Raw genomic sequence first — 288,358 nt, 5'->3', positions numbered from 1 at the left:
CCTGATGTGGGACTGCACTGCCAGGGGCCCGTGCGCTGCAACTGCTGCCTGGATCAAACGCTGCAGGTCCTGGAGGTCAGCCATGGTGGTGATCGTTCGGCGTCCGGAAGCAGAAGAGGAGGTAACTCTTTCCTCTCCCAGACTAACCCTTTCCCTGCTCCTCCTCTTCCTCCCAGGCTAAGACCATCCCCCAATGCCATATTAGGCATACACACAACTGTCCCTATTAACCCCATCACTCCCTACCTCCCCCTTGGTCATGTCGCCCCTCCCCCCCAAGTGGGTCCGTGGCTTTCTTACACATAGGGTAGATCCCATCTCATTAACTAGAGCTGGTGGAAGAAAAATAAGGGCAGATTTAGAACCAGTGACAAAAACTGACATATAAACAGGCTAAATATCTCAGGCACCAATTTTCTTGTTTCCCAGTGTTATCTTTGCACCAGCTGCAGCAGTTTTCTAGGATTATATTACCTCCCGTGACCCTGGCTGTGGACGGACGAGCTGTTTCTTCCCATCGCTGAATTAAACCATCACCCAACAACTTTCTCCTTTCCTCACAAATTTATTTCCAAATATTTACTGTCTTTGACAGATTAATTTCCAAAATCTGACTGTCCACTTCACCAGGAAGACTGTTCACTGAAGAAAGTGCCACCCAGGACTCTGATCACTTCTATATCCTCCCTACAAATGCTCCCAACTCTGTCCCAATAGCGCCACATGAAATTGTGCCCAATTTTAGCGGTTCTGTCTGCCACTCATCCTTTTGAATACTGGACTTTGTGGTCTACACCTTTGTCTTAGGAGACAATCTGCTAACATGTTCTCATTAAGATTCTTAGTTGTGTCTACCACGAAAGTGATACACCAAAAAATATAACTTTAAAGCAACCCAAGCAGCAGATTTTTTTCTATATACAGTAAAGGCAGTGCCACACTGGCGCTAGGAAGCTGAATGCAATGATACCTATACTTCCCAGATTGCCTGTTTGATTGCTGAAATATCTTTAATCCAATCCCCAGAAATGAATTGCTCATTTGATTGGTGTGTGCATCAGGGCGGGACTATGTCAGTCGGGTCCTGGTTTCTTATTCCACCCCATTCTCTTTAGCTGACCTTTCTCCCCCGTCGCCACCATTTCATTTATTTAATGCGTATGTGCAGCTTCATTGTGAATTATTTAATCAACTCTTCATTAAGACGTCTCCTCCTGCTTCCTATTTATCTGATGCTGTTGTCAAGTCAGGGTGGCGCATGTGCCCTTGCCTCCTTTTTCCTCGTCAAGGCCGCGAGAGTACACGTGGTCACAATAGAAGAAGAGCTTGCCCCAGCAGCAGCATCTCATTGCACTGCACCTAAAGCCGGGATCGCAACGGTATTGAAGAGGGAAAAGGAGGTGAAGGCGCATGTGCAGCCCTTGACTTGACAACAGTATCAGATAAGTAGATAGCAGGAAGAGACGTCTTCAATAAGATAGCCCCAGTGATAGGGCTATGCGCAGGCACTGACTCCAATGCCATCTTAGTGAAGAGTTGAATAAATACAATGATACTGTGAGCGTCGGGGAAATGAATTATGTGGCGACGATGGGGGAGAAAGGCCAGGCAAAGAGGATGGGGTTGGAATAAGAATGCAGGATCCAACCCACATTGTCCCTGTCATGTGGTATGTAGAAATTAAAAAATATGGTCTGCACTCAGACTGAAGTATTGGAGGAGCTAGTGACAATGGGTCAATGACCCTGTAGCTATATAATGTATAAAAAATCGCAGCACTCCCAGAAAATGATGCAAAAAGGAGTGATTTATTTAGAGGAGGAGCGACTGTCAATTAAATTCGACATTTCGACCCTCCCGGGTCTTAGTCAAAAGTCGCTTATGGATGGGAAGCTGGGGTATGGGAGTGCAAGTGTAGGCAGCGGTGCGGTATGTATCAAATGAGTGTCCTTGAGGATATAGGTCTGGAATATGTATTGGCAAGAACACCAGTGCTGTTGCTATCTGTTTTCAGAATCCTGAACAGATTAATTGATACATACTGCAGTGCTGCCTGTACTTGCACTCCCATACCTCCGTTTCCCAACCATTAGTGACTTTTGACTATGACTGGAAGGGTCGAAACATCGAATTGAATTGACAGTCACTCCTCCTCTACATAAATCACTCCTTTTTGCATCACTTTCTGAGAGTGCTCTGATTTTCTACATTATATGGGGTATGTAGAGACAGACTAGGGGCCCCTAGGCTAGCCCTCAGACTCAAGATCCTGCGCTGTTTCTTATCTTGGAGGTAGGCTTGATGGTAGCCAGCAAGATAGGAGGACAAAGGAGATCGGGCAACGACGTGCACATAAAAATTCAATTTTATTAGATAAAATCATGTGAAGACAACTAGTACAAAAGACATATAAAAAGACAAGTCATACCAGGATGAGGAACAATTGGAAAAAGTGGTAAAAATAAGTGGGCAGATCAATGCCACACAGCCTGCCCATGTGCTGTACAGGGGTAGGTATATAAGAGGGCGTCACACTCCACAGTTATATGGCGTGGTGATAAAGTAATAAAGTGACGGGCTCATGGAGAGAAAACAATAGCAGGCATAAAGTGGCGAGCTATGTGTTAGAGTCTTGAGTGTAAAAGACTAATGTTAAGATATATTATCTCCATATAGGCACATCCAAACAGTAAAGGCACCACGTCGCAGGGGCACTCAGGCTAGGACATAAGGGAATAAGTAGAGGGTAGGTAGTGATGAGGCATTATATAATTATAGAAAATTAAATAAAATATGTAAAAAGCAAATTAAGTTAGCTAAGTTTGAGACAGAGAGACTCAGTGCGAGAGAAAGTAAAAATAATCCTAAAATATTCTTTAACTACATAAACAGTAAAAAACTGAAAAGCGATAGTGTTGGCCCCCTTAAAAATAGTCTTGGTGAAATGGTGGAAGGGGATGAGGGTAAAGCCAACCTGCTGAATGACTTTTTTTCTACGGTTTTTATACAAGAAAATGCCATGGCAGATGACATGACCAGTGATACCATAAATTCACCCTTGAATATTACCTGCTTAACCCAGCAGGAAGTACGCCGCCGCCTCAAAATCACTAAGGTTGACAAATCTCCGGGCCCGGATGGCATACACCCCAGAGTACTACAGGAATTGAGTTCTGTGATAGATAGACCATTATTTTTAATCTTCTCAGATTCCTTAATAACAGGGTCGGTACCGCAGGACTGGCGCATAGCAAATGTGGTGCCAATATTCAAAAAGGGGACAAAAACTGAGCCGGGAAATTATAGGCCGGTAAGTTTAACCTCTACGGTTGGTAAAATCCTTGAGGGTTTCTTGAGAGATGCTATACTGGAGTATCTCAAGAAAAATAACCTTATGACAGAGTATCAACATGGGTTTATGAGGGATCGATCCTGTCAAACTAATTTGATCAGCTTCTATGAAGAGGTAAGTTCAAGTCTGGACCAGGGAAATGCAGTGGATGTTGTGTATATGGACTTTTCAAAAGCTTTTGATACGGTGCCACACAAAAGGTTGGTACATAAAATGAGAATAATGGGGATAGGGGAAAATATGTGTAACTGGGTTAAAAACTGGCTCAGTGATAGGAAACAAAGGGTGGTTATTAATGGTACGTACTCGGACTGGGTCTCAGTTCATAGTGGGGTACCACAGGGGTCAGTATTGGGCCCGCTTCTTTTCAACATATTTATAAATGACCTTGTTGGGGGCATGCGGAGTAGAATTTCAATATTTGCAGATGATACTAAACTCTGCAGGGTAATCAATACAGAGGAGGATAATTTTATATTACAGGGAGATTTATGTAAATTGGAGGATTGGGCTGAGAAGTGGCAATTGAAGTTTAATGTAGATAAATGTAAGGTCATGCACTTGGGTAGAGGAAATAACATTTATGATTATGTACTTAATTGTAGAACACTGGGTAAAACAGACACAGAAAAAGACTTGGGTGTATGGGTGGATGGTAAACTTCACTTTAGTGGACAGTGTCAGGCAGCTGCTGCCAGGGCTAATAAAATAATGGGATGTATTAAAAGAGGTATAAGTGTTCATGAAAAAAATATAGTTCTACCTCTGTACAAGTCACTAGTGCGACCGCACTTAGAATACTGTGTACAATTCTGGTCACCGATATATAAGAAGGACATAGCTGAACTGGAGAGGGTGCAGAGAAGAGCGACCAAGATTATTAGAGGAATGGGTGGGCTGCAATACCAAGATAGGTTATTAAACTTGGGGTTATTTAGTTTGGAAAAACGAAGGCTTAGGGGGGATCTAATCACAATGTATAAATATATGAGGGGACAGTACAGAGACCTTTCCAAAGATCTTTTTACACCTAGGCCTGCGACTGGAACACGGGGGCATCCGCTACGTCTTGAGGAAAGAAGGTTTAATCATAATCACAGACGAGGATTCTTTACTGTACGAGCAGTGAGACTATGGAACTCTCTGCCGCATGATGTTGTAATGAGTGATTCACTACTAACATTTAAGCAGAGCCTGGATGCCTTTCTTGAAAAATTTAATATTACCAGTTATGTATATTAGATTTTATGACAGGGTATTGATCCAGGGAACTAGTCTGATTGCCGGATGTGGAGTCAGGAAGGACATTTTTCCCCATTGGAACCTGTTTGCCACATTGGGTTTTTTTTTGCCTTCCTCTGGATCAACATGTTAGGCTACGGGTTGAACTAGATGGACTTAGAGTCTCCCTTCAACCTTAAAAACTATGATACTATGAGTATCCCAGCATAAGTGTACGCAGAAGGATATGTCCCAGCATGGGTGACCCAGCTATCAGAGCAACACAGGGAGCGTGAACAATACCTGAAGTGTAGCAGGGCAGGTTGTGGGGATGAAAAGCCTCCTTGACAGCTGTTTCGCCTATGGCTTTATCGAAAGGAGCTCCTAGCTGGGTCACCCATGCTGGGACATATCCTTCTGCGTACACTTATGCTGGGATACTTATTCCCTTATGTCCTAGCCTGAGTGCCCCTGCGACGTGGTGCCTTTACTGTTTGGATGTGCCTATATGGAGATAATATATCTTAACATTAGTCTTTTACACTCAAGACTCTAACACATAGCTCGCCACTTTATGCCTGCTATTGTTTTCTCTCCATGAGCCCGTCACTTTATTACTTTATCACCACGCCATATAACTGTGGAGTGTGACGCCCTCTTATATACCTACCCCTGTACAGCACATGGGCAGGCTGTGTGGCATTGATCTGCCCACTTATTTTTACCACTTTTTCCAATTGTTCCTCATCCTGGTATGACTTGTCTTTTTATATGTCTTTTGTACTAGTTGTCTTCACATGATTTTATCTAATAAAATTGAATTTTTATGTGCACGTCGTTGCCCGATCTCCTTTGTCCTCCTATCTTGTATGCTATTTGGAGTAGGCTCTTGCCCTAGGGGGTCCCCATTTGTGGCCTCCATGGAGCTATAAGTATCATGGCGATATTGTTATATCTAACTTGATGGTAGCCAGGTCTGAGCCCCCAGTGTGACCCAGACTCTTGTACAAGCCCTGATTTTACCCCCCTCTCCCTCTTCCCTGGGGTGGGACAGAAAACACAATAACAAAAACCCCACAAAAATAACATGGACAAGGGAGAATGAAAACTCATACACAGTACTCTCAAAACACACGGAAAAGACAATATGTGTACAGGAGAACAACGAAAAGGGAAGAAAGTAATACACAACAAGGGCCCGGTGACACCACTAAACATCACATCACAGATCACCCTAAACAGGATCACCACAAAGACCAGGATTGCTGGAGCTTATACCGAAGCTATCATCGGCACATACAGGAAGGAAGCCGTGCTTTAAATAGGAAGGAGGCAGCTGCACGTGGCAATTAGCAATCTGAGCTTTTAGGACCTGCTTACCAGTCTCCAAGGATTAACTCCTGCAAGGGTGAAGACCAGTGAACCTGAATCAGACGACATCCAGCTCTGGCTGAACAATTTAGAAGCCGCAGGTTGCTTGTCAGACTCTGGGGGGTGAACAGAGTCTGACGCCGCCGTGCCACCAAGTGCGTGCAGAGCTGAACATCGCATGACAGTCCTGCTCTGATGCACATGCCAATCAAACAAGCAGTGCATTAATGGAACTGGGATTAAAGATATTTCAGCAATCAAGCTTGCAATCTGTGCAGTAAAGGTATCATTGCATTCAGGTTTGTAGTGCCAGTGTGGCACTGGCTTTACTGTATATAGCAAATCTCTGCTGGTTGGTTCCCTTTAAGCAAAAGTGTTCTCTAGTTAAGTTAGCATAGTATAAGCTGACAACTACAACATGCCTACGATCATCCTCCCCCACACTAAGCGTCTCCGCATTAAATACATTGCCTCTTATTTTATGCCACATCTTCCAAGGTGCATTAACGTCAGCTCATCCATAAGTTATATTTTATGGGGTGATTTTTTTTTTATTTTTTATTTTTTTTTTTGCAAGTGCAGCAAGAACAGCAAAACCTCTGATGTTCAGATATTTATTATTTAATTCATTGTTTGATAAATTCTTGACGATCGCGATATAAATAATAAATAGACAACATAATTCCTGGGTGTCACATAGCGCTGCCTGATACAAATCATTGGCGGAGACCTGCAGTTGAAGCCTATTAGCATTCTAAAGGAAGATTAGTGTAAGAATCTCATCAGCAAGGTTTGCTAACGTTAACTGACAGGCCGCGAGAATCAAAGCGTTTCCGCCTCAATTATTTATACATGTAACTGGAAGAATACGGCTATGATACAGGCCCGGAGGAAGGTAGGCTCATTATCATGAGATAATCATGGACATTTTACGGATGCTTTCCCTTCATATATTCATACCACACAACCTAAATAAAATCTGAAATTGCGGAGATGATTCTGTAATGTTCTTTTAATCCAAGAATTTTTGAGAAATTATGACCACCCTGCCATGATAATTGCTGAATTATCAGATTGACATAAAAGTGAATGTCACGTTAAGTAAAAGAATTATCTGGATGTGGAAGGTCAAGACTTGTCATTCAGCAGAAAACAGTTATAGATATGAAGACCCTCTGATGGTAACCCCTCACCATGGTTTGCTCTAAGGGGTACTTTGCATGCTGCGACATCGCTAGCATCGGCTAGCGATGCCGAGCGCGATAGTACCTGCCCCCGTCGCACATGCGATATCTTGTGATAGCTGCCGTAGCGAACATTATCGCTACGGCAGCTTCACACGCACTTACCTGCCCTGCGACGTCGCTCTGGCCGGCGACCCGCCTCCTTCCTAAGGGGACGGGTCCTGCGGCGTCACAGCAAAATCACACGGCAGGCGGCCAATAGAAGCGGAGGGGCGGAGATGAGCGGGACGTAAACATCCCGCCCACTTCCTTCCTTCCGTATAGCCGGTGGAGGCAGGTAAGGAGATGGTCCTCGCTCCTGCGGCTTCACACACAGCGATGTGTGCTGCCGCAGGAACGAGGAACAACATCGTATCTCCTATTGGTGCGACATTATGGAAATGACCGACGCTACACAGATCACCGATTTTCGACGCTTTTGTGATTGCTTATCGGCGCATCTAGGCTTTACACGTTGCGCCGTCGTTACTGGCGCCGGATGTGCGTCACTTTCGATTTGACCCCGACGATATCGCAGTAGCGATGTTGCAACGTGCAAAGTACCCCTTATACCACAGAATTACAGATGAGGGGATCGGGCAAAATTCAAATTCCCTAGTCTTTTCCCAAAAAAGTTGATTCATGGAGAAGTTATTCATCCAATGTCCCTTATTATGCTCTAGGTTCTCTCCAGTAAGTGAGGTCTCTATGTAAAAAATAAAATAATCTTGATAGTCAAGTCACCGCTCAACTCTCAGGCCCCTCTGCTCTTAACTATCACTCGTCTGGTCCTCGTTGCATCTTTAGATTGCTGCCACTTGAGCTGAAATCCCAACCTATCATGATGGACCGGAACTTCTGGCTTTTATTATTCACAGTACTCGTCATATTATCATGAATCCATGACCATGTATCACACAACGTGCATCGTGAGTGCGTTCCGACCAAAGGAGGTCTGACACACAACAAAAACACACCTAAAAAACACGACAGACAAAGGGGAAACATGGACCCAATAACAACGATGGGCCTTACGACTAGTGAGAGGGAAGATGGACACCTTCTAACCTCACCTGAGCTGTCCCTACTGTCCTAGCCAGTCCCTATACAGTTCCGCAACTGTTGCTGAGCAGCACAGTGGGTCCCTGAGAAACCTTATAGATGTCCTTACTAGTGAAAGGCGGGTGAGGTTCACTAGACCGACTGCTGCACTAAAGAGACAAGAGGATAGGAGAGACAATCAGGGAATAAAGAACCAAAAATGGATAGGATATGACTCCACAGCGGCTTCCTTCCACAAAGGCGGCTTCCGTCCAAATGGCTTTGTGTAATCAGCAAAGCTTGCTGGGATACCTGGCTATTAAAGTACAATGGGGTGTGTCTACAGAGCAGGTGCAGCTGACCTCAACTACAGGATAGCTGCTGACAGGAAAACTGGCATTTGACAACTTCCATGTCAAAGGAAATGAAAGAACATTTAAATGCAGAGTCCCATAGAGAGAGAAGGGGCTACAGTCCTCAAGCTGCCACTAGTCTCCAAAAACAAGGAGACAACCATGACACCATGCGTGTGATTGTCAAGAAACTTCCCAGGCCCTCCTCAAAGCTGGAAAACTCAGCCTAACATGAGCAGCATGATGATTTCAGGGCAAGCCGAGGTGGTCAGAAGAAGCATTGAAGACCAGAAGGGTAATATAAGGAGGTTGGAAAGGTGAGTATAAAGATTTTTTATAACATTTTAATGGACTTTTATGACTACCATATCGCTGTTGTGTCACAACCTGATGTGATCTCAGGGGGATCTTGGATCACTAGGGCACAGTGTATTGTTGATTGCCGATCCGCTTTAGTGCCCACTCATCATTCTGGTGCTGAAGGAGTTAAGGTCCATTTCTATCCTGCAGTGATCTATCAGGTAATTGTATCCTCAGCTGAAGCCACTCCTTTCTGCTATAAATAATCGCTCCTTACTCCTCCCTATGCCGGTTATAGCTCATACCTAAATACCTAAAGCTGGCCATGTTGAAGAAGCTTGTTGCTGCATAGCTGGGGTGTCATTTCTATTGCAGCTGCAAAGTTCTTTATTGAAGAAATGTTGTAGTGCTTGTTGTTGGGTCTTTCCCCACACATTTGTCTAACCAACCTTGTGCTGTCTAAACGGTACTTTACATGCTGCGACATCGCTAGCGATTGCTAGCGATGTCGAGCGCGATAGCACCCGCCCTTGTTGCTCGTGCGACATTTGGTGCTCGCTGCCATAGCGAACATTATTGCTACGGCAGCATCACACGCACATACCTTGTCAGCGATGTCGCTGTGACCGCCGAACAATCCCTCCCTCAAGGGAGAGGTGCGTTCGGCGTCATAGCGACGTCACTGCGGCGTCACTAAGAGGCCGGCCAATAGAAGCGGAGGGGCGGAGATGAGCGGGACATAACATCCCGCCCACTTCTTTCCGCTTTGCCGGTGGAGGCAGGTAAGGAGATGTTCATCGCTCCTGCGGTGTCACACACAGCGATGTGTGGTGCCGCAGGAACGAGAAACAACATCGTACCGGCAGCAGCAACGTCACTAAGGAAACGAACAACGTGTCAATGATCACCGTTTTTGAACGATTTTGTGATCGTTAAACGTCGCTCATTGGTGTCACACGCTGCGATGTCGCTACCAGCGCCGGATGTACGTCACTAGCGACGTGACCCCGACGATATATCGGTAGCGATGTCGCAGCATGTAAAGTACCCTTAAGTGTAGTGGTGAGACTAGCGTGTTGTTGGCCTTCACTTGCCAAAGTGAATTTAGTGACAGCAAGGGCCTAGGCATGTAATTAGTTCACTGGGTCAAGGACCTGTCTAGGGACACTAGGTATTGAAGGGTTCAGCCTCAGATTAGTGCTAGCAGGAGACCCCAGTTGCCTCTACCTTACATAAGGGGCCACCATTGTATTGTTTTCCTGGTGTACCCTGTGTGTTGTGTTGCTTGCTGATGGTCCTCCTCAGCATGACTCTACCCTGGTGTTCCCGCTGTGTCATGCCACTCACCGGGAGTTCTCCAATGACCAGGCAAGAAATCTGAAATCACATAGTGACAAAAAAAAAATCTTCATTTTAGCAAATGTGCATGTTTGTAGAATTTGATTTGGATCCAATACCATTGTAATTTATTTGTGATCTCTATACAGAACTAAATACTGTAAATGTCAAGAAATCCCGTCCATTCTTTGGCCACAAAATAATTTTCTCTGCGCTACCAGAACTTCCAATACATTGGAATGTCGATAACGACTATCGTTCGAGTATATGAGGTCCTCTATACGTACAATAATTTGCTATGTTATTAAAGGAGTATTTCTATTTATGGTGTATTATGGTTCATCATAAGAATATACCATAAATGTCCAATAGATGCAGGTCACATGTTTGAGTTTTTGTCATATCCTCCAAAAATGTCCACATGGGACTCAGCATTTACCATAGAGCCCAGTTCTATGAACAAATTAGAACTGTGTGCTGGATTAATAACCTCTGATTAACAATTACTACATATGTGCAAACAATATTCACAAGATATGTGTAAAAACAAAGCAAAGGTTTATATCATGGAGTTCACAATGGAGTTGGAATTCTACCACTTTTGTTTTCTTCTGTCAAGCCCATTTTAACACCCTTCCCTACCTTTATTCTATAAATGCACAGATTGTACTGCATCCTTGTCTCTTCTCTTAAATTATATAAGTATGGGTAAGTATTATTATCTCACTATATTGATCTCATGAACTGCACTGTTTTAAAGTTTCTTCTTGTAAATAATGTACACATAGCAATGAATCTCTGTTAATGCTATTTGTACAGATATTGCTGCTACCCTGTCTCCCTCTGTAAATGATGCAGGCACAGATAATATTGACTTCATGTCTGTCTTTTTTATTGATGTAAGTAAAGATAGTACTTTCTATCCGTCTAACTCTAATAATGCAATTGATACAGATAGTATTGCATCCCTGTCTCTTTATTCATATCTATATGTAGGTACAAATAATATTGACTCCATGTATGTTTCTGTTAATAATATAGATATTTATAGTACTGGCAACCTTTTTATTCCAGAAATGATATAGGAAGAGATAGTAATGACTCACTGCCCCTTCATATTAATAATGAAGTTATAGATAGTACTAACTTTTTCTTTTCTCTTGTAAAATATGTAGTTACATATAGTACTGCCTCGCTGTCTCTCTGTTAATGGTATAGGTACAAATAATATTAACTTCCTATCTTTAGTAATGATTTTTGCACAGATAGCACTCTATAATTTTGTAACGGGTAATGATATAGTTACAGATAGTACTGTCTTCTTGTCTTGTCCTTACATGTTAATAATATACGTAGGTACAGATAGCACTCTCTATAATTTTGTAACGGGTAATGATATAGTTACAGATAGTACTGTCTTCTTGTCTTGTCCTTACATGTTAATAATATAGGTACAGATAGTACTTGTTTGCTGTCACTTTGTTATTGATTTGGGTACAGATAGTACTGGTCAGTTCTTCTTCTCTGTTTATTATGTAGCTACTGGTAGTACTGATTCTGTCAGATAGTAATAGGTGTACCTGGACTGTACAAGTCTGGATCCGTGTGGTTTCAAAAGTATCCTGGTGCAGGGAACTCTAGCTAATGATCCGGATCTGGCAACTCGGGAAATAAAAAAAAATAATAAATGAATAAAGCAAGCGTGCTATACTCGCGGCTGCAACTACTTCTGGGCTACTCATCCTACTTCCAGGACCGCTCATTAGCCTCCTGTATATTCACTGCTTCCCTCGCCCACTGGCAGTTTTGCTGTCTGTGATTGGTTGCAGTCAGACAGCACCCCCAGCCTGTGTGACAGAGTGCCTGACTGCTCGCAATCACAGACCCTGGAGACTCAGTAAGTACAGCAAGCTTGCTCTAATCCCTCTATCCCTTCTACCACCATGTTTAAGTGCTGCTTTCTGATCCCCATAGATTTATATGGGGACTGGCATTCGGCCTTATATCCAGGCTCAATTCTGGAATTCCGGGCCGGAACCATTTGTTTTTTTTAAGTCTGGTTAGACCTGCCGATCCCAGATATCTGCAAGTCTGCCCATCACTAGTGTCAATCCTTGTTACATACAGATATAACGGCTGACTTTCTCTCTCACTCCCTGTTAAATATGTGTTAGAGATCATGCAGAAGACCGTATGCTCGGTCCCAGTGCGATCCTACAAAACATTGGATTGTACTCATACCAATATTATTTAATGAGGCTGTGCACATGTATAGGGAAAAAAAATTGCAGCAGGCACGATTTGAATCCATAAATCGGATCACACTCGGTCATTCAAGTCTATGGGTTAGTGAAAAAAATAGGACTGCGCTCAGAGGACATCCAAGTGCAGTCTGATTTCTCAGACTGACAGAATGGAGAAGATGGAGAATTTGAAAAACAGATTTCACTCTGATCAAATTCTGATAAAACTCTGATCAGAGTCTGATTAGCATAATTTGAAAGTATTACTCAGGTGGAGAAAATACAGTCTTGGGATTCTAGCCTTACAGAGAGTGTCGTCTTTTTACGCTGCTTTCACACCTCCGTTTTTTGCAGTGTGGCACAATCTGGCTCAAAAACCTATGCAACGGATGCGGTGAAAAAAACGGATCCGTTGCATAAGTTTTTCCATGCGGCCCGTCCGTTTTTTGACGGATGCGGCTTGATACTGAGCATGCGCAGTTCAAACAACCGCATCCGGTGTCAATAGGCTTGCATTGTAAATCGCGTGCGTTTTTTTCCCCGCAGACAAAAACGTTCACTTGAACGTTTCATCCGGCCGCCGTAACGGCTGAATATGCCGCACCCGGCAGAAAACGGACACAACGCAAGGCCATGCGGCACAATCTGGCGCTAATAAAGGTCTATGTGGAAAAACCGCACCCGGCGACAAAAAAAAAACCGGATGCGGTTTTCCCGCAAAGCGCCTTATTGTGCCGCAGAGCAAAAACCGGATGTGTGAAAGCAGTCTTATCTATTCCTTTTAATAATGAAGTATACGTATAGACTGTGCAGCCTACCTGTCTCTAGTAATTATTTATGTACAGGTTGTTCTGACTCCCTATGTTAAAGGGAACCTGTCACCTAGAATATGCGTTCTGACCTATCAGCAGATGCATGTGTGCCCTAATTACTTTTATTACTTTCATATTTCCTATGTAAATTAGAGAGCCACTGGCCACATGGGCGGCGCCTTGCCCTATGGCCGTCTGCATACTTTCCGTGGTATCACGCGCCTGTGGGCGTGATACCATGGAGTCACATGAGCGACGTCACCGTTGCTCATTCTATCCTATTTACATAGGAAATATGAAAGTAATAAAACATTTTTTATTACATTCATAATACACAATTTTACAACCCAAGGATGGTCAGGGAGGTGTAATTAGGGCACCCATGCATCTGCTGATAGGTCAGAACGCATATTCTAGGTGACAGGTTCCCTTTAAAAAGATGTCCTCATTAGAGATGAGCGAACCGGTCGCGGTTCGGCTCGAGGTCGCTTCGCCGAACGGAGCTCCTGTTCGAGTTCGGTTCGTCGAACGTTCGACGAACCGAACTCAAACTGCATAGGAGACAATGGCAGGCAATCACAAACACATAAAAACACCTAGAAAACACCCTCAAAGGTGTCCAAAAGGTGACAAACAACTCACAACACAACACAAACACATGGGAAAGTGACAAGGACAAATTCTCATGTGAAAACAAAACAGCGTTACGAGGAAAAAGAGGACGAGACACAGATATAGGCATGGCACGCCGTTCTAAAATCATGTAAAACACCGCAAGGTGACTCCAAGCGGAGTCTCCCTTTTTTCCAAAAATTGGGCCCCACACACACCCACCCCTTCAGTGGCAGCACTTATGCCCCAGTTGTACACTTCACAGGTAGATTTGCATCAAGCACATTCAAAAATACGCCATACTTAACCGTCCCCAGGATGACACCGGGGTAGGTAGCAAAGTCTTTCCTGATCCCAGCTCTGTGCATCTTGGATCATTTTTAAAAAACACAGCAAGCAAGGGTTACTCCAAGCGGAGTCTCCCTTTTTTTCCAAAAATTGTGCCCCACACACACCCACCCATTCAGTGGCAGCACTTGTGCCCTAGTTGTACACTTCACAGCTAGATTTGCATCAAGCACATTCAAAAATACGCCATAATTAACCGTCCCCAGGATGACACCGGGGTAGGTAGTAACTGGAGAGCTCTGGCCATTTTTCTAGATTTGAAGCCCAAAATGAGCAAGGCTCCATTTGCAAAGTCATGGCATCGATGTTCATTTGTAGATACTCCTGTATCATCCTCTCCAGCCGTTGACTATGTGTCAGACTTGTTGTCTCTGGTGGCCTTGCAAAGGAGGGTCTAAAAAAATTATGAAAAGATTCCATAAAATTGCTGTTACCAGTAGCACCAGATACGGTGCTACTGGTACGGGTAAACTGTTGAAGATGACGAGACCGTCCCATGTTTGTCAAGTTACAACTGGGAGATTCACTCCCTGCACCTGCACGGTTGTTTGGTGGAAAAGCTGAGCTAAGATCGAGTAACAGCTTCTGCTGATACTCCTGCATACGTGCGTCCCTTTCTATGGCTGGAATTATGTCACAAAATTTGGACTTGTACCGGGGATCTAATAGTGTGGCAAGCCAGTAGTCCTCATCACTTCTAATTTTGACAATACAAGGGTCATGTTGGAGGTAGTGCAACAAGAAGGCACTCATGTGTCTTGCGCAGCCATGCGGACCAAGTCCACGCTGTGTTTGTGGCATAGAGGTGCTACCCGTTCTTTCTTCCTCTGACATCTCCCCCCAACCTCTTTCAACAGAAATTTGACCAAGGTCTCCCTCATCCGCTGAGTCTTCCATGTCCATGGACAGTTCGTCCTCCATTTCTTCATGTTCTCCTGCACCTTCCTCAACATTTCGCCTGCTACCATGTGCCCTTGTTGATCCCTGTCCCCCATGGTCCCATGCCTGCCGCGTTGGTGATGATGAACGTCTGGACCTTGGTGATGTTGTTGTGTTTTGCGCATATGAATCCTCCTGTAGTTCCTCCCCTTCCTGTTGTCTCACCCCCTGACTCCGAATAGTGTTTAGCGTGTGCTCCAGCATGTAAATGACTGGAATTGTCATGCTGATAATGGCATTGTCAGCGCTAAACATATTCGTCGCCATGTCGAAACTGTGCAGAAGGGTGCATAGGTCCTTGATCTGAGACCACTCCATCTGCCCCACCTCTGCATCTCGTTGGCCCAGGCTATACGTCATGACGTATTGCACCAGGGCTCGGCGGTGCTGCCACAGTCGCTGTAACATGTGGAGAGTCGAATTCCAGCATGTCGGCACATCGCATTTCAGGCGTTGAACCGGCAGGCCGAAAGACTTCTGGAGCGATGCAAGTCGCTCAGCTGCGGCGGTTGAACGGCGGAAGTGAGCAGACAGTTTTCGTGCCCTGGTCAGAAGGCCATCTAGGCCGGGATAGTGTGTTAAAAATTGCTGGACAACAAGGTTCAACACGTGAGCCATACAAGGCACGTGTGTCACCTTGCCCAGGTGAAGGGCCGCACCCAGGTGTGCAGCATTGTCGCACACGGCCTTACCAGGCTGCAGGTTGAGTGGAGACAACCATTTATTAAACTCGGACCGCAGAGCTGACCACAACTCCTCAGCTGTGTGACTCCTATTACCAAGACATGTCAAGCTAAAGACCACCTGATGCTGTTGCGCTCTGCTGCCAGCATAGTAATGAGGGGTGCGTGATTCCTTCTGCGCAGTGAGAACGCTGGTGGCCTGACCAGGCAGGCTTGGGGCGGAGGTGGAGGACCCAGATGAGGTGGAGGAGGCAGAAGCAGTGGCGGAACTTGGACAGACAGAGGATTGACACACAAGTCGTGGGGACGGAAAGACTTGTGCAGCAGACCCTTCACCATCTATCACAATAGTTACCCAGTGCCCAGTCAGCGACATGTAACGTCCCTGTCCATGCTTACTGGTCCAAGTATCGGTGGTGAAATGCACCCGTTCACACACAGAGTTTCTCAAGGAAGCGGTGATGTTGTGTGCGACATGCTGGTGTAGCGCGGGCACACCTTTCTTAGAGAAGTAGTGGCGACTAGGCATCTGGTACTGGGGCACAGCGACAGACATAAGGTCTCTAAAATCCTGTGTGTCCACTAGGCGGAAAGGCAGCATTTCGGTAGCCAAGAGCTTACAGAGGGATAGAGTCAACCTCTTAGCTTTGTCATGTGTCGCAGGAAATGGCCTTCTATTTGACCACATCTGAGGGACAGAGATCTGGCTGCTGTGTGTAGACGGTGTTGAGTAGGGTGTCCCTGCAAAAATGCAGGTTTGTGAGGAAAGTGCAGGCGGAGACATGATGTTGCCTTCATCCAACGTTGGTACTATCGATGTCTGAGAGAGCTGTACACACTCACTTGTTTCCCCTTCCAAACCAACTGACGACCTACCAAGCAAACTGCCTGTTGCGGTTACAGTGGTGGAAGTTGTGCGTGGAAAACCAGGTGTGACAGCTGTCCCCACAGTCCTAGAAGATAAAGAGCGCGCGGATGCACTGGAAGGGGCAGGCCGTGGATGGTTCGCTCCACTAGGCCGCATTGCAGCACGGTGAACTTCCCACTGGGACCTATGATATTTATTCATGTGACGATTCATGGAAGAAGTTGTCAAACTGCTGAGGTTTTGACCTCTACTAACAGAATCACGACAAATTTTACACATCACATAATTTGGGTGATCTTTTTCTATGTCAAAAAAGGACCAGGCTAGGCAAGGCTTAGAGGGCATGCGACCTGCTGAGCCCCCCCAACTAGTGCTCAGAGGCAGAGTGGTGGCTGATGATGCAGTTGTAGACGTGCTACCAGTGCTCCGACTGTGTTCAGGAAGGCGCAAGGTAACTTCGTCGTCGGTTGCATCCTCCTCCACCGCCTCTGTTCACCTCCTCGAGTGCCTGACTGGGGGTTGACAGTAGGTGGGATCTAGAACTTCATCATCAATTGTTGTGTTTGCACTCCCCTCCCCCTCAGACCGAGCCTCTTCTTGCCCTGACCGAATATTTAAGTTGTCATCCCAATCTGGTATCTGCGTCTCATCGTCATCAGTATGTTCCTCATTGTCTATAACCACAGGTGTTACAGTTTGTGACAAAGGGTCAACATTATGCTCAGAAACTTGGTCCTCACGGCCTGAATCAGAGTCACAAAGGTTCTGGGCATCACTGCAGACCATTTCCTGGTCTGTACTCACTGTAGCTTGGGAGCAGACCTCTGATTCCCAGGCTATAGTGTGACTGAACAGCTCTGCAGACTCAGCCATCTCAGTTCCACCATACTGTGCAGGGCTGATGGAGACTTCAGAGCTGGGAGAAAGCAAGTTTGATTGGGATGACAACTCAGAGGACTGGTGTTTTTTGGATGCGGTACTTGAAGTGGCTGAGAGGGCACTTGTTGGACCACTTGAGATCCATTCAAGCATTTTCCTTTTTTGGCCATCATCTACCTTTGTTCCTGTTGTTCGTGTCCGTAAAAAAGGGAGCACATCGGATTGTCCACGGTAAGTAGTAGACATCTTACTTTCGCTGGTAGATGGTCTATCTTCAGCAGATGATAATGGAGCTTTGCCACCTTCCCCATGGACAAACCCTTTTTTTCCTTTTCCACCACGCCTCTTCCGCTTTCCACCAGCATCTGTCATTTTGCCACTCATGTTGATTGCGACAAGATTGTGCACTGAAAATGTGGTATTAAAAATTGAGAGGTGGTGTAGATTGCAGCGGTGGTCTAGCTTTATTAACAGCAGAATAATAAAGAATAAATATCCCTGACAATGCAACTACGGCCCTTAAACTGGCAGCATAAATTGCTAGTATAATGGCTTAGTAACAATGAGTTGGAGTGTGCAATGCAGGCAGACGTGCTGAAAATATCTTTGCACTACTGGGACTATACAGAAGTCCAATCGCCACGTTTAGGATGCCACTAAGTTTCCTCAGTGTTTGCTAGTATAATGGGTTAGTAACAATGAGTTGGAGTGTGCAGAGGACAGGAGGGTACAGTGGCAGGGTTGTGGGTCTCTGGGTAGAGGAAAGGAAGCCTGCTTTTCTATCCCTCCTAATGAGGAAATGCAGCGAGGAAATCCCTGACCTTAGCTACACAGACGCTGTCATCTTGTGTAGCTGTTAAACTCTGTTTTCAGGACCTGTCATCTATGGCTCTGACCCTGCCGGTATGAGCCCTTAAAAGGACTGATAGAAAGTGCTATCCCTAAGCTGTCCAGCGCTGTGTATGGAGCGTATACAGCTGTATCGGCGATAGGAGCTGCGCCAGTGATGTCTGACACCAAGGACGCAGAAGAGATAATGGCGTCCGGACGGGCAGATACTCGTTTTTATAATGCAGGGACATGTGACATGGACATCCTATCACACATGCCGTTGCTTCTCTGGTTAAAAGTCCACTTAGCTGTGTGTGTGTCTGGGATTGGCTGACATGCTGGCCCGCCCCACTACACACGCGCGCTTAGGGAAGGAAGACAAGGAAAAAAAAAAAAAATGGCGATCACCATTATCCCAGCAGCAGTGATCTGAATGCGCTGTTCCCGCACACTATACACTGAAATGTCATAATAGTGTGAGTCACAGAGTGACTTACACTATTACAGCGGAAAGCCAGCTAGGAATTAGCTGGGTTTTTTGCTGCTAGAACCGTTCTCGAACGTATCTAGAACTATCGAGCTTTTGCAAAAAAGCTCGAGTTCTAGTTCGATTTAGAACAGCCCCCAAAATCACTCGAGCCGCGAACTGGAGAACCACGAACCACGAACCGCGCTCAACTCTAGTCCTCATCTTTTGTATTCAGGAGCACACCGCTCACCTGCCTTCTGGCCTCATGATTACCTGTGGGGCAATCCGCTCCTAAACATTAACACGAATCGACCGATAGAGTGTAGAAATGGCCAGTAAGAAAGGCAATTAGCAGTATAGTATTAAAGCAAAAATACTTCCATTTTTGAGAAGGGAGAGGATATTTATTAATAGATAGAATTACAAAGTTGTTTGTTTTTACAAGAACTAGTTTTACCCTTTTAAAGGGAAACTATCATCAGATTTGTCCCCTATAACCTGCATCTACCACCAGTGAACCCATATTATATCATTCTAGAATACTGTATATAAGAGCCCAGGATGATCTGTATAACATAAGAACAGCTTTTATTATACTCCCCTGCAGGGCGGTCCGGTCCAATGGGAATCGTTGTTCTCAGTCCGGCACCTCCCAGTCCTCTCTTCTTGCGATCGCTGACCTCTTTCCCTGCTGCGTGAGAATGACCCATAATACATCATCCACACAGAGTCCTCCATTGCACTCCTGCACATGCGCATTTCTCTTTGCCCTGCTGAGGGCAGACCAAAGTATTGTAATGCACATGCGCAGTCATACTTTCACCTTTCACTGAGCCTGCACCTTACAGTACTTTGCTATGTCCGCAGCGGGGTAGAGAAGAGTGCAAGGAACACAATGGTGGACTTTATGTGGATGACGTAGAATGCGTCATCCACATGGAGCAGGGAAGGAAGACAGCAATCGCAAAAAGAAACGAGGCGCTGGACTGAGACCAGTCACGTCCATCGGACCGGACCACCCACGGGTGCAGGCCCGGACTGACCATAGGGCAATTCTGGCAAATGCCAGATGGGCCGGTCCCTGTAGTGGGCTGGTGCCTGTAGTGGGCCGCTCTATCTGCAGTCAGCGCCGCTCTGCTCAGCAGTGTGCAGGCCGGGCAGTATTATCTGCCATGCGCACACTAGCTGCAGCAGGGCCAGGAGGCGCTGCACTACGCTGTGCCGGCCCTGCTGTGTGATAGTGTGCCCGGCATGCACATAGTGCTGAGGAGCGTGGCGGTGCCGGTGACCGCAGCTTCCTCCTTCCTATTCAAATGTATTTGCGTCTTTCAGACGTAAATACATTTGAACAGTGTAACGCCGGGACTGGGCCCCGCCCCCAACGTGCAGCAACATGATGAAATCAGCACCTTGCTGACGTCATCACAGTGCTGCGGGCGCCACGCTGGATACATTAGGCAGTGGTAAGCGCTCCATGGAGTAGCCGAAGAGACAGGTTTACTTAATGGGGATGAGTGGGGAGGGGCTGAGGACACATAACGGGGAACATTTGTGAAGGAACACAGCTTTGTGACAGGCAGAGGGGGAGTACTGTATTCTGGAGAAGGGGGGAGGCCGGAGTGTCTAGTCATAGGGTAGTGTAATTTGTGTGTGTAGGGGGTGATGGGTGGTGCATTGTATTATGTCTGGGGAGGAGGTAATGGAGGGTGCATTGTATTGTGTGTGGGGGGAGGGGTAATGGGGGTGCATTGTATTTGTGTGTGTGGGGAGGGGGTAGGATTGTATTTGTGTGTAAGGGGTGATGGAGGGTGCATTGTATTGTGTGTGTGGGGGAGGGGTAACGGAGGGTGCATTGTATTGTGTGTGTGTGGGGGGGTAATGGGGTGCATTGTATTGTGTGTGTGTGTGTGTGTGTGTGTGTGTGTGTGTGTAGGGGTAATGCAGGGTGCATTGTATTGTGTGTGTGTGTGTGTGTGTGTGTGGCGGAGGGGTAATGGAGGGTGCATTGTATTGTGTGTGTTTATGGGGGGAGGGGTAATGGAGGGTGCATTGTATTGTGTGTGTGTGTGTGTGTGTGTGTAGGGGTAATGCAGGGTGCATTGTATTGTGTGTGTGTGTGTGTGTGTAGGGGTAATGCAGGGTGCATTGTATTGTGTGTGTGTGTGTAGGGGTAATGGAGGTGCATTGTATTGTGTGTGTGGGGGAGGGGTAATGGGGGTGCATTGTTTTGTGTGTGTGTGGGGGGGGTAATGGGGGTGCATTGTATTGTGTGTGTGTGTGTGTGTGTGTAGGGGTAATGGAGGTGAATGGTATTGTGTGTGTGGGGGGAGGGGTAATGGGGGTGCATTGTATTGTGTGTGGGGGGAGGGTTAATGGAGGGTGCATTGTATTGTGTGTGTGTGTGTGTGTGTGTGTGTGTGTGTAGATTACAAAAGAGCAGTTTGGGGGAATATATAAATAAATAATAATAATGAAGGGGCAATATGGGGGGATATTATGGAGAGAGGCAGTGTGGGGGTATAGTATAAAGAGAGCAGTGTGGAGGGGACATTATGGAGAGAAGCTGTGTATGGGGACATTATGGAAAGAGGCAGCGTGGGGGTATATTAAGGAGAGTGGGAGGTATTTTGGATAAGGGCAGTGTGGGAGGATATTTTGTGAAAGAAGCACAGCAATTATTTATTCAGGGGCACAGCATGGGAGAAATTTATATTTATGGGACAGTATAATGATACTTTTATTTGAAAAGGTGCTGTGTGGGGAAATGCTGCTGAAGAATAAATAAGGAGGTCTTCAGAGACAAGCAGTGGGCACGAAACCTCATCATGGCGTCTGTACTGCGTGGAAGCAAAAGGGATGGGAACGACCCAGAAGATGTCACCTATAAAGGTACCTGGATGTAAATGATTATTTGTGTATTGCCTGCGTCTTATCAGTATTGTGGTTCCTGTATGGTCCGGAGTCTGATAACAACTCCCAGCATCTACTTACCATTGTTAAGGACAAACTGGAGTTGTAGATTCCGGCATCATCCGAGCATTCCCATTGATTTGCATTGTAAAATACAGAGCGTTTTCCGAATGGCAAACACCAGAATAATGGAGCAGTCACTCCTTTTAATCACTTGGTGGTTTTAGAAACCTGAAGTGGGTAAAAGATGCTAAAAATCCTGATCCTGTGCACAGCGAGGAGAGGCGCATGGTCATTCCAGTATTTTTCATAGGGGTATTCATGGTGGGATCTGCCCCCAAAAAATGTCATTGCACATTCCCTAAGTGGTATGTGTCAAAAATTATCACCAGTGACAACCACAGCTTCCCTGATCCCCTATCTGTAGAAAAGGTCATCAGTATTAGTTCAGGTGGATGTGATTTTGTATCCCTGCCCATCAGCTATATGACCGCAGCATTATATGGAGAGCAGCATCCTCTTCATTATCTGCGAGACCCAGCTCTGTAGGGAAAATCGCGGCTTCACCAGGTCCTGCTACTAAGAGCAATAAATAGGACTGAGCTGTAATACTGGATGCAGCCGTGACTACATGTTATATGCTCGTGTTACACAATCTAAAAGTGCACACAGATATTACACATCCAGCTCGCGAAAAGTGGGCCTGTGCACCCCCAAATGCCAGGGCTTAATGCGAGTCCCAGTCCGGCCCTGCACGGGTGAGTAAAATAAAAGCTGTTTTTATGCTATGCAGAGTGACCTGGGATCTTATATACAGTATTCTAGAATGCAATTGTGGCGCCCAGGACAAGCCAGGTCGTCACAGAACTACACCAACACACCCCACACCCCGGTTAGGCACACCGAAGTGAAACACAAAATCCTTGTTGCCTTCCTCCAGGGGCTGATGTCCACACCAGGGGGTGGGCCAGGCGGTTGGCCCCGCCCACCGAGGAGTTCACAGTCCTGGAGGCGGGAGGAGAGAGGAGTTCAGATCAGTTTTGGAGAGGGAAGTGGTAGTAGAGGAGACTGACCGCGTCCGGGTGTGTGGCCCGGACGGAACAGCAAGGTTGACAGACGGTGGTGACCGTCTGCAGGAGAGGCTAATTGGAGCAAACCGTATGGACCGTGGACGGGCGGTGGCCCGGCGGTACCGGATCGGAGAGTAAAGAGAATCCAGCACCATCCGGCAGGGCTTACGGACCCCGACCAGGCTAGGAGTCGCCGTAAAACTGGTCAAATCCGTTAGCGAAGGGAACCTCCGGGGTTTCCCAGCAGTCAAGACCCGATTGAAGGCAACAGCTCACACCGTAGAGGGAAACACAGTCACCGCCAAGGCTACAGTTCCCTGGGCCAGAGCCTGCGGGCAAAAGGGGCTCCTTCAGCACCCATCCAAGCTGGGGAGCAGGTTACCGGTGGGAAGCCATTGGAACCGTAACACAACACAGGTGCAGGGAAAGGCAGTCACCATCAACCTGCCGGGAGGAGAAACACCGCAGCCGTCTGTGGGACCCGTCCATCCAGCCGTTTGTTTTACCGGAGACTTTGCATTCGTCATTGGCTGAGTGAGTACCACCGTGCCGTGCGGCACAGCGCTGCCCCCGCGACCCTGCACCTCACCAGGCCCTGTAACCCGCCTGCCATACATCCCTACCTCCCTCACCGGGCCCCGGGACAACCAACCCCCCTACCCACGGAGGGAAGAACCAACATCCAAGCTGCTGCCTGTCATCGCTCCCGGGATCCCCGTCCAGAGCAGCGGTGGTGTCACCAATCTCACCACAACCGTGGGTGGCGTCATGGACATTATCCCTAAACCAAACCACCCCCTTTCACTCACGGGCGACGAACGCCGCTCGAGTCCCCGGGATCCGGCCCACCGCTCGAGCCACCACCGAGCAGCAGCAGCAGCAGCCGGACCCGAGCAGTGGGTGAGCGCAGCGTCCCCTCCTCCGTCCGCGACACAATATTTAAGGGCATTCTGGTGGTGGCCACAGTTTATAAGGGACAAATCTGGTGACAGGTTCCCTTTAAGAAAATGAGATGATGATGGTGTAGATAGAATTTACTACCTATTTGTCTATTTGTCTTTATAGATGGAGATACAGATAGTATTGCCTCCATGTCTCTTCCTGATTGTGAGAGAATATAGTCCCTTTTGCTGTCATTGTGTCCATGTCGCGGGCGGGGAGGAGGGTGTCAGCACTGCGCTCACCCCTCTGCTCGGGTCCGGCTGCTGCTGCTCAGTGGTGGCTCGAGCGGTGGGCCAGATCCCGGGGGTTCTCGAGCGGCGCTCCTCGCCCGTGAGTGAAAGGGGATTGGGTTTTGGGATATAGTCTATTGTCCGTGACGCCACCCACGGTTGTGGTGATTTGTTAGCACCACCGCTGCTCGGTGTGGGGATCCCGGGAGTGATGGTGTGAAGCAGCAAGTTGTTGTGTTGCCCCTCCGTGGGTAGGGGTTGGTGATCCCGGGGCCCAGTGTTGAGGTGGGTAGATGCAGGGCTTGGTGGGCGCAGGGACGCGGGGGCAGCGCTGTGCCTTGCGGCACTGTGGTACTCACTCAGCCTGAGACGTTGACACAGTTCTCGGTAAAACACACGGCTGGAAAGACGGTTCCCACGGACGGCTGCACTTGCTTTCCCCAGTAGGTGACGGTGATGTCCCTTTTCCTGCACCTAATGTTGTTGATGGTCTCGATGGGTTCCCACCGGTAACCCGCTCCCCGGCTTCAAGCTGGACCGGAGGAGCTCTACTCTTTGCCCGCAGGCGCTGGCCCTTAGAAACTGGTGCCCTGGCGGTGGCGGTGTCTCTACTGTAATGGTTGGACTGTTGCCTTCAATCGGGACTTGGTTGTTGGGGGATCGACGTCCCCTTCACTGACGGATTTGGCAAATTATGGCGACTCCTAGCCTTGCCGGGATCCGAGAGGCCCCTGCCCTGGTGCTGACTGTCCTTTGTACACTGCTCCAGACCGCCGGGCCACCACCCATCCGCGGTCCTTCCAGGAACTTCCAAACGGTCACCCCTCCGGACAATCACCACCGTTGCTGACCTTGCTGACTCTGTCCTGCACACAGCTGGCCCACTTCAGGCTTTTCTACTCTCACTTTTACTCCTTTTTCCTCACTCCAGCTCTCCCTGAGCTAGACTAGACTAGACTGCCTGGTTCTTCCCGCCTCCAGAGCTGTGAACTCCTCGGTGGGCGGAGCCAACTGCCTGGCCCACCCCCTGGTGTGAACATCAGCCCCTGGAGGAAGGCAACAAGGATTTTGGGTTAGCTTTGGTGTTCCTAACTGGGGTGTAGGGTGTGGTGGTGTGATGACCTGTGACCCCAGGCTTGCCCAGGGCGTCACATTCCCCCTTAGCAAAATGCAGACCGTCCGCGGGCTGCCCGTCCAACACCGGTTTTATTTTTCTGAAAAATATATAACATTATAAACGGTAACATATTTACATTTTTATTAATTCTTCCCATAACGGGAGGCACTTTTACTTAAACGTTGCCAAACAGTTCACGGTTACGGTTTCCGCTCTCTCCCACCCAAGCAACCTGGCCCTGATGCTGCCCCTAAAGCCCAGGCAGCACCCCTTGACCCACAGTCCAGCACAAGTTACCCAAGCGGGATCTGTCCTTCCCCTCCAGAGGGTAGCCACCGGTTCCTTTGGTGGCTGGGCCCCAGCCTGCTCTGCTGAAGGCCCTCCCTCCAACCTGCCTCTCCGGAGGCGGCAATTGCGGAAACGGTAACGGTAAACAACTTATTTACAAGCCACTAATGTTTGTGGTTGCCCTGCAAGTTCACGGGCTTGTCCATGAGCAGTTCCTCATGCAAAACAACTTAAACGGTCCCCACGGGGACAACGGTGCCGGCTCCGGCCGGTTCAATCACTGTTAGACAATCTGGTTAAACTTCGGTAATCATTTTCAGCTATCATCATTTTCAAAACTTTCAAACACTTTTAAACATGAACTCAGTGGTGGCCCCAACGGGGGCTGCTGCAGCGGGCATCCGCTGCCCTACTCCGGACTTTCAGCGGAGGTGGGCCCATCCTCTTCTGACATGGGCTCGGTGTCAGGCCTGGAATCGCTATCGTCGGCCCCTGTACTAGGCGGGTGGCTACCAGCTGCCGTAGCCTCTAGGCTGGCTACTCTCATGGCCACAGTCACAGAGGGGGGTACGCCCGACGGGCCAGGCGCAGCACGGTGCACGGGTGAAGAGGACGGAGGTGGCGTGGGAGCCAGGGGCAGACCGGGTCCCTCAGCCGCAGCGGCCGGTCCCTCGGGGACACAGGGGCGTGGGTCACTCACCAGCTCCTCCATCATGGCCTCCATTCCATATACTCGTGCAACAGCAGCTATCGCCTCCACCTCTGCGGTCCACTGCTCCATCAGTCTGCAGATCTGGCTCCGATAGTGGCGGCAGATCCCCGCCGTCCGGGCCCTCAGCCACGCCGCCGTTCCGGGCACCAGCTCGGTAGCCTCCGCATAACTAGGTGGGGCGGACATTCTTTGCCAGGGTCGGCGGACTGTGGGGGGATCTCAGCGTTTCTGCTTGTACCGCTACCTCTACATGCGTTCAGCCGCCATAGCATCCCCCTTAGCTCTTTCCGGCCCCTCCTCTCTCGGGGCGGGGTTTTGGCCTTCGCGCCTCGACTACTCGAGAAGACGCTCGAGCGGGAACTTTTCGCGCCAAAGATGGCGACTTCTGAAATGTTTCAGCCGGATACCTCCGGCGGTCACAAGGTGCACCTCTACTCAACGGCAGTGCGGTAAGATCCTGTTCGTGACGCCAAGTTGTCGCGGGCGGGGAGGAGGGTGTCAGCACTGCGCTCACCCCTCTGCTCGGGTCCGGCTGCTGCTGCTCAGTGGTGGCTTGAGCGGTGAGCCGGATCCCGGGGGTTCTCGAGCGGCGCTCCTCGCCCGTGAGTGAAAGGGGATTGGGTTTTGGGATATAGTCTATTGTCCGTGACGCCACCCACGGTTGTGGTGATTTGTTAGCACCACCGCTGCTCGGTGTGGGGATCCCGGGAGTGATGGTGTGAAGCAGCAAGTTGTTGTGTTGCCCCTCCGTGGGTAGGGGTTGGTGATCCCGGGGCCAAGTGTTGAGGTGGGTAGATGCAGGGCTTCGTGGGCGCAGAGACGCGGGGGCAGCGCTGTGCCTTGCGGCACTATGGTACTCACTCAGCCTGAGATGTTGACACAGTTCTCGGTAAAACACACGGCTGGAAAGACGGTTCCCACGGACGGCTGCACTTGCTTTCCCCAGTAAGTGACGGTGATGTCCCTTTTCCTGCACCTAATGTTGTTGATGGTCTCGATGGGTTCCCACCGGTAACCCGCTCCCCGGCTTCAAGCTGGACCGGAGGAGCTCTACTCTTTGCCCGCAGGCGCTGGCCCTTAGAAACTGGTGCCCTGGCAGTGGCGGTGTCTCTACTGTAATGGTTGGACTGTTGCCTTCAATCAGGACTTGGTTGTTGGGGGATCGACGTCCCCTTCACTGACGGATTTGGCAAATTATGGCGACTCCTAGCCTTGCCGGGATCCGAGAGGCCCCTGCCCTGGTGCTGACTGTCCTTTGTACACTGCTCCAGACCGCCGGGCCAACACTCCTCCGGACAATCACCACCGTTGCTGACCTTGCTGACTCTGTCCTGCACTGTCCAGGGCAGTGAGCTACGCATAGGAGTGAAGCAGTGGTCATCTGGCTACACCATTCTTGATTGACATCTACTAATTCTGATGCATAGGCGACATGGACTGTGTCTCTAGGCTAAAAATCTGATTATGTGCTTTTTATAATAGTGAATCCAAGTATAGATAAGGGTAAAACCTGGAATATCTATCTAACTTAGGGCTTTTGAAAGTGTCTGAATGGATGTATGAGATTCTCACTGAGATAAGATACTGAGGCCCACAGTGTTCAGCAGCACTTTATAAGACTGCCAGGTCAGGGCCTGTAGGGTCAGTCCACGTCGAGCGGGGGCGCCATTGCGTATATTATAATAGGGTGCCAACCCCCGCGGTCAGGAAGGGAGAGAGTAGGGAATTGCCCAGAAATCATCCCTGTGACCTCAATATGCAATCCGAATGATATTGGTTTTAATTTGCACTTTGTTTTGGTTTTGATTAATAAAATATTGGATTTTATGGGTTTTTTTGTTGGGTTTTCACAGCTGGACCACTTCAGGCTTTTCTACTCTCACTTTTACTCCTTTTTCCTCACTCCAGCTCTCCCTGAGCTAGACTAGACTGCCTGGTTCTTCCCGCCTCCAGAGCTGTGAACTCCTCGGTGGGCGGAGCCAACCGCCTGGCCCACCCCCTGGTGTGAACATCAGCCCCTGGAGGAAGGCAACAAGGATTTTGGGTTAGCTTTGGTGTTCCTAACTGGGGTGTAGGGTGTGGTGGTGTGATGACCTGTGACCCCTGGCTTGCCCAGGGCGTCACATCCATGTTGTCTTATTGTTGCGGGCGGCAGGGCGCTGCGCTCGCTAACGCTCAGGTCCGGCGCTGCTGCGGCTGCAGCTCGGTGGCTCGAGTGGTGGGCCGGATCCGGGGACTCGAGCGGCGCTCCTCACCCGGGAGTGAAAAGGGTGGTTGATTTGTTTTTGGGATTTAGTCCATGACGCCACCCACGGGTCGTGGTGAAGATGGGCACATCGCTACTGGTGACGGGGATCCCGGGAGCGATGGTAGGGAGCAGCTCGGATGTTGTTTTCCCCCTCCGTGGGTAGGGGTCGGTGGTCCCGGGGCCCGGTGGTGTGACAGGGAGGCAGGGTAGATGAGGTGCAGGGTTGCAGGGACAGCACGGCATGGTGCCCGATGGCACAGGTGTACTCACTCACCAATAGATGCACAAAGTCCTCGGTAAACCAAACGGCTGGATGGACGGGTCCCGCAGTCGGCTGCAGTGTCTTTCCCCGGACAGGTGATGGCGGCTGTCTTTCCCTGCACCTTTGTGTACTGACTACGATGGATCCCCAACGGTAGTCCACTCCCCGGTGTATGGATGCCAGAGGAGCCCGTTTGCCCGCAGGCGCTGGCCCTTGGGTCTCTAGCCTTTGGCGGTAGCTGTATACCCTCGCGGTGTGGACGGTTGCCTTCTAACGGATCTTTGGTTGTTAGGAAACCCCTGGGGTTCCTGTCACACTCGGCTTTGACTGTTGACGGCGACTCCAAGCCTAAGATAAAGCCCTCCCTCTCCTCCTCAGCACCGGCCCGCCCCTCCTCAGACCTGGCCCGCCCCTCCCCGGCTGAGGTCCAATCACATCGTACTCAGTCGCAGGGACACTTGCATGACACTCGGCTCCTGCTGTGCTGCCAGCATGAGCCGAGTGTCATGCGAGGATCGCAGTAGATTCCCGTGTGGCCCCGGACTTAGGGGTACTTTGCATGCTGCAACATCGCTAGCCGATGCTAGCGATGCCGAGCGCGATAGTACCCGACTCCGTCGCACATGCGATATCTTGTTATAGCTGCCGTAGCGAACATTATCGCTACAGCAGCTTCACACGCACTTACCTGCCCTGCGACATCGCTCTGGCCGGCGACCCGCCTCCTTCCCAAGGGGGCGTGTTGTGTGGCGTCACTGCGACGTCACACGGCAGCCGTCCAATAGAAGCAGAGGGGCGGAGATGAGCGGGACGTAAACATCCCGCCCACCTCCGTCCTTCCACATTGCCAGTGGAGGCAGGTAAGGAGATGTTCCTCGCTCCTTCGGCTTCACACACAGCGATGTGTGCTGCCGCAGGATCGAGGATTAACATCGTATCTCCTATTGGTGCAACATTATGAAAATGTCCGATTTACGACGCTTTTGCGATCATTTATCGGCGCATCTAGGCTTTACACGTTGCAACGTCATTACCGACACCGGATGTGCGTCACTTTCGATTTGACCCCGACGATATCGCAGTAGCGGTGTCGCAACGTGCAAAGTACCCCTTAGTGATAGAGGCAAAGATAGTACTGCTTACTACTCTCCATTACTCCCTGGATGGTAAATCACGCTAGAAGCTCTCATTAATTCCCTCATACTAACCTAAAACATGACAGCATGAACTTTCCTCAGTAGTAAAGGGAAAAAACACGGCTTCTGGGCTTAGAAATTGAAATATGAATATTTCACGAAGAAAGTTTTTTACAATAAATGAGAAATATCATTGTATAACTGTGAGCGAGCAGAATAGAAAGGATGGCGAAGATTTTCTTGTAAATTTTGATTTCAAAACATAAAAAAGAAATAAAAAGCAAAACACTCCAAAGAGCACACACAAAGCAGAAATTAACAAACCGTAATATCCCAACAAGTAAAGAAATACCCAAAAAATCCGACACGGGAAAGGATCTCACTTGGCTCTGATTTCACGTAAAGAGGCGTCAGAGGAGATCCACAATAAATGGATGTGTGTTGCACATGGAATTGAGATGGAAGATCCTCGTTCCATAATTTTATTCATCTCCCTGGGGATGTAACAAGGCTGAGTGCATTATTTTGCTGGGCTTGTCAGTGCTGCTATGATTAACCTCACTCTGAACCCGGCTACCGGGGCTATGACATGAATAAGGCAATATTGCTCTCCGAAGGATTTGCAATGGTTACACATTCTCCTGGGAAGAAGTAATGTCACCAAAATGATGGAGTAAGTGCATTTTGCATTTTGCTTTAAAATCACATTGGTCTCTTCCCTCCGAATTGGGGAAATAGATTTTTCCGTATGTGATTTTAAAAAGCTTTTGTGCTCCATTTATGTCTAACAATACGGCAGTGTATTGGGGGAGTTGTATATCCTTGTGATATCTTCCGTTCAGCTTTTTTTTGAATCATGTTTACCTATTTTTTTCCAATTTATGAAGAAAAATGAATTTTCAATGAAAATCTAGACTATTTTTTCTATTTTTTGTTTTAATGATTTAACTTTCACATCAAAGCTTTTAACTTTAAATGGAATGTGTCATTATAAATTGACCTAATTAAAAAAATAATCTTACATTTTTTTTGTTGTTGATTGTTTTCCAAATTACGTAACACTATATTTATAATAATAATAATCTTTATTTCTTTAATGCCAACATACTACGCAAAATCATCCTGAAATCTTGCAGTTTTCACTTGTTCTAATGAGCTCTATGAAAAGATGACAATTCTTGTTTGCTGAGAGTACTCGTTATTAGCACAGACATGCTTAAAATATAAGATAACACCTATTTATAGGTAATAAAATATCCATCATTCACAATAGCTAATGATCACCGATCACCACCTCCCTGTCACGTTACGTACCAAGCCAATGGCAAATGCGAAGGGAAGGGATACCGTGTGTCTAGGGATGGGAGAGATTGTGACCCAAGACCAAACCTCCTGCTGGTCCCTGGGGTTCCTCACCACCCTAGATAGGTTCCGCACCTCTGTGCTGAGCCGGATCCCTGACCTTAGGTATCCCTAGTGCTGGGCCCTAAATAGGGAACAGGTGAAATGAGCTCTTCATCAACCTCACTAAACACTATAGAAGACACAAGGAGGACACACGGGGGAAAAGCATGAATTACTTATCTACAGATGACTCAAATATAAATTCAGCAAAGTTACAGCAACAATATCACAGAGGAATACAAGCCACCTGCTTGCAACCAGAGCTTGAATGAACTGAATAAGTTCACCAGCACAAGTCCAGGGAAGATGGAAGTAGGAACCACAAGCAGAATACTGATAATTAGCAGCTAGACAGAAGAAGAGCTCCAGTGAGTCCTAAAGGGAAAGAGATGAAAACCCTGCAAAAAAGCTGCCTAATACAATGAATTTAGTAGGAACACTAGAAAGTCATTGAGCATTTTGGGCAGCCAAATGCTGTGACCTTCTCCCTCCCTACACTGTGACTTCAACACAGGTCACCGAGCATGCCTACACACCCATAGAAATTAATGAACATCTCCAGTCTACAGGTTCCTATAATTCATGGAAGACACAAATATTTAGAATTAATAAGAACAAACATTTTGTATGGAAAATATATTATGTCGGATACTGTAATCAATAGGTGATAAGATCAAGACCAACAAGCCAAGGGTAAAATTAAGTGTGGCCCTAAAAATTACCCTAAAATTAAATGAGTCCACAAAGTAATTTAGTAAACCAAGGACAGAGAGTCTACATCTAAAAAGGTGATCATGTTTAAACTTTTCTTACAAACAACTTTTCAAGAAAGTTACCAGGAAGTTATCAGAACTTTTTTCCAGTAACACTGAACATGTATGATCAGTTTGAAGGACTAGAACAGAGTTCCCCAACTCCAGTCCTCGAGGGCCACCAACAGTGCATGTTTTCAGGATTTCCTTAGCATTGCATGGGTGTTGGAATGATCACCTGTGCAGATGATTAAATTTTCACATGTGCAATACTAAGGAAACCCTGAAAACATGCACTGTTGGTGGCCCTTGAGGACTGGAGTTGGGGACCCCTGGACTAGAACATCTAAATATGGACTTAGGCTGGCATTACACGCTGCGACATCGCTAGCAATTGCAGGAGGAGAAATATAGCATTACACTACAGGGATCCAATAAAAATTTGCCATAAAATCTATCAATAATTACTTGACTTTTGTACTAGCTGTGTGTTGGTGTGGTATACCCTGATATATTAGCTGCCACTGCGCCCGCAGTATTATTAATATTTATTTCTATACAGCCATACATTTCCAAAGTGCTATACTTAGCATAGTTTGGTGGGTACACACTAACAATAACAAAAGACCAACCAGTTAAAACAATGGTTTACAAGACAAATTAGATGGGAGTCCTGTCTATCCAAGATTACAATACATAAGAAATAGGGACAGATAAAAGAATAAAGAGCTTGAGACATGTCGTGTGGAGGTATAGTGATATTGCTAAATAAAATTATCACTATACAATCAGTAACAAACCCTAAAGGGGGCTTTACACGCTACGACATCACTAATGTGAACTCGTTGGGGTCACGGATTTTGTGACGCACATCCGGTTGCAAAAACGTGCAAAATCGCTCATCGGTGACACGGGGGTCCATTCTCAAAAATCGTTACTGCAGCAGTAACGAGGTTGTTCCTCGTTCCTGCAGCAGCACACATCGCTCCGTGTGACACCGCAGGAACGAGGAACCTCTCCTTACCTGCCTCTCGGCCGCTATGCGGAAGGAAGGAGGTGGGCGGCATGTTACGTCCCGCTCAGCTCCACCCCTCCGCTTCTATTGGGCGGCCGCTCAGTGACGTCGCTGTGGCGCTGCACGGACTGCCCTTTTAGAAAGGAGGCGGTTCGCCGGTCACAGCGACGTCGCCGGGCAGGTAAGTATGTGTGACGGGTCTGGTCGATGTTGTGTGGCACGGGCAGCGATTTGCCCATGTCGCGCAACAGATGGGGGCGGGTACCCACACTAGCGATATCGGGACCAATATCGCAGTGTGTAAAGCCCGCTTAAATGAAGGAAGATGTCACGAGATGACTGTTAGGATAGCGGTGGACAGGGGTTCTTATGCTGTCCTTCATGCTAGAGGACGCTGGCTATCTCTAATGTCAGGGTTACGTCTAATGGTGGAGATGACTGAGCCCCATTCCTGGCAATGCTACTGACCAGTACTACTCTGATACCGCCCTTCCGCCATGGAAGGACAGAGCAGGGGTGGATGGAAAACAGATAAAGACAGACAAGGGGAAACCACATCTCTGAAACACTGCCCACAAACAGGAATATGCAATAAAAGACTCAGGAGAAAATGAAGAACAGTAAGGTAACAACAAAATGGCAACAAGGGTTAACTCCACAATTGCACTAAGCAACAAGTGTAACAAACACTAGATAGCGTGGATAGCCACACCTGACTAGACCAACTAAGACAAACTATAGCTAGCTTAGCTGGAAGGTTCTAGCCAGCATAAATAAGGGGAAGCAGATGTGATTGATGTCCCCACAACATGTAATCAAAGGAGACTAAAAAGCAGACCAGCAGAGATTTACAACTGCCAGCCTATCACTCAGCAGGTCGACATCCCGGTCCAGATTTATTACATCCTAGGGTACTGAAATAGATAGCAGAGAAAATTGCAGAGCCAATAGCAAGAGTCTTTGAAAATTCTTGGAGAACAGGAGAAGCCCCATAAGACTGTAGAATGGCAAATGTTGTCCCTATCTTTAAAAAGGTAAAGAAGATAGAGCCAGGAAATTATTGGCTAGTAAGCCTTCCTTCTATACCAGGAAAGATCTTTGTACAAATTATTGAACCAGGAAAGATCTTTGTTAGTGATGAGCGAGCATGCTTGTCACTACTCGGTACTCGCACGAGTATCACTGTACTCGGGCTGCTCGGCGGGGACCGAGTAATCTCGCGATACTCGTGCTTTACTCGTGGTCTTCATTTCTGCATGTTGGCGCTCTTTTGAGAGCCAGCCCTCATGCAGGGATTGGCTGGCAGACCACTGCAATGCCACAGCCCTGTTAGTTGTGGAATTGCAGTGATTGGCCGGCCTGCACAGCGTCACCGAGCCTTTATATCGGCCGGCGCGCTGTGCTCTGCTCACAGCTATTCTGACAGTGAGTGTAGGGAGAGTGTCGCTGATTCAGGGAAAGCTTTGCGGCCCTTTATAGCTTTTTCAGTTGCAGGGCTGCAAACAGTGTGACCAAAAGTCCTTCTCAGGACTATTCTAGTTGTATACAGGCAGGCAGGGTATAGCCAGGTCGGAGTACAGTAGCAGAGTCCTTCTCAGGACTATTGTTGCTATATACAGGCAGGGTATAGCCAGGTCTGAATACAGGCTAGTGACCAAAAGAGTCCTTGTCAGGACTATTGTAGCAGTATACAGGCAGGCAGGCAGGCAGGGTAGTGGTGACCGTATACCAGCCTTCATATCTGGGGCTGGTGTACACAGTGTAAAACAGTCCAGATAGTGTCTGACTTGTCTGTACTGTAATTGTCGCTCCCCAAAAAAACCTGTTAGTAGGTTATTATTGCGTCCGTGCTTGGTTTTTAAAACCGCACGTGTGTGCCTGTTGGTGGCAGCGTACAGGTGCACTGGTGTGCGTTTACCAAACTATTATATAACGCACAAGTGTAGTGTATAATACACGTCAGTCAGCAGTGGCTGATAGTGTCAGAGTTCTTAATTTTTGCTCCTAAAACCTGTGTTAGGTTATTATTGCGTCCGTGCTTGGTTTTTAAAACCGCACGTGTGTGCCTGTTGGTGGCAGCGTACAGGTGCACTGGTGTGCGTTTACCAAACTATTATATAACGCACAAGTGTAGTGTATAATACACGTCAGTCAGCAGTGGCTGATAGCGTCAGAGTTCTTAATTTTTGCTCCTAAAACCTGTGTTAGGTTATTATTGCGTCCGTGCTTGGTTTTTAAAACCGCACGTGTGTGCCTGTTGGTGGCAGCGTACAGGTGCACTGGTGTGCGTTTACCAAACTATTATATAACGCACAAGTGTAGTGTATAATACACGTCAGTCAGCAGTGGCTGATAGTGTCAGAGTTCTTAATTTTTGCTCCTAAAACCTGTGTTAGGTTATTATTGCGTCCGTGCTTGGTTTTTAAAACCGCACGTGTGTGCCTGTTGGTGGCAGCGTACAGGTGCACTGGTGTGCGTTTACCAAACTATTATATAACGCACAAGTGTAGTGTATAATACACGTCAGTCAGCAGTGGCTGATAGTGTCAGAGTTCTTAATTTTTGCTCCTAAAACCTGTGTTAGGTTATTATTGCGTCCGTGCTTGGTTTTTAAAACCGCACGTGTGTGCCTGTTGGTGGCAGCGTACAGGTGCACTGGTGTGCGTTTACCAAACTATTATATAACGCACAAGTGTAGTGTATAATACACGTCAGTCAGCAGTGGCTGATAGTGTCAGAGTTCTTAATTTTTGCTCCTAAAACCTGTGTTAGGTTATTATTGCGTCCGTGCTTGGTTTTTAAAACCGCACGTGTGTGCCTGTTGGTGGCAGCGTACAGGTGCACTGGTGTGCGTTTACCAAACTATTATATAACGCACAAGTGTAGTGTATAATACACGTCAGTCAGCAGTGGCTGATAGTGTCAGAGTTCTTAATTTTTGCTCCTAAAACCTGTGTTAGGTTATTATTGCGTCCGTGCTTGGTTTTTAAAACCGCACGTGTGTGCCTGTTGGTGGCAGCGTACAGGTGCACTGGTGTGCAATTTCCAGAAACTTTGATATAACGCACAAGTAGTGAATATACACGTCAGCAGTGCACAGCATTGCAAAATGCGCAAGGGCATTGGCAAGGAACAAGGAAGTGGACGTGATGGTGGTGCAGGCAGAGGCCGAGGTCGTGGGCAAGCTCTAATTTCGCCACAACAAAGGGCCACATCTAGTCGCTCGCACGTCCTGTCCCAAATTCTTGGGGACCGCAGCAGTACACCGCTCTTGAACCAAGACCAGTGTCAACAGGTTGTTAGTTGGATAGCGGATAATGCTTCCAGTCAGATTGGCACCACCACAAACACTCTGTCTTCCACACGGTCAAGTGTCAGTAGCCGTGATACTGCACCGCACATTTCTGAACCTGATCCTCCTTCCTACCACCAGGCTGAGTACACGTCCTCCTCGGACATTAATGATCCCACACTTGGACACTCGGAAGAGCTGTTCACGTTTCCATTCACACATTCTGGCCTCTCGCCAGCTCATATTGAAGTGGGTCATGAGGAGATCGTCTGTACAGATAGCCAAATATTTGAGCAGCCACGTTCTCACGAAGTTGGCAACGTGTCTCAACAAGTGGTGGACGATGATGAGACACAATTGTCAGCAAGTCAGGAGGAGGAGCAGGGTGCGGAAGAGGAAGACGACGTGGTGGATGATCCAGTAACTGACCCAACCTGGCAGGAGGATATGCAGAGCGAGGACAGCAGTGCACAGGGGGAGGGAGGCGTAGCATCACAACAGGCAGTAAGAAGCAGGGTGGTGGTCCCAGGCAGAAGTCAGGCAACCGTTCCCCGTAACAACACGACGACACAAGGTGCCTGTACAAATGTTAGGTCTTCACGAGTCTGGCAGTTTTTTAAGTTGGATCCAGATGATTCAAAAAAGGCCATTTGCAACACCTGCCGTGCCAGCATCAGCAGGGGTACCAAAACTAGCAGCCTGACCACCACCAGCATGATCAGGCACATGTCAGCCAAGCACCCGACTTTGTGGGAAGTACAACAGAGTCGAGGAGCAGTGCTTGCTGATGTCACTGCTACGTCTTCGCTGGTTGTGCATGCGAGCCAATCCTCTGTCCATGCTGCCTGCGAACAAGCCTCCTCCACTCCTGCACCTGCAGTTGCCTACGCAGAAAGAACACCATCATCAAGCACGTCCTTGTCCCAGCGCAGCGTTCAGTTATCCATTCAGCAAACCTTTGAACGCAGGCGCAAATACACTGCCAACACCCCACATGCCACAGTTCTAAATGCTAACATTTCGCGACTGCTTGCGCTGGAAATGTTGCCTTTTAGGCTGGTGGAGACAGAAGCATTCCGTGACCTGATGGCGGCAGCTGTCCCACGTTACTCGGTCCCCAGCCGCCACTATTTCTCCCGGTGTGCCGTCCCCGCGTTGCATAACCACGTGTCACAAAACATCACACGTGCCCTGAACAACGCTGTTTCACCCAAAGTCCACCTAACCACAGACACGTGGACAAGTGCTTGTGGGCAAGGCCGCTACATCTCGTTGACGGCACACTGGGTTAATATTGTGGAAGCTGGGACCCAGTCTGAGCGAGGGACGGAACACGTCCTTCCCACACCAAGGTTTGCAGGCCCTACCTCAGTCAGTGTTTCACCCACACTCTACAGCTCCGGAATGTCATGCTCTTCAGCCTCCTCCTCCTCCTGCGCATCCTCATCCACTGTGCCCTCCACACCAGTCACAAGCTGGAAGCACTGCAGCACTGCCTCGGCGAAGCGGCAACAGGCTGTGCTGAAGCTAATCTGCATAGGTGACAAACCCCACAATGCAGAAGAGCTGTGGACAGCTCTGAAACAGCAGGCAGATCACTGGCTCACACCTCTGAACCTAAAGCCAGGAAAGGTCGTTTGTGACAATGGCCGGAACCTGGTGGCGGCTTTGAGGCGAGGCCAGCTGACACATGTTCCATGCGTGGCCCATGTGCTCAACCTCGTGGTTCAGCGGTTTATAAAGTCATACCCAGAGCTGTCTGATCTGCTGGTAAAAGTTCGCCGCCTGTCTGCACATTTTCGAAAGTCACCTACTGCTTCAGCCGGCCTTGCCGGCTTTCAGCGCCGTTTACATCTTCCGGCTCACAGACTGGTGTGTGATGTCCCCACGCGTTGGAATTCAACTCTGCACATGTTGGTCAGGATATGTGAGCAGAAGAGGGCAGTTGTTGAGTACCTGCATCACCTAAGCCGTCGGGAAATGGGTCAAACTCCACACATAACACCTGAGGAGTGGAGATGGATGTCAGACCTATGTACCATCCTCCAAAACTTTGAGGACTCCACCAAGATGGTGAGTGGTGATGACGCCATTATTAGCGTCACCATACCGCTACTCTGCCTTCTAAAACGGTCCCTTTTGAAAAACAAACATGATGCATTGCAGGCGGAGCGCGATGAGTTGCAGCAAGAAACAGTAGTGGGTGTGGGTGATAACACACAGCCCAGCCTCGTCTCATCACAACGTGCAGTGGAGGACTATGACGAGGAGGAGGATGAAGACATGGAGCAACTCTCCGGCCAAATTGAGGATATGACATGCACACCAGTCATATCCTCGATTCAGCGTGGCTGGCCAGAGGACAGGGTAGATGAGGAGGAGGAGGAGGAGGAGGAGGAGGAGGACAGCATGTTCAGTCATCTTGTTGGTCAGGCTACTGAAGTCCTGGCTGTTAAGAGTCTGGCGCACATGGCTGACTTTATGGTAAGCTGCCTGTCTCGTGACCCTCGCGTTAAGAACATCTTGGCCGACAATCATTACTGGTTGGTAACACTGTTAGACCCACGCTACAAGGAGAACTTTTTGTCTCTTATTCCCGTGGATGAGAGGTCAACCAAAATGCAGCAGTTTCGGAAGGCCATACTCACGGAAGTAGGCAAAGCATTCCCCTCACAAAACGCTAGCGGCATAGGTCAGGAATCAGTGGACAACCGAGGCGTACAGCCGAGAGAGGCACAAGTCCAATCCGCCAGAGGTAGGGGAACAGTCTTTAAGATGTGGGACAGTTTTCTCAGCCCCTCACGTACCACAGCCCCTGAGGTGCGGGGTAGTGCCACAAGAAATCCTAAGTTTGCCCAGATGCTGAAGGAGTACCTTGCAGATCGAACAACTGTACTCCGACATTCCTCTGTGCCTTACAATTATTGGGTATCCAAGCTGGACACGTGGCATGAATTGGCTCTCTACGCCTTGGAAGTCCTGGCCTGCCCTGCTGCTAGCGTTTTGTCAGAGCGTGTTTTTAGTGCCGCAGGTGGAATCATTACAGATAAACGCACCCGCCTGTCAACTGAAAATGCTGACAGGCTGACTCTGATAAAGATGAACAAGGGTTGGATTGGGCCAGACTTCACCACACCACCAGCAAATGAGAGCGGAATTTAAAGTTTGCCATGTACCTCCACTCACCCATGGGTACACTTCTCGACTTTGGATAATCGCTGGACTGCTCCTCCTTCTCCTCATGCGCCATCATGATGACCGTTACAATAGTTAGGTCTTTGTTTCAGGTATACCCCCAGTGGTAAATTTTTTCGCCCATTCTTTGCAGAATGGACATTACAACGACAGGAGACCCGCTCCTTTGCAATGGGAACAATGTTTTGAGGCCCTCATGCACGTCTCTACCCAGGGACAACGTGTAGCCTCCCAATTTTTGGCTGCCCTGCCTAAGGGCTATACTGAAATACACCCACTTCCTTAAAATGGACACTTAATGTTTTGAGGCCCTCATGCACGTCTCTACCCAGGGACAATGTGGAGCCTCCCAATTTTTGGCTGCCCTGGCAAAGGGCTATACTGAAATAGACCCACTTCCTTACAATGGGCACTTCAGGTTTAAAGGCCATCATGCACGTCTCTACCCAGGGACAATGTGGAGCCTCCCAATTTTTGGCTGCCCTGCCTAAGGGCTATACTATAATACACCCACTTCCTGACAATGGACACTTAATGTTTTGAGGCCCTCATGCACGTCTCTACCCAGGGACAATGTGGAGCCTCCCAATTTTTGGCTGCCCTGGCAAAGGGCTATACTGAAATAGACCCACTTCCTTACAATGGGCACTTCAGGTTTAAAGGCCATCATGCACGTCTCTACCCAGGGACAATGTGGAGCCTCCCAATTTTTGGCTGCCCTGCCTAAGGGCTATACTATAATACACCCACTTCCTGACAATGGACACTTAATGTTTTGAGGCCCTCATGCACGTCTCTACCCAGGGACAATGTGGAGCCTCCCAATTTTTGGCTGCCCTGCCTAAGGGCTATACTGAAATACACCCACTTCCTTAAAATGGACACTTAATGTTTTGAGGCCCTCATGCACGTCTCTACCCAGGGACAACGTGTAGCCTCCCAATTTTTGGCTGCCCTGCCTAAGGGCTATACTGAAATACACCCACTTCCTTAAAATGGACACTTAATGTTTTGAGGCCCTCATGCACGTCTCTACCCAGGGACAATGTGGAGCCTCCCAATTTTTGGCTGCCCTGGCAAAGGGCTATACTGAAATAGACCCACTTCCTTACAATGGGCACTTCAGGTTTAAAGGCCATCATGCACGTCTCTACCCAGGGACAATGTGGAGCCTCCCAATTTTTGGCTGCCCTGCCTAAGGGCTATACTATAATACACCCACTTCCTGACAATGGACACTTAATGTTTTGAGGCCCTCATGCACGTCTCTACCCAGGGACAATGTGGAGCCTCCCAATTTTTGGCTGCCCTGGCAAAGGGCTATACTGAAATAGACCCACTTCCTTACAATGGGCACTTCAGGTTTAAAGGCCATCATGCACGTCTCTATCCAGGGACAATGTGGAGCCTCCCAATTTTTGGCTGCACTGCCTAAGGGCTATACTGAAATACACCCACTTCCTTAAAATGGACACTTAATGTTTTGAGGCCCTCATGCACGTCTCTACCCAGGGACAACGTGTAGCCTCCCAATTTTTGGCTGCCCTGCCTAAGGGCTATACTGAAATACACCCACTTCCTTAAAATGGACACTTAATGTTTTGAGGCCCTCATGCACGTCTCTACCCAGGGACAATGTGGAGCCTCCCAATTTTTGGCTGCCCTGGCAAAGGGCTATACTGAAATAGACCCACTTCCTTACAATGGGCACTTCAGGTTTAAAGGCTATCATGCACGTCTCTACCCAGGGACAATGTGGAGCCTCCCAATTTTTGGCTGCCCTGCCTAAGGGCTATACTATAATACACCCACTTCCTGACAATGGACACTTAATGTTTTGAGGCCCTCATGCACGTCTCTACCCAGGGACAATGTGGAGCCTCCCAATTTTTGGCTGCCCTGGCAAAGGGCTATACTGAAATAGACCCACTTCCTTACAATGGGCACTTCAGGTTTAAAGGCCATCATGCACGTCTCTACCCAGGGACAATGTGGAGCCTCCCAATTTTTGGCTGCCCTGCCTAAGGGCTATACTATAATACACCCACTTCCTGACAATGGACACTTAATGTTTTGAGGCCCTCATGCACGTCTCTACCCAGGGACAATGTGGAGCCTCCCAATTTTTGGCTGCCCTGGCAAAGGGCTATACTGAAATAGACCCACTTCCTTACAATGGGCACTTCAGGTTTAAAGGCCATCATGCACGTCTCTATCCAGGGACAATGTGGAGCCTCCCAATTTTTGGCTGCCCTGCCTAAGGGCTATACTGAAATACACCCACTTCCTTAAAATGGACACTTAATGTTTTGAGGCCCTCATGCACGTCTCTACCCAGGGACAACGTGTAGCCTCCCAATTTTTGGCTGCCCTGCCTAAGGGCTATACTGAAATACACCCACTTCCTTAAAATGGACACTTAATGTTTTGAGGCCCTCATGCACGTCTCTACCCAGGGACAATGTGGAGCCTCCCAATTTTTGGCTGCCCTGGCAAAGGGCTATACTGAAATAGACCCACTTCCTTACAATGGGCACTTCAGGTTTAAAGGCCATCATGCACGTCTCTACCCAGGGACAATGTGGAGCCTCCCAATTTTTGGCTGCCCTGCCTAAGGGCTATACTATAATACACCCACTTCCTGACAATGGACACTTAATGTTTTGAGGCCCTCATGCACGTCTCTACCCAGGGACAATGTGGAGCCTCCCAATTTTTGGCTGCCCTGGCAAAGGGCTATACTGAAATAGACCCACTTCCTTACAATGGGCACTTCAGGTTTAAAGGCCATCATGCACGTCTCTATCCAGGGACAATGTGGAGCCTCCCAATTTTTGGCTGCCCTGCCTAAGGGCTATACTGAAATACACCCACTTCCTTAAAATGGACACTTAATGTTTTGAGGCCCTCATGCACGTCTCTACCCAGGGACAATGTGGAGCCTCCCAATTTTTGGCTGCCCTGGCAAAGGGCTATACTGAAATAGACCCACTTCCTTACAATGGGCACTTCAGGTTTAAAGGCCATCATGCACGTCTCTACCCAGGGACAATGTGGAGCCTCCCAATTTTTGGCTGCCCTGCCTAAGGGCTATACTATAATACACCCACTTCCTGACAATGGACACTTAATGTTTTGAGGCCCTCATGCACGTCTGTATGCAGGGGCATTGGTGAACCTCACAATTTAGGACTGCCCTGGCAAAGGAAAATACTACAAAGACTCACTTCCTCAAAATGGGCACATTAGACTCAAGAGGCCTTCATGTACGTCTCTTCTCAGGGACATCGGAGTGCCACACAATGTTTTCACGTAAAATCTTTCATGTATTGATCTCAAAAAGTAACATACACCAGATCTATCTCACTATTGGGTATGTGCCCTTAACATTTCCGCCATGAAAAATCATTTTGGGGTCATTTTGGAAGGTTTTCTGGTGAGTCCGTAAAAATGGCGTAAAACGCGGACAAAATTGTTCACAGCTGTGACTTTTGAGTGATAAATGCTTCAAGGGGTCTTCCCCATGCTGTTGCCATGTCATTTGAGCACTCTTCTGAGACTTTTGTGACATTTTTAGGGTTTCTCCATGCTGCCGGGAGGTCATTTCACAAAAATACTCGGGTCTCCCATAGGATAACATTGGGCTCGTTGCTCGGGCCGAGTACACGAGTATCTTGGGAGGCTCGGCCCGAGCTTCGAGCACCCGAGCTTTTTAGTACTCGCTCATCACTAATCTTTGTACAAATTATTGAACAGCATGTCTGTAAGCACTGAAGAACTGAGATAAGGATACAGTAATTAAGCAGAGCCAGCATGGGTTTGTAGCAAACATGTCATGTCAGACTAATCTAATTTCCTTCTATGATGAAATTACTGTCTTCGTAGATCAGGGAAATGCGGTAAATATAGTATATCTCAACTTCAGCAAAGCAATTGATTAAGTATCTCATACTTTTATTGAAAAAATGATCACATTTGGGATTGACAAGGCTACGGTTAGGTGTATTCATAACTGTCTCCGTGATCATACTCAGAGTGGTCAGAAATGGTTGCACATCCAATGGGAATAGTGTTTCAAGCGGGGTACCACAAGACTCTGTCTTGGCCCCAGTGTTCCACATTTTTATAAATGATCTTGACATGGGAACTGTAGGTAAATGAATCAAATTTGCAGACAATCTATATATATAATTGCCTTATTCTGTCTGTCTGTCTGTCTGTCTGTCTATCTGTCTGTCTGTCATGCTCCGAAATTGTGTCCTTACGGTGACACAAAGCTGATTGGCCGCTGGGCTCGCCATGGCCCCGCCCCCCCACACGGATTGGCCTCTCGCCCCGGCTCTCTGTAGGCCCCGCCCCCCTCACGCAATGCACGCTCGCTCTGGCCCAACTGACACGGAGCCCCGATTCCCAGGTGAGTACACACACACATCAGATCACACTCACTCTCACACTCACTCTCACACACACCTCACACATCACAACATGCTGGGATATCTCTTGCTTCTACACCGGCTCCGTCAGGATCCCAGCAGCGCCAGACATAACCTTGCGATGCTGGGATCTTCACGGAGGCCGTGAAAGCTGGTAACCATTATACACATCGGGTAACTAAGGTCCCTTAGTTACCCGATGTGTATCATAGTTACCAGTGTACACCGGCTCACACTCACTCTCACACACACCTCACACACACATCACATCGCATCCACACATCAAGGTCCTGCAGCGGCGGAAAATACAGACACATAACAGCACACACATAACAGCACACACATAACAGCACACACACATACACACACAAATCAGATCACACTCACTCACACACACACATCACATCGCATCCACATACTCACAACATCCTGGGATATCGCTTGCTTCTCGGCCTCGATACTGTGCTGTTGTGATCTTCCAGGACCTGCCGGAGGATCACATGGCCAGAAGCATGTGATATCCCCGGATGTTGTGAGTATAAGCGCGTATGTGCGATATCGTCAGTGTCTGTGTGTGTGAGTGGATGCGATCGGGTGTGTGTGAGTGGATGCGATCGGGTGTGTGTGAGTGGATGCGATCGGGTGTGTGTGAGTGGATGCGATCGGGTGTGTGTGAGTGGATGCGATCGGGTGTGTGTGAGTGGATGCGATCGGGTGTGTGTGAGTGGATGCGATCGGGTGTGTGAGTGTCGGCAGAGGAGCACGGCGTGCTGGAGGAGGCTGGGAGCAGAGAGGCTGATCATGGGGAAGGCTGGGAGGAGAGAGGCTGATGCTGGGGGAGGCTGGGAGGGGGAGGCTGGGACGAGGGAGGCTGATGCTGGTGGAGGCTGATGCTTGGGGAGGCTGATGCTGGGGGAGGCTGGAAGGAGAGAGGCTAATGCTGGTGGAGGCTGATGCTTGGGGAGGCTGATGCTGGGGGAGACTGGGAGGGGAAGGCTGATGCTGAGGGAGGCTGGGAGGAATGAGGCTGGGAGGAGAGAGGCTGATCCTGGGGAAGGCTGGGAACGGGAGGCTGATGCTGAGGGAGGCTGGAAGGAGAGAGGCTGATGCTGGGGGAGGCTGGAAGGAGAGAGGCTGATGCTGGTGGAGGCTGATGCTTGGGGAGGCTGATGCTGGGGGAGACTGGGAGCGGAAGGCTGATGCTGAGGGAGGCTGGGAGAGGGAGGCTGGGAGGAAGGAGGCTGGGAGGAGAGAGGCTGATCCTGGGGAAGGCTGGGAAGGGGAGGCTGATGCTGGGGGAGGCTGGAAGGAGAGAGGCTGGAAGGAGAGAGGCTGATGCTGGTGGAGGCTGATGCATGGGGAGGCTGATGCTGGGGGAGACTGGGAGCAGAAGGCTGATGCTGAGGGAGGCTGGGAGGAAGGAGGCTGGAGGAAGGAGGCTTGGAGGAGAGAGGCTGATCCTGGGGAAGGCTGGGAAGGGGAGGCTGATGCTGAGGGAAGCTGGAAGGAGAGAGGCTGATGCTGGGGGAGGCTGGAAGGAGAGAGGCTGAGGCTGGGAGGAGAGAGGCTGATGCTGGGGAAGGCTGATGCTGAGGGAGGCTGGGAGGGGAAAGCTGATGCTGGGGAAGGCTGGGAGGACGGAGGCTGGGAGGAGAGAGGCTGATCCTGGGGAAGGCTGGGAGAGGGAGGCTGATGCTGGAGGAGGCTGGAAGGAGAGAGGCTGATGCTGGCGGAGGCTGATGCTGGGGAGGCTGGGAGAGGGAGGCTGATGCTGAGGGAGGCTGGGAGGAGGGAGGCTGGGAGAGGTAGGCTGAGAGAAGAGAGGCTGATGCACACACACACACACACACACACACACGCGCGCGCACTGCACAACACACCACACACACACACACACACACACTGGGAACCACAAACAACTGCCCTACACAGACACCCACACACACAGACAACGCTGCACACACACAACACCCAACACACAAACACCGCGGCACACACAAATATACGCACATACCGCACAACACACACATTGCACAAAACATACCTCCCCCCAAAACACACCACACACACACAAACCGCGCAACACACACACAACGCTACAGACACACAGCGCTCCACAAACAACACAACACACGCAACACACATACAACACCGCTCTCACCCCCCGTCACACCCAGACAACACCCAGAACATGTACAGCGCCTACACAAACACTTGGTAACTACAGACAACAACATCTCTCTCTCTATATATATATATATATATATATATAACAAAAATCATACATGAACTACACAATACGTAAATTCTAGAATACCCGATGAGTAGAATCGGGCCACCTTCTAGTCTATATATATAATTGCCTTATTCTGTCTGTCTGTCTGTCTGTCTGTCTATCTGTCTGTCTGTCATGCTCCGAAATTGTGTCCTTACGGTGACACAAAGCTGATTGGCCGCTGGGCTCGCCATGGCCCCGCCCCCCACACGGATTGGCCTCTCGCCCCGGCTCTCTGCAGGCCCCGCCCCCCTCACGCAATGCACGCTCGCTCTGGCCCAACTGACACGGAGCCGCGACTCCCAGGTGAGTACACACACACATCAGATCACACTCACTCTCACACTCACTCTCACACACACCTCACACATCACAACATGCTGGGATATCGCTTGCTTCTACACCGGCTCCGTCAGGATCCCGGCAGCGCCACACATAACCTTGCGATGCTGGGATCTTCACGGAGGCCGTGAAAGCTGGTAACCATTATACACATCGGGTAACTAAGGTCCCTTAGTTACTCGATGTGTATCATAGTTACCAGTGTACACCGGCTCACACTCACTCTCACACACACCTCACACACACATCACATCGCATCCACACATCAAGGTCCTGCAGCTGCGGAACATACACACACATAACAGCACACACATAACAGCACACACATAACAGCACACACATAACAGCACACACATACACACACACAAATCAGATCACACTCACTCACACACACACACACATCGCATCCACATACTCACAACATCCTGGGATATCGCTTGCTTCTCGGCCTCGATACTGTGCTGTTGTGATCTTCCAGGACCTGCCGGAGGATCACATGGCCAGAAGCATGTGATATCCCCGGATGTTGTGAGTATAAGCGCGTATGTGCGATTTCGTCAGTGTCTGTGTGTGTGAGTGGATGCGATCGGGTGTGTGTGAGTGGATGCGATCGGGTGTGTGTGAGTGGATGCGATCGGGTGTGTGTGAGTGGATGCGATCGGGTGTGTGTGAGTAGATGCGATCGGGTGTGTGTGAGTGGATGCGATCGGGTGTGTGTGAGTGGATGCGATCGGGTGTGTGTGAGTGGATGCGATCGGGTGTGTGAGTGTCGGCAGAGGAGCACGGCGTGCTGGAGGAGGCTGGGAGCAGAGAGGCTGATCATGGGGAAGGCTGGGAGGAGAGAGGCTGATGCTGGGGGAGGCTGGGAGGGGGAGGCTGGGACGAGGGAGGCTGATGCTGGTGGAGGCTGATGCTTGGGGAGGCTGATGCTGGGGGAGGCTGGAAGGAGAGAGGCTAATGCTGGTGGAGGCTGATGCTTGGGGAGGCTGATGCTGGGGGAGACTGGGAGGGGAAGGCTGATGCTGAGGGAGGCTGGGAGGAAGGAGGCTGGGAGGAGAGAGGCTGATCCTGGGGAAGGCTGGGAACGAGAGGCTGATGCTGAGGGAGGCTGGAAGGAGAGAGGCTGATGCTGGGGGAGGCTGGAAGGAGAGAGGCTGATGCTGGTGGAGGCTGATGCTTGGGGAGGCTGATGCTGGGGGAGACTGGGAGCGGAAGGCTGATGCTGAGGGAGGCTGGGAGAGGGAGGCTGGGAGGAAGGAGGCTGGGAGGAGAGAGGCTGATCCTGGGGAAGGCTGGGAAGGGGAGGCTGATGCTGGGGGAGGCTGGAAGGAGAGAGGCTGGAAGGAGAGAGGCTGATGCTGGTGGAGGCTGATGCATGGGGAGGCTGATGCTGGGGGAGACTGGGAGCAGAAGGCTGATGCTGAGGGAGGCTGGGAGGAAGGAGGCTGGGAGGAAGGAGGCTGGGAGGAGAGAGGCTGATCCTGGGGAAGGCTGGGAACGGGAGGCTGATGCTGAGGGAAGCTGGAAGGAGAGAGGCTGATGCTGGGGGAGGCTGGAAGGAGAGAGGCTGAGGCTGGGAGGAGAGAGGCTGATGCTGGGGAAGGCTGATGCTGAGGGAGGCTGGGAGGGGAAAGCTGATGCTGGGGAAGGCTGGGAGGACGGAGGCTGGGAGGAGAGAGGCTGATCCTGGGGAAGGCTGGGAGAGGGAGGCTGATGCTGGAGGAGGCTGGAAGGAGAGAGGCTGATGCTGGCGGAGGCTGATGCTGGGGAGGCTGGGAGAGGGAGGCTGATGCTGAGGGAGGCTGGGAGAGGTAGGCTGAGAGAAGAGAGGCTGATGCACACACACACACACACACACACACACACACACACACACACTGCACACCACACCACACACACACTGGGAACCACAAACAACTGCCCTACACAGACACCCACACACACAGACAACGCTGCACACACACAACACCCAACACACAAACACCGCGGCACACACAAATATACGCACATACCGCACAACACACACATTGCACAAAACATACCTCCCCCCAAAACACACCACACACATACAAACCGCGCAACACACACACAACGCTACAGACACACAGCGCTCCACAAACAACGCAACACACGCAACACACATACAACACCGCTCTCACCCCCCGTCACACCCAGACAACACCCAGAACATGTACAGCGCCTACACAAACACTTAGTAACTACAGACAACAACATCTCTCTATATATATAAAACAAAAATCATACATGAACTACACAATACGTAAATTCTAGAATACCCGATGCGTAGAATCGGGCCACCTTCTAGTACAAAGATAAGAGGGATAGCTAAAGGTGGTGTCACACACAGCGACGGCGACAACGACATCGCTGCTACGTCACCATTTTCTGTGATGTAGCAGCGACGTCCCATCGCTGTCGCTGTGTGTGACATCCAGCAACGACCTGGCCCCTGCTGTGAAGTCGCCGCTCGTTGCTGAATGTCCTGCTTCATTTTTTGCTCGTTGCTCTCCCGCTGTGAAGCACACATCGCTGTGTGTGACAGCGAGAGAGTGACGAACTGAAGCGAGCAGGGAGCCAGCTTCTGGCAGCCTGCGGTAAGCTGTAACCAAGGTAAACATCGGGTAACCAAGGGAAGCCCTTTCCTTGGTTACCCGATATTTACCTTCGTTACCAGGGTCCACCGCTCTCACGCTGCCTGTGCCGGCTCCCTGCTCCCTGCATGCCAGAGTACATATCGGGTAAATAAGCAAGGGTTTGCTTAATAACCCGATGTGTACTCTGGCGTGCAGGGAGCCAGCGCTAAGCGGTGTGCGCTGGTAACCAATGTAATTATCGGGTAACCAAGCCCTTGGTTACCCGATATTTACCTAATTAGTTACCAAGCGCAGCACCGCTTCCACGCGTCGCTGCTGGCTGGGGTCTGGTCACTGGTCACTGGTGAGATCTGCCTGTTTGACAGCTCACCAGCGACCATGTAACGACGCAGCAGTGATCCTGATAAGGTCAGGTCGCCCGTCGTGATCACTGCTGCGTTGCTATGTGTGAACCCAGCTTAACACTAGAGAAGGCAAAGGATTGAAAAGGATGTAGATAAGCCGGAACAATGGGCAGCGACTAATAGATTGTTTTTTAACAGGGAGAAATACAAAATTCTACATCTGGGCAAGAAAAAGGAAAATAACATCTTCAGAATGGGAGGAATAAAAGTAAGCAACAGCACGTGTGAAAAAGACTTGGGTATACAAATAGATCAGAGACTGCACATCAGTCAGCAGTGTGATGCAGCAGCAAAAAAAGGCAAACACAGTTTTGGGAGGTATTAAGAGAAGCAAAGAGTCTAGATCACGTGAAGTAAGTATTGCCCTCTTGTTTACTCAGACCTCATCTTGAATTCTGTGTCCAGTTTTGGGAATCACATTTTCAAAAAGACATTGAAAAACTGGAGCAAGTTCAGGGAAGAGCTCCCAGAGTAGGGAGCGGATGGCAAACCATGTTTACGAGGAACGGTTAAAGGATATAGGAAGGTTTAGCGTCCAAAAGAGAAGGCTAAGAGAAGACTTAATGGCTGTCTGCAAATATCTGAAAGGATGTCACAGGGCAGAGAGTTCATCCTTATTATCATTTGCACATGGAAACATGAGAAGCAGTGGAATGAAACTAAAAGGGAGAAGATACAGATTAGATATTAGAAAAAACTTTTTGGCAGTGAGGGTGATCAACGAGGGAAACTGGCCGCCATGAGAGGAGGTGAGTTCTCTTTCAATTAAAATTGTCAAACAAAGGCTGGGCAGACATCTATCTGTGATGTTTTAGTGAATCCTGCATTGAGCCGGGGGTTGGACACGATGATCCTAGAGGTCCCTTCCAACTCTAACATTTTATGATTCTGTGATATTGGCCATGTCATATTCTTGTGGATAGAGGAAAGCTCTCAATGAAAATTTAAAAGTTTGAAGAGTTTGCATAAATTAAAATGTGATGGGAGTGGTATAATTAATGGAAACATTGGGAACGTTCTGTATTTGAGAGAGTGAAAAAGAAAATGCAACAATGAGGAGGAGAATACAAGTAGCGAGAATGTCTAAGAGGAAGATGGATTTGGGGTAGTATCTGTGAAGTAAGTAGAAAATAAAATTGGGTAGGACTTCTCTGTTTATGGTGCAGCACTGTGGCTCACTAGTTAGCACTGTTGCTGGCAGCTCTGGGTTCCTGGGGTCAAATCCCACCAAGGATGGCATCGACAAGCAGTTTGTATGTTGTCCCAGTGTTTGCATAGGTTTCCTCCCGGTTCTCCGGTTTCTTTCCACGCTTTAGAATTGTGAGCCCTAATGGGGACAGTGTTTATGATATCTATAAAGTGCCAAGGTATATGATGGTGCCAAGCAAAGCATAATAATTAAAAAATTAATTAACCTATTAGGGAATTCTGAGCTAATAGAGGGTAGTCCTCCCAATCAGGATCCTCGTGTCTTCACCAGAGATCTTCTTAACCAGCGAATCTGGCTCTAGATGACTTATCCTGTCCTGTATTACACAAATACCTTATTGATTGGAATAGGTACGGCAGTGTGTAATGCTTCATTACCCCCATGGTGGCGCTGTAGGGAATTTGAACCCTTCCTGCCATATTTTACCACAGATTCGAGCTGATCACTGAAGGCCCCAACAAGAGGACACTTTGTGATCAGGTTATTGCCAAGAAGGCCTTCATAGAAATAGGTATTGTCCAATGCGGAGAACGCCTTTTCAAGTGAGGGTACAAAACATATCCGTAGAGAGAAGCAAAATGGAATAAATTCAGAAGTAAATAAATATTATTTCACAGTTTGGCCATATCATTTTACAACAGACATAGACGTCAGTTAAAAATATTCTCTGTGTTTTACAAAACATTAATCCTGTGCATAAGAAAAACAGAGTAATCTTCATAGACAAAAGGTCACATCACTAACAATGGCATTCTTCAGAGGATATGACAATCGGGTGTTAAAGTCTAATGGACGCCACTTTGTGTTCAAACAGCAGTAAGAGTGGTTTCCTTGACGCTGCCAGTGAAGCTACCGTCGAGCAAACAAAGGTTTGTATTCATTACTGGTGAATAATTGGACGTCCTCGAGACCGGTAATTATGTACATTTAACAGAGTCATTATTCAACGTTCTTCATATGGTTGGGCGTAAGGATATTCTGCCTGTCTAGGGCACATTTATCAGTGGAGCTATACTTGATTTAATATGGAGAAGCCATGTTTCCTTTATACCCGGCATAAGCAGAGTTCATAAAGCTTTGCCTTGTTCACTACATTTGCCTTTAAAGGAGTGGTTCACTACTCAGCACAAGTAGCCACATCTCTGTAAAACTCATAGGGAAGGCTTTTCTCAAATACCTTTCCTCTGAGCTGTGCTATTGCGGTCCGCTTACCCCCATCAAGTAACCCCCGAACTCCGTGACCTCTGAGATCTGGTCATGTCATGTCAAAGTTGACCCGACATCACCAAGGCCAGTCCCAATCTCCATGAGTGACTGGGCTGTGGGCAGCATTTCACCGTCACAGCCTAACATCACTCCTCGTTACGGTGCTCTGCAGCGAAAGAGAGAGCGCGTGAGATGCTGGGCTGTGATGAGCATTAAGACTCCGCCCACAGCCCAGTCACTCAGGAAGACTGGTGCCACCTCAGTGATGTTGGGTCAACTGGAAGTTGATGTGACATCACCAGATTGCAGAGGTCACAGAGTCTTGGGGTCACTTGATGGGGATGACTGGACCAGAATAGCGCCTCTCAGAGGCAGAATTGGCAGCAAAAGATATTTGAGAAAAGCATTCCTTATGAGTTTTACAGTGATGTGACCACTAATGCTGAGTAGTGAGTCACCCCTTTAATATAACATCATGATTATTACATGAGGGTGCACATGTGCTTTATACCTCTGCTATGACATCATGGTGTGAACTATCCCAGTGAAATCACTCTTTGTGTAAATCCTTTGCTTTAAGCTGTAATGTCGCTTAGTAAATTATGAATGCATTGTGACTTCACTTTGCACATTATCTCTGTACAGTGACATCACTGCACATTATTTCTGTTCAGTGACAACACTGTGACATCACTGTACATTATTTCTGTACAATGACATCCAGTGACATCACTATGCACATTATCTTTGTATAGTGACATCACTGTGCACATTATTTCTGTACAATGACATGACTGTGATTATTGAGCATTGTGTCTGATGAACAATATCTCTCATTAAAGGCCCCGTTACACGCTACGATTTATCTGATGATATGTAATCAGGGTCACGGTTTTCGTGCCGCACTTCAGTCATCGTTAGCGACATCGCTGTGTGTGACACCTACGTGTGACTCAGAACGATCGCAAATAGGGTGAAAATTGTTGATCGTTGACACGACGTTCAGTTTCAAAATATTGTTCATCGTTTGGAGCGCAGCAGACATATTGCTACGTTTGACACCCTGCTAACGACGAACAACATCCGCACGACCGCCTTGGTCAAACAATATATCGCTGAACGATGTAGCATCGTTTGTGAGATTGTTACGTGTGACCGCTATAAAACGACCTATGAGCGATCTCAACAAATTGTAACAACGATCTGGGTGTGTCACATCGCTAACGAGATCGCTAGCAATATCGTTGTGTGTAAAGCAACCTTAACTTGAAGGTCAAGATTTGCCTTCCACCCTCGATGACTTGATTTCTCTTGAAACCAGAGTGGATTTGGTTTTTAAAGAACAGTTTAAGGAAAAAACGCTTGATTTCCATGTGCCACATACTTGAACATTTCGAAAACCTCCTCATACAATGACTGAACCTGACCCCATGGAAATTGGTCATAACAGATTACCTTCTGCTGAGTGATCCCATCTGCTTACTGGTGGATTCTGTCTGTATTGTTGTGACCAAGATCATTATTATACAAATTGTTGCAAACTGAAAGCCAAATGGGGAGAACGTCAGATGCTAGGGGAAAATGGAGGTATCATCGTAGAATTAACGCTATCTTTTGCTAAAGGTAAAGTACTTGTGCCTATGACTGTTTATCGAAGTCCTTCTGTATTCACGGGACAAGCGCTTATTGATTCTGGACCAATAAAGATTTTTGTAGACTTCTCTGTGGCCAAAAGGCTGAAACTTTTTTTGGTAGGTCATCTTCCGGTCCTCATCAAATCCTCTTTTGCAGTTAATAGAATTCTTGCTTCTGATTCAGTCAGAGTATGAAATCAACCAGGTTCTGCACTATTAAAATATTTGTGGTCATGAGGAGAGATGATATGCTAAGCAAACTTTCTTTGCTTTTACTGACTCATCTGGGAGGGACCCTAAGATAAAAGGAACGGCATGATGCTGTCCCTTTTATGTTTGTCCTGATGAAGAAGACGGAGATGTCTTTGAAACGCGTTGACCTGTGAAAATAAAGAAAAAGGAATTCACCTGGATCTGTGGTTTTTAGCGCAGCATTTAACCCGTTTTCTCTTAAAAACAGTTTTTATTTTTCACCGCTTGCATCGGGGCTGCTGCTTACCACCTTTCTATTCCTATTGTGCCTATAAGGAGTTGTGCCTGTCACAACTACAGCAGGTAAGTACCTGTCCCATTCCCTGCGTTAACCCTATATCGGGTAAAACCCTATGTGCCCTTCTTTTCCACAGTTTCTCAGGTCCTGAGCAGGGCAGATCAAAGTATTGTAGTGCGCCTGTGCAGGACCGGCGAGTGTGTATGACGTAGCCACATCATGCACACAGGCTTCAGAAAGAGGACGAAAATGGCCAAAAGGGGAGGTGCCCACATCGGAGAACGGAGACACCCATTAGGCCCACCGAGCGACCGTTAGGTAAGTATTATAAAGTGTTTTTTATATTATACTCCCGGCCTGGGCTCTCATATACAGCATGTTAGAATATTGTATATAAGAGCCCGGTGGTGGTGGCCGCAGCTTATAGGCCAAAAAAGTTGTGACAGGTTCCCTTTAAGGGCAATGTGAAAGGAACATCATCTAAACAGTTTGAAGTGGAAATGTTTTTAGAGATTTTTGAGTCTCACAACAAAAAAAGCTTCCCTCAGGCACTGGAGTCGGAATATGAACACTCCTCATCACCCTCCTAAATACAGTCATGGCCAAAAGTGTTGGAACTAGAGATGGGCGGACCCGGACTGTAGAAGTCCAGATCCGCACAGTTTTAAAGTTTCCCGGGTGCAGGGCCTGGGATTCTGGCTGTTTGATCCGGATTCGGCACTCGAGAAGTAAAAAAATTAAATTACAAACATCGGAACTTTTATGACCGCCCATTCTACATGGAGTTTTTGGTGGAGGCGCAGTGTTTGTGCTGATGTTAGCAGAGGAGGTGACTTTTCTGCCCTCTCCCCCTCAGTACTCAGCCCCATCGCTCTCCACTTTGTGGCTGAGTTGCTGCGGTTCCTTCCACTATCACTCACAGGTGATTGGGAAGATTCAGGAGGAAGTAATGTCATGAGCTTATTACACAAATGAGTGAGCATTTAAAGAGAATTTGTCAGAAGGATTGTGCAATGTATGTGGAGGACAGCATGCTGCAAGTGTTAAAAAGAAAAAACAACTGTGTTTGTATTATCTGTGTGTGAGCTACAGTATTGTTTATCTAAAATAAAGGGTTTACTACTCTATGATTAATGTTAGAGGAATAGGACCTTGTCTGGCAGCACACACCCTGCTGTGATTGACACCTCAAAGTCAATGCCCAATCTCTAGTGAGAACCTGGTGTGGCTGCGGACATCTCCTAGCTCTGCTAAACCCAATTCTTTTATAATATCAGAATGGTTCCACCCAGTAATCTAAGTTAAACATGGAAAGTTTCAGAATCTCTTTGCCTACAACATGCTGCTCTCAGATGAAGAAGCAAAAACCTGCTGACAGATTCCCTTTAAAATTACTGTGATGGTGGGATATGGGGGGAGGTGTATCTTGATGTACAGATTCCTATATTAAGCTTGGTTCACTCTCTTATTTGTACTGCTTCTGTGTACACTGTATTGTTTGTAAGTAATCACCCCCTATAGTGCAAGGTTATAGCCTCTTGAGACGCTTCCGTCCCTGAGTGTGGGGGAGGTGGGCCTAGAGACCATTTTACTTACCTGAGGAAGGCAGTCTGTTGGAGAACTTCAAGAGTGAAGCAGGAAGATTGATTCTCTGGTAGAAGCTGAGACTTCTCAGAGTGAGACCTTGACATTTATCGCTTACCGGACTATATTTGTGTGACTGGACTAATTTTCCCCTCTGTTTTGTGGATTATGTTATCGACTATTCAATTTGCTTGGAATAAATGCTCTTTGGATTGTACAGCCATCTCTCGCTCTGTTGATCCTGTGATATGGGAGAAGGATCTCGTGACAATTACCTATTTTTGCAACAATTGTAAAATAGCGAAGGTTGAGTTTTATACATCTGTAAAACAGAAGAAAAAATAAATCATCAAAAAATCCCTATAGTAAAAGGTCACCAGTATAAGTATGTGCCTCAAACAATGCCTCATAAATAGTAAGAAGGAACCCTCAACCAATGGGGGTCAAAGCAACATAAAAGAAAACTGTAATTTTTTTTAGGGCTCCGCCACACATCCGTGAAAACCACGTCCGTGTAAAACGGGCCGTTTTTCGGGTCCGTTTTCCGTTTTTTATGTCCGTTTTTATGGTATGTGTGGCCTGCGTGTGTATCCCGTATGCTAGCCGTATGTGCATGTGGAATGTCCGTGTGTGCGTGAGTGAAATAACTGACATGTGTATGTGTTGTCCGTGTGAAATGTACGTGTGTGATGCAAAATGTCGTTACTACATGTCGGAAGACAGAGTAGCGGGATGAGAATGAACTCGGGTGAACTTCACCCGACTTCATTGTCATGCCGCGGCTCTGTCTTTGTGCCGTGTACTGATTAGCGGTCACCTGTGAAGGATTCACCGGTGACCGGTAATCCCCCGAGTGACTGAAGTGTCCCCCCCTCTCTCATACTCACCGATCCCCGATCACCGGCGCTGCACGGCGTTCACACTGCTCCGGCGGCTTTTTCTAATTTGAAAAAGCCGGCCGCCCATTAATCAATCTCGTATTCCCTGCTTTACCCGCCCACCGGCGGCTGTGATTGGTTGCAGTGAGACACGCCCACCATGCTGAGTGACAGGTGTCACACTGCACCCAATCACAGCAGCCGGTGGGCGTGTCTATACTGTGCAGTAAAATAAATAAATAAATAATTAAAAAAACCGGCGTGCGGTCCCCCCCCATTTTAATACCAGCCAGATAAAGCCATACGGCTGAAGGCTGGTATTCTCAGGATGGGGAGCTCCACGTTATGGGGGGCCCCCCACCCTAACAATATCAGTCAGCAGCCGCCCAGAATTGCCGCATACATTATATGCGACAGTTCTGGGACAGTACCCGGCTCTTCCCGATTTACCCTGGTGCGTTGGCAAATCGGGGTAATAAGGAGTTATTGGCAGCCCATAGCTGCCAATAAGTCCTAGATTAATCATGTCAGGCGTCTAGGAGACACCTTCCATGATTAATCTGTAAGTGACAGTAAATAAACACACACACCCGAAAAATCCTTTATTAGAAATAAAAAACACAAACACATTCCCTCATTACCAATTTATTAACCCCGACAAACCCTCCTTGTCCGGCGTACTCCACGGTCCTCCAGCGTCGCGTCCAGCTCTGCTGCATGCAGGTGACAGGAGCTGCAGAAGACACCGCCGCTCCGGTCACCTCCACGCAGCTAATGAGATGAGTAGCGCGATCAGCAGCTGTCAGTCTGGTAACTCGCGGTCACCGCTGGATCCAGCGGTGGCCGAGGGTAACCTCAGTGACAGCAGCTGATCGCGCTACTCATCTCATTAGCTGCGTGGAGGTGACCGGAGCGGCGGTGTCTTCTGCAGCTCCTGTCACCTGCATGCAGCAGAGCTGGACGCGACGCTGGAGGACCGTGGAGTACGCCGGACAAGGAGGGTTTGTCGGGGTTAATAAATTGGTAATGAGGGAATGTGTTTGTGTTTTTTATTTCTAATAAAGGATTTTTCGGGTGTGTGTGTTTATTTACTGTCACTTACAGATTAATCATGGAAGGTGTCTCCTAGACGCCTGACATGATTAATCTAGGACTTATTGGCAGCTACGGGCTGCCAATAACTCCTTATTACCCCGATTTGCCAACGCACCAGGGTAAATCGGGAAGAGCCGGGTACTGTCCCAGAACTGTCGCATATAATGTATGCGGCAATTCTGGGCGGCTGCTGACTGATATTGTTAGGGTGGGGGGCCCCCCATAACGTTGAGCTCCCCATCCTGAGAATACCAGCCTTCAGTCGTATGGCTTTATCTGGCTGGTATTAAAATGGGGGGGGACCGCACGCCGTTTTTTTTAATTACTTATTTATTTATTTTACTGCACAGTATAGACACGCCCACCGGCTGCTGTGATTGGCTGCAGTGTGACACCTGTCACTCAGCGTGGTGGGCGTGTATCACTGCAACCAATCACAGGCGCCGGTGGGCGGGTAAAGCAGGGAATACGAGATTGATTAATGGGCGGCCGGCTTTTTCAAAAGAGGAAAAGCCGCCGGAGTTTTTATAACAGCCGTGCAGCGCCGCGCTGGAGATCGGGGAATGGTGAGTATGAGAGAGGGGGGAACTGACCGACAGACAGCTAGAGGGACAGACAGACATAGAGACCGACCGACGGACTGAGGGAGAGAACGAAACATAAAAAGAAAAAAGACTGACATGACATGAAAAAAGCACAAAACATACAGGGAACAAACAGAGATGCGTCCGTGTCACTCGGACGTGCGCACAGACCCATTGACTTTCATTGGGTCCGTGCTGCGTGTTGCGTGAATAAAACGGACATGCTGGCGTGAGACACGGCCCAAAAAACGCATCACGGAGACGGACAAACGGACATAACCAAAAACGCAAGTGTAACCGCTGAGATATAGTAACATTGGTGCACGTTTGGCCGTGTCTCCAGTATACACGGAAACGGACCAAACACGCACGTTTTTCACGGATGTGTGGCGGAAGCCTTATATATATTAAAAACAAATATTTTTATTAAAAAGATTAAAAATAGTCTCCTTTACAGTAATTTTTATACCGTATTTTTCGCTTTATAAGATGCACCTGATTATAAGATGCACCCCCAAATTTGGTGAAGGAGAAGACAATTTTTTTTTAATGTTTAATGGGGTCCGTCTTATAATGCCAGTGTCCGTCTAACAAATCATATAGGGTATATGTCTCTTATAGCCCCTCCATCCTATAATTAGCCCCTTTAATCTGGATATGGCCCCCTTATATTGAATATAGCCCCTTGTGCTGGCACACATCCCCCTGTGATGCCACATGTCCCCCTGTGCTGGCACAAGTCTCCTATAGCTGGCACAAGTCTCCTATAGCTGGCACAAGTCTCCTATAGCTGGCACAAGTCTCCTATAGCTGGCACAGGTCTCCTATAGATGACACAGGTTTCCTATAGCTGGCACACATCCCATATTGCTGGCACAGGTCTCTGTCGCGGGCGGAGGAGGGGACGCAGCGCTCTCCCACTGCTTGGGTCCGGCTGCCGCTGCTGCCGCGGCCTGCTGCTGCTCGGTGGCTCGAGCGATGGGCCGGATCCCGGGGACTCGAGCGGCGCTCCTCGCCCGTGAGTGAAAGGGGTTTGGTTTTTAGGATAGTTTATTGTCCGTGACGCCACCCACGGTTGTGGTGATTGTGTGAACACCACTGCTGCTCTGTATGGGGATCCCGGGAGCGGTGACAGGGAGCAGCAAAGTTGTTGGTTCTCCCCTCCGTGGGTAGGGGGTAGTTGTCCCGGGGCCCAGTGATGAGGTGGGTGATGAGGGATGGCGGGGCCGGTGCAGGGCTTGGTGGGGTGCAGGGACGTGGGGGCAGCGCTGTGCCTCACGGCACTATGGTACTCACTCAGCCTGAGACGGGGACACAGTTCTCGGTAAAACACACGGCTGGAAAGACGGTTCCCACGGACAGCTGCTGTTGCTTTTCCCCAGTAGTTGACGGTGACGGTCCCTTTTCCTGCACCTAAGATGATGTTGGTAGTGATGGGTTCCCACCGGTAACCCGCTCCCCGGCTTGGATATGGGCCGGAGGAGCCCCTCTTTGCCCGCAGGCGCTGGCCCTGAGAAACTGGTGCCCTGGCGGTGGCGGTGTCTCTCTCTAACGGTTGGACTGTTGCCTTCAATCGGGACTTGGTTGTTGGGAGACTTCTCTTTGTATACCGCTCCGGTACCGCCGGGCCACCACCCGTCCACGGTCCTTTCGGCAACCTCCGATCAGCCGCTCCTGCAGACGGTCACCGCTGTCTGTTGACCTTGCTGTTCTCAGTCCGGGGCACACACCCGGACCAACTTCAGGCTTTCTCAACTGTCACTTTCTCTTCCACTTTTACTCCTTTCACTTGCTCCTTTTCCACTTCACTTCAACTTCACTAACTGTTCTGTCTACACTCCTTCACTTCCCTAGCTTAACTGCCTGGTTTTCCCGCCTCCAGGGCTGTGAACTGCTCCGTGGGCGGAGCCAACCACCTGGCCCACCCCCTGGTGTGGACATCAGCCCCTGGAGGAAGGCAACAAGGATTTCTGGTTAGCTTTGGTGTACCTATCTGGGGTGTAGGGTGTGGTGGTGCTATGACCTGTGACCCCTGGCTTGCCCAGGGCGTCACATCTCCTATAGCTGGCACACATCCCATACAGCTGGCACAGGTCTCCTATTCCTGGAACACGTCCCCCTGTGTTTGTTATGGCCCCCATGCTGCTGCCCATAGTAAAATAATCACTTTACCTTCTCCAGCACTGTAATCCCTCATGTCTCTCTCCGTGCTGCTGAGCTCCTGCACTTCCTGGTTCTCGGTGCTGGTCATGTGATCAGCACAGCAGAGTGACATGATCTCTGCATGCCTGATCACAGTGGCAGCAGTGAGATCGGGGAGACACCGGGAGATCAGCGCTGGAGGAGGTAAGTAAAGCTTTTTTATTGTAGGATGGGCAGCAGCATGGGGGCCATATCTAACACGGGGGGGGGGCATGTGCCATCAAAGGGGGGGTGCAGGCAGATATAAGATATGCCGCCCCCCCAGCCTATCGCCGCGGTGCAGTTTCAGCACCACGGTGATGGACAGCGGCAGTGCATATTATATGAGCGGGAGCAGGAGATCTCCCGCTGCCTCTACCAGCCTCCAGCAGCCCCCAGCACCGCTCCAGAGTTGCCCCCACCTCCCCTGGACCCGTATATTCGGATTATAAGACGCACCCCCTGCTTTCACCTAAAATTTGGGGGAACAAAAGTGCGTCTTATAAAGCGAAAAAATATGGTATATAAAGTACGTTAACAGATAGGGTTCCTTTATGAGAAGACAGCACAGGGTATGGAATAAAGGACCGTACAAGTGACAAGTTACCAAAATATAACCAATGTATGTAAGTTAGGTAAAGTACTAAAGTGTAAAACCAGGATATAGGGCAAAATAATTTTTTTTGGTATATTAAAGTTATAGTGAACTTATAAGCACAATAGTTATTAACTACATTTAAATAGAATATATATGATGCTTCTTAAAGCCCAACAGTGGTGGCAATGGCAGTAATCAAGTACAGGATGTAAAGGTATTAATTGGTAAATAAGCCAATTAGTCCCGTGTGCCTCCGTTCCCAACGCGCGTTTTGTCGTGTGTGACTTCCTCAGGGTTGGTGCTTTGACCCCCATTAGTTGAGGATTCCTTCTCACTATTTATAAGGGTCTGTAGAACAGAAACGGAATGAGAAACCTGAATTCAGTTACTAAGAGGTACATCCAATTTATTTATCTATTCCGCGAATGTTGACCATTTTGGCACCAGTAGGACATTGATGGTGATGCAGCTGGGATAGTGTGAGGAAGGAGACCAAGGGTGAGGGCTGTTAGGAGCAGGAAGATACCTCTTCATAAGGAGGCATCAGGTATGGAATCAGGTGTGCAAGCAGTGTGGAATGTTATGATTCAGAGACCGAGGAGGACCAAAATCTGCGGAATCCCAAAAATGTAACAGAGTGTCTGGAAACTTAACTGACTGCAGACCTAATCCTGACACACAACTAGAAGTAGCCATGGGACGAGCCTATGATGACCTGGACGCCTCGACAAAACCAGAGAACTAAATAATCTCACAGATAGAGATATAAGAAAGCTAATCTACCTCAGAGCAGTCCCCAAAGATAGATAGATAGCCCCCCACATGTAAAGGCTACGGTGATATAGAAAAGTACAATACAAAGCCAGAAAAGACAGATTTCAGCAAAGGTGAGGCCCAAACTGTCTTTATAGGAAAGGATAGAAAAGAGCAACTGTATGCAGCCGTAAAAACCCTAATATACACCAGCACTTCTGATATGGAAAAATCCTGAGGTCACACAACCTCTCCCCCACGGTATCAGCTCTCTGATGTTACTGGGATCCAAAAACACTAATACAGATGAGGGACTGAATTAATACTATGCATGACAAACACAATACCTTGCAGAATCATGGATCTAAGTATACAGACACTCCCAGCAAGGGATGATCCCATTCCACAAAGAACTCCCCACAGACAAAATAGGAATCAAGCCTTAGCATTAAAGCAGAAAAACACCAAGAAAGTGGAAAACAAGCAGCAGAGGTACAAAGACCACTTATCTGAGAGGAGGTCTGGTAGTGAGCAGAGCTGGTCACAGAATGTCATTAACACACAGGAGACATTGACCACCGGCAAGTAACAAGAGAAAACTACTCAGTTAAATAGCCCAATCTGACCCTGATTGCCAGTCCTCCACAGGTGTGTGGCTTTCATTCCACATATCAACTGCACCGCCAGCACTGACCAGAAGAGGGAGCCCCAAACTGGAAAACATATTCACAACAGTGGAATCTGAGTGTGAGCATGTAGGATGGAGGCAAGCAACCAATCTCAAAAGGATAGTATCACCAAAGTTTCTGTGTAGGGAAAGCCAGTGGAATGTTGCAATTATAATGACTGGCCTGATGGATTGAGAGAAGTTGCCCCTACTTTTGTGAAACTCCATGGCATTTAAGGAGTTATGCATTATGATCCAATTTGGCAGGATGTATACAAATATGCCTTCTTGCATTATTTCCCTCGGCTCCTCCATAAAATCATATTTCTAAATGAGTCCATGGATAATTTTACTTTAAATTATATGCTGACTGCAGAAAGCAAATCCTAGCGTTGGAGTAAACACCTTCATAGAAATGTGGCATTCAGTGGCCAGGTGGCATCGGGATCAGCATTTATAGTCAGCCCCGGTCCGCTTTGCCTAAATGCATAATTCCAACAGGTTTTAAAAGACAACTCATCACCGAATGTCACACAGTGACACACGTCAGGACAAATTGCTTCTATTATTCCCACCAGTCGCTGCAATTTTGTAAAGCGCTTCATGGCTAATATTACACACCATGACTCACAAAATGACAAATGGACTGCTGCTTTAATGCTTGTTTGTCAAGTGTCATAGATGGTGATTCACCGTGACTCATTCTGTGAATCGCTGCATTTAATATGTACATCAAAGCAATCTGTCACCGGGCCCCTGCGCACGTGGAGCGCCGTCAGCTTACCCTGAGAGCACAGCCATGGCAAAATCCTGCGTCTTCACTCGCCTATATTTCAGGATATTTTTATAATTATTATTATTGTATTATATTATTATTATTGTATTATATTATTATTATTATTATTATTATTATTATTAATAATAATACAATATTATTATTATTATTATTATTATTATTATTATGTTTAAACCCCTCTTGATTGTCCCTCTTTTAAGGGAATGAGAAGTCAGAAAATACTTTTTTTTAATTTAAGTTTTGTTTTTTTTCATATTATAATCTATAAAAAAAAAATATTGAAACATCAGGAGTTTTGCAACTTTAAAATTTGCCACTAGGCTTAGTACTAGACTTCTTCATCCTGTTCTTTTCAGTAGCCACATGGACATAGGAAACAATCAACTGACTCAGACTCTATTGTACAGACATGTAATCTGCATTGTACAGGAGGAGGAGGTGAGCTGTGACATGATCTATAGTAAATTGTTGATTTTGAGGTATCTATTGTATATAAATGTGTTGTTAGTCATTGTCTAAGAGGAGGTGAGCTGTGACATCACGTATTGTGAACGGTGAATTATGTGTTATCTTCTGTTGATAAAGGTGTTATCAGTCATTGTACAGGAGGAGGAGAAGGTGAGATGTGACATCATGTATTGCGAAAGATGGATTCGGTGTTACCTTCTGTATCTAAAGGTGTTATCAGTCATTGTACAGGAGGAGGAGGAGGAGGTGAGCTGGGACATCATCTATTGTGAATGGTGGATCCTGTGTTATCTACTATATATAGAGAGTTATTATCAGTCATTGTACAGGAGGGGGAGGAAGAGACCTGTGACATCACCTATTGTGAATGGTTGCTCCTGAGTTATCTATTGTATATAGAGGTGTTATCAGTCATTGTACAGGAGAAGGAGGAGGTGAGCTGTGACAACACGTATTGTAAGTGGTGGATCCTGGGTTATCGTTTGCAGATAGAGGTGTTATCTGTCATTGTACAGGAGAAGGTGAGCTGTGACATCACCTATTGTGCATGGTGGATCTTGTATTATCTATTATATACAGAGGTGTTATCAGTCATTGCACAGGAGGAGGAAGAGGTGAGCTGTGACAACACATAATGTAAGTGTGTTATCTTCTGCATATAGAGGTGTTATGAGTCATTGTACAGGAGGAGGAGGAGGTGAGCTGTGACATCACCTATTGTAAATGGTGAATCCTGTGTAATTTATTTATCCTATGGCATCTTTAGCCACCGAAGCCCAGTTTTCTCATTTTTTAAGTCAGGAGACATTTTTTCAATCCATGTATTGTGCACCCACTGATCAAACCCAACTACCCACTCCGACTACATTTTGTCCCATCCCCGTGTATATATTTGTCCAGTTTTTCCAGGATGTTATGCAGAACTGCACATCTCAATCTGCAAAGCTGGATTAAACAGTTCACAGATTTAACTAATTAATCACTTTAATAAATAGTAATTATTATTAAGGGCTATTCAACACTTGATAAATAAAAGAACATTATAAACAAATTAAATGACCTTGACAAAAATTGAATCCACCCTACCTTCATACCTAATTAATACATACAATTTTACAATTTTTGGATTTTTCATGCATTTTAACTTTTGCCATTTCCCGATATACTGTATTTCCCTCATCTGTTTTATAACTTGGTTGTTTTATTTATGTTTGCCGCCTAGAGAACCGACCCTCGGGGCTTTTTCCACTTTCCAAATGTTTTTGCAATTTTACATGAAACTATTCGGCGGTGGAGGTCTAAGGCAGAACATGAAAATTGAGGCCAAAAAATGCTAAATGTCAATAGTAAATGGAGTTGAATTTAGTAAAATGAAAATGGGACTGTTGTAATATGTATATTAATTAATTTCCTTTTTTGCTTTATTGGTGCCAGCATATTCCATAACACTGCACACATGAAATCACTCGCTTCAGTCATTGCCCCAATGGGACTATCAGCCTTAATTTCTTTCTTGTATGTGCACGCTGTAGACAATTTCATGGGGAGTCAATTAAACTATCGGTTTGTTTCTGGAGGGTGTGCGGAATCAGATGAACCTGGTGGAAACCCACAACGACGCAGGGATCTGCTATTTTACACAATACAGAAGACTGTATGAGCCTGAGAAGTCTGACATGACCTCAGGTGCAAATGGACATGTTTCCCAATAATGCTATGTAGCTCTTAGATTGCCTAGTTTTGCACAGCCTATTGAAGACTGTATAAAAGCTGATGTAGGGAATGCAGCTCTGTAACTATTTTGGGGTGAACCTGTTTGGTGGGAGCATCTCACAACTCACAGCTTAAAGCCCCGTTACACGCAACGACGTATCTAACGATATAATGCCGGGGTCACGGATTCCGTGACGCACATCCGGCATCATTAACGACGTCGTTGTGTGTAACAGCTCCGAGCGAGTGTTAGTGATCAAAAATACTCACCTTATCGTTGATCGTTGACATGTCGTTCATTTTCATAAAATCGTTGCTGTTGCAGGACGCAGGTTGTTCGTTGTTCCTGCAGCAGCACACATCGCAACGTGTGACACCGCAGGAACGAGGAACATCACCATACCTGCGGCCGCCCACAATGAGGAAGGAAGGAGGTGGGCGGGATGTTACGCCCACTCATCTCCTCCCCTCCGCTTCTATTTGGCGGCCGCTTAGTGACGTCGCTGTGACGCTGCACGAACCACCCCCTTAGAAAGGAGGCGTTTTACCGGTGACAGCAATGTCGCTAGGCAGGTAAGTCCGTGTGACGGCTCCTAATGATATTTTGCACCACGGGCAGCGATTTGACTGTGACGCACAAACGACGGGAGTGGGTGCTTTCACCATCGATATCGCTAGCGATGTTGCTGCGTGTAAAGCCCCCTTTAGCCATAGAAATAGGGAAAAAAAAAGCCAAAAATGTCTGAATATACTGTACAGATTTCATGTTGTATTCTGCTCCAATCTCATCAGGTGTCTTGGCGTCTTCAGACTCTGTTGACACTGCAAAGAAAACCCAAAATAAGAATAATATAAAAATATACCCTGCTGTAACTAATACATAAAAGCATAGTGCATATAAATAAACATAGGGTACTTAGTAAACCCAATTTTGATCAAAAAAGCGAAAAGCCATCCCACCACGACAAGGTGTACTCAAATCGGGATGGTACCTACACTTTCTAATATTAAAACCTCACCATGTGTGAACAGACATCAATCTGAATAAGGGCAGAGAATGGCTGGGTCCAGACTATAGGCACACAGCCATGGGATGCAATGGATGAAATGCTCAGCTCACTGGTTTTGGGTACACCTTGTCGCGGTGGGATGGCTTTACGCTTTTTTAATCAAAATTGTGTTACCTTTATATGCACTATGCTTTTATTTATTAGTTACAGTAGGGTATATGTTAATATTATTCTTATTTTGGGTTTTCTTTGTCTTATGGCCAGTGTGAACATGCACTTATAATGTGCAGTATACCAACTCACGCTCCGATCATTTTTTTGTTTTTTCTGTTGACACTGCACAGTCTGACACAACACCTGGTGCTGTTGAGTTACTCTGTCAGAGCCGGTTGTCGACTGGTTTTGTGCTCACTGGTTTTTGGTCTAGATGGAGCCAATTCCTGTTAACCTGTGAATTGCAGCTGGGGTCACAGATTGCTGAAGACCTATCACAGCCGCTTCCTCCCTTTAAACAATGGTGGAACCTGGTCCCTCATGCCGATTATAGCTCTAGCTTTGCTCCAGCGATACTGGTCTTTGTGCGTGGTGATGCAGTAGTTGGTGAATCATTGTATGTCATTTGCGGTGAGTGGAAATATCCTTCATGTTTGTTTATTTCCTCCCTGTACTTTATTTCTCCCTGAGCACATATTGTCTTTTCCCCTGTGTGTGCTGGTGGCGAGTTTGAGTCTTGTTTTATCCCCTCTGTTAGTATTTGTGGGATTCATTCCTCCTTTCCCATTCCTCCCTAGGGCTGCTAGACCAGGGCAGTTTAGGAGTTCCTCTGGCATACCTCTGGAATAAAGGACAGTTTAGGGTTCTTAGTCTGAGGGTTACTGTAGGTGCCCCTACTCCTAGTTACCGTACTATACCCTGTGGTAACGGATAGTGAATGTGACAAAACAACAGTGAGGAATAGTTACCGTACATTTACCCATAGTCTTAAAGTGTGTGAAATAAGTATTGACCATGTCACCACTTTTCTGAGTAAATATATTGCTAAAGGTGCTATTGACAGAAATTACTTACTAGATGACAGTAACATTGCATCCAAACCAAACAGGCAAAGAAATCAAACTATAGATATCCATAAATTTAGTGATGTTTAATAATAAGAAATGAGACAAGAAATGTATTCAACATATGAAGAAGGAGAGGTACAAAAAGCCATTGAAAGTCATGTAATTAGAAAGCAATTTCTACCACTTAGTTTAAAGGGAACCTGTCACCACTTTTTTGGCCTATAAGCTGCGGCCACCACTACCGGGCTCTTATATACAGCATTCTAACATACTGTATATAAGAGCCCAGGCCGCTGTGAGAACATAAAAAATACTTTATAATACTTACCTAACAGTCGCGCGGTTGGCCATATGGACGTCTCCGTTGTCCGTCCGGTGTCGGCGCCGCCTCTTTTGGCCATCTTTGTTCTCCTTCTCTAGCTGCAGTGCATGATGCGTCCAATGTCTTACACACTCGCCGGCATTCAGGTCCTGAGCAGGGCAGATTAAAGTATTCTAGTGCGCCTGCGCAGGACCGGCGAGTGTGTATGACGTAGATGCGTCATGCACACAGGCTTCAGAAAGAGGAGAAAGATGGCCGAGAACGGAGACGCCCATATAGCCAACCGCATGACCATTAGGTAAGTATTATAAAGTGTTTTTTGTGTTCTCACAGCAGCCTGGGTTCTTATATACAGCATGTTAGAATGCTGTATATAAGAGCCCGGTGGTGGTGGCCGCAGCTTATACGCCAAAAAAGTGGTGACAGGTTCCCTTTAAAATAATATCAGCTCGATCAACTGATGGCCTATAAAAAAAGTCTCACTACTAAGGTGTCACACAAGAAACATCTCTTGATAAGTAAAACCAGTGAGCTGTCTTAAGACCTTTGCAACCTTATTGTTACAAAACATACTGATAGTATTGGTTATAGGAGAATTTCTAAACTACTGAAGGTCCCAGTGAGCACTGTTAGAGCTCTAACCCAGAAGTGGAAAGAACATAATTTCACCATAAACCGGCCATGTCCAGATGCTCCGCACAAGATTTCAGAAAGTGGAATGAACAGAATTATCTTAACAGTTGATCAATAGCCAAGAACCACCTTGATCCAGTTGACCAAGATCTACAGAAATATCTGGAGTTATCCGGTACAATTGCTCCAAAGAAAACAATAAGTAATGTACTCTATTTCCATGGCTGGTTTGCACACTCACCATGCAAGACTCCACTGCTGAACAAAAATCATGTTCAAGCACATTTAATGCTCAACAAGAAAAGCCTGTGAAATACTGGGAGAATTGAATTTAATCAGATGAAACCGAAATTGAACTCTTTTGCTGCCATAATATGCCCCATGTTTGGAGGCCAAAAGGCAGATCACCCCCAAAACCATATCAACTGTGAACGTTGGAGGTGGGAACATCATGTTGTGGGTCTGTTCTTCAGCATATTACACTGGCAAAGGAAGAATGATTGAGCCAATAGACCGAGACATTCTTGATAAAAATCTGCTACCATCTAGCAGAACAGAAAACAAAGGTGGACTTTTCAAAAAAACAATGATTCCAAACACAGAGCTAAGGAAACTTTCAATTGGTTTCACAAAAACAAAATAAAGCTGCTAGAATGGCCGATCCGATCACATGACCTGAATCTAGTAGAAAATGTATGGAAGGAATTAAAGCTCAAAGTTCATAGAATGAGCCCACAGGACCTGGAAGATGTGAAGAGTGTTTGTGTGGAAGAATGGACCAAAACCACAATGAGCAATGCATGCAACAAGCTTCTCCATACAGGAGGTGTCTTGATGCTTCATCACCAACAAAGCTTTTGTACAATGCATTAAATTTGAGTAAGCGTGTTCAATACTTTTTCCTGGGTAATTTCTCATTGTTAAACATCACTAAATTTATGGATATCAATGTTTTCATTTTTTTCTCTGTGCAAATTGGATGGGTTGTTGCTGACATCTGATAAGAAATTCATGTCAATAGCACCTTTATAAATATATTTACTTAGAAATTGGTGACGTGTTTAATACTTATTTCACCCACTGTATGTATTTGGAGGTCACTGGCATTACGAAGGCTATTTGCGATAAAGGATTAGAAGGGATTAGATACTGTCAAAGGAGATGTATAGAGTGTTAAGGGTGCTTTACATGCTGCGACATCGCTAACGATATATCGTCGGGGGTCACGTCGTTAGTGACGCACATCCAGCGTCGTTAGCGACATCGCAGCGTGTGACAGCTAGGAGCGACGATCAACGATCGCAAAAACGTCAAAAATCGTTGATCGTTGACACGTCGCTCATTTTCATAATATCGATGGTGGTGCATGCCGCTGGTTGTTCGTCATTCCTGCGGCACCACACATCGCTGTGTTACACTGCAGGAACGACAAACATCTCCTTACTTGCATCCACCGGCAATGAGGAAGGAAGGAGGTGGGTGGCATGTTCCGGCCGCTCATCTCCGTCCCTCCTCTGCTATTAGGCGGCCGCTTAGTGACGCCACTGTGACGTCGCTGTGATGCCGAACGCACCTCCTCCTTGAAGGAGGGATTGTTCGGCGGTCACAGAGACTTCGCTGACAAGGTATGTGCGTGTGACGCTGCTGTAGCGATATTGTTCGCTACGGCAGCGATCACCAAATGTCGCACGAACGACGGGGCGGGTGCTATCGCTCGCGACATTGCTAGCAATCGCTAGCGATGTCGCAGCGTGTAAAGCACCCTTTATATGCGTCTTGTCAGGGAAGTTGGAGTTACTGGAATTGGTGACAAATCTGGGTAAAAGAAAAGTAAAAAGCCTATATAGTATGGGAGGAATAGAAATATGTGATAGCACCGGGGAACAGGACTTGAGCATAATAGTGGATCCCAGATTCAACATGAGCCAACAATGCGAAGCTGCAGCTAAAAAGGCCAACAAAATTCTGGGATGTATCAAGACAAGCATTGAATCTAGATCAAGAGAGGTAATTATTCCCATATACTCTGCCCTGCTCAGACCCCACCTGGAATACTGTGTACAGTTCTAGGCGCCCCAATTTAAAAAGACATCGATATATTGGAGCAAGTCCAGAGAAGAGCAACCAAGATGGTAGAAGGTCTGCAAACCATGTCATATGAAGAACGGCTAAAAGAACTAGGGATGTTTAGTTTGAAAAAGAGAAGGCTGAGAGGAGACTTAACAGCGGTCTACAAATATCTGAAAGGCAGTCATAGTGCAGAGGGAACTACCCTATTCTCATTAGCACAAGGAAGTACAAGAAACAATGGGATGAGAGTAAAAGGAAGGAGATTCAGATTAGACATTAGGAAAAACTTTCTGACAGTGAGGGCGGTGAGGGAGTGGAACAGGCGACCACGGGAGGTGGTGAGCTCTCCATCAATGGAAATCTTCAAGCGGACACTGGATAAACATATAGCTGGGATGATTTAGGAAAACCTACACTCGCAGGGGGTTGGACTCGATGGCCCTTTAGGTCCCTTCCAACTCTACCATTCTATGATTCTATGATTCTTAAATTTATTTTCCGTAGATTTACAATTTATTAATATATTAGGGAAGAAATCGTGAATACGATGTTTGACCTCATCACATAACGATGGCAAGGAGGAGGTTGAATGGAGCGGAGTTGAGTCGTTGAATTTGATCATACCTGCTGCCGCTCCAACCCAGACCTTCGGGACTAATGGAAACAGCAGAATACTCAAGACCCTCATCCTAATGGTCATGGGTGTTTTATCACCTATGTTTTAGATAAGTGATAAATGTACATTGAAGAAAATAAAAATATAACCCATTAATGTTAATTTTCGGCTTTGCATTTTCATTTTTAATTTGTCATCATTCCACAACTTTTTTTTTTTTATGCCGTCAGCATAGCCATATCAGGGTTTTTTTATTTGTGGTTTTCAATGACACCATTCACTTTACTATATAATGTACTGAAAAGGGAAAAAATGAAATGGGGGAATAGAAATGCAATTCAGCCATTTTTGGGGGGTTCAAATATCGTCAATATGGGGCATATTGGCCTGATTTTTAAAGTCAATAAGATAAATCCGAAATTAATTTGTGTATTTATTTTTTTTATTCCAGTTGCCTAAAAAAAAATCAGAACTTTGTAAAATAAAAGAGATTTGTGCCACCATTAGACACAATTTTTATTTTCTTCTTCTGTCGAATGGGCCACGGGAGAGCTTCTTTTCGGCCCAGTTCATATGTCCTGTAATCATCCGTTAGAACAGATTCGTCAGAGATCCATTGGATCAATACTTTTCTTGTTCGTTGTTAAATCTGTTTTTTTAACATGGGAGTCAATGGAGAACGGATCCATTAACGGATTGCTATTTAGTCATCCATTCTTCTTCCATTTGCAAAGGATTGTTTTTTATTTTACAGGATCTGTTTCCAATGGAATATACGAGGGGCATTCATTACAGATTTCCCCTGTCCCACTTCTTTTTGTCGCAGGCCGCTGACACTCCACATCAGTAATGATATTGTCATGGTCGTCTTCTTGTTTTTGGAGACTAGGGACAGCTTTAGTAATGGAGCCTCTCATTTCCATCTGGCTAGCTACATTTAAATGTGGTTTTGTTTTTCTTAGTACTGAAACAGTTAATCTCAGTTTTGCCACTGGCAGCTTTTCCAGCAGTTCCTAGCTGAATGTTTCACCTGCAGCTGCTTTGCAGCCACGCCCCTTCAGGTGTAAATAGAGGTGTTACCAAGCAATCCTTGCTGAAGATATAAATCTATTTATATTCTGGCCCCCTTGGTGGAAGGAGCTGAGAAAGCCCGACTTCTGGAACACTGTATCACATGATGAAGACAACAATCAGCTGTTGAAATGCGTAGTGGCCATTAGAGGGTTTGTAATCTTAAAATCCTCCCTGTCCTCCTGCTCCCTAGCACTCCTATCTGACCGCCACTCCGATAGCTTCAGAAGTCGGACTATATCCTTCTTGTTGCTGTTTTCTCCTTTTGTCTTACCTTTCTTTGTGTTATATTAGTGCAGTGGTGGGGATGGCATCTCCCCCCTGCCAACGCACTAGCCAGGGCTACTATAAGGTTTTTATCAGGGTGTCAGGTTCCTGCTTGCGACAGTTGTGGAGACTGTATAGTGCTTGGCTAGGAGTGAAGGGAGAGCTGCAGTTGAGGATAGTAGGTGTCCCATCTACCCCTCTGACTAGAGTTAGGTCCCACCATTGTTATTGTGTCCCCGTTGTTCCCCATTCTTGTATGGTCTGCTGCATTTTTGTTGTGCGTCAGTTGTCTGTTGGTCTGAACGTGCCCACCACATGTAAGCGTGACAGATAAAATTCTCTATAGGTTATGTGCCAATTTGAAACTCTGAACTGATAATGTTCTTTCTTTTACAGGTGCTGAAGTGGTGTGAATTATGATAATGGACCCAGTGGAATAAAGAGCAGTCATCAAGTTCCTTTCTTTGGAACGTCACACACCAAGGGAGACTGTCGATGAGATGAAAGAGGTGATGATTCCCCATCATGTGATGTAGTCAAGAACTGGCACCATCATTTCAAATGTGGTCGAACTTGGTGGAAACGACTCCAATTGCAGGGCAACCTCATTCTGTTATAGATGAACACATCATCCAACACATGGAAGCTGGGTGCTCACAATCTAAGATCAGTATGTCTTTGGAGTGTGGGAGGAAACCGGAGGAAACTCACGCAAACACAGGGAGAACATAGAAACTCCTTGAAGAAGCTCTCCTTGGTGGGATTTGAACCCAGGACTAGTGCTAACCACTGAGCTACCATGCCACCCCAAGACACATATGCATGTTTTTCTCACTATCTGAGATTAAATCAGATTAAACCTTTCCCATGTTAGGTCAATTAAGAACCAAAAATTATTTATATTTTCCAAATGCAAGAATGATGAGAGAGAGAATTTTTTAAAGCATTTTTATTACTTTCTGAAAAGTCAAAAGTTTATATACACTAAGAGTGCTATGCCTTTAAATAATATGGTACAGCTCATCTGATGATGTCATGTCTTTGGAAGCTTCTGATAGGTTTATTTGCAACATCTGAGTAAATTAGAGACATACCTGTGGATATATTGTAATGCGCACCTGAAGTACACTGCATCCTTGTGTAGCATCATAGGAAAGTCAAAAGAAATCAGCCAAGATCTCAGGAAGAGAATTGTGGGCTTACACAAGTCTTGTCTTTAGGTGCAATTTCCAGATACCTGAAGGTGCCTTGTACATCTGTAAAAATAATTATATGCAAGTACAAACAAGATGGGAATGTACAGCCATCATACCACTCAGGAAGGAGATGGGTTCTGTGTGCCAGAGATGAACGTGCTTTCGTTAGACATGTGCATGTGCATATCAACCCAAGAACATAAGCAAAAAACCTTATGAAGATGCCGGCGGAATCTTCTAAGATTTTGTCATTAGCCACAGTGAAATGAGTACTTTATCAATATGGGCTGAAAAGCCACTCTGCCAGGAAGAAGCCATTACTCCAAAAGAAACATAAAAAAAGCAAGATTAATGTTTGCAAATGCACACACGAGCAAAGACCTTAATTTTTGGAGACATCCTGTGATCTGACGAAACTAAAATTGAACAGTTTGGCCAAAATGACCATCGTTACGTTTTGAGGACAAAGGGAGAAGCTTTGAAGCCTAAGAACACCATCCTAACTGTGACACATGGGGTCGGCAGCATCATGTTGTGGGGTTGTTTTGCTGCAGCAGGAGGGACTGGTGCACTTCACAAAATAGATGGCATCATGAGGAAAGAAGATTATGTGGCAATACTGAAGCAACATCTCAAGACATCAGCCAGGAACTTAAAGCTTGTCTAGATTGGGATCTGCTGAAAACTCCTGTATCTGTCATCACACTACTCATGTGAAAACTAGGCAGTGACTAGTGTTCATAGGAGACTGTGATTTTCGCTATATACAGCAGAGCTATAGCACTGCTGTGTATAGCATGTGCAATCAGATTGGGATCTGCTGAAAACTACTGTATCTGTCATCACAGTACTCCTGCGAAAACTAGCTCGTGGCTGGTGTTCATAGGAGACTGTGATTTTTGCTATACACAGCAGTGCTGAAGCACTGCTGTGTATAGCATGTGCAATTAGTTTGAAAGGCAGGGATATAGTGAAAACTCCTGTATCTGTCATCACAGTACTCTTGTGAAAACTAGGCCATGGGTAGTGTTCATAGGAGACTGTGATTTTTGCTATACACAGCAGTGCTGTAGCACTGCTGTGTATAGCACGTGCAATCACTTTGACAGGCAGGGATATAGTGAAAACTCCTGTATCTGTCATCACAGTACTCTTGTGAAAACTAGGCCATGGCTGGTGTTCATAGGAGACTGTGATTTTTGCTATACACAGCAGTGCTGTAGCACTGCTGTGTATAGCACATACAATCAGATTGACAGGCTGGGATTTGCTAAAAACTCCTGTATCTGTCATCACAGTACTCTTGTGAAAACTAGGCCGTGGCTGGCGTTCATAGGAGACTGTGATTTTCGCTAGCATGTGAGATTGTCACCAGTTTAAGTTCCTTAAGGGGACTATTAAATACAGTGAGAGGTAGAAAAGGGTTGTAGGGTTGATCCGACTGACAGATGCCCTTTAATGACCAAGTGGCGGTTATGCCAGGGCCAACAATTTATAAAGATGCTGTGGGTCCTTCAGAGCCATGTAGCATGTAGCTCTTAGGTTGATGCAATGGAGGCTTTTCTTATTATTGTGACATACCCCAAAGACATATTAAACCAGGCAACCCATTAAGAATTACATTGTGAACTGCCATAAATCCTTCAAAGGCTAGGTGAACCTAAGATTTAATTGCTCCTTGAATGTGAATGACTCTGACTTGATTTAATGGTTTTACTGGGACGTTTTAACATAGATTCCAATAATGTGATTTGTAATATAAAAGCAGGAGAATGAACATTGGCTTTTTCATAACTAGAATGAAAGTTTAACCTATATGGAATAATAACATTGATATAAAATGTCGCCGCCACATGTTTTCAGCGTAACTGGACTTTATATTTTTTTTTTACTACAATAAAAGACTTTTACAAATAACTTATGTCATCTAGTAAACTGTCTCAAATGAAAAAGCCTAAATTAGGATACACCGTAAAACGTACAAGTAAAATACCTTACTGTGTAATAATATCTTACTAGCGAAACGCCTGCCAAACACAACACTTTTTGAAATGTTTTATTATAGTGAAATGGAACGATTTTATGTAACCAGCTGCAGTTAAAAAATATTCTGCTGCAGTTAAAGTTGTACATACTGTATATTCATCTGGTATTACTGCTTTTCTTGTACCAGACTTCACATACAGTATCATGTCATTACTTAAATTTCTCTACTCTGGACATAATTTGGATCTTATATGTATTTATTATTATTTATTACCATAGCGGAATGTATTCCATGTGAAAAGGGGTATACACAGAAAAGTACAATACTCATAAACAGTACAAGGCACAGACAAGTATAGGAGGAGAGGAGACCCTGCCCAGTCTATAGATACATGAAAAATGCTTTACCAATTCCTAAAGGTAATTTGTCACCAGTTTTTGCCTCCTAATTTGACAGCAGTATATTATAGAGACAGAAACCCTGATTCCAGCGATGTGTCACATACTGGATTGCTTGTTTTGTAGTTTTGATAAAATCACAATTTTATCAGTAGGATATTATCACTAGAGGACTAGTACACTTGTTGCCAAGTAGTCCTATATTTATGATCTAGTATAACTCACCTTCACTAATGATTGAGAGCTTTCTGCCTATGCACAGTGTACAAAGAAATCTGCCAATCATTTGGTGTTGATAGGGTTATAAAGAGCATTCAGAGAACTGGTAGATCTTCTACAGATACAACTATGATTTTATCAAAACTACCGAGTAAGTACTGAACACTGGAATCAGGGTATATGCTCCTATATTATACTGCTCTCAGATGTGGTAGGAAATCTGATAACAGATTCCCATTAGTATCTCCCAATGGGGAGGGTGCAGGTGTATGGAGCGGGCTCAGAAGCTGAGTTGATGCCACACAGGGTAGGTGCCAGCTGTGTATATAGAGCAAGCACCCACAGTTGAAACGAGAAGTTTATATCCACAATCTATAAAAACACATGTGGATGTTTTTCTCACTATCTGACATGAAATCAGAATAAACCTTTCCCGTTTTATGTCAATTAGGAATCAAAATGATTTAAATTTGCCAAATGTCACAATAATGAGAGAGAGAGAAAGAGAAAGAAAATGAGAAAGAGAAAGAGAGAAAGAGAAAGACAAAGAGAGAAAGAGAAAGAGAGAGAGAGAGAATGCTTTAAGGCAGTTTTATTACTTTCTGCAAAGTCAAAAGTTTCCCTCCAGTTCATTAGTATTTGGCACCTTTGCCCTTACACTGTATGACTTGGGTGAAACATTTTGGATATCCTTCCACAAGCTTCTAACAATACTTGCTAGATATTTGGGCCCATTCCTCCTGACAGAACAGGTGTAACTGAGCAATGTTTGTAGGTTGCTTTGCTTGCACCGGCCTTTTCAGCTTTGCCAATACATTTTCAATAGGATTGAAATCAGGGTGTTGTGATGGCCACTCCAAAACATTGACTTTGTTGGGTAATGGATTTCCAACTGAGATCAAAACCCCTAGATTGCAGTCATATAGCAAAAGAACCACCTGGTGACTTTCTACAGTCCCTTTTTATATCTCTCGGGCACTCATTCCAGGGAATGTGGTCTTACCGGATTGGTGGAATAAGGCTGTGCTTTTATTGGGTGGCATTTCAACCCGCATAGGTAATTCTCATCTGAGTTAGGTAGACAGAGAGGCTGGGGAAAGATGCATTAACTTTGCAATCCACATTCTCAAACAATGGGAGGCTCCCATAGTCCTGGGGAAAACAATGACTCAACAAACACTAGTTAACACACCACAGGGATTCATGTCTGGCCAATTAAGAACATTAACCCCTGACAGACATTTTACAGGGCTGTGTCTTCACACTATGGGCTCAACATAGATTTCCCCAAGAATCTCCCTTTTGAGCTTATTTTAAATTGAAGGTTACGTTACTATTCTGAGACATGTATTGACTGACATTCTGCTCTTCTGATCCACGTTTCATGTAAAAGAGTGAGGTTACTCAGACGACAGGAATGTACTGTAAATCATTTGGGGATGAATGCTGCCATGTAGTGACCAGAGGTGATAGAGATAGGAACCAAAATCAGAATTGTTTTTATAGGGAAGGAAGAAACTGGATGGATAATGGAGACATGTGATCTGCTGTGGTGCAACAAGAAATATAAAATCCAGGGGGTCCAGGACAGGAAGATAGTTGTCACCCAGACTTGAAGCAAGTCACATGTGGAATAGGAACTGTAAAGGCTTACAGCCATACCCTCTGAAATCATGTGAAGAAATACAGAACCTTTATTGGTAGTTGAAGAGTTCCAGAGTACAGGACCTTCCTGAAACATAAAGAATACCGGTTGTCTTGGTAAGCTTTAACTGAACACTCGATTGTGTTAGCAGCAGGCACAGAGGTCTTATTTTAGGGACATAACTCACAGTCAAGGGACTAAAGGGACATAACCACCGATCGAGTCAATGGCTGGTATAGAGGTCTAGCTAAAGGGATGGAACTTCCAATCGAATGAGCTCCAGGAACGGAAACATGAGTAAAGGGATGGAACCCCCAATGAATGAGATGGATGTGAGCTGTTCCCTTAGGAAATAAAGGCCACAGAAAGAGATCGGTGATAGAAAGGACTGCAAGCAACCTACAGTACAAGACTTGTGGCCTAGCAGGAGAACATATTTGGCTCTTGTTAGGACCTGGAGCAGCACCTGGTTTCAAAAACTAGAGAAGCCTAAGGAAGCCCTTACGGATACAGCTTGGACTCTGATGATGGACGGACCGGTGTATCTTTCATAAGATAATATTATGTAATATTATACTCTAAATAATCAAAGTTAGTAAATTAGGTTGTGTCTTATACACTGTGTGCAGAATTACACATCATTCATTGGGGGTTCCATCCCTTTAATCATGTTTCCATTCCTGGAGCTCATTCGATTGGAAGTTCCATCCCTTTAGCTAGACCTCTATACCAGCCATTGACTCGATCGGTGGTTATGTCCCTTTAGTCACTTGACTGTGAGTTATGTCCCTAAAATAAGACCTCTGTGCCTGCTGCTAACACAATCGAGTGTTCAGTTAAAGCTTACCAAGACAACCGGTATTCTTTATGTTTCAGGAAGGTCCTGTACTCTGGAACTCTTCAACTACCAATAAAGGTTCTGTATTTCTTCACATGATTTCAGAGGGTATTGCTGTAAGCCTTTATAGTTCCTATTCCACATGTGACTTGCTTCAAGTCTGGGTGACAACTATCTTCCTGTCCTGGACCCCCTGGATTTTATATTTCTTGTTGCACCACAGCAGATCACATGTCTCCATTATCCATCCAGTTTCTTCCTTCCCTATAAAAACAATCCTGATTTTGGTTCCTATCTCTATCACCTCTGGTCACTACATGGCAGCATTCATCCCCAAATGATTTACAGTACATTCCTGTCGTCTGAGTAACCTCACTCTTTTACATGAAACGTGGATCAGAAGAGCAGAATGTCAGTCAATACATGTCTCAGAATAGTAACGTAACCTTCAATTTAAAATAAGCTCAAAAGGGAGATTCTTGGGGAAATCTATGTTGAGCCCATAGTGTGAAGACACAGCCCTGTAAAATGTCTGTCAGGGGTTAATGTTCTTAATTGGCCAGACATGAATCCCTGTGGTGTGTTAACTAGTGTTTGTTGAGTCATTGTTTTCCCCAGGACTATGGGAGCCTCCCATTGTTTGAGAATGTGGATTGCAAAGTTAATGCATCTTTCCCCAGCCTCTCTGTCTACCTAACTCAGATGAGAATTACCTATGTGGGTTGAAATGCCACCCAATAAAAGCACAGCCTTATTCCACCAATCCGGTAAGACCACATTCCCTGGAATGAGTGCCCGAGAGATATAAAAAGGGACTGTAGAAAGTCACCAGGTGGTTCTTTTGCTATATGACTGCAATCTAGGGGTTTTGATCTCAGTTGGAAATCCATTACCCAGCCCAGGCACTTTGGCGCTGGCTAGGGAATCTGAAACTGGATTATATTATGTAGGAGTACCGCCAAGTATCCTAGGATTTGGCTCAAAGAAATCCAGGTGTGAATGATTCGGTTACCTGGCAACGGACTTTGCTGTGCTCATGAAGCTTCCTACACTTGTCACTATCCTATTCGCAATGCTTGCCAAAAGCAGGGTACTATTGTTTTTGGGCATATGGCACTGGAAGCTCTGAAAGCACGAATATTCTATTCCCTGATGAGCCAGCGGAAGGGTGAGACTCTGTTGCCTATTACAATGGTGACCACCTCCATACCCAGGATGGAATACCACACCTCTGGATGAGATGTAGTACTTCTGTGGCGACTGAAGCCTCAGGGGTGCCATACTCCCCCACAGCAAATCCCAGCACGTCCTCGGGCTTGAACAAAACAAAAATACAGTGGTATTTTGAAATGCAAATTTTTGTATGCTGTAAACATTATACCTATTCTTCTTCCCTTTATGGGAGGCATCATCTTGAACGTTACCAACATGATAAACTCTTACATTACACTATAAAACTGGACAGTATAAAACATTATCTTTTCCATAATAAACTATTGTTGAAGAGCACGATGCCAAATTCCTTGCACCGCTCCTGATCTGTGCAAAAATCAGCAACCACAAAGAGAACAAAGTGGGGGACCCGCAACCAACAAACCCCCAACGTAGCCTATGGTGGGCGACAGAGCGTTCCTGATCACGCTTCATTACTTTTGCCACACTAGACGTGTTTTACCTCCTGTGATCTGCGAATTCTGCTAGAGGGCACTGTAATCAGCGCACTTATTTACAAAGGTAGTACTGGTCACCCATAGTCCAGTGACCCAGTTGTACATTCAACTCACACACTCCACTATTGTGTGTTCCTACTCAATAGACTCCACCCCCTCCCGGTCTGGCTTCGGAATAATCACGCCCTTACCATGTCTGTTTAGGTGTTGCTGAGTGAGAGTGTTGTGCTTTTGTGTGAACTGGTGGCGACCTCCTCCATACCCAGGATGGAATACCACACCTCTGAATGAAGTTCAGTACCTCTGTGGCGACTGAAGCCTCAGGGGCGCCACATTACCACTTCCAATAATATTTACCGAAAAAGAATCAGAAAATAAAAATATATTTGAAAAACAGATTATATTTCAATATCTAGTTTTAATTAGAATAGAATAAAATAAAATAGATGTTTTATTAAATTTAAAAGGGGGTCGGATATCAGCCACCTCCAATTGTAAAACATCTACTCTACTTTTGGAAGAGGCTGATAGACATGGCTGGGTCCCACGTTCTGTCATCAGCAGCCATAGTATGGACAGATGAGCTGGTCAATTTGTTAGGAAATCTGCACTAACAAGAAATAGTGGAGAACCCCTTTAACACTAGAACTACTGGACTCGTGACACCTATATAGAAATACATAGTGCAAAGTAGTCAAAATGACTACCTCAGTAGTTCTAGTATTAAGTGAAGGATATGCAAGAAAAAAAGAACAAAAGTTACTTGAGGTGTATATTACTCAAGTAAGTTTGGTTCGGCGGGGTCAGCCAAACTTTAACTTAAAATCTTGACCTGAAACCCAATGGGAGTCACTAATTGGGCAGTTCGGGTCTCCGCCCACATGCAGTCAGCCATAAACAGGTCACTTCCGGAGGAGAGTGGGCGAGGTTATTCATTTTTTTTGGTGGGGGGGAGGGGGTGAACACTACATTCAATCTAACTGTTGTTACCCACAGTGCGAGCCGTTCAAACACTACAAGTGGATAACACTGTGTTAAACAGGTTCACTCATCTTTAATCAAGAACCAAAATATTCTTGCAATTCTCTTAATAGCCAGTAATAGAGGTGAGAAAATGAATTCATAAGATCCTGGTCCAGCTTGACCATCACACCAAAAGTCCAGCAAAATGCCTCCGAATTGCTGACACCCAAACAACTCTTTTAAAAGGAATCTGACAGGACCCATTCCCTTTAACTCACCAGTATTTGTTTATTATTAAATGCCTTGCCCTAACGAGCCCTTTATTATGTTTTACACATAATTGCATGTGTGACGCCCTGGCCTATCAGGTCGTCACAGGGTATTGTGCAATCTGCCCTTCTGCACAGTATCCACCCTCCTTGGTTACGGATCCTGGTTTTTTGGTGTTGCTAACTAGAGATGAGCCACCCCCTAAAGGCTCAAGTTCAGTTCGGTTCGTCGAACGGAGGCTGCGTTCGAGCTCGGTTCGACGAACCGTTCGACGAACCTCTCGAACCCCATTGAAAACAATGGGAGGCAAACACATAAAAACACATAGAAACCACCTTCAAAGGTGTCCAAAAGGTGATAAACAACTCCCAAGATACCACAAACATATGGGAAAGTGACAAGGACATATACTCATGCGAAAACTAAGCAGCTGGATGAGGAAATAGAGGAGGAGACACAGATATAGGCATGGCACGCCCTTCTATAATCATGTAAAACACATCAAGGGTACTCCAAGCAGAGTCTCCCTTTTTTCCAAAAATTGGGCCACACACACCACAACTTCAGTGGCATCACTTGTGCCCCAGTTGCAAACTGGACAGGTTGATTTGCATCAAGCACATTAAAAAATACGCCAGCCTTAACTGTCGCCAGGATGACACCGGGGTAGGTAGCAAAGTCCTTGCTGAACCATGACTTGTTCATCTTGGCTCATTGTTAAAAACACAGCAAGGGTTACTCCAAGCAGAGTCTCCCTTTTTTCCAAAAATTGGGCCACACAGACACCACTTCAGTGGCATCACTTGTGTCCCAGTTGCAAATTTGACAGGTAGATTTGCATCAAGCACAGTCAAAAATACACCAGCATTTACTCTCCCCAGGATGACACAGGGGTAGAAAAGTCCTTGCTGATCCATGACTTGTTCATCTTGATGAACGTCAGTCTGTCCACATTGTCACTGGACAGACGCGTGCGCTTATCTGTCACCACACACCCAGCAGCACTGAAGACACGTTCAGAGACAACGCTGGCTGTGGGACACGACAAGATCTCCAAGGCGTAAGTGGCGAGCTCTGGCCATTTTTCTAGGTTTGAAGCCCAAAATGAGCAAGGCTCCATTTGCAAAGTCATGGCATCGATGTTCATTTGGAGATACTCCTGTATCATCCTCTCCAGCCGTTGACTATGTGTCAGACTTCTTGTCTCTTGTGGCCTTGCATTGGATGGTCTAAAAAAATTCTGAAACGATTCCATAAAATTGCTGTTACCAGCACCAGATACGGTGTTGCAGGTACGGTTTGACTGATAATAACGAGACAATTCCATGCTTGCCAAGTTACAACTGGGAGAATCACTCTGTGCACCACTGGTGGTTGGTGGAAAAGAAGAGCTAAGATTGAGTAACAGCTTCTGCTGATACTCCTGCATACTTGCGTCCATTTCTATGGCTGGAATTATTTCGCCAAATTTGGACTTGTACCGGGGATCTAATAGTGTGGCAACCCAGTAGTCATCATCACTTCTAATTCGGACAATCCGAGGGTCATGTTGTAGCAGGTAGTGCAGCAAGAAGGCGCTCATATGTCTTGCGCATCCATGCGGCCAAGTCCTCGCTGTGTTTGTGGCGGCGAGGTGATAACAGTGCTTTCTTCCTCTGACATCTCCCCCCAACCTCGTTCAACCGAAATTTGACCAAGGTCTCCCTCATCTGTTGAGTCTTGCATGGACATCGAGAGTTCGTCCTCCATTTCTTCTTGGTCTCCTGCACCATCCTCAACATTTTGGCTGCTACCATGTGCCCTTGTTAATCCCTCTCTCCCACCGTCCCATGCCTGCTGCCTTGGAGATGCTGAACGTCTGGACCTTGGTGATGTTGGTATCCTTTGCGCGTATGAATCCTCCTGTAGTTCCTTCCCTTCCTCTTGTCCCACCCCCTGACTCCGAATAGTGTTTAGCATGTGCTCCAGCATGTAAATGACTGGAATTGTCATGCTGATAATGGCATTGTCAGCACTAAACATATTCGTCGCCATGTCGAAACTGTGCAGAAGGGTGCATAGGTCCTTGATCTGAGACCACTGCATCTCGTTGGCCCAGGCTATATGTCATAACGTATTGCACCAGGGCTCAGCGGTGCTGCCACAGTCGCTGCAACATGTCAGGAGTAGAGTTGAGTGCGGTTCGCGGTTCGAGGTTCTCCAGTTCGCGGCTCGAGTGATTTTGGGGGCTGTTCTAGATTGAACTAGAACTCGAGCTTTTTGCTAAAGCTCGATAGTTCTAGATACGTTCGAGAATGGTTCTAGCAGCAAAAAGCAGGGCTTTTTACAGCTACAGTGTGCAGGAGCCATCGCTGGCAGCCTGCCAGAAGCTGGTAACCAAGATAAACATCGGGTATCCATACAAAGCGCTTTGGTTAGTAACCCGATGTTTATCCTAGTTACGTGCAGGAAGTCCACATTTTTCCGCTCAGCTCACTCCGCCCCCTCCTGCACGCGGCATGTACATACACACACGCACACACACACTCACACTCACCTGTCCCCAGCCAAGCAGTCCACAACACTGACGTCCTCAGCGCCACCCACTTCGCACTCCGCCGCCAGCACACATAGCTCCGCCCACCTGCACTCTGCACACATGGTCCCGCTCGGCTTACCTGCGGTGATGAAGTCCCGACCTCAGCGCTGTCACTGTCCTCCATGGCCGCCGCTTGTCACATCACCTTCTCTCGCTTCCGACCCCAGACTGACTAGCGGTGACGTCACGGGCTTCTCGCGATACTTGGCTGTGAAGGCGGCGGTCATTGAACTCAGTGACAGGTGCTGTCAGCAGTACAGGAGATCAGCGCAGGTAATGTACCTCGCTGATAGCAGCACTTGTCATCCTGCAGTGACCTGGGCTGACCCATTGATGTTAGCTCAGGTCACTGCACTGCTCTCCCAGCCAATGGGAAACATCCAGCTCTTCATTGACTGGGATAGTGTGGATCGTCATGGCAACCCCTTGGATTACACCAGACCTGGATTTGTTTTTCTTTCTAATAAATTGGTTAAAGAGGGAATGTATTGGGGAGTGTGTTTTCAAATAAAAATGTGTTTGTCGTCTATTTTTTTTTATTACTGACTGGGTTGGTGATGTCGGGTATCTGATAGACGCCTGACCTCACCAACCCCAGGACTTGATGCCAGGTGACATTACACATATGGTATTAACCCCATATATTACCCCGTTTGCCACTGCACCAGGGCGCGGGATGAGCTGGGGCGAAGCACCAGGATTGGCACATCTAATGGATGCGCCACTTCTGGGGCGGCTGCGGCCTGCTATTTTTAGGCTGGGGAGAGTCCAATAACCACGGACCCCCCTAGTCTGAGAATATCAGACCCCAGCTGTCTGCTTTACCTTGGCTGGTGATCCAATTTTGGGGGGACCCCTACGTGTTTTTTTTCTTAATTATTTATTTAATTTAAAATAACAGCGTGGGGTGCCCTCAGTTTTGGATTACCAGCCAAGGTGAGGTTGCCAGCTGTGGTCTGCAGGCTGCAGCCGTCTGCTTTACCCTAGCTGGCTACAAAAATAGGGGGAACCCTACGTCATTTTTTTTTCATTTTTTTGGCTAAATACAAAGCAAAGCACCCCTTGATGCCACATGAAAGGCACCAAAGGGTGCAAAATTACAAAATCCAGGAGAGTGGGACATTATGTGTCTTTCTGCCATTATAATGACAGAAAAGACTGATATGAAGTGCTCAAGCACAAGAAAATCACCAGAGCGCTCTACGCTGTGAAAAGCAGTAGAAAATGGCACTGGAGGGAACATGTGACCGCCTCATGTAGGATGAAGCTATGGATCCTGGGTAAATTTATGCATTTACCCTTCTTCAGTTTTTTTGCAGTACACAAAAAAACGGAAGGCACACGGATGACAAACAGATGACATACGGACCGTCTACGGAACGGAAACGGATGCCACACGGATGCACCCGTGAAAAAAAAACGGACAGTTTTTTGCAGACCGCAAAAATGGATCGGTCGTGTTAATGTAGCCTTATTCTGATCTGCTGTTTATAAACAGCAGGCAGAAATAAGTGAATAATGCCCCCCAGCATCAGAAAATCTCCGGGGTTTCAGGGCTAGCTGAGACCCTGGAGATCATGATTCAGGACGCTTTTTCCGGTCCCCGCTCACGTGATCACAGGTATACACCGTACACCGATGATCACGTTACAGTAAATGACAGCGCCGGTAAAAAATTATTTATCTCCCATCTGGCATGAACAAACATGATAAATCTCCTCCCCGGTCCCCTCCGGTCCCCCGGTGTCGCCAAAGTGCCCCCCCTGATGCCCTCCCAGAAATCCAAGATGTCCGCGCGCACAGCAGCGCGCCGGCCGGATTCACCCTTCTCCTCTGATTTCTGTCGCATGTGCCATGACACATGCGACAGAAAACTCCTCCCCAGGCCCTGCCAGGTCACCCCCTATAACACCACCGGTGTTCCCCGGTGTCCCACAGTACCTGTGCAGCGTTGATCCCCCCACGGCCCTCTCCTTCACAATAGACGCTGCCGCATGCACAGAGCGGCTGTCCGCTCAGCTTCCTGTGTTCAGACACAGTGAGTGGTGGTTATGCATCTGTAAGCTAAATGGGCGGCACGGTGGCTCAGTGGTTAGCACTGCAGTCTTGCAGCGCTGAGGTCCTGGGTTCAATTCTCACCAAGGACACCATCTGCAAGGAGTTTGCGTGGGTTTCCTCCGGGTACTCCAGTTTCCTCCCACACTCCAAAGACATACAGCGCTATGGAATTAATAACGCTATATAAATGAAAAAATTATTATTATTACTGCAATGCCCTGCTCATGAGGTAAGGAACATAATTGATCAGGAGAGCTATATACTACATTTCCAAATGGAGGGATTTGCTTTTATAGTTTCCCTGCTGAATGACTACCAAACATGAGAGTCCGTTATACGCCACAAGAAAACACATCTAAATAGTGAGCTCTGTTGTTAAGTATTCATTCAGCTGGATAACTGGACTTAAAGGGTTTATTCCATCTCCAAGATCCTATCCCCAATATATAGTAGGTGGAATAGCAATAATATCAGCAAATACCAATATTTGGAAATGTAGAATAGTTCTCCTGATTAGGCATGCCCTTACCTCATGAGCAGGGCATTGCAGCTTTGGTAGCAACCATTACGACATGGACTCTGCTGTTGTGGACCCGGGGAGAGTGAGTGCAGATTCATTGCACCCACACTCCTCACATGAAGGGTCTGCACTCCTAGAAAATGGGGGATACATTCCCTGAGTGTCTCCCCCCCATATTCTAGATGGTCCAGAGTCGTCGTGGGACCCCTTTATTTTTTTTCTTACAATAAATTGGTGAAAGAGGAAATGTTTTAGGGACTGTTTTTTCAAAAAATTTCTTTTGTCGATTTTTTTTTTGTTAGTACTGACAGTTTATGATGTTGGGTATCTAATAGACGCCATGACATCACAAACTGCTGGGCTTGATGTCAGGTGACCTTACAGCTAGTATCAACCCGATTTATTACCCTGTTTGCCACTGCACCAGGGCACGGGATGAGCTGGGGTGAAGCGCCAGGATTGGCGCATCTAGTGGATGCACCATGTCTGGGGTGCCTGTGGCCTGCTATTTTTAAGCTGTGAAGGCCCAATAACTATGGACCTTCCCACCCTGAGAATACCAAACCACAGCTGTCCGCTTTACCTTGGCTGGTGATCCAATTTGGGGGGGACCCTACTTTTTTTGTGTAATTATTAATATTTATAAAAAAAGAGCCTGGGGGGACCTCCACATTGGATCCCCAACCATGGTAAAGCTGCCAGCTGTGGTTTTCAGGCTACAGCCATCTGCTTTACCCTAGCTGGCTATCAAAAATGGGGGGACCCAACGTCATTTTTTTTTAACTATTTTTTAAATAGAAAAAATTAATGGGCTTCCCTGTATTTTGATTGCCAACCAAGGTAATGGCAGGCAGATGGGGGTGGCAACCCATAGCTGTCTGCTTTATCTGCGCTGAGAATCAAAAATACCGCGGAGCGCTACGTCATTTTTTTTAAAGATTTATTTTTACAGCACTGTGATGTCCAGCAATCAAAATACAGGGAAGCCCATTTTGTTTTTAGTTATTTAAATAAATAATTAAAAAAATATATATGGGCTCCCGCTGCATTTTTTTGTATTGCTAGCTAAGGGTAATCCAAGCAGCTACTGGCTGCTAACCCCCACTGCTTGGTGTTACCTTCACTGGCAATGGAAAATCCAGGGAAGCATTTTTTATTTTTTTTGCCAAAAAACTACAAAAAAAGGACGTGAGCTTCGCCATATTTTTGTATGCTAGCCAGGTATAGCAGGCAGGTGCTGGAAGAGTTGGATACAGCGCCAGAAGATGGCGCTTCTATGAAAGTGCCATTTTCTGAGGCGGCTGCAGACTGCAATTCGCAGCAGTGGGGCCCAGAAAGCTCAGGCCAACCTGTGCTGCGGATTCCAATCCCCAGCTGCCTAGTTGTACCTGGCTGGACACAAAAATGGGGCGAAGCCTACGTGATTTGTTTTCTAATTATTTCATGAAATTCATGAAATAATAAAAAAAGGGCTTCCCTTCATTTTTGGTTCCCAGCCGGGTACAAATAGGCAACTGGGGGTTGGGGGCAGCCGTGCCTGCCTGCTGTACCTGGCTAGCATACAAAAATATGACAAAGTCCACATAATTTTTTCAGGGGGCAAAAAACTTCTGCATACAGTCCTGGATGGAGTATGCTGAGCCTTGTAGTTCTGCAGCTGCTGTCTGTCTATATGGAGAAGAGCAGACAGCAGCTGCAGAACTACAAGGCTCAGCATACTCCATCCAGGACTGTATGCAGAAGTTTTTTGCCCACCAAAAAAATGACGTGGGCTTCGCCATATTTTTGTATGCTAGCCAGGTACAGCAGGCAGCCACGGGCTGCCTCCAACCCCCAGTTGCCTATTTGTACCCGGCTGGGAACCAAAAATATAGGGAAGCCCGTTTTTTTTTAATTATTTCACTTATTTCATGAAATAATTAAAAAACAAATGACGTGGGCTTCGCCCCATTTTTGTGTCCAGCCAGGTACAACTAGGCAGCTGGGGATTGTAATCCGCAGCACAGGTTAGCCCGAGGTTTCTGGGCGCCTTTGCTGCGAATTGCAGTCCGCAGCCGCCCCAGAAAATGGCGCTTTCATAGAAGTGCCATCATCTGGCGCTGTATCCAACTCTTCTAACAGCCCTGAAGCCGGGTGGCTTGTTGGGTAATAATGAGTTAATACTAGCTTTGTTTTACTAGCTAGTATTAAGCCAGAGATTCTTAATGTCAGGCACGTTTGACCCGGCCATTAAGAATCTCCAATAAAGAGTTAAAAAAAAGACACCACACAGAGAAAAAATACTTTAATAGAAATAAATACACAGACACATTAGAGACTCCATCTTTATTACCCCCTGTCAGCCCTCCACGATCCATGGTCTTCTGTCTTTCTCGTTCAACAAATGCAGCTCTGCTCCATCACTGCTGCATGGGGGAAAACGCTGCTTCCCGTGCAGCCTTCACTCCATAAAGGCTGCACGGGAAGCAGCGTGCAGCCTTCACTCCGTGGGATCAGTGCTGCTGGCTGTCAGCGGTAACGCTGACAGACGCGTTACCATAGCAACGGTGCTCCCGGAGCCGCGGTTAGCGGTGACATCACCGCTAACTGCGTTGCTATGTCAATGGTGATCTCCGTTAATGACCGGCTGTGTCAGCCGGTCCCTAATTAACGGAACGGGGAGTCAACCGTGTGATAGAGCATGTCGCCGGTACACGGCGATACACAAATGTGCACCGTGTACCGGAGAGTGTAATGACAGGTCCTACATGACGCGTCATAGTCATGTGACCAGTCTGTAGCCAATGAGATAATAGCCACGTGACTGGTCACATGGCTATTTTGACGTCACGATAGGTCCTGCATCACTGCTGGCAGTGCTGGTCACCGGGAGGATTCAGCAATCATCGTATGGAATAGCGGCAGGAGACAGAGTGCAGGAGGGATCGCGGGGACCGGTAAGTGTTATGGCAATGTTTATTAACTATATGTGTACATTTATAATGCATTTTTATGTGTTTGTGATTGCCTCCCATTATATCCTATTGGTTCGAGTTTGGTTCGTCGAACGTTCGCCGAACTGAACTCGAACGAGACCTCCGTTCGACGAACCGAACTCGAGCCGAACCACGGCCGGTTCGCTCATCTCTAGTCGGACGTCGAATTCCAGTGTGTTGCCACATCGCATTTCAGGCGGTGAACCGGCAGGCCAAAAGACTTCTGGAGCAATGCAAGTCGGTCAGCTGCGACTGTTGAACGGCGGAAGTGAGCAGAGAGTGACCGTGCTCTGTGCAGAAGCCCATCTAGGCGGGGATAGTGGGTTAAAAATTGCTGGACAACAAGGTTCAACACGTGAGCCATACAAGGCACGGGTGTCACCTTGCCCAGGCGAAGGGCCGCACCCAGGTTTGCAGCATTGTCGCACATGGCCTTCCCAGGCTGCAGGTTGAGTGGAGACAACCATTTACGAAACTCGGACTGCAGAGCTGACCACAACTCCTCAGCTGTGTGACTCTTATTTCCAAGACATTTCAACGTAAAGACCGCCTGATGCCGTTGAGCTCTGCTGCCAGCATAGTAAGGAGTTGTGCGGGATTCCTTGTGCGCAGTTACAACATGGGTGGCCTGACCAGGCAGGCTTGGGGCGGAGGTGGAGGACCCAGACGAGGTTGAGGAGGCAGAAGCAGTGAAGAAACTTCTACATAAAGAGGATTGACGCACAAGTCGTGGGGATGGCAAGACTTGTGCAGCAGACCCTTCTCCATCTCTCACCATAGTTACCCAGTGCCCAGTCAGCGACATGTAATTCCCCTGTCCATGCTTACTGGTCCAAGTATCGGTGGTAAAATGCACCCTGTCACACACAGAGTTTCTCAATGAAGCGGTGATGTTGTGTGCGACATGCTGGTGTAGCGCAGGCACACCTTTCTTGGAGAAGTAGGGGTGTCTGGGCATCTGGTACTGGGGCACTGCGACTGACATAAGGTCTCGAAAATCCTCTGTGTCCACCAGGCAGAAAGGCAGCATTTCGGTAGCCAAGAGCTTACAGAGGGTGAAAGTCAACCTCTTCGCTTTGTCATGGCTCGTAGGAAATGGCCTTTTATTTGTCCACATCTGAGGGACCGAGATCTGGCTGCTGTGTGGAGACGGTGTTGAGTAGGGTGTCCCTGGAAAACTGCAGGTCTGTGAGGAAAGTGCAGGCGGAGACATGATGTTGCCTTCATCCAAAGTTGGTGCTCTTGATGTCTGAGAGAGCTCTACACCAGCACTTGTTTCCCCTTCCAAAACAACTGACGACCTGCCAAGCAAACTGCCTGTTGCAGTTAAAGAGGTGGAAGGTCTGCATGGAAAAACATGTGTGACAACTGTCCCCACAGTCATAGAGGAAGAAAAGCGCGCAGATGCACTTGAAGGGGCAGACGGTGCTCGGCCCTCTCCGCTAGGCCGCATTGTAGCACAGTGAGCTTTCCACTAGGACTTATGCTTGTTATTCATGTGACGATTCATGGAAGAAGTTGTCAAACTAGTGAGCTTTTGGCCTCTACTTATAGATTGGTGACAAATCTTACATATCACATGATTTGGGAGATCCTTTGCGAGGTCAAAAAAGGACCAGGCTAGGCAAGGCTTAGAGCCCATGTGACCTGCAGAGCCACCCCGACTTGTGCTCAGAGGCAGAGTTGTGGCTGAGGATGCAGTTGTTGACGTGCTTCCAGTACTCCGACTCTGTCCAGGAAGGCGCAAGGTAACTTCGTTGTCAGTCGCATCCTCCTGCACCGCATCTGCTGACCTCCTCGAGTGCGTGAATATGGGTTAACAGTAAGTGGGATCTAGAACTTCATCATCAAGCGTTGTGTTTGCACTCCCCTCGCCCTCAGACCTAACCTCTTCCTGCCCTGACTGAATAGTTAAGTTGTCATCCCAATCAAGTATCTGCGTCTCATCGTCATCTGTATGTTCCTCATTGTCTCCACCAACAGGTGTTACAGTTTGGGAATGAGGGTGTACATTATGCTCAGAAACTTGGTCATCAGGGTCTGAATCAGACTCACAAAGCTTCTGGCCGTCACTGCAGACCATTTCCTGGTCTGTACTCACTATAGCTTAGGAGCAGACTTCTAATTCCAAGGGTATAGTGTGATTAAACAGCTCTGCAGACTCAGCCATCTCTGTTACCCCATACTCTGCATGGCGGGTGGAGACTTGAGAGCTGGGAGAAAGCAAGTGCGATTGGGGTGACAACTCAGAGGATTTGTCACGCTCCCCGGGTCCTCGGCTCCCCTCCCCGGGTCCTCAGCTCCGCTCCCCGGCTCACCTGCCACGCTCCCCTCGTCCCAGCCTCCGGTGCCCGTCCTCCATAGGTCCTCTGGTCGCCGATCCCGGCGTCCGACATCTTCCCAGGCCCTGGCCGGCTCTCCTGCGTCCTCCTCGCAGCCTCCTTCCCTGGCTTCTGGCACCCGGGCCGCGCGCATGCGCATTAGGGCACGCGCGCGGTCACTGACCCTTTCTTAAAGGGCCAGCGTCCAGTAACAGGAAATGAGGTTAGTCAGGTTCAGGGTATAAAGGGGGTTCTTGTCCAAGGGGGCGGGGCCTGATCTTCGTGTTCCCTGAGCTAGGAGTCAGGTCTCCTGGTGTTTATGTGCCTGTACTCACCTATCTCTCTTTGTAGAGCCGTACCTGCCTCGCCATCCAGTCTGCCGTATCCCGAACCCCGCACGCTGTCCGTCTGCCATCCGACAGCACCTGCCATCTCGGATCCCTGCGGTGACCCGTCATCTTGCTCCAGAGGTTCCGGACTCCGCCTGATATCATCTCGGCCTCCGAACCTGAGCTACGTCACCAAGACTACCTTCTGTGACTCCGTGGTCCCAGGGACTCCTCCGCTGTCTTCACTTGCACGGACTATCCTGCTGCCCTTCAGTGCTTCAGCTGCCGGACTCCCTACCTCCATCTTAGAGTTCGGTCCAGTGGATCCACCTCCTGGGTCTGCCCGACCGCCCGGCCGTGACAGTAAGATCAGGCCATGGATCCCGCTGCTGCACTAATGGCCCTGCAAGAGGAACTCCAACGCCAGCGTGAAGTCCAGACCCGCATGCTGCAATTCATGACCTCCGTGGACACCCGCCTGTACACATTACAAGCATCAATGACGCCTGCGGCACCCAGGTCCCCCGCCAGGCAAGCCATGGCTCCCGTACCAGTGGCAGCCTCTTCAGATGCTTCCCGACTCCGTTTGGCGTCACCTCCTCGGTATGCTGGAGATCCCAAGACCTGCAGGGGCTTCATAAACCAATGTTCCCTTCACTTCACGCAGCTGCCACATCTGTTCGCCTCCGACCAAGCCAAGGTCGCCTTTATAATGTCCCACCTAGAGGGCGAGGCGCTGGAGTGGATGAACCCCTTGTGGGAGAAGGAGGACCCCATGACCAAGGATCTTCAACAGTTCCTACAGGCCTTCCGCAGTACCTTTGACGAGCCAGGACGCGCCTCTGCCTCTGCTTCATCACTCCTCCGCCTACGTCAAGGGACACTGACGGTGGGTCAATACGCCATCCGTTTCCGCACTTTGGCTTCAGAACTCGGGTGGAATAATGAGGCCCTAACAGCCGCCTTCTGGGAAGGACTCTCGAGTCGCATCAAGGATGAGTTGGCGGGTCGGGACGTGCCCTCCACCCTAGATGCACTGATCGCCCTAGCAACTCGTGTGGACATACGTTTTCAGGAGCGCTCCAAAGAGCTATCTCGGGAGAGACGCCCGGTACGGCATTCTCCTCCTCCGCAGAAGTCCTCCGTTCCTCAGTCATCAACAGCTGGGATTCCCGTCCACGAGCCCATGCAGATCGACCGAGTGCGGCAGTCTGAACGACGTCGAGCAGAGCGGCTCGCCCAGGGCCTCTGCTTTTACTGTGGTGAGGACACCCACCTGCTACGCTCCTGTCCAGAGAGGCCGGGAAACTCCAAAGCCTAGGGTTGGTAGGAGAGGCCACCCTAGGTGCTGGGACCCTCTCTGACCCAGTTACATGGACAGTGCAAGTGACCACGGGAGAGACGCGGTTCACGGCTGATGCCTACCTCGATTCCGGGGCAGCAGGCAATTTCATCCAGCAGGCCACGGTGGACAAGTACCGGGTGCCTGTCATGCCACTCGACAAACCCCTAGTGATTGCCTCGGTGGATGGGAGGCCTCTCTCTGATACCATCTCCTTGATCACCAGGCCTGTCGAACTACGCATCGGTGCTCTTCACACCGAGAACATCGCTCTCTACGTTCTCCCACACATGTCCCACCAGATCCTGTTGGGACTCCCATGGTTGCGGACACATGAACCATCGGTTAGCTGGGGTACTGGCGAAGTCACCCGTTGGGGCTCTTCGTGTCATGAGAGGTGCCTAAAGTCCATACCACCCCTCCGACGACCTCCGGTTCCTGAGACCCTAACGGGGCTGCCTTCGGCCTATTGGTCCTTTGCCGATGTCTTTGACAAAAAGGAGTCCGAGGTACTGCCGCCACATCGTCCATACGATTGTGCCATTGACCTGCTTCCAGGGACAACCCCACCTAGAGGACGGATATATCCTTTATCTCCAGCCGAAACCAGGGCCATGTCAGATTACATCTCAGAGAGCCTAGCAAGAGGGTTCATTCGGAGATCCTCCTCTCCTGCTGGAGCAGGTTTCTTCTTTGTCAAGAAGAAAGAGGGAGACTTACGCCCATGCATAGACTACCGGGGTCTCAACCAAATCACCGTGAAAAACAAATACCCCCTGCCGCTCATTCCCGAATTATTTGACCGGCTTAGAGGAGCTCGTGTGTTCACCAAGCTGGATCTTCGGGGTGCTTACAATCTGGTACGCATCCGCTCTGGTGACGAATGGAAAACCGCGTTTAATACGCGCGATGGACATTATGAGTACTGCGTGATGCCCTTCGGTCTGTGTAACGCTCCTGCCGTCTTCCAAGAACTGGTGAACGACGTGTTTCGGGACCTTCTCTACATCTGTGTGGTTGTTTATCTAGATGACATCCTTGTCTTCTCTCCGGACCTCCAAACCCACAGAGAAAACGTACAGCTGGTCTTACAAAGACTGAGAGAGAATCGCCTGTACGCAAAGTATGAGAAGTGTGTCTTTGAGCAGTCTTCCCTCCCCTTTCTGGGGTACATCATCTCTGATACTGGACTGCAGATGGACCCCAAGAAGGTCTCCGCCATCATCAACTGGCCTCCGCCTTCTGGACTGAAGGCAATCCAACGCTTCCTGGGATTCGCCAACTACTACCGCCAGTTTATCCCGCACTTCTCTGCCTTGACCGCCCCTCTCTCCGCTTTAACCAAAAAGGAGGCTAATCCTAAGGACTGGTCACCTGCGGCAGACGCCGCATTTTGTTCTTTGAAGCGAGCATTCGCCTCCGCCCCTGTACTCCACCGACCGGAGTTAAACCGCCAGTTCACCTTGGAGGTGGATGCCTCCTCCTCAGGAGCCGGAGCAGTGCTCATGCAAAAATCCTCCTCCGGGAAGATGGTGACCTGCGGTTTCTTCTCTAAGAGCTTCTCAGCACCCGAACGTAATTACACCATCGGTGACCGAGAACTACTGGCGGTCAAACTGGCTCTGGAGGAGTGGCGCTACCTCCTGGAAGGAGCAGTGTACCCCGTGATTATCTACACGGACCACAAAAACCTGGAATACCTGCGGTCCGCTCAGCGACTGAACCCACGGCAAGCCAGGTGGTCCTTATTCTTTGCCAGGTTTGACTTCCAGCTCCACTTCCGACCAGCGGACAAGAATGTACGCGCTGATGCCTTGTCTAGGTCTCTCATGCCCATGGAACAGGAGGAAGAGACTATCCAGCCTATCATCTCTCCTAGCAAGATTGTTCCGGTGGCTCCTGTCACTCTGGCCCAGATACCACCTGGGAAGACCTATGTCTCGGAGACCGACAGGCTAACGGTCTTACACTGGGGTCATACCTCAAAAACAGCCGGCCATGCAGGCCAGAAGAGAACATGGGGTGCGATTGTACGCCATTACTGGTGGCCATCTCTTCGCACGGACGTCGCCGCCTTTGTCTCTGCCTGCTCCTCTTGTGCCAGAAACAAGACGCCCAAACACCTCCCACATGGCCGCCTTCTGCCTCTGCCGATACCTTCGATTCCGTGGCAACACATAGCAATGGACTTTATTACGGACTTGCCATTGTCATCCGGGCACACAGTCATATGGGTCGTGGTGGACCGGTTCTCAAAAATGGCCCATTTCGTTCCTATGGCTGGACTGCCCTCTGCTCAGGAACTCGCGGACGCTTTTATACAACACATCTTCCGCTTGCATGGCTTTCCATTACACATCGTATCAGACAGAGGAACTCAGTTCACCTCCCGCTTCTGGAGGGCTCTCTGTAACCATCTGGGAGTGACTCTGGACTTTTCATCTGCATACCATCCTCAGTCTAATGGCCAAGTAGAGAGGGTCAATCAAATCTTGACCTCATTTCTACGTCACTATGTTAACGCCCATCACGACGACTGGTCCGCTCTTCTACCTTGGGCTGAATTCTCCCACAACCACCACATCAGTGAGTCGTCCTCCAGCTCTCCCTTCCATGTTGTTTACGGACTTCAGCCTTCCATCCCATTGCCTGTATCCCCCTCTTCGGATGTCCCTGCTGCAGATACAGTAGCCCGTGACTTTGCCACCATTTGGGACTCTGTCAAGGTGTCTCTAGGACGTGCTTCCCTGCGGATGAAGAGACACGCAGACAAGAAACGCCTGGATCCTCCGTGTTTCTCTCCTGGAGACCTCGTCTGGCTTTCTTCCCAGTACGTCCGCCTGAAGATACCTTCATACAAGCTGGGTCCTCGCTACATTGGGCCGTTTAAAGTCCTCACCAGGATCAATGAGGTCTCCTACAAGCTGCAGCTCCCGGCCACGATGAGGATACCCAACTCGTTCCACGTCTCCCTGCTCAAGCCGGTGGTCCTTGGTCCCTTCTCCGCTGCTGCCAGTCCAGCTCCTCCACCTATTGCCGATGATGACATCTATGCGGTAAGGGATATCGTGGCCATGAAGACCGTACGAGGTCGGCAGTTCTTCCTGGTGGACTGGGCAGGGTATGGTCCTGAGGATAGGTCCTGGGAGCCCAGGGAGAACGTAGGCACTCCTCTTATCCGTGCCTTCATGTCCCGGTTGCGGGGAGGGGGGCGTGGGGGGGGGGGGTACTGTCACGCTCCCCGGGTCCTCGGCTCCCCTCCCCGGGTCCTCAGCTCCGCTCCCCGGCTCACCTGCCACGCTCCCCTCGTCCCAGCCTCCGGTGCCCGTCCTCCATAGGTCCTCTGGTCGCCGATCCCGGCGTCCGACATCTTCCCAGGCCCTGGCCGGCTCTCCTGCGTCCTCCTCGCAGCCTCCTTCCCTGGCTTCTGGCACCCGGGCCGCGCGCATGCGCATTAGGGCACGCGCGCGGTCACTGACCCTTTCTTAAAGGGCCAGCGTCCAGTAACAGGAAATGAGGTTAGTCAGGTTCAGGGTATAAAGGGGGTTCTTGTCCAAGGGGGCGGGGCCTGATCTTCGTGTTCCCTGAGCTAGGAGTCAGGTCTCCTGGTGTTTATGTGCCTGTACTCACCTATCTCTCTTTGTAGAGCCGTACCTGCCTCGCCATCCAGTCTGCCGTATCCCGAACCCCGCACGCTGTCCGTCTGCCATCCGACAGCACCTGCCATCTCGGATCCCTGCGGTGACCCGTCATCTTGCTCCAGAGGTTCCGGACTCCGCCTGATATCATCTCGGCCTCCGAACCTGAGCTACGTCACCAAGACTACCTTCTGTGACTCCGTGGTCCCAGGGACTCCTCCGCTGTCTTCACTTGCACGGACTATCCTGCTGCCCTTCAGTGCTTCAGCTGCCGGACTCCCTACCTCCATCTTAGAGTTCGGTCCAGTGGATCCACCTCCTGGGTCTGCCCGACCGCCCGGCCGTGACAGGATTGTTGTTTTTTGGATGTTGAAGTTGAGGTGGAGGAGAGGCCACTTGTTGGAGCACTTGCGATCCATTCAACAATGTTCTTTTTTGGTGCATCATCTACCTTTTTTACAGTTGTTCGGTTCCGTAAAAAAGGGAGCACATCAGATTGGCCACGGAAAGTAGTAGACATCTTACTTTTGCTGGAAGATGGCCTTTCTTCAGCAGATGTTAATGTAGCTTTCCCACCTACCCCATGGACACAAACTTTTTTTTCCTTTTCCAACACGCCTGTTCCCCTTTCCACCAGCATCTGTCCTTTTGCCACTCATTTTGTTAGCAACAAGATTGGACACTTAAAATGTGGTAGCAAAAATGGAGAGGTGGTGTAGATTGCAGAGGTGGTCTAGCTTTATTGACAGCTGATGAACCAACACTCAGTATCCCGGTCAATTTTAGTATGCCCCTAACAGTGGCAGCACAGTTTGCAATTAGAACTACAGCACAGTTTGCAATTAGAATTACATTGCTAAAAATTGACAGGTGTGTACAATGCAGAGGTGGTCTAGCTGTATTGACAGCTGAAGAACCAACACTGAGTATCCTGGTCAATTTTAGTATGCCCCTAACAGTGGCAGCACAGTTTGCAATTAGAATTGCGTAGCAAAAAATGGACAGGTGTGTAGCATGCACAGGTGATGTGGGTCAGTGGACAGCAAAGGAACACTAACTTAGTATTCCAGACACTTTTAGGATGGCACAAAAAGTGTCAGCTCTTTGGGCAAATAAAATAGCGTGGCAAAAATGTCAGGTGGGTACAATGCCCGGGTGCCTTGGGTCAGTGGACAGCAAAGGAACACTACCTTAGTATTCCAGACACTTTTAGGATGCCACAAAAGTGTCAGTTCTTTGGGGAAATAAAATAGCCAAAAAATGGCAAAAAATGGCCAGGTGGGTAGAATGCACGGGTGCTGTAGGTAGCAGGACAGCAAAGCCCAGCACAACGTTTGCACGTACCTGCCTAGCAGCTATGGCTATGAACGCCTGTAAATCAGCCCTGAAAAGGGCTGAAATAACCAGTAGTCCCTAATCCCTAAAGCGCTGTGTAGATTGCACTGTATCTCTATAGCGCACACAGCAGCAGTAGCAGCGAGAGCAGGAGCAGTGACTGTCACCCACACGCAGCAGACAGATAATGGCAGCGATGGGGAAAATGGCCGGATCTTATAGACCAAAGACATGTGACATGCACAGCCTATGACACAAGCCCTTGCTTGTCTGGCAAAAATCCACTGTGCAGTGTGTGTCTCTGTGATTTGCTGACAGCCTGGCCCGTCCCACTGTACGCACGGTTAAGGAAAAAAAAAAAAAATGGCAATCGGTATTCTCTCAGCACTCAGCAGCAGCACTGATCTAAACCCTGCCCCCCCGCACACTATACGCTGAATTTTGATAATAGCGTGATTCACACAGTGACTCACACTATTACAGTGAAAAGCCAGCTAGTATCTAGCTTGGCTTTTTGGTGCTCGAACTGTTCTCGAACGTAACTCGAACTGTCGAGCTTTTAGCAGAAAGATCGAGTTCGTCGAGCCTCTCGAACACTCCCCAAAATCACTCGAACATGAAATTGGCGAACCTCAAACATCGAACATCGCTCAACTCTATTGCTAACAGCTTGGCCATTCAAAATCCTAGGAGTACTTCCCACTTTAATCTACCAGACACGCCATTGGGGGGCCAGAAGGGAATAGGGCCGCCCGCATGGGGGTTGGTGAGGGGAAAGTGAGGAAAGTGACAGTTGAGCTTGGAGAGTTGAGCAGTGGAGAGTGAAAGGAGAGGAGGTGTAGTGGTGGCTCTCGTGAGGAGAGGCCATGGAGGAGAGCTCCTGTGTACTAGGTAGCAGACGTTGGTCTGGACCTGGTAGGAGCTGGAACCCCGGTCGCAGGGGACAGTGTCAAGGGGCACGGACTGCCGAGGAGGGCGGTCAGCAGCCTTGAGCTATCACCGGGCAGGGGCCAGGACACGATGGGGTACATGGACCCTAGACCGGAAAGTAGCTTCATGCGTTCCGGTAATTTACCCAACTGGGGTGAAGACTTTAAGTGTCATCCAAAACCCGTTCCAAAATTGGGGTACTAGCACACTGATGGGATAGGACTTTCCCAATACAGTCCAAAGAAATCCTATGCGTGAACCCTAAGAGCAAGCTCACTCCATTAGCCATACGGGTGAGCGGGACCCGAAGAGTTTTATACTCACGGGTCCAACAGAGACAGAGGTGCCAAGGACAGGGCCACAGGCTAACAGCAACACCAAGGGCACGGACCCAAGCGTGCTCCCTACAAGCTGCAGTGGTGCTCAGAATTCTGGTTTACAAGCTGTGGTGTGGTTATTCCTGGACTTAGTGAGTACACTGAAATACCCCTGTTCCTACCCCAGTGGCACCCATTCACCAACCGTCCGACGGGCCCCGGGACACAAACCCCCTACCTAAGGAGGGGTTAAAACATCAGGCTGCCACACCATCGTCACTGGGCTCCCCAACTGCAGTGGTGGTCCCTCACATTACCACACACCATGGGTGGCGTCACAAACTTTCCAAAATCCCCCCTGTACATAGCCCCCCTTTCATCGAGTGGCCACGCGACCCCCGGGTCTGGAGACCCCTCGAGCCACCGCAGATCCAGATCTGAGCAGCAGCAGCCCGGTTGCTGGCACAGGGGCAGCACACCTCGTTTAAAAAAACTCTTTATAAACCCTGTTTTTAATGGTAATTAGGCTTTTGACTAATCCATGTGGCATTAGTTTAGCCAGACTAGTGGACACTCTCAGCAAGTTATCACACCCCTTTGGGCGTGATAACATGATTTGCAAGAGTCGGCGTTATCGCCACTGCTCTCTGCAAATCTTACGCATCATCATTGTGCCGCTGAAGACTAGTGTAAATTTCCCAGAGAGGTGCACTGCACATGTCCAAAAGTGAAGAAAAAAGTGCCTTCACTTTCAGGCATGTGCTTCTGTAGCTGGGACGGAGACACGTGGCTTCAGAGGCACAATGATGTGACAAAAGCCATGTGCATGCGCAAGATTTGCAGACAGGTGGTGATGATGCCTACATGTTTGGAAGTAAAGAAGAAAGCTCATTACCTTCCAGACATGTGCAGAATATTTCTGAAGCTGGAATGCATTCACTTGGCTTCAGAGGCACTATGATGTTGTGAAGAAAGCCATGCGCATGCGTGAAATTTCCAGAAAGCCGGCGATGACACCTACATGTTCGGAAGTGAAGAAGAAAACTCATTCACTTCCAGTCATGTGCAGTGGATCTCTGAAGCTGGGATGCATTCACTTGGCTTCAGAGGCACCGTGATGTTGTGAAGAAAGCCATGCGCATGCGCTCGATTTGCCCAAAGCTGGCAATGACACCTACATGTTCTGAAGTAAAGAAGAAAGCTCATTCCCTTCCAAACATGTGCAGTACACCTGTGAAGCTGGGACGCATTCACTTGGCTTCAGTGGCACTATGATGTTGTGCAGAAAGCCATGTGCATCCGCAAGATTTACAGAAAGCTGGCAATGATGCTTACAGGAGCATGATACCATGCTGAAACAGCCAACTAGTCAAAGGTATAATTAGCATGTAAAAACAAGGTTTATAAAGACTTATTTGTAAAACATATGATTAGGTGCAAAACACAAAAGGCTGGTTAGTCAGGGTAATTGCTACTAAATATGCAAATCATGGTGAGTTGGAGGACATGTGGGAACTGTCAGAGTCCTGGCCACTTGTGGACACAGACAGAAGAAGGTCCCTCTGCAAGAAAAGTATATGTGCCTTGTGTAATGGTTCCTCATAATGCACAATTTCACCTGCTTTGGAGGAAGTGGCCCCCCCTTACCATTTGTATCCCTGTGTTGATGCACCAATCATATGTTTGCACATGGTCGTGATGCAGCATAATTGTTGTGCCATGAAGCGTCTATGATACAAACATAAGAGTTCAAATCAAGAGAGGAGTTAGAGTTGCTGGTAAATATACAGCATTTTGAGGTACTCTGGTCCGCTAGTCTGGTCCTGCTGCTTGTTGGGAGCATGATACTACCATGTTTTTTCCAAAAAATAAGCCCTCTCCGAAAAATAAGCCCTAGCAGGGATTTTCAGCATTTTCAAAGCAAGGCTTAAATATAAGCCCTGTACCGAAAATAAGCCCTAGTCACAATTCAATAATGAACTGTCCGTGCAGCTAAAGAATACTGCAGGACACTTTATTATAGAAAGTAAACACCCCAAAAACAGAAGAAGAAGACAGAAGACCCCACAATCATACTCACCAGACACTGAACAGGAGGACCTGCAGTGGATCACACACCCACACACATCAGATCACACACCCACACACATCAGATCACACACTCACACATCAGATCACACACCCACTTCAGATCACACACCCACACACATCAGATCATGCATACAATCATATCGCACACCCACACACATCAGATCACACACATCAGATTGCTCACACTCACCTCATCCAGTGATATCGATTTCTTCTGGCCAGCAGAGAATCCTGATACGCAGTGCCATGGAACATATAGGACCTGTGGTGGAACGCATTGATACATTCCACTGCCAGGTCTTCTATGCATTCCACTGCACTGCGCCGCATCTTTTCCTGCTGTCCGGAAGCAATCACTATTGCAGGATGTGGTGTGTGTGTGTGTGTGTGATCGGATGTCTGAGCGATGTGATATGTGTGCATGAGTGTGTGTGTGTGTGTGTGTGTGTGTGTGATCTGATGTGTGTGAGTGTGTTTTTTTGAGCCACAAAACGGTATAAGACAGTGTCTTAGTTTTGGAAAAACATGGTAGCAGTAATAGACTGAGACCCTGCTTTTTCTATAGAAGCATTATGTAGAACATGCCTTAATCTGGGTCATATTATGATTGGTGGATCCTGTATTACCTCATGTATATAGTGATTTTATCAGTCCATCTACAGGAGGAGGAGTAGGCGAGCTGTGACATAACACCGAATCCATCATACATAATAGGTTATCTACTGTATGTAAAGATTTTACCTTTCATTGTTGTTTCTGTTAGAATAATTAGCAAGGTAGGAGCGGAGAAGATTGTTAATGTATATTATTTCCAAGCTCTAATATTTATATTTACACAATGACTTAATACAATAAGCATCTGAAATGATATCTCCCTACAGCTAATGATAGGGTTCCTCAGAGCCGCATAGTTGTGTCTAGGAAGACTTGGCTTGAAGAGTAATTGTTGCTTCGTTTCTGAATAAAAGCCAAAGTGTTTTGTTTCTTGAACAATGCGTGATCTCATTTCTGTAAATCTAAAGTTTATGTAGAGTAGATTTGTTGTTTCTATTCCTGTTATGGAATTCGGCTTTTCACGCAGATTTGTCTTGGAAATTTGATTTGTAAAGAAGTTTTTGTCGGCAAATTAAGTGTCCCTTTAAATCTATGGGGTCTCTCTTCAGACCCAAGTGCATAATAAACATGTAATAAATAAAACGCAATGTATACCGCATTTTTCTGATTATAAGACGCACCCCATAGTTAGAGGAGAAAATTGGGCTAAAAAAAAATATTTTTTTAATGTAGAAATGGGGGACCATATTGTAGCCTTATGGTCTGTCATATAAGCCAAATGTAGCTTACCAGGGGGTGCCGAGGTAATGGAGCTGGGTCATAGGAAGCCACCGGCGGCATGGATGAGGCGATGGTACGGGCCCTGGGCTAGGAGGAGGGGGTGTATTTGCGGGATGAGGCAGGCACCATTAATATCCCGGAGACGGATTCCAGGAAAATGTAGCCGGAGTCTGCAAATGCTCCGATTGAGATCTCGGCTCTCTGAGATCACAATCTGCGCATGCGCCGCCTTCGGTGCCTTTTTCCTGAAGTCCATCACATCTGTCGCCGGGAAATTAATGGCACCTTCCTGGTGCTGCCAGTACACCCCCTTCTCCCAGCCCAGGGCTTGCAGCAGCGCGCCACTCATGCTGCTGCCGGCTTCTTATGACCCTGCTCCACCGTCCCCGGTAAACTACATTTGATTTATAAGACACACCCCCATTTTACTTCCAATTGTGGGAGGAAAAAGTGTGTCTTATAAATTCGAAAAATAAGGGAAAGTAGTCTCCCCTCACTGCTTACCTATACAGACCCTCCACTCTTCACTGTCAACCGTACAGTCCTCCTCCCATCTTCTTTTCACAACCACGAGTGTTCAAGTCATCTTCAGACCTCTTTAAAAAACCAGGATTTTGGGCTCTAATGAGGCTCGAGATGGCTCTACATAAGCGCATGTAATGCCAGTGCATCATGATATAATGTTCACCTTGCACACATGCTCAGACATCCTGGCCCTCAGCAGAGCCGGAAGTCTGTTGTGAAAAGAAGATGTGACTGTAATGCTCGCGGCCGGTGTGGGACAGCGACCGGAACTAGTGGACCCACTGGACCACAGGGGAGGCCCAGGTTTACTCTTTAGTGGGAGGAGATTAACTAAGCGCCCACTGCGAGGCGAACACCAGGTACCACTCTCAGGGTGGTGACTGGGACTGTGGCAGCTAACCCCCAGGACAGTTGATGGACTCAGGTAAAGAAACAGCTGTAGGCTGGACAGCTGTGACAAACAGGCAGGCAGGTATGGAAAGGAGTGGTGTGCACAGCAGGGCTAGGCAAGTATGGGAGGACAGACGCAGGTGACGGACACAGGGCTAATGGGACCTGACAACTAGCTAGCAGAATGTTATACTGACTAACTGAATGTGTTGCTTGGGCACCTCCCCTAATGGGAGGGTGCCTTAAATACACACTGCCTTTAAGCCAAAGGCTAAGATGCATTTCAGAGAAATGGCACGAGGCCCTTTAAGAGGAGGGCTAGTGTACACGCGCACTTCTTAGGTACACTCCTGGGATCTCTGTGCGGCATGTACAGGGCCCAGGAAGGGAAGGATGAAACAGCACACATGGATGGCCGGGAAAGTGAGGGGGAGGACACGACCGACACGTCAGAGGCAGTAAGTCGACTTCTCTGCAGAGACGCCAGCGCTACATTGACGAAGGCCAGGCAGGCAATGATGAGGATCAAAGGAGTGAGCAGTGGGTATAAGTATTATTTTTAATTTTTTAACCTTTTGGTGGCCAGCTGCCAACAGTTTGCTGACTTTACACATATTTGAACTATAAAAAATTAACATTCTGACAAATGTAGATTTTTGTAATATTCGAGTAGATTGAATTCCTTTTGAATATATGAGCTTTGGTAGATACACTGTTTTCTATTCTGTGCAGAAAAACGAGCCTAAAGTATTGCTCTTGTCTTGTGTTTGGGTGAAAGTCTCGCAGATTGAATGAATTTACTGGCAGAACTGTAGACTTAAAAAGACTTTCCACTAACATGATATTAGTAACTTTTACTTACGATAAGTCATCAATATTAGACTGGCGGGTCCAGCACCGGGAACCGCTGTTGACTGTTTGTGGCTTCTGCTATGGCTAGATGTACACTTTTGACACTGTATAATGGCCACTCTCATGTACAGCAGCTTGGCATCTGTAGTATTCTCGCTAATCTAATATTGATGACTTATTTCATCGAGTCCTGTACACCCCATGGAAGCCACAAACAGACCTGTTTATTAAATGGATAAGTGATCAAATTCTGCTACAACTATAGGAAGCTCGGCAACTATACTGAATACTATTTTATTGTGGCATTCACTCTATAAATAATATACAGTATGCAATATTTTAAAATTTAGCATTATGGCTATACAGAGTTTTAAAACAGGGAAATTGATCTCCCACCACTATGAAGATGGTTGGATAGCCTTGTTGGTATTTGGGCCTATTGTCTAACTACTCTATTAAAGCATCTATTATTTCTGGGCACTCCGGTTGTCAGACTACAAACTGGATTGGCATCATATTACATGCAGAGTAAAAAGGAAAGCAGTAGTGATGAGCAAGCACAAAAGTGCTCAATACTCGAATCGAGCATGACTAAAGCTCAGAAATGCTTGTCTCAAGTATCGAGCACAATAGGTGTCAATGGATGGCTGAAGCATATTTTTCCTCACTCCCCATTCTGTTACTTGCTCTGAAACAGTTCCCGGCCACTATAGTCACCATCATCCGCATGCAAAAGGCAGAAGACATTGCCCGACAACCTCTGTTCTGTCTTCCCAGCCACCGCAGTCCCTATTATTCAAGTGCACCTGGCACCACCCAGCAACTTCCATTACGCATGCGCTGTCCAAATGTTCCACCTCGGACAAAGTAGCAGTTTGATTAGTTCTGCTTGAGTCTCCGTTCTGAAAACAAAATAGATTTATTTTCCGGAATGGTTACTCGAGCAGAACTAAAAGTGCAGTTAATTTGGCTGTGGAGAACATTTGGATGGCGCACACAGAGCGGACGTTGCCGGGCAGTGCCAGGTGCAGTCAGATGATAGGGACTATGGTGGATAGGAAGATGGAATGGAGGTTGCCAGAGGCGATGTCTGTTGCCTGTGGATAATGGGGACTGTGGTGGCCTGGGGTGTGTCAGAGCAGGTAACAAAATGGGGAGTTAAAGATTTGGCTCTAGCACCTGTGGTATTCGATCAAGTACCGAGTGTTCCAATCACCCTCGATACTTGATCAAGAACCAAGCTCTCGAAGCACCCACCATACTCAATCAACAACCAAGCTCTGTGAGCACCTGCAATACTTGATCGAGAACCAAGCTTTCTGAGCACCTGCCATGTTTAATTTAGAACCAAACTCTCTGAGCACCCACCATACTCGTTTGAGAACCAAGCTCTTTGAGCACCTGCCATACTCAATCGAGAACTAAGCTTTCTAAGCCCCCACCATACTCGATCGAGAACCAAGCTCTTTGAGCACCTGCGATAATCGATTAAGAACCAATCTCCCTGAGCAACCACCATACTCAGTCGAGAACCAAAGCTTTCTGAACACCCACCATACTCGATCGAGAACCAAGCTCTCTGAGCACATGCAATAGTCAATCGAGAACCAAGCTTTCTGAGCACCTGCCATACTCAATCAAGAACCAAGCTCTTTGAGCACCCACCATACTCGATTGAGAACCAAGTACTCTGAGCACCCGTCATACTCAATCGAGAACCAAGCTCTCTGAGCTGAGCACCCACGGTGTTAGATTGAGAACTAAGCTCACTGAGCAACCGCTATACTTCATCGAGAGCCAAGCTCTCTAAGAACGTACGATGCTCAATCAAGAACCAAGCTCTTTCAGCACCCGTCATACTCAATTGATAACCAAGCTCTCTGAGACCACAATGCTCAATCAAGTACAAAGCTCTCTGAGCACGTGCCATACTCGATCGAGAACCAAGCTCTCTGAGCTTACGCTATACTCGATTGATAACCAAGCCCTCTGAGCACCTGCCATACTTGATCGAGAAGCAAGCTCTCTGAGAACCTACGATACTCGATTGAGAACCAAGCTCTCTGACCACCTGCAATACTTGATTGAGAACCAAGCTCTCTGACCACCTGCAATACTCGATTGAGAACCAAGCTCTCTGAGCCCCCCGATGCTCGATCGAGTACCAAGTAGTGCCAAGCACGCTCACTCATCACTAGAAAGCAACTTAAAAGTCATGCTGCGCTATTCCCTCTCTAAGGTTATAGTATTAAATTATTTCTCAAAGTTAAAATTAATGAGAATTTATCACATTGAGATACTGAGAATGACGACTTTCATTTACCACAATCATGTAATTACATGCTTTACTTGACCACGTGTTTATTAGTACATCCTATGAATTGTATATTAAATTAGTTTGATTGTGCGTTACCTTTGGGATTTTCTACTCTTCCTGGGCAGACACTAGAAACGCTAAAAGAATCAATGAATAAACAAATGAGAAACTATCAACAGATTTGTATTAGCTGGAGTGCTGTCTGGTTGCTACACTTGAAATCAAAATTATTCAACCCCCACTGCAAATTATGAGCCAAATTCACATTTTCCTGCTGTTTGCTGTAAGCCAAACAAATAAGCAACGTAAATAGATGAATACAACTCGTCCTAAGTGCTTAGTGAGGCGTTTTTGGCTGTTATAACATGCTACAAATGGGATGCATAAACAGCCACAAGCTTGTGGCAACATTCCTGAAATCCTATCCTGCAATGGCCTTCATGTTTTATATGAGGTTCAAGTCCTGTGATTGTGACGGCCAATACAGAATTTTTAAGGACTTCAAAAAACCAAACCTTGTTAGAATTTTACATATGCTTGTAATCATTGTTCTGTTGTTAGGCCCAATGACGCCTAAATGTCAGCTTGCTCGCAGAAGGCATGATGTTTTCTCCTAGGCTTAGCTGATGGGACACACATTGCACATGCTGAAGTTCTCTATCAACACCAGAAGCAAAGCAGCCCCAGAACATCACAAAGCCACTGTCATGCTTCACTGTGAGCATTCGTGGCCTACTGCCATGCTTCACTATGGGTATCCCCAAGACAACGCCAAGCTTCACTGTAAGCTTCAATAAGCCACTGCCACTCTTCATTATAGACATCACCAAGCCACCGCATGCTTCACTGTTGGTCCCGCTAAGCCACCACCATGCTTTACTGTTGTCGTCACTGAGCCACCACCAGACTTCACTGTAAGCATCACTGTAGACATCAGTGGGCCAACATTATACTTCATTGTAGATATCACACACAGTGCCATGTTTCACTGTAAGCATCACTGAGCCACTGCTATGCTTCACTGTAGGACCAACCAAGCTACCAGTATGCTACACTTTAGGCATCACTGATCTACTAGCATGTCACTGTAGGCCCCACTCAGCTTCCCCTATGCTTCACTATAAGCATCACTAAGCCACCGCCAAGCTTCACTGTAGACCCCACTGAGCCACCACCATGATTTATTGTAGGCAACATCAAACCATTTCCAGGCTTTACTGTAAGTATCACAGAGTTATATTCAGCATTCACTGTAGGCATCATTGAACCCTTGTCAGGCTTCTTCGTAGGCATCTTCGAAACCCTCCAAGCTTCTTTATGGACAGTGTGATATTTTCAGCATTGGAATTAATAAGACCTCTTGCCAAAACGTTTGCTGTGATCATTACTCACTTGCCATGGGACTGTGATTTTTATCTATGTTTTTATCTCAACAAAGCTGCTGCTTCAGTTATGGTACATCTCTCACCTGCCATGAAGCTGTGCTTTCTCTGTCCTGTTATTTAATGGAAGCTGCGCCTTCAGGCATCTGAAGGCTGCACATGATTCAATAAAAGGAGTTTTTCAAAGAAGATTTACTACTGGATATTTTTCCTTTTTCTTGCTGGATTTGCTCATTGCACCATGAGATCCATACAGTATCTACTGTGAAGTGAGCTGATCTCATTTCACTTTTTTATTATAATACTGCCCCCTATGTACAAGAAACTGCCCCTATGTACAAGAATATAACTGCTATAATACTGCCCCTATGTACAAGAATATAACTGCTATAATACTGCCACTATGTACAAGAATATAACTACTATAATATTGCCCCCTATGTACAAGAATATAACTACTATAATACTGCTGCTATGTACAAGAATATAACTACTATAATATTGCCCCCTATGTACAAGAATATCACTACTATAATACTGCTCCTATGTACAAGAATATAATTACTATAATACTGCTCCTATGTACAAGAATATAACTACTATAATACTGCTCCTATGTACAAGAATATAACTACTATAATACTGCCCCCTATGTACAAGAATATAACTACTATAATACTGCTCCTATGTACAAGAATATAACTACTATAATACTGCCCCCTATGTACAAGAATATAACTACTATAATACTGACCCTGTGTACAATAATATAACTACTATAATACTGCTCATATGTACAAGAATATAACTACTATAATACTGCCCCCTTTGTACAAGACTATAACTACTATAATACTGCCCCCTATGTACAAAAATATAACTACTATAATACTGCTCCTATGTACAAGAATATAACTACTATAATACTGCCCCCTTTGTACAAGACTATAACTACTATAATACTGCCCCATGTATAAGAATGTAACTACTATAATACTGCTCCTATGTACAAGAATATAACTACTATAATACTGGCCCTATGTACAAGAATATAACTACTATAATACTGCCCCTATGTACAAGAAAATAACTGCTATAATACTGCCCCTATGTACAAGAATATAACTACTATAATATTGCCCCCTATGTACAAGAATATAACTACTATAATACTGCTCCTATGTACAAGAATATAACTACTATAATACTGGCCCTATGTACAAGAATATAACTACTATAATACTGCCCCTATGTACAAGAAAATAACTGCTATAATACTGCCCCTATGTACAAGAATATAACTACTATAATATTGCCCCCTATGTACAAGAATATAACTACTATAATACTGCCCCCTATGTACAAGAATATAACTATAATACTGCCCCCTATGTATAAGAATATAACTACTATAATACTGCTCCTATTTACAAGAATATAACTACTATAATACTGCTCCTATGTACAAGAATATAACTACTATAATACTGCTCCTATGTGCAAGAATGTAACTACTATAATACTGTCCCTATGTACAAGAATATAACTACTATAATACTGCCCCTATGTACAAGAATATAACTACTATAATATTGCCCCCTATGTATAAGAATATAACTACTATAATACTGCCCCTATGTACAAGAATATAACTACTATAATATTGCCCCCTATGTATAAGAATATAACTACTATAATACTGCCCCTATGTACAAGAATATAACTACTATAATACTGCCCCTATGTACAAGAATATAACTACTATAATACTGTCCCCTATGTACAAGAATATAACTACTATAATATTGCCCCCTATGTATAAGAATATAACTACTATAATACTGCCCCCTATGTACAAGAATATAACTACTATAATACTGCTCCTATGTACAATAATATAACTACTATAATACTGTTCTTATGTACAAAAATATAACTACTATAATACTGCTCCTATGTACAAGAATATAACTACTATAATACTGCCCCCTATGTACAAGAATATAACTACTATAATACTGCCCCCTATGTACAAGAATATAACTACTATAATACTGCCCCTATGTACAAGAATATAACTACTATAATACTGCCCCCTATGTACAAGAATATAACTACTATAATACTGCTCCTATGTACAAGAATGTAACTACTATAATACAGCTCCTATGTACAAGAATATAACTACTATAATACTGCCCCTATGTACAAGAATATAACTACTATAATACTGCCCCCTATGTACAAGAATATAACTACTATAATACTGCCCCTATGTAGAAGAATATAACTACTATAATACTGCCCCAATATACATAAATATAACTACTATAATACTGCTCCTATATACAAGAATAAAACTACTATAATACTGCCCATATGTAGAAGAATATAACTACTATAATACTGCTCCTATGTAGAAGAATATAACTACTATACTACTGCCCCAATATACATAAATATAACTACTATAATACTGCTCCTATATACAAGAATAAAACTACTATAATACTGCCCATATGTAGAAGAATATAACTACTATAATACTGCTCCTATGTAGAAGAATATAACTACTATACTACTGCCCCAATATACATAAATATAACTACTATAATACTGCTCCTATATACAAGAATAGAACTACTATAATACTGCCCATATGTAGAAGAATATAACTACTATACTACTGCCCCAATATACATAAATATAACTACTATAATACTGCTCCTATATGCAAAAATTTATATCTACTATAATATGGCCCTATAGAAAGAAACTATAGTGAATAGAAATCAAACTCCTTACTGTGTATTGAACATTACTTAGGAAATCTACGTCTGCGTCTATGGGAATCATTGCTAATGAAGCTGTCTTGTTATTCTTGATTTTGGAGTAAATAGGGGGGACAAACTTCCACAAAATTGACGTCAATCATTAGTTTACGAAGATCAGAAGCCCAAAATAAATTTGGCAACTGGTTTTCTGTGACAGGTCTGCTTTAAAAGAAGCTCTTACTTTGTGATCACCATTTGGGGGCCTCATTATAATTTGTGCCTGAGGCACGCTGAGTGATATAAGGACAATTAGATCATAGCATTCTGTTGTGAAATATGAAGCAAATGTATCTGCAGTTTCCAGGCTCTGATAAGTACAGTCACGCAATCTATTGTGTGAATATTTGGAACTTTTCCAGATAAAGAGATTTCCATAATTTGGAGCTTCATAGCGAGAAAAGCTAACAAGCACTGAAATGCCTTGTTGTTGTGACCTCTACTTTCTTGACTTTCCCTATATCAAACATTGGGAACACATTAGGACATTAAATATAGAGAAGGAAAAATGAACTCTGCCAAAATACCAAGTATCATAGTATCATAGTATCATAGTTTTTAAGGTTGAAGGGAGACTCTAAGTCCATCTAGTTCAACCCGTAGCCTAACATGTTGATCCAGAGGAAGGCAAAAAAAACCCCAATGTGGCAAACAAGTTCCAATGGGGAAAACATTTCCTTCCTGACTCCACATCCGGCAATCAGACTAGTTCCCTGGATCAACACCCTGTCATAAAATCTAATATACATAACTGGTAATATTATATTTTTCAAGAAAGGCATCCAGGCTCTGCTTAAATGTTAGTAGTGAATCACTCATTACAACATCATGCGGCAGAGAGTTCCACAGTCTCACTGCTCGTACAGTAAAGAATCCTCGTCTGTGATTATGATTAAACCTTCTTTCCTCAAGACGTAGCGGATGCCCCCGTGTTCCAGTCGCAGGCCTAGGTGTAAAGAGATCTTTGGAAAGGTCTCTGTACTGTCCCCTCATATATTTATACATTGTGATTAGATCCCCCCTAAGCCTTCGTTTTTCCAGACTAAATAACCCCAAGTTTAATAACCTGTCTTGGTATTGCAGCCCACCCATTCCTCTAATAATCTTGGTCGCTCTTCTCTGCACCCTCTCCAGTTCAGCTATGTCCTTCTTATATATCGGTGACCAGAATTGTACACAGTATATAAGTGCGGTCGCACTAGTGACTTGTACAGAGGTAGAACTATATTTTTTTCATGAACACTTATACCTCTTTTAATACATCCCATTATTTTATTAGCCCTGGCAGCAGCTGCCTGACACTGTCCACTAAAGTGAAGTTTACCATCCACCCATACACCCAAGTATTTTTCTGTGCCTGTTTTACCCAGTGTTCTACAATTAAGTACATAATCATAAATGTTATTTCCTCTACCCAAGTGCATGACCTTACATTTATCTACATTAAACTTCAATTGCCACTTCTCAGCCCAATCCTCCAATTTACATAAATCTCCCTGTAATATAAAATTATCCTCCTCTGTATTGATTACCCTGCAGAGTTTAGTATCATCTGCAAATATTGAAATTCTACTCCGCATGCCCCCAACAAGGTCATTTATAAATATGTTGAAAAGAAGCGGGCCCAATACTGACCCCTGTGGTACCCAACTATGAACTGAGACCCAGTCCGAGTACGCACCATTAATAACCACCCTTTGTTTCCTATCACTGAGCCAGTTTTTAACCCAGTTACACATATTTTCCCCTATCCCCATTATTCTCATTTTATGTACCAACCTTTTGTGTGGCACTGTATCAAAAGCTTTTGAAAAGTCCATATACACAACATCCACTGCATTTCCCTGGTCCAGGCTTGAACTTACCTCTTCATAGAAGCCGATCAAATTAGTTTGACAGGATCGATCCCTCATAAACCCATGTTGATACTCTGTCATAAGGTTATTTTTCTTGAGATACTCCAGTATAGCATCTCTCAAGAAACCCTCAAGGATTTTACCAACTGTAGAGGTTAAACTTACCGGCCTATAATTTCCCGGCTCAGTTTTTGTCCCCTTTTTGAATATTGGCACCACATTTGCTATGCGCCAGTCCTGCGGTACCGACCCTGTTATTAAGGAATCTGAGAAGATTAAAAATAATGGTCTATCTATCACAGAACTCAATTCCTGTAGTACTCTGGGGTGATGCCATCCGGGCCCGGAGATTTGTCAACCTTAGTGATTTCGAGGCGGCGGCGTACTTCCTGCTGGGTTAAGCAGGTAATATTCAAGGGTGAATTTATGGTATCACTGGTCATGTCATCTGGCATGGCATTTTCTTGTATAAAAACCGTAGAAAAAAAGTCATTCAGCAGGTTGGCTTTACCCTCATCCCCTTCCACCATTTCACCAAGACTATTTTTAAGGGGGCCAACACTATTGCTTTTCAGTTTTTTACTGTTTATATAGTTAAAGAATATTTTAGGATTATTTTTACTTTCTCTCGCAATGAGTCTCTCTGTCTCAAACTTAGCTAACTTAATTTGCTTTTTACATATTTTATTTAATTTTCTATAATTATATAATGCCTCATCACTACCTACCCTCTTTAATTCTTTTAAGGCTTTCTGTTTTTCTTTTATTGCTTCCCTTACAGCTCTATTTAGCCATAGGGGTTTCCTCCAATAGTCAGGTGTCATATTGCGAGTTGCTCGATAATCAATATTCAGATTATTGTAGTTTAAGGCCGCTTTCACATTTCGTTTTTAGCTCCGTTCACTGCCTCCGTCGGCACGTCCCTCCGAACACCCCCGTAAAATGGGTTTTGGAAGCATGCACCGACGGGGCCAATGACTATAATGGAGCAGATGGAGTCAGCGTGTGCTCTGTCTTGCACCATTTTTGGGGGTGTACACTTTCTGCAGGAGGACACCCAGACTCTGCCTACTCCATTATAGTCAATGGCCCATGCATCTGAAACTGACGGTGTTCAGACGGAAGCTCAGACAGGACCCCTGAACGTAGGTAAAAACCCAGTGTGAAAGGGCCCTAAGGCAAAAAAGTGACAAAGAGTGTTACTAAAAGATAAGTAATGCAATTTATGATGAGCAAGCACTAAAATGCTCCAATGCTCGGTACTCAAATCAAGCAGGTTGGACGTTCAGATGGGCTCTACTCAGGTAACGAGTGTAAAGAAAGTCAGTGGAAAAACTCTAGCATTTTTCCAGAAGACTCCCCCCCAAGAAGGCTGAAATAGACTGAAATGGATGGAAGCAGTGCTCAAATGAAATGGGACTAGCATGAGTAAGATGCCTGGGCACATCTCTGACTCCCAGGTTGCTGTTGGAAATAATGTTTTCAGAATATCAGGGTATGTGAATGTAGCACCCATGGGGCAAAGGGTTAAATACTCATCACCGAGCTCAATGATGTCGGATTTGTGGATGTCACGGGTTGCCCTTTCACCTGGTTTTGTGGCCCCGAGGTGTACAATAAAAGAGGGGGGTTGGGGGTGATGATGGTGGAGGATTGTTTTGTGACGCCACCGGCGGCAAACGGCCAGGGAATAGCCACCGCTGCTGTCGCTGTCCTCTGAGGCAGATGTTTGTAGCAATTATGATGTTTCTGCTCCCCATAGGTGGAGCGGGCCACGGGGAGGATGATAGGATGATAGTCTACGGTGTTGCACACTGAGGAGCGGGGCTAAGGACCCCGACAGTAACTGGACGACACAGGCTAGTAGTTTCCTTTATCTTTCACTGGTCATTTGTTATAGTCCCAGGTTACAGTGGTCCTGGAGAGGTGAGAAGTCCCTTCTCTGCCAGGTACATTGGAGGCTTTCCTTAATGCGCTCTCAATGTGGGTCGCTGTGGCCTGGAGCAGCACAGTGTCCCTCTTTCTAAGTGCAATTTGCCTTGTCTCTTGTGGCGGGCTGCGCAAGCCAGTTGTAGAGCCCATCGGTACTTCTGCGGCCCCGGGCTGCTATGATCAGGAAACCACTGCAAATGATCTTGCAAAAATGCCATAAGAGGTAGAAAATAATGCACAAGAATAGTTGAAAACTTAGCTGGCTGCAATCCACTAACTGCACAGAACAACTAGAAGTAACGATGGAGCATTCATAACCAACCTAGATGCCTCGTCACCACCGGAGAACTAACTAGACTCAAAGATGGAATGAGGAATCCTGACTTGCCTCAGAGCAGCCCAAAAAGGATAGTAAAGCCCCCAACATATAAAAACAGTGAAGTAAGGAAAAAGACAGCACACAAATGGTTAATATAGGGTTAAGCAAAGTGAGGCCCTGCTAGCTAGATACAAAAAGGATAGAAAAGAATACTGGTTGCAGCCAGTGAAAAACAAAAACAAATACCAACACCTGATAATTAAAAATGCCTTAAAGATCATACAATCTTCTTCCCACTATATCAGAAACTCTGGTGCAAATACAAACTCCTAATCAGACTGGGAGTAAAAACTCCCTCCTTGCTGGGAAAAAAATCATCCTAAAAAAAAAGCGCAGAAAGAATGCTTATTCCCATGCAAGAAACAAAAGAGAATTTTCTCAAACATTGAATTAGGAATAGAGTTCATAGGTTAAGCAGAAATGCCCATAAGTACAATTCAGCCTAAACCAAGCCCAGACTAAGAGAACCAAACCTCACAAGGAAAAATCACTGAGATTACACAATTCCCATTAATTGCAAACAAAAAGACATAAAAATGAATGAAAACAAATTAATCTCAGGAAGAAAAAAACAAAATACTTATCAGGCATGACTGCAGACTCTGGATGACATAGGAAAAAACTGATGCAAAGGAACAAAAAAACTGCTGTAGAAATCATTATTGGAGAATCCAAAAAAGGAGCAGAAAAAAGCAAAAAACAATCCTACATGGAAAGGCAAAAAAACCTAAAGGCAGGAGGACAAACTTCAGGACATCTTTTCTTGCAGCCGAAACAATTATCACTATCAAAGGTTAGACAGAAACTGCCATCCTATATTCCCCCAGGCTGGACTCCATTGGCTTTCCTGGAACAGCAATCATCTGTCTGATGCTGAGCGACAGATGCAGAATCAGACTCACTACCAGCACTAGCTAACAGAGGGAGCCCAGAAACACTCCCAGGAACCGCACCATTGCTGATGATATTCATAATACCGGGCTCTATTATGCTGCTGCGGCTTGGGAGTCTCTGTTGGGCCAGGCAGTGTGGAACCTCCTGCCCTCCAGGTTTACTGCTGGGTCGTTAATACCCAACAGTCGAGGACCTCGGTGTCCTGATTCAGCGCTCGGTCCTGGAAAGCTTGAGACAGCTCTCAAACAGCAACCGCTCTCTTTCACTGCTACTAGAGTTCTGAGTTCTCTCTTCCTGTTTCTCTTTCTCTAACCCCTCCCCAGCCCAGAACGCACAGGGATTCTCATCCCAAACAGGACTTGAGCTCCCCATTCTGGCCTGGATTAGGAAGTGTTGTGTGTGTGATTGTACCTGGCATTAAGGTCTCCCCACTGCCTCCAGGCATAGTATTGCCCTCCGATGAAAAGAACAATGCCACTGTGGCTCCCATGTCCACTGGGGTGCCACATGCACACTTTGAGTATTTGAATGCAGAAATTTCTGCCCCATTTCTGCATATCTTGGAAGGAAAAATTCAACATTTTGGATGTGTTTTTGCATGCAGTTTTAACTAGCAGGTTTTTTTTTAGCGTTTTTGGTCACTAATGAGTGCTATATAGATAAATAATAGATATTATTAGATAGATATGTAGCGCCCCTGAAGCCATCATGGTGCTACAAGGTTCTGCATCCATATCAGGATGCAGGGCCTACCCCCTAGGGCCCCGGGAGACCAGTGCCGGTAACACCAAAAACCCAGGTAATCCCAGTTTTTCCCCAACAGTCCCCCATACAACGGTACATAGCTAGGGTCGGACCAATGGATTGCCACCTAGAGGTGGAGCCAGTCCAGTCCACTAGTTGACCAGGTGGGAGGGGCAGACTGTGGAGAGTAGTTGGACAGTAGCAGGAGAGGAGTGAAGGTGTAAGAGAAGTGACATCCTGACTCGGTAAACGGTAACCTGGTACCCATGAGAGTAGTTGCCGGTGGAGTATGGTAGAGTACTCCCGGAACTATGCACGACGGGGTACAGAACCCTAGACAGTAAAAAGCTCCGAGCCGACCTGTTAACACCTGCACAGTGAGGGGACCATCAAGGACCTCGCTGATCCTAAAAATCCGAAGACTCAGTAGCAGAGGGAGAACTGGGGAGAGGACCAGAGACTCCAACCCAACAGGGTTCACGCTACCGTCAGGCAAACAGAAGTGGACAAACCAGTGAACGGGGACCCCCAGTTTCTCTATGCCACGGAGAACCATTTACCAGAAACAGGTGCAGGGGAAGAAGGTACCAGAGTACTAAAGTAGTACTGGGACGAAGGGGGACCTGGAGGTGAAACCAGCTGGACTCGGGTAACCTGTTACCATCAACCAGCAGTGAGTAAAAACCAGTTGCACTATACCTCTGTGTGGACTACCTTCTTCCGACGCCCGTCACAATGCTCATCCTCTGGGGCTCAGCCCTGCTTGTGGAGGGCCTACCATCCAGGCTGCAATTAACACCAGCACCAGTGGTGACATTCTGCAGTGGCGGCTCCATATCTATAGCCGCAACACCGCAAGTCGCGTCACGTATGAACATTACTCTAATCCCCTGTAAATACACCCCCATTACAAAAAGGGCCCAGGGCACGGAACCGGGCAACGGCCACCACCGTAACATTCCCAAGAGAGACACTGCCCGGGACCGAGTACCCCATATCCCTGGGCATGACAGATAGGTAGATAGATAGATAGATAGATAGATCGATAGATAGAGGCAGATATAGAGACATACAGCCATATAGACAGGCAGACATTTAATTGCCCAACCCCTTGACTAATAATAAAATTGCACCCTGTGGAGCTTATTGGACAGATTTTTATGTTTCATTAAATAAATAAAATTAAAAAATTACATAGGTCCCCCTTCTTTTTATAACCAGCAAAGGATATTGGGCCCTCTCAGCCTAAAAATACCAGCCCGCAGCAAAACCAACTATGGTACTTTGTCTTGGCTCTTTCCGATTGACCTAGTGCAGTGGCAATCTGGGTAATTATTTATGGGGTTGATGTCAGCTCTGTAGTTTCAGCTGGCATTAAGGCCTGGTGATAGTAATGAAGAGGCGTATATCAGACACCACCATTACTAACCCAGTAAGTTAAAAGAAAAACATGTACAAATACTTTATTTTTTAAAAAACACACCCCCCGAAAGAAAGATCCGAAGTAGTCCATCGAATCCGACGTTGTCCACAAATGGAAACCTGAAAGACAAGCTACTGTCCGTCGTTCACCAAGTTATCAAAAAATATACCCTGTAGCTCTGATGTGGTCCGTCGCATTCCCATGACATCAACCGATTCCGTAGCAGAACCTATGAAGTCTCGTTCTGAGAACAACACTTCATATGTCACTTCCGGTCAGGCTGCGCTCTGAGATACCCAGTGGTTGTGATGAGCGGTGATGACATCAGTAATGTTACCACTCATCACCGCTCTCACCGGGTCACACAGATAGCAGCACAAGACCTACAATTTCTCACGATCCGTGACGTTACTGAGGTACTGACGTCACTGCTCATGAGACATTCTGAGTCCCATGCTGCCCTCTGTTTGTCCTGGCAAGAGTGGTGATGATTACTGATGTCATCACAGATTCGGAGGACACCAAAGAAAGTCAATGGGTGCGAGAAAAAAAGGGAAGTCACATGGACCGTCTGTATGACATCCCATTTTAAGGATGAATTACCATTCTGTAGCATAGAACATTGTAAGGGCGGCTTTGAACGTTGCGATATTGCACGTGCGATGTCGATGGGGTCAAATCGAAAGTGACGCACATCCGGCGTTGCAGTCGATATCGCAACGTGTAAAACCTTTTTGATACGATGAACGAGCGCAAAAGCGTCGTTATTGTATCATCGCTGCAGCCTCCGACATTTCCATAATGCCGGTGCAGTGACAGGTACGATGTTGTTCCTCGTTCCTGCGGCAGCATACATCGCTGTGTGTGAAGCCGCAGGAGCGAGGAACTTCACCTTACCTGCCGCCGGCTGCAATGAGAAGGACGGAGGTGGGCGGGATGTTTACATCCTGCTCATCTCCGCCCCTCCGCTTCAATTGGCCACCTGCCGTGTGACGTCACTGTGACGCCGCACGACCCGCCCCCTAAGGAAGGAGGCGGGTCGCCGGCCAGAGGGACGTCGCACGGCAGGTATGTGCGTGTAAAGCTGCCGTAGCGATAATAATCGCTACGGCAGCTTTCACTAGATATCGCACGTGCGACGGGGGCGGGACTATCGCTGCAGCATCGGTAACATATTGTTACCGATGTCGCAACGTGCAAAGCCCGCCTAAGTGTTCCTGAAAATGATTGTTGAATAATAGCTGGGTTGGCTAAGCATGTCTCCAGACTTAAACCCTATTGAGCATCTGTGGTGCCTCCTCAAATGGAAGGTGGAGGAGTGCAAAGTCACTAAAATCCACCAGCTCCAGGATGTCATCATGTAGGATGGAAGAGGATCCAGTGGCTCCAGTGAAGCTCTGGTGAACTTCATGGCCAAGAAAGTTGAGTAGTAGTAGAAAGTTGGAAGTAATGGAGGCCAAACAAAATATTGACACTTTGGTCACAATTTTCCATTTTTTCTTAGGGGTGTACTCACTTTTGTTCCCAGCGGTTTGGACATTAATGGTGGTGCATTGAGTTACTTAGAGGGCACCAAATTTATACAAGCTGTACACTGACTACTGTACATTGTAGCAAAGTATCAGATCTTCAGTGGTGTCCCATGAAAAGATATTTACAAAAATGTGAGGGGTGTACTCATGTGATATATATATATACATATATATATATATATATATATATATATATATATATATGCCTGATGCATGAACTATTTTGACTTTGTTATACCTTCTATGCCGAGGAAAGGTTATTTTGTTTTTGGGACCTGTGAAATGTTTATGATCCTGTAATAAGCTGCTCACTGTTTTAATACAAGAACCTTGTGCCTTTGTGAACGCTACTCAGCAGCCTGAAAGAAAGTGGAATTCCTACAATTGGTGGAGAATGCGGGCAGAAATCCCAAGGAGCACAGTTGATTGCTGTGTGGAAATTGTATGTCCTGGGTGAAAGCAACTACAACATTGCAAACTCAGGTTGGAAGCATAGAGGAACTGACTAAATAGCTAGTCCAGGCGCAGTAGCAGCAACAACAGCTTCTGCAGCAGACACAGCAGATGCAGCAGCATCAGCACCAGATGTCTCTCTTGGAAGAAGCTGTCACAGCCAGAAAGATGTCACTTTCCACCAGCCAAAGTGAGGTTACCCGTATGATATGAAGAGTACAGGAGACCATGCAGAAAATGACTCTGGAGGATGATGTTGAGGCTTTCTTGACTGAGTTTGAGAGGGTAGCAGACATGGAGAAATTGTTCCAGAGCAACAAGCAGAGGTCTTAGCTACATACCTAACAGGGGAAGCACACAAAGTGTACAACGACCTTGGCCTGCATGACGTCAAAAAGTAAGGCAAGCTAAAAATGGAGATTTTGGCTTGTCTAGGTGAAACCCTGGCAGTCAGGGCACACCAGGTACACAACTGGGACTATCACAGGGACAAACTTCCCTGGTCCCAGATGTTTAACATCCTGCACCAAAACTGTCTGCAGCCCGAGACTTGTTCCCCAGCCCAGATGGTGGTGGAGAGAGTGGTGATGGACTGATTTATCCACTCACTACCTAAATCTATATAAAGCTAGGTTGCCCAGGAAGATACCTAGAATGTACATGACTTGGTGGATCTTACGGGAAGATACTCAACCGTGGAAAACTCCCTGAGCCGTCATGGGAGTCTGAGATTACCTGTCTGTCATATTCTATGTAGTGATGGCAGAAGGCCTCGGCTTTGGACAGAGGTGGAATATATGTGGAAAAGTCAGGTGGTTAATTCGGAGCTCTGTAGGGTTTGATTACGAGTGAACCTGCAGTGTTTTTACTAGAGCCAGTAAATTGGTTCACTGGGTGTTCAGTGTGCTGTTGGTGAGGGGATCAGTTTGTTGCTGCCCAAAACTGATCTGTGAAAGTGCCTGTGAGTGAAGGTGGAAAAGAGCTGGGATGGGGTGCTGAGTCTCTGCCAGAGGCTGGAGGAGCAGGACTGAGATATCATCCTGCTAGGCTGTGTGCACACGATCAGTGTTTGCAGCATTTTGGATGCAGTGTGTTTTGCTGTGTCCAAAATGCTGCATTGTACAGTAGAAGTACAGTGGATGGGTTTATAGAAATCCCATGCTCACTGTGCTTCTTTTTTCCACGGTGTAAACTGACATGCGTCACGGCATTCCAAAGTGCAGCATGTCAATTTATGATTGCGGATAAGCGAGTGTTCTCAGTGGGGAGAACACAGCAAAAGTCCGCAGTGCCCAGAACCCTGATGGTGGGCACGAGCTGCTGCGGTCTACTGCGGACAACACTCATGTCTCCGCAGGATGGCTGACACAGTGTCTCCGTATCATGGGAACGTATCATTATGGTGAGCCTGAACTGACATTCCTGGGCCTGATGCATGGACTGTTCTGGTTTTGTTATATCTTCTATGTCGATGAAAGGTTATTCTGTTTTCTGTGAGATGTGAACAGTTTATGATCCTGTAATAAACCGCTCAATGTTCTAATACAAGACCCTTGTGCGTCTGTGAGCGCTACTCAGGTGCCTGAAGCGAGTAGAATCCCTACAGCATATATGTACACACATTCGTTTTATATATATACTGTATGGATATATATATATATATATATATATATATATATATATATATATATATATATATATAATGTGACAATGTGGGCCCCAAGTGTATGTGGGCCACACATCAGGTAGCGGGATTAAAGCACGCCAGAGTAATTGGTCTCTTTAACAGACCATCTGGTTTATTAACAGGTCCATAAACCATATCAGGTCACATAACATAAAGATGCCGTTCGTTGGCTTTCTCCTCAAAGACCAACACATAATATAAAGTCCACACACTTTTGGACTGCCACCCATGTGTCACTGACCCTTGTCAGTATCCAGACCCCCAGGTCCAATCCCAGTTAGGCTGGTTTCACACTACGTCTTTTTAACATCCGTCAAAAACGTTTTTTTAACGGAAGTACGGATCCTGTGCAAATCCGTTTTCATGTCAATGCATTTTCAATGGACTCTCGTCCACCTGCGTTTGCGTGCGTTTGCGTCCGTTAGACGCAGGATCCGTCCTTTTGCGTTATTTTAACATGTTTCAAAAACATGTAGCGTTTTTGAGCTCCGTCCAAATACTGCAAATTGCTGGATCCTGACTAAAACGCACGCAAACGTAGGTGAACGTTGCATGCTGATAGACAGGATCCTGCATTTGGACTGAGCATGCCCAGACAGTACTTTGCATGGCCGGAACCAGAGTCAGTCAGTCTCTCTCTCTCTCTCTCTCTCTCTCTCTCTCTCTCCCCGGCTCCGCTGGCAGCAGCAGACTCGTAACCAAGATAAATATCGGGTATCCAAGGCCGATGTTTACCTTAGTTACCAGCGTCTGCAGCTGTCAGAAGCCTCCTCCCACTCTAGTTACCCTCACTCCCGATCACATGACTACAATGCCCGCCCCGAAACATCCACTGCAGGATCCTGCAAAATAACATATGCGTTTGCATACGTTATTTGCTGTAAAAGCAGGATCCGTACTTCCGTTAAAAAAACGTTTTCAACGGATGTTAAAAAGACGTAGTGTGAAACCAGCCTTACCTTCCTCTTAAGGTGGCTAGTGTCCTTTCCAGGTTCCCCCTGGCTCCAGCCACATGGCTTTACACATGGACCTAAAAGCCCCTTCCTTCAGAAGAAGGTCTCCGGAGGAGTGCAAAACACCCTGCTTCTGCTCTCTCCATCTCCAGCACACACACTGGAAGTCTAGAGCCAGTCTCTCCCTAGACTGCCCTAGACACACTTCTCCCAGGTTCAGAGACAGGATTGCTTTAACCCCTGGAGCCACACCCACAGGTGGTAAGGAGTGTGTAATCAGCATCACACACCCTTCCATGGCTCTGCATGTAATGCAATCCTGTGGAACCACAGGTCCTAGCCAGCTTCACATTGCAGAGCACCCACGCTTCTGCAAAACATACCGGCTCTTTGTAATACAGCCGGTTGATACCTCACATAATATATATATATATATATATATATATAAAATATATAAAGCTGAATATGTGTATGTATGTGTGTGTGTATGTCCGGGATTGGCATCCGCACCGTCGCAGCTACAGCCACAAAATTGTTCACACTCACACTTTTGGACCCCAAGAGCGTCATAGGCTATGTTTTGAGGGAAAAATTTAACCCCGCGCTTTACAGTTATTCACCAAAACACCTGCCTCCATTTAAGCGAATGGAGCTGGGAGCCACAGTGCAGCCAGAACTTCAGAAGAATGCGCAGCCACGCCCTTAAATGGAATGTTGGTGTGTCACAATGCAGCCAGGGAAAGAGACAGACACAGACAGGGAAAGAGGCAGACACAGACAGGCTAAGAAACAGACATAGACAGGGTAAGAGACAGACACAGACAAAGAGACAGACTGACAGGGAAAGAGTCAGACAGGGAAAGAGAGGGAAAGAGAAAGACAGGTTAAGAGACAGACACAGATAGGTAAAGACACAGACAAAGAGACAGAGACAGACACAGGGAAACAGACAGACAGGGAAAAAGAGGGAAAGAGACAGACAGGGTAAGAGACAGACACAGGGAAAGAGACAGAGGGAAAGAGGGAAAGAGACAGACAGGGAAAGAGAGGGAAAGACAGACATGGAAAGAGACAGACAGGGAAAGTGACATAGATAGATAGACAGACAGGGAAAGAGATAGATAGACAGACAGGGAAAGAGATTGAGACAGACGGAGAAAGAGGAGAAAGAGACAGAGACAGTCAGAGACAAACAGGGAAAGAGACAGACAGACAAAGAGATAGCGAGAGAGACAGAGAGATATATACAGAGGGGGAGACAGACAGAGAATAGAAGAGAAACAGAGAGACAGTTACTATCCCGGGCGTTAATACATTCTATTTATACATTCTATCCAGGGAATGTTAATACATTCTATTTTGTTAACAACAGTTATTAACCCGGGAGAAGCCGGGTAGTACAGCTAGTATATATATATATATATATATATATACATACATATTTATATATATAAAATGTATACAGGACAGGAGGAGTACACATCATACAGGCCTCCAAATATATTACAAACAACTATATACACAGCTTCACAATATATACTATACTAATGAATGTGCAGCGTCAGAGGATGATCACACTCACCTCTCAGCTGCCATCACGTCCAGCTCCTGGATTTCGGCTCAGTGCGGATGATCCCGGACTTTCAGTTATGCCATGGCTAACCTGAGTGACGTCACCGCTCATCACTGCACAGTCTCTGACTGAATTTAGAGCATGCGGTCATGTACTATGATCGCACACTGTGATTTAAATGTAGCAGAGCTGGAATTGTCATGAGACCTTGTGTAGATTACATTGGACCTGCATGGGGTGTTTTGGGGGTTAATAAAATGGTGAAAGAGGGTGTTTTTTTGTCTTTTATTTGAAATAAAGGATTTTTTCAGTGTTTGTGTTTATTTATATTCACTTACAAATTAATAATGGGGGGTTTCATAGATGCCTCCCATTACTAATCTAGGATTTAGTGTCAGCTGTGAGCTAAGATAAACTCACCTCACCAGGGCAATCGGGAAGAGTCGGGTAAAGTGCTGGGGTTGTTGCATCTAATGGATGAGACAATCCTGGGTGGCTGCAGGCTGCTATTTTTAGGCTGTGGGGGGGGCCCAATAAGCATGGGTCTCCCCAGCCTTAAACTATCAGCCCCCAGCTATCTGGCTTTATCTTGACTGAGTATCAAAATTGGGGTTGACCGCACACCATTTTTTTTTAAATTGTTTATTTACATAATTTTTAAAAAGCCACATGTGGTTGCTCCTATTTTAATACACAGCCTAGATAATCGCATGGCTGGGGGCTGCAGCCTGTAGCCCTGGCTTCATCTGTGCTGGGTGTCATAATATGGGGGGACACTACTCTAATTTTCTTTTATTATAATTTATTTTTACCGTACGCTATAGACCCGCAGACTGGGTCTGTGACTTAAAGCATCAGACACACTGTCATTCAGCGTGAGGGTGTGTCTGACTGCAACCAATCACAGAAGCCAGTAGGCGGGGTTAAACGGTGAATATGCATGAGCCTAATGAGCGGCCTGGGAAGAAGAATGAGAGATTGCTGGAGCATACAGCTGCGCCAGTGAATCAGTAAGTATACCCGCACTTGCTCCTTCCTACCCCTATGCGCAAGATTCTGGTTTCCGTAAATTATACGGGGACTGGCATCCAGCCAGATTCCAGGGATCAATCCCCCGCTGACCGACCCCAAGCTGGCAGGGGATTGATTTGCAAGTCCTCTTATCACTAGTGAGAAATGCAGGGATAAAATGCAAAAAGATAGAATATGCTGCAGTTTATTTATCAGAAGTTTGTGACAAAAAAATTAAAACTACAACGTGCGCACATCAAATCTGAATTATCATAGACTTTGCTGGGAAGCCAAAAGGGAGAACTTTCTGACAAAACTGCACCAAAAAAGCGGCAAAAAATGCAGCATGTGCATGTAGCCTTAAGGGTGCTTTACACGCTGCGACATCGCTACCGATATATCGTAGGGGTCACGTCGTTACTGACGCACATCCGGCGCCGTTAGCGACATCGCAGCGTGTGACACCAAGGAGCGACAACCAACAAGCGCAAAAACGTCTAAAATTGTTGATTGTTGACACGTCGCTCCTTTTCAAAATATCGGTGGTGGTGACTGCCGCTGGTTGTTCGTCATTCCTGCGGCACCACACACGCTATGTGTCACGCCGCAGGAACGACGAACATCTCCTTACCTGCGTCCTCCGGCAATGAGGAAGGAAGGAGGTGGGCGGCATGTTCTGGCCGCTCATCTCCGCCCCTCCTCTGCTATTCGGTGGCCGCTTAGTGACACCGCAGTGACGTCGTTATGACGCCGAACGCACCTCCCCCTTGAAGGAGAGATTGTTCGGCGGTCACAGCGACGTCGCTGACAAGGTATGTGAGTGTGACGCTGCCATAGCGATAATGTTCGCTACGGCAGCGATCACCAAATGTCGCACCAACGATGGGGGCGGGTGCTATCTCTAGCGATGTCGCAGCGTGTAAAGCACCCTTTAGGCTATGTGCCCACGGGAGAAAGTAACTGTGGATTTTGCTGCAGAAAACTCACGGATTTTCTAGATTTTCCAGATAAATCCGTGGGTTTACGCAAGTACAGACACTCCCTATGTTATACTATGGGATTTGGGGAGTGCTGTATCAATGCTGCGGTATTTGTGGCTGCGGAAAGTGCTGCGGATTTCCTGCAGCCGCACGTAACTGCATGTCCATTATTCTTGTGGAATTATCTGCGGAGATACAGTGCAGGAATTCCGCAGAAAATCTGCACTGTTTCCGCAGGTTTACCGCAGCAATTCTGCAGAAATACCGCAGCAATGGATAGCTGAGGATTCCGGGGAGTTGCGTAAACCTGCGGAAATACCTGCATAAAAGTCCGCAGGTACAATCTCCCGTGGGCACATAGCCTTTGGATGACCCTTATGTGTTTTTAGAAACATAAATACATTTTTGAATACAGTGTTGACTGTGACTAAAGTGTAAAACAAGATGTATGCATAGTAACATATATTTTGTAACTAGGGAGCTGAAGACCTAAATTCTTCTACCGGAGGAGCTGCTCAAGTGCTTGACTCCCAATTTTGATGGATAACGGACGGGGTATAATCATTCCTGTAACAATCTTCACGGAGAAAATTGCGGGGAGTTTTGTTTTAGACAGACGATTTTCTCATTTTTTAATAATCAGGAAAGCCCCCTGTCGTGTTTGCTTCTTCATTCAATTCCTGGGAAGTTTTCTGACATTCTGACAAATTCAGAACAATGTCTACATCCAACCAAACTGCAAATGGAAAAAAGCTGGCAGCGGCACAAGGAAATTCCATCCTGTTAAGTTTCAGATAAGTGCCCGGACCCACAATGTATGCAAAACAAACCGTCCAGTTCTCGGCAGAAAACATTTCAACACCAAAATCCCATAATGGGAAGAGAATGATTCCATATGTCCCACATTCCAGGCCGGAGTGCGCCGAACATTCCAGGCGCTGTTTACTTTCCACATTCTGCAGGGTCCAAGCCCACGATTCAGCATCTGATCAACATCAAAAGTTATATTTGTTTACATTTATATACACATAAATACATTATATGTACATGACACAGGCATCTATGTGAAAAAGCTTGTAAAATACATCCTTATAATAAGTCAGTTATTGATTATACTGTATGTAGCTTCTTAAAGGGGATGTCTATTGCTGAAATGTCTTTTACAGAAACTGTCCAGCATAGTGTAAAATATAAAATAAAACATAAGCATCACCTCACCAATCATGAATACTCCTCTGCTAAGGTTGTGGGGTTCCCTGATGTTTTCTGTTTGTCTTGTTTTGTCCAAATGAACATGTGACCACAGCAGCCAATCCATGCTCTCAGCAGAGCTGCATTGGTCACCACAAGAGCCACTGATTGGCTGCTGAGATCACATGCCCATCCCAGCTAAAAAAATTACAAAGATCACCAAGGGACCTTATTGGCGTTAGTTAAAGGGAACCTGTCACCACTTTTTTGGCTTATAAGCTGCGGCCACCACCACCGGGCTATACAGCATTCTATCATGCTGTATATAAGAGCCCAGGTCGGGGGTATAACATAAAATACACTTTATAATGCTTACCTAACGGGCTCTCGGTTGGCCAGATGGGCGTCCCCGTTCTCCACTGTCGGTGCCACCTCTTTCGGCCATCTTCGTTCTTCTTCTCTAGCCGCATGACGCGTCCGACGTCATCCACACTCGCCGACATTCAGGTACTGAGCAGGAAGAATTGTAGTGCGCCTGCACAGGATCAGCGAGTGTGTATGACGTAGGATGCGTCATGCACCCAGGAGTTAGAAGGAAGACGAAGATGGCCGAAAGAGGAGGCGCCGATACCGAAGAACGGAGATGCCCATCTGGCCAACCGAGCGACCGAGAGGTAAGTATTATAAAGTGTTTTTTATGTTATACTCCTGGCCCGGGCTCTTATACACAGCATGTTAGAATGCTGTATATAAGAGCCCGGTGGTGGTGGCCGCAGCTTATATGCCCAAAAAGTGGTGACAGGTTCCCATAAAACGCACCAATCAGCAGGATTTTCCTATATAACCTAAAGCCAATGCTATATAGGCACTATCATTCTGATTTTAAACATTTAGTTGGGTGGCACAGTGGCTCAGTGGTTAGCACTGCAGTCTTGCAGTGCCTGGGTCCTGGGTTCAAATCCCACCAAGGACAACAACTGTAAGGAGTTTGTATGTTCTCCCCGTACTTGCGTGGGTTTCCTCCGGCTTCCTCCCACACTCCAATAACCTACAGATAGGGACCTTAGATTGTGAGCCCCAATGGGGACAGTGTTGCCATAGTATGTAAAGCGCTGTGGAATTAATAATGCTATATAAATGAATAAATATTGTTATTATTGTTGTTAGCTAAGCTGTATAGTTTTTGAAATACAAGCAAGTAAAGTTTGTAAAATGTACAGCTTTTTGATTGGCAGCAGCTGCGGATCCACTAATAGCTGAGGTGGATATTAATAGTGATTCCTGCCTCCCCGCCTGTTGTTCCTTCCCCTATTATTTATGCTAATTCCATTATAGAGGCATTTTTCTAATGGTTGTGGCTATAAATCATGGTGGCTAGAAGGACCTTGCTGACGTCATAACCATGTGACCAAAAGGGGTGGGGCCTCAGCCAACATAGCTGATACCAGGAAGCAACATTTTCTGTTGCTTGAGGCCCCGCTCCTTTTGGTCACATGGGTATGATATCAGCACAGGTCCTTCTAGCCGCCGTGATTTATAGCCACAACCTTCTATAATGGAATTAGCATAAATAAGAGATAGTGGAAGGACAGACAGGCAGGGGGTGGGGATCACTATCAAACCCCACCCCAGCTATTAGCTGCTCGGCAGCTGCTGCCAATCAAAAAACTGTACATTTTACAAGCTTTACTTGTTGTGTTTCAAAACCTATACATCCTAGTTGACAACTAAAAGTATGTATAGAATCAGCCTGATAGTGCCAGTACAGCACTGTCTTTAAGTTATATAGAAAAATCCTGGTGATTGGTGTGCTTTAAGGAACAGGCAATTTGGATAGCAGTGCTGTAGACTTTGTCTCAAACACAGGGAGACAATAACAAACAGAGGGAGAACTCAACCCTGGTGGACCCGGGGAGAGTGAGTGAAGCACATTCATTGTTTATTTTTTTTTTTTAAATCAAACTGTTAAGGTCCTGTCACACACAGAGATAAATCTGCGGCAGATCTGTGGATATCTGCGGCAGATCTGTGGTTGCAGTGAAATTGTGGACAATCAGTGCCAGGTTTGTGGTTGTGTACAAATGGAACAATATGTCCATGATTTCACTGCAACCACAGATCTGCCAAAGATGTATTTCTGTGTGTGTGTGACGGGGCCTTAAGAAGTGATCAGGGGTTTTCAGAAACTGCAAAATCCCTTTTAGGCTATGTGCGCACTTACCGGATTTTTCGCAGATTTTGCCGCGGATTTGCTGCATGTTTCGCTGCAGAAAATGTTCATAACATCTCTGCAGTGAATCACCAGCAAATCCTATGGAGAAAAAAAATCCTGTGCGCACTGGGCGGAATTTGACAGCTGCATGTTTTGCTGCGGGAATCCCGCAGCAAAAACAAGTGCATGTCACTTCTTTTCCGCACAGCGCTGCGGGATTTTACTCCATTGACTCAATGTTAATCAAGAAATCCCGCAGGGAATAACGCAGGCAGCAAATTCTGTGCGGTTCACCGCGTTTTCCTGCGTTATTCCCTGCGGTATTTTGCGGTTTACCTCCGGTAATGTGCATCACTTGCTTGCGGTTTTGCAGGGAAGTGATGTCATTACAGGAAGAGGAAGCCGTGCAGAGTAAACACACACAGATCACAGACACACACACATCACAGACACACATCACAGACACAGACACATCACAGACACATAGAACACATAGACACAGACACATAGAACACACATAGAAAGCAAACGGAAATATAGAAAACAAAGAACGTGGGCTCCGCTGCATATTTACCGTCCAGCCGAGGTAAGCACACAGCGGCGGCCCGGTATTCTCAGGCTGGGGAGGGAGAGGGGCAGGGGTACTGTCCCCCGCCTCACTCCCCCTCCGGCAGCCGAGAATATCAGCCGCAGCTGCCCCGGCACTGTCGCATGCAATATGCGACAATACCGGCGTGTCCTCGGCTCTTCTTGCCACCGTGTAGCAGTGGTGGCAAGGTAATACAAGGGGTTAATGGTGATGGGGGACCACCGCCATTAACCCCAGGCTTGATCATGGCAGCGTCTATGTGACAGCTGACATGATCAACCCGTAAGTAAAGTGAGAAAAAACACAGACACCAAAAATCCTTTATTTTAAATAAAACAAACAAGCCTCGTTCACCATTTTATTAACCCCTCCCGCACCAAAGCTCCGGCGTAATCCAGGTCCGACGTCCAGCGCTGCTTCCATCCAGCCGCGACTGTCACAGACACAGGCTGAATGAAAGCAGCAGAGGTAATTACCGGTCATTTCCCACGGCCGGTAATGTGAACCCACTGCCGACCGTGGGAAATGCAGCGATCTGTCCTCTATCTATCTATCTATCTATCCCTCTGTCTATCTATCTATCCCTCTATCTATTCTTCTGTCTATCTACTCTCAGAATTAAATGACTTTTTTTTTTTTTTTTTTTTTTTTCTTCAGTGTGCTTTATTGCATTGAATGCAATAAAGCACATCCCAACCCGCACGCGGCAAAACCGCGGCAATACCGCGAATAATACCGCGGTAAAACCGCAGCAAACCGCGGCAAACCGCATGCGGTTTTCGGGTGCGGTTTCCCGCGGTTTTTTACCGCGGGTGCGGTAATCTTTGAGGGCATGCGGAATTTTCTCAAGAAAATTCCACTTCCCAGTGCGCACAGAGCCTTAAGGAATGCATACACCTTAGGTAGTGGCTTACGTCCTCCACCTTCCAACCTTATACATATGTGCTCAATAGAGAGACTGGAGAAAGCTTCTTCTAGACACTTCTGAGAACAAAAGGATCTGTCATGATAAAATTATACCTTCTCTCCTCGCAAATATGCCAATAGAGGAAACAGGGGACACACATACACATTTTGGCCAATGAAATTAAACTGTGTGAGAACCGTCATGAGAAAAAATTAAAAAAAACCTGATAAATGTGTAAAGAAATCTTCTCTGTGTCCCAGGAAATCAGCCACTTGCCCCTCTCTTCTCCTCACTGTTCTGTGTATGGCTGTTAGACAACTGTCTGCAGCAGAAGCCTCCCCTCTCTGTTTTGTCAACAATAGTACAAATGATTGCTCAGTCCTGTAAAGGATGGAGGATTATATGGTCACTACATGAAGATAGAACTGATCTACAGGAGAATGGGTGATAACTGATGTGTGATTGCAAAGGTTGTAGATCGTAAGCCTCGCCCTGATGGGAGACGAATATTCAATAAATGAGAGATAGATAAGAGATACCGTATATAGACGGACAGATAAAAGTACATACATGGCAAAACTAATGTATATTTGGTCCTGCCAATAAAGCTTCTTTGAATTTGATAAATAGATAGATAGATAGATAGATAGACAGATATGATGGGCTGCTGATAAGTCTTTGGCTTTGTGATCTTTTTTGTTTCTATGGTAACGAATGTTACATCACATGGAAGCATTATGTGTTTAATATATGCTTTCAAAATTTAGTGTTTGTTGCTTATGGCAACAGTGTTCTACGCACGCAATAAAACAACATGGCGGAGTCTAATGCGATATTCACAGCAACTGAGAGCAGAAAAGTGATAAAATTCTTGTTTCTGCAAGGAAAGTCTGCAAAGGATATTCATGGTGATATGTCGCAGATGTTGGGGGATCAATGCCCTTCATATTCCACAGTTAAGAACTGGATTGCCAAATTTAATACGGGCCACTTCAGCACCAATGATAAGGAACGTCCTGGATGATGGAGAGTGGTTGTTGTTCCGGAGATCGTCGATGCTGTGCACAACCTCATACTGAAGAATTGACGAATTTCAGCTAAAGCAATAGCAGACATCATGGGGAGTTCCCGTGAACGTGTTTGTGTCATTATTAATGAACATTTGTACATGAGGAAGCTTCTGCAAAGTGGGTCCCCAAATGTTTGACAACAGATCAGAGAAGCATGCGAGTGAAGACTTCCCTGTCCATTTGTCAGCGTTTCCGAACTAATAAGAACTTCCTGGATCGACTGGTCACTATGGTTAAGCCATGGATTTATTTGTATGACCCTGAAAACAATAAGCCATCAAAAGAGTGGAGGCAGAGTGGTTGTCCATGTCCAAAGAAGTTCAGGGTGCAAAAATCAGCCACTAAGGTGATGGTGTCTATGTTCTGAGATAAGGAGGGCGTGCTGCTAGTGGACTACCTTCATAAGGGTTCCACCATCAATGCAAGGTATTACATTGAACTTTTGGACCAATTGAAGGCAGCTCTGAAGGCCAAAAGGCGTGGCAAGCTGTCCAAAGGAATCTTGTTCCTGCAAGACAACATCTCCGCTCACACTGCACAAGCGACCATGGCAAAACTGGCAGAGCTGGGCTTCCAGCTGGTTGACCACCCACCTTATTCACCAGATCTAGCTCCCTCCGACTATCATTTGTTTCCAAACCTGAAGAAACACCTCAAGGGTACCAAATGTAACACCATTTCTGATCCCATGGCTGCTACGGATTCCTACTTTGAGGCACAACTGAAATCCTTCTTTTTGCTAGGCTTACAGAACTTGGAATACAGATGTAAGAACTGTGCTGACATCAGTGGAGAGTATGTGGAATACTTTCTTTCTGGGTAAAGCCAAAGACTTATCAGCAGCCCCTTATAAAAGGATTGCTAGATAGATAGATAGATAGATAGATAGATAGATAGATACACTGTGTGCAGACTTATTAGGCAAATGAGTATTTGATCACATGATACTTTTTATCCATGTTGTCCTACTCCAAGCTGTATAGGCTGAGAGCAAACTACCAATTAATGAAATCAGGTGCTGTGCATCTCTGTAATGAGGAGGGGTGCGGTGTAATGACATCAGCATCCTATATAAGGGGTGCATAATTATTAGGCAACTTCCTTTCCTTTGGCAAAATCGGTCAGAAGAAAGATCTGACAGGCTCTGAAAAGTCCAAAATTGTGAGATGTCTTGCAGAGGGATGCAGCAGTCTTGAAATTGCCAAACATTTGCAGCGTGATCACCGAACAATCAAGCGTTTCATGGCAAATAGCCAACAGGGTCGCAAGACGCGTGTTGGGCAAAAAATGTGCAAAATAACTGCCCATGAATTCAGGAAAATCAAGCGTGAAGGTGCCAAGATGCCATTTGCCACCAGTTTGGCTTATTTCAGAGCTGCAACGTTACTGGAGCATCAAAAAGCACAAGGTGTGCCATACTCAGGGACATGGTCAAAGTAAGGAAGGCTGAAAAACGACCACCTTTGAACAAGAAACATGAGATAAAACGCCAAGACTGGGCCAAGAAATATCTTAAGACTGATTTTTCAAAGGTTTTATGGACTGATGAAATGAGAGTGACTCTTGATGGGCCAGATGGATGGGGCAGAGGCTGGATCAGTAAAGGGCAGAGAGCTCCACTCCGACTCAGACGCCAGCAAGGTGGAGGTGGGGTACTGGTATGGGCTAGTATCATCAAAGATGAACTTGTGGGACATTTCCGGGTTGAGGATGGAGTGAAGCTCAACTCCCAGACCTACTGCCAGTTTCTGGAAGACAACTTCTTCAAGCAGTGGTACAGGAAGAAGTCAGTATCATTCAAAAAAACATGATTTTCATGCAGGACAATGCTCCATCACATGCATCCAACTACTCCACAGCGTGGCTGGCCAGTAAAGGTGTAAAAGATGAAAAAATAATAACATGGCCCCCTTGTTCACCTGATCTGAACCCCATAGAGAACCTGTAGTCCCTAATAAAATGTAAGATCTACAAGGAGGGAAAACAGTACACCTCTCGGAACAGTGTCTGGAGGCTGTGGTGGTTGCTGCATGCAATGTTGATCGTAAACAGATCAAGCAATGACAGAATCTATGGATGGTAGGCTGCTGAGTGTCATCATAAAGAAAGGGGGCTATATTGGTCACTAGTTTTTGGGGTTTTGTTTTTGCATGTCAGAAATGTTTATTTCTAAATTATGTGCAGTTATGTTGGTTTACCTGGTGAAAATAAACAAGTGAGATGGGAATATATTTGGTTTTTATTAAGTTGCCTAATAATTCTGCACAGTAATAGTTACCTGCAGAAACACATATCCTCCTAAGATAGCCAAATAAAAAAAAATCCACTCCAACTGCCAAAAATATTAAGCTTTGATATTTATGAGTCTTTTGGGCTGATTGAGAACATAGTTGTTGATCAATAAGAAAAAAAAATCCTCTAAAATACAACTTGCCTAATAATTCTGCACACAGTGTAGATAGATAATCAATAGATAGATTGATAATAGATGAATGGATGTATAGATAGATAGATAAATAGAAGGATAGATAGATAGATGGATAGCTAGAGAGATAATAGATAGATATAAGGATAGATAATGATAGGTAGTTAGATGGATGGATGGATAAATGGAAGGATAGATAGATAATAGATAGGATAGATTAATGGATGGAAGGAAAGATAGATAGAGAGATAGAGGGATAGATAGATAGATAGATAGAGGGATAGATAGAGGGATAGATGGATAGATAGAGAGATAGATAGACAGATAGATGGATGGATAGATAGATAGATAGATAGATAGATAGATAGATAGAGGGATAGATAGATAGAGGGATAGATAGATAGATAGATAGATAGATAGAGGGATAGATAGAGGGATAGATAGAGGGATAGATAGATAGAGGGATAGATAGATAGATAGATAGATAGAGAGATAGAGGGATAGATAGATAGATAGATAGATAGATAGATAGATAGATAGATAGATAGATAGATAGATAGATAGATAGAGGGATAGATAGATAGATAGATAGATAGATAGATAGATAGATAGATAGATAGATAGATGGATAGAGGGATAGAGGGATAGATAGATAGATACATGGATAGATAGAAAGATAGATAGATAGATGATAGAGGGATAGATAGAGGGATAGATAGATAGATACATGGATAGATGGATAGATAGATAGATGGATAGATAGATAGTAGGATAGATAGAGGGATAGATAGATAGATAGAGGGATAGATAGATAGATAGAGGGATAGATAGATGGATAGATAGATAGATAGAGTGATAGATGGATAGATAGATAGATAGATAGATAGATAGATAGATAGATAGGTAGATAGAGTGATAGATAGATAGAGGGATAGATAGATAGATAGATAGATAGAGGGATAGATAGATACATGGATAGATAGATAGATAGATAGATAGAGGGATCGATAGATGGATAGATAGATAGAGGGATAGATAGATAGATAGATAGATAGATAGAGGGATCGATAGATGGATAGATAGATAGATAGATAGATAGATAGAGGGATAGATAGATAGAGGGATAGATAGATAGATAGATAGATAGATAGAGGGATAGATAGATGGATAAATAGAAGGATAGATAGATGGATAGATAGATGGATAGATAGATAGATAGATAGATAGAGTGATAGATGGATAGATAGATAGGTAGATAGAGTGATAGATAGATAGATAGAGGGATAGATAGATAGATAGATAGAGGGATAGATAGATAGATAGAGGGATAGATAGATAGATAGATAGATAGAAGGATAGATAGATTGATAGATAGATAGATAGATAGATAGGTAGATAGATAGATACATGGATAGATAGATAGATAGATAGATAGATAGATAGATAGATAGATAGATAGATAGAGGGATAGATAGATAGAAGGATAGATAGAGGGATAGATAGATAGATAGATAGATAGATGGATAGATAGATGGATAGATAGATAGATAGAGTGATAGATGGATAGATAGATAGATAGATAGGTAGATAGAGTGATAGATAGATAGATAGATAGATAGAGGGATCAATAGATAGATAGATAGATAGATAGATACATGGATAGATAGATAGATAGATAGATAGATAGAGGGATAGATAGATGGATAGATAGATAGAGATAGAGGGATAGATAGATAGATAGAAGGATAGATAGATGGATAGATAGATAGATAGATAGATACATGGATAGATAGATAGATAGATAGAGGGATAGATAGATGGATAGATAGATAGATAGAGGGATAGATAGATAGATAGATAGATAGATAGATAGATAGATAGATAGATAGAAGGATAGATAGATGGATAGATAGATGGATAGATAGAGTGATAGATGGATAGATAGATAGATAGATAGATAGATAGAGGGATAGATAGATAGATAGATAGATACATGGATAGATAGATAGATAGATAGATAGAGGGATAGATAGAGGGATAGATAGATAGATAGATGATAGATAGATGATAGATAGATAGATAGAGGGATAGATAGATAGATGATAGATAGATAGATAGATAGATAGAGGGATAGATAGATAGATAGATGATAGATAGAGGGATAGATAGATGGATGGATAGATATATAGATAGATAGATAGATGGATGGATAGATAGATAGAGGGATAGATAGATAGATAGATAGATAGATGATAGATAGATAGATAGATGATAGATAGAGGGATAGATAGATAGATAGATAGATGGATGGATAGATAGATAGAGGGATAGATAGATAGATAGATGATAGATAGATAGAGGGATAGATAGATACATAGATAGATAGATAGATAGATAGATGGATAGATAGAGGGATAGATAGATAGATAGATAGATAGATAGATGGATGGATAGATAGATAGAGGGATAGATAGATAGATAGATAGATAGATAGATAGATAGATAGATAGATGATAGCTAGAGGGATAGATAGATAGATAGATAGATAGATGGATGGATAGATAGATAGAGGGATAGATAGATAGATAGATGATAGATAGATAGAGGGATAGATAGATACATAGATAGATAGATAGATAGATGGATAGATAGAGGGATAGATAGATAGATAGATAGATAGATAGATAGAGGGATAGATAGATAGATAGATAGATAGAGGGATAGATAGATAGATGGATAGATAGAGGGATAGATAGATAGATAGATAGAGGGATAGATAGATAGATAGATAGATAGATAGATAGATAGATAGATAGATAGATAGATAGATAGATGGATAGATAGGTAGATAGATAGATAGATAGATAGATAGATAGATGGATAGATAGATAGAGGGATAGATAGATAGATAGATAGATAGATAGATAGATAGATAGATAGATAGATAGATAGATGGATAGATAGAGGGATAGATAGATAGATAGAGGGATAGATAGATAGATAGATAGATAGATAGATAGATAGATAGATGGATAGATAGATAGATAGATAGATAGATAGGTGATAGGTGTAGGCTTGCTGTAGTCCTGCACAGTATAATCCAGCAGACTGGCTGTGTACACCCGCATTACTGTGTAATCGGATCCTGTGATAAGTGAGCCTCACAGAGCTTTGGCTGCAGCATTTTATGTAAAGAATGAAGGACATATGGGAATGATTATCAGAGAGCAAAGCTTGGAAAATGACGTAAAGCAGTGTGAGTGCCACATAAACATTTTTCCCCGAGAATCGGTAATTGTTAACATGAAAAGCAAAGCAAAGATTATTTAAATAGCCTGTGTTTCCAGTCCTCATTAGTTGCCGGCCATACTGAATCTGCTCTGTTCTGTAACTGCAGAACAGAAGGGCACTTATTTCTCCGGGAATGAAATGTGCCAAGCCATTCGGAGCTCCACATTAAACCACCGCAGTTTCCATACTAATTATCATCATAGATCTGTAAATCCGTCCATCAAATGGCAGCTGGGAAGGCCATATAAGCAGAGGCAGTCAATTCATAGGCTGAACTAATAATATTCATAGTAATGCAACCTATCAAAACACTAAAAGCTCTGAAATTAGAGAGCTTTAATAGCACTATTCATGTTTTATAGTGAAAACAAACTGATCTGAGAGAAGAAAAACATGGCTGCCTTCTTACAAAACAGCGCCACACTTGCCTACAGGCAGTCTGATGTATTGCAGCTCAGGTTAATCCTGACAAATTCCTGGATTTCAGTATTCGTGAAGAGAACTGATCATTTTGGCATAAATGAAAGTTTTTTTCAGGGGCAGCAATTGGGGAAATATGGAGTCCATCCCTACACTTACAGTAAACTCTTAGAAGCACTCAGTAGAACACTTCTTATTAACCCTTCCCCTATGGCAAACTAATAATATACACTACAGTTCAAAAGCTTGGGGTCACCCAGACAATTTTGTCTTTCCCATGAATAATCATACTTTCATTTATAAATGAGTTGCATAATGAATAGAGAATATCGTCCAGACAGTGACGAGGTTAGAAATAATGATCTTTACTGTAAATAATAATTTTCTCTTCACACTTTGCTTTCGGCACAGAATGCTCCTCTGCAGCAATTCCAGCTTTGCAGACCTTTGGCATTCTAGCTGTTAATTTGCTGCGGTAATCTGGAGATATTTCCCCCCCATGCTTCCCCCCTCCCACAAGTTGGATTGGCTTGATGGGCACTTTTTGGTACCATACGGTCAAACTGCTCCCACAACAGCTCTATAGGGTTGAGATCTGGTGACTGGGCTGGCCACTCCATTACAGATAGAATACCAGCTGACTGCTTATTCCCTAAATAGTTCATGCATAATTTGGAAGTGTGCTTTGGGTCATTGCCCTGTTGTAGGATGAAATTGGCTCCAATCAAGCGCTGTCCACAGGGTATGGCATGGCGTTGCAAAATGGAGTGATAGCCTTCCTTATTAAAAAACCCTTTTATATTGTACAAATCTCCCACTTTACGAGCACCAAAGCAACCCCAGACCATCACATTACCTCCACCATGCTTGACAGATGGCGTCAGACACTCTTCCAGCATCTTTTCAGTAATTCTGCTTCTCACAAATGTTCTTCTGTGTGATCCAAACACCTCAAACTTCAATTTGTCTGTCCATAACATCTTTTTCCAATCTGTCCAATGTCTGTGTTCTTTTGCCCAAATTAATCTTTTCCTTTTATAAGCCAATCTCAGATATGGCTTTTTCTTTGCCACTCTGCCCTTACAGCCAGAATCCCAGCATCGCCTCTTCACTGTAGACGTTGACACTGGCATTTTGCGGATACTATTTAAAGAAGCAGCCAGTTGAGGACCTGTGAGGCGTCGATTTCTCAAACTAGAGACTCTAATGTACTTGTCTTGTTGCTCAATTGTGCAGCGCGGCCTCCCACTTCTCTTTCTACTCTGGTTAGAGCCTGTTTGCGCTCTCCTCTAAAGGGAGTAGTAGACACCGTTGTAGGAAATCTTCAGTTTCTTGGCAATTTCTCGCACGGAATATCCTTCATGTCTAAGAACAAGAATAGACTGTGGAGTTTCACATGAAAGTTCTCTTTTTGTGGCCATTTTGAGAGTTTAATGGAACCAACAAATGTAATGCTCCAGATTCTCAACTAGCTCAAAGGAAGGTCAGTTTTATAGCTTCTCTAATCAGCAAAACTATTTTCAGCTGTGCTAAAATACTTGCACAAGGATTTTTAAGGTATTTCTAAACATCCATAATCCTTCTAACACAGTTAGCAAACACAATGTACCATTAGAACACTGGAGTGGTGGTTGTTGGAAATGGGCCTCTATACACCTATGTAGATATTGCATTAAAAACCAGACGTTTGCAGCTAGAATAGTCATTTACCACATTAACAATGTATAGAGGGGATTTCTGTTTAATTTAATGTTATCTTCATTGAAAAAAATGTGCTTTTCTTTCAAAAAGTAAGGAACTTTCTAAGTGACCCTAAACTCTTAATTTATAGTGTACATCAACACAAGAATAGAAAACGCAGCAAACAGGCTTGCCACACATAACGCCCTATATGACAGCACTTCCTATATACTTCATGTATGATGGGAATTTCCTGTATCACAAGCATAAATATTCTTTATGGTTGGGGATTGCCCAATGCCTTTAGTTTCTTTGCATAAGTGATCACTAATGATAACATGGCATCCAAAAATGACATGGCGATGTGGTGTCCTCTCATTTTGATCTCCAGCCAAGATAAAGCAGACTTGTCTGCTTTACCTTGGCTGGTTATCAAAAATAGGCCTTTTTTAATTATATACATAAATAATTTATTTAATTAATTAGTTTAAAATAAATGTGTGGGGTCCCCCCATTTTTGATAACCAGCCATGATAAAGCCAACAGCTGTATCCTTGAATTATCAGGCTGGGATTATACATGGTTATTGGGCCTTTCCCAGCCTAAAAGTAGCAGCCCACATCCGCCCCAGAATTGACATTACATTTGATGCAGCAATTCTGACGCTTTGCCTGGTTCTTCTCAATTGCCCTGGTAGGGTAATAGGTTAATGGGGTTGATGTCAGCTGGGTATTGTCAGCTGGTATCAAGTCCAGGGGTTCGTAACGGAGAGACATCTATCAGACACCCCCATTACTAACCCAGCAAGTGTAAAGTAGAAAAAGCACACACAAACAGACAGGAAAAATTAGTTTATTTGAATAAAGATACCCCACAGACATTCTCTCATTCACCAATCTATTAGGAATTATTCCCATGAACCTGTGATGTAATCCATTATCCAGGACTGCAACACTGGCATCTGTGAATAGCAGTAAAGTACAGCTATTCCCAAATGCCGGGTGACTACAATGCTCATCGGAGCTTCTGAGTGTCACTGAACACAGTGTTGAGCAGGCAGCTGTGATGATGAGCATTGTGTCATACTCGGCGTCTGTGACTCGCTGTACTTTGCTACTATAGACAGATGCTGGAGTTGGTTTTCTGATGTCCTAAGTCCTGAAGTCACCAATCATGAGAGGTCTGAGTCAGGCACTGACAGGGAGTGACTCCAGATTTCTCTCCCGGTAAGCACCTGTCATGAAATTTCTCACGCACTGTGATGTAAGTAAATCAGTGAAGTCACCATGTGTGAGAAGTTCCAGGTCAAGCACTGACCGGGAGTGACTCCACAGGTCACCCTGGTCAGCATCCAACATCGAATTTCTCATGCGTGGTGATGTCAGTATCACCGCACATGAGAAATTCTTGGTTTTACACTGACTATGAGTAACCTCTGGATTCACTTGCGGTCAGTGCCTGACCCGGAGTTTCTCACACATGGTGACGTCAGTAACTGAAGTGAAGTCACCGCGAGTGAGAAGTTCTAAGTCTAGCACTAACCAGGAGGGACCTATGAAACCTCATTCTGAGAACGAGACTCTATAGGTTGGAGTATGAATTAGGGGGACATCGTGGAGCCACTACACCATGGATTACATTTGTTCTTCATACATTTTTGTTTGTTTTTTAAAAATTAATTGGTGAACAAAGGACAGTGTGGGGGAGTGTATTCAAAAAAAATTTTCTGTTTGATTGTTTTTTTAACTTAACACTTGCTGGATTAGTAATGGGGGTGTCTGAAAGGCGCCTCTCCATTACTAACCCTTGGGCTTGATACCAATTGACAAGTCACAGCTGCCATTAACTCCAAAAAATATTAACCGATTGCCACTGCATCAAGGCAACCGAAAGATGCAAAGGTGAATGCATGCGCCAATTCTGGGGCGTTGTGGACTGCTATTTTTAGGCTGGGACGGACCAAATAACCATGGGCTTTCACAGCTTAATAAATCCAGCTCTAGCTCTATACTTTACCTTGGCTGGTTATCAAAACTGAGGGGGACCCTATGCTAGTTTTTAAAACTATTTACTTATTTATTATATTAAATCAGCCTAAAAACACCATTTAGTGTTACATGGAAGACACTAAAAGGTTTAAATGTAAATCCCTACCTACATGACTTCTCTAATCTAAGTTGTCCCTTCTACATCAACTCCTATTAAACTGCACTGTGTTAAGCATTGCCCTCCCAGGTCACTTATAAGACCTGATGATGCAATGCAGCAAGCAATTCACAGTAATACCAGTAGCCAAAATGACTGCGGATTTACTGAGCTTGGAAAGCAATCCCCACTTGTTTAGTAGCTGAAAAACAGCTGCAAACATGCAGGGTGAGGTTTCGAGCACTACCAATGTTTGTCCGAGTAACGAGCATGCCAAGCTCCCTGATGCTCAATTGAATAATGAGCAGTGCCAAGCATGCTCACTCATCACTATTGATCACTAGTGATGAGCGAACAGTTCAGTGTTCAGTGCTGGGTGCTCGTAATGAGCATTTTGATGCTCAAGTGCTCAGTATTCGTTTACCAAATATAATGGAAGTCAATGGGGAACTCGAGCTGCTGCACCTATCTACACCAGTAGTACCTGCCATACCCGCTGCTATTTCTATCCATCCCAGGCATGCCTGCTACATCAGGTGTCCTGACTGTGTGACTCCCTGGACTAGTCAGGTCATCCCAGGTAGTCCCATGCACACACACCCCCTCCCTAAAAAGGTGACAGCAGCCAAACTTAAAAACCTTGTCAACACCCTCTAGGTTTAATGTCCACACCAGGGGGGTGGAGCCAGGTGGTTGGCTCCACCCACCGAGGAGTTCACAGGCCTGGAGGCGGGAAAAAGACACAGTTCAGTGTGTAGTAGTCGAGTCTTGACAGTGAAGGAGAGAGGTTGAGTTCAAGGGCAGACCTGTGACCAGGCCTGCCAATAGTCTACTCGGGTGGCTGGGTTGGAGCCCAGTCACCTCTGGCAAGGAGGCAGATGGTGGTGGCTGCCTGCAGGACCTGGGATTACAGCCAGTGGAACCGTAGGGACCGGTGTCAGGCGGTGGCCCGCCGGTACCGAACCGGGGAACCGATTGGAAACCGGAGCACCAGGAGTGGTACTCAGGCCCAGTACGAAGCCCCGAACTGACAGGGCCAAGTCAAATCAACTGATTGAGGACTGGACTTAAGGACCTTTCCCACACAAGACCCGTTAGAAGACAACAGCCCAACCATACAAGGTAAAGCCACCACCAAGGCATAGAGACCCAAGGGGCCAGCGTCTGCGGGCAAACAGGGCTCTTCCGACACCCAGTAAGCCGTGGAGCGGACTACCGTTGCTTAGGCATAGGAGTCAATCATTCATACAAAGAGGTGCAGGAGAAAGGCGTAAACCACCAACCTGATAAGGGAGAAGCTGCAGCCGGCTGCAGGCCCCGTTCATCATCCCGTTTGGTTTACCAGCGACTCCAGTGTATTGTGTCATAGTGAGTACACCAGTGCCTTCGGGCCGCGCACCGCACCGCACCAGCATCGAGCACACACCTGTCCCCACGCCTCAGCACCTCGCTCGGGCCCCCAGGACCATCACTCCCTTACCCACGGAGGGGTCAACACCAAGCTGTGCAACACCGTCCCTAGGAGGCCTAGTTAACGGCAGCGGTGGTGTCCATCCATTCACCACAACCCGTGGGTGGCGTCACAAACTTACATCCCTTCCAAACCACTGCGGCCCCCGGCCGTGGAACTCCCCACCGAAGTCCCTGCGTGTAACGAGAACCCCCTTGCAGAGCGACGTGACCCCCGAGTCTGTGAGGAGCTCGAGCCACCCACCATACGAGCATGGATCCGAGCGGCTCGGTCGCAGCCGAGCCTGCGGGGTGGTACACCTGCATCTGCTTTATCTGAGACTGTCAGTATCCATATCCCTCGGGCCAGCTCTCGCAGCACTAAGTCTCCTGAGTGGCACATGGTTGCCACCGGTAGCCAAGTCCATCCTCACCATGAAAGGCTCTGGTGAAAACCCAGTGTACACCTAAGTCACCCCCCCTCATATGTACTATGTCCTGTGGCCCAGTGGGTCCATTTCCGCTTGCACCTGCGAGCATTACACTGTACTACATAGAGACTAAGGCGGGCTTTACACGTTGCGACATCGCGGCCGATATATCGTTGGGGTCACGTCATTAGTGACGCACATCCGGCGCCGGTAGCAACATCGCAACGTGTAAATCCTACCTGCGACAATGAACGAGCGCAAATGTGACAAAAATCGCTGATCTGTGTCACGTCGTTCATTTCCATAATGTCGCTCCTGCTGCTGATACAATGTTGTTTGTCGTTCCTTCAGCACCACACATCGCTGTGTGTGAAGCCGCAGGAACAACAAACATCTCCTTACCTGCGGCCAGCAGCAATGAGGAAGGAAGGAGGTGGGCGGGATGTTATGTCCAGCTCATCTCCGCCCCTCCGCTCCTATTGGGTGGCCGCTTAGTGACGTCGCGACATCACGGTGACGCCGAACGCACCTCCCCCTTGAAGGAGGTATTGTTCGGCGGTCACAGCGACATCGCCGATCAGGTATGTGCGTGTGAAGCTGCCGTAGCGATAATGTTCGCTACGGCAGCAAGCACCAGATATCGCATGTACGACAGGGGCGTGTGTTATCGCGCTCGACAACGCTAGCAATCTCTTGCGATGTCGCAACGTGTAAAGTACCCCTAAAGTGATGGTAACAACTCCAATCAGAGAAGATGTCATCTATAAGGTACCTGGATAAAAATGTTTATTTGTGATCCTCATCAGTGCTGTGGTTCCTGTATGGTCCACAGTCTGATGATGACTGTTAAAACAACTCCCGGTATTTTGGCTTGACCTGACATTGCAATAGATAACTGTACTAAACTTGATGATTTTTTTTTAATGTATTGACGATGGGGGTTCTGGAACTGCATTCTTGTACTGACGGTGGTTCTGGCACTGCATTCATGTACTACTGATATAGGTTTTGGAGATGCATTAATTTACTGACAGTTATTCTGGCACTGCATTCATGTGCTGATGGTGGTTCTGACACTGCATTCATGTACTGAAGGTGCTTCTGGCGCTGCCTTTATGTACTGATAGTGTTCTAGCTATGCACTCACGTACATAAGATGTTTCTGGGGATGTATTCATGTACTGACGATGGTTCTGAAGATGCATTTCTGTACTCACACTGCATTCCTATATTGACAGGGACCTGACGCTGCATTACTGTCCTGAAGTAGTTTTTGGCTGCATTCATGTACTGATGAAAGTTTACGTGCTCATTCATGTACTGATGGTGGTTCTGGCACTGCATTCATGTACTGACCATGGTTCTGCCACTGCATTCATGTGCTGATGTGGTTCACATCTTGTACACATGTATCATTCTGAAACATACTTCATGGCTATGATAAAACATACAAATCGTCAAAACTTGCATGTTTACATTTATTTTTTAGGAGCAAAAAATAAACATTATCTCTCCAAATCCTCCTCATATAGTCAAAACTTGGTTCTGGTGATTTATTAATGTACTGATGGTGGTTCTGGTGATGTGCTCATATAAGTATCTGTAATGCTGCCACCAGGGGGAGCCAGAGCTCTGCAGCAGACGACACTACACAGAGCAATGAGAACCAGGAAGGAAATGCACAGCGTTCTCATGCACTGCCTAATCAGCACAGCTGAGAGGCAGAACTGCAGGGTTTGTGAGGAATAGTCAGACAGGCTGGGTCAAACACCATACGGGCAGAAGTAGGACTGGAGGAGCAAGCAGAAGCGAAGTCAAAGTCAGGCTAAGGTCAGTACCGGAGGAAGCAACCGAGTGGGGAATAGGAGGGGGGACACAGGACAGGAGGGACGACCAGGGGACAGAACACAGACAAGGGCACGGGGGCACAGGAACAGACAGATCAGGATATCACTCACAGGACCAGCAATCACAGGCAAAGCAGAGCTAAGCTTATAGCCGGCGCTGGTTCACTGGAAGTGTCAGCTTTTAAGGCATCCAGGGGCCGCAAGTGAGGCCCGAGAGAAGGCTCCACCCCCTAGCCATGCGAATAGGGAGGCGAATCATGACAGTATCTATTTAATTTTTTGTAGCCTTTGTGAATGGTTCAGTATGGCAGTGTGGCCCTTGGACCAAAAGATGTTGTGCACCCCTGTCCTAATATATACTATAAACAAAAGTTTCCCTACAAAGATTTAGAATGAAAAGGCAGTAATCATTTAAGGCCAGGTTCAAATGACCAAAACATCAGACAGTAATCAGACGAATGTAAGCGGTACTTTGCACACTACGACATCGCAGCTGCGATGTCGGTGGGGTCAAATCGAAAGTGACGCCCATCCGGCATCGCTGTCAATATCGGAGTGTGTAAATCCTTTTTGATACGATTAACGAGCGCAAATGCGTCGTAATCGTATCATCGGTGTAGTGTCCGACATTTTCATAATGTCCCTGCAGCGACGGTAAGATGTTGTTCCTCGTTCCCCTGCGGCAGCACACATCGCTGTGTGAGAAGCCGCAGGAGCGAGGAACATCAGCTTACCTGCGTCACCGCGGCTCATGCCGACTATGCAAAAGGACGGAGGTGGGCGGGATGTTTACGTCCCGCTCATCTCCGCCCCTCCGCTTCTATTGGCCGCCTGCCATGTGACGTCCCTGTGATGCAGCTATCACAAGATATCGCTGCTGCGATGGGGCGGGGACTATCGCGCTCGGCATCGCAAGCATCGGCTTGCGATGTCGTAGTGTGCAAAGTACCCCTTAGTCTATAGGACAATGGACATGTCCAATTTTTTCCATGGACAAAGTCTGTCCTAGAAAAAAAATTCTGCATTTCAAAGTTTGATCCGATATTCACATTCCACTCAGTAATGTAAGTGTCAAGCTTCAGGTTCGGGATACAATCCAGTGACCTTGTGCTAAGTGGTCAGTTTCTTTCTCTGCCGAATCACTGCCTGGTCAATCCCTGTCCAAATGCTGATTGTCTTGCGAATGCTATGACAGTTGGAACAATACAACATGAAGTCCTCCCATCCATTCAAAAACTAGGTAGTAGACGTTCAGGCAAAATATCAGAGTCAACAAGTTGGCTCATCACAAAGTCTATCAAATCTGGCATGACAAACACAGCAGTGGAGGTGGCTTGTATGCTTCACAATAGTGAGATCACAGACGTTCATGCACGCACCGTGTAACGCACATTACACAAGTTTGGAATGGTGGCCAGAAAAAAAGGTGAAGAAGAATTGTCATCAATATTGTCATAAGAAGGTCCTGTGGTGACCCTTCTTTTTCGGGATGTCTATCAGGATCTTTACCTTCTGTGAGGTCTCATGTTTCAAAATTCATTCAGGAGTTTGATTCTGTTTTTCTGATACAAAGTGTGATCTTCTTTCATTGCATAGGACATATATTTGCACTAATAACTTCATATGTGGTGTTAAATCCCTAAATCTCATTTGTTTAAGTTCTCTCTACTTAAGTGGGAGGCATTTAGAGCCTATATTCAATAGAGTCTGGCCAAGGTACATATTCGGCCTTCTACCACTCCAGTCGCCCTATTGTTCTTTTTTGTCAAAAAGAAAGATGCAGGTTTGCATCTATGTTTAGATTTTAGAGAGATAAATACTAGTGATGAGCGAGTACTAAAAAGCTCGGGTGCTCGAGGCTCGGGCCGAGCATCCCAAGATACTCGTGTACTCGGCCCGAGCACCGAGCCCAATGTTATCCTATGGGAGACCCGAGTATTTTTAAGAAATGACCCCCGGCAGCATGTAGAAACCCTAAAAATGTCACAAAAGTCTCAGAAGAGTGCTCAAATGACATGGCAACAGCATGGGGAAGACCCCTTGAAAAATTTACCACTGGGGGTATACCTGAAACAAAGGCCTAACTATTGTAACGGTCATCATGGTGGCGCATGAGGAGAAGGAGGAGCAGTCCAGCGATTATCCAAAGTCCAGAAGTGTGTACCCATGGGTGAGTGGAGGTACATGGCAAATTCCCGTTACAAACTTTAAATTCCGCTCTCATTTGCTGGTGGTGTGGTGAAGTCTGGCCCAATCCAACCCTTGTTCATCTTGATCAGAGTCAGCCTGTCAGCATTTTCAGTTGACAGGCGGGTGCGTTTATCTGTAATGATTCCACCTGCGGCACTAAAAACACGCTCTGACAAAACGCTAGCAGCAGGGCAGGCCAGGACTTCCAAGGCGTAGAGAGCCAATTCATGCCACGTGTCCACCTTGGATACCCAATAATTGTAAGGCACAGAGGAATGTCGGAGTACAGTTGTTCGATCTGCAAGGTACTCCTTGAGCATCTGGGCAAACTTAGGATTTCTTGTGGCACTACCCCGCACCTAAGGGGCTGTGGTACGTGAGGGGCTGAGAAAACTGTCCCACATCTTAAAGACTGTTCCCCTACCTCTGGCGGATTGGACTTGTGCCCCTCTCGGCTGTGCGCCTTAGTTGTCCACTGATTCCTGACCTATGCCGCTAGCGTTTTGTGAGGGGAATGCTTTGCCTACTTCCGTGACTATGGCCTTCCGGAACTGCTGCATTTTGGCTGACCTCTCCGCCTCGGGAATAAGAGACATAAAGTTATCCTTGTAGCGTGGGTCTAACAGTGTTACCAACCAGTAATGATTGTCGGCCAAGATGTTCTTAACGCGAGGGTCACGAGACAGGCAGCTTACCATAAAGTCAGCCATGTGCGCCAGACTCTTAACAGCCAGTACTTCAGTATCCTGACCAACATGATGACTGAACATGCTGTCCTCCTCCTCCTCCTCCTCATCTACCCTGTCCTCTGGCCAGCCACGCTGAACCGCGGATATGACTGGTGTGCATGTCATATCCTCAATTTGGCCGGAGAGTTGCTCCATGTCTTCATCCTCCTCCTCGTCATAGTCCTCCACTGCACGTTGTGATGAGACGAGGCTCGGCTGTGTGTTATCACCCACACCCACTACTGTTTCTTGCTCCAACTCATCGAGCTCCGCCTGCAATGCATCATGTTTGTTTTTGAGCAGAGACCGTTTTAGAAGGCAGAGAAGCGGTATGGTGACGCTAATAATGACGTCATCACCACTCAGCATCTTGGTGGAGTCCTCAAAGTTTTGGAGGATGGTACATAGGTCGGACATCCATCTCCACTCCTCAGGTGTTATGTGTGGAGTTTGACCCATTTCCCGACGGCTTAGGTGATGCAGGTACTCAACAACTGCCCTCTTCTGCTCACATATCTTGACCAACATGTGCAGAGTTGAATTCCAACGCGTGGGGACATCACACACCAGTCTGTGAGCCGGAAGATGTAAACGGCGCTGAAAGCAGGCAAGGCCGGCTGAAGCAGTAGGTGACTTTCGAAAATGTGCAGACAGGCGGCGAACTTTTACCAGCAGATCAGACAGCTCTGGGTATGACTTTAGAAACCGCTGAACCACGAGGTTGAGCACATGGGCCACGCATGGAACATGTGTCAGCTGGCCTCGCCTCAAAGCCGCCACCAGGTTCCGGCCATTGTCACACACGACCTTTCCTGGCTTTAGGTTCAGAGGTGTGAGCCAGTGACCTGCTTGCTGTTTCAGAGCTGTCCACACCTCTTCTGCATTGTGGGGTTTGTCACCTATGCAGATTAGCTTCAGCACAGCCTGTTGCCGCTTCGCCGAGGCAGTGCTGCAGTGCACCAGCTTGGGACTGGTGTGGAGGGTAAAGTGGATGAGGATGCGCAGGAGGAGGAGGAGGCTGAAGAGCATGACATTCCAGAGCTGTAGAGTGTGGGTGAAACCCTGACTGAGGTAGGGCCTGCAAACCTTGGTGTGGGAAGGACGTGTTCCATCCCTCGCTCAGACTGGGTCCCAGCTTCCACAATATTAACCCAGTGTGCCGTCAACGAGATGTAGCGGCCTTGCCCACAAGCACTTGTCCACGTGTCTGTGGTTAGGTGGACTTTGGGTGAAACAGCGTTGTTCAGGGCACGTGTGATGTTTTGTGACACGTGGTTATGCAATGCGGGGACGGCACACCGGGAGAAATAGTGGCGGCTGGGGACCGAGTAACGTGGGACAGCTGCCGCCATCAGGTCGCGGAATGCTTCTGTCTCCACCAGCCTAAAAGGCAACATTTCCAGCGCAAGCAGTCGCGAAATGTTAGCATTTAGAACTGTGGCATGTGGGGCGTTGTCAGTGTATTTGCGCCTGCGTTCAAAGGTTTGCTGAATGGATAACTGAACGCTGCGCTGGGACAAGGACGTGCTTGATGATGGTGTTATTTCTGCGTAGACAACTGCAGGTGCAGGACCGTAGGAGGCTTGTTCGCGGGCAGCATGGACAGGGGATTGGCTCGCATGCACAACAAGCGAAGACGTAGCAGTGACATCAGCAAGCACTGCTCCTCGACTCTGTTGTACTTCCCACAAAGTCGGGTGCTTGGCTGACATGTGCCTGATCATGCTGATGGTGGTCAGGCTGCTAGTTTTGGTACCCCTGCTGATGCTGGCATGGCAGGTGTTGCAAATGGCCTTTTTAGAATCATCTGGAGCCAACTTAAAAAACTGCCAGACTCGGGAAGACCTAACATTTGTACAGGCACCTTGTGTCGTGTTGTTGTTCCGGGGAACGGTTGCCTGACTTCTGCCTGGAGCCACCACCCTGCTTCTTACTGCCTGTTGGGATGCTACGCCTCCCTCCCCCTGTGCACTGCTGTCCTCGCTCTGCATATCCTCCTGCCAGGTTTTGTCAGTTACTGGATCATCCACCACGTCGTCTTCCTCTTCCGCACCCTGCTCCTCCTCCTGACTTCCTGACAATTGTGTCTCATCATCGTCCACCCCTTGTTGAGACACGTTGCCAACTTCGTGAGAACGTGGCTGCTCAAATATTTGGGCATCTGTACATACGATCTCCTCATGACCCACTTCAACATGAGCTGGCGAGAGGCCAGAATGTGCGAATGGAAACGTGAACAGCTCTTCCGAGTGTCCAAGTGTGGGATCAGTAATGTCCGAGGACGTGTACTCGGCCCGGTGGTAGGAAGGAGGATCAGGTTCTGAAATGTGCGGTGCAGTATCACGGCTACTGACACTTGACCGTGTGCAAGACAGAGTGTTTGTGGTGGTGCCAATCTGACTGGAAGCATTATCCGCTATCCAACTAACAACCTGTTGACACTGGTCTTGGTTCAAGAGCGGTGTACTGCTGCGGTCCCCAAGAATTTGGGACAGGACGTGCGAGCGACTAGATGTGGCCCTTTGTGGCGAAATTAGAGCTTGCCCACGACCTCGGCCTCTGCCTGCACCACCATCACGTCCACTTCCTTGTTCGTTGCCAACGCCCTTGCGCATTTTGCAATGCTGTGCTGACGTGTATTCACTAGACTTGTGCGTTATATCCAAGTTTGTGCAAAACGCACACAAGTGCACCTGTATGCTGCCACCGACAGGCACACACGTGCGGTTTTTAAATGCAAGCACGGACGCACTAAGAACCTAACAGGTTTTTAGGAGCGACAATTACTGAGAAGTCTGACACTATCAGACACTGCTGACTGACGTGTATTATTCACTAGACTTGTGCGTTATATAATAATTTGTGCAAAACGTGCACCTGTACGCTGCTGTCGCGGGCGGGGAGGAGGGTGTCAGCACTGCGCTCATCCCTCTGCTCGGGTCCGGCGGCTGCTGCTCAGTGGTGGCTCGAGCGGTGGACCGGATCCCGGGGGTTCTCGAGCGGCGCTCCTCGCCCGTGAGTGAAAGGGGGATTGGGTTTTGGGATATAGTCTATTGTCCGTGACGCCACCCACGGTTGTGGTGATTTGTTAGCACCACCGCTGCTCAGTGTGGGGATCCCGGGAGTGATGGTGTGAAGCAGCAAGTTGTTGTGTTGCCCCTCCATGGGTAGGGGTTGGTGATCCCGGGGCCCAGTGATGAGGTGGGAGATGCAGGGCTTGGTGGGCGCAGGGACGTGGGGGCAGCGCTGTGCCTTGCGGCACTGTGGTACTCACTCAGCCTGAGACGTTGACACAGTTCTCGGTAAAACACACGGCTGGAAAGACGGTTCCCACGGACGGCTGCACTTGCTTTCCCCAGTAGGTGATGGTGATGTCCCTTTTCCTGCACCTAATGATGCTGATGGTCTCGATGGGTTCCCACCGGTAACCCGCTCCCCGGCTTCAAGCTGGACCGGAGGAGCTCTACTCTTTGCCCGCAGGCGCTGGCCCTTAGAAACTGGTGCCCTGGCGGTGGCGGTGTCTCTACTGTAATGGTTGGGCTGTTGCCTTCAATCGGGACTTGGTTGTTGGGGGATCGACGTCCCCTTCACTGACGGATTTGGCAAATTATGGCGACTCCTAGCCTTGCCGGGGTCCGAGAGGCCCCTGCCCTGGTGCTGACTGTCCTTTGTACACTGCTCCAGACCGCCGGGCCACCACCCGTCCGCGGTCCTTCCAGGAACTTCCAAACGGTCACCCCTCCGGACAATCACCGCCGTTGCTGACCTTGCTGACTCTGTCCTGCACACAGCTGGACCAACTTCAGGCTTTCCTACTCTCACTTTTACTCCTTTTCTCCAGTTTTCTATTTTGCTCCTCTACCACTTCACTTCCTTCTACTTCCACTTCCTTAACTCATCTTAGCTGTTTACTCCTTCACTTCCCTAGCTGAACTCTGTTCTCAAGCTCTTCCCTGAGCTGACTACCTGGTTCTTCCTGCCTCCAGAGCTGTGAACTCCTCGGTGGGCGGAGCCAACCGCCTGGCCCACCCCCTGGTGTGAACATCAGCCCCTGGAGGAAGGCAACAAGGATTTTGGGTTAGCTTTGATGTTCCTAACTGGGGTGTAGGGTGTGGTGGTGTGATGACCTGTGACCCCTGGCTTGCCCAGGACGTCACACTGCCACCGACAGGCACACACGTGCGGTTTTTAAATGCAAGCACGGACGCACTAAGAACCTAACAGGTTTTTAGGAGTGACAATTGCTGAGAAGTCTGACACTATCAGGACTGTTTTAGACTGTGTACACCAGCCCCAGATATGATGAAGGCTGGTATACGGTCACCACTAGGAATGGCTATATACCCTGCATGCCTGCCTGCCTGCCTGTATACTGCTACAATAATCCTGACAAAGACTCTTCTGGTCACTAGCCTGTATTCCGACCTGGCTATACCCTGCCTGTATACAGCAACAATAGTCCTGAGAAGGACTCTGCTACTGTACTCCGACCTGGCTATACCCTGCCTGCCTGTATACAACTATAATAGTCCTGAGAAGGACTTCTGGTCACACTGTTTGCAGCCCTGCTACGGAAATAACTATAAAGGGCCGCAAACCTTTCCCTGAAGCAGCAACACTCTCCCTGCACTGACTGTCTGGATGGCTGTGTGCAGAGCACAGCGCGCCCGCCGGTATAAAGGCTCGGTCACGCTGTGCAGGCCGGCCAATCACTGTAATTCCACAACTAACAGGGCTGTGGCATTGCAGTGGTCTGCCAGCCAATCCCTGCATGAGGGCTGGCTCTCAAAAGAGCGCCAACATGCAGGAATGAAGACCACGAGTACAGCACGAGTATCGCGAGATTACTCGGTCCCCGCCGAGTAGCCCGAGTACAGTGATACTCGTGCGAGTACCGAGTAGTAACAAGCATACTCGCTCATCACTAATAAATACTTATACTTTTTTGGCCAGAAAAAAATGCTAAGGCTTCTTTTCGGGGAAGGTCTTATTCTTCGGGAAACACGGTTGGAGGTAAGTTTACCCCCAGAAAAGCTCACTCCTCTTCTCAGGAGAATCATACTTACCAGACCCCAGGTGCCTGCGTCTCTCCTAGGTCCTCCTGTGATCCTCAGCCAGTGCTCCCAGCAGATATACTCCAAGCCATCTTTCCCTACTTCTGGCCAGCAGACTAACATACACACATCAGATCACACACACACACTCATACTTATACACACACAGATGCACACAACAGATCACACACAAAATCACACATCAGATCGCACACACACAAACACACTCACTAGTCACTCACCACATCCCGAAGAACAGAACACTTCCGGCCAGTAGGGGAAGATGGGACACAGTGCAGTGGAACGCATGGAGGACTCTGCGATGGAACACACTGATGAGTTCCACCCACAGGTACTCTATGCGTTCCCCCTACAGGTCCTTGCGCTCCATTGCCCCTCAGAAGCAATTGGTATCACCGGTTTGGTGAGTGTGTGTGCGATTTGATGTGTGATTGTGTGTGTGGTCTGATGTGTGTGGGTGTGCTATCTGATCTTTGTGTGTGTGTGGGATCTGATGTCTGTGGATGTGCGATCTGATGTGTGTGGGTGTATGATCTACTGCAGGTCCTCCCAATCAGCGTCTGGTGAGTATGATCACGGGGTGTTATCTTTTATGTCTTCTTTCTGTTGGTGGTGTCTTCTTTCTACAATGAAGTGTCCTGCAGTATTCTTTAACTTTTTTAGCTTCATGGACACTTCATTATTGAACCGTGACTAGGGTTTATTTTCGGGGTAGGGCTTATATTTAAGCCTTGCTCTGAAAATGCTGAAAATTCAAATGTGGTGCCAATATTCAAAAAGGGGACAAAAACTTAGCCGGGAAATTATAGGCCGGTAAGTTTAACCTCTACGGTTGGTAAAATCCTTGAGGGTTTCTTGAGAGATGCTATACTGGAGTATCTCAAGAAAAATAACCTTATGACAGAGTATCAACATGGGTTTATGAGGGATCGATCCTGTCAAACTAATTTGATCAGCTTCTATGAAGAGGTAAGTTCAAGCCTGGACCAGGGAAATGCAGTGGATGTTGTGTATATGGTCTTTTCAAAAGCTTTTGATACGGTGCCACACAAAAGGTTGGTACATAAAATGAGAATAATGGGGATAGGGGAAAATATGTGTAACTGGGTTAAAAACTGTCTCAGTGATAGGAAACAAAGGGTGGTTATTAATGGTACGTACTCGGACTGGGTCTCAGTTCATAGTGGGGTACCACAGGGGTCAGTATTGGGCCCGCTTCTTTTAAACATATTTATTAATGACCTTGTTGGGGGTATGCGGAGTAGAATTTCAATATTTGCAGATGATACTAAACTCTGCAGGGTAATCAATACAGAGGAGGATAATTTTATATTACAGGGAGATTCATGTAAATTGGAGGATTGGGCTGAGAAGTGGCAATTGAAGTTTAATGTAGATAAATGTAAAGTCATGCACTTGGGTAGAGGAAATAACATTTATGATTATGTACTTAATTGTAGAACACTGGGTAAAACAGACACAGAAAAAGACTTGGGTGTATGGGTGGATGGTAAACTTCACTTTAGTGGACAGTGTCAGGCAACTGCTGCCAGGGCTAATAAAATAATGGGATGTATTAAAAGAGGTATAAGTGTTCATGAAAAAAATATAGTTCTACCTCTGTACAAGTCACTAGTGCGACCGCACTTAGAATACTGTGTACAATTCTGGTCACCGATATACAGTCATATGAAAAAGTTTGGGCACCCCTATTAATGTTAACCTTTTTTCTTTATAACAATTTGGGTTTTTGCAACAGCTGTTTCAGTTTCATATATCTAATAACTGATGGACTGAGTAATATTTCTGGATTGAAATGAGGTTTATTGTACTAAAAGAAAATGTGCAATCTGCATTGAAACAAAATTAGACCGGTGCAAAAGTATGGGCACCTCAACATAACAGTGACATTAATATTTTGTAGATCCTCCTTTTGCAAAAATAACAGCCTCTAGTCGCTTCCTGTAGCTTTTAATGAGTTCCTGGATCCTGGATGAAGGTATATTTGACCATTCCTGTTTACAAAACAATTCCAGTTCAGTTAAGTTTGATGGTCGCCGAGCATGGACAGCCGCTTCAAATCATCCCACAGATTTTCAATGATATTCAGGTCTGGGGACTGGGATGGCCATTCCAGAACATTGTAATTGTTCCTCTGCATGAATGCCTGAGTAGATTTGGAGCAGTGTTTTGGATTATTGTCTTGCTGAAATATCCATCCCCTGCGTAACTTCAACTTCATCACTGATTCTTGCACATTATTGTCAAGAATCTGCTGATACTGAGTTGAATCCATGTGACTCTCAACTTTAACAAGAGTCCCAGTGCCGGCATTGGCCACACAGCCCCAAAGCATGATGGAACCTCCACCAAATTTTACTGTGGGTAGCAAGTGCTTTTCTTGGAATGCCGTGTTTTTTTGCCTCCATGCATAACGCCTTTTTGTATGACCAAACAACTCAATCTTTGTTTCATCAGTCCACAGGACCTTCTTCCAAAATGTAACTGGTTTGTCCACATGTGCTTTTGCATACCTCAGGCGACTCTGTTTGTGGCGTGCTTGCAGAAACGGCTTTTTTTGCATCACTCTCCTATACAGCTTCTCCTTGTGTAACGTGCGCTGTATTGTTGACCAATGCACATTGACACCATCTTCAGCAAGATGAAGCTGCAGGTCTTTGGAGGTGGTCTGTGGATTGTCCTTGACTGTTCTCACCATTCTTCTTCTCTGCCTTTCTGATATTTTTCTTGGCCTGCCACTTTTGGGCTTAACAAGAACTGTACCTGTGTTCTTCCATTTCCTTACTATGTTCCTCACAGTGGAAACTGACAGTTTAAATCTCTGAGACAACTTTTTGTTTCCTTCCCTTGAACAACTATGTTGAATAATCTTTGTTTTCAGATCATTTGAGAGTTGTTTTGAGGAGTCCATGATGCCCCTCTTCATAGGAGATTCAAATAGGAGAACAACTTGCAAGTGGCCACCTTAAATACCTTTTCTCATGATTGGATACACCTGCCTATGAAGTTCAAAGCACAATGAGGTTACAAAACCAATTTACTGCTTTAGGCTATGTGCGCACTTACCGGATTTTGCCGCGGATTTTCCGCGGATTTGCTGCATGTTTCGCTGCAGAAAATGTTCATAACATCTCTGCAGTGAATCACCAGCAAATCCTATAGAGAAAAAAAATCCTGTGCGCACTGGGCGGAATTTGACAGCTGCATGTTTTGCTGCGGGAATCCCGCAGCAAAAACAAGTGCATGTCACTTCTTTTCCACACATCGCTGCGGGATTTCACTCCATTGACTCCAATGTTAATCATGAAAGCCCGCAGGGAATAACGCAGGCAGCAAATTCACTGCGTTTTCCTGCGTTATTCCCTGCGGTATTTCGCGGTTTACCTCCGGTAATGTACATCGCTTGTCTGCGGTTTGCAGGGAAGTGATGTCATTACAGGAAGAGGAAGCCGTGCAGAGAGTAAACACACACACACATCAGACACAGAACACATCACAGACATAGAACACACATAGAAAGAAAACGGAAATATAGAAAACAAAGAACGTGGGCTCCACTGCATATTTACCTTCCAGCCGAGGTAAGCACACAGCGGCGGCCCGGTATTCTCAGGCTGGGGAGGGAGAGGGGCAGGGTTAATGTCCCCCGCCTCACTCCCCCTCCGGCAGCTGAGAATATCAGCCGCAGCTGCCCCGGCACTGTCGCATGCATTATGCGGCACTACCGGAGTGTCCCCGGCTCTTCTTGCCACCGTGTAGCAGTGGCAGCAAGGTAATACAAGGGGTTAATGGTGGTGGGGGACCACCGCCATTAACTCCAGGCTTGATCATGGCAGCGTCTATGTGACAGCTGACATGATCAACCCGTAAGTAAAGTGAAAAAAACACAGACACCGAAAAATCCTTTATTTTAAATAAAACAAACAAGCCTCGTTCACCATTTTATTAACCCCTCCCGCACCAAAGCTCCGGCGTAATCCACCGCTCCGGCGTAATCCACAGGTCCTGCGCTGCTTCCATCCAGCCGCGACTGTCACAGACACAGCGCTGAATGAAAGCAGCAGACAGCAGAGGTAATTACCGGTCATTTCCCACGGCCGGTAATGTGAACTCACTGCCGACCGTGGGAAATGCAGCGATCTGTCATCTATCTATCTATCTATCTGTCTGTCTATCTATCCCTCTATCTATTCTTCTGTCTATCTACTATCTCAGAATTAAATGACTTTTTTTTTTTTTTTTTTCAATGTGCTTTATTGCATTGAATGCAATAAAGCACATCCCAACCCGCACGCGGCAAAACCGCGGCAATACCGCGAATAATACCGCGGTAAAACCGCAGCAAACCGCGGCAAACCGCATGCGGTTTTCGGGTGCGGTTTCCCGCGGTTTTTTACCGCGGGTGCGGTAATCTTCGAGAGCATGCGGAATTTTCTCAAGAAAATTCCATTTCCCAGTGTGCACATAGCCTTAGTAAGTCAGTAAAAAGTAGTTAGGAGTGTTCAAATCAAGAAATTGATAAGGGTGCCCATACTTTTGCACCGGTCAAATTTTGTTTAAATGCGGATTGCACATTTTCTGTTAGTACAATAAACCTCATTTCAATCCAGAAATATTACTCAGTCCATCAGTTATTAGATATATGAAACTGAAATAGCTGTTGCAAAAACCCAAATTGTTATAAAGAAAAAAGGTTAACATTAATAGGGGTGCCGAAACTTTTTCATATGACTGTATAAGAAGGACATAGCTGAACTGGAGAGGGTGCAGAGAAGAGCGACCAAGATTATTAGAGGAATGGGTGGGCTGCAATACCAAGACAGGTTATTAAACTTGGGGTTATTTAGTTTGGAAAAACGAAGGCTTAGGGGGGATCTAATCACAATGTATAAATATATGAGGGGACAGTACAGAGACCTTTCCAAAGATCTTTTTACACCTAGGCCTGCGACTGGAACACGGGGGCATCCGCTACGTCTTGAGGAAAGAAGGTTTAATCATAATCACAGACGAGGATTCTTTACTGTACGAGCAGTGAGACTATGGAACTCTCTGCCGCATGATGTTGTAATGAGTGATTCACTACTAACATTTAAGCAGAGCCTGGATGCCTTTCTTGAAAAATTTAATATTACCAGTTATGTATATTAGATTTTATGACAGGATGTTGATCCAGGGATCTAGTCTGATTGCCGGATGTGGAGTCAGGAAGGAATTTTTTTCCCCATTGGAGCTTGTTTGCCACATTGTTTTTTTTTTTGTTTTTTTTTGCCTTCCTCTGGATCAAGATGTTAGGCTACGGGTTGAACTAGATGGACTAAGGGGCACTTTGCATGCTACGACATCGCAGGTGCGATGTCAGTGGGGTCAAATCGAGAGTGACGCACATCCGGCGTTGCAGTCGATATCGTACTGTGTAAATCCTTTTTGATACGATTAAGGAGCGCAAAAAAGTCCAAATCGTATCAGCGGTGTAGCGTCAGTCATTTTCATAATTTGGAAATGACCGATGTTACGATGTTGTTCCTCTTTCCAGCGGCAGCACACATCGCTGTGTGTGAAGCCGCAGGAGCGAGGAACATCTCCTACCTGCGTCCTGCGGCTCATGCCAGCTATGCGGAAGGAATGAGGTGGGCGGGATGTTTACGTCTCCGCCCCGCCGCTTCTATTGGCCGCCTGCCGTGTGACGTCGTTATGATGCCGCACGACCCGCCCCCTTAATAAGGAGGCGGGTCGCCGGCCAGAGCAACGTCGCAGGGCAGGTGAGTGCATGTGAAGCTGGCGTAGCGATAATGTTCGCTACGCCAGCTATCACCATGATATCGCAGCTGCGACAGGGGCGGGGACTATAGCACTCGGCATCGCAAGCATCGGCTTGCGATGTCGTAGTGTGCAAAGTGCCCCTTAGAGTCTCCCTTCAACTTTAAAAACTATGATACTATGATGATTCCTGCTAAAGCTTATTTATGGGGGTGGTCTTATATTTGGAAAAACACAGTAACATCACGATCCATAATCCTTATCCTTTACCCCTTATTCTTCATTTGTTTAATCAACTAGCTGGAGCTAAATGACAAGTGGAAAACCACTTTCAATACGCCTGAAGGTCATCTTGAAAATTCAGTGATGCCGTTTGGGTGAACCAATGCTCCAGCAGTTTTACAAAACTTCAAAAAGACATTTTTTTTACTCCCTGTTGTGTAGATTTCTCATTATTTATTTGGATGACATATTGATTTATTCAGATTCACGAGAGGAGTACCATAAGCATTTTTGACAGGTCTTTTCAATTTCATGTGGCAACCATTTATTTGTTAAACTAGAGAAATGTCAATTTCAGGCTCTACAGGTATACTTCTTAGGACATTTGGTCTCTGGATCAGGGTTTCAGATGGATCCTGTTAAGGTACAGGTCGTCCTTTATTGGGTGCAACCAAGTAAACTTACAGTATTGCAGAGGTTCTTAGGCTTTGCAAATTATTATCAGAAGTTCATTAAAAATGTCTTGGTCATAGTCAAGCCTCTAAATGATATAACCAAAAAGGCGAAAAAAAATTCCAACTGGTCTACAGAGGCCATAAAGGCCTTCTCTGCCTTCAATACTGCTTCAAGGCTCCTGTTCTCAATCAACTTCAGGTCGAACTGCTTTTTGTGGTCAAGGTAGATGCTTTTTCGATAGAAATGGGGGCTGTTCATTTGCAAAGAAAAGATGGGTACCTTCCTTCCCTGAGCTTTTTTTATCAGAAGTTCTCTCAAGATGAGTTCAACTATGTGACTAGGTGACTATGAACTTCTGCCGGTTAAAAGAGCCTTTGAGTAATGAAGACCTTGGTTGGACGGGAGGTTAGACATAAGATAACGGCTTTGACTGATCATAAAAACCTACTGTATGTTGACACCAAATGCTTAAACACTAAACAGGCCTAGTCGGCCTTTTTTTTGCCGGCATTGCTTTAATGTGAATTATCTCCCTGGATCTAAGAATGTTAAGGCTAATTATTTGTGTCGTAGCTTTGTTCCAGAATTGAGTGACAAAAATCCTCTCAAGATTCTTAGTGAAAGGGTGGTGGTTGGTGCTCTTGAAATAGATCTTAGACAGCGCATTTAAGATCCTCGGGATAGTGTGCCAGATGGCTTGTCCCTGACCAAGCTTTATGTACCATCCTCTCTACGCACAGATTTTGTGAGTAAAATGTGTGATACTGTTTTGGTTGGGCATCCAGGTTCTTCTGCCACTTGGAAATCTCTTTTCAGGTTCTTTTGTTGGCAGAATGCTCGTAAGGATGTTGATGTGTATGTCCGTAAATGCAGTTTGTGCCAGGGCTAAAGCCTCTAGGCAGTACCCAGCAGGTTATCTCTTTCCTCACAAGGTCCCGTCACAGCCTTGTTCATGGACTTTGTCACTGATTTGGCTAATTTTGGTGGTAATATTTTTGTGAGGGTGGTGGACCATTTCAGCAAGATGGTTTATTAACTTTCACTTCAAAAGTTTTCCATGGCAAAGAGTTTAGCTAGGTTGTTAATTTCTCATATCGTTAAATTAAATGGTGTTCCCAAGAACATGATTTCCGATACAGGGATTCAGTTTTTTCTAGCTTTTGGAGTAGCTTTTGCTACAGATTGGGTATTAAACTGTCATTTTCCTCAGGTTTTCATCCCGAGAATAATGGGCAGACAGAGAGGATGAACCAAGAGGTAGAACAGTATATGAGATGTTTTGTTTCATCTAATCAGGGTGAAATTTCTGCCCCTTGCTGAGTTTACTATAAATAATCATACCTCTATGGCTACTGGGACTTCACCCTTTTTTTGTTGTGGGAAATGAAATTCTTTTTTGAGAATTTTTTAGGCTTGCAGTCCTCTGTGCCAGAGGAGGAGCAATGTTCTTCCTAATTGATTAAAGTTTGGAGGGAGGTCAAAAAGGGTCTATTAGTGACTAGTGACCAGGCTGAGAAAAGTGTGAAACGGAGACATAGGAGAACTACTATCTTAAGGGTTGATGAGTTTGTGTGATTGTCTTAAAAAAGTATCATCCAAGATATTTTCTTCCAAATCTTTAGGTCCTTATAAGATTATTAAAATATTGAATCTTTTGACGGTTAAACTTCTAATCCTGACCCCTGGTGCTCAGGACATAATTAAGGAGGATTTGAAGGAGGATTGAAAATATGAGGTGGAACGAATTCTGGGCTCCAGGTGTGTCAGATGCCACTTGCAGTATCTTATCAAGTGGAATGGTTATGGTCCAGATGATAGCTCCTGGGTTAATGTGGAGGATCTTCATGTGGATTGCCTAGTGAGAGAGTTTCAACAGTAACATCGGAGGATGTGATTCTTGTAAAGTCATTCCTAGGGTTTGGGAATCAATCCAGTGACCATGTGCTGCCTGGTCAGGTTCCTTACCTGCGAGCCACAGACTGGCCAGATCCTGTCAAATTGTTGATTTGTCTTTTACCTTTTCTTTTATTCTTTTGGTTTGTGCTTATCAGGTGTTCTCACTTGCTTACTTTCTCTATCACATCCTGGATGGGGTTATTTATACCCTTCTGATACTAGCCTTCTCTGCTGGTTGTATTCCTATTTGGATTTGTGACGCCCTGGGCAAGCCAGGGGTCACAGGTCATCACACCACCACACCCTACATCCCAGTTAGGAACATCAAAGCTACTCAAATCCTTGTTGCCTTCCTCCAGGGGCTGATGTTCACACCAGGGGGTGGGCCAGGCGGTTGGCTCCGCCCACCGAGGAGTACATAGCCCTGGAGGTGGGAAGAACCAGGCAGAACAGTGAGGGAAGTGAAAGTGGAAGGAAGTGGTAGAGGAGCTAAGTGAAAGTGAAGTGGTAGTGGAGCAAAGAAGAAAAGAGCAAAAGTGAGCGTAGAAAGACCTGAAGTTAGTCCAGCTAAGTGCAGGACAGGTCAGCAAGGTCAGCAACAGCGGTGATCGTCTGGAGGGGGACTGCTTGGAGGTTGCTGGAAGGACCGCGGACGGGTAGTGGCCCGGCGGTCTGGAGCAGTATACGAAGGACAGTCAGCACCAGGGCAGGGGCCTCTCGGACCCCGGCAAGGCTAGGAGTCGCCATAATTTGCCAAATCCATCAGTGAAGGGGACGTCGATCCCCCAACAACCAAGTCCCGACTGAAGGCAAAAGTCCAACCATTAAGGAGGAACACCGCCACCGCCAGGGCACCAGTTCCTCAGGGCCAGCGTCTGCAAGCAAAGCAGGGCTCCTCCGGCCCATATCCAAGCCGGGGAGCGGGTTACCGGTGGGAACCCATCGCTACCAACACAGAAACACTAGGTGCAGGTCAGAGCGACATCACCGTTACCTACTGGGAGAGCAAGTGCAGCCGTCCGTGGGAACCTACTTTCCAGCCGTGTGGTTTACCGTAAAACTGTGTCAACGTCTCAGGCTGAGTGAGTACCACAGTGCCGCAAGGCACAGCGCTGCCCTCGCGTCCCTGCGCCCACCAGGCCCTGCACCTTCCACACCATCAATGGGCCCCGGGATCACCAACCCCTACCCACGGAGGGGCAACACAACACCTGGCTGCTCCGCATCACCACTCCCGGGATCCCCATATTGAGCAGCGGTGGTGCTACAAATCACCACAACCGTGAGTGGCGTCACGGACAATAAACAATCCCCACACCCAATAAACCCCCCTTTCACTCACGGGCGAGGAGCGCCACTAGAGTCCCCGGGATCCGGCCCATCGCTCGAGCCACCGAGCAGCAGCAGGCCGCAGCAGCCGCGGCAGCTGGACCCGAGCAGCGGTGGGAGAGCGCGGCGTCCCCTCCTCCGCCCGCGACAACTTGGCGTCACGAACAGGATCTTACCGCTCTGCCGTTGGGTAGAGGTGCGCCTTGTAACCGCCGGAGGTATCCGGCTGAAAATTTCCAGAAGTCGCCATCTTTGGCGCGAAAAGTTCCCGCTCGAGCGTCTTCTCAAGTAGCAGAGGCGCGAAGGCCAAAACTCCGCCCCAATAAAGGAGGGGCCGGAAAGAAGCTAAGGGGGACACGATGGCGGCTGGCGGCATGTAACCGCAGCTATAAAAGCAGGGACGCCAGGACTCTGCAGTCACTCCGTTCCTGGAAGAAGTCGTTATGTGGATGCCGTCCCGAAACACCGTGGCCCCCGCGCCGGGAACCGCAGCGTGGGTGGAAATCCGGACCGCACAGTTCCACCTAAGGCTGCAGGTCAAGATGCAGCTCCTCTTGGAGGAGTGGGAGACCGACATGGCGGACATTATAGCCACCGTGCGGAGACGCGAGGAGGAAGCGGAGGATGGGAGGGTGAGTGACCCACGCCCCTATGTCCCCGAGGGACCGGTCGCTGCGGCTGAGGGACCCAGTCCAAGCCCTCTCCCTCCGCTGCCTTCTTCGCCACCCGTCTCGGAGGCCGTGACCCCGCCACTAGGTCCGCTGTCACCGCAACCAGTAGCGATACCCAGCATGCCCGCCCCGGCGGGCCGACCTGTAGCCGGAGCCCGTAGCAAGCTGGAGGTGTTGCCGTGGAAGGCCCCGAAGTCTGCACCGGAGGCAGCCCCTGAAAAGTTCCCCGAGCCGGAGCCGATGACACGTTCCGAGCCGAAGGCCAAGCCGCGGAAAGCCCCTGTGCCCATCCCCCACACCTCGGCTGAGGTAGCGCCGGGTTGTTGCTGTAAGGCAGCGCCCAAGGCCAAGACACCGCGGGACACGCCGCCCAGATTCCTGACAGTGGGAAACGTCCAGGATGTCCCGCGGGGCCCGACCCGTGCGCCGGAGCTCACAGCAGCGCCGTATTGGGACAGGGAGCCGGTACCGCTGGGCCTGGAGATCGGAGAGAGAGAGAGGAAGAAGGCTGAGCTGGTGGCCCGAGCTATCAGGGAAAAGGAGAATCTCCGCCAGGCCACTTTCCGTGTCCGGGGTCCGCTGTACGAGGGGCAGGTGAGGCGGTTTGATGTCCGCCGGGGCTACGGGTTTATTTATGAACCGGGCCTGGAGGCCGAAGTGTTTGTAGCCCGGCGGGATGTGAATGCCCACCTGCCTGAAGAGCATCCCGGCCGCAACCTAATGCCGGGAGACATTGTCCAGTATACCCGGCACTGCGGAGAGAGGGGGTGGTTTGCCCTAGATGCCAAACTGCGGGGCAGCCAGGAGAGCAGAGTGAGTCCTGCACCCCCTCCCTCGGATGAAGCCGGAGAACCGGAGTAGGGCAGCGGGGCACCGTTGTCCAGTCCCCGTTGGGACCACCTTTGTGTTTGTTGAAAAAGTTTGAAAGTTTAAAGTGATGATAAGAAAAATGATGATTACCGTGTACTTCACCAGATTTACAGTGATTGAACTGGCCGGAGCCGGCACCGTTGTCCCCGTGGGGACCGTTTAAAAAGTTAGCATGGGAACTATCCATGGACAAGCCCGTGAACTTGCAGGGCAACCACAAACGTTAAGTGGCTTGTGAATATGTTGTTTTACCGTACCGTTTCTGCAATGCCGCCTCCAGAGAGGCAGGTTGGAGGGAGGCCCTCAGCAGAGCAGGCTGGGGCCCAGCCACCAAAGGAACCGGTGGCTACCCTCTGGAGGGGAAGGACAGATCCCGCTCGGGTAACTTGTGCTGGACTGTGGGTCAAGGGGTGTTGCCTGGGCTTTAGGGGCAGCATCAGGGCCAGGTTGCTTGGGTGGGAGAGAGCGGAAACCGGACCCGTAAAACCGTTTAGTAACGTTTACGAAATGTACCTCCCGTTGTGGGATGATGTTATGCTTTATGTGTTTACTTTTTATACTTTACAGAAAATAAAACCGGTGTTGGACGGGCAGCCCGCGGACGGTCTGCATTTTGCTAAGGGGGAATGTGACACCCTGGGCAAGCCAGGGGTCACAGGTCATCACACCACCACACCCTACATCCCAGTTAGGAACATCAAAGCTACTCAAATCCTTGTTGCCTTCCTCCAGGGGCTGATGTTCACACCAGGGGGTGGGCCAGGCGGTTGGCTCCGCCCACCGAGGAGTACACAGCCCTGGAGGCGGGAAGAACCAGGCAGAACAGTGAGGGAAGTGAAAGTGGAAGGAAGTGGTACAGGAGCTAAGTGAAAGCGAAGTGGTAGTGGAGCAAAGAAGAAAAGAGCAAAAGTGAGCGTAGAAAGACCTGAAGTTAGCCCAGCTAAGTGCAGGACAGGTCAGCAAGGTCAGCAACAGCGGTGATCGTCTGGAGGGGGACTGCTCGGAGGTTGCTGGAAGGACCACGGACGGGTAGTGGCCCGGCGGTCTGGAGCAGTATACGAAGGACAGTCAGCACCAGGGCAGGGGCCTCTCGGACCCCGGCAAGGCTAGGAGTCACCATAATTTGCCAAATCCGTCAGTGGAGGGGACGTCGATCCCCCAACAACCAAGTCCCGACTGAAGGCAAAAGTCCAACCATTAAGGAGGAACACCGCCACCGCCAGGGCACCAGTTCCTCAGGGCCAGCGTCTGCGAGCAAAGCAGGGCTCCTCCGGCCCATATCCAAGCCGGGGAGCGGGTTACCGGTGGGAACCCATCGTTACCAACACAGAAACACTAGGTGCAGGTCAGAGCGACATCACCGTTACCTACTGGGAGAGCAAGTGCAGCCGTCCGTGGGAACCTACTTTCCAGCCGTGTGGTTTACCGTAAAACTGTGTCAACGTCTCAGGCTGAGTGAGTACCACAGTGCCGCAAGGCACAGCGCTGCCCTCGCGTCCCTGCGCCCACCAGGCCCTGCACCTTCCACACCATCAATGGGCCCCGGGATCACCAACCCCTACCCACGGAGGGGCAACACAACACCTGGCTGCTCCGCATCACCACTCCCGGGATCCCCATATTGAGCAGCGGTGGTGCTACAAATCACCACAACCGTGGGTGGCGTCACGGACAATAAACAATCCCCACACCCAACAAACCCCCCTTTCACTCACGGGCGAGGAGCGCCGCTAGAGTCCCCGGGATCCGGCCCATCGCTCGAGCCACCGAGCAGCAGCAGGCCGCAGCAGCCGCGGCAGCCGGACCTGAGCAGCGGTGGGAGAGCGCGGCGTCCCCTCCTCCGCCCGCGACAACTTGGCGTCACGAACAGGATCTTACCGCTCTGCCGTTGGGTAGAGGTGCGCCTTGTAACCGCCGGAGGTATCCGGCTGAAAATTTCCAGAAGTCGCCATCTTTGGCGTGAAAAGTTCCCGCTCGAGCGTCTTCTCGAGTAGCAGAGGCGCGAAGGCCAAAACTCCGCCCCAATAAAGGAGGGGCCGGAAAGAAGCTAAGGGGGACGCGATGGCGGCTGGCGGCATGTAACCGCAGCTATAAAAGCAGGGACGCCAGGACTCTGCAGTCACTCCGTTCCTGGAAGAAGAAGTCGTTATGTGGATGCCGTCCCGAAACACCGTGGCCCCCGCGCCGGGAACCGCAGCGTGGGTGGAAATCCGGACCGCACAGTTCCACCTAAGGCTGCAGGTCAAGATGCAGCTCCTCTTGGAGGAGTGGGAGACCGACATGGCGGACGTTATAGCCACCGTGCGGAGACGCGAGGAGGAAGCGGAGGAAGGGAGGGTGAGTGACCCACGCCCCTATGTCCCCGAGGGACCGGTCGCTGCGGCTGAGGGACCCAGTCCAAGCCCTCTCCCTCCGCTGCCTTCTTCGCCACCCGTCTCGGAGGCCGTGACCCCGCCACTAGGTCCGCTGTCACCGCAACCAGTAGCGATACCCAGCATGCCCGCCCCGGCGGGCCGACCTGTAGCTTTATGTTATGCTTTATGTGTTTACTTTTTATACTTTACAGAAAATAAAACCGGTGTTGGACGGGCAGCCCGCGGACGGTCTGCATTTTGCTAAGGGGGAATGTGACACCCTGGGCAAGCCAGGGGTCACAGGTCATCACACCACCACACCCTACATCCCAGTTAGGAACATCAAAGCTACTCAAATCCTTGTTGCCTTCCTCCAGGGGCTGATGTTCACACCAGGGGGTGGGCCAGGCGGTTGGCTCCGCCCACCGAGGAGTACACAGCCCTGGAGGCGGGAAGAACCAGGCAGAACAGTGAGGGAAGTGAAAGTGGAAGGAAGAGGTACAGGAGCTAAGTGAAAGTGAAGTGGTAGTGGAGCAAAGAAGAAAAGAGCAAAAGTGAGCGTAGAAAGACCTGAAGTTAGCCCAGCTAAGTGCAGGACAGGTCAGCAAGGTCAGCAACAGCGGTGATCGTCTGGAGGGGGACTGCTCGGAGGTTGCTGGAAGGACCACGGACGGGTAGTGGCCCGGCGGTCTGGAGCAGTATACGAAGGACAGTCAGCACCAGGGCAGGGGCCTCTCGGACCCCGGCAAGGCTAGGAGTCGCCATAATTTGCCAAATCCGTCAGTGAAGGGGACGTCGATCCCCCAACAACCAAGTCCCGACTGAAGGCTAAAGTCCAACCATTAAGGAGGAACACCGCCACCGCCAGGGCACCAGTTCCTCAGGGCCAGCGTCTGCGGGCAAAGCAGGGCTCCTCCGGCCCATATCCAAGCCGGGGAGCGGGTTACCGGTGGGAACCCATCGCTACCAACACAGAAACACTAGGTGCAGGTCAGAGGGACATCACCGTTACCTACTGGGAGAGCAAGTGCAGCCGTCCGTGGGAACCATCTTTCCAGCCATGTGGTTTACCGTAAAACTGTGTCAACGTCTCAGGCTGAGTGAGTACCACAGTGCCGCAAGGCACAGCGCTGCCCCCGCGTCCCTGCGCCCACCAGGCCCTGCACCTTCCACACCATCACTGGGCACCGGGATCACCAACCCCTACCCACGGAGGGGCAACACAACACCTGGCTGCTCCGCATCACCACTCCCGGGATCCCCATATTGAGCAGCGGTGGTGCTACAAATCACCACAACCGTGGGTGGCGTCACGGACAATAAACAATCCCCACACCCAACAAACCCCCCTTTCACTCATGGGCGAGGAGCGCCGCTAGAGTCCCCGGGATCCGGCCCATCGCTCGAGCCACCGAGCAGCAGCAGGCCACAGCAGCCGTGGCAGCCGGACCCGAGCAGCGGTGGGAGAGCGCGGCGTCCCCTCCTCCGCCCGCGACAGATTACTGCTGAGGAGTTCCAGCCCTGCAGCTAAGGGATTTTCTCTGTTTTTTTCTTATTTCAATTTCCTACACTTATCTTTTGTTTTCTGTTAGGGTATAAGGAGTTTACCCTTAAGGCCCCTTTACACACTGAGACTTTCTAGCGATCCCACCAGCGATCCCAACCTGGCCGGGATCGCTACAAAGTCTCTGGTGTGTTCCTAGTGAGCTGTCAAACAGGCAAACCTGGAAAATGACTCAACAGCGATCGGGACCTGCAGAACGACCTAGCTAGTCATTGGGGACATTGTAAAGCAGCTTTTTGAAAGGGACGTCACTAACAAAGTCGTTGTAAAGGCCCCTTTACACACTGAGACTTTCTAGCGATCATGCTGCACAGCGGGAAACAAAGGACCAAAGAATGGTCCTGAACTATTTGTAGCGATCAGCAACTTCACAGCAGGGGCCAGGTCGCTGATGTGTTTCACACACTGCAATGTCGCTGGGGAGGTCGCTATTACGTCACAAAACTGGTGACGTTACAGCGATGTTGTTTGCAATGTTGCAGTGTGTAAAGGGGCCTTTAAGGCCCCGTCACACTAAGCAACATCGCTAGCAACATCGCTGCTGATGGACAACTTTTGTGACGTACCAGCGATGTTGCTAGTGATGTTGCTGTGTGTGACATCCAGCAACAACCCGGCCCCTGCTGTGAGGTCGTTGGTTGTTGCTGAATGGCCTGGACCATTTTTTAGTTGTTGCTGTCCCGCTGTGAAGCACAGATCGCTGTGTGTGACAGCGAGACAGCAACAACTAAATGGGCAGGCAGCAGGAGCCGGCTTCTGCGGACACTGGTATCCACGGTAAACATCAGGTAACCAAGAAGCCCTGTCCTTGGTTACCCGATATTTACCTTCGTTACCAGCCTCCGCCACTCTCACTGTCAGTGCCGGCTCCTGCTCCTTGCACGTTTAGCAGAGTACACATCGGGTAATTAACCCGATGTATACTGTAGCTAGGAGAGCAGGGAGCCAGCGCTAAGTAGTGTGCGCGGCTCCTGCTCTGTGCACATGTAGCTGCAGCACACATCGGGTAATTAACCCGATGTGTGCTGTAACTATGAGAGTAGGGAGCCAGCGCTAAGCGGTGTGCGCTGCTCCCTGCTCTCTGCACGTGTAGCTGCGTGCGCTGGTAACCAAGGTAAATATCGGGTTGGTTACCCGATATTTACCTTAGTTACCAAGCGCAGCATCGCTTCAGTGCGTCGCTGCTGGCTGGGGGTTGGTCACTGGTTGCTGGTGACAGCTCACCAGCAACCCGTGTAGCGATGCTCCAGCGATCCCTGCCAGGTCAGGTTGCTGGTGGGATCGCTGGAGCATCTGACTGTGTGACCTCTCACCAGCAACCTCCTAGCAACTTACCAGCGATCCCTATCAGGTTGTATCGTTGTTGGGATCGCTGTTAAATTGTTTAGTGTGACGGTACCTTTACTTGTAATTATTATTTCTCCTTTGTCTGCTTGTTCAGGTGTTTAATGCTTCTACATCTTGGGACTCTACCTATGTCTGCACACTTTTATTTTGGTTTATAGTGCTTAGCAATTTTCCCTCTAGTTCATCAGAAAGTACCAGGAACAATTTGATGGCCTTTTAGGCAGACAGGTCTGTGTATCGCCCCCGAGCGAGCAGCCGGGCTGCTCCAACCGCTCTGATCCGGATCCGTGGTGGCTCAAGGGGTCTCCGGACCCGGGGGTCGCGCGGCCACTCGATTCCCTTCACTCTCCAAACTCTCAACTCTCAGCTCCCACTGTCCTCACTTTCTCCTCACAAACCCCCCATGTGGGCGGCCCTATTCCCTTCAGGCCTCCCAATGGTGTGTCTGGTAGGTTCAAGTGGGAAGTGTTCCTAGGATTTTAATTGGACTAGCTGTTAACAACACCGGAGGACTGGGATCCGTTAACCAAGGAGGAGGTGGATACTGTGCGGGAGGGCAGATTGCACAATACCCTGTGACGACCTGATAGGCCAGGGCATCACATCTGAGTTGTGGGTTTCTAGTGCTGTGGCAAGGGATCTTGCAGCCTGTACAAGAATTATTAGGGGCTGTACAGCTAGGGATACTAGTCTTTGGGCGGCACAGTAGCTCAGTGGTTAGCACTGCAGTCTTGCAGCGCTGGGGTCCTGGGTTCAAATCCCACCAAGGACACCATCTGCAAGGAGTTTGTATGTTCTCCCCGTGTTTGTGTGGGTTTCTTCTGGGTACTCCGGTTTCCTCCCACACTCCAAAGACATACAGATAGGGACTCTAGATTGTGAGCCCCAATGGGGACAGTGTTGCCAATGTATGTAAAGCGCTGTGGAATTAATAGTGCTATATAAATGAATAAAATTATTATTATATAGGAACCAGTAGGGTGCAGGTGTGGCTCCATCGAGACAGACTTTATTTCCCTTTTGCCCATGTTGGAATACTTATGTGCATAACAGCAAGTCAATGAGTGTGTGGAACACTTTGGACTGCACTTGGATGACATCTGAGAGCAGTCCAAAAAAAATTCTACATATTGTCCTCATCTAAGATAATCAGAGCACACTTTTCTAGCACTCTGGTCAAATTCTGATCAGTGTCCTTTCAATAATCGATCCGATTCACTCAAATGAGAGGATCTATGGCTGTCTACACAAGCCCTTATTCAACTAGAAGACTCGGGACCTTGAGTATCTTTTTAATCATATTTAATGTCATTTATATATTTCCTATTCCAAATATTCAAGAATATACACATTTATATCATATACTTATTTGTTCCCTTTGCAATTGCCGACCAATGACGTCCCAGATGTACTTGATGGGAGACAAGTCCAGAGACGCTGCAGGCCATGTATTCTACTCACAGTAGCATGAACATCAGGTAGCCTGGTGTATTGTTGAAAAACAGCTTCTGGTCTACTCTCACATTCTCTCATGAAAGCCTCTTTATGGCATTACTGACATTACCTCCAGACTAATCTCCTGTTAAAGTTGCATTTAAGACAAAAGCAGAACTAATCTCTGTAGAGGATAGATCTCGATTCCATCCTCCATTGCTATCTTCCTTTGCCCCATGCTTTTGACAGTGGTGGCATAATGCCAATGGAGCACCTGTACCTGGATATCTGTGTCATGATTAAAGAGAACTTGTCAGGTCCAATATGCACCCAGAACCATGAGCAGTTCTGGGTGTATACTGCTATTCCCTGCCTAACCGTCCCTGTATACACTAGCATAGATAAAGAGATCTTTAGAAAAACTATTTCAAAAGTTCTTTTACCGTATGCTAATGAGCGAGGGGACTAGTCCCCTGGGCGTTAGTTCCCCTTTCCAGTCGCCCCCATAGGCGTGTTAGTACGCCCCTGTGGGCGTGCTATCATGCTAATGAATACGCAGCGTCACAGGATGATCTCACTCACCTCTCCACTGCCATTGAACTTTATCTTGGTGCTGTTACCTCCAGGACGCCACCAGTAATATTTCTGGCTCTGCTGTGTGCACTGTTCCTGGGAGAAGTTCTCTGTTTCTTGTCCTGCTACCCAGTACTGTTCAGCCTGACCTGTGTCCCTCCTTCCCGACCTTACCGCCATTCCTCCTTGTCCTCCAGACTCCGGTCCTGTTCCGTGTCCTCCACTCCCTCCCCTCTGCTTACTTGCTCTCCTGGTGTCCAACTTCGACTCTGTTCTTGGACTTTTGCTTGTTTTCTCTTCGGTTCAGACGTGACATTCTGGCAGAGACCCTGACTGATCGACTATCCCTGCTCTTGTGTTAGCGACCTCTAGTGGGCTTCTGTCTAACTGCACTCAGGAGTTCTCTTTCTACCCGATTCCCAGAACCCCCTAGTGGTAGCTTGACAGTCTGGTTCTTAGCCAAATGTCATGGAAACGTTTTTTTGATAGTTTGCACCACTCTTCATTTCTTCGAGGATTTTTGTTTCTGGTGGCATATGTAGTTTTCATTCCAGGTGCACTAACAACTCGGTACTACATTGACTTGGTCATGAAACCAGTGATACGGCCATCTCTCAAAGAGTACCACGGGCCATGAGCAACCTACTTAGCCTGAATGTGCTACCATTGACTGGAGGAATAAAGCTGGGCTCAACTATATACAAGTGGAGAGGTGCTAAAGGGAAATAGGGAATTCAAATATTATAGCAAATCCCAAGCAGGGCACACTGCCCTGCTGACACCCTTGTCCTCTGGGACCCTGTCCCCACTCCTGGCTGTCCTAAGGCAATTTTTCCTCTATCTTATCTCTTATCTACACCTCCCTGGCTATTGGCAAATCCTTGATAAAGGCCTACACCGGCCGAAACGTTGGTTTTGCTCTGTCTTGGTAGTGGCGATTCTTTCTGCAGCTAGTCTAAATAAATCCCATTTGCATTATCTTTGTGTCATCTCCATTTGTGTGCTTGGGATTTGCTATAATATTTGAATGTGCTACCATGGCCAGCAGCATTTTTTGATTTGTCTTCCATTGAACACCATTGGGAAGGAGGTGGTCGGTGTTTGCAAAGATAGCTGCTCAAGTGCATTCAGCATGGTAGAACATTCAGATGGCCATTAGTAACCTCACTGACAGCAGCCAAGGTAGTAAGTTTGGTGATTTCTATATGTCAGGCTCATACGCCATACTGTGAGATGTTTTGAATACACTGCATTTTTTTCAGTAGTTGAATAACATTGGTATAGCAATTGGTCCTGTTCTTTTCCTTTTTGGTACTATTAAACAATGACAAAGCTTCCTACATGAAATACCCTTTCAATAATCCAGTAATCCAGACTATACTGCAGTAAATCGGTTTATAGACGCTCACTTCTGTTTGAGTTCACATCAGCTGTAGGCTTATGCTGGGGAATATACTGAGTGGACAGCAGATGGCGCTGTATGTACAGCTTGTTAAGGCTAGTTTCACACTTGCGTTCAGCGGAGTCCGTCACTATGGAGAATAGCGCAGTCCGTTAACGCACTGCGCTATTCTCCATAGACTTGTATGGATGACGCACTGTAACGCAAGTGTCAGCGTTGCGTCCGCTGGATGACGCAGCGTCGTTATTTTGACGCTGCGTCGGGCTGAAGGAACGCAGCATGTAACGTTTTTTTGAGCAGCGGAATCCTTTGGATTTAACTGCGCATGCTCTCTCTGGCTCCCTCCACCCGTAACCAGGGTACACATCGGGTAACCAAGGAACCCTGGTTACGTGTGCCGGGAGCCCGACACTTCCCTGCTCGGCTCCGCCCCCTCCCCACACTCTGTATGTATACACACACACAATCGCACGCACACACACACACACACACACACACACTCACCTGTCCCCCAGCGATGCAGTCCCCGCGGCACTGACATCCTCAGCCATGGCCCTGCTCGGCTCCACCCACCGCACTCCGCCCCCCGCTCCCGCCCCCCGAACACATTGTCGGCGACCGAACGATCAGCTGATCACCCGGCGGCCGGCTACTGTGACTGATCGGCTGATCACCCGGCGGCCGGCTACTGTCAGTGATCGACTGATCACCCGGTGGCCGGCTACTGTTAGTGATCAGCTGATCACCCGGCGGCGGACTACTGTTAGCGATCAGCTGATCGTTCACAATAGTCTGCCGACGGTAAAACTGTAAAAAAAAAAAAAAAAAACCGAATTGCGTTGTTTTGCAGCATCCGTTGCATCCGTTGTGCCACTATATGCAACACATCCGTTGCATCCGTCACACAACGCAATGCAACGGATGCCGTTCAACGCAAGTGTGAAACTAGCCTAATATGTGTGTAATTCCTCTCCAGCTTGTATTGTTTCACCTTACACACATAATTAATACACACGTTTTGGTCTTAGCAGATGCAAATTAGTGTTCATGGCATTCACCAAGCCAACATAATTGGAGCAGGTCCAGGAGGACATGTGACAACAAGTCACAATAGTTTGTTGACAGGTAATCACTGCCTCTTTACAGTTAATGAAACATGTCCTATAATGATAGGACATTTGTCTGTATGAAGCCACAAAACCCCACTCCACGTCCCCATTTGTAGGAATATATATAACAGTGCATATTCTGATATAATACTGGAGATAGCAATGGTGCTGAGATAAGAAGAAGCTGCTCACACTGCTGTCCACCCTTTATTTATGGTCTAATAATAGAAATAACATTGGTGCTGAGGTAAGAAGAGGCTGCTCACACTGCTGTCCACCCTGTCTTCATGATCTAATAATAGAAATAACATTGGTGCTGAGGTAAGAAGAGGCCTTCCACACTGCTGTGCACACTATCTTTATGATCTAATAATAGAAATAACATTGGTGCTGAAGTAAGAAGAGGCTGCTCACACAGCTCCCCACCCTGTTTTTATGATTGAATAATATAAATAACATTGGTGCTGAACTAAGAAGAGGCTGCTCACACTGCTGTCCACCCTTTATTTATGATCTAATAATTCAAATAACATTGGTGCTGAGGTTAGAAGAGGCCTTCCACACTGCTGTGCACCCTGACTTTATAATCTAATATATATAAATATTGGTGCTGAAGTAAGAAGAGGCTGCTCGCACTGCTGTCCACCCTGTCTTTCCTATTTAATACAGGAGATATCAGGGGTATTGAGGTAGAAAGAGGCCACTCACACTGCTGTCTATGCTGTATTTCTTATTTAAAACTGGATACACCATTAATCTTGAGGCAAGAAGTGGCTGCCCAGTCTATCTTTCTGCTATAATACTGGAGGTATCAGAAAGGCTGAGGTAAGAGGAGACTGCTCAGTCTGCTTCCCACCATGTTTTTATGATCTAATACTAGAAATACCAGTGGTGCTCGGTTAAAATGAGGGTGCTCATACTGATGCCCTCCCTTTATTCTTATCTATTACTGAAGATATCAGCAGTGCTGAGGTAAGAAAAAGTTGCTGACACTGCTGTACACCATGTCTTTTTGAACTAATATTAGAAATACCAAGATAGCTGGGGTAAGATGATGCTCCTCACACCGCTACCCACCCTGTGTTTTTTTATCTAATGCTGGAGATATCATAAAAGTTGAGGTAAGAACAGGTTGCTCACTCTTCTGCCTATCCTGTCTTTATGATCTAATAGTGGAGTTTTCAGGGGTGCTGAGGAAAGAAGAGGCTGCTCACATTGCTGTTCACACTGTTTTACTGATCAAATACTTGAGATACCATTGGTGCTGAGGTAAGAAAAGTTCAATCACACTGCTATCCACCTTGTTTTTCTGCCTATCCTATGTTTATTATCTAATAGTGGAGTTATCACAGAAACTGAGGTGAAAAGAGGACACTCACAATGCTGTTCATTGTAATGCTCGCTGTCAGGGTTGGTAAAGCAACGAGCTGAAGTGGACCCACTGGACCACAGGTTGGACCCAGGCTTACCCTTTAGTAGGAGGGGCCCACCGTGAGACAGACACCAGGTGACATTCCCAGGGCAGAGACCGGGACTGTGGCAGCTGAATCCCAGGGCAGAGACAGACTCAGGTGCTGACAGGCTGACTCTCTAGTATAGACAGGGACCATAAAGATAGCTGAGACAGACAGCATGGCCAGGACGGACAGGCAGAGTCACTGGCACAGGCCTTGGGAGGGGGAACCAGGAAGCACCCAAGTGGAAGACCGCAGGGACACTGGGCAGCATTGTGAGAACTGTCCAGACGGTGAGCGAGCGTGCATTCCTGCGGGGAGGTGCAGGGACATCAGCGCTACATTCATCCTGTCTTTCTGATCTATTATTGGACATATCAGGGGTGATAAGGTAAGAATAGCCTGCTAATTCAGCTGTTCATTATGTCTTTCTGATCACATACTGGAAATATCAGAAGTACTGAGGTAAAAAGAAGCTACTTACACCACATTCCACCTTGTTTTTCTTAGCTAACGCTGGAGATATTATGAATATCGAGATAAGAATAGGCAGCTTAAACTGCTTCCTACCCTGGCTTTGTTATCTTAAGCCTGCTTTACACCTTACGATCCAGCATACGATATCGTATGCGATCGTAACCGCCCCCATCGTATGTGCGGCACGTTCAATTTGTTGAATGTGCCGCACATACGAGTAACCCCCGTCACACGTACTTACTGTCCATACGACCTCGATGTGGGCGGCGAACGTCCACTTCCTGGAGTGGGAGGGACGTTCGGCGTCACAGCAACGTCACGCGGCAGCCGGCCAATAGAAGCGGAGGGGCGGAGCTCAGCGGGACGTAAACAACCTGCCCACCTCCTTCCATCCGCATTACCGGCCGGGAGCTGCAGGACGCAGGTAAGATCTATTCATCGTTCCACATATTCCACATCCACTGCGATGTGTGCTACCCCGGGTACGATGAACAATCTGACGTTCAATTCATGAGGAATGAACGACGTGCGTGCGATGAACGTTTTACCGTTCAATCGCAATCGCACATAGCTGTTACACACTGCGATGTACCTTACGATGCCGGATGTGTGTCACTTACGACATGACCCCGCCGACACATTGTAAGATACATTGCAGCGTGTAAAGCTGGCTTAATACTGATGATATCAGGGGTGCTGAGGTAAGAAGAGGCTGCTCATACTGTTTTCTACCATGTCTTTCTGACCTAATACTGGAAGTACCATGGGTGGTGACTGGTGAGGAAAGAAGAGCCTACTCGCTATGCTGTCTACCCTGTCTCTCCGATACAACCCTGGAGATACTGTATCATGAGGTAAAAAGAGGCAGCTCACACTGCGGTCCACATTTTTCTGATCTAATACTAGAGATATCAGGAATTCTGAGAAAAGAAGCGGCTGTTGACACTGCTATCCACACTCTCTTTTTGCTCTAATACTAGAGATGCCATGGGTTGTGAGTAGAGTTGAGCGCGGTTCGCGGTTCGAGGTTCTCCAGTTCTAGGCTCGAGTGATTTTGGGGGCTGTTCTAGATCGAACTAGAACTCGAGCTTTTTGCTAAAGTTCGATAATTCTAGATACGTTCGAGAACGGTTCTAGCAGCAAAAAGCAGGGCTTATTACAGCTACAGTGTGCAGGAGCCATCGCTGGCAGCCTGCCACAAGCTGGTAACCAAGATAAACATCGGGTATCCAACCAAAGCGCTTTGGTTAGTAACCCGATGTTTATCCTAGTTACGTGCAGGAAGCCCACACTTCCCCGCTCAGCTCACTCCGCCCCCTCCTGCCCGCGGCATGTACACACACACACACTCACACACACACACACACACACTCTGCACACTGCACTCTGCACACATGGCCCCGCTCGGCTTACCTGCGGTGATGAAGTCCCGACCTCAGCGCTGTCACTGTCCTCCATGGCCGCCGCTTGTCACATCACCTTCTCTCGCTTCCGACCCGAGACTGACTAGCGGTGACGTCACAGGCCTCTCGCGATACTTGGCTGTGAAGGCGGCGGTCATTGAACTCAGTGACAGGTGCTGTCAGTGTGCTGGAGATCAGCGCAGGTAATGTACCTCGCTCCTGACAGCAGCACTTGTCATGCCCTGCAGTGACCTGGGCTGACCCATTGATGTTAGCTCAGGTCACTGCATTGCTCTCCCAGCCAATGGGGAACATCCTGCTCTTCATTGACTGGGACAGTGTGGATCGTCATGGCAACCCCTTGGATTACACCAGACCTGGATTTGTTTTTCTTTCTAATAAATTGGTTAAAGAGGGAATGTTTTGGGGAGTGTTTTTTCAAATAAAAATGTGTTTGTCATCTATTTTTTTTTATTACTGACTGGGTTGGCGATGTCGGGTATCTGATAGACGCCTGACCTCACCAACCCCAGGGTTTGATGCCAGGTGACATTACACATCTGGTATTAACCCCATATTACCCCGTTTGTCACCGCACCAGGGCGCGGGATGAGTTGGGGCGAAGCACCAGGATTGGCACATCTAATGGATGCGCCACTTCTGGGGCGGCTGCGGCCTGCTATTTTTAGGCTGGGGAGAGTCCAATAACCATGGACCTCCCTAGTCTGAGAATATTAGACCCCAGCTGTCTGCTTTACCTTGGCTGGTGATCCAATTTTGGGGGGACCCCTACGTGTTTATTTTTTTAAATTATTTATTTCATTTAAAATAACAGCGTGGGGTGCCCTCAGTTTTGGATTACCAGCCAAGGTGAAGCTGCCAGCTGTGGTCTGCAGGCTGCAGCCGTCTGCTATACCCTAGCTGGCTACAAAACTTGGGGGAACCCTACGTCATTTTTTTTTTTCATTTTTTTGGCTAAATACAAAGCTAAGCACCCCTTAGTGCCACATGAAAGGCACCAAAGGGTGCAAAATTACAAAATGCAGGAGAGTGGGACATTATGTGTCTTTCTGCCATTATAATGACAGAAAAGACTGATATGAAGTGCACAAGCACAAGAAAATCACCAGAGCGCTCTACGCTGTGAAAAGCAGTAGAAAATGGCACTGGAGTGAACATGTGACCGCCTCATGTAGGATGAAGCTATGGATCCTGGGTAAATTTATGCATTTACCCTCCTTCAGTTTTTTTGCAGTACACAAAAAAAACGGAAGGCACACGGATGACAAACAGATGACATACGGACCGTCTACGGAACGGAAACGGATGCCACACGGATGCACCCGTGAAAAAAACGGACTGTTTTTTGCAGACCGCAAAAATGGATCGGTCGTGTTAATGTAGCCTTATTCTGATCTGCCATTTATAAACAGCAGGCAGAAATAAGTGAATAGCGCCCCCCAGCGTCAGAAAATCTCCGGGGTTTCAGGGCTAGCTGAGACCCTGGAGATCATGATTCAGGACGGTTTTTCCGGTCCCCGCTCACGTGATCACAGGTATACACCGTACACCGAGGATCACGTTACAGTAAATGACAGCGCCGGTAAAAAATTATTTATCTCCCATCTGGCATGAACAAACATGATAAATCTCCTCCCCGGTCCCCTCCGGTCCCCCGGTGTCACCAAAGTGCCCCCCTGTGATGCCCTCCCAGAAATCCAAGATGGCCGCGCGCACAGCAGCGCGCCGGCCGCATTCACCCTACTCCTCTGATTTCTGTCGCATGTGCCATGACACATGCGACAGAAAACTCCTCCCCAGGCCCTGCCAGGTCACCCCCTATAACCCCACCGGTGTTCCCCGGTGTCCCACGGTACCTGTGCAGCGTTGATCCCCCCACGGCCCTCACTTTCACAATAGACGCTGCCACATGCACAGAGCGGCTGTCAGCTCAGCTTCCTGTGTTCAGACACAGTGAGTGGTGGTTATGCATCTGTAAGCTAAATGGGCGGCACGGTGGCTCAGTGGTTAGCACTGCAGTCTTGCAGCGCTGAGGTCCTGGGTTTAATTCTTACCAAGGACACCATCTGCAAGGAGTTTGTATGTTCTCCCCGTGTTTGCGTGGGTTTTCTCCGGATACTCCAGTTTCCTCCCACACTCCAAAGACATACAGCGATATGGAATTAATAACGCTATATAAATGAATAAATTATTATTATTACTGCAATGCCCTGCTCATGAGGTAAGGAACATAATTGATCAGGAGAGCTATACTACATTTCCAAATTGAGGGATTTGCTTTTATAGTTGCCCTGCTGAATGACTACCAAACATAAGAGTCCATTATGAGCCACAAGAAAACACATCTAAATAGCGAGCTCTGTTGTTAAGTATTCATTCAGATGGATAACTGGACTTAAAGGGGTATTCCATCTCCAAGATCCTATCCCCAATATATAGTAGGTGGAATAGCAATAATATCAGCAAATACCAATATTTGGAAATGTAGAATAGTTCTCATGATTAGGCATGCCCTTACCTCATGAGCAGGGCATTGCAGCTTTAGTAGCAACCATTACGACATGGACTCTGCTGCTGTGGACCCGGGGAGAGTGAGTGCAGATTCATTGCACCCACACTCCTCACATGAAGGGTCTGCACTCCTAGAAAATGGGGGATACGTTCCCTGAGTGTCTCCCCCCCATATTCTAGATGGTCCAGAGTCGTCGTGGGACCCCTTTATTTTTTTTCTTACAATAAATTGGTGAAAGAGGGAATGTTTTGGGGACTGTTTTTTCAAATAAATTTCTTTTCTCGATTTTTTTTTTGTTAGTACTGACAGTTTATGATGTTGGGTATCTATTAGACGCCATGACATCACAAACTGCTGGGCTTGATGTCAGGTGACCTTACAGCTAGTATCAACCCGATTTATTACCCTGTTTGCCACTGCACCAGGGCATGGGATGAGCTGGGGTGAAGCGCCAGGATTGGCGCATCTAGTGGATGCGCCACGTCTGGGGTGCCTGCAGCCTGATATTTTTAGGCTGTGAAGGCCCAATAACTATGGACCTTCCCACCCTGAGAATACCAGACCACAGCTGTCCGCTTTACCTTGGCTGGTGATCCAATTTGGGGGGGGGCCCTACTTTTTTGTGTAATTATTAATATTTATAAAATAATTATATAAAAAGAGCCTGGGGGGACCTCCACATTGGATCCCCAACCACGGTAAAGGTGCCAGCTGTGGTTTTCAGGCTACAGCCGTCTGCTTTACCCTAGCTGGCTATCAAAAATGGGGGGACCCAATGTCATTTTTTTTTAACTAATTTTTAAATAGAAAAAATTAATGGGCTTCCCTGTATTTTGATTGCCAACCAAGGTAACGGCAGGCAGATGGGGGTGGCAACCCATAGCTGTCTGCTTTATCTGCGCTGAGAATCAAAAATACCGCGGAGCGCTACGTCATTTTTTTTAAAGATTTATTTTTACAGCGCTGTGATGTCCAGCAATCAAAATACAGGGAAGCCCATTTTGTTTTTAGTTATTTAAATAAATAATTAAAAAAAATATATATGGGCTCCCGCTGCATTTTTTGTATTGCTAGCTAAGGGTAATCCAAGCAGCTACTGGCTGCTAACCCCCACTGCTTGGTGTTACCTTCACTGGCAATGGAAAATACAGGGAAGCATTTATTTTTTTTTTTTTGCCAAAAAACTACAAAAAAAGGACGTGAGCTTCGCCATGTTTTTGTATGCTAGCCAGGTATAGCAGGCAGGTGCTGGAAGAGTTGGATACAGCGCCAGAAGATGGCGCTTCTATGAAAGTGCCATTTTCTGAGGCGGCTGCAGACTGCAATTCGCAGCAGTGGGGCCCAGAAAGCTCAGGCCAACCTGTGCTGCGGATTCCAATCCCCAGCTGCCTAGTTGTACCTGGCTGGACACAAAAATGGGGCGAAGCCTACGTCATTTGTTTTCTAATTATTTCATGAAATTCATGAAATAATAAAAAAAGGGCTTCCCTTTATTTTTGGTTCCCAGCCGGGTACAAATAGGCAACTGGGGGTTGGGGGCAGCCGTACCTGCCTGCTGTACCTGGCTAGCATACATAAATATGGCGAAGCCCACGTCATTTTTTTTGTTTGGGGGGGCAAAGAAATCCTGCATACAGTCCTGGAAGGAGGATGCTGAGCCTTGTAGTTCGACAGCTGCTGTCTGCTCTCCTGCATACACTATTGGATGGAGGATGCTGAGCCTTGTAGTTCTGCAGCTGCTGTCTGCTCTCCTGCATACACTATTGGATGCAGCTTGATGAGCCTTGTAGTTCTGCAGCTGCTGTCTGCTCTCCTGCATCCACTAGTGGATGGAGTATGCTGAGCCTTGTAGGTCTGCTCCCCCTGACTCTCCCTCCAGCATACAGTCCTGGATGGAGCATGCTGAGCCTTGTAGTTCTGCAGCTGTCTGCTCTCCTGTATACACTAGTGGAGAATGAAGAACATATGGAAGAAGGAAATGACATCAGACCTTTTTTTTTCACTGATAAAAAAAACGCAGCAAAACGCAGAGATCAAAAACGCCGCAAAACGCAGCCAAAAACGCACTAAATCGCGGTAAAAACGCATGCGTTTTTTCATGCGTTTTTAAAGACGCTGCGTTTCTGTGCATTTTTCTGTGAATTTCATGAAATAATTAAAAAAAAAATGACGTGAGCTTCGCCTAATTTTTGTGTCCAGCCGGGTACAACTAGGCAGCTGGGGATTGGAATCCACAGTGCAGGGTGCCCATGCTTTTTGGGCACCCCCGCTGCGAATTGCAGTCCGCAGTCACCCCAGAAAATGGCGCTTTCATAGAAGCGCCATCTTCTGGCACTGTATCCAACTCTTCCAGCTGCCCTGGTGATGGTGGCTCGCTGGGTAATAATGGGGTTACGGATAGCTGTGTATTATCAGCTGGCCCTAAGCCCGAAATTCATGGTGTCATGCCAATATTAGACATGGCCACCATGAATTTCTAGTAAAGATAAAAAAAAACACAACACACAGAAAAATATTTTTATTAGAAATAAAACACAACACAATTAGTGACTCCATCTTTATTGAAATAAAGAACCCCCCCTCCGCAGTAATCTTGGGTCAAGGGTCCCGCGCCATCCAATCCGGATCCAATATCCTCTGATCGGTTTGCTGGAAGGCAAAGCGATCAGATGATGTGTCAGCTTCAAGTGCCTGAATCACATCACACATCAGCTGATTGCATAAAAGCCGTTTATACAATCAGATGATGCATCGGTGCAAAAAATAAAAAAAAATACTCACTTATGTGCTGATTACCGGCAGCTCTTGGAGCGGAGTTTGATCCCGTCCGATCGCTGCAGGAGCTGCCGGTAATCAGTGATGAAGCCTCCTGACGGCATCCGCTGATAGGTTAAACCGGCTGGGCGCTGGCGTCACCCCGAGACTTAAGATCAGCTGATGCGTCAGGTGACTGCATCAGGTGATCTATTGCCAGGTCCTGCAGGCATGCGTACCCGGGGAAACTGCACACAGCCGGAGCGGCGGTACCGGGAAGAGGAGCTGGAAGCAGACATGGCACCGGGAGTCTGCAGACAGGTGAGTATGACTTTTTCTTTTCTACTGTTCACTTTTGATTTTGCAGCTGCCTCCACCTCCCGCCCAGAAATGGCGCCGCACGGCAGCATACATGCACAGGACTGGAGGTGGAAGCGGCGGTGACGGTACAAGGAGGATTCACGCTTCTGTATTTACTGACAGAAGGAATCCTCTTCCTGTACATGTCACTTTACTACCCACCTCCTGCATTTATAGCTGCGTTTTTAGTCTTAGAAACGCACCAAAACGCACCAAAACGCAGCTATAATAACAATTTGCATTTCTCATTGCGTCTTTCAACATCCCATTGCACTCAATGGATGAAAACCACGGTGAAAAACGCGGGAATAATTGACATGCTGCATTTTTGGGGTCACCACAAAAATGCAGCTGAAAAAAAACGCTGTGTGCAGACAGCAAAAATGAAAACTCAGACTTTGCTGGGGGAAGCAAAGTCATGCAGTTTTCTGGGCAAAAACGCACCCGAAAAACGCGCAAAAACGCCGCGAAAAATGCAAAGTCTATGAGTTTTCATTTTTGCTGTCTGCACACAGCGTTTTTTTTTCAGCTGCGTTTTTGTGGTGAACACAAAAACGCAGCATGTCAATTATTCCTGCGTTTTTCACCGCGTTTTTCATCCATTGAGTGCAATGGGATGTTGAAAGATGCAATGACGCTGCGTTTCTGTGTGTTTTTAGCGCTAAAAAACGCAGCGTCAAAAAAACGCAGTGTGTGCACTTAGCCTTAGGCTGCTCACACTGCTGTCCCCTATATTTTCTAATCTTATACTGAAAATGCCAGGAAGGCTGAGTTAAGAAGACAGAACTCACACTGCTATCCACCATGTTTATCTGATCTAATACTAATACTGGAGATATCAGGGGTACTGAAGTAAAAAGACACTCCTATGTTGTCTACCATGTCTATCTGATCTATTACACAAGGGTGCTGAGGTAAAGAGTCTCCCCACACTATTAACTACCCTGTATATCTTATCAAATACTGGAGATACCATGGGTGCTGAGTAAAGGGGTTCTCCAGTGACGCCTCGTTGACAGAGCAGAGTGGAAGAGAAAGAGCTGCTCTGTTGACATCAGTAGGAGGGCTAGCCAAGGAGCCATTGTTCCATCATTACATACCCCGTGACAAAAAGTCCCAAGCAACCCCTTTAAGAAAAGGCCAATCACAATGCTGCATCTGATGTAATACTGGATATACTAGTAGCGCTGACGTAAAAAAAAAGACGATTCACACTGCTGTCCATCTTGTCTATCTGATGTAATACTGGAGATACCAGAGGTGTCGAAGTAGTAGCTGAAGAAGGAGCTAAGGTCAGTGGGCTCCCTGCACCACCGGGTCCGGTCGCAGTTGCGATCCCTCTGACCGCTATCGTTCTGCCCCTGCTAAGATGTACCCACTGTGGAACACATCTAAGGGCGACTTTGCACGTTGCAACATCGCACGTACGATGTCGGTGGGGTCAAATCGAAAGTGACGCACTTCCGGCGTCACTTTCGAGATCGTAGTGTGTAAATGCTAGATGATACCATTAACTAGCGCAAAAGCGTCGTTATCGTATCATCGTTTCAAGCTCCGACTTTTTCATAATTATGCTGCAGCGACAGGTACGATGTAGTTCCTCGCTCCTGCGGCTGCACACATCGCTGTGTATAACGCCGCAGGAGCGAGGAACATCAGCTTACCTGCCGCCGGCGGCTATGCGGAAGGAAGGAGGTGGGCGGGATGTTTACATCTTGCTCATCTCCACCCCTTCGCCGCTATTGGCCACCTGCCGTGTGACGTCACTATGATGCCGCACGACCCGCCCCCTTAGGAAGGAGGCGGGTCGCCGGCCAGAGCGACGGTCGCAGGGCAGGTGAGTGCATGTGAAGCTGGCGTAGCGATAAGGTTCGCTACGCCAGCTATCACAAGATATCGTACCTGCGACGGGGGCGGGGACTATCGCGTGCGACATCGCAGCATCGGCTTGCGATGTCGCAACGTGCAAAGCCCGCCTAAGATTTATTTACACATAATCTGTTAACACTATATTTTTTGTCTGCATATTAGCAAATTGAAACCCCGATCAGTAATGTCTCGATCTGCGTCGTCAGGATTCGTCCCGTGTTAACACATACCCGCCATTGTATTCTCGCTATAGCATGACTGTTTTCCTGGGACGGGATCTGACAATATTTAAACAAACTGTAGTTGGATGTAATGGGCACCAGATGTTTATGAATGAATGGGAGATCAAACTGACTATTTAATTAATCATTGTTAGCTCTCGCAATATCCAGATGTTTGGTTTTAGGAAAAAAAATGTCTAGTGCGTACACATTCTGGATAACATTACATGAGGTGTTTCATGGCTGGGAAGAAAGAAATACATTCCTTGAGACATTGTTTGACTTTTAGCTGCCCCTTATTAAATGCAGCACTTCCTGAAGGAATATGTCTTTAAGTTCTTGCACTAAAAAAATAAATAGAAATGTAATAAAAAAAAAAGAAGGGAAAATGGGGACATGGTGGAAATAGGACGTTAGTGATGTTTTCCCATGTAGGGCTGTCCTAGTTTCACAGTTGCTTGGTTCAAATTAGTTTTCTAGTGATGGTACGACCATGTTTCCCCAAAAATAATACTGGGTCTTATATTATTTTTTGCTCCAAAAGATGGGCTAGGGCTTATTTTCAGGGGATGCCCTATTTTTAACAATAAACTCTCCAAATATCTATCCACACACACTGCACATACATTCCTCCCAGACTCCTCTTAAGAGACCTTTATGTCGCGCCCAGGGATATGGGGTACTCGGTCCCGGACAGTATCTCTCTTGGGAATATCACGGTGGTGGCCGTTGCCCGGTTCCGTGCTCTGGGCCCTTTTTGTAATGGGGTGTATTTACAAGGTATATAGGTTAGTGTTTGTACGTGACGCCACTTGCAGTGTTGCGGCTATAGATGTGGAGCCGCCGCTGTAGAATGTCACTACTGGGGCAGGTGGTAATTGCAGCCTGGATGGTAGGCCCTCCGCAAGCAGGGCCGGGTCCCAGAGGATGGGTGTTGTGACGGGCGTTGGAAGAAGGTAGTCCACACAGAGGTGTAGTGCAACTGGTTTTTACTCACTGCTGGTAGGTGGTAACAGGTTACTCGAGGCCAGCTGGATTCACCTTCAGTTTCCCTTCGTCCCAGTGCCATGTAGTAATTTGGTACCTTCTTCCCCTGCACCTGTCTCTGGTAAATGGGTCCCCGTGGCGTAGAGCCACTGGGGGTCCCCGTCCGGTGGTTTGTCCACTTCTGTCCACCTGACGGTAGCGTGAATCCTGTGGGGTTGGAATCTCTGGTCCTGTCCCCGGTTCTCCCTTTACTACTAAGTCTTTCGATTCGTAGGGTCAGTGACGTCCTTGATGGTCCCCTCGCTGTGCAGGTGTTAACAGGTCGGCTTGAAGCTCTTTCCTGTCCTAGAGTCCTGTACCCAGTTGGTGCGTAATTACGGGAGTACTTCACTGTACTCCACCGGCAACCACCTCTCCTGGGTACCAGGTCCCTGTCAACCCAAGTCAGGATGTCACTTTGCTTCCACCTTCACTCCTCGCCTGTCGAACACTTACTCACTACTCCCCGGTCTGCCCCTCCCACCAAGTCAACTTGTGGACTGGACTGGCTCCACCTCTAGGCGGCCATCCATTGGCCGATCCTAGCTAAGTACCATTGTATGGGGGATTGTTGTGGCAAAACTGAGATTACCTGAGTTTTTGGTGTTACCGGCCCTGGGTCTCCGGGTTAGGTATTGAGGGTAGGTTCCTTGTGAGGATGCAGAACCTTATAGCACCCTGATGGCTTCAGGGGCGCTACATTTACATCATAACACATGACAGTGAAGTCACCAAAGGTCCTTAAACATAAAAAAGGGTGACAGCATCCCATTGGGTGAAGTTCAATTCATCTTTATTCCATTGGTTGAGAACAGCAACATTTCGACCGGTTTGGTCTTTTTCAAGCATTGAAAAAGACCAAACCAGTCGAAACATTGTTGTTCTCAGTCAGTGAAATAAACGTGAATTGAACTTCACCCAATGGGATCCTGTCACCCTTTTTTTTCATGGTATGTTATATCAAGTAATCCCTTGATTTGGACGTGCATCCCTATGTCGCTGATTCTGGGGTAATCCCATAGGCGGCTTTTTTTTTTTTTACCAGGGTGCTGTGGACTCTTTTTGCTACATGTGCTTGGATTTGTTTTTGGGGTAGGACTTATTTTCAGGGAATGACTTATTTATTTCCATGAACAATAACTCTCCAAATATCTATTCACACATGCCCCACTCATTGCACATATATACCTCCCAGTCTCCTCTTCAGCCTTAGACTCCTGCAATTTTAGAGACATTTGATTACACATAGCTGTGAAGTCATCAAAGGTCCTTGAACAATTTTAACCTCGGAATACAACTGCTGAGATCCCTAATAAAGTGGGGGCCCCGTGAAATTGTGCAGTTTGACTCCCCCTAACGCCGTCCCTGACTATAACTAAGACTCATTTTTGGAGTAGGGCTTATATTTCAAGCATACTCCAGAAATCCTGCAAAATCATGCTAGGGCTTATTTTCGGGGTATGGCTTTTATTTTCCATGAACAATAACTCTCCAAATATCTATCCACACACACTTCATATAAATACCTCTCAGTATCCTCTTTAGCCTTACACTCCTGCAATTAAGAGACCTTTGGTTACATCATGACACATGGCTGTGAAGTCATCAAAGGTCCTTAAACAACCTTAACCTCAAAATACAACTGCTGGGGTCCCTAAGGCTACTTTCACACATCCGGTTTGAGCACTGCGGCTCAATCCGGGTGTGAAAACTATGCAACGGATGCGGCGAAAACACCGCATCCTTTGCATAAGTTTTTACATGCGGCCCGTCCGGTTTTTTCCGGTTGCAGCATGCTACTGAGCATGCGCAGTGGAAAAAAACGCATGCGGCGACCGGATGCGTTTTTTTCCGCATCGCGCCGCATCCGGCCTTTATAGGTATGCATTGAAAAATGCGCCGCAGTGGCCGGATGCGGCGCGATGCGGTGTTTTTTGCCGGAGCAAAAAGCGTTGCAGGGAACGTTCGATCCGGCCGCGGCATCGGCTAAATCTGCCGCATGCGGCAAAAACCGGACCGAACGCAAGCCCCTGCGGCACAATACGGCACTAATGTAAGTCTATGCAAAAAAACCGCAACCGGCGTTACAAAAGCCGGTTGCGGGTTTTCTGCAGAATGCCGTATTGTGCCGCAGAGCAAAAATCCGGATGTGTGAAAGTAGCCTAAGACAGTGGAAGCCCTGAGAAATCATGTAGTTTTACTGTCCCTAATGCCAGCTGTAATTAGGCTCATTTTTGGAGTAGTGCCTATATTTGAAGTATACTCCAAATATCCTGTAAAATCATACTAGGGCTTATTTGCGGGGTAGGTCTTATTTTCAGGGGGAGGGGAGAATGGTAGCTAGGGGGATATTTAACCCATTCCCCATATGTAATTTTTCCATGTTTGCCCTTTCTTTTATTCCTCCCCTTCTCCAGAGCAATTGTTCTTTTTCTTTTTCAGTTGATATAGCTGTATGAGGACTTATTTTTTGTGGGTCAAGGTATACTTTAGAATGACACCATCAATTTTACCATGCAATGAAAAACGAGGAAAAGAATTCCGAATAAGGTGAAATAGAGAGAGAAAATCCTGTATTTTGGGTTTTGTTTAAATAGGATTTATTATGTAATAAAAATAACCTGGAGATATGATTTTCCAGGATAGTATGATTATAAAGATATTAATTTTAATTGATTCTTACATCGGTATTCCAAGCTCTGTAAGCCTAGCAAAAAGAAGGCTTTTGGTTGTGCCTCAAACCAGGCATCTGTAGCAGCCATGGCATCACAAATGGTGTGAAATTTGGTACCTTGAGGTGGTTCTTCAGATTTGGAAACAGAAGATAGTCGGAGGGAGCTAGATCTGGGAAATAAAGTTGTTGGTCAACCAGCTCTTCCAGTTTTGCCGTGGTCACTTGTGCAGTGTGAGTGGAGGCATTGTCTTGCAGGAACAAGATTTCTTTGGACAGTTTGACACTTCTTTTGGCCTTCAGAGCTGCCTTCAATTGGTCCAAAAGTTCAATGTAACAACTTGCATTGATGGTGGAAGTCTTTTGAAGGTAGTCCACTAGCAGCACACCCTCCTTATCCCAGAACACAGACGCCATCACCTTACTGGATGATTTTTGCACCCTGAACTTCTTTGGACAAGGAGAGCGACGGTGCTTCCACTCTTGACTGCTTTTTGTTTTCAGGGTCATACAAATACTGTAAATCCAGGTCTTATCCATAGTGACCAGTCAATCCAGGAAGTTCTTATCAGTCGATAAATGCTTCTCTGATCTGTTGTCAAACATTTGGGGATCCACTTTGCAGATAGCTTCCTCATGTCCAAATGTTCATGGATAATGATACAAACACGTTCACGGGAAATCCCCATGATGTCTGCTATTGCTTCAGAAGAAATTTGTCGATTCTCCAGTATGAGTTTGTGCACAGCATCAACGATCTCCAGAACAACAACCACTCTGTCATCCAGGACGTTCCTCATCAGTGGTGCTAAAGTGTCCCGTTTGAAATTTGGCCACCCAGTTCATTGATCCCCCAATGTCTGCGACATATCACCATGTCTTTGCGGACTTTCCTTGCAGAAACAAGAATTTTATCACTCCTCTGCTCTCAGTTGCTGTGAATATTGCATTAGACTCCACCATTTTGTTTTATTGCGTGTGTAGAACACTGTTGCCATAAGCAACAAACACAAAATTTTGAAAACATATATTAGACACATAAGGCTTTCATGTGGTGTAACATTCATTACCATCGAAACAAAAAAAAAGATCACAAAGCCAAAGACTTATCAGCAGCCCCTCGTACACTTTATGGTATTGAGGTATGAGCCACCAGCATCTCCCTATCTTCTATCCAAGGCCCTGATGTAACACCCTCCTCCACACCCATCACCCAGGGATCGGGCCAGGACAGTAGTCACAAAACTCCACTGACAAATAGCACAGACAGGGGAGACAACAAAAACTCATGCACACCAAAAACAAACACCAAGGGGATTCTAAAAAGTTGCACAGTAGGTAAACAGGTAAGGAGAAAGTAACTAAACAATTACTTCCACACCGAACAACCGCAGACTGCAGCAGCCGAAAACACCTCTTTCATGCTCCTGACCAAGCTCCAGAATGAATTCTGAATAACCGGTACCCTCTGTTGGGAGCAGAAAGTATTTATGCAAGTTGGGAGTGGTCACCAGAGGGTGCACCTGAGCTGAGGTAATGAGCTTGCTGCTGGCAATAAATCTGACATTAACCCCAAGTATGCCAAAAGTAAAAAACACATTTAATGTGTATAGTCTCAGATGGTACAAAAGAGACTCCGAACCTGAGCCTGTCACTATTCACCACAAGAGATGACTGTCATAGTCCACCATGCAATCAGAGACTTCAAATACTTAACCCTTAAGCAGGGCCTCAACAACTCAGAAGCAGCCACCTCAGCCTTGGGTTCAAGCTATGGATTCTTAATCTCCTGTTCCACCAGTTCACCCGGCCACAACTCCTCCGACCACAGAGCCAGCCACCACTTCCACTCTAATTGTCCTGGACCTCCATGGACCAGAACTCGATATGACCAGCCGTCTCTTTCTGGCACCAATCCGTGCAGCTCTATTCTCTGCTACTCTCCACCATCAGCCTAAAAAATAATGCCACTGTCCAGGGCCGTATTTGGCATTCATGCTGCCCTAGGCACTTTTAAGTTGTAACGCCCCCTACTGGTAAGGCTGCTTTCACACTTGCATTTTTACTGTTTTACCAGCGGCCGGCTATTGTGAACGATCAGCTGATCACCCGGCGGCCAGCCACCGGGCAATTAGCTGATTGTTCTCAAAAGCCAGCCGCCGGGCGATTAGCTGATCGTTCTCAAAAGCCGGCCACCAGGCGATTAGCTGATCGTTCTCAAAATCTAGCCGCCGGGCGATCAGCTGATTGTTCGGCCGCCAAGAGAGAGAGAGAAACATTGATTTCAATCATTAAACACAAGAGCTGAGCATGCGCACTGGAAAAAAAGGATTCTGACGATCAAAAAACACTACATACTGCGTTCCTGCCACCCGACGGTCAGACTAAAGGGGGTGTTACATGCAGCGATATCACTAGCGATATTGATGGTGAAAGCACCCACCCTCGTTGTTTGTGTGTCACGGGCAAAATCGCTACCCATGGCGCACAATATCGTTAGGAGCCGTCACACGGACTTACCTGCCTAGCTACGTTGCTGTTGCCGGCGAACCGCCTCCTTTCTAAGGGGGTGTTTCGTGCGGCGTCACGGCGGCCGCCCAATAGAAGCGGAGGGGCGGAGATGAGCAGGACTTAACATCCCGCCCAACTCCTTCCTTCCGCAGTGCTGGCGGCCGCAGGTAAGCTGCAGTTCGTCGTTCCCGAGGTGTCACACGTAGCGATTTGTGCTGCCTCGGGAACAACGAACAACCTGTGTGCTCAACAATCAACGATTTTTTTTAAAAAGGAATGATGTGTCAACGATGGACGATTTGGTGAGTATTTTCCATCGCTAATGGTCGTTCGTGCGTGTCACACGCAACGACGTCGCTAACGATGCCGGCTGTGCGTCACGGAATCCGTGACCCCGGCGATATATCGTTAGATACGTCACTGAGTGTGATGGGGCCTTTAGGGTATGTGGACACAACATCTATTTCGGGTGCATTTGCTCCGTTATGCGCCTGAAAATGCGGTAAATAAACTCTAAAAAGACTGGCTATATGCCCTGCAAGTGTATACATGATGTGCTGATCATGTCTTCCGTCTTTTGGGCTTATTTTAACCACTTCAGGTTTCCAAAAATGTGAAGCAATTGAATGAAGTGACCTGACCATTCCTCAGACGACTTCCGCCTGTAAGACACTAACTGGTCTATATAATACATTTTAATTAAAAAAACGGTCCCCAAAAGATGTCAGAAAAGAAGCAAAAGAGTACCTTTAGCACAAAAGACACCGGTTTGTCCTGAAGCGTCTTCTGCCTGAAAACCCCATGGCATTCACAGACGTCTAGAAGACATTGTGTGCCCTTACCCTTTAAATAGTGGGTAAGTCTTCCCATACACAGACTAAAGGCCCTGTCACACGCTACGATATATTTAACGATATGTCGTCGGGGTCACGGAATTTGTGACGCACATCCGGCATCGTTAGAGATGTCGTAGCGTGTGACACCTCCGAATGACTGTTAAGGAGCAAAATTACTCACCTTATCGTTGCTCGTTGCCACGTCGTTCATTTTCATGATGTCGTTCCTCGTTCTGTGCGCCGGTTGTTTGTCGTTCCTGAGGCAGCACACATCGCTACGTGTGACACCCCGGGAACGACGAGCACAGCTTACCTGCATCCCGCCGGCAATGCGGAAAGAAGGAGGTGGGCGGGATGTTACGTCCCGCTCATCTCCGCCCCTCCGCTTCTATTGGGCGGCCGCTGTGTGACATCGCTGTGACGCCAAACGTCTCTCCCCCTTCAGGAAGAGGATGTTCGCCGCCCACAGCGACGTCGTTGGGAAGGTAAGTACGTGTGACGGGGATTAACGACTTTGTGCACCACGGGCAACGAATTGCCCGTGACGCTCAAACGACGGGGGTGGGTGCGATCGCGCGATATGTCGCAACGTGTGACGGGGCCTTAATGGTGTCAGAATCCGTCAATATCGACAGATTCGTCCCGCAGTCTAATGTGTATGGCTGGATCTGACTGATGATGGGGAGATAAGGATCCAGCATGTCAGATTTAGGACTGAAGATCCTTATATTCTCTAAATGATAAGCCTCCAGAAATGTCTGGCAGCGGCTTTCTTATAGAGAACATAAGAGTGCTCGGCAAAGTAAGCAATCCTGTAAAAGGGTACATTCAGACTGGCGTACGATTCGCACAAGTGCAATGGGTGAAAATCTCGCATTGCACTTGGCCCCATGTAAGACAATGCTGCAGCTCAGATCTGCGAGATTTTTCTCAACCGTAATTGGACTGAGGAAAAAAAACACAGCATGCTGTGATTGTCTGCGAGTCTCGGATCACTCACACCCATACTAGTCTATGAGTGCGAGTGAAATATCAGACATCCGAATGCAGTGCGATATACACATCAGATGACAATGTAGGAGATGAAAAGATCATTCTCTCCCTCTCCTCTGCAGCTGTGATCTGAAGGCAAGATTGCAGCAGAGCATGAGCCGAGTGACATTAGCAGATCGCATCCAATACTCTCGAAAAGGATGCCATATGCTGATGTGACCACAGTGTAAGAGAGAGTCGGGCAAGATAGCTGCTGGCCAAATGATCAGACAGCTGTCTATACATGTATGGACTCCACACTGATGAGGCGCAAATACCCCGAAATAGCTGTCTGTGGATGGATACCATGTTTGGCACAGGCAGCTTCCTTGACTAGAGACTGCCCTTCCCATGGTTGTTCCTTCCCAGTGAAAGACTTGGCTAGTTTCCTGCCAGCGTTGAGAAACATGTGATAGTGTCTCCACGGCATTCTTGTTTTACATATTTTCCCAGGGGGCCTTGTTCTAGTGTCTCTGCATTGATAAACACGTGATGGTGTCTCCGCGGTGTCAGATGTTGATCTCCCCGAGGTTAACCATCCTTACCTATGTAGTCTTCTACTAGGCATTGCTCCCCCTAGCCAGTTTCCTACTCCACACTGATGAGGGGCCAATACCCCGAAACAGCTGTCTGTGGTTGGATATCATGTTTGGCATAAGCGGCTTCCTTGACATGAGACTGCCCTTCCTGTGGTTGTTCCTTCCCGGTGAAAGACCTGGCTAGTTTCCTGCCAGCGTTGAGAAACATGTGATGGTGTCTCCGCAGGCTTTCTTGTTTTGCATATTTTCCCAGGGGGTCTTGTTCTAGTGTCACTGCGTTGAGAAACACGTGATGGTGTCTCCGCGGTGTTGGATGTTGATCTCCCCGAGGTTAACCATCCTTACCTATGTAGTCTAATACTAGGCATTGCTCCCACTAGCCAGTTTCCTTCTCCACACTGATGAGGGGCAAATACCCCGAAGCAGCTGTCTGTGGATGGATACCATGTTTGGCATAGGCGGCTTCCTTGACTGGAGACTGCCTTTCCCGTGGTTGTTGCTTCTCGGTGAAAGACCTGGCTAGTTTCCTGCCAGCATTGGGAAACATGTGATGGTGTCACCGCAGCATTCTTGTTTTGCGTTTTTTTTTTATACATGTTTGGAGGCATTAGTTAAACACTTGTAAACCTGAGAAATGTGGCCTAACTCAGGTGGCTATATTATCAACCCAGCACAATGAGCAATTAATCATCAAGTATCATGTCTATTAAAATAAAGATTACAATATTTACATTTATAATTCATCACAACCACCATCAATACGCAATTACAGTACCAAGTCTATCATCAGTACATAACTAAATCACAAGAACAACCATCAGTACATGAATACATCACCACAACCACAGTCAGTACAAGCTTACATCACCAGAACAATCATCAGTACAGAGATACAGCCCCAGAACCATTGTCAGTACATGACTGCATCACCAACGTTATACAGCGATCCCTTTCAAAGTCAGGTTAGCTCCTATCATATAAGCTTGTGTACCTTAACAATGGTAAGCAGATGATTGAAATTGTTATTACCAGCTATCATCAAACTATGGACCATACAGGTACCACAGTACTGAATAGTTGCTAGTCGCCGCACTAGTAAACATTTAAAGAGTAACTTAAAGGTTTCGTCCGAAGGCAAAGCAATTTTCATTCTAAATCCCTCTCTATTTAGTGCCAAAAGGTATTTTTTTTAATATACTTGCATCAATAATTTCCTATCTTGACCCTTGATAACGCTTCATTTCAGGGAGGGGCAGACGCTGCGGCAGTGACTGCAGCCCCTGTCCCATGAGAACGCTTCTTTCGAATATCCCAGCATGCACCATGCTCTAGGATTCTCAAAAGAAGCATCATCAAAAAGGTCCATTAATTCTTAGACTGGTGCAGAAATGTGTCCTGAGACCCCCATAGGTGAAGTGCACGGCTCAGGAGACAGGACTCTGACTTTCTACTGAATCCGCACAGCTCTGTCTGCTCTCCTGCACTTTCATAATAGATCTTTGGAGCAATTGTGGGGGATTCGGGACTGGGTTCCCCTCAGATCTGCATAAAATTAATTACCCTAAAACATATAAAATAATTTCTAAAACATTAAGTCTCTAAGGTGCGTTTACACTGCTGCGAATTATCGGTCTACCTCAACAAGCCGTCAATCACCTGATACAGGAGCAAAATATTTGTTTGTATAGTGATATTTTTACGTTTAAAAGGAAATCTGTCACCCACAAAATACCGATCACCCTGCACAAACATTCATAATAGGGAATGTCGCCCACAGAAAAATCATACCAGGTGTATACAGCCCATAGAGAAATCACACTAGGTGTATACAGCCCATTCAGAAACCACACCAGGTGTATATAGCCCATACAGAAATCATACCAGGTGTATACAGCCCATACAGAAATCACACCAGGTATATACAGCCCATACAGAAATCATACCATGTGTATACAAAACATAGAAAAATTATTCCAGGTATATACAGTTCATACAGAAATCATACCACGTATATACAGCTCATACAGAAATCATAAAAGGTGTATACAGCCCATACAGAAATCATACCATGTGTATACAACCCATAGAAAAATCATACCAGGTATATACAGTTCATACAGAAATTATACCAGGTGTATACAACTCATACAGAAATCATACCAGGTGTATACAGCCCATACAGAAATCATACCAGGTGATACAGCCCATACAGAAATCATACCAGGTGTATACAGCCGATACAGAAATCATACCAGGTGTATACAGCCGATACAGAAATCATACCAGGTGTATGCAGCCCATACAGAAATCATACCAGGTGTATACAGCCCATACAGAAATCACACCAGGTTAATACAGCCCATACAGAAATCATACCATGTGTATACAGCCCATACAGAAATCATACCAGGTGTATACAGCCGATACAGAAATCATACCAGGTGTATACAGCCGATACAGAAATCACACCAGGTGTATACAGCCCATACAGAAATCATACCAGGTGTATACAGCCCATACAGAAATCACACCAGGTTTATACAGCCCATACAGAAATCATACCATGTGTATACAGCCCATACAGAAATCATACCAGGTGTATACAGCCGATACAGAAATCATACCAGGTGTATACAGCCCATACAGAAATCATTCCAGGTGTATACAGCCCACAAAGAAATCATACCATGTGTATACAGCCCATACAGAAATCATACCAGGTGATACAGCCCATACAGAAATCATACCAGGTGTATACAGCCGATACAGAAATCATACCAGGTGTATACAGCCCATACAGAAATCATACCAGGTGTATACAGCTCATACAGAAATCACACCAGGTTTATACAGCCCTTACAGAATACAACCCATACAGAAATCATACCAGGTATATACAGTTCATACAGAAATCATAGCAGGTGTATACAGCTCATACAGAAATCATACCAGGAATATACAGCTCATATAGAAATCATACCAGGTGTATACAACCCATACAGAAATCATACCAGGTGTATACAGCCCACACACAAATCATATCAGGTGTATACAGCGCATACAGAAATCATACCAGGTGTATACAGCTCATACAGAAATCATACCAGGTGTATACAGCTCATACAGAAATCATACCAGGTGTATACAGCTCATACAGAAATCATACCAGGTGTATACAGCCCATACAGAGATCACACCAGGTTTATACAGCCCATACAGATATCATACCATGTGTATACAGCCCATACAGAAATCATACCAGGTGATACAGCCCATACAGAAATCATACCAGGTGTATACAGCCCATACAGAGATCACACCAGGTTTATACAGCCCATACAGAAATCACACCAGTTATATACAGTTCATACAGAAATCATACCAGGTGTACACAGCTCATACAGAAATCACACCAGGAATATACAGCTCATATAGAAATCATACCAGGTGTATACAGCCCATACAGAAATCATACCAGGTGTATACAGCCCATACACAAATCATATCAGGTGTATACAGCCCATACAGAAATCATACCAGGTGTATACAGCTCATACAGAAATCATATCAGGTGTATACAGCCGATACAGAAATCATACCAGGTGTATGCAGCCCATACAGAAATCATACCAGGTGTATACAGCCGATACAGAAATCATACCAGGTGTATGCAGCCCATACAGAAATCATACCAGGTGTATACAGCCGATACAGAAATCATACCAGGTGTATGCAGCCCATACAGAAATCATACCAGGTGTATACAGCCGATACAGAAATCATACCGGGTGTATACAGCCCATACAGAAATCATACCATGTGTATACAACCCATAGAAAAATCATACCAGGTATATACAGTTCATACAGAAATCATACCAGGTGTATACAGCTCATACAGAAACCATACCAGGTATATACAGCTCATACAGAAATCATACCAGGTGTATACAGCCCATACACAAATCATATCAGGTGTATACAGCCCATACAGAAATCATACCAGGTGATACAGCCCATACAGAAATCATACCAGGTGTATACAGCCGATACAGAAATCATACCAGGTGTATACAGCCCATACAGAAATCATTCCAGGTGTATACAGCCCACACAGAAATCATACCATGTGTATACAGCCCATACAGAAATCATACCAGGTGTATACAGCCCATACAGAAATCACACCAGGTTTATACAGCCCTTACAGAATACAACCCATACAGAAATCATACCAGGTATATACAGTTCATACAGAAATCATACCAGGAATATACAGCTCATATAGAAATCATACCAGGTGTATACAGCCCATACAGAAATCATACCAGGTGTATACAGCTCATACAGAAATCATACCAGGTGTATACAGCCCATACAGAGATCACACCAGGTTTATACAGCCCATACAGAAATCATACCAGGTGTAAACAGCCCATACAGAAATCATACCAGGTGTATACAGCCGATACAGAAATCATACCAGGTGTATGCAGCCCATACAGAAATCATACCAGGTGTATACAGCCCATACAGAAATCACACCAGGTTTATACAGCCCATACAGAAATCATACCATGTGTATACAACCCATAGAAAAATCATACCAGTTATATACAGTTCATACAGAAATCATACCAGGTGTATACAGCTCATACAGAAATCACACCAGGAATATACAGCTCATATAGAAATCATACCAGGTGTATACAGCCCATACAGAAATCATACCAGGTGTATACAGCCCATACAGAAATCATACCAGGTGTATACAGCTCATACAGAAATCATACCAGGTGTATACAGCTCATACAGAAATCATATCAGGTGTATACAGCCCATACAGAAATCATACCAGGTGTATACAGCCCATACAGAAATCATACCAGGTGATACAGCCCATACAGAAATCATACCAGGTGTATACAGCCGATACAGAAATCATACCAGGTGTATACAGCCCATACAGAAATCATACTAGGTGTATACAGCCCATACAGAAATCACACCAGGTTTATACAGCCCATACAGAAATCATACCATGTGTATACAACCCATAGAAAAATCATACCAGGTATATACAGTTCATACAGAAATCATTCCAGGTGTATACAGCTCATACAGAAATCATACCAGGAATATACAGCTCATACGGAAATCATACCAGGTGTATACAGCCCATACACAAATCATATCAGGTGTATACAGCCCATACAGAAATCATACCAGGTGTATACAGCCCATACACAAATCATATCAGGTGTATACAGCCCATACAGAAATCATACCAGGTGTATACAGCCCATACAGAAATCATACCAGGTGTATACAGCTCATACAGAAATCACACCAGGTGTATACAGCCGATACAGAAATCATACCAGGTGTATACAGCCCATACATAAATCATACCATATGTATACAGCCCATACAGAAATCATACCAGGTGTATACAGCCCATAGAGAAATCATACCAGGTGTATACAGCCGATACAGAAATCATACCAGGTGTATACAGCCCATAGAGAAATCATACCAGGTGTATACAGCCTATATAGAAATCATACCATGTGTATACAGCTCATCCAGAAATCACACCATATGTATACAGCCCATACAGAAATCATACCAGGTGTATACAGCCCATACAGAAATCATACTATGTGTATACAGCTCATACAGAAATCACACCAGGTGTATACAGCTCAACTTAACATTTGATAAAAGATTGACTTTTGTTTATGGCATAGGCCACACCAAAAGTGCACAATGCTCCCTCAATGCAAAAAATAAATAAATAGAAGATTTTTCATTATTAGGTTATACTGTATCTACCTGGCATGATTTTTATATGGGCTACGTTCCCTAACAAAATGTTTGTACAGTTTAATTGGCATTTGGGGGTGACAGACGCCTTTAAATATCTTTCTTGGCCACACATTGTCCTGTGCACATAGAATAGGATTGTTCTTGGCAGTGTGTGTTCACGGGACAATCATGTTAAAAATCATACTGTCAACATGAAAGTGCGGTCACAGGCTCAGCAGCTGTTAAACCACTGACGATCTGCTGGATATAGATCAGCGATCGCGTAACACCTGCATTAGCCAATGTGTTTAGCCATCACCTGCATTTATACAGCCTCAGACCTAGGTACCTCACAGGTCCTGCTGCCATCCACAGCTCGTCTCTGCAGACCTCCATCTTTTCTGCTCTTCTGCAGCACATCATGACACAGTGCCCTTAAAAATAACATGTCATTATAAAAATAATCACCTTTCCTGTGCCCTATATAAGCCCCCAAAATAAATAACTGTCCCTCACTTTAATCCCTGCACAAAAAAATGACCCCCGCACTGTCTATATTATGGTACATGACTTCCACACTTCCCCCTTTATATACCAGACCATTCACCCTCATGAGTTACACCCACTACACCCTCCTCCCTTATGAACTATGATCTCCAAACTGTCTGCACCACATGCTGCCCCCTATTCGAACTGTCTCCCTCACATTAGACTTTTACATACTGAGACATGTTGCCCTTTCTCCATACTGAGCCCACCACACATTGCCCTCTTTTCCACAGTGATTCCACCCCGCAGCCCCCTGCTCCATACAGATCACACCCCATGTTGTGAGCCCACACAGAGCCAACTCCATGCACCCACTTTTCCTATATAGAGCACTCCCTATGCTGCTGCCCCTGTCCCATAGAGATCCCGTTCCATGCACTCCCTTTATTATACAGAGCGCTCGTTATGCTGCTGCCCCCTGCCCCATAGAGATCCCCCTCCATGCACCCCATTTTCCTAAAAAGAGCACTCCCTATGCTGCTACCCTTGTCCCATAGAGATCCCCCTCCATGCACCCCCTTTTCCTATATAGAGCGCTCCCTATGCTGCTGCCCCTGCCCCATAGAGATCCCCCTCCATGCACCCCTTTTCCTATATAGAGCGCTCCCTATGCTGCTGGCCCTGCCCCATAGAGATCCCGCTCCATGCACCCCATTTTCCTATATAGAGCGCTCCCTATGCTGCTGCCCCCTACCCCATAGAGATCCCGCTCCATGCACCCCTTTTCCTATATAGAGCGATACCTATGCTGCTGCCCCTGCCTTATAGAGATCCCGCTCCATGCACCCCATTTTCCTAAATAGAGCACTCCCAATACTGCTGCCCCTGTCCCATAGAGATCTCCCTCCATGCACCCCCTTTTCCTATATAGAGCACTCCCTATGCTGCTGCCCCTGCCCCATAGAGATCCCCCTCCATGCACCCCTTTTCCTATATAGAGCGCTCCCTATGCTGCTGGCCCTGCCCCATAGAGATCCCGCTCCATGCACCCCATTTTCCTATATAGAGCGCTCCCTATGCTGCTGCCCCCTACCCCATAGAGATCCCGCTCCATGCACCCCTTTTCCTATATAGAGCGATACCTATGCTGCTGCCCCTGCCTTATAGAGATCCCGCTCCATGCACCCCATTTTCCTAAATAGAGCACTCCCAATACTGCTGCCCCTGTCCCATAGAGATCTCCCTCCATGCACCCCCTTTTCCTATATAGAGCGCTCACTATGCTGCTGCCCCTGTCCCATACATATCGCTCTCCATGCAGTCCATTTTCCTATATAGAGCGCTCGCTATGGCTGCCCCTGCCCCATAAAGATTACAGTCCGCCGACTACCGCCACTATTTTCGGCTCTATAGCGCTTACCTCCCGGCTCCAGTGACTTCTCCTCAGCGGCACTCAGTCTCCAGAGACGCCAGCAGCGGTGAGGTGACTCATTGTGCTGCCCGTGACGTCATCACTGAGCGCGCCAGGCCAGGGAGCTGATTGCAGCTCCTAACCCCGGAAGTGCCGGCGCGCAAGGAGCAGGTACAGAGGATGATTTGTATTATCGTCTTAAACGCTAATGTGACGCCCTGGCCTATCAGGTCGTCACAGGGTGTTGTGCAATCTGCCCTTCTGTGCAATATCCACCTCCTCCTTGGTTACGAGTCCCTAACCATTGGTGTTGCCAAAACCAGCTAATCAAAATCCTAAGAACACTCTGCACCACACCCGCCAGACAAACGAGTGGACGGCCTGAGGGGAATAGGGCCGCCCACTTGGGGGGTTGGTCAAGGGGAGGTCAGGAGTGTCAGGAGTCAGTCAGAGAAAGGGAGAGTGTAGTGTTCGAGGTGAAAGTGAGAGGAGGTCAGGAGCTGGGCTCCTTGGAACTACTAGGTAGCAGACGTTGGTCTGGGCCTGGTAGAAGCTGGACCCCCGGTCGCAGGGGATCATGACAAGGGGCACGGCATTGTCGTGGAGGACAGCCGGGGCTGGGACCAGGGCACGACGGGGTACGTGGACCCTAGGTCAGGGAGTAGCTTCAGGCAACCTGACAATTTACCCGACGAGAATGGAGCCTCGTTGCGCTAGTACCCCGATTTTGGAGTGGGTGGAGAGCGGATCTTGAAGGCTCCGTTCTCATTGTGTAAATTGTCAGGTTGCCTGAAGCTACTCCCTGACCTAGGGTCTACGTACCCCGTCGTGCCCTGGTCCCAGCCTCTAAGGACAGGCCTGGTGATGCGGTCGGGTCTGGCCAGACCGGTGTTGGGGTGACCGCTGTCGTGACCTGGTCGGGTGACGGAACCGGGGGTTCTGTAGCTGCATCTTTATAAACAGGGGCTGAAGGGTCCACTGCCATGGTGGGAGCAGGCAGCTCAGCGTCCGTCGAGGATGGGGTAGGTGGCGACAGAGTGCTTGCCGGGAGCAGGGGCGGTCTGGATCCCACAGCCGCATCGGCCGGATTAGGGTCATCAACAGGGACTGGATAACCACTTACCCTCTCTTCACGTGGGATTTCGATCTCACGGGCTCCCACCACCATCGCCAGGCTCCTCATCTCTTTCCTCCAGTGGTCCAATATGAACAGGAACTGCATTCGCATCCTTCTGCAAAGTTGCTCCGTCTCTTCCTTAATCCAGGTCACGGTCCCAGGAACAGCATGTTCCGGTGACCAGCTCCGCTCCGCCATCTTTCCTCTGCAGGGTCCAGGAACGTTATGGCAGAGTCCTGGTGTCCCTGCTTCTCTTCTGCCGCTACATGCCGTCACGCCCCCTCGGTTTTCGCTCACCACTCACTTTGGTGCTGTGGCCCTCTGGGAACTTCCGGTTCCAGGCTCACTCTCAGGACAAAGGGCGGGGCTTCGGCTTTGCACGCTTTCGTGGAGAAGACGGCGTTTTGGTGCCAAAAGAGGGCGGAAGATGGCGGAAATTGCGGGAAAAGGGGAATTTTGACTCACGGTTTCGATTTCTAAGGCGCACATCACCCAGGTAAGTGGGTCCTGCTCGTATCCTGTTCGTGACGCCAGGAATTTGAGGTGTGCTGCCCTCGTGCCAGCAGCCGAGCTGCTCGGATCCGGGTTCTCAGTGGCTCAAGAGTCTCTGGACCCGGGGGTCATGCGGCCACTCAAATGAAGGGGGTATTTACAAGGGATTTTATACAGTTTGTGACGCCACCCATGGTATGTGGTAACTAGGAGTACCACCGCTGCAATTGGGAGTACCCAGAGGTAATGGAATGAGGCAGCCTGGTGTTGAGACCCTCCACGGGTAGGGGGGGATACCCTGGGACTCGATGATGGTGAAAGGGGAGTGCCGTTGGATGCAAAGGGGGTCACTTGCGTATTCACTTAGTCCAGTAAGCTGACACGACAACTGGATAAACCAAAGTTCTGGATACTGCTGCCGCTGAGGGGCGCTTAGTTCGGGTCCCATCCCCAATGGTGTTGCCTGGTGATCCGTGACCTGCCTCCTGGCACTAAAGGCCCTGTCACACACAGAGATAAATCTGTGGCAGATCTGTGGTTGCAGTGAAATTGTGGACAATCAGTGCCAGGTTTGCGACTGTGTACAAATGGAACAATATATCCATGATTTCACTGCAACCACAGATCTGCCAAAGATTTATCTCTGTGTGTGACAGGGCCTTAAGTTTACTTCTCTGTTGGTCCTGGTAGTATGGAACTGGCCGGGTCTCGCTCCCCACTATGGCTAAGTGTAGGAGCTTGCTCTCAGAGTTCATGCTTAGGATTTTCTGGACCGTTTTTAGTGGAAATCCTATCCCCCTCGTTGCGCTAGTACCCCAATTTTGGAGCGGGTGGAGAGCGGATCTTGAAGGCTCGGTTCTCGTCGGGTAAATTGTCAGGTTGCCTGAAGCTACTCCCTGACCTAGGGTCCATGTACCCCGTCGTGCCTTGGTTCAAGCCCGGTGATGGTGCAAGGCCGCCGGCTGTTCTCCTCGACAGTTCCTTGCCCCTTGTCACGATCCCCTGCGACCGGGAGTCCAGCTCCTCTAGGCCCAGACCACCGTTTGCACCTAGATAGCTTCCTAGGAGCCTTGCTCGTGACTTCCTCTCTCTTTCACTTCTAACACCACTCTCTTACTCCTGACACTCCTGACCTCCCCTTTCCAACCCCCCAGGTGGGCAACTCTATTCCACTCAAGCAATCCACTGGTACGTTTGGTGGGTGTGGTGCAGAGTGTACCTAGCATTTGATTAACTGATGTAAGCAACACCATATAGTTGAGGACGCATAACCAAGAAGGAGGTGGATATTGCACGGGAGGGCAGATTGTACAATACCCTGTGACGACCTGATAGTCCAGTGACTTCCAATAGGTGGCACTAGAGTTTGTCTCCTTCCTCACTGAAGAGACAATTTGAATACATTCCTAGATGAATTCCCTGAGAGGTGTAGTGTCCAGAATGGGTTCACTTGTCGGGCGTTTCCGCTGTTTTGGTATGTCAGGGGATCTTCAAATGTGACATAGTGTCCACAATCTTTACCAGTCAAAATGGTGGACCAAAATTCCAATAGCGCTCCTTCTTTTCCGTGTCCTGCCATGTGCCCAAACACTAGTTTACACTACACATCAGTGTACTCAGTATAAATTGCACAATAAATTGAATGGTACATTTTCTCCTGTTACAATTGTGAACATGAAAACAATTGGGGTTAAAGCAACATTTTTGCTGTAAAAATGTAGTGTTTCATTTTCAGAGCTCAACTTTATAAACGTCTGTGAAGCACCTGTGGGTTCAAGTTGTTTACCATACCTCTAGATATATTTCTTGAGGCAAGTTGTTTCCAAAATGGGGTGACTTGTGGGGGTTTCCACTATTTAGGGAAATTAGGGGCTCTCCAAACAGTGTGTCACAACAAAAAACAATCTCAGAATCACAGGGATATGTTGAAGGCTTCCAGGGTTATTACCTTATAAAATGTTACGGGTCAGAATTTTAAAATTTGGCCTGGTCCTGATGGTAAAAACAGGCTTGGGAGTGAAGCGGTTAAATTTTTCTTCAATTTTCCAATATTTTTTTGCTGTTACTGTGCATTGATTATAGATCATCTCTCAGTCATCTTTTGAGGCACATGATAGGGTTTTGTTTTTAAAGAGGTTGTACACTACTTTAACATTGATAACCTATCCTTAAGCCAGCTTTACATGTTGCAATTTCGCATACGATATCGTATGCAATTTGCAACGCCCCCCATCGTATGTGTGGCACGTTCAATTTGTTGAACGTGCCGCACAAACGATTAACCCCCGTCACACATACTTACCTTCCATACGACCTCGATGTGGGCGGCGAACGTTTACTTCCTGGAGTGGGAGGGACGTTCGACGTCACAGCGACGTCATGCGGCAGCCGGCCAATAGAAGCAGAGGGGCGGAACTGAGCGGGACGTAAACATCCTGCCCACCTCCTTCCTTCCACATTACCGGCCGGGAGCCTCAGGACGCAGGTAAGATCTGTTCATCGTTGTGTGCTACCCCGGGTACGATGAACAATCTGACGTTCAATCCATGAGGAATGAACGACGTGCGTGCGATGAATGTTTTAACGTTCATTCGCAATCGCACGTAGCTGGTACACACTACAACAGTGATGGCGAACCTGGGCACGCAGAGCCCTTTGTGCTGGCACGCGCGCTGTCGCCACACTGAGCCACTTTGTACTGTCGGTGTGGTCGCGCCGACAGTACAAACTGGTGTTGGAGCGGAGGAGACATTTCTCCTGCCTCTGACACGCCTCCTCTCCTGAGCCGCAGGCCTGTTGTCTAGGAGACGGAGGGGTGTCAGTAGGCGGCACCGGTGTCCTGTGGGCGTGCGGGATCTTTCTGAACTGACTGAGGGCGGCGCGCAGCGGAGGAGCAGGGGCTGCAAGGTGAGGTTTTTTTTTTATTTTCAAGCTGTGTGCGGCTGTGCCAGGACGGGGGCAAACCCAGAGCACGAGGGCAAACCCAGAGCACAGGGGAAACCCAGAGCACGGGGGTAAAACCAGAGCACGGGGGTAAAACCAGAGCACGGGGGCAAACACAGAGCACGGGGGTAAAACCAGAGCACGGGGGTAAAACCAGAGCACGGGGGTAAAACCAGAGCACGGGGGCAAACACAGAGCATGGGGTAAACCGAGAGTATGGGGGCAAACCCAGAGCACGGGGGGCAAACATACAGAGCACGGGGCAAACATTCAGAGCACGGGGGCAAACCCAGAGCATGAGGGCAAACCCAGAGCACGAGGGCAAACCCAGAGCACGGGGGCAAACCCAGAGCACGGGGGCAAACCCAGAGCATGAGGGCAAACCCAGAGCACGGGGGCAAACCCAGAGCACGAGGGCAAACCCAGAGCACGAGGGCAAACATACAGAACACGGGGCAAACATACAGAGCACAGGGGTAAAACCATAGCAACGGGGGGCAAACATACAGAGCACGGGGCAAACCCAGAGCACGGGGGTAAAACCAGAGCACGGGGGTAAAACCAGAGCACGGGGGTAAAACCAGAGCACGGGGGCAAACACAGAGCATGGGGGTAAACCCAGAGTACGGGGGCAAACCCAGAGCACGGGGGGCAAACATACAGAGCACGGGGCAAACATTCAGAGCACGGGGGCAAACCCAGAGCATGAGGGCAAACCCAGAGCACGAGGGCAAACCCAGAGCACGGGGGCAAACCCAGAGCACGGGGGCAAACCCAGAGCACGAGGGCAAACCCAGAGCACGGGGGCAAACCCAGAGCACGAGGGCAAACCCAGAGCACGAGGGCAAACATACAGAACACGGGGCAAACATACAGAGCACAGGGGTAAAACCAGAGCACGGGGGTAAAACCAGAGCAAGAGGGCAAACACAGAGCACGGGGGCAAACCCAGAGCACGGGGGTAAACCCAGAGCACGGGGGCAAACCCAGAGCACGGGGGCAAACATACAGAGCACGGGGCAAACATTCAGAGCACAGGGGTAAAACCAGAGCACAGGGGTAAAACCAGAGCACGAGGGCAAACACAGAGCACGGGGGAAAACCCAGAGCACAGGGGGCAAACCCAGAGCACGGGGGCAAACCCAGACCATGGGGGGCAAACCCAGAGCATGGGGGGCAAATATACAGAGCACGGGGCAAACATACAGAGCACGGGGCAAACATACAGAGCACAGGGGCAAACATACAGAGCACGGGGCAAACATACAGAGCACAGGGCAAACATTCAGAGCACAGGGGAAACATTCAGAGCGCGGGGGCAAACATTCAGAGCGCGGAGGCAAACATACAGAGCGCGAGGGCAAACATTCAGAGCACGGGGGCAAACATTCAGAGCACGGGGGCAAACATTCAGAGCACGGGGGCAAACCTACAGAGCACGGGGGAAAACCTACAGAGCACGGGGGCAAACCTACAGAGCACGGGGGCAAATACAGAGCACGGGGGCATACAGAGCACGGGGCAAACATGGAGAGCACGGGGCAAACATGGAGAGCACGGGGCAAAGATGGCTGCAAGGATGGGGGAAACATGGCTGCAAGGATGGAGAGAAACGTGTAAAGATGGGGGGAAACATGACTGCAAAGAAGGGGGGAAATGACTGCAAAGATGGGGGAAACATGACTGCAAGGATGGGGGGAAACATGACTGCAAAGATGGGGGGAAACATGCCAGGATGGGGTACATTTAGCAGGAAGGGGAACATGCCAGGATGGGGTACATTTACCAGGATGGGGGATACATTTACCAGGATGGGGGAAACATGAAAGGATGGGGGTACATAAACATGCCAGGATGAGGAAAATTGCCAGGATGGGGAACATTTAGCAGGAAGGGTGACATTTATCAGGATGGGGTATATTTTTCCAGGATGGGGTACGTTTACCAGGAAAGGGGACATTTACCAGGATAAGGGAACATGCCTGGATGAGGTACATTTACCAGGAATGAGGTATTTACCAGGATGGGGACAAATATACCAGAATGTAGGAAATACATATCAGGATGGGGGACATGTTTACCAGGAAGTGGCCAGGAAGGGGGACATAACTATACAATGAAGGGGGAGGGGAGCAACTCGTACGTCTTTATGGGATTTCAGGATGTTCAGACTTTGAAATGTAGATGTGGATTACAGGGTGACATCTGATTGCATTCCTGGCTAAAATCCCTTGTGTCTAATATGCTGCAATTTTTTTCCAGAAAGATCAATCCAACTGCTGTGTCTGGAAAGGGCAGGGGCTCAGCTTCAATGTGTGGTAAGCATGCATGAGCGTGATGCCCCTGCTGAAGAGAAGAGAAGACTGCAAAGGTAAGGTTACATTCAATTATTTACATAATAGGATTGGTTGGCACTTCGGAAAAAAAAATGGGTTTAGGGATACAGTTTGGGCACTCGGCCTGCAAAAGGTTCGCCATGACTGCACTACAATGTACCTTACGATGCCGGATGTGCGTCACTTACGACGTGACCCCGCCGACACATTGTAAGATACATTGCAGCGTGTAAAGCTGGCTTTAGGATAGGTCATTAATGTCTGATTGGCTGTGGTCCGACACCTTGCATCCCTGTCAATCAGCTGTTCTCAGTTCCAGCAGGGGCAGCAGGCGGCCTGAAATGCTTAAGTCTGGAGCTGCCCCATCTTCTGATAGTGGCCACGGTTGGGTACACATCCGCCTCCCATTCAAATCAATAGGAGGTGGATCTGCAGTACCTAGCCGTAGCTATTATAAGAAGACAGGACAGCTCAGGAACTGAGTATTTCCGACAGCTACTGCTGTCAGCCCCAAATACAGCTGATCTGCGACAAGCAGGATATCGGACCCCGGCTGAGCAGACATTGATGACATATCCTAGGGATAGGCCATCAATGTTAAAGAAGTGGACAAGCGCTTTAAGATAGATACAAGCCAAGTGGGATCTACGTGTATCGGACATTTGTGGCATGAGCTGTAGATCAGTCATATTTGCCCAGGGTTGAAAAAACCTTTTATACTGTCCTAGTGTTTTTGGGTAGCATGACAAGCAAATATTGTTAAACTCTGCCTTAAAGACTTTAGTGATGAGATTTAACAAGAAAGTGTAAGAAATATTACTTGTGATCAGAGAAGCTTAGGAGACAGCTGGAACAAATCTATGCCGAGTACTAAGGATATAGTACAAAGCTCTCCATCTATAATGTTTTCTTCTCATTTGGACACAATCCTCCCCTTCAATAATAATGAAATACATAGAAACCTTTTGGATAGATATATTAGTGACACTGACATGTTTGTCATCTCAAAATGCATCCCTACCAAATAAAACATGAGTACACCCAAGACTGAGAACATTTAGTTGAAAACTGATTACTGACTTAATTCACAATTCTTCTTTGAGCATATGGGTGAACCCACCACCAACCTTAAACTTTCATGTATTTGGAAACAGATAAATATTGATAGCATAGCGAACAAGTGATCTCCGTACACAACACAATCCATCATACCAAAGTCAATATACCAATAATACCTTATACAATAGACAAATACTGTCAACCACACCATGACTGGAACATATATTACCATCACATAGTGACTGAATAATACTCCATACAAAGGACAAATACTGCCATACCATGACCAGACCACATAATACCCCTACAGTGACCGAATAATGCCACATACAAGGTACAAATACTGCCATACTTTGACCAGACCACATAATATCACCACAGTGACCAAATAATATTACATACAAGATACAAATACTACCACACCATGACAAAACCACAATGTTCCAGAATGTAATATGACTATATTTGAAAAAAAAATTGACATTTTTGTTTAAGAATAAATGTGAATTGTTGTTCATGGAAAAAAATAAGACATCCCCGGAAATTAAGCCCCAGCCCATTTTTCGGAGCAAAAAATAATATAAGACCCTGTCTTATTTTTGGGGAAACATGGTAGTGACATTATCCATCCACATGAGCTCTGTGGATAGTATATAATGTGTAGTGTAAGTAAACAGGTAATGCATTGATCACCATAGACATCCTACACAGTAGCTCTGTGTATAGTACATAGGGTATAAAGTAAGGGTATAGGTAAATCCAGTGACTTGCCTATGACAATATACACACAAGCTCTGCAGCTAGTATATGGTGTGAGTGTACAGGTAAATCCAGTGACTCACCAGTGACATTATAAACATGAGCTCCGCAGATATAGTAGCATACAGTTAGGTCCAGAAATATTTGGACAGTGACACAAGTTTTGTTATTTTAGCTGTTTACAAAAACATGTTCAGAAATACAATTATATATATAATATGGGCTGAAAGTGCACACTCCCAGCTGCAATATGAGAGTTTTCACATCCAAATCGGAGAAAGGGTTTAGGAATCATAGCTCTGTAATGCATAGCCTCCTCTTTTTAAAGGGACCAAAAGTAATTGGACAAGGGACTCTAAGGGCTGCAATTAACTCTGAAGGTGTCTCCCTCGTTAACCTGTAATCAATGAAGTAGTTAAAAGGTCTGGGGTTGATTACAGGTGTGTGGTTTTGCATTTGGAAGCTGTTGCTGTGACCAGACAACATGCGGTCTAAGGAACTCTCAATTGAGGTGAAGCAGAACATCCTGAGGCTGAAAAAAAAGAAAAAATCCATCAGAGAGATAGCAGACATGCTTGGAGTAGCAAAATCAACAGTCGGGTACATTCTGAGAAAAAAGGAATTGACTGGTGAGCTTGGGAACTCAAAAAGGCCTGGGCATCCACGGATGACAACAGTGGTGGATGATCGCCGCATACTTTCTTTGGTGAAGAAGAACCCGTTCACAACATCAACTGAAGTCCAGAACACTCTCAGTGAAGTAGGTGTATCTGTCTCTAAGTCAACAGTAAAAAGAAGACTCCATGAAAGTAAATACAAAGGGTTCACATCTAGATGCAAACCATTCATCAATTCCAAAAATAGACAGGCCAGAGTTAAATTTGCTGAAAAACACCTCATGAAGCCAGCTCAGTTCTGGAAAAGTATTCTATGGACAGATGAGACAAAGATCAACCTGTACCAGAATGATGGGAAGAAAAAAGTTTGGAGAAGAAAGGGAACGGCACATGATCCAAGGCACACCACATCCTCTGTAAAACATGGTGGAGGCAACGTGATGGCATGGGCATGCATGGCTTTCAATGGCACTGGGTCACTTGTGTTTATTGATGACATAACAGCAGACAAGAGTAGCCGGATGAATTCTGAAGTGTACCGGGATATACTTTCAGCCCAGATTCAGTCAAATGCCTCAAAGTTGATCGGACGGCGCTTCATAGTACAGATGGACAATGACCCCAAGCATACAGCCAAAGCTACCCAGGAGTTCATGAGTGCAAAAAAGTGGAACATTCTGCAATGGCCAAGTCAATAACCAGATCTTAACCCAATTGAGCATGCATTTCACTTGCTCAAATCCAGACTTAAGACGGAAAGACCCACAAACAAGCAAGACCTGAAGGCTGCGGCTGTAAAGGCCTGGCAAAGCATTAAGAAGGAGGAAACCCAGCGTTTGGTGATGTCCATGGGTTCCAGACTTAAGGCAGTGATTGCCTCCAAAGGATTCGCAACAAAATATTGAAAATAAAAATATTTTGTTTGGGTTTGGTTTATTTGTCCAATTACGTTTGACCTCCTAAAATGTGGAGTGTTTGTAAAGAAATGTGTACAATTCCTACAATTTCTATCAGATATTTTTGTTCAAACCTTCAAATTAATCGTTACAATCTGCACTTGAATTCTGTTGTAGAGGTTTCATTTCAAATCCAATGTGGTGGCATGCAGAGCCCAACTCGCGAAAATTGTGTCACTGTCCAAATATTTCTGGACCTAACTGTATAGTGTATATTGTATGTGTACAGGTAAATGCAGTTATTTACCAATGTGATGTCTCCAAAAGAAGTTATTCATCATCACTTTTCTTCTTCATCTGGCACAGATAACTATGACTTCTTCCTACAACAATTTGTCTCTGCAGAATTAATTATACAGGCATTTATGGCTGATAGCTTCTAGGGTAACACCCCCACTTATTAATCCAACTTTTACACTTTACCAGATGAAAAAAAGTGCCAGTGTCAGTGTAACATATCTAGCATTTCTAGTTGATCCTATATAATGACAGGTTTCACTTAGTGTGTTAAAAAAATATTAAAACGGTATACTCGTGCCTAAATTCTATGCTAAATGAAAAAGTGTCATTAGTAATGGATGTGGTATTGTGAGAAAAATAAATCACGGAAAAAATTGTGGAAGCAACTGCACCATTACCCACGGCATTAGCCATCACATTAGTAGACATGTCACAATTACCCCATGGCTCCCAACCGACTTGCATCTGTGACGCCCTGGACCAGCCAGGTAGTCACAGATAGCACCCCGCAAACCGACCGGAACCGACTCGGAAACCGGAGCACAAAGAGGGGTACTCAGACCCTGCAACGAGGTCCAGAAGCTACTGGACCGAGTTAATTAACTGATTGCGTTCTGGACTATAGGTCCTTTCCCACCCAAAGTCCCGACTGAAGATAACAGCTCAACGAGGGAGATAGAAAGCCACTGCACAGGCAGAGAGATCCCACGGGCCAGCGTCTGCTGGCAAAAGGACTCTCCCGACATCCACAAAGCCGGGGAGCGGACTCCCGTCACTGAAGCACAGGCAGTCTACAGATACACAACACGGTGAAGGAGAAAGGCAGAGACCACCAACCGGGTGGGGGACCCGACTCAGTCAGCTGCGGGCACTGACCACCATCAACTTGTTTTACCAGAGACTTGTGTGTGTTACTAATCGTGAGTACAACAGTGCCCGCCAGCCGCGCACCTCCCTGCACCGCCCACCACACAACACCCAACGGGTCCCAGGGCCATCATCCCTGCCCATGGAGGGGTTAACAACATCTTGCTGCATAAACATCTCCCCCGGGTGCCTCGTAACTGCAGCGGTAGTGTCTACCTTCACCACATCCCGTGGGTGGCATCACGAACTTAACCACGGCTTCGGCCGTACACCTACGTCCCCTAATCCACCAGCCCCCTTTCAGATTGAAGTGACCACAGGACCCCCGGGTCCAGAGACGTTCAAGCCACCACCCGGCGAGTCCAGATCCGAGCGGCTCAGCTGCAGCCGAGCGTGGGGCGGTACACATTCAGCAGGACAGTCCTAAATTGGGGAGTTGTCCTGCTGTTGCGGTAGATCAGGGTAGATATATCCAATTTCCAATTGCAATATCTCCTGGCAGAGTAGACCTTCCGCACGTGTTACTGAGAGAAGAAAGCTGCTGATATTGTCCAGTTTCTCCTTTGACTCTGGGGGGATGGGACAGCATTTGTCTGTGATATTTACATAAATACAATCATACATTATTTAATTTTTTAATTAAAATAATTCTTGAAATATAATCTCTCCCAGGATTTTAACTCACAACTTCTAACATCGACAGGCAACAATTGTAGCTGTGTTCCACAGGTTGCACTGCTAAGTATGGGCAAAACAATTATGCTTGTGTAGCGCACCTGAAGCCATTAGGGAGCTACAAGGTATTGAATTCCCACCAGGATGCAGGGCCTACCCCCAGGGACTCAGAAGACCAGTGCCGGTAACACCAAAACATTCCAGTTAATCCCTGTTTTTAGTCCCCAAATTCCCCAAAGACTGGTGACAGACTAGGGTTGGACCCAATGGATGGCCACTTAGAGGGTGGAGCTGATCCAGTTCACTAGATGACCAGGTGGGAGGGGCAGACAGTGGAGAGTGAGTAGTTGGTCGGTGACAGTGAGAGTGAGTGGAAGCACTGACAGGAGTGTGACGGTGACCTGAGGGCCCAGGCGTGTAATTGCCTGTGGAGTACTCCACGGGGTACAGAAGCCTAGGTCAGGCAAACGCTCCAGGCAGACCTGATAAAATCTGCACAGTGAGTGGACCATCAAGGACCTCACTGACCTTGAAGTTTGAGACACAGTAACAACGGGAGAATAGGGAAACAGGACCAGTGGAACCGACTCCACAGGGTTCACACAACCGTCATACAGACTACAGTTGAGAGACTACCAGAAGGGGACCACCAGACGCTCCAAGCCACGGAAAACCACCAACCAGAGACAGGTGCAGGGAAAAAAACCACCAGGTCACTACACCTGCACTGGGACTAAGGGGACCAGCGGTTAAGACCAGCCTTCCTCGGGTAACCAGTTTCCAACCTACTGTGAGTAAAGGCACCAGTTACACTGCAACCCCTTGTGTGGCCTACCTTCTTTCCATACCCATCAACATTACCTATCCTCTGGAGCCTGGCCCTGCTTGCAGAGGTCCTAACATCCAGGCTGCCACTAACACTAGCCCCAGTAGTGAGAACTGTGAAGTGGAGGCTCCACTAAATAGCCGCAACCTGCAAGTGGTGTGACGTATAAACTTTCATCTAATCTCCCTTGTAAATATACCCCTTTTAAAAAGCGTCCACAGAGTCACGGAACCTGGAAACCGCCACCCAGTGACATCTCCCCAGCAATACACCGCCCGAGACCGAGTACCTTATAGCTCTGGGCTACACACTTGACTATGTAAGTGGTAAGCTTCTTCTTTTACGGCATATTGAACTCATTTATTTGGAATAAAATGAAAAAAATTGTCCAATTAAAACAATTACAAAAATGACATTTCTAAATGCACTTATTTACAAATAAATATTACATCTAAGAGTAATATGGACATTTTTCCATTCTTGTAATTATACCAACCTGTACAGTAGAGTGAGCAGAATATTGATACTAGACAATAAATGCACAAAGAAAGGCAGGATTATTTGTCACGGGTGTGTCACGGTTGACAGTCAACCCTGTGATGTCCAGCCGGAAAAGGTCGCTGCGTTTCTCTGCACAAACTGCACCTTGATTTTCCATCCTTTCCTCTGTGGTGCGATTGGAGTTTTGCGTGTCTTCTCTGTTAGGGTTTACGATTTCCCCTTTAGGACCCTGCAGAGATCTTTTCCTTTCAGCTGCTAATCATTATCCCTTACCCTCTGTGTCTTTATATACCTACATTTCTCCTTGGTATGTTGCTGGTGATAGAGTTAGGTTTATATACAGTCCTGATGGCAAGCACTTGGCTTGTAATCATTGTTATATGTTGCTATTCCTCTCCATAAGTTATCTTGGAGATAACTTGTTTGTTTGCTTTACCCCGTTTGTTTTCCCTGTGTATTCTTTATGACTTAGTGGGGTTGACTAGTGCTCATCCCGCCAGTTTACTACTTAGAACCCAGTTTAGGGACAGCCAGGGCCAGGTATCCTGCTCGGTGCATAGGTTCAGAACCTACCTAGGGATGTCAGGGGAGCCAGGAGCCAGCAGAAGGTTTTATTAGGGGTCACCATCTCCCACTCCCCTAGACACAGGGTTTCCCTCTTCCCTACCCTCCCTTTTCATTGTTCGCTCGGTATTTCCCCATACCTAGCGTAACCTTTTTATTATGTATTTTAATTATTGTAGCATCATTTATTCTACGGCACTTTAAATGTGGGTTGTTTTTTGTTTTTTTTGGGGGGGGTTCCATTAAACCAATAACATTATTTATAAAATTGTAATACTTAAGTGTTTAGCAAAATGACACTCAAAAAGCAAGACCTCAAATCAAGACCTCATATAGTGAAGCTTACATCAAAATAAAAAGGTTTTGACTGTAAACGTATGAACAGAAATAAATACATAGGTCACAACTGTACTGGATACAGCAGGCTAATTCTGAATTTGGGTTTGTGTCCAGCTGCCCCAGACGATCTTTTGATTGTCTCTCACTGTCACCATCTCCCTTCTAACATCTCCTTTAAGTATAGGGTTCCATTGCCTGAGCACGGCATTGACCTGCTGAGCTCACACTGCACAATGCCATACAGATGACCAGTTTAGCCCACCATTGTCGTCACTCCAGGTATGAGAAGCCACAGTGTCCTTATTCTTCTGTCCAGTGAGAATACAGAGGGCTAAGCAATGATTTACTCAGCTTGAACTATTGATCTCAGTGATTGGCTGCAGCGGTCACATGTGCTACAAATATTTAGTCACAGCGACAGCCTCTAAAATAAGTGGAAGAGCAGCAGGAAACCTAGCACTGGAGCAAGGCAAGGTAACACTAATTATACTATTTTGAACACAAACATGCTGATCATGATCTTTAAGAGGTTACCTGTGAACATAGCCCCCTTTAAGATGCTTCTCTCTGCTCTTGGTCGAGGGCACAATGTGACATTCAATGTTATGACATCTTTTGGCCTGAGATCAGAGAGGAGTGCTGAGGAGACATCCTGAGGTCAAAGAGGAGCCCTGCAAATACAGCCTGGAAGCAGAGAAGAGCCCTGAAGAAACAGCCTGGAAGCAGAAAAGAGCCCTGAAGAGAAAGCCTAGAAGCAGAGAGGAGCCCTGAAGAGACAGCCTGGAAGCAGAGAGGAGCCCTGAAGAAACAGCCTGGAAGCAGAGAAGAGCCCTGAAGAAACAGCCTAGAAGCAGAGAGGAGCCCTGAAGAGACAGCCTGGAAGCAGAGAGGAGCCCTGAAGAAACAGCCTGGAAGCAGAGAAGAGCCCTGAAGAAACAGCCTAGAAGCAGAGAGGAGCCCTGAAGAAACAGCCTAGAAGCAGAGAGGAGCCCTGAAGAAACAGCCTAGAAGCAGAGAGGAGACCTGAAGAGAAAGCCTAGAAGCAGAGAGGAGCCCTGAAGAAACAGCCTAGAAGCAGAGAGGAGCCCTGAAGAGACAGCCTGGAAGCAGAGAGGAGCCCTGAAGAAACAGCCTGGAAGCAGAGAAGAACCCTGAAGAAACAGCCTAGAAGCAGAGAGGAGCCCTGAAGAAACAGCCTAGAAGCAGAGAGGAGCCCTGAAGAGACAGCCTGGAAGCAGAGAAGAGCCCTGAAGAAACAGCCTAGAAGCAGAGAGGAGCCCTGAAGAAATAGCCTAGAAGCAGAGAGGAGCCCTGAAGAAACAGCCTAGAAGCAGAGAGGATCCCTGAAGAGAGAGCCTGAAAGCAGAGAGAAATTCTGAAGAAACAGCCTGAAAACAGAGAAGAGCCCTGAAGAAACAGCCTGGAAGCAGAGAGAAACCCTAAAAAGACAGTCTGGGAGCAGAGAGGAAACCTGAAAAGACAGTCTGGGAGCAGAGAAGTGTCCTGAGGAGACGGCTTGAGTGTGAACAATAACTAAGATTTGAAATATGAAAGAAACCTTGACAGAAAGTTGAGGGCTCCCCTGGTGTTTATCCAATATTAAATATGTATCGTTCTGCTTTTCGTTGCTCTGTTCCTTTTATGCTACAATGCAACAGAAGGAATAAGCAGTATTGCGTATATAGCCCTATTGGGGTGGTGCAGTGTGGCCCCAAATCTATTTCTGTTTGTCTTCTTTGAAATTTTGGAGGTATGGGTGTCCTAATTTGCATCTGGCAAGCATATTAGTGTGGAAGAAGAGAAGGGTGTAATTGAATATATGTCACATCACTCATCTTATTCACAGCAGGATGATGTTACCTCTGTCAGTGACACCATCAGCTTGAGTCAGTTTTCTGCTGAAAGCAATTTCACCAAAGTTACATTCATCAGGAATTCAATTTCTTCAATCATATATACATCTATGCTGCCCTTTTGTTGCCTAAGTGACAGAATCCTGCGGTTGATGAATCTTTACCAGAATAACTTCTTACAGTTGATTTACTGGAAAAAATGATCAATAAACCTTTGTATTCAGATAACATTGGGGCAAGGAGATGGAGATGTTTCAAATGCCTAGCTGTGTTGCATGTTGTTGAACCTGAGAGACATGGTGGATGTGGTTCTGGGAGTGGTAGCTGCAATCTAAGGGAGAGCAAGTCCTGAGGCAGAGGCAACTTTCAGCTAAGTCAGGGTTGATGTTGATGATTCTGTGGTGGACAAGACATAGGAACCTGATAGGGGTACTGAAGAGATGATGTCACCAGAGGAGGAGGCTCTTGGCATTGAAACACAGTGGAAGTGTGGAGCCCCACAGGTGCGGTGTCGGTGCATTACCTTCAGGGACTCCACGTGGCAGGACAGTCTGGTCCCAGGTAGGGAATCTTCTTTTAGGATTTTCGTGACGCCACTCTCGGTATTGCGGTCAGGGTGACCGCCACTGCAGATTAAGGGGTGCCTGGGGCTGATGGTGGGTGCAGTCAGTTGTAGTGGCCTCCCGAGAGTGAGGCAAGCCCCAGGGCCCTGTGTAAGCGTGTGGAACCACAAGGCGCAGAATGGCTCAAACACAAGCAGAATGTCTTTCAGGGGTTTTACTCACATTAGGTGGCAGGGTGAGTAACCCAGGCGTAGCTGGGATGAACCAGGCTGGAACCAGGCGTCCTTCAGGTTGACTTGTGAGGGTGGCTACTGACTCGCCTTCCTTAGCCCTTTTGTTGTTTGTGGTGACCCCGACTTGCAGTCCCTATGGGGGTCACCCAGGGACGTTGATGCTCCCCTTGTTTCAGCCTGTTTGCTTGTAGCCTGGATCAGGTCACTCCGGCTGCTTGCCTCCTGTGAGCTATGGGCCCTCTCTTTGCTACGTGGCTGCGGACTCTGTGGTGGTATGGTGTGGGCTTTAAGGGCCCCACACCGGCAGGTTTAGCAGAAGAGACTTGAATCTATCCCTGCACTGGGACCTGTTACCCCTGCGGGCCTGGTACCGCCCTGGCAGTCCCCTTCCTCTGCCACCCCTTTGCTCTCTCTAGCCTTGGGTGGATTTCAGGTGGCACTACCAGGTCACCGAACTCCCCCGTCAGTAGTCACTGTGCGTACACTCTCAGCTTGTGACAGACTCCAGGGTCTGCAGCTTGCGACTGCTCTCCCTGAGCTGCACTCACTAACTGGCTCACTCGTGGGTTCTGCACGTCTGCTCTGTCTGAGCTCCACTTCCAGACTCCTCTCTCCTGAACACTCTGCTCCAGACTCCTTGTTCCTCCTTCTCTTCCTCTTTCCCCAATGTTCCTGCCTACGTCACCTAGCAACCCGGCTCTCTACCACACCCCTTGAGTGGACATGGAGGCCACACCCCCCTCCTGGAAGCTCTCAGGAGTCCTCCCAAAGGTACATGTGTGAGACCTGATTACTATGCGCCTGTGTAGTCACACCTCGGTCAGCCTTCTGGATTACCTGTATTGTACTCAGTGGTGCCTGACCAGGTCAGGGGCGCCACAGAAGCAATATGCGGCTAAACATCTGGGGCAAAATTTGTCTCTTCTCAAGATGACTGTGGAGCAGATGATGCCAAATGTGCTGCCAATGGAGGATACTCAACAGTTTCTGAAAGCATTGGTCGAGGCGGTGGCGAGTTATACATTGAGGCAACTTGTGTCAGGGAGCACTTTTACAAGTTGACAGCAGATGATTCTTTTGGGATGCTGCAGGCTCTGCAGGAGGAAAATAAGCCATGGATGTCTCGTCCTACACAGATTAGGAGCTACGCTTTCCATAAGCACATGAAGCAACAACACCTGCTCATTTGGTAAAAGCAAGTAGGTCAGCAATCAAAGCAAGTCTCAAATGTCTCCAACCCCTTCTCCTCATGTACTTCTTTCTGTCAGCCAGGCCACGTTCTCAAGTATTATCTGGTCGATGTCATCATCACCATCTGCAGACAGCGCAGGACAACACTGTCATGTCGATGAAGTGGCTGCGGGTAAGACCGCGGCTGAGTTCCCATAATCTGCGCCAACAAAATCCCCACGCTCAGATTTTATGCAAGGGTACATTTCTTTACTGGTAAACATTTCAATGACACACGCAGCTGGCTTAACAGCACACATAATCAGGGTTTGCTATCCGAGTCTCTAACTTCGGACACACGGCACAGAACACAAAAAAACAGCAATGATAAACAAGAATTCTGTCCCTGACTTGCCCTATGGGTTACATTACCAGTCCAAAACACAAGGAGGGAGGGCTCCCACGTAGCAGGCCTGGACTCTGGGTAAACGGCGGCGACTCCAAGGAGCAGAGATGGGGAAATCTTCAGCCCTCTCGCCAGAGGACTAGCATACAGTCTCTTGGAATGGAGGAAGGAAACGGTCCGGAGGTCCCTTGAATCCAGTATCACATCTGCAGCAGTTCTGGCAATCCCTCACACTTCAGCGATGAGGGCAGTCCGAGGCAGGCCTGCTCTGATACAGCTCCAGTGGCTCAGTGAGCTTTTTCCCGCACTTTTTTCCTGTACAACCAGTGTTTGTGGGAGGGGATCAGATTTTACAGTGTCCGCCCCTCTAGCAATTTCAGCACTTGTCCACAAGGTGGCAGCACCATCCTGTGTAATGTCAGTCTCCATGTCCTTTTCAGTCAAAAAACAGTCAGAGCTGTTCGCCTCATTACATATCCCCCCACTGAAAGGTTGGCAGTCCCTGTCAACATTCACAGGTTCCAGGGCAGCGAGGACTGAGGCTGTGGCAGGGGGAGGCTGAGAAGCGGGCCATACATACTGGTCCCTATAAGACTGCCCAGGAGGAACCCCGGCAGTGGAGCGGGTAGTACGCCGCAGAGGTTGATTTCCCTCCACTCTATCACCGGTTACACTCTCTACCTCCGTCAGTTCCCTAGAGGGAGGGCCAGTCTGCGCAGGCGGGTAACCAGTCCCAGAGTCAACAAGGTCACTATGCTGAGTAATGTCAATGGTGTCAGTCCTGTCAGCAGTGTCGTCCTCACCGGGTACTGTGGTCAGGGAGTCAGGCTGGGATCGGCAGGGGCGCAACATATTCCGGTGCAAGGTGCGAGACTTGCCGCTATCTTCGCCCCGGACTCTGTACACATGACCATTAGGGTAGGGGCGCTCAACTACCCGATAGACTTCAGCTTCCCACCTAGCTTGGAGTTTTCCTTGAGGCTTCTTAATACGAACCAGGACTAGCTGTCCTACTTCTAAGGGTTCTTCCTGGAGTGGGTCAGCATGTCTCTGGCCCCGGATTTGTTGGCCTACCAGTCGGTATACAGTTTCCATCTTCTGACGATGAGTGTGTAGCCAGGATGGATAAGTACCGCTGGTATTTTTTTCAGGACTGGTCAGGTTTAGGTCATGGACCCCTTTTCCTGGGCGGCCAAAGAGAAGGGTGTGTGGGGTAAAACCCGTCACGGAGTGGACTTGATTGTTGTAGGCCCACACTAGATCCGGAAGGAATTGGGGCCATTGGTCTTTCTTGTCATCGGCTAAGGTGCGGATCAACTGGAGTAGAGTCCGGTTAAAGCGCTCACACACACCATTCCCCTGTGGGTGGTAAGGGGTGGTTCTGGACTTCTGGATCCCATTCGTCCGATGCAGCTCCTCGATAATTTGACCTTCAAAACAAGCCCCCTGATCAGAGTGCAACCTCTCCGGACACCCAAAGACCTGGATGAACTGTCGACAGATGGCCCGCGCAGCTGACTCGGCAGTCTGATCTTTGGTAGCAACAGCAACTGCGAATTTTGTGAAATGGTCTACCATAACCAGACAGTATTGGTAGCCACCACTCGCCGTCCCAATCGACAGGTAGTCCACCATCAACAGCTCAAGGGGCCGGGATGTCTCAACTGTTTGGACAGGTGCATGCTGCTCAACGGACTTGTAAAGCTCACAGGTGCGACAGGCTTGGCAGACATCTTCAACCAGCTTGCGGAGTCCCGGACAGTAGATGGACTGTTGGACCCACCGGAAGGTCTTGTCTATTCCAAAGTGGCCGTTCCTCTTGTGTGCTTCTCCCACCATCTCACGGGCCATTTGGGCCGGCACTACAACCTGTAGGCACTCCTCCAGCATGTGGGATAGGAAGATCCTCCGGTATAGCACTCCTTCTCTCAGAATCAGATGATCCCATTGGCTGAGCAGGGTCAGGGTACTGGTGGACAGTCGTGACCGTGTGTCAGAGGACGGCTTCTGCTGCTGCTTCACCCATTGTTTGAGTAGGGCACATTCAGCATTCTGGTCCTGGATTCTGCACCATTCCTGTGGGGACAGTAGGGACCCTACTGGAGTGCCAGCCTCATCCACAGCATACTGGCGGCAATCCATCATCTGCCGGGCTAATTTTGTGAAGTCAGGCATCTCGTCTCCTTCCAGCTCTTCGTCCCGGTCCTTAGTGGGTGAGGGGGATGTCCTTCTGGACAGGCTGTCCGCATTCTGATTTTCAGCCCCAGCTCTATATTTAATCTTGTAGTTAAACTTGGAGAGCCGAGCCATCCATCGCTGCTCCATAGCCCAAGTTTCGCATTTTCTAAGTGGGACAACGGGTTTTTGTCCGTCAGGACTAGTACTTCTGCCCCCGTCAGATATCCAGCAAATTTCTCAGTCATTGCCCACATCAAGGCCAACAGCTCCAGCCAGAATGAACTGTAATTGGTGGGATTCTTTTCACCTTCATGTAGGGACCTACTGGCATAGGCTACAACACGTTCCTTGCCTTCTTGTACCTGTGAGAGTACTGCCCCCAGACCCTGTAGGCTGGCGTCAGTATGTAATTGAAAGAGCAGGGTGTAATCTGCATATGCCAGGATGGGGGACGACGTCAAGGCACCCTTTAGAGCTTGGAAGGACTCTTCTTAGGTAGGCCCCCAATTGATGCGGCGTCCTCTGGGACTGTTGGTAGTCCCTCGAAGCAGGTCATGCAGTGGTGCGGCAAGCCGGGCGAAGTTCTTGACGAACCGACGGTAGTAACCTGCCAGTCCCAGGAAAGCCCGGATTTCCTTGACAGTTGTGGGCTGTGGCCAGTCCCGTACAGCGGCTATTTTCTCCGGCGATGGTTGTACACCTTCGGCCGAGATCCTGTGGCCCAGGTAATCGATCTCCTGCTGTAGAAGACGGCACTTGCTGGGTTTCAACTTCAGGCCATGTTCCCTTAGCCTCTGGAATACGCGGCCCAGCTTCTGTAGATGTTCTTCGAACGTGGCTGAATAGACCACAATGTCATCAAGGTAGATGAGGGTGAAGTCGAAATTGAAGTCTCCCAAGCAGCGCTCCATCAGCCTCTGGAAAGTTCCTGGCGCGTTGTTCAGGCTGAAGGGCATCCTGTCAAACTCGTACAGACCCATGGGTAGGATGAAAGCGGTCTTTTCTCTGTCCTTTTCGCTCATGGGTACCTGCCAATAGCCGCTGACCAGATCCAGGTAGGAAAAATACTTGGCTTTCTTCAGAGCCGTCAGGGATTCTTCGATCCTCGGCAAAGGGTATGAGTCCCGGGTGGTGCAAGCATTCAGGCGGTGGTAGTCCACACAGAACCTCAGGGATCCGTCTTTCTTTTTAACTATTACCACTGGTGCAGCCCAGGGGCTCTGGCTCTCTCGTACCACTCCGGCATGGAGCATGGAATTCAGGAGGCTTTTCACTTCTTGGTATTGCTGGGGTGGTATCTGCCGGTATCTCTCACGGATAGGAGAAGCGTTACCCGTAGGGGTCTCGTGTTGGATACTGGTGGTGCATCCAAAGTCGGTGTCATGCCGGGCAAAGGACGCCTGGTGTTCCTGTAGTAGTTTTTCCACCCGTGACACTTCCTGTTTAGAGTATTGGGATGTATCCAGCTGACACTTCTCTAGCAGCTCCTTTCCAGCTTCAGTGTCATATGTGGCGGTGGCCATGGCAGAAACAGTCACTGTCCAGTCTCCCTCTGTTGATGGGGCAAACTGGAAGGGGCCCCTGGGATTCACCTCTGTAGGTAAGGCGTAGACTCTGGCGAGCTGTGTCCCCGCTTCTAAGTCGACGCCTACACTAGCCGTATTGCTCAGCCGGACAGGGATCCTTCCCCTCCTCACGACAGCCAGAGTGCGAGCGACTAATGGGTTCAATTTTACCTTCGGGGTTTGCGGCTCAATCGGTACCTCCACGCCTTCAAGCGGTCTTGTGGTGCTAAGGGGTAGCAAGATAATTGTCTCCTTTTCAGCCGGTAAGGTGATCCTAGTGTGGCGAGGCACGGTGATAGTGGCTATGGGCCGTTGTTCCTCTGCCATTTGCTGTAGGCTGCAGGCCCGAACCACTCTTCGGAATGCTCGGCGGGTGGCCCCGTGTGTGGTAACTTCCTGCCAGTACTTGGGTCCCCGCTTGGTAAACAATACCAGGTCCAGGTCTTTCAGGATGTTCATCCCAATAATCATGGGCGTGTCCGAACCGAAGCCTTCTTTGACCACGATTATCCCCCTCTTCCCGAGGTCCTGTCCACACATTTCGGTGCTCATCCAAGCTACTCCCGTTACTGGAATGGGTAGATTATTGGCCGCTTTGATCTTGATGACGGTATTCGGGTCATAAGCAGCCCGTGGTTGTAGATATTTCTCGTAAAACTGTTTTGAGATGGTGGACACCTGGGATCCAGTATCCATTAGTCCTTGCACGGCAACTCCCTCTAGAATTACTTTCAGTGTAGGACTGTTTGATGCAAGCTTGCTCCTTTGTTGGCTCCTTTTCTCCGTGGTCTTCTCGGTCGAGTGAGCCTCCTCAGCCGGGGTGTCTAGTTTAAAGGTGCCCGCTGTTGAGAGGCATGGCTTGGAGGTTCTAGTGGATAGGCCTGGGGTTCCATCCGCTGTTTCGAGTGAAACTCCGCTTGCTGGGGTGTTTGAGAGTCCATTCGATGGAACGGCTGCGGGTCGGGTTGGAAGGAGTTCTGGGGGCAACGGTTTGCTCTGTGATGGGGGTCACCACATGTCCAGCACTTCCCCATAGGCCGGCTAGGTTGCCGTCTCACTTGCCTATCTGCCTGTTGGTCTAATGTGAGCTGCAGCACTTGCTTGTGTAAATCCGCCACCATCTGCTTCAGTTCCTCTGTGTCGCTGTTCGGAGTATTTGTACTGTACATGGATCTGCAAGTAGCGGTATAAGTCTCTGCTCCCGTAACAGGTCCCCTAGAACGTTCTAGGGCTTCTTGTTTAACCTCAGCAAATGTAAGGGCTGGATTTATCCGGAGTAAGTCCTGCAATGAGCGGTTGAGATACGGATCTCTCAGTCCTATTACGAATTGGTCCCTCAGCACCAGGTCGCGGGAGGATGAACCAGCTAGATTTTCTCCATTTTTGCAGGCTTGTTCCAGCAGTACTTGGAGGGCGTTCGCATATCGAGGAATGTCCTCCCACTCGAGCTGTGTACGCTGGAAGAACATGTAGCGCAGTGTTCCCAGGTATCTGGTCGGCCCATAGGTGTTCTCTAGCACCCGCACCAAGTCATCTAATGTACGCTGGCCCCTAACCGTCTCAAGTCTGACTGTCGTCCATGCTTCCCCCTCTAATGTCAGCATAGCCATTTCCGCTAAGGTCTTAGGGTCAGCATTATACATTTCCCCCACTATCCTAAGTTGTTCCGCCCATTCAGGTACAGGGTAATTCCGTCCATTAAACTTTCTCACTTGATTTACAATAGACGCCGGAGGAGCTGTCTGACTATAAGTTACCACCGGGAGGGGATTTTGCTGGTCACAGATCCTGCCGACTACGCCAGATGAAGTGGCCGCAGGTCTGACCGCGGCTGAGTTCCCATAATCTGCGCCAACAAAATCCCCAAGCTCAGATTTTATGCAAGGGTACATTTCTTTACTGGTAAACATTTCAATGACACACGCAGCTGGCTTAGCAGCACACATAATCAGGGTTTGCTATCCGAGTCTCTAACTTCGGACACACGGCACAGAACACAAAAAAAACAGCAATGATAAACAAGAATTCTGTCCCTGACTTGCCCTATGGGTTACATTACCAGTCCAAAACACAAGGAGGGAGGGCTCCCACGTAGCAGGCCTGGACTCTGGGTAAAGGGCGGCGACTCCAAGGAGCAGAGATGGGGAAATCTTCAGCCCTCTCGCCAGAGGACTAGCATACAGTCTCTTGGAATGGAGGAAGGAGACGGTCCGGAGGTCCCTTGAATCCAGTATCACATCTGCAGCAGTTCTGGCAATCCCTCACACTTCAGCGATGAGGGCAGTCCGAGGCAGGCCTGCTCTGATACAGCTCCAGTGGCTCAGTGAGCTTTTTCCCGCACTTTTTTCCTGTACAACCAGTGTTTGTGGGAGGGGATCAGATTTTACAGTGTCCGCTCCTCGAGCAATTTCAGCACTTGTCCACAAGGTGGCAGCACCATCCTGTGTAATGTCAGTCTCCATGTCCTTTTCAGTCAAAAAACAGTCAGAGCTGTTCGCCTTATTACATCACCACCAGGAACAGTGGCACCAACATTGCTGGAAAGGCGATCCTGCAAGTTTATATTTTAACTCAGGTTCTGAATTGATATGGCTACGGCAAAACAGTCTTCTCTTTCCAGAAATAAATTTTTACCTAAGAGCCAAATATGTTTCCTGCTTTGTTGCTGTATTGCAGAATAATTAAAAGATTTATATTAGTTGAAAAGTCCAGATTTCCATCTTGTGTGGACATCAGACAACAAGCAACAATATGGAAAGCTGATATGTTCCTGCATGTCCAGAAGAGCACTGCAGCATCGGACATGGAAACTCCTCAGAAATGAAGAGGACCTTCAGAGGATCACAGAGTATGTGACCACAGCAGGACAAGTGTATAAATCTCCCTACCAAGGAAACCTACTTGTAAGGGGTGCTCATTGTACATAATTACCTATGGCGCCTCCTTACATAATATGTAAAGTGGGGAAAATAAGTATTTGATCCTCTGCCGACTTTGCAAGTTTTCCCTCCTACAAAGAATGGAGAGGACTGTAACTTTTATCATAGGTAACATCAACACACAGACAGAATAAAAAAATTCTGAAAATAACATTGTATGATTTTTAAATTTTTAATTTCCATTTAATTGCATGAAATAAATATTTGCTACAATAGAAAAACAGAACGTAACATTTGGTAGAAACCTTTCTTTGCAGTTAAAGAGGTCAAATGTGTCCTGTAGTTCTTGACCAGGTTCGGATACACTGCAGTAGGGATTTTGGCAACTCCTCTACTACACAGATCTTCTCTAGATCTTTCATTATTCGGGGCTGTTGCTGGTCAAGTTTGAGTTTCAGCTCCGTCCAAAGACTGTCTATTAGGTTCGGATCTGGAGACTGGCTAGGCTACTCCAGGACCTTGAAATGCTTCTTTAGGAGCTAATCCTTAGTTGCCCTGGCTGTGTGTTCTGGGTCATTGTCATGCTGGCAAAACCCAGCCACGAGCCATCTTAAATGCTCTTATTGAGGGAAGGAGGTTGTTGGCCTAAATCCAAAGATACATGACCCCCTCCATCCTCCCTTCAATAAGGTGCAGTTGTCCTCTCCCCTTTTCAGAAACGTACCCCAAAAGTATGTTGTTTAGGCCTTCATGCTTCATGATTGGGACAGTGTTCTTGGGGTTAAATTCATCCTTCTTCTTTCTCTAAACATGGTGAGTGTTGATACCAAAAAGTTCTCTTTTGGTCACATTTAACTACATGACCTCCCATGCCTCTTCTGGATCATCCAGATGGTCACTGGTAAACTTCAAACAGGCCTGGACATGAGATGACATGAGCAGGGGGACCTTGCATACCAGGCAGGATTTTAATATATGACAGCGTAGTGTGTTACTAATGGTAATCTTTGAGTCTGTGGTTCCAGCTCACTTCAGGTCATTGATCAGTTCCTCCGGTGTAGTTCTAGACTGATTCCTGACTTTTCTCAGCATTATTCTTACCCCACGAGGCGAGATCTTTCATGGAGCCCCACACCAAGTAAGATTGACAGTCATCTTGCGTTTCTTTCATTTTCTAATAATTGCACCAACAGTTGTTTCCTTCTCACCCAGCTGCTTGCCTATTGTCCTTTAGACTATCCTAGCCTTGTGCAGATCTACAATTTTGTCCCTTGTGTTATTAGACAGCTTTATAGTCTTTCACATGGTGGTGAGGTTGGAGTACGATTGATTGAGTGTGTGAACAGGTGTCTTTTATACAGGTCATGAATTCAAATAAGTGCAATTAATACAGGTAATGAGTGCAGAGTAAAACATAACAGGTCTGTGAGAGACAGAATTCTTGCTGGTTGGTAGGTGATCAAATACTTATTTCATGCAATAAAATGCAAAATAATTATTGAAAAATCCTACAATGTGAGTTTTGGGATTTTTTGGGGGGGATTCTGTCTGTCACAGTTGAAGTTACCTACGATAAAAATTACAACATCTCCATTCTTTGTAGGTGGGAAAACGTGCAAAATTGTCAGCGTATCAAATACTTATTTTCCTCACTGTATGTATGTTAACCAATCTCTGTTATTAATGTGCACTGGACTTCTGCTGAGTTAACTGGACAATTATGTGATGTTACAGTGTCATGTCAATGCGTTTTGTGGTCAGAGTACATTCTCAGTGTGCTGTTAGCACATTTTGCTTTTCATGTATGGTTTCTTTCATGTTATTATGGTGATTTCGATATGTTCAGGTTTGCATTGAAGGCCAAATACCGGTCTTTGGACATGTGTGTGGCTGCAGTGCTAGGTTGGAGCAAAACTATTTTAGAAGGTGTCATGGAAGGACTTATTCAGATGTCTACTTTCATGTACAAGTTCTATCAAAGTTTTATTTTGGGGTTTTTTGCAGACCGAGTGGTCCATGAAATGTCACAGATACACGTCCCATATTTTTGGATCAAAATCGGCAATACAAGTCTATAGATCCATGAAAAAAACTCATACAGTGCTTGGATACCATCCAAGTGCTACTCGTTTTCCGTGGACTGCTAGATAGTTTAAGGTAGAGAAACTTTTTTTGTTTTGCTTCTTATCTGAAAAAAGTATGAAACTCGGACCAAACTCAGAGGAAAATCTGATAAAACTGAGCAAAATCACTGATAAAATATGGATAGTTTTTCATCTGCATGAGTTCTAAAGGCTGCTTTACATGCAGTGATATCGCTAGTGATGTTGCTCGTGAAAGCACCCGCCCCCATCGTTTGTGCGTCACAGGCAAATCGCTGCCCGTGGCGGACAAAATCACTAGTACTCGTCACACATACTTACCTTCCTAGCGACGTCACTATGGGCAGCGAACAACCTCTTTTTTTAAGGGGGAGGTTTGTTCGCCGTCACAGCGACGTCACACAGCAGCCCGCCAATAGAAGCGGAGAGGCTTAGACACGCCCACCTTGTTGCCGGAGGATGCAGGTACATTGTTGTTCGTCATCCCCGGGGTGTCACACGTAGCGATGTGTGCTGCCTCAGGAACGACGAACAACCTGCGTTCACAACGAGCAACGATATTTGGGAAATGAACGACGTGTCAACGATCAACGATTAGGTGAGTAATTTTGATCGTTAACACTCGCTCATAGGTGTCACATGCAATGACGTCGTTAACAATGCCGGATGTGCGTCACGAATTCCGTGACCCCGACGACATATCGTTAGCGATATCGTTGTATGTAAAGCCCCCTTAAGGCTGGAGGTACACGTAATGTGATAGCAATTCTCTGAAAATTCGATCATTGACTTTGCTGTTGAGAAGAAACATCCAAGTTGCAGATAAGTCATAAATGAGTCATATAGTCCATGCAACTTACATGGAAGTTCATGGGAAGTGTGTTGCATGCAAGTTGCAATCAGCAGTAGGATATCCGACACATTTGGAAGCATACGTGGCTCTGTGTCGCAGTTACAGTATGTCACAGTTTGCAATATGACACCATAAGAATTTGTTACATCCAATGTTGTAATGTGTCCATGCTATTTTAGTGTCACACGTCACCATGTAGCTCTAGCCAAGAGTAGTTGTGTGTCAAGTACAGGCTGTGAAGACTGACCTGTCAGAAGACCACTGACCAGTGGAAACCTCATAGGATCTGCTAGTTTTCATTGTTGGAAGGGAAGCGTTCCGGTGAAGCTATGGCTGTCAATTTTAGGGGTCTTGGACCACTTTAACATTCTTCTCAGAATCGATTGGATGTGATCACACCAGCCTGTGTACCCTGGACAAATGGTCATGGACCACTTTGAGAGAGATTACGGATAGTGGCTGAAAGCCTCATTTTCCCTGCCATTGTGACCAGATAGTTTCTCATCAGACTCTAAGGCAACCTAGAGTTTGCACTTGAGTTTCCATAAATTATATAAAATTACTAAGTTTATATATTAATATAAAATATGTTTTTATGCCAATAAGCCTCAACCACCTAACATCTTTGCCAAAAGACTGCAACCTCCAAGCATGTGTGTCAATAGACTATAAGTGCCAACAATCTGAGCCAACAAACCCTAACCATTGAGCTTCTGTGCTGGCCAAAATTTAACCACCAAGCAAATTCTGCTAATAAACCGTAACCTCCAAGCTTTTGTGGCAATAAACTGTAACCTCCAAGTATATGTACCATTAGATTATAAGTGCCAAGAATCTGTGCCAACAGAGTCTAACCAAAGCTTCTGTGCTGGCAAAATGTAACCACCAAACAAATTCTGCTAATATAGTGTAGCTGAAAAGCATCTGTGGCAATAAACTGTAGGTGCCATGCATCCATGAAGATCAAATGAAACCTCAAAGTGTCTCTGTAACATTAGATTGACAATATACTGCAAAGCATCTGTGACAGTAGACTTGAACTGTCAAGTATCTATGCCAATCATCCATTCTAGTCAACAATTACTACCAAGCATCTGGGCCAAAAAATGATAACCATGAAGTATCTTTGTCAATAGACTGTAACCATCAAGCATCTGTGCCATTCATCTGCTCTAGTCATCAATAACTACCAAGCATCTGTGCCAAAAAACGATAACCACCAAGCACTAAACCAATAAACGTTAACCATCAAGTATCTGTGTCAATAGACTGTAACCAACAAGCGTCTGTGCCAACTGACTGTATACAACAAGTGTCGATGCCAATAAACTGTAACTATCAAGTATCTATACCGATAGACTTTAATAATCAAGTATCTGTGCCAATAGACTGTAACCACCAAGCATCTATGTCAATAAATGGTAATTGCCAAGAATTTGTGCTAAAAGACTTCAATTGCCAACAATCTGTGCCAAAAGATTTTAATCACAATGCATCTGTGCCAATAAATTGCAACCTGTGAGTATCTATGCCATATCAAATGTAACTGCCAACTATCTATGCCCAAAGACTGTAATCACCAAGCATCTGTGCCTAATCTGCAGATTAAAGGTAACCTTCGAGCAAATTGTGCTAATATATTGTAACCATTGAGCATCTGTGAAAATAAACTATAAGGATAGTTCTACGTGCAGGGCAAATTGCAGCATGATGTGAGTGCCTGCGTGTCTTGCCAATACAAGTCAATGGGTGCGAGAAAAACGCTTGGCACACGGACCCCTCACGAACAGCACACGGACATGTGTTTTTAACATGGAGTTTTACATACAGTCAAAAGATTGATAGTAGAAAGATAGATAGGCAAATAGACAGATGAGAAACACATATATAATATCCCACACCACTGCAGATTGTAAGCTTGCACACTTTTGTTGAGGGTAAAGGCTGCTTTACACGCAGTGACATAGCTAGCACCCGCCCCAGTCGTTTGTGTGTCACGGGCAAATCGCTGCCCGTGGCGTACAAAATCGCTAATACCCGTCACACATACTTACCTTCCTAGCGACGTCGCCTATTTTCTAAGGGGGCGGTTCGTGCTGCGTCATAGCAATGTCACACGGCAGGCGTCCAATAGAATCGGAGGGGCGGAGAGCAGCCGCATGAAAGTCACGCCCACCTTGTTGCCGGAGGACGCAGGTACGATGTTGTTCGTCGTTCCTGGGGTGTCACACGTAGCGATGTGTGCTGCCTCAGGAACGACGAACAACCTGCGTCCAGAATCAGCAACGACATTTGGGAAATGGACAACGTGTCAACAATCAACGATTTCGTGACTATTTTGCATTGTTAGCGGTCGCTCGTACGTGGCACACGCAACCACGTCGCTAACGAGGCCAGATGTGCATCACGAATTCCGTGACCCCAACGACATCTCGTTAGCAATGTCATTGCGTGTTAAGCCCCCATAAGAATTGAGTAAACTGAAATACTTAATGCAGCCATTTCATAGACTCAAATAATACAGTTTAGTTGATGTAGCCTAACATATATTTATGAATGCTTCTGTTTCTTACTAACACGTGCATATATATATATATATATATATACAGTTAGGTCCAGAAATATTTGGACAGTGACACAATTTTAGCGAGTTGGGCTCTGCATGCCACCACATTGGATTTGAAATTAAATCTCTACAACAGAATTCAAGTGCAGATTGTAACGTTTAATTTGAAGGTTTGAACAAAAATATCTGATAGAAATTGTAGGAATTGTACACATTTCTTTACAAACACTCCACATTTTAGGAGGTCAAAAGTAATTGGACAAATAAACCAAACCCAAACAAAATATTTTTATTTTCAATATTTTGTTGCGAATCCTTTGGAGGCAATCACTGCCTTAAGTCTGGAACCCATGGACATCACCAAACGCTGGGTTTCCTCCTTCTTAATGCTTTGCCAGGCCTTTACAGCCGCAGCCTTCAGGTCTTGCTTGTTTGTGGGTCTTTCCGTCTTAAGTCTGGATTTGAGCAAGTGAAATGCATGCTCAATTGGGTTAAGATCTGGGGATTGACTTGGCCATTGCAGAATGTTCCACTTTTTTGCACTCATGAACTCCTGGGTAGCTTTGGCTGTATGTTTGGGGTCATTGTCCATCTGTACTATGAAGCGCCGTCCGATCAACTTTGCGGCATTTGGCTCAATCTGGGCTGAAAGTATATCCCGGTACACTTCAGAATTCACCCGGCTACTCTTGTCTGCTGTTATGTCATCAATAAACACAAGTGACCCAGTGCCATTGAAAGCCATGCATGCCCATGCCATCACGTTGCCTCCACCATGTTTTACAGAGGATGTGGTGTGCCTTGGATCATGTGCCGTTCCCTTTCTTCTCCAAACTTTTTTCTTCCCATCATTCTGGTACAGGTTGATCTTTGTCTCATCTGTCCATAGAATACTTTTCCAGAACTGAGCTGGCTTCATGAGGTGTTTTTCAGCAAATTTAACTCTGGCCTGTCTATTTTTGGAATTGATGAATGGTTTGCATCTAGATGTGAACCCTGTGTATTTACTTTCATGGAGTCTTCTCTTTACTGTTGACTTAGAGACAGATACACCTACTTCACTGAGAGTGTTCTGGACTTCAGTTGATGTTGTGAACGGGTTCTTCTTCACCAAACAAAGTATGCGGCGATCATCCACCACTGTTGTCATCCGTGGACGCCCAGGCCTTTTTGAGTTCCCAAGCTCACCAGTCAATTCATTTTTTCTCAGAATGTACCCGACTGTTGATTTTGCTACTCCAAGCATGTCTGCTATCTCTCTGATGGATTTTTTCTTTTTTTTCAGCCTCAGGATGTTCTGCTTCACCTCAATTGAGAGTTCCTTAGACCGCATGTTGTCTGGTCACAGCAACAGCTTCCAAATGCAAAACCACACACCTGTAATCAACCCCAGACCTTTTAACTACTTCATTGATTACAGGTTAATGAGGGAGACGCCTTCAGAGTTAATTGCAGCCCTTAGAGTCCCTTGTCCAATTACTTTTGGTCCCTTGAAAAAGAGGAGGCTATGCATTACAGAGCTATGATTCCTAAACCCTTTCTCCGATTTGGATGTGAAAACTCTCATATTGCAGCTGGGAGTGTGTACTTTCAGCCCATATTATATATATAATTGTATTTCTGAACATGTTTTTGTAAACAGCTAAAATAACAAAACTTGTGTCACTGTCCAAATATTTCTGGACCTAACTGTATATATATATATATATATATATATATATATATATATATATATATATATATTCAGTGATTTTCCTTAATACAAAATGCCAGCACATGTAATTCAAAGATGGCACCTGCATCATGGACAATGCCTAAGGTGATAGGGAGATTGAAGACACCCAAAATTTGAAACAACCAATCCAATAGAGATTATGCAAGTTACTACATGCCCTGAGCTCGACCTGCGATATTTGATTGGACTATATATTTTGTCTACACCCTTTTCTTATCTAGAACTATAACGTTTTGTGAACAATAAACTGAGACAGAATCTCTGGCGGCAGTCATGAGAGAAAGTCATAACTGACTCGTAGTCCGTTATTTTATTCTTGAAGTGCACACATGACATTATAATTTGAAACAGTAGTCAGATCCCAGAAAACCGCTTGAGTCTCAATCCTCAACACTTTAGCGCCTTTCATGTGGCTTTAAAGGGTATTTGGTCTTGTATTTAGGCACAAAATCCATAATTTCCTCCCAAATAAATGGTGCGTGATCCCCCTTATTTTTGTTAGTCAGCTGAGGTGAAACAGACAGCTGTAGCCTGCAGACCGCAGCTGGCAGCTTCACCTTGGCTGGTAATCCAAAACAGAGGGCACCCCAAGCTGTTGCTTTAAATTATTTATTTAAAATTAAATAAGTAATTTAAATTAAAAAATGTGTGGTCCACCCTAGAGTGGATCACTAGGCAAGGTAAAGCTGACAGCTGTGGTCTGGTATGCTCATTGGGCTCTCCCCAGCCTAAAAATAGCAGGTTGCAGCCGCCCCAGAAGTGGTGCATCTATTAGATGCGACAATCCTGGCGTTTGCCTTGTCTCATCCTGTTGTCCTGGTGTGGTGGCAAACAGGGTAATAGATGGGCTGATGCCAACTGTGAATTGCCAGCTGGCATCAAGACCTGATATTACTAAAGTGTGGGCATCTAACAGACACCCCATTACTAATCCAGTAGTTGAAAAAAGAAAAATAAATTTTATTTGAACAAACACCCCTAACAACATCCTTTGTTCACCAAATTTTTTACAAATTTTTACCAAAAAAAGTCCAACGTAATTCATAGTGACATCCTACAACATTCCCCAACAGCAAATGTGAAAGACATAAAAAGAAAATTATTAAAGAAATAAAGACAATAGAAGGCTTATTTCACCAATTTATTTCCCTGGCAAATCCCTAATCTGGGTCCGGTGTAATCCAATAAGGGGGGTCCAACGACGATCTCATACTCACTGTCCCAGTCAATGAAGAACAGAACGTTCCCCGTTGGCTGGGAGACCAGTCACTGCAGCCTCATTCACTGCTGTGAGAACTACTGCAGTCATTTGAGGTGTCTTCATGAGGTCAGCGCAGGCACTGCATTGGCTCACACAGCACCGTGTGAGTGGCCACGGGCTATGGTGAGTGGTGATGGCATGAGGTTAACTCAGTTCAATACCTGCAGCTGTTCTAATGTCAAGTATCATAAGAGCCCACGGCTGTGATGTTTGGTGACGTCACAGGCTCTCGCAATTCTTGACTCCAGGTCACACTGCCCCACCAACACAAAACCACCACAACAATGGCCGCCACACAGCACTAACACTCTGTGAAAGGAGCTGGACAGTCTGATCAGAATGTTAAACCAAGAACCTCATGTTCAGGTACACAAAGTTTTGCCTAGCGGCATTAAATCAACTGATGATTTATGGATGTGTGGTTCATGTCTAATTCTCCAGCAATATAGCAGACTTGCATTTGTTAAGAGGTCCAAGGTAGGGATGCTAGTAGAATAGCAGAACCCAACAATAATTAAAGATGGATTTGACTCTAGTCCCAGCAATGTCATTTGGTAATTTAAGGGCAGAAAAGCAGTCCACAGTAATAGCGTGGATGCCAAGTATGTTGAATACTCAGGCAGAGATCCTGAGCTAGTCTATAAAGTGCTGAAGCATGACCATAGGTGCATCATGACCATGAGGTGCATGTCATGATGCCAAAGTAACGTGATGCACTGAAGAACAAGAGAGCTGTCAGTAAGAGGAGGAGGCAGTGACTGACAATGAATTGAGGAAAACCAAAAAACAGTATGTGGTAGTCTATTCTCAGTGTCTTACAGAACCAAGATTACTCTGATTTAGTGGTGCACTGTATAGTACATTTTATTAAAGCTTCTCTTTGTATGTGTCTTATAGAAGTTGTTATAATGGATCCAAAGCCATTATTAATGTGAAGGTATAAAGACTCAAAATCTCCAGATTGTTTTACTCTAGAATCCCCTACAAGGAAATATTTTTTTTTCCGGTTGATTCCCAAAAAGTTGTTCTTGGTATCAGGATATTAATTATAGAGGACAAAGAAAAGGCTGAGTGATTAAACAGGAACTTTTCATCCATGTTCACCAAGGAGCTGACTGTTCCAAGGATCATTCAACAAGGCAAAAATCACTTGATATAACTAATTTAACACAAGAAGAAGTACCCCTGTGATTGAGTAAATTAAACATTGACAAATCCCCCAGGCCAGATGGTATTCATCCACAGACATTGAGGGAATTGAGCTCAGTAATTGACAGACAGCTGTATCTCATCTTCTTAGACTCTCTTGTAACAGGGTTGGTGCCTCAGGATTGGAGGATTGCTGATGTGGTACCGATATTTAAGAAAGGTAAGAGGGTAGATCCAGGCAACTACCGTTCATTAAGTCTGACATCAGTGGTGAGCAAGGTTTTTGAGGGCATTTTAACGATAAGGCTATGTGCGCTCGTTGCGTAAATTGATGCAGTTACGCTGCGCTTTGTAGCGCAGCGTAACTGCATGCTTCCTGCGTCCCCTGCACAGTCTATGGAGATTGTGCAGGGGCCATGCGCACGTGGCGTTTTAGAGCGCAGCGCTTCGGCTACTGCCGAAGCGCTGCGCAAAAAGAAGTGACATGTCACTTCTTCCGTGCGCTTTGCCGGCAGCTCCTGCTCTGTCTATGGCAGGAGCTGCAGGCAGAGCGCACATTCTCGCCGGCACCATGCGCTTCAGAACGGAGCTTTTCAGCTGCGCTCTGAAGCGCACCTTTTACGGTGCTGGGCTAGTACGCAACGTGCGCACATACCCTAACATGTAAAAATATATTGCAGAAAATAATATAATAACTGACAACCAGCATGGAATCACGAAAGATAAGTCGTGTTTAACCAACATGTTTGGTTTTTATCAGGAGGTTAGTGCAAATCTAGATTTTGGTAATGCAGCTGATGTGATTTATTTGGACTTTGAAAAAGCATTTGATACTTTTCCACATAATATCCTTATACTGAAACTCCAGAAACAAGTACTAGTGGATGCTATAAGCAGATGAGCAAGGAATTGGCTTAAAGTTAGGAAACAAATAGTAGTCATAAATAGTATATTCTTTAAGTGAGCTATAGTCAGCAGTGGGGACGCAGGGATCTGTGCCAGGACTGATTCTTTTTAATCTCTTTATTAATGACCTTGTGGATGGGATTGATAGTAAAGCGTCAGTCTTTGCTGATGACACCAAACTATGTAGGATATTAAAAACTGACCTTGATAGTACAATATTACAAAAAGATCTGGATAAGATGTCAGAATGGGCAGATACTTGGCAAATGAGATTTAATGTTCATAAATGTAGAGTAATGCACCTAGGACGGAGTAATCTTATAGCTGCGTATACATTAAATGGAAGTAAACTCGGGACTACAGATCAGGAGAAGGACTTGGGTATTCTCATTACAAATAAGCTGAGCAGCAGCACTCAATGTCAGGCAGCAAACATAATTTTTGAGTGTATAAAATGGGAAATTATCCAGCGATCCCAATGTATTGTTACCCCTCTATAGGTCACTTGTGAGGCCACATCTAAAATATGGGATCCAGTTTTGGGCTCAACATTTTAATAAGATATTCAGAAGTTATAGTCAGTACAAAGGCAAGAAACTAGAGTATCAGAAGGCATGGAGGCCACCCATCTGATGAGAGATTGAAAAGTTGGGCTTGTTTAGCTTAGAAAAAAAGACGTCTCAGAGGAGATCTCATTTATATGTATAAATACATGTGTGGTCAATATAAAGGACTGGCACATGACTTATTCCTTCCAAAGACAATGCTAAGGACCAGGGGGCATACACAGGGAGTGGAAAAAAAGTGATTCCGACAGCTAAATAGGAAAGGGTTCTTTACAGTTAGAGCAGTCAGACTGTGGAATGGCGACCACAAGAGGTAGTAATGGCAGATACTATAACAGCTTTTAAACAAGGGCTGTATGATTTTCTCAGTACACACAACATTATGGGATGTAGATAATTTAGTCACGAAACTGTATAATTGGTGGAGGAAGGTTGAACTTGATGGACCTTGGGCTTTTTCCATCTATGTAATTATGTAACCACTAATTGACATGAGTTTCCAGAGTGTGAAAAGCCAGAAGAAGAAATGGAGATTTAACCAAAAACAGGATGAGGGGTTAAAACCAAGACATCAAACAGTAAAGGCTGCTTTACATGCAGCGACATCGCTAGTGATGTCGCTCGTGAAAGCACCCGCCCTTGTCGTTTGTGCATCATGGGCAAATCGCTGCCCATGGCACACAATATCGCTAGTACCCGTCACACGTACTTACCTTCCTAGCAACGTCGCTGTGGGTGGCGAACAGCCTCTTTTTTAACCCCTTCACGACCATGGACGGAAAGATCCGTCCTTGTGCCCTGGGCCTTAACGACCAAGGACGGATCTTTCCGTCATGGCGGAATCGTGGCACCGGAGCCTCCGGTGACTGCGATCGGTTAACGTAAACCGCAGATTCGGGGAGGAGGGGACCTGTACCTGACCTCAGGAGGGGTGGTGCCTCCTCCCCAGACCTACGGAGGCTGTGATTGGCTGACGAACGCCGCTCAACCAATCACAGCTACTGTAATGTTCCAGCCACTTAAAGTGACTGAAACATTGAAATCCAGCCCTGGCCAGTGCAGCTATAGCACTGGCCATTGGCTGGAGCTGGGTGACCTCACTGGATCACCCTCCCCCAGCTCCAATAACTCTGATTGGAGAGATCGGCCTTGTGACCGATTTCTCCAATCACAGTGTACCTGTTGCCGGTGACCGCCCCCGTCATCGTCCCTGCAGCACGCCAGCACAGTGAGTGTACACAGTGCAATGGCAGGGCGACAAGCTCCGGTCCCATGCTGTTATGAGACCGGAGCATGGGACCCGGAAGTTGCCGCACTGCCATTGCACTGTATGAAACCGGCCTCCCGATCCGCCGCCACCGCTGGCCTCCGCCGCGATCTGCCACCCGCATCCCCACCCCTCGTATCTGCTGCCCGCACCCTCATCCCCACACCTCCCGATCCGCCGCTGCCCTCCGCCGCGATCTGCCACCCGCACCCTCACCCCCACACCTCCCGATCCGCCGCCGCTGCCCTCCGCCGCGATCTGCCACCCGCACCCTCACCCCCACACCTCCCGATCCGCCGCCGCTGCCCTCCGCCGCGATCTGCCACCCGCACCCTCACCCCCACACCTCCCGATCCGCTGCCCTCCGCCGCGATATGCCACCCGCACCCCCACCCCTCGTATCTGCTGCCCGCACACTCACCCCCACACCTCCCGATCCGCCACCGCCCTCTGCCGCGATCTGCCACCCGCACCCCCACCCCCACACCTCCCGATCCGCCGCCGCCGCCCTCCATCTGCCACAGTGCCACCGGTCCCCCCCCGATCTGCTGCCCGGCTCCTTTCCCTCGTGATCGGCTGCTCGTCCCCTCACCGCCGTGATGTGCGCTCCCTCCCCTGTCACCGCCGTGATGTGCGCTCCCTCCCCTGTCACCGCCGTGATGTGCGCTCCCTCCCCTGTCACCGCCGTGATGTGCGCTCCCTCCCCTGTCACCGCCGTGATGTGCGCTCCCTCCCCTGTCACCGCCGTGATGTGCGCTCCCTCCCCTGTCACCGCCGTGATGTGCGCTCCCTCCCCTGTCACCGCCGTGATGTGCGCTCCCTCCCCTGTCACCGCCGTGATGTGCGCTCCCTCCCCTGTCACCGCCGTGATGTGCGCTCCCTCCCCTGTCACCGCCGTGATGTGCGCTCCCTCCCCTGTCACCGCCGTGATGTGCGCTCCCTCCCCTGTCACCGCCGTGATGTGCGCTCCCTCCCCTGTCACCGCCGTGATGTGCGCTCCCTCCCCTGTCACCGCCGTGATGTGCGCTCCTTCCCCTGTCACCGCCGTGATGTGCGTTCCCTCCCCTGTCACCGCCGTGATGTGCGCTCCCTCCCCTGTCACCGCCGTGATGTGCGCTCCCTCCCCTGTCACCGCCGTGATGTGCGCTCCCTCCCCTGTCACCGCCGTGATGTGCGCTCCCTCCCCTGTCACCGCCGTGATGTGCGCTCCCTCACCTGTCACCGCCGTGATGTGCGCTCCCTCCCCTGTCACCGCCGTGATGTGCGCTCCCTCCCCTGTCACCGCCGTGATGTGCGCTCCCTCACCTGTCACCACCGTGATCTGTGCTCCCTCACCTGTCACCGCCGTGATCTATGCTCCCTCACCTGTCACCGCCGTGATCTGTGCTCCCTCCCCTGTCACCCCCGTGATGTGCGCTCCCTCCCCTGTCACCCTCGTGATCTGTGCTCCCTCACCTGTCACCCCCGTGATCTGTGCTCCCTCACCTGCCACCCCCGTGATCTGTGCTCCCTCACCTGTCACCCCGTGATCTGTGCTCCCTCACCTGTCACCCCCTGTGATCTGCTGTCCACTCTCCCTCACCTCTCACCCCCGTGATCTGTGCTCTGCTCACCTGTCTCCTCCGTGATCTGCGCTGCGCTCCCTCCCCCACCTCTCACCCTCCCCGATCTGCTGCCTCCTTCATCTCCTGTGATCCAGCTGCCTAGATCCGTCCTGTAGGGTAACTATCCCCAATCTCACCTCCCACTCCCCTTCCCACCCATCCCCCCCATCCCCCATCACCCCCTCCCCATCCTCTGCCGCTCCTGCATCTACTGCGCCCTCTCCCATCCGCCCCCACCCTATCCCAGCCGCCGTCTCACAATCACAGATGCTCCCCTTATATGCCGCTGTCCCCCCATCTGCTGCCCCCCCCCCATCTGCCGCTGTTTTTTTTTTCAATGCCATGGGGGTCTAGTTTCCAAAATGGGGTCACATGTGGGGGAGCTCTACTGTTTCGGCACCTCAGGGGGTCTCCAAACAGCATGGAATACGCTAATTATCCCAGACAATTTTGCGTTTGAAACGTCAAATGACGCTCCTTGCTTTCCGAGCCCTGCTGTGCGCCCAAACATTTGATTTCCACCACATATGAGGTATCTGCGTACTCAGGAGAAATTGCACAATACATTTTATGGTGCAATTTTTCCTGATACCCTTGTGAAAAAAAAAGCTACCTGGTTGAAGTAACAATTTTGTGGTAAAAAAAATTTTTTTATTTTCACAGCTCAACTCTATTAACTTTTGTGAAGCCCCCAGAGGCTCAAAGTGCTCAATAAACATCTAGATAAATTCCATGAGGGGTCTAGTTTCCAAAATGGGGTCACATGTGGGGGAGCTCCACTGTTTCGGCACCTCAGGGGCTCTCTAAACGCAACATGGTGCGGCTAACGATTCCAGCTAATTTTCTGTTCAAAAAAGTCAAATGGCGCTCCTTCCCTTCCGAGTCCTGCCGTGCGCCCAAACAGTGGTTTTTCGCCACATATGAGGTATCTGCGTGTTCAGTAGAAATTGCCCAACAAATTTTGGGGGTTCATTTAATCCTGCTACTCTTGTGAATATGCAAGGCAGAATGAATCTACAGGGGAGACAAAACTCAGACAGAATGGAATTTGTTCATTGATGAATGTATCCAGACAGATCTTCGCCTTCAGAGCTGCTGACTTCATCAGTTCTCCCAGGGGCTGTGTGCTCAGAAGCAGCTGACAAACAAGAGGGAGAGCAGCAATGGCGCATAATGAGGTAACAGTGCCCAAAAAAGTCAATACAACTGTTACTCACCTGTCATAGCTTAGGTCTTATTCTTTTGTGCTGGTCTGCACCGGATTACTGTGGTAAACACCTCTGACATCATCACCCAAGGCCTTTTAAGGCCAATTCAAACAGCCACATGTTGTCTGAGTATTCTAAATAGTAAATAGTGCCTTTGATTCTACAAAGCTTTACAGACATCATCATCACTGTCCCTATTGGAGCTCAAAATCTAGATTTCTTATTGGTATGTTTTTGGAGTGTGGATGGGAATCAGTTAACTTGGAGGAAACCCACAGAAACTGTGGGAGAACATATAAACTCCTTGCAGATATTGTTCTTGCTAACCACTGAGCCACCATGCTGCCTGCCTTCAATATGCAAAGAGTATAGTTACCACATAAATTACAAGAGTTTGCCTCATCATCCATGTCACTCAGATGTCTAATCTTCTCTATGGCAAACTTCTGTCTGCTATTCAACATTATGCTGCGACTTTCTAACCAGAGGCGTAACTACAGTGTGATAAGCACCGGTGAAGAGTTTGAGCCCACCTCCTCTCCCCGCATGTTGGCCAGATGTATGGGCCACTAGTATTCTAAATCCTATAAAGACATACGAGTTGCCCGTTCCGCCTCTTCAATGTGTAGTAATGACCCACATCATGTACAATGTATTCTAAATTCTGTGAAGAGATACAAATCCCCCCCCCCGCCCCTTCATTGTGTAGTAATAACCCCCATCCTGTACAATGTCCCTTATCCTGGGCCACTTCCTGGTAAATATGTCCCTCATCCTAATAAAAACGTCCCCCATTTTGGTATATGCCCCAATCATATCCCCAGTCTGGTATATGTCCCCATGGGGAGATAAGGTATGCACACCAGTGACTATGGAAGGGGAATACATGGAATAGCAGAAACTGCTGTGTGAATACTGACATGAAAAATCCAATAGCCATTTGTAAGAATGAAATGTGAAAAATGGAACCTGCATTACTGCCATGAATATATGAATAAAGAGAAATTTAGCTACTGAATTGATCAATGCAGAAGAGCCCCAACACTACGCCAAAGTATTTCTCTACGTTGGGGTCCCTAGCTTGTGTGTGTCCTCTCATGCAGTTAAAAAACTTACCGTGTATGGGACGCTGAGACCCAGGCTATATATGCGTATAATGTGGATTGGCAATAGGTGTGTATGGGGAGGGTTCACAAACAAAAAACTACTAACATTAAGGAATAACGTTTGGAACTCCATTCTATGTCTGAACTGGGTGCAAAAAACCTAAAAAAACATCACTATGGGGAGATAAGGTATGCACACCAGTGACTATGGAAGGGGAATACATGGAATAGCAGAAACTGCTGTGTGAATACTGACATGAAAAATCCAATAGCCATTTGTAAGAATGAAATGTGAAAAATGGAATCTGCATTACTGCCATGAATATATGAATAAAGAGAAATTTAGCTACTGAATGAAATGTGAAAAATGGAATCTGCATTACTGCCATGAATATATGAATAAAGAGAAATTTAGCTACTGAATTGATCAATGCAGAAGAGCCCCAACACTACGCCAAAGTATTTCTCTACGTTGGGGTCCCTAGCTTGTGTGTGTCCTCTCATGCAGTTAAAAATGGGGAGGGTTCACAAACAAAAAAAAAAATTTTGTTTGTGAACCCTCCCCATACACACCTATTGCCAATCCACATTATACGCATATATAGCCTGGGTCTCAGCGTCCCATACACGGTAAGTTTTTTAACTGCATGAGAGGACACACACAAGCTAGGGACCCCAACGTAGAGAAATACTTTGGCGTAGTGTTGGGGCTCTTCTGCATTGATCAATTCAGTAGCTAAATTTCTCTTTATTCATATATTCATGGCAGTAATGCAGGTTCCATTTTTCACATCTCATTCTTACAAATGGCTATTGGATTTTTCATGTCAGTATTCACACAGCAGTTTCTGCTATTCCATGTGTTCCCCTTCCATAGTCACTGGTGTGCATACCTTATCTCCCCATAGTGATGTTTTTTTAGGTTTTTTGCACCCAGTTCAGACATAGAATGGAGTTCCAAACGTTATTCCTTAATGGTATATGTCCCCATCATGGCCCCATCCTGGTATATGTCCCCATTATGGCCTCATCCTGGTGTCTGACTACATCATGGATATATCCAGGTATATATTGTTATGTCATACATAAAACTGACTTGCAACTATTTAGCATATGATGAGTTATGCAGATTCTTGTCATGTCACTGCATTGTTACTGTTTTGCTTAAACAATCTAAATTTAAATTTTTATTATTTTGTTGGGTTTTTGTAAATCCACCTTTGGCTTTCAACATTGTATGAATGCTCTCGATCTGATTCAAGTATGTTTCTGATCCCAACAGTTCCTTCAACTTCTCAAATAATAAACCCCTTCTTACTTCCAGACCCATTTGCCCCCATCTATTGAATTTTGTCCATCGCTCCAAATCATTAATTTCCATTCTTCTACTGTTCACTTTTCAGACTTTTTTACAAAAAAAACGGTTCTTATGATGATATTGAAGTTGAGGCTTCTTCACCTTTTTTTCAGGCCACTATTCCAGACTTGTGTAATGTGCGTCGTATAGTGCTTGCATACATGTCTGTGATCTCACTATTACAAAGCATACGAGCCACCTCCACTGCCACCTTGTGATGAGAAGACTTATTACCTGGATGTCCACCTCTTGGCTTTTGAATGGATGGATGGACTTAATTTGATATTCTTGCAACCGTTATGGCCTCACATGATGCAGTTTGGTAATTTTCTTGGCCGAGAGACCACTATCGAACTGAATGAAGATGTTTCTCTTTTCTTGGGAAATCGTTTTCATGGCTGCTCCTCAATTCTAACCAGTGACCTTTCATTTGGGAATCAACCTAATAAAACACTGAGGTATTAGGGAATGTGAGAACAAGTTGTAATTTTTAGTATACAGGAAGAAAAAGATTTTTCCACCACCAGGAGCAAAACAGTAACAATGCAGTGACATGACAATAATCTGAACAACTAATCATAAGCTAAATATGTGCAAGTCAAATTTATGTATGAGGTAGCCAAGATGATTGTCTATAAAATGAAGGTCGTCTCACATTTGAAGTTGTAGTGGATGGTGAGATATGGAGCCTGAAATTCAAAAGTTCCAAACATTGTTACCCTTTTGCTCTTCACTGTATCTACTGTTTCTGTATGTAGTCAGCTCTAAGTGCAAGTAACCAGTTTATCAACTCATTCCTACTGTATACTCTTGTCCTGCAGTGGCAATATTCCAGCATCGTTAGTGGTTATGTTCCCAATGGATGATGTGATAATGTTGCATGGTGTGACCGCTGCAGTCAATCACCCAACGACTGCTGATCCAATGCAGCTCATCAATATTCTATCACAGGGGACATTCGATCTGAATAAATAATGAAGGCAGCAATTGGCTAGCACCCATTGATTGGCTGCAGCATTCATGTGACACAATAATATATTACACTGCGGGAAAACAGCACTTAGATCACTGGTACAGCGCCCCCATAGGAGATGAGTGCACATTGTTTAGGGGGTCCTGATTTGATAAAAGAGGGGTTAACCAGTAGTGGCCATCCCCTCTAAGTTACGAAATGCACAATCAGAGGGTCCCGCAAAGTCTATCAACGTCAGGAGTACATTCTTGGTCACTAATATGTTGAGCACCGCTGGGGAAATGTGGCCGGTTCTCTATAGAATAGTAAGTACTTTTTTATGACCTGGTTCCATGTGTTTGTGCCGGTGCGCCCCAGGTAGTCATGATTAAATGTCATGTGACTTCCCATACATAATTACTTCCCTCGGTGGATTTGTTCAGCGGTTTAATGATTAACCAATATTGCATGTGACCGGCAGCGGCTCATCACTAATCTCCTAGAAATGATCATGTCACTGTGACTTCTTTGTTAAATACACCGTTAGGTACATTTGCTCGAGATTGGGAAAGCAAATAAGTGGCTTATAGAGTATGAAAAAATCCTCTGTGAATGTTAATAGCATAATCAATGACTACATAATCAATGCAGTTACTAGGAAAATAATCATCTCAGTTACGGCTGCAAATATTAACTGAAATTTATCCTTTCAGCAAAAATCGATGAGGAAACCAACAAACCATGTCGAAGAAAACTGGAATCTAATGCAAGCAGGAAAACCAGACATAAACTTAGGGATATATTGAAACAAGACCCTGCACATGAAAAGCAATCATCCAAATGTATTATCTACAGAAATCGGACGTTTCGAGCAGCTTTGTCAAGGCCCAGGAAATTTGCTGATACCTTCAGGAAGCCTGGAGAATGTAAAGCAAATCACTACTTACTGATAGTACAGACGGAAAAGTAGTCAGGCAAGTCAAGGTCTGGTAATAGGAGGACACGTATGGATACAGGGAGTACACAGAAGCATAGTCAGGTCACAATCCGAGGGTCAGAAGTCCAGGAGGGCATGTAATAGATTCAGGGAGAAAACTGAGAGGTGGTCAGGTAACGGTCCGAGGTCAAAAGCCAGGAGGTCATGACAGGAACAGGGAGCGGGCAGAGAGGAGTCAAACAAAGGTCCAGGGTCAAGAAACAAAGATCACAACACATGCAGAAACACAAGCCAACAGCACAACTTCAGAACCAGAATTGTTGGGAATGTCATCCGAGTGGGTGCTGGTGTGGAGCTCCCTCTGGTGGCCAGGAATGGTAATGAAGCTGAATTTGTTCTGTGATTCAGACAGGTGATGGAATTAATTGGGAATCCAGGAAGTCCTATTGCAGATCAGCCTAGTTTATTGAGGAGAGCATTTTGTACCTGGCAGTCACCGGTGATAATTGTTCCTGCCTGCTTCTGAAGATGGCTGGGAGTTTTCCCTTCTGTTTTTCCCATTTATTTGGTGCCTGAATCTACTCCAGATAATGTTACTGTTTCTATGCTTAATTGCTGGATTTGCACTTAAGAGTGTTTCTGCATATTCCATTTGGTTCTGTGTTTAGTTTCTTGTATGTGAGAATCTGTCTTTCTGCTTTTGTGAGCAGAGCAAATACTCCAACAAGAAAGGGAGCTTGCTCCCTGTTCATATTTGGAGTATTTGCACTTTAGAATATTATTTGTTCTATGAATTTGTTTCTTCCCATTATATCAGCAATTCTGTTTAAAGTGTCAAGCACAAGAGTACCTGATATAGTAGGGGAGAGACCGTGTAGTCTCAGATCTTTTTCCTATCAGGAGATTGGTATTTTTTGCAGAGTTTTTTGCTGGCCGCAATCAGTTATCTGTCGTTGTCCTGTTCTAGCTAGTAAGTTGGGCCTCACCTTTGCTGATTAATATTTTCTGTGTATTGTGTTTTCTTATATCACCGTTGTTGCATGTTGGGGGCTTGATATTTCTTTGGGGACTGCTCCGAGGCAAGTTAGGATTCCTCATTTCTATCTTTGAGGTGTATCAAGTTCTCAGGCCATGACGAGGTGAACAACTGGGGGTCCCCATTCTGTGGTTTGTAGACTTCTGTCCACGTGACGATAGCGTGAACCCTGTGGGGTTGGAGTGTCTGGTCCTGTCCCTGATTCTCCCATTTCTACTGAGTATTCGGATTTTTAAGGATCAGCAAGGTCCTTGATGGTCGTCTTGCTGTGCAGTTGAATAACAGGTCGGCCTGGAGCTCTTTCCTGTCCTAGGGTCCTGTACCCCGTCAGTGCATAGTTCCAGGAGTACTCCATCGGCAACCACTTCTCCTGGGTACCAGGTCACCATCATCCCGAGTCAGGACATTGCTTCGCTTCCACCTACACTCTCCTACTACTGTCAACTCACTCACTACTCTCCACAGTCTTCCCCTCCCACCTGGTCAACTTGCAGACTGAATTGGCTCCACCGCTAGGTGGTCATCCATTGGCCCCGCCCTAGCTGGGTACCTTGTAAGGGGGATTGTTGGGGAAAACTGGGATTACCTGTGTTTTTGTTGGTATCGGCACTGGGGTTCTGGTTTCCTAAGGGGGTAGGCCCTGCATCCTTGTGTGAATGCAGAACCTTGTAACACCCTGATGGTTTCAGGGGTGCTACATTCCCCCTTGGTTAATTACAGCACGTCCTCAGGCTGCAAGGTAAAATTGATTACACTTTCTTTTTTTATTTTCATGTAAACACAACTGGTCATCTCACGCAGGGGAGGTTCATGGCATTAACATTTCAAACCTGGGGTACCCCTCCCCGCACCCGCCATCCCAAGGTCTTGGTCCCAGAACCCTGTCAGGAGGCAGGTCACCGGTTTCAATTGTGACCAGGTCCGGACCATCTCTGTCCCGGACCTTTCCTGCACCCGGCCTCTCCTGGTGGCGGTGCTCACAGCAATGTCCGCTGGATGGGTGTACCCTGGTGGGGCACAACTGGTGCAACTATTTGCAAAGACACAAGTTTGTGTTGGATGCTGCCAGTTCTGCAGCCTGGGTCCATTTTTATATCAAAACATAAAACTGGTGAACTTTAAAATCTGAAACAGTCCAACGTTCAAACAATAAACAGTAAACAGGCAGCAATCAGGTCATGGCTACCAAGGGTTTGGAAAGGGGCCATCAGGTTCACATGGCCTCCTGGGATCAGCACTTAGGGTCTGAGTGCACTGGTCCAGTGCACTTACACTGCCCCCTGGTGGCAGCTCAGGGACTGGTACTATGGTGAGTGCGAAGCGAGGGCTGGCTTTTCAGAAAGGACCTCCACAAGGGCATACCAGCCCCGCTCTCCATAGTGCAGGGTGTAGGCAACCTTGTCACCCACATGTAGATCCCGGTTAGGGTGTCCTAGCTAGCTAGCTAGCTGGGTGCCATTTTATGGGGGATTGTTGGGGAAAACTGGGATTACCTGTGTTTTTGTTGGTATCGGCACTGGGATTCTGGGTCCCTAAGGGGGTAGGCCCTGCATCCTTGTGGGGATGCAGAACCTTGTAGCACCCTGATGGTTTCAGGGGCGCTACACCTTCATTATAGGGCCAACATTGAAGGCTGCGTCTGGAAGAGTCACTTGTAGTCTGGATTTTTTAAAGGGCTGTAGTGGCTATCTATTGGCTTTGCCTTGTGATTTGCATTGTATCTGAGAAAATGTGATTAGTTTTGTCATGGAGGCATTTAAAAAAAAATTTCCCAAATCTGCACAGTGCCTAGAGTACATCTGTTAGCCATCTACAAAATCTGTAGATATGTGCATACCTCCCCCCACACATATCTATTTACAGACCCCTATCATCAGCTGCTTCTGTAAGTGCTGCCTGACTTGGCACATACATGGACTTATCTAGAACTGAAAGTGACTGACTTCAAGATTTTTTATTTTTCCAATGACCAGCAGCAGAATTGTGAATTCCACTTTTGGTGTATAATGGAAGGCTAACGCTCAGGATCAGTACAGAATAAGTAATGTTCTGTATGTACACATTGACTGCACCAGTAGAATGAGTGCAGCTCTGGAGTATAATACAGGAGGTAACTCAGGATCAGTACAGGAGAAGTAATGTAATGTATGTACACAGTGACTCCACAAGCAGAATAGTGAGTGCAGCTCTGGAGTATATTATAGGATATAACTAAGGTTCAGTAATGTATTGTATGTGCACAATGACTGCACCAGCAGAATTGCGAGTGCAGCTCTGATCAGCTGTTGCTCACTGCTCATGTCGCGGGCGGGTAGGACGCCGCCGCTGCGCTCGCTAACGCTCGCTAACGCTCGGGTCCGGCACTGCTGCGGCTGCTGCTGCTTGGTGGCTCGAGCGGTGGGCCGGATCCGGGGACTCGAGCGGCACTCACCCGTGAGTGAAAAGGGTGGTTGGTTTCGGGGATTTAGTCCGTGACGCCACCCACGGGTTGTGGTGAAGATGGGCACCACCACTGCTGGTGACGGGTATCTCGGGAGCGATGGTAGGGAGCAGCTGGGATGTTGTTTTCCCCCTCCGTGGATAGGGGTCGGTGGTCCCGGGGCCCGGTGGTGAGACGGGAAGGCAGGGTTGGCGAGGTGCAGGGTTGTAGGGACAGCGCGGCGCGGTGCCGGATGGCACGTACTCACTCAGTAAGAGATGCACAAAGTCCTCGGTAAACCAAACAGCTGGATGGACGGGTCCCGCAGCCGGCTGCAGTGTCTCTCCCCGGACAGGTGATGGCGGCTGTCTTTCCCTGCACCTTTGTGTCCTGTTTTGACTACGATGGATCCCCAACACTAGTCCGCTCCCCGGTGTTTGGATACCGGAGGAGCCCATTTGCCCGCAGGCGCTGGCCCTTGGGCGGTAGCTGTATACCCTCACGGTGCGGACGGTTGCCTTCTAACGGGTCTTTGGCTGTTAGGAAACCCCTGGGATTCCTGTCACACTCGGATTTGACTGTTGACGGCGACTCCACGCCTAGTCGGGGTCCGATGGCCCTGCCTGTGTGTGCTGGCTTCACTTTGCTTCCCGGTCGGTACCGGCGGGCCAACGCCCGACCCCGGTCCTACGGTTCCGCGTTGATTCACCTCTCCTGCAGACGGCCACCACCGTCTGCCAACCCAGACACTCCTCACTTCAACCTCCTCAACTCAACTCCAACTTCTAACTTCTCACTTCTAACTTCTCACTTCTAACTGTCCCTTTTCCCACCTCCAGGCCTGTGTACTCCTCGGTGGGCGGGGACAACCGCTTGGCTCCGCCCCACCTGGTGTGGACATCAGACTCTGGAGGGAGGCAACAAGGATTTTGTGTTTGGCTAATGTTACTGTCTGGTGGGGGTGGGGGTGGGGGTGTGTTACCTGTGACGACCTGGCTAGTCCAGGGCGCCACACTCACTTATGCTGCTGTGTTCTCCTGAGCTCCTGACTAGCAAGATCTCTCCACCTGAGGCCTGGTCTCTGCTACCTCTGCTACCTAGGGAGAGAGTGTGCCTCTGGGCATGAATGAAGGAGCCAAGACCCAGGCTTCTGTTCCCCAAACCAGGTCAGGCAGGGTGCAGGAAAAACCAGCAACCAGCCTGAACATCTGAGGACTCGGGAGTGAGACTTTCCACCAGGAGTTGCAGTAATGTGGCTCCTATATCCCCTGAGTCTGTGGAGACCCAGAGAAGCTGCAAGGTTTCCAGCATGGAGAAAAAGCCAGCGCGCATGATAGCTGTCTTTCTGGTGGAAAACTGAGTGCTCACAGAGGTGAGTCCGATCTCACTAAGGAAGAATGGGGGCTACAGAGACCCCGGGAGTCTGTGTCCACCTATGGATCCTGGGTCATGAGCCACCTCCATGAGTACGAAGAAGTGTGAAAGACCATCAGGAGACTACAGGAGGAAATATTCTCTACATAAGTGCCAAAACTGCCACTGCCTCCAGGCCACGTAAGACAAGGCTCCTGGCAGAGATAAATAGACTTAAACATTGAATTCAATGAGCTGAAGTTGAGAAAGGCTTTCATCAAAGAGAAAAGTGGACCATTTAAGGAAAAGCTTATAAATGAGGACAGATTCAGGGAAATGGCTAATAACAGAGAGCAGAGGCTGAAGGGGCTGCAGCCTGCAAGCCAGGTAAATGATGAGGATGATGATGACCAGCAGAAAGCCCCACCTGGCAGCCTGCAGATCCACCCACACGCAACATGCAACATGCTCCCTGCAGAACAGATGGCAGTGGCATTGTGGCGCCCCTGACCTGGTCAGGCACCACTGAGTAGTGCACTCATGCTGGGGCAGTACAATACAGGTAATCCAGAAGGCTGACCAAGATGTGACTACACAGGCGCATAGTAATCAGGTCTCACACATTGACCTTTGAAGGGACTCCTGAGAGATTCCAGGAGGTGGTCGTGGCCTCAATGTCTACTCAAGGGGTGTGGTAGAGAGCCTGGTTGCTAGGTGGCGTAGGCAGGCACAGTGGAGAGAGGAAGTAGAGAGGAGTGAGGAGTCTGGAAGTGAAGCTCAGGGAGAGCAGACGTGCAGAACCCACTAGTGAGCCAGTTTAGAGTTTGCAGCCCAGGGAGAGCAGTCGCAGGCAGCAGACCCTGGAGTTGGAGCACTTGAACAGCGTCCGCGCAGTGACTACCGACGGAGGAGATCGGTCACCTGGTAGTGCCACCCGAAATCCACCCAAGGCTAGAGAGAGCAAAGTGGTGGCAGAGTAAGGGGACTGCCAGGGAGGTACCAGGCCCGCAAGGATAACAGGTCCCAGTGCAGAGATAGATTCACCTTTCTTCTGCCAAACCTGCCTGAGGGGGCACTTCAAACCCCCAAGAGAACACAACAGAGTCCGCAGCCACGTAGCAAAGAGAGGGCCCATAGTTCACAGGAGGCAAGCAGCCGGAGTGACCTGGTCCAGGCTACAAGCAAAAGGGCCGAAACGAGGGGAGAACAGGCAGCAGCAACTTCCCTGGGTGACCCCCATAGGGACTTCAAGTCGGGGTCACCACAAAAACACAAAGGGCTAAGGAAGGCGAGTTGGTAGTCACCCTCATCAGCCAGCCAGAAGGATTCCTGGTTCCAGCCTGGTTCATCCCAGCTACGCCCGGGTTACTCACCCTGCCACCTAATGTGAGTAAAACCCCTGAAAGACATTCTGCTTGTGCGTGTGAGTCATTCTGCGACTTGTGGTGCCACACACTTACACAGGACCCTGGGGCTTGCCTCACTCTCAGGAGGCCACTACAACTGACTGCACCCACCATCAGCCCCAGGCACCCCTTAATCTGCAGTGGTGGTCACCCTGACCGCAATACCGAGAGTGGCGTCACGACAATCCTAAGAGAAGATTCCCTACCTGTGACCAGACTGTTCCTCCACGTGGAGTCCCTGAAGGTAATGCACCGACACAACACCTGCGGGGCTTCACATCTGGCATCACGAACAGGATAAGGACTAGACCTGTAAAGACAGGTGACCATGTGCCTGGGCGGTCCGCTTAAAAAGTTTGAAGTGCCGCCATATTGCCACCATGAAAAGCGTGCTGAAAAACAACAGAAGCCCGCGCTGGAAGAAGTTACCGCCCACAAAGAGGTGTGGCTAGTTGCAGAAAGAGATCCCCTGCAGCGTCCTGCCCTTGTGAGAGGGAAGGAGGAAGGTTCTGACCCTGAACGCTGGGAATGCTCTGGAGGACTGAAGAGACTGACACTTAAGCTGCAAGAATAAGTCACAAGCCTGCTGCTGAAAGAAGATCTGGAGAGCACTGACGACGCAGAGAAAATGGCGTTCACACGCAGCGTCCAGAGCTGGACTCCGCTGCCTGGTGGGACTGGGAGCTGGACCAGTGGTGTGAAAGGCTGGAGGCGAAGGTGATGCAGCAGATCTGGGAAGCACGCGCAGAGCTCAGCGAGATGGCTGGAGTCGCCTGGGCCCATGAGAAGTGGACGATGAGGCAAGCGACGCGCGGAGCAGCAACCGCCCGAACACCAGAGATGCTGCTGAGGGGTGAGTCATCTAATGCCCCTGCCGGAGCGAGTGCCCCGAACCCCGCTGCCATGCCCGTAATGCAGTTGTGACCCCAATGGGAGAAAGCCGTGAGGCAGATTCTGCTGGGGAAGGGACCAGCAGAGGTGAAGGAGCTGAGGGGCTAGGGAGGAAAAGCAGGAAATAGACACCTGCCCAGCTGAGGCATCTAGCTAAGTGCAAACAGGCCCTACTAGGGGTCACCCTAGTAGGTGTCACCTGGACTACTAGAGTGACCCCTGTCTTGAATGCCAATCGTGCTGCTGAGGCCCTGAGGGATAATGAGTTAGATGAGGAGGTCAGAAGGATCCACAGGGAGGAAAGCGCCACTTCCTCAGAATCCTCCTATTATGAAAGACTGGATTAGGATAATAAGCAGTGGCTAGAGGAGTAGCGTAACTGCGGCACCAGAAAGAACAGAAACAAGGGAGATGTAACATCTTTTCTTATGCTGACCAAGGTACCTAAAGAAAGTAAAACTTACTCCTCTCTGGTTGTTTTTTCTAACCAATTACGAAACCTTGAGAACATCGTTTGCTATGAGTAGGAAGCCAAGGGTGAGGTTTCAGCATAGGTGGAGCTTAGGGGTATGGAGTCTTCTTCTTCTGGGGATGCAAGGTGCTCAAGGGGAGGGACTGGCCCATAGCCTGGAGACGAGGATTTTAAAGAAAAAAGCATGTGGGAGTGTATATATCTGTGTCACTAAAGTCGGGGAAGGATTCCTCCTCTGAGGCAGAAGATATGAAGGGTAGTGGGAAGAAGAAAGCCATCTAAGGGTATGTGCGCACGTTGCTTTTTACCTGCTTTTTACCTGCTTTTTTGCTGCTTTTTCTTCTGCGCTGTTTAATGCCAAAATGGATGTGTTCTTCTATTCAAGCAAAGTCTATGGGAATTTGGGTTTCTTGTTCACACTATGTTGTTCAAAATGCTGCCTTTTTGTGGCAGAACTTTGGTCAAAAACTCAGCTTTTCAAAGAAGCAACATGTCAATTGTTTTTGCCATTTGGGTTTTGCACTGCAAAGCTGAGTTTTTGACCAAAGTTCTGCCACAAAAAGGCAGCATTTTGAACAACATAGTGTGAACAAGAAACCCAAATTCCCATAGACTTTGCTTGAATAGAAGAACACATCCATTTTGGCATTAAACAGCGCAGAAGAAAAAGCAGCAAAAAAGCAGGTAAAAAGCAGGTAAAAAGCAACGTGCGCACATACCCTAATTCAATCACCAATGATGGTGGTACTCACTCCATTGATGCTGGCGTCCATTAATGTCACCAGCATTAAGTCAAATATGGCTAGATTTGCAATCTTTGATTTTTTTTAAGCTGACATTTTCTCTTTGCAAAAGCCCAGGCGGCCAAACATGGCAGATGTGTTTAAAGCTAAAAGGCAGTGGAGACTCGGGCCCTCTTATTGGTCTCTTGCAGCTGAGTCGTATAGCGGAGTGGCGGTCCTTTTTAGCGCAATGGTAGAATGGTGACGGGTTATTGATTTAAAAATGGGGAGGTGCCTGATCTTAGATGTCCTCATGAAGGGACAGGAGTTCTAGCTCATTAATATCTATAGTCACCAATCTAAGTGGGACCAGAAGTGTCTCTTTATGAGGATTAAGCACTACCTTTTTACGAGTCAGTAGGTCATGTTTGGAGGGGATTTCAACACTGTCCCAAGACCCTGAGATAGAGGAGGTGAGAGGGGCCAGTTGACTTATGATAGCATCACTTTTAGTAGTATAGCTAATGAGGCTTGCCTGGTGGATGTCCACATCTGGCACACCCCAGGCCACGAGGGGTTCACCTATCATAGAGGTAACTGTAGGTCCAGAATAGACAGGTTTTATTTAAAGGAGGAAGCCGTCTCTTCAGCAGTGTCTGACCACTGTTTAACTTTGCTTTCTCTGAATGCTATGTGAGATGGTGATACAGCCCCCATTATTCATGGTCAGAAATATGTACCTGGTTAAAGATTGGATGGCAAGCCCCTGTATCACCTCACCAGCATGGATTAGATGTGCATATTTGTGTCACATAAGTGTGAGCATTGTATTTATTGTATGTAAGTTTACCACCTGCTTGCTGCCTGTAATGACATGATAATGCTTTATAAGGGATTAAAATGTCTCTATTCATCCACGAGAGGCCGCTGTTTCCCAGCACAGATTAAAGAGTGCATAGATAGTTTGAGATGGGGGCGGAGCTACAAGCTGATATAAAATGTACATAACAGGAAGTAAAGTGGCGGCCATCTTGGGAGCAGTTGACAGTTACTGAACACAGAGAGAGGATGTGCACGACGGAGAGTCAGTAATATCTGCGCGTAGACGTTTATCATATTGACCAGAGCCATGGCAGAGTGGAGCTGACTCTGTCCATATCCAAACCCTTACAAGATGGGAGAAAATTGTTGATAGGGATGCCACGAGGAGTCTAGCCACAGTTACCAGCAATATTGCTCATCTGACTGCGAACTTCAGTCGTATTGTCCAGAAAAGACCCGAGTCTGTAAAATAACTAAGGCCCACTGCACCAACACAGTGTGTAACCGTGCACGCACCTCACTGCAGTTTGGCACCAAATACTTGACACTGAGGCATGGCCTGTAGTTAAGCGGGCTTTACACGCTACGACATCGCTAATGCGGAGTCGTTGGGGTCACGGAATTCGTGACGCACATCCGGCCGCATTAGCGATGCCGTTGCGTGTGACATCGATTAGCGATTTTGCATCGTTGCAAAACAGTGAAAAATCGCTAATCGGCGACACGGGGGTCCATTCCCAATTATCGTTACTTCAGCAGTAACGAGGTTGTTCCTCGTTCCTGCGGCAGCACACATCGCTGCGTGTGACGCCGCAGGAGCGAGGAAGCTCTCCCTACCTGCCTCCCGGCCGCTATGCGGAAGGAAGGAGGTGGGCGGGATGTTACGTCCCGCTCATCTCCGCCCCTCCGCTGCGATTGGGCGGCGGTTCAGTGACGTTTCAGTGACGTCGCTGTGACGCCGCATGGACCGCCCCCTTAGAAAGGAGGCGGTTCGCCCGTCACAGCGACGTCGCCGGACAGGTAAGTATGTGTGACGGCTCTGGGTGATGTTGTGCGGCACGGGCAGCGATATGCCCGTGTCGCGCAACAGATGGGGGCGGGTACCCACACTAGCGATATCAGGACCGATATCGCAGTGTGTAAAGTAGCCTTTAGTTTTGTTAGGCATAGTTACTGTGTCAGGCCGCAGTTATTGCCACCATCACCATTTGGGAGCACCGTTTCCACTGCTTATCACCTATCTCGTCACCATTGAGGATTCTGTGGATGACAATGATCTCACTTACACCAAGGTGTTACCAAGGCCTGCCAAGGACTTTAATCCATAATAGGGCACATACAGGAGGAAACTTGTGTCGAACAATATAAGTATGTGCTATTTGTTTAAGTTCTAATACCTGGTTTCCAGCTAAGCAGCAGTGGTATATAATAATTTTATTCAGTCATTCCAGGAAAATCTGAGGAAGGACGCTCCATCAAAGTTCACTGTAGTTATATTGGGGTAGGGGAATATTTAGTTGCTGATTAGAGTGCATTTATTGTAAGTTTGTAAACTGTTGTGCCGTACCGCAGGCAACTTGAATAACATACCCATTCAATTATTTCAGGTTAAAAAGATAGTTGGTGGTTGGATTATCCAGACACAACTGTAGGTAACGCATAGTGAATATACTGTAGTTGACACATATTGTAGGGCACCATGCTGTACAGCACAAGGGTCTCGGCCCCTTCGCTGACTGTCTGTGAATTTTCCCTGAATGTTTTCTCCTATTCTCTTTACATTCACACACAAATTTAAGTAAAGTACTTTCACTGGTTGATCTAGTTTTGGAGCCGTTTATTTCCCATTCGTGACTTTGCTGTATCTTAACCCCTTAAGGACGAAGCCAGTTTTGTACTTAATGCCCAGGCCATTTTTTGCAATTCTGACCGGTGTCCCTTTATGAGGTGATAACTCTGGAACGCTTCAACGGATCCCAGTGATTCTGACATTGTTTTTTCGTGCATACAAATCAGAGTGAAGAGGGGGTTAATGCCGCGCATCAGCCAAAATGAAGATGTAGCACGTTGATGTTATAAACGTATTCTTTTATTCCATCGGTCTACGCGTTTCGAGGATATACCTCTTCTTCAGGACCAGTGCATCAACATAGTATAGCATAAATGAAGATGTCAGACATATATATACAGCTGATAACAGAGAGCACCGCCCATTAGATGAAAAAAAAAACAAAAAAAAAAAATCAGTAGGAGGAACCACTGATTCAGTGACATAACAGATATTTAGTAGAACTCAAATTCACATATAGACTAATAGATAATAATGAATAACGAATATAAAAGTTATAGGAGTGACAAATCTAACTTTTATATTCGTTATTCATTATTATCTATTAGTCTATATGTGAATTTGAGTTCTACTAAATATCTGTTATGTCACTGAATCAGTGGTTCCTCCTACTGGTTTTTTTTTTCTTTCATCTAATGGGCGGTGCTCTCTGTTATCAGCTGTATATATATGTCTGACATCTTCATTTATGCTATACTATGTTGATGCACTGGTCCTGAAGAAGCGGTATATCCTCGAAACGCGTAGACCGATGGAATAAAAGAATACATTTATAACATCAACGTGCTACATCTTCATTTTGGCTGATGCGCGGCATTAACCCCCTCTTCATTCTGATTTGTATGCACATCCACGTGGGGCTGCAGCAGACACCTTCATCCTATGCTCTATCAGTGGTTGTGACTATCACAACCTTTTCAGGTGAGTGTATTTTTCCTGATCTACCTCACTGATCTGTTGGTATTACACTATCAGCGCTCCTTATTTTTCAGTTTATTGTTTTTTCGTGACATATTGTACTTTATGATCGTTATAAATTTAGAACAATATTTTTTGCTTTTATTTGTAAAAAAAATTGGAAATTTGATGAAAATTTTTAAAATTTTGCAATTTTCAAACTTTTCATTTTTATGCCCTTAACCCAGAGAGTTATGTCACACAAAATAGTTAATAAATAACATTTCCCACATGTCTACTTTACATCAGCGCAATTTCTGAAACAACATTTTTTGGGGTTAGGAAGTTAGAAGGTTTCAAAGTTCATCAGCAATTTCCCATTTTTTCAACAAAATTCACAAAACCATTTTTTTAGGGACCACATCACATTTGAAGTGACTTTGAGAGGCCTAAGTGACAGAAAATACCCAAAAGTGACCTCATTCTAAAAACTACACCCCTCAAGGTACTCAAAACCACATCCAAGAAGTTTATTAACCCTTCAGGTGCTACACAGGAACTAAAGCAATGTGGAATGAAAAAAAACAAAAAATAAAATGTTACCTAAAATGTTGCTCTACCCCAAATTTATTCACTTTTATAAGAAATAACACAACAAAATGAACCCCAAAACTTGTTACCCACTTTCTTATGAATGCACCAATACCCCACATGTGGTCATAAATCTCTGTTTGGACAAATGGGAGGGCTCAGAACAGAAGGAGCAATATTTGAATTTTGGAAAGCAAATTTGGCTGAAATAGATTGCGGGCACCATGTTGCATTTAGATGTCCGCTAAGGTACCTAAACAGCAGAAACCCCTCACAAGTGATACCATTTTGGAAACTAGACCCCTTAAGGCTCCTATCTAGGGGTATAGTAAGCATTTTGGACCCACAGGTACTTCACAGATTTTCATAACGTTACATTGTCATATTGAAAATTTTCATTGTTTTTCTCAAAAATGTTGCTTTAGCATCAATTTTCTCACTTTTTCAAGAGGTAATTCCAAAAATTTGACCCCAATGTTTGTTACCCACTTTTTTATGAGTGCGGTGATACCTCACATGTGGTCTGAAACCTTTGTTTGGAGAAATCAGAGGGCTTGGAACAGAAGGAGCAATATTTGAATTTTGGAAAGGAAATTTGGCTGAAAAAGATTGCGAGCACCATGTCGCATTTGGAGGACCCCTAAGGTACGTAAACAGCAGAAACCCCCCACAAGTGACTCCATTTTGGAAACTATGCCTCTCAAGGAATTTATCTAGATGTTTGGTGAGTACCCTGAACCCCCAGGTGCTTTACAGAAATTTATAACGTTGAGCCATGAAAATAAAAAAATAAAATTTTACCACAAAATTGTTACTTCAACCAGGTAGCTTTTTTTTTCACAAAAGTAACAGGAAAAAAATCACCATGAAATGTATTGTGCATTTTCTTGTGAGTGTGGTGATATCTTGTATGTGGTGGAAATCAACTGTTTGGGCACACGCAGGGCTCGGAAGAGAAGGAATGCCATTTCACTGCAAAATTGGCTGGAATCAATAGCGAACGTCATGTTGCATTAGGAGAGCCCCTGAGGTGCCTAAACAGTGGAGGTCCCCCACAAGCGACCCCATTCTGGAAAATAGACCCCTCAAGGAATTTATCTAGATGTTTGGTGAGTACCCTGAACCCCCAGGTGCTTCACAGAAGTTTATAATGTTGAGCTGTGAAAATAAAAAAAATACATTTTTACCACAAAATTGTTACTTCAACCAGACAGCTTTTTTTCATCAAGAGTAAAAGGAAAAAATTCAGCATAAAATTTATTGTGCAATTTCTCCTGAGTATGCTGATACCTTACGTGTAGTGGAAATCAACTGTTTGGGTGCACAGCAGGGCTCGGAAGGGAAGGAGCGCCATATGACTGCACTATTGGCTGGAATCATTAGCGGACGCTATGTCACATTTGGAAAGCCCCTAAGGTGCCTAAACAGTGGAGCTCCCCCACAAGTGACCCCATTCTGGAAACAAGACACCTCAAGGCTTTTATCTAGGTGTATAGTGAGCATTTTGAATCCACGAGCACTTTACAGAATTTGATAAGCTTAGGTTGCCATATTGAAAATTTTCATTTTTTTCACAAAAATGTTGATTTAGCATCAAATTTCTCACTTTTTCAAGAGGCAACAACAAAACATGGATCCCACAGGTTATTATCCAATTTCTTGTGAGAGCAGGGATACCCCACATGTGGCAAAAAAATCTCTGTTTGGATAAATGTGAGGGCTTAGAATGGAAGGAGCACCATTTGAATTTTGGAAAAGTTGAAATAAATTACGCACACCATGTCACATTAGCAGGGCCTCTTGGGTACCTATACATCAGAAACCTCCTACAAGTGACCCCATTTTGGAAACTGGAACCCTCAAGGATTTTATTCAGGAGTATAGTAAGCATTTTGAATCCACAGGTACTTCACAAAAATGTTGCTGTAGCAACAATATTCTCACTGTTAGGCTATGTGGCCATGATCCAGCGACGCGGCGTCTAGTACACAGTGTCAGCCTTCTTGCAGAGATGTGAGTGTTGTCCATGGGAGAATGCAGCTGCCCATGCCCACGATTTGGGTTCAGGCTGCTGTGGAATTTAGTTCTATTCTACCTGCAGAGAACACTCTCGTCTCCGCAGCATAAAATGACATGCTGAGGCTCGGGAAGTTGCACCACACGTCAGTGTATGCTGCGGAGAAAAAAAGCACAGTGGGCATGGGATTTCTAAAAATCCTTCCACTGTGCTTCTACTGCACAACACAGTGTTATGGATGCAGGGAAAACACTCTGCGCCCAAAACGCAGCAAACCCTGATTGTGGGCACACAGCCTAAAATGCTACAGTGGATGATTGGATAGATGTCAAACATATATAACATCCCACCCCCTGCATATTCTAAGCTGGCGCCCTTTAGTGCCTTTCATGTGGCACTAAAGGGTGCCTAGCCTTGTATTTAGCCCAAAAAGAAAAAAAAAATAATTAAAATAAATGATGCGGGGTCCCCCCTATTTTTGATAGCCAGCTAGGGTAAAGCAGACAGCTGTAGCCTGCAAACCACAGCTTACAGCTTCACCTTGGCCGGTGATCAATTTGGAGGGCTCCCAAAGCTGTTTTGTTTTTTAATTTTTTTATAATAATTAAAAAACAAACAAACGTGGGGTCCCCCCAAATTAGATCACCAGCCAAGGTGAAGCTGACAGCTGGGGTCTGGTATTCTCAGGGTGGGAAGAGCCATGGTTATTGGACTCTTCCCAGCCTAAAAATAGCAGGCCGCAGCTGCCCAAGAAGTGGCACATCCATTAGATGCGCCAATCCCGGAGCTTTGCCCCAACTCATCCCGTTGCCCTGGTGCGGTGGCAAACGGGGTAATAAATGGGGTTGATACCAGATGTGTAATGTCACCTGGCATCAAGCCCAGCAATTAGTGATGTCACGACGTCTATTTGATACCCGACATAACTAATTGACAGTAATAAAAAAAAAAAAAATTGCCAACAAAAAAAAATTTATTTAAAAAAACACTCCCCAACCATCCCTCTTTCACAAATTTATAGAAAAGAAAAAAAAAATCTCCTGTAAGTCATTTTGGAAGTCCCACGATCTTCTAGAATATGGGGGGCACGTTCAGGGAACGTGTCCCCCATTTTCTAGGAGCGCTGACCTTCCATTTGAGTAGAGTGTGTGCAAAGAATCAATCTACACCCACTCTGCCCGGGTTACAGCTGCAGAGTCCGTGCAGTGAGCCAGCGTCTCTGAGTCAGACACAGGAAGCTGAGCTGACAGCCGCGCTCTGCACATGTGACCGGCGTCTGCTGTGAAGGAGGAGGAGGGGGCCCGCGGGGGATCAGCGCTCCGACAGGTACGGGGGACACCAGGAAACATCGGGATGGGAATAGGGGGTGACCTGGCAGGGCCTGGGGAGGAGTTTTCTGTCGCATGTGTGATGGCACATGCGACAGAAGTCAAATGAAATGGGTAAATGCGGGCGATGCGCTGCTGTGCACACCGCCATCTTGGATTTTCGGGAGGGGGTTGGGGGTTGGGGGGGCACTTCGGCGACCCCGGGGGACCGGGGGAGGAGATTTATCTCCCAGCTGACATGTTTGATCATGCCAGATGGGAGATAAATCATTGTTTACCGGCGCTGTGATTTACTATAACATGATCATCGGTATACGGTGTATACCGGTCATCAGGTGAGCGGGGACCGGAAAAACCGGCCTGAATCATGATCTCCAGGGTCTCAGCTACCCCCGGTAGCTGAAACTCCGGAGATTTTCTGACGCTGGGGGGCGCTATTTACCTTTTTCTGACCGCCGTTTATAGACGGCAGATCAGAATAAGGACCTGATTCTGCCGGCGATTATCTCCGTAAGGCTGTCGTAATGGGGTTAAAGAGCCCACTGCAATACATGGCTTACAGCTACATAGAACCACCTAGATGGGAAGAGGCTTCTTCTGCTAGTTCTCGAGCCTTGGTTATCTGGACAGGTACTACCTGTACCAGGGCCTGAGGAGGAAACTCAAACATCTTGTCTCAGCTGGAGGTAGCTGTGAGGAGATCTCCAGAGTGAAATCTTTGCTTATGTAATGTCAGTATGTAAGGCACGCATCTTTGTTTTTTTTGAGAAGGATTATGGGAAGTACCGCTCTCCCGACCCTTGGAGGAACTGCAAGATGTCAGTGAATAGTAAAGTTGGCACAGGATTGATTGACAGTACAGGGTCCCTGAAAAGATCCAGGCAGGGGATCCTGGAGGTGGTCAGATACTTCTACTCACCCCTCTTGGGTAATAGGTATTTGGATAGGGATGAGATGTTGACTTTCCTTGCTGAAACTTTCCCGACACCAGGGGTAGACCCCTCTCTTGATGTTTTCACAGAGATATTCAAGTTAGAGGAAGTTAGGTTGGCGATTGAAGGGTTTGCCCTAAAGAAATCACCAGGTCCAGATGGTTTAACACCTGAGTTCTATTAGACAGTTAAGGACGCCTTGGTTCCCCTCTTAACTGAGGTATTTGTGGCGCCCCTGACCTGGTCAGGCACAACTGAGTACTTCACCCATGCTGGGACAGTGCTTCCAGGTAATTCCAAAAGGCCAGAAAGGGGTGTATACGCACAGACATATAGCAACCAGGTCTCTCACACCATTAGATGGGACCCTTGGGTAGCCTCTGGAAGAGGCTAGCTTTGAATTCCTGTAAAGGTGTGTAGGGGAGGGGCTGGAAGCTAAGTTGCAGAGGCTGTAAGGAAAGTAGGAGGAGCGAGCCAGTCTGAGAGCAGTGAGCAGCAGTGGCTAAGAGAAGCAGATGTGCACACACTCTAGTTGGACCCTGCACGTGTGGTAGCTGTTAGTGGGGGAGAACAGTGACCAGAAAGTCAGTCAGAAAGACACCTGAAGAGAGGCAGTCGAGTACGGGGACTGCTGGTGACTAAGCACGCACAGGGAACAGGTCCCTAGACCAGACGTCCATTTAGTGATCTGCTGAACCTGTCGGTGAGGTGACTGGAGGTCCCTCACCAACCATCTAGAGTCCGAGACTCAGCAGCAACAGGGGGACCCATAAGGAGACAGAGCGAGAAGCCATCTCACCTGGTCCACGCTGCCGGCAAACGGTCCAAAAAGGAGAGAAAAGGCAGTAGTGACTTCCCTGGATAGGTCTCACGGTACTTCAAGTCAGGGGTTATCCGAAACAAGAAGTGCAAGGAAGGCGCGTTAATAGTTACCCTCAGAACAGCCTGAAGGAGTTCCTGGTTCCACCTGGTTGAATCTCAGCATCAACCGGGTTACCTCACATAACATCAAAAAGTGAGTAAAAAAGTTAAAAGACCCTTTGGACTGCGACTGAGTTTTTCTGGGACCTGTTGTTCCACACACCCGAGCCCCTGGGGCCAGCCTCACTCACGGGAGGCCATACCACCTAACTGCAGACCCCATCAGCCCCAGACGCTCGTTAAACCTGCAGTGGCGGTCACCCATAACCCTGACCGTAAACCGTGAGTGGCATCACGACTCCTTTGTAAATAAACCTGACATACCTGTTGCCAGCGGTAATCAAGTGGAGCCCCTGTGGTGTCCCAGAAGGCGGAGTGACGTCCCTGAGGCGACCTCTACAGGCGGACGACACATCTTCAATGAGTGTCTTTCCTCAGACACTCTGCCAAAGTAAATGAGGAGGTCTGCCCTGATCATCTTGTCAAAGCGTAAGGATCCATCTTGCATTGAGAGTTGGCATCTCATAGCGCAATGCAGACAAGTAGGTTTGGGCAAATGTGCTGTTTAATCGGCTGGTGAAGTTTGCACCCTGGCTCCTTTCAGGGGCCCAGCATTGCTCTGTTCCTGGCCACAGTATTTTTAGTGCTGTGCTCTGTGTCCAAGAGGCAATGGAGCAGAGGAGGGCTGGCCATTAGAAGGGATACATACTGTAAGTGGATCAGACAAGAGAGTTTGATCGGGTTAATCCCGAGTACCTCTGGTCTGTCCTTCTGAGATATAGCTTTCTGGGGGCTTTTGTTGATTGGCTTAAGGCCTTGTACGCTGGGGCAGAGAGTTTCCTGCTTGTGAATGATTGAATTGGTAACTCATATGAGGCTGGGTCTGGTGTTTGCCAGGGTTCTCCCTTGAGCCAACTGCTGTATGTGTTTGTGATTGACCCTTTGCCTAGGAGAGTGGAGAGTGGACCGTTGGCTGGTGTCGGAATGGACAGGAAGCCACCAAAAGTTTCTCTGAGGGTGATGGTGTATGCTGATGATGTCACCATTTTTGATTAATCGGAAGGGAAGACACAGTGGCTAATGTCACCTTTTACAATGGCCCTTCTTTCTCTTTTTCCATGCCTGACCATTTGATCAGCCGAATAGCATCCAATTTCATGTCTGAAATTTGGAACCATATGGGCTTCCTTTCTGTTATAGCACGCTGCATTTAGCATTCATCAACATCAATACAATCCATTAATGTTACAATACAACCCCACAGACCAATGACCAGTACAATGCTAAATCCAGACTTACATATTGATCACATCCCATGCGCACAGTTCATAAATGCATAGTTAACTATCAATTCTTGGATCAGACTATTTAATATAAAAAGTATCACCCTCATGAAAAATAGATAAAACGCTGGAAAGTTATGCAAGCGTTAGAATTAAAACTTCTTACCTTATACTGCAGCTATTAGCATTACTTTCCTCACAAGAATGATTTTCACTCAAGATCCGAATGGTATAATGTCTATCTGGGTCCCTGTTCGTGACGCCATGATTGTGAGCAAAATACACTCCTTCTATGCCATTGTAACTCCAAATTAATAAGATCTGTTTTACAAGTTCTTGGGAATCAATACAGCACACACCATCTATGGTGTACTGAAAGTTTCTGTCTTTATTACATCATGTGACCAGTTTATATAGTATCCCAAACAAAGAAATTACTATGCACCAATAAGAGCCACAGGGGTGTGTGTATAAATGTGAAACTTTCCCGCCCATCAGTGTAAGCTGAGCCCTATGACATCATTCAGTTATAAGACAAGATGGTTCCTATAAGAACAAAATGGCTTGTATTCTCTCACAGTGGTTTCACTTTTAAAATGCTTAAGTTCTTCATTTACTTGCTATGTAACCATAATTCCTATAGTGACGAAAGCCCTTTAAGTCATTTACCTATCCACATTTGTTTGCAGAGCAATTGGTATCCTGTTGCCCCCTTTAGGTTCCTTTTTCAGCCCTTTAGCCCTTACTATGATCATTTTGCAGCCCCGAATTTGGTCTCCCCATTGACTTGTATCGGGGTCAAGTTCGGCTGCCAAACCTGATTTTTTTTTTTTAATTTTTTTTTTCAGGTTCGGCAAATGCGAATATCTATGAGTTTGCTGATCACTACTGATAATGCTTCATTTGAGGGAAGGTGCAGAGGTTGTGATAGTTACCATCTTTGTCCACTGCTCTGATGACGCTTTGTTTGAGTATCCCTGTCTGCATTCGGATTCTCAAACAAAGCATCATCAGACAGGAAGGAGGGGGAAGAAATCAATAGTAGTTAGAGTAATTAAGGAAGGGTAAGGAATTTGTAATGCAGCTATATTAGAAAATAATTTACATTGGAGTAATAAACCTGAGCATTAGAGAGAAACTACATCAGTTACATTCCCTTTAAACCATATACAGTGCCTACAAGTAGTATTCAACCCCCTGCAGATTTAGCAGGTTTACACATTCGGAATTAACTTGGCATTGTGACATTTGGACTGTAGATCAGCCTGGAAGTGTGAAATGCACTGCAGCAAAAAAGAATGTTATTTCTTTTTTTATTTTTTTTTTTTAAATTGTGAAAAGTTTATTCAGAGGGTCATTTATTATTCAACCCCTCAATCCACAAGAATTCTGTTTGGTTCCCCTAAAGTATTAAGAAGTATTTCAGGCACAAAGAACAATGAGCTTCACATGTTTGGATTAATTATCTCTTTTTCCAGCCTTTTCTGACTAATTAAGACCCTCCCCAAACTTGTGAACAGCACTCATACTTGGTCAACATGGGAAAGACAAATGAGCATTCCAAGGCCATCAGAGACAAGATCGTGGAGGGTCACAAGGCTGGCAAGGGGTACAAAACCCTTTCCAAGGAGTTGGGCCTACCTGTCTCCACTGTTGGGAGCATCATCCGGAAGTGGAAGGCTTATGGAACTACTGTTAGCCTTCCACGGCCTGGACAGCCTTTGAAAGTTTCCACCCGTGCCGAGGCCATGCTTGTCCGAAGAGTCAAGGCTAACCCAAGGACAACAAGGAAGGAGCTCCGGGAAGATCTCATGGCAGTGGGGACATTGGTTTCAGTCAATACCATAAGTAACGTACTCCACCACAATGGTCTCCATTCCAGATGAGCCCGTAAGGTACCTTTACTTTCAAAGCGTCATGTCAAGGCTCGTCTACAGTTTGCTCATGATCACTTGGAGGACTCTGAGACAGACTGGTTCAAGGTTCTCTGGTCTGATGAGACCAAGATCGAGATCTTTGGTGCCAACCGAACACGTGACGTTTGGAGACTGGATGGCACTGCATACGACCCCAAGAATACCATCCCTACAGTCAAGCATGGTGGTGGCAGCATCATGCTGTGGGGCTGTTTCTCAGCCAAGAGGCCTGGCCATCTGGTCCGCATCCATGGGAAGATGGATAGCACAGCCTACCTGGAGATTTTGGCCAAGAACCTCCGCTCCTCCATCAAGGATCTTAAGATGGGTTGTCATTTCATCTTCCAACAAGACAACGACCCAAAGCACACAGCCAAGAAAACAAAGGCCTGGTTCAAGAGGGAAAAAATCAAGGTGTTGCAGTGGCCTAGTCAGTCTCCTGACCTTAACCCAATTGAAAACTTGTGGAAGGAGCTCAAGATTAAAGTCCACATGAGACACCCAAAGAACCTAGATAACTTGGAGAAGATCTGCATGGAGGAGTGGGCCAAGATAACTCCAGAGACCTGTGCCGGCCTGATCAGGTCTTATAAAAGACGATTATTAGCTGTAATTGCAAACAAGGGTTATTCCACAAAATATTAAACCTAGGGGTTGAATAATAATTGACCCACACTTTTATGTTGAAAATGTATTAAAATTTAACTGAGCAACATAACTTGTTGGTTTGTAAGATTTATGCATCTGTTAATAATTCCTGCTCTTGTTTGAAGTTTGCAGGCTCTAACTTATTTGCATCTTATCAAACCTGCTAAATCTGCAGGGGGTTGAAGACTACTTGTAGGCTCTGTATATGCTAGCTTTCTACTTTGTTATGTATCAGAATGTTTTTGTTATTTACTCTGAAAGCAGCAAAATGTAGGGGCAGAGATCCTGATTCCAGAGATGAATCACTTCCTCAGCAGCTTGCTATATTTTCAACACAATAAGCGTTACATCAGCAGGAGATTATCACTGCTGGAGTAGGTGTCATATGCCAGGCAGTCTAGCAAATTTGTGAACCCCCCCCCACACACACACATTGACTGGCATCTTGCTGACAGTGTACACGGGCAGCCACCAATCAGGGGTGCAGCTGAAACTTATACACAGCTTCACATTCAGAGCTCTGCGATATAAACAGCAGAGAAAACAGGGATTGTATCAAAACTGCACCAAGCAAACTGGTCACTAAATGACACATTTCTGCAATCAGGCTCTCTGCCCTTACATCATGCTAATCTCAGATTACAAAGCACAAACCTGCTGACAGATTCCATTTGACAATTAGTTAGGTCTCAAAATGTGCTGCAACTTTGGGGTTTTATCAGTCACGGAACCAGCCGGGTCACCAGATCACACTATTGAATTTTACCATCTCTATCCATTGCCCTTGGAACTAGTAACCCAATATTTGGGCATCTTAATGAAGGCAGAACATAATGCTTTTGGGCCACATTAAGTCCTTAACAAGGTTTTACACTTAATACATTTCTAACACTGGTGTCTTCCATTATGGAAGAAGAGCCTCTTATGCAACCACAGGCAAAGAACCTGGGTACAGTTACCACCTCTGTACCTCGCCTTACATATTAAGCTCTCATACGGTAATGTTTGCTAGGCAACGGGTAAGTGGATCCATTGGATCAAAGGCACCAATCACTGATTTGGAGGAGCGTACCTGAACAGTGACCGAGTCTTCACTAAAGCCACTGGAGGTGGAGATAGTAAAACATCCTGGAAGGTAGCCGACAAGCCAGTGCCAGGGGATCACGGTGCCCCAACAGCTGGTGCCACAGGTTATACACAAATGGTCTCTGATGGTAGGGGCAGCAGCATCTAATATAGTAGGTTCCCACTTACCTTTCCAGGATGACTCTCATCCTGCACCAGTTTTTTGGACTACACTACCCCAAACAATCCCAGTATCCACAGTTTCAAGCGCGCCCTAAAAGAACATTTTTTTTGACTGGTCCATTACCCCACCTCACTTATCTACCTAACTATTGCTGGTTCTCTCTTCCACACACCTGGTAGCACTGTGTAATTGTAATTGTATAGATAGTGGCCAGTGACCGACTCATGTAGCGTTACATGAATGCCCCTATTTATTATAATAATGGCTGGACTTTAAACAACAAGCACGTTATTTTCACCTTTGGTGCCTCCCTAATTTCCTCTTAGATTGTAGCTTTCGAGCAGGACCCTCACTCCTATTGGTATCTGATGACTTGTGTTACTCTGTAATCTCTCATATTGTCTGTACATGTCCCCGCTGACTTGTAGCATTAGCTGAAAAATAAAGAAATAATGAAAATATACTGAACGTTAGTGCTGGGCTCTCTTATAGAGAACATAGGAATGTTAAAGGGGTTGTTCAGGACTTTAACATTTATGATCTGTCCTTAGGACAGGTCATCAATGTCTGATCGGTGAGCGTGTGAAATCTGGCACTCTCACCCGGGGGGGGGGCATATTATTGGTACAACCTGTGTAGCCGCACAGGGGCCCAAAAGGTAAGGGGTCCCATTTCTACCTTCAAAGCGGAAGGAATTGCTTATTACGATGACCTTTTGTGGTGCAAAGGGGCCATATATTGTTCTTGCACAGGGGCCCTCTTCTGTCTGTGTCCGCTAGTGCCGTCACCGATCGGCTGGACAGCTCTTACAATTGTACACTGGCCACGGCCAGGTGGGGCAGTTTTGACCTCTATGTGAGTCAATTGGGGACGGATATGTAGTACCTTAGTACCTCGCTGTGGCTCTGGCCACTATTCGGTCAACAGAGTTCCAAAGGACAGCTCGTCCTTTGCTACTCTGCAACTGAGAAGTCCTGGCCGGTGGCACCGGAATAGCTGATCGAGGCGGGGGGGGGTTGCCGAGTGTTGCACCCCCACCAATCAGACAATGGTTCTCCACAAATCAGACAATGGTTCTCCACCAATCAGACAATGGTTCTCCACCAATCAGACAATGGTTCTCCACAAATCAGACAATGGTTCTCCACCAATCAGACAATGGTTCTCCACCAATCAGACAATGTTTATCTCACCAATCATTAAGGATAAAGCACAAAATAACCCCTTTAAGCCAAACCGAGCATTCCTGTGTATGGGGGAATCGGTTGAGATAGTTGTCGGCTAAATTTTTGTTAATGTTTCAGCTATCTAATGAGTATGAGGGCTTCGTCAATAACCCTCATGTGAGCCGTAAAGGTTACCCACTCAATTTCACAGGAGATATTATTAATCGGTGGGGAAATGCTTTGTAACAGGTCAGCGTGGAATATACAGTATGTGAAATACTGCACTTAGCACCACTTTCTATAATAGTACACAGGATATAAGTAGACTCTAACCTGAAGACTTCACTCCTGCGGTGTTTGAGGACTCTTCCCTGTATGTAAACACGAGTTATTTTCACTCATCTCCCTTCTTCAATGAATGCAGCTTTAATAGTCGCGATCAATGAATCTTTGTTCTCTCCACTAAACACACTGTCAGCAGAAGAAATCAGTCAAGAGCCGAACAAAATTCCTTGTATTTAGGATCCACTCTACACCAGAAGGACGTTCGAGAGTAATGAAGCATGTTTACCATATAGATTATTCATCTCCAGGATTAACCCTTTCACAACCACGGTCACTACGACCGTCATACCAACGGACATCAGAGGACTTGTCAAAACATATGAACACCTTCGGGACTTTTTTTTACCTAAAGCAGCATGCCAGTGTTTTGTTCTGGGGGGGGTTTCACCGCTGGAGTGGTGCTTTTTATCGACCGTCCTTGTCTCCAATCTCACACTCACCCTTGGGCTTTTTACACGTTTTATTGGTGCCATTCCCCTCAACCTCAGGCAGTTTGTGACCTGCCGGCAGCTCCAGGGTTTCTTGGAGCGCGTCGTAGGTTACAATTCAATACAAGCATATGAGGTATTCATCAATGAGATTGTGAAGCTTCACGAGGTTGCTTCCAAAGTAGTTTCAGATCGGGGAACCCAGTTTGTTCCCAAATTTTGGAAAGCATTTTGTGCTCGACTGGGAGTGTAGTTGTCTTAAGGGGGCTTTACACGCAGCGATATCGATAGCGAGTGTACCCGCCCCTGTCGTTTGTGCGTCACGGGCAAATTGCTGCCCGGGGCGCACAATATCGTTAGGAGCCATCACACGGACTTACCTGCCTAGCGACATTGCTGTGGATGGCAAACCACCTCCTTTCTAAGGGGGCGGTTCGTGCGGCATCACAGCAGCAGCACCACTAACTAGATAACTGGCCGTAACATCCCGCCCAACTCCTTACTTCCGCATTGCCGGCGGCCGCAGGTAAGCTGTAGTTCGTCGTTCCCGAGGTGTCACACGTAGCGATGTGTGCTGCCTCAGGAACGACGAACAATCTGCGTCCTCAACAATCAACGATTTGTTGAAAATGAACGACGTGTCAACGATGGATGATTTGGTAAGTATTTTCCATCGTTAACGGCCGCTCGTTGGTGTCACATGCAACGACGTCACTAAGTATGCCAAATGTGCGTCACGGAATCAGTGACGCACGCGATATATCGTTAGATACGTCGTTGCGTGTAGCGGGGCCTTTATACTTCTGCCTTTGATACTCAGTCGAATAGTAAGACTTGGAGCAAAAATCAAAATTTGGAAACTTACCTTTGGTGTTTTTTTCTCAGAGAACCAGGAAGATTAACCATCTAACTTATCGTTGGCTGAATTTGCAATAAATAATCGTCACCGGAGTCTCCTGGAAAGTCACCATTCTTTGGTGCATATGATTTTCAGCCACAATTTGGTACCTTTAGTGGTAGAGGGGCTTCAGGAGTTCCTGAGGAGGAGAATTTTGTCTTATTTTTTTCTGTATGGCAAAGGGTTCAGGGTAATTTGAAGCTCAAGGAAGACAGATACCAGCATACAGTATTGCTGACAAGAAACGCTCACCATTTCCGGACCTAAGTGTGAATAACTATGTGTGGTTGTCTGCCAGGAATATTAAGTTGAAGGATCCTTTCTGGAAGCTGTGACCTAGTTTTATTGGTTCCTACAAAGTAATCGCTGTCATTAACCCAGTAGCGTTTCATCTGGAGTTACCTCAGACTCTTAAGGGCCCTTTGCACACTACGTCATCGCAAGCCGATGCTGCGATGCCGAGCGCGATAGTCCCCGCCCCCGTCGCAGCTGCGATATCATGGTAATAGCTGCCGTAGGGAACATTATCGCTACGGCAGCTTCACATGCACTTACCTGCCCTGCGACGTCACTCTGGCCAGCGAACCGCCTCCTTCCTAAGGGGGCGGGTCGTGCAGTGTCATAGCGACGTCACACGGCAGGCGGCCAATAGAAGCGGAGGGGCGGAGATGAGTGGGACGTAAACATCCCGCCCACCTCCTTCCTTCCGCATAGCCGGCCGGGACGCAGGTTGGGGATGTTCCTCGCTCCTGCGGCTTCACACACAGCGATGTGTGCTGCCGCAGGAACGAGGAACAACATCGTAAAATCGGTCTTTGCAAAATCATGGAAATGACCGACGCTACACCAATGATACGATTACGATGCTTTTGTGCTCGTTAATCGTATCAAAAATGCTTTACACACTACGATGTCGAGAGTGACGCCGGAAGTGCGTCACTTTCGATTTGACCCCACCGACATCACACCTGCGATATCGTAGTGTGCAAAGGGCCCCTTAGGATCCACAATGTGTTCCACAGGTCTCTACTCAAGAAGTATGTGGTACCCTTGGAGCCATTCCCCTTGCCTCCAGCCCCAATCATGGTTGATGGCAATTTAGAGTTTCAAATAGCAAAGCTTGTTGATTTTTGTTTTCTGCATCGTTCCCTTCAATACTTGATGCACTGGAGAGGGTAAAGTCCAAAAGAAAGGATGCGGATCTTAGCATTGTATGTGGATACCACAAGGTTGGGTCTTTCATTTCATGCTTCCCATCCAGATAAACCTGGTCCTGAGTCCAGAGACCCCTCATAGAAGGGAGTGTACTGTCACTGGTATGTCACGGTTGACAGACAGTCCTGTGGTCTGTCTGGCTGTAGAAGGTCACAGTGGGTACACAAACTGCTACCTGACATTCTACCCTTCCTGCTGTGGTGTAAATGGTATCTTATGCATCTTTTCTGCTTGGAGTTAATCCCTTTCCTTTTAGGACCCTGAAGATATCCTCACCTTTCAGCTGTTAATCATCATCACTTCCCCTTGTTGCCTTAAATATCCACATTTCCTCTTGGTGTTTGCTGGTGATAGTTATATTCCTATACAGACTATGGATGCAAGCACTCAGCTTGTATCAATCGGAAGCAACATTGTTGTGTATTACTGTACTTCTCCCTGAGTCTTCTTGGAGAGAAGTAATTTGTTTGTTTCCCCCTGTTTGTGCTATCTGTGTCTTCTTTAGAGCTTAGAAGGGTCCCATCCATTCCTTATCTAGGGCCCATCTCAGGGTCAACCAAAGCCAGGTATCCTGTTTGGCGCATAGGTGACAAACATATTTAGGGTGGTCAGGGGAGCCAGGGGCCCACAGAAAGTTTGGTCAGGGGTCACCATCTACCCCTTCCTTAGTCACAGGGTTTCCCTTCCCTGTAGCTATATGCACAGTACTTTCCCATACCTAGCGTGATACTGCTGTGGCTGATGCCTAGCGCACTCATTAATATCTCCAGCATTGTTGGCAGCCATAATTTATGCTCAGTATGAATCAACTTTCATCAGTGGACAGCAAGGAGGCCCACTGATCTCTTGACCAGCGTAGATGACTTCTGTTCCTGACGGTGGGGGTCACATATCCTTGTAGATCGTCTAGCACACAGAACACGTTGATTTGAACAGTTTTGAATGGTCTGACGTGACACATGGGTGCCTTTTCACCACCCTTAAATGTGCCTGGAGTTGTGTGTCATTCATCATCCGGTTCCAAAGGGCATTGTTCACAATGAAGCGGTCATCAGTGTGGGATGTAGCCAAAGGACATTCACTGCTATTCTTTTCTGAGACTCAGTCTCTCTGTATCTCTGTACAACATGTTAATGACACTCTATGACACTCTAAACTCAGTGGCCACTTCTGTCTGAAAACATCCTGCTTAAAGCCTCTGCTGAATGGTGAATTACTGGTAATCAATTGTTAGATGTCGTCTTGGCCTCATGATGTCAAATTGTGAACAGCATGATGAAGAAGACTGTTTAATACCAATTCTAACTAAACCCAGAGATGTTTTGGGTATGCAAGGGTCAAACACCCAAAAAAAAAGAAGAAAAATCAACAATATTGATGATTTTTCTTCTTTTTTTGTGGTCCTGAAGAATGGCACTTGAGCCCTGAAGTGCGTTAACCTATGGAATAAAACATTTTTATTATCAAATCAACAATTGTTTTCCTCCTTCTTGGCGACAGCGTGGCATTAACCCCCCACTTCTCCTCTCCAGCACTGAAAATAATGATACTAGGAAATACCTCCAATTAGAAATGTAGTATAGTTATCTTGATATAGCCATTTCTTTTACCTCATGTGCAGGGCATAGCAGCTTAGGTATCCATGGTTACATCCACTCATATACTGATAGCAATTAAGTTTGTTGTTCTTGGTCGTAACCATGGATACGACCAAGAACAACAAATCCGCAGTGTATTTCACAGATCTCTGCTCAGGAAATATGCTGCATTCTCTGAACCGTCACCTTTAACCCCGCCTCCAGCAAATTTTTGACGCTAACTTAGAATTTCAGGTAGCCAAGATTGTTGACTCTCATTTTGTTCACACTTCTCTTTAATATTTGGCACACCGGAAGGGTTTTGGTCCGGAAGAAAGAATGTGTACCACTATTAGAAATTAATGCCTGTAGGTTGGTGCATTCCTTCCATGTGGCTTATCAAGACAAACCTGGTCCTGCTGAGACCTCGGTAGGATCAGGAATCAGAAGGTCTCAGTATTTGGTTGATTGTAGAACTATTTTAGAATCCACTCATTGCTTACCCTGAGAAGGAACGTCTTTAATTCCATTGGGTAATGAAGAGATTAAAGTCTCTTTTTTATCCTGCAGAGATTGACTTGTAGCTGTTAATCTCAGCTGCAGCCACACCCTTCCGATATATAAACTCTCTTCTTACTCTCTCCTATGCCGGCTATAGCCCATTATATAAAAACACTTGGAAGGATCCAGTCTCTGGAGAGGCTGAGGTGTTGTTTCTGTTGCAGCTGAGAAGCTTCCAGCTTTTGTAGCTGTGAACTATTTGTTGTGTCTTTCCCCTGTTTACCTTACCTTCCTTGTGTTGTGTTACTGCTGTGGCGAGATTAGTATCTTGCTGGCCTTAGCACTAGTCAGGGTGAGTTCAGGACCAGCAAGGGACTAGGCATGTGACAACGCATTGTGAAAAGGACCCATCTAGGGACGTTAGGGAGTGCAGGGATCAGCCTCGGCCTCGGGTGAGTGTTAGGTGACCTCGCTCCCCTCTCCCTAATGCCAGAGCTATCCTGTGTATTGTTTCCCTGGTGTACCTTTTGCCTTGTGTTGCTCACTGGGGGTCCTCTCATCTCCGGTGTGACATTATTTGAGGTAAAGAATGGGTTGAACCAACTAATATTCAACACAATGTGAGATAAAATTGTTTTTTTTTTCAGTATGATCAGTAGAGATGAGTGAACCTTTCAAAGTTCGGTTCGCCAAGCCTTGCCAAACAAACGCTACGTTCGCCAAACTGTTCTTCTAACCGTTCAACTAACCTATCGAACCTCATTGGATTCAATAGGAGGCCAAACCTAAGGACGAGAAAACAACTTTGGGGGGGTCAAAAGCTTCCAAAACCACAAAAGTACCTTTTATAGTGCAGCGCCACTGTTTTGGCATAGCCATTAGCTTCCTACACTATTGACATAAGAAATATAGAGGTGGATAAGAGACAAGTGTATGGCTGGTGCCCCCATAACCCTGCCAGTACAGACAAGACACAACTTGGAGAAACGTCTTGGAGTCTTGAGATTTAAAAACCTTTCAGGCAGACAGCAGTATAGTGGCTTTAATTGCCTCCCCCCCCAATCTCCCCATATTGTCTTTGCACAGCAAGGAGGTATGGTCCATGCAACACTCAGGATGTAACCTGGCATTTAAAATTTTAAAAATTAAGAGATGTATGAGTGACAGGCGTACACCTCTTGCTCCCAGAACCCTGGCACTACAGACAAAATACAATATGGAGACCCTACTTGGAGTCTTGAGATTTAAAAACCTTTTAGGCAGACAGCAGAGAGAGATGATCCATACAAGTTATAGGATGTGACCTGGCATTTCAATTTTAAAAAGTGAGCACACAGTGACCGTGCCTTCTGCAGCAGCGCTTCCAGGCCAGACTAGTGCCCTAGACATTTCTGTACAACCAGGTTGAGGACATGAGCCATGCAATGCACATGTAATGTCACCCAAGCGTAGTGCTGCAACCAGGTTTGCACCATTATTGCACATGGCCTTCCATGGCTCTAGGTTCAAAGGAGACAGCCATTGATCAAACTCTGCCTGGATAGTGGTCCACAACTCTGCATCTGTGTGACTGCATTCTCCAATACATATAAATGTAAGAATGTGACCTAGCATTTAAATTTTAAAAATCAAGAAATGTATGAGTGACAAAGTAGGCCTCTTGCTCCCAGAACCCTCACACTACAGACAAAAGACAATTTGGAGACCATACTTGGAGTTTCAAAATTTAAAATTCTTTCACGCAGACAGCAGGACAGTAACATTAATTGCAACACCCATTTCCCCATAGTGTCTTTGCACAGCAGGGAGGTATGATCTATGCAACACACAGCATGTTGCCTAACATTTAAATTTTAAAAATCAAGGGATGCATAAGTGACAGGCATAGGTCTCTTGCTACCAGAACCCTTGGCAATGCAGACAAAAGAAAATTTGGAGACCCTACTTGGAGTCTTGACAGTTAAATACCTTTCAGACAGACAGTAGGGCATCAGGACAGTGGCATCAATTGCCCCTCCTCCATTTTCCCATAGTGTTTTTGCAAACCAGAGAGGTATGGTCCATGCAAAACATAGTATATGGACTGGCATTTCAATCTTAAAAATCAAGAGTTGCATGAGTGACAGGAATAGGACTCTTGCTCTCAGAACCCAGCCTTTACAGACAAAAGACAATTTGGAGACCCTACTTGGAGCCTTGAGTTTTAAAAAACTTTCAGGCCGACAGCAGGACAGTGGCATCAATTGCTCCTCCTCCAATCTCCCCATAGTGTCTTTGCACAGGAGGGAGGTATGGTCCATGCAACTCACAGAATATGGCCTGGCATTTAAGTGCCTCTTGCTCTCAGAGCTCTGGCACTACAGACAAAAGACAGTTTGGAGACCATACTTGCAGTCCTGAGATTTAAAAACCTTTCAGGCAGACAGCAGGACACTGGCATCAAGTGCCCCCAAGTTCTCTATAGTGTCTTTGCACAGCAGGGAGGTATGGTCCATGCAACATATAGAGATTGTGGCCTGGAATTTAAATATTAAAAATGAAGAGATGCATGAGTGACAGTCATAGGCCTCTTACTCTGAGAACCCTGGAACTACAGACAAAAGACAATTTGGAGACCCTACTTGGAGTCTTGAGATTTAAAAAACTTTCAGGAAGATAGCAATACAGCAGGACAGTGGCATAAATTGCTCCCCCACTTATATTTCCCCATAGTGTCTTTGAACAGCAGCGAGGTATGGTCCATGCAACACACATGATGTGGCCTTGCATTTACATTTTAAAAATCAAGAGATGCATGAGTTACAGGCATAGTCCTCTTGCTTCCAGAAGCCTTGGGACTACAGACAAAAGATAATTTGGTGACCCTACTTGGAGTCTTGAGATTTAAAAACCTCTCAGACAGTAGGATATCAGGAAGGTGGTATCAATTTCCCCTCCCCATATCTCCATAGTGTATTTGCACAGCAGGGAGGCATGGTCCATACAAAACACAGGATGTGGCCTGGCATTTAAATTTTAAAAATAAAGAGATGCATGAGTGACAGGTGTAGGGCTTTTCCTCCCAGAACCCTTGCATTACAGACAAAAGATAATTTTGAGACCCTATTTGGAGCCTTGATATTAAAAAAAACTTCCAGGCAGACAATAGAATGGTGGCATCAATTGCCCTCCATCCCCATTTCCCTATAGTGTCTTTGCACAGCAGGTAGGTATGGTCCATGCAACACACAGGATGTGGCCTGGCATTTACATTTTAAAAATCAAGAAATGCATGAGTGACAGGCATAGGCTTTTTGCTCTTAGAACCCTGGCACTACAGACAAAAGACAATTTGGAGACCAAACTTGATGTGTCGAGATTTAAAAATCTTTCAGGCAGACAGCAGGACACTAACATCAATTGCCCCACCCATTTCCTCATAGTGGCTTTGCATAGCAGGGAGGTATGGTCCATGCAATACACAGCATGTGGCCTGGCATTAAAATTTTAAAAATCAAAAGATGCATGAGTGACAAGTGTAGGCTGCTTGCTCTCAGAGCCCTGGCACTACAGACCAAAGACAATTTGGAGACCCTACTTGCAGTACTGAGATTAAAAACCTTTCAGGTAGACAGCAGGATAGTGGCATCAATTGCCCCACCTCCCATTTTTCTATAGTGTCTTTGCACAGAAGGGAGGTATAGTCCTTGTACCACACAGGATGAGGTCTGCCATTTAAATTTTATAAATGAAGAGATGAATGAGTGACAGGCATATGCTTCTTACTCCCAAAACTCTGCCACTACAGACTAAAGACAATTTAGAGACCCTTCTGTTGTGAATGTTTTCCAGTTTGGGCCTCCCTCTTGTGGTCAGTGCTGGCGATGCAGTTGATTTGTGGAATGAAAGTCTCCCACCTGCAGAGGACTGGCAATTAGGGTCAGATTGTGACTATATAACTGAGTAGTTTTCTCTTGTTTCTTACCGGGGCTCAATGGTCTCATGTGTGTTAAGGACATTTTGTAACCAGCCCTGCTCACAACCAGAACTCCTCTCAGATAAGTGGTCTTTGTACCTCTGCTGTTTGTTTTCCACTTTCTTATTTTTTTTCTGCTTTAATATTAATGCTTGATTCCTATTTTGTCTGTGTGGAGTTCTTGGTGGAATGGGATCATTCCCTGCTGGGAGTGTCTGTATACTTAGCTCCATGATTCTACAAGGTATTATGTTTGTCATACTTGGTATTAATTCAGTCCCTCATCTGTATTAGTGTTTTTGGATCCCAGTAACATTTGAGTGCTGATTCAGTGGGGGAGAGGTTGTGTGACTTCAGGATTTTTCCATATCAGAAGTGCTGGTATTTATTAGGGGTTTTTTTATGGTTGCAGACAGTGCTCCTTCCTATCCTTTTCTATAAAGATAGTTTGGGCCTCACCTTTGCTGAATCTGTCTTTTCTGGATTTGTATTGTGTTTTTCTATATCACTGTAGCCTTTACATGTGGGGGGCTATCTATCTATCTTTGGGGACTGCTCCGAGGCAGATTAGCTTTCTCATATTTCTATCTGTGAGAATATTTAGTTCTCCGGCTGTGTCCATATGACTAGGTCATTGTAGACTCGTTCCACGGCTACTTCTAGTTGTGTGTCAGGATTAGGTCTGCAATGTGTTAAGTTTCCAGCCACTCTGTTACTATTTGGGATTCCACATTTTTTGATCCTCCTCGGTCCCTGAATCATAACACCCTACTTGGAGTCCTGAGATTTAAAAACCTTTCAGGCAAACAGCAGGACAGTGGCATCAATTGCCGACCACCCCCATTTCCCCATAGTGTCTTTGCACAGCAGGGAGGTATGGTCCATGTACCACACAGGATGCGGCCTGACATTTAAATTTTAAAAATCAAGAAATGCATGAGTGACAGGCATAGGCCTCTTGCTCTGAGAACCCTGGCACTACAGACAAAAGACAATTTGGAGATCCTACTTGGAGTCTTGAGAAACAAAAACCTTTCAGGCAGACAGCAATACAGCGGGACAGTGGCATCAATTGCTCCCCCCACCCATATTTCCCTTATAGTGTCTTTGCACAGCAGCGAGGTATGGTCCATGCAACAAACTGGATGTGGCCTGGCATTTACATTTTAAAAATGAAGAGATGCATGCGTGACAGGCATAGGCCTCTTCTCCCAGACCTCTGGCACTACAAAAGACAATTTGGAGAGCTTACTTGGTGTCCTGAGATTTAAAAACCTTTCAGGCAAACAGCAGGACAGTGGCATAAATTGCCCCACCACTCCCATTTCCTCATAGTGTCTGCACAGGAGGTAGGTATGGTCAATGCAACCCACAGGATGTGGCCTCGGTTTCTTACATGGGTCAAAAACACCAGGCATAGTCACTTCCGTCACAGCTCATGGGTTCTCCATCACCCCGACCGTAACGGGTAAACAAGTGGAGGTTCTGCGGTCAGAGACCCGTGTTAGAATAGTTTTGACGGTGACGCAGGAGGAGAAAAAAGCAGCAAACTCGGTTGATTTGGTAGCCAGGGTTGGGTAGGCCTGGTAGTTCACATTTTAGCGCAGTGAGATTTCCGCATGTTAGTAGTTAAATTATTTTATGTTTTGCCTCTACTGAGTCGTTTACAACATTGGCAGATAACAAAAGTTGGGTCATCCTTTGCGATCTCAAAAAAGGCCCAAGCTAGGCAACCCTTCCTGCGAACTGCAGACCCACGACCACTGCTGTCCACAGCCAGAGTTGTGGTTGAGGATGCAGTGCTTCTCATGGTTGCATCACTACATGTTTCTGCTGGAATCGCCAACATTACATCCTCATCTTCCTCCTCATCTGCTGAGCTATTCAGCTGCGTGCCTCTGGGGTCACACCAAGTGGGATCTAGAGCTTCACCGTCATGCTCTATGTTGTCCTCCTCCTCCCCTTCTTGCCCAGACATCACAGGGCAGTACGCGTGTGCCTTAAGTATTTGAGACTCATCATCATCACTTCCACCCCCAGGGGTTGTGGCTCCAGCATGACAATGACCCAAAACATACAGCCAAGGCAACAAAGGAGTGGCTCAAAAAGAAGCACATTAAGGTCATGGAGTGGCCTAGCCAGGCTCCAGACCTTAATACCATAAAAAGTTATGGAGGGAGCTGAAGCTCTGAGTTGCCAAGCGACAGCCTCACAATCTGAATGATTTAGAGATAATCTGCAAAGAGAAGTGGACCAAAATTCCTCCTGACATGTGCGCAAACCTCATCATCAACTACAAAAAATGTCTGACTGCTGTGCTTGCCAATAAGGGTTTTGCCACCAAGCATTAAATCTTGTTTGCCAGAGGGATCAAATACTAATTTCACACTTATGAGGCTGGGGGCAGTACCCCTAACATCACTGTGCAAGCACTGCTATCTAAGATGTTGCACAAATGCATGAGAGTCCAAGTACAGATGAGAGGATGCAAGGGGTGGAGGAATCTTCAATAACCTACAGGGCATGAATGAAACTACTGAGGAGGTGGGAATAAAATGCCCCTCTGGACTAGTCCGTGTTAATTTGCATATTGTTTGAGATAGTATAAAAGTTGATTTTGCACTAATAGGTGCATGTATACAGCATATCAAAAGAAAAACATTATTATTTTATAATATATATATATATATATATATATATATATATATATATATATATAACATAATAAAAAAATATATATAAAATATTATTTTAATGCAGTAATAAGGATGCACAAACGAATTGTGGTTTTTTTTTTGCAGTATCTGGGGACCTGATAGGTTGGAGACTCTTACTTAAAAGACCACTCCAGCGGTCCGTTTTTTTTTCAATGCTGGAGTAGCGCTTTAATTCTAAGTCCCCTGCCCCCTTGACTTATATTCATCTTCCGGCAGCTTCAGCTTTTATCGATGCTCCGGTCCCGTGGTGCCATCTAATGCCTGGAACAACTGACTGACCAGAAGTTGCGTTACAAGCTCTCAATACAAGCATAAGAGAGCCAGAAAGAGGCAAGAACAAGGCTCTCATAGACTTGTATTGAAGACTAACCTCTGGTTTCTCCATGAAAAACTGGAGCGATTCAGCAGGTCACAAAGTGCTTGAGACTGACAGGGGTGTTGGCAGTAAAAGATGAAAATGCCAGAGGATGAGTATAAGAGTAGGGTCAGGGAACTTAGATTGGAAGCAGCACTCTAGCACTGACAAAAAAACAAACAACACTGGAGTGGTGCTTTAAAGGGAACCTAACAGTTTGTTACTAGGGATGAGCAGACCAGTGGAAGTTCGGGTTTGCTGGGTTCACCTAGACTTTAGTTAAAAAACTGGTTTGGAACCCTACTTGACCTCAGACCATGAATGTTTGTAAAATGGAGGTAGTAAAGGTTAGGGGGTTGCAAAAGGAAGCAAAATTGGGGGTAAGAGCAGGACAATTGCCCTGCAGACAAATGTGAATAGGGAGTAACTTGAATAAAAAAAATGATTTGGGGTTCACTCTATTTTTGATAACCAGGGCAGGTAAAGTTGACAACTCCAGGCTGCAGCCCTCAGCCGTCTGCTTTACCTGGTTCTGAAAAATAGGGTGGAGCACACACTGTCTTTTAAAATTATTTAATTAAATCATCTAGAAAACACCATGAGGTCACCCTTATTTTTGATAACCAGCCAAGGTAAAGCAGAAAGCTGGGTGCTGGTATTATCAGGCTGGGAAGGTCCACGGTTATTTGGTCCTCCTCAGCCTAAAAATAGCGGCACGCAGCCACCCCAGAAGTGGCACATCCATTAGAAGTGCCAATTTTGACGCTTAGCCCAGCTCTTTCCGATTGCCCTGGTATGGGCAGCACAGTGGCTCAGTGGTTAGCACTGCAGTCTTGCAGCGCTGGGGTCCTGGGTTCAAATCCCCCCAAGGACACCATCTGCAAGGAGTTTGTATGTTCTCCCCGTGTTTGCGTGGGTTTCCTCCAGGGTCTCCGGTTTCCTCCCATACTTCAAAAACCATACTGATAGAGAACCTAGATTGTGAGCCCCAATGGGGACAGTGTTGCCATTGTATGTAAAGCACTGTGGAATTAACAGTGCTATATAAATGAATAAATATTATAATATTATTATATTATGTGGCAATCAGGGTAATACTTTTGGTTTGATGTTAGTTGTGAAATGACAGCTGCCACCAAGCTGAGGGGTTAGTAATGGAGAGGTATCTATCAGGCATACCCGTTACTAGCCTAGTAAGCATACAGTTCAAAAACACACTCACACAGGAAAAAAATAGTTTATTTGAATAAAGACTGCCCTACACTGGTTAATCAATTTATTAATTAAAAAGAAATCCTCAAAGTTTCAACGTAATCCAATAGTTTCATAGCCCACATAGCTGTCGAATCCTATGGAGTCTTTTTCTTATTCAGCAGCAGGCACGGAATTTTTCACGCTTGTGAAAATTTCTCACTCTTGCGAGTGACATATTGAGCGTTGTTCTGAGAACAAGGCATTGTGGGACATTAAACTATTGGATTATGTTGGAACTTTGAGGATTTTTAAAAAAAGATTATGTTGGTGAACGAGGGCATGTGGGGGAGTCTTGTTTAAATAAACTATTTTTTTACTGTGTGTGTTTTTTAGGCCAGTGTCCCACTTGCGATTACCGCACGAATACCTCGCGTGAGTTTCAAGGTGTATCACCTGTCACGGACTCACACGCTGCTCACAGGAGCAGGTCGGCAGCATGGAGTCTATGACGGGTGATGCACCTTGAAACTCGCGCGAGGTATATGTGCGGTAATCGCAAGTGGGACACCGGCCTTACTAGTACACTTGCTGGGTTAGCAATGGGGGCATCTGATAGATGTCTCTCCATTAATAACCCCTAGGCTTGATGCTAGTTGTCAATTCACAGCTAACATCAACCTCAAAAGTATTACCCCGATGGCCACTGCACCAAGACAATCGAGAAGAGCTGGGCAAAGCACCAAAATGGACTGATCAAATGGATGCGCCAGTATCTGGTTGACTTTGGACTGCTATTTTTAGACTTGCAAGAGCCTAATAACCATGGGCCTTACCAGCCGGATAATACCAGCCCCCAGCTGTCTGCTTTACCTTGGCTGGTTATCACAAATAGAGGGACCGCACACTGGTTCTTGTTTTTTGTTTGTTTTTTTAATTATTTAAATAAAGAATTAAAAAAAACGGCTTGGAATCCCATCTATTTTTGATTACCAGGAAAGGTAAAGTTGAGGGCTGTAGCCCACAGTTGTCTGCTCTACCTGCTCTGGTTAAAGTAGGGAGCCCTTGTAATTGTTTTATATTATTTATTTTGTTCACAGCAGTGTACAGGCAAGTTTTGCATGCCGGAAAGCTTGTTGATTGGAACAAATTTTATTAGAATATGAATAGCACTCGAACTCTGAACTCGGACATACTTCTGTGAAAGTCCGTGTTCGAGTTTGAGCCCCCGATACGAACCCTAAACTTTACCATTTGGGTTCGCTCATCATTATTTATGACTACTAAGTTTAATAAATTTTAAAAAATAAATAAAAAATATTAGAAAAATAAATATATAAAAATAAATATAACTAATATAAAAAAAATAATATTTATAATATAGAATGTGTATGTATGTATGTATGTGTATATCTAATATATAAAGCTGTGTGTGTGTGTGTGTGTGTGTGTGTGTGTGTGTGTGTGTGTCCGGGATTGGCATCTGCACCGTCGCAGCTACAGCCACAAAATTTTGCACACTCACACTTCTGGACCTCGAGAGCGTCATAGGCTATGTTTCGAGGGGAAATTTTAACCCTGCTCTTTACAGTTATTCGCCACAAAACCTGCCTCCATTAAAGTGAATGGAGCTGGGAGCCACAGTGCAGCCACAACTTCAGAAGAATGCGCAGCCACGCCCTTATATGGAATGTTGGCGTGTCACAATGCAGCCAGGGAAAGAGACAGACACAGACAGGGAAAGAGGCGGACACAGACAGGGTAAGAAACAGACATAGACAGGGTAAGAGACAGACACAAAGAGACAGACAAAGAGACAGACTGACAGGGAAAGAGACAGAGAGGGAAAGAGAGACAGGTAAAGAGACAGACACAGACAGGTAAAGAGACAGACACAGACAAAGAGACAGACACAGACAAAGAGACAGACACAGGGAAAAAGACAGACAGGTAAAGAGACAGACACAGAGAAAGAGACAGAGGGAAAGAGGGAAAGAGACAGACAGGGAAAGAGACAGAGGGAAAGAGACAGACAGGGAAAGAGACATACAGGGAAAGAGACATACATACAGATAGGGAAAGAAATTGAGACAGACAGAGAAAGAGACAGACGGAGAAAGAGACAGAGACAGACAAAGAGAGAGATATATACAGAGGGGGAGACAGACAGAGAATGGGAGAGAAACAGAGAGACAGTTACTATCCCTGGCAGCGCCGGGTGCTATGTTGTGAGGCGAAATTTTAACCCAGCGCATTCCAATTTACCAATCAATTTTGCCCCTATCTACATAATGGGGAAAAGGTGAAACAAAAAGTGTTGGGCGCAAATTGACAGCTGCCAGATGTGAACAAGGGGGACTTAAAGAATTAGAGCGATGGCGCCAAAGAGTATATACCGTACAGTTGCTAAGGTGGGGCCCCGGCATGGGATACTCACCACACTCGGGAATATGAACACACACACAAAATGCGCCACACACTACCACGTACATGAACACATACACCACCCTCAGCACACATCTCACCACACATACACCAACCTCGCCACATAATCACCCTAAACACACACAAGTCTGGTATTATCCTTCAAAAATAAAAATCTGATTAATAAGCAGCCAAACTACAAGAACAACAAATGTACCACATAGGAAATACGGCAGCTGTCAGTCACATGACCTGTCTATATGTGTATGTGTGAGCTAATATATACTGTCAGGGGGGAGGGCTTTCTGTTGCCTGGAGATTTATCAGGCTGCCAATAGCAACCAATCACAGCTTAGCTTCTATTTTGCTACAGTTAATTAATCTGAGCTCTGATTGGTTAATATAGGCAACAATTTAATAATTACATTTCTATCTATTTGTTTTGTGGTTTTTGGGTGAGAGACAGACAGACAGGGAAAGAGACAGTCAGAGACAGACAAGGAAAGAGACAAAGAGATAGAGAGACAGAGAGATATATACAGAGGCGGAGACAGACATTATAATTACATTTATATCTATTTGTTTTGTAGTTTGTGTGCAGAATACATTTTTGTTAATACATTCTATTTTATTAACAACATTTATTAACCCGGGCGAAGCCGGGTAGTACAGCTAGTATATACATATATTGGGCAGCACGGTGCTCAGTGGTTAGCACTGCAGCATTGCAGAGCTGGGGTCCTGGGTTCAAATCCCACCAAGGACAACATCTACAAGGAGTTTGTATGTTCTCCCCGTGTTTGCGTGGGTTTCCTCCGGGTTCTCCGGTTTCCTCCCACACTCCAAAAACATACAGATAGGGATTTTAGAGTGTGAGCCCCAATGGGGACAGTGTCCCTGATGTATGTAAAGCGCTGCGGAATATGTTAGCGCTATATAAAAATAAAGATTATTTAATGTATATATATAGATGGA

This window comes from Anomaloglossus baeobatrachus, chromosome 1 (assembly GCF_048569485.1).
Source record: "Anomaloglossus baeobatrachus isolate aAnoBae1 chromosome 1, aAnoBae1.hap1, whole genome shotgun sequence".
Classification (NCBI taxonomy): domain Eukaryota; kingdom Metazoa; phylum Chordata; class Amphibia; order Anura; family Aromobatidae; genus Anomaloglossus; species Anomaloglossus baeobatrachus.
This window is presented reverse-complemented; position numbering follows the sequence as displayed.